This window comes from Fringilla coelebs (assembly GCF_963513975.1).
Source record: "Fringilla coelebs genome assembly, chromosome: 1".
In the NCBI taxonomy this organism is placed as follows: domain Eukaryota; kingdom Metazoa; phylum Chordata; class Aves; order Passeriformes; family Fringillidae; genus Fringilla; species Fringilla coelebs.
Genome location: NC_140028.1, coordinates 118,097,075 through 118,385,432, shown reverse-complemented (window position 1 = coordinate 118,385,432; position 288,358 = coordinate 118,097,075). Strand labels below are relative to the sequence as shown.

Sequence of the window (288,358 nt, the reverse complement as noted above, 5' to 3'; positions counted from 1 at the left end):
TTTGGGATGGCCTTTTTCTCCAGAAAATTTACTTTTATTTTTGAATTATGAGAAATAGCAATTCCCTACACAGGCATAAAATCAAGCTACACTTCAAAGCTTTACTAAGCTGTATGCTCCCTTCAGTCATTTAACTGAACAAATGCATAATAGGCCTGGAAGGAATTGAAAATATTTCTCTTGCTGTATGTGGGAAAATTTGGAATATTCCTGCCAAGAGCTGCCAGATTGTCTAAAAAAAAATCAGGTAGTGGCCATCAAATGAGCATTCTAAAATTCTTCAGCACTTTAAGTCCCAACAAATGGTGATACTTCAGCTGTTATGGAAGTTTACAATCCTTTGACCAACCAGTTCTATTTTAATTCTGCAATACACCCTTGTCCAAAGTATGTCCTTGCTTTCAAAGCAGGCATGTTTCAAAATAAGACAGGATCTTATTTTTTGCCCCACATAATCTAAATTATGTTAATGAAAACACTTCCATTTAAAAACAAATCAGGGTCAGTCATCCAGAAGACAACAGATTTCAGACTCATTTCCATCACAGGCTGCACATACAGGGAAAATTCATTATTTATACAGACTTTTCACTGAGTGGGTGTCAGTGCTCTTAATTAACTCTCCGAGCAGTCGCAGAACTCTATCCCTTTTGTGGCTCTTATCCCAGCCCGCGGTTTAAGGTCATAATTGCAACACTGTCCCTTTTGTAGAGAAGCACCTGTTCTCCTGCTTCTGTCTCTGGGGCACAGACCCTTGTTAGGGGCTGCCGGCATCTCAAGCATCTTGGTCCAACACCCAAGTTCCCGAGGAGAAGTTGCTGCCGGCAGCTTTTGCTGTTTGTGAGGATGCGGCTCAGTCGCGTTTTGCGCCTCGGTCGGCTCTCCGTCCCTGCCCAGCTCCTCGGCATTTCACAGCAGCAACATTGTTATGTCAACAAGGAGCAAAATAAAAAGCATCAAAGTAGCTCGCTGGGAGTCTCCCCGTAGTTTTAAAGGTACCCAAAAAACAAAGTGTTGCAACACTATCCATAGGAGTTTGCAAATGTTAGGATGTAACGCAGCACATTGCCAGAAAGCAGGTGTCTGGGGACTTCACAGAGGCAAAGGTCCGGGGAGCAATTCTATTTCTCCATCTGCTGAATTTACAGCAAAGAGAAAAACACACTATGGGGACAATGCCCATCTTTACAACTCTTCAAATTCATAATAAGGAAATTGTTGCTAGAAGCTTTGAACATCTAGCAAACTTTCCAACATGCAAGCTGCCTAAAGCATGCACAGTTGATGACTTATGAAGGAGGGGGTGGAAAGCCAAATTCAGCACCCTCTGCCAAAGATACCAACCTTGGCACAAGTAAATAAATGGAGCTTAAATCATGCCGTACTTTAGCAGTAAAACAAACAAACAAACAAAAAGTTACAAATGTCTTTCAAAACTGGAAGAGACCTTTAAAAATCTCCAGCTCTAGGCATTAAAAATACTATTCTGGGGAGGGCAAAACTGACTGATACCAATAAAGGATTTTCATCCACCACATTTGCCTCAATACAACTCCTGCCTTTTTAGACTGTTTCTGTAAACTCTGGGGCATAAGCTACTTACAGCATTTTAAATGGGTAAAGTTAATTTCAGTGTTGGTTCACCTCAAAAAAGCTGAAAGTCCTGTGTTCACAGAGATCTACTTCGTAAGTAGAATATGATTGGAGGGTTTTCAAGCTTTTGTTTTGCCTGGCTGGAAGACTTAGAGTACATATTATGAACAAAAAGCATGTTTGGAGGTGCCTTAAATCACTAATTCTAAAATAGCTTTTAGAGAAATAGTTGAAACTGTAGTAGCCTATAATCAAATGAGCCAGTCACTTCACTTCTCACAAGTTCATATATTTATTATCTTTTAAAACAGCTAGTACAGACACATAGCTCGCATCACAAAATTTACCAAGTTTACTACAGCACAATCTTTTCTCTGGGTTTATTAAAGTTTCATATCTTACAGATATGGATGGTTTTTCTCAGTTCTGTGACACTTTTTCATAGGGATAGATTTACAAGCATGTGCATTCATAGCATCAAGGCCCTAAGCTGTCTTCCATTTGAGAATCCGTTTGAGAATCGTTTAATACGATTTATTTCCCTTTTAACTATCAGTACTGGAGAATTTTCTTTTTAAGGCAGATTAATCATAGCCTGTACCATTATTACAGTAGCACAAATAGAGATGTCAGTTTGTAGGATATATCTACCTGCAAGGAGGTTTATCTGCTCATCAGTGACTGAAACCAGCACTTACCTACCTGAACGTAACAGTATGCTTAGAAAGGCACATGAAGGCATCTAGGTTTCAAGGTGAAAAGGTTTCAATATGAAAAGGCACCTTCAAGAAAAAGATGGGGGGAAACAACCCTCGCCGAGTCCTTACAGAACAGAAAGGGAAACGGCAGCGAATAGAGAGTGCAGCCAGCGAAGACGAGAGGCCGGAGAGCCCTGCTTCAACAGGGAAGGCAAAGGACAGCCGGGGACAGCATCTGCTGATGCCAGCTCCCAGCACTGAGTCCTCCCCGCACCGCCGGCCCGGGGGAGGCGGCGGCGCAGCCACGGTGCGGGAGGCCCGCAGACCCCGCCCGGCGGCGCGGGGACAGGTGCGCGGAGCCCGGGGACACCGCCCGCACCGACTCCGGCAAAGCGGCTCTGCGCCATCCTCCCGCGACAGCCCCGCCGGTCCCTCCCGCGCCAGCCCCCCCGGCTCCCTCCTGCTTTGCCTCCCTACATCCCTCCTTGCCTCCCTCTCTCCTCGCTTCCCTCCCTGCCCACCGCCGCCGCCCGGCGCTGGCGGGGCGAGCCCGGCCAAGAAGGTCGCTGCCCGCAGACCCCGACACTTTCCCCCGCGCCGAGAAGTGACACACTAGCCCGGCCGCGCCGCTCCGAGGAGGAAGGGGACAGGAAGGGGACGGGGAGGTGATGGGGAGGTGACGGGGAGGCAAAGGGGAGAAGATGGGGAGGTGATGGGGAGGTGATGGGGAGACGATGGGGAGGTGATGGGGAGGCAAAGGGGAGACGATGGGGAGGTGATGGGGAGGCAAAGGGGAGACGATGGGGAGGTGCCGCCCTGCCCGCGGCGCTGCCGGCGCCGCTCCCGTACCTGAGCGCCGCTCCCGCTCCTCGCGCTCCGCTCGGCCCCGCGGCGCCCCGGCCCCGCCCCCTGCGCGCGCAGCCGCCGCACGCCGAGTCCCGGCCGGCGGCGGCGGAGGGCGCGGCCCGACCGACCGACCGACCGACCGACCGTGTGCGGCCGCTCCCGCACCGGCGGGGCTCGGCGTGCCGGACAGCCCGAGCCCGAACCCGCGCCCCGTGCCCTGGACCGTCCCACTGTGGTCCCTTCCCACCCGAGCCGTTCCGTGATGCTGCGGAGAGCCGTCAGCGTTCGTTCGGCACGTTATCCCTCAGCCCGTTATCCCCCAGCCCGTCTTGGGGACCGAGGGAGTGTTGAAAGAGAAGGGGCTTTTTTATTGCGTTTTATCTCATGACTAACTTGCGTTCCTCTGTCTCACGCAGAGGTAAGTCTAGGAAGTGAACTGGGAGTTTTAAATTATGGCTGCTGCCTCATTAACCAGTCAAACCGCTGCGTAAGGAGTTCTCCAGACTTTGCCAAGCTGAGGAGATGACCTCATCAGAAGTATCCCCGAGGAAAGGGTTTTTAAGGATTGGAATGTGCTGCCCAGGGAGGTGGTGAAGTCACCATCCCTGGAAGCGTTCCAAGAAACATCTGGGCTGCCGTTTGGCGCCGGGAGTCTAGTTGATGAGGAAGTGATCAGTCAAATGTTGGGCTCGATGATCTTGGAGATCTTTTCCAACCTAATGAATTCTGTGATTCTATGGTTCATGACTGGGGAATTCCCTGCTGCTGCATATGAAGCGTCACAGGGCGCTCCTGCCCCTCCGGCAGCTGAGCCTCCAGGGACCTCTCAGCTCTTTGGGTGCAGCAGCACCAGCACCAGCAAGCCCAAAGCAAAGCAGCACCCACTGTCCCTCTGAGGGAGCCCATTCACAGCACAGCATCCCTCAGCCATGGCACATGGAGCAGATGACCTGCCTTCCTTGCCAAACTTGCCCAAATGGAGCAGTCCTCTGTGCTCCATCCTCAGCACACAACATGTGCCTTCATGCAGAGGTAAAAATAGTTTAACTGCTGATGTTATAAATAAGAAGCTTGACTAGGCCAATATTCAAGCAACAATCAATTTATTAATTAATTATGGTAAAGTATGAGCAAAACAGCGCTGGGTACAGTGGAGGGAATTTTCCCTCCGACTGCACACCGATATTTGGGCTTACAGGCATTTATAGGGGTACTCAGAAGCTCTCTGAGCAGTTTCTATTTCTACTTGTTTACATCACAATCCTATACACTATTGTGATCTAGTTTTTCTCAGGATGCCTCCCAAAAAAGGAGGATCTCCAGATGGTGGTGGCAGCCTCCAAGATGTTGGTGCAGTTTCCGCAAGAACAATGACGAATCCCATCTGGTGAAGTCCAGCTCCCCAGATGTGGGTCCCCCTTGTTATTACAATGACTATAAATTTCACAACAGTGATGTCCAGCTTCCCTTGGTGAAGTTGTAAATCCCTGAGATGATGTCCATCTTCCTTTCTCAAGCTGTTTTTCTCAGTTTTGTTAAGGAGTGAGATAAGCATATTTTCTTTCTATACATTCCAAAGCTATAGTTTCAAGGATACAAACAATATTTTAAAATTATACTTAAAAAGGTTATTATTGCAGCACTCTTTAAGGCCTGACTACAAGCAAAGAGCAACATCCTGAGTGCTGTAATTCAAATGCTCCTAAAGCAATCCAGGTTAATTGCAAACAAAAGCTAGGTTCAAAGGCCTTCTTCCATGCTTTACTTTCCTCAGTTATTATTAGAATTTTCAGCCGTCCCATGGTCAGTGTCCATCCATATCACAATCACAAATACACACATTGCATTTATGTACCAGACATGAAACACAGCTTTGTATTTCACACAGAGTATAATCATGCAGGTCCCTGCATAAATGGTTAAACTGCTAAATATGGTCTAACACATATGGTTACATGGCGCTGGTGTAAGGCAGCACCTTTGTGTTTCTACCTCTGTCTTCAATGAGAAGAAGAACCTAGCTGCACATTCCACCAATTCCTGCCTTAAACCAGACATTTAATGTGCAGAAGACACTGCCAAGTATGTTTGATGGGAAAATAGGAAGGTTAAAATGAAGCAGGGGAAATGGTCAGAGAGGCAAGGATGAGCCAGTAGAGATATTAAAGAGCATTACAAACTAGAGTATTTCACTATGAGAGCAGAAAGAAACAAGCATGTTAGGTTGGTAAAGCTGTACCACTTAAATATCGCACTGCCTGTTAGATCTGGTTTAGTAACCTGGCTAAGGAGAAAACAGAAAGCCAGACAGAATCTGCACATGGGATCCTTCATTTAAAGAAAATATAGGAAGGAAAAATTCTGAAACTCTGTGCACCAAAAAGAATTTCCTCTCATCACCACAAACAGCACCATGGGTCTACATCTGTTCAGAAATTGTGGATAAGTATTGGACACTGCTGCTGTCAAACTTAAATGCAGACCAAAAGTTGCAGCTTCATTATGTAACTAAGAGAGAAAATAGTTTGCTGTTCCCAGTCTCAGTGAATGTGAAACACTGTGGCATTGCACCTTTTGGGGTATGTCAGCAGCCTGAATAGGGACTACTTAGACTCAATGCTTTTGGTTAAAAGTAGGGCTGATCATTAGCAACATGGAAGCCCTTCATACTCTAAGGGTTTCCAGTATATATTTTAAGCAAGACCTTTGTTTTCCCCTGATATCAGTTTTGCTGCCATCAGAATTACATTTCAATGTGTTTCACAACAGGAAAAGACTGTATATCTCGTGCTTAAGATAGATGATTGAAAGGTGATCTGAATCACTGAAAAGCTGAGGACTTTATACCAATTTAATTGTAACAAGTTTAGTTGAACGCAGCAACCCAAATTCCTTGCTCTGGAGTTACATCAAGGATGAACTGCGTCACAGGCAGCTTGCTTCTTGGAATCAGAAAGACAGCTGATGAAAAGAGCAGGTGCAATTTAGAAATGGGTTCAGATTATACCCTATAGCACACCACTTATATTACCTATATTATGCTCACTTAGATGACTAAGTCTCTTCTCTAATTACACTGGAGATGATTATGGCTGAGTATAATCTACCTAAGAATTATTAGACTGTCTACGGAATGATTACATACTGTCAACACAGAAATCCTTGGTGCTTCCTTTCTGTGTAAGCTGTCATGAACTGTGTAAAGCAGCAAGGATGAGTGGTTAGAGCACAGTACTGGGAATCAAGAGAGCCTGGGGTGTATGTTGTTCTGCCATAAGCTTGGCTGCTTGGCTCTGGATAAATCTTGTAGCCTCACAGTAATTAAATTACCTCACACAAGAAATGGGGGGAGCATTTACTCAGAGCTGCATCTTTAAAGTCTTTGAATGGAGATTGCTGAGTAAACAGAAAATACAGAATTATAATAATTAGGACAAAGCCACAATGCCTATCTATTGATTATTTCCTCTTTAAAAACATAACAGCAGAATGTATGGATTTTATAATTTTTTTTTTCTCTTGTAAAAGATTGGTTTCCAATGGGATGCAAAATCAAAGAGCAGGAAGGAGACCTCTTTAGAAAAGAGAATTTCAAAGAATCTCTGTTACATGTTTTATATGTGAAAGGAAGAGAACAAAAGGCAGACACTGAAATATACAGCTTAAGTTACAGTGGGTTTTTGGTTTTCTTTAACCACCTCCTTAGTTGGAGATCAGAGCTAGTTCAGCAGAACTAGAGCCCCAAAATCATCAAGACACTGCAGCACTAATCTTTGTTTCATCATTTCCAAAATACTTTCCTCTGCAAGTTCAAGTCAGCAGCCATGCAGACATATAGCAGATGGGACTAGTTTTCTCAATAAACTGTGTTTAGGAGAGAGGTTGACTTAATATAGATGGTAGAAAATACCATCTAAGTGTTGAAATTATATTAAGAGGCTTAAAATGATAGATTTTTGGTGGAAGGGTAGTACAGCCAAGAAAAGCTTTTTGTTGGTATTAATTTTTGTAATTTCAGGGCACCATCTAAGTTGTGTTCTTTCTGGGGGAACACTGATTTGGAGTACCTAAAAATCAGATGAACTCTGGTTGTTCAGAAGAAATGCACTTGATTGCTAAAGGCAGTCTAAGCCTATGCCCATGAAGGCATCCCACTAAACTTAAATGATTCTTTTTACAGTGAGTTATGGGAAGAAAAGAGCTCCTTTTATACAGAAGAATAACATTGAAAATGCCTATGAGACCTAGATTATAGTTACATCATAGGCCAGTAAATTCAACTGATGTCATAGAATGAACCTAAAGAGCAAGAAGTATCAATGGCACTTGGGTGTTTGGGGGTATTTCTATGCAGTCAGAAGACTGGACCAGAGAACTGAGAGTAATTCTCACACTAAAAGTAGCTTCCGTCCATAACAAAGAAAAAGGATGGCAGGTGTTGGATCATGATGTAAAATAAAGATGTCACTTGCTGAGCTCTGTGAATGTTCAAAATGAAAAAGATAAGAGAAATCCTGGCTGCAGCCTCTTCATCCAATTATACCATTGAAGTTTAATCTATGGAAATGGCTGCAGCTGTACATAAAAAGTGACTGTACGCACAGCAGCAGGCTTGGATGCTGAGCTCTTACTCATGCACCACAGAAGGTGATTCATATCCCCCTTACACAAGTGACAGAACAGAACACGACTCCTCTGTGTGACAGGGACAGAGTGCTGCAAGAACTCCAGGCATGCTGCAGTTCCTCTCAGTGTCCACAAACCCGGACCGCTGCACCACACAACCAAGCTGCTCCAGTCAAGAGGGTTGCCTGTTCCTGGAGTAATGTTGCATCAAAAAATCGTCAGTCTCTTGCTCGGTTTTCACAAATTTTGTCATTTTCCTTATTTCAATTTACAGAAATCTGGGACAGGGTATTTATGTTTGTAACTCTGAAGTCTATCACAAGACGCATTTATTATTATTGGCCTTTTTGTTGTGTTGGAATGCCACTAGTAACAGTGGCTAAAGCACTTGGCAATAGCTAAAGACTCATAGTAATAAATAGTCCAGGCACATGGACTGTCATCCTGAGAGGGTAAGGCAGTAATGACAATGAAGTAGCAGAAAATACAGAGGCAAAAGCGTTGCTTTCTTATGAAATGAGCATGTTTAATCTTCATCTATGCTTCATGGTTTTTGATGCTGCCTGTACAGAAATGCTTGTGGCAGGCCAATGAACTGCAAAAGTCATCTCACTTCCCTCTGCAATAAATGTGCTACAGTAACTATGCTATTAAAATTTTATTAAAATTCAGATATAGGGGGTTTTTTCTCAGCTTAGCATTGTTCATCAAATTGCAGCAATGTGAACATCAATACATAAGACAAAATACATTCTTGGTGTTAAACGGGTGATAGAGGAGTACATAAATGTCACTGCACACCTGCAGCAGTCTCATGTCTTATATTAGTGTGTCATGACTAAATAATCCATGTGTGAATTGCTGCAAATTAAATCATAGCACTTGGAGAAAAGATCGGACAGTAACACAAGGGACAGCAAATTCCCCTGTGTGATTTATCAGCCATCTGGTGCAGTGCAAACAGCACTCATTCAGGGTAGGCTCTGGTTAGTAACCACAGCAACAGGTCTGCTGAGTACTCCTAGAAGTTATGCATGGGGTCAGCAACCTTTTCTTTTCTCCATATACATCATTCACAGGGAACTGTGAGCAGTGGCATGTCCTGCCTGGGCTACAGATGTTTTTTCTGCAGCATTTTCCAGTATTTCATTTTTCAGCAGACTTAAAACTCTGAGAGTTTTGTTTTGGTTTTTTGTAATATGCCTTCAAGGAGTTTTGACTCCAAAACCTCTCTCCATGATGAAGCCATTTTCCTTAATCATGGAAGGGGTAGATAGCTGCAAGTTGGGAAGAGATCACTGATAACAGAAATATTTCTAACTAAAATAAAAAAAGTGCTTTTGGCTCCTGTACTTCCAAAAAGACAGGAAAAATGTGTTTTCTAAAATGTTCACGACTGAGTATCTCTGTCATAAAAAGAGTCCATGTGTCCAGTTGTGCCTTGTGGATAACTGGCCTTATCCACAAGGTACAACTGGAAGATAGCAGTTAATAGACGGTCAAAATTAGAAAGATCACACTGTATTGTAAGTTTCATGCTGCTTGCATGTTATGTACATATTTTAACAGAGAAATGAAAATAATAAATTACCCAGGAGTTTTTAAACTTCCTCATATTTGCTGTGGATATCAGCCAAGAAAAACTGGATGGTATGGAGAGATATTCCCCTGCTTATCTTCTCTGCTATTCTCTGCCAGCCCAAGGGCCCTGGTGTTTTCTCCAAGCCTGCCTGTAGCTTTACTGCTGTGACAGCATGAGCCTGACTGCTGCCACTCTAGTCTGTCCTGAGGCTCTGACACATCCCACTGACAGCTGCTCAGGAAACAAGGTGTGAAGGTCCAAAGCCAGCAGAGGTCTGGCAGAGCAGAACTGGTGTCCTAGAGCCCACCCCACACAGCCCCAGAACTGCATTGGTGCAGGTTGTGCTGTTTCAGAAGGTGCCAAGGTGAGCTGGGCTTGGCTTGGGTTGGCAGGAGCAGAATGTGGTCCTAAAGGCATGGGAGCATTGGCTGCTTCTGCTCCAAACGTGCTCCCACTGCAGTCTGCGCTTGTTCCTCAGCTGCAAGTTGAGCACCACATGTCTGGGAACTTTGCTTCAGACTGTTTTGCAGAGGTGGAGCATTGGATTATGTCAGAGTGTGTTGCAGACAGGTAGAAAAATGATCAAAGAAAGGTCTCATAAAATCAGGCCTGCTCGATGAAATCAATAGCTAGCCTGTCATTCCTTCTAAGTGCAGCTAGTACTTCGCAAGTTTTCATTTTGAAAACAATATTGGTATGAATAGTTTGTTAACATAACAAGCTATTATTGGGTGAAAAATAAGTGCACCTGCATAAACATTACATCTGTTCCATGAGAACCCACAGAAGAAAAATGTAAACAACCTGAACCTTAGTATATACACACAAATCATCCTCTGACCAAAAAATGAAGTAAGAAAACTACCAGCCAGTAGATGTTGCACACGAGGTCTGTGAAAACTGTATAAAGTAAGTTATGTGAGTAAAGATTCAGCTTTTCCTGCATGAAGACAATGGAACCTCACATGATTTGTTCTGGTAAGAGTGCACTGCACAGCATGATGTCCACGTGCACATGTGAAGCCCAGGTTTTAACCCAGCTGCTGGTAGTGACAACAGCAGTGCAGACATGATGGCACATAAGGGCTGAGATACTGGATGCAAAGGTAAATTCTCACCTTCTGTGAAAATGAAGGAATGCCACCAGTCTTGTCTCTCTTAAGTATTGTGGTCAGTGTTGCTAAGAGTAAAATCCAGCAGGTCATGATTTTCTTTCAACTACAATTAGTCCATACCCAGAGATGGACACAAGTTCAGCAAAACCATTTCGTATTGCATTTGTGGAATGAAAATCTATTATCTAAAGAGATATCCCAGCAGATTAGAGAGACCAGAGCTAAACTCTGCTATTTACTCCCAGAGAGACAGCAGGCCAAACACACACACAAAAAATAGGTATTATCTAGTTCACTACTCAGGGAAAGTGTCAGAACAGGAAACATAACTGCTTTAAAGAAATTTCAATGGCAATAACATGAAAGAGGACAGGATTGATTTAATGCTTCCAGTCTGAATCCCAGATGAGGAATCAATTATCCTGCATCATTTAATCTCCTTTTGCAGGTCATGACACAAACTAGAAATTAGAAGCATCGTGTCTAAAATGAAGAGCAGCTTTTAATGGTAGTTAGCATCAGCCTCAGATTTTTTAGAGGAAAACATAGGTAGGATTTGGGGAGCTCTGAAGAGTTGGCTCCACTGGATTTCTGCAGTCAGATCCTAATATTTAAAAGTGGATTTGTCCTTGTTAACTTAATGGAGATGCAAAACAGTTATAAGAAAAGAAAAGGGAAAAAAAAAAAAGTAAAAAGAAAAAAAATATTATCCCTTTGGACAAACTCAAGCCTACGAGGAACATGACCTCCAGAAAAATTGCAAAAGAATTATTTACCTGCTATATTTCAAACTATCCTCTTTCATGGCAACTTTCTCAGATAAACCAAGCACCTACTTTTTTTACTTGATTCAACAGAAATACCACATATTCTCTGACCAGGTACAACCCCGAGCTAAACAAACCTTTTTTTGGAACAAAAATTCCCAGGAGGAAGAAATGTGATGCAGTAGGAGCCTCCATCTGAATCCCCTCCAGGCTGGAAGAGATGATAACCAACTTCTAGTCCCTATACATTCTCCCACTGAGATTGTCAATTATATTTCTTGTGTGAAACTGTTGACATAATCAAGCACAGGCATGAAAACAGAAGCAGTATAACTAAAGAAAGATCTTTATTTTGTCAGAGAGTTGTTTTTCCTATGAACCAGGAGAAAACTAGGACACAGAATGTAAGCATTATGATTAACTTTCAAGTAAAGCTAAAATTATCCAGGATTATACAAATACAAGCAGTTTTGATCTATTTCCTGTTACCAAAAACAATTCAGCATTGAAGACAAATTAAGGGGTTTGGGGTAGTGTGTTTTGGGCTGTGTTTTGGGGTTTTTTGCAAAAACTCTATGATGAGGCCAATGTGTTTTCAAGAAGTAAACTCAACATACCATTCTGAAAACTCTTTAACAAACCTTGGAAGTGTAAATTTAAATTTTGCCTTAAATTCCATATAGGAACTGTCCAAAGCAGTTCTAATCAAAGTCAAAACAGGAACTAGCCTTATTACTTGCAGTCCCTACAACAGTGGCTGCAGTGCTCATTCTTCCAACTAACCAGATGCCTGCCAAAGGATCTAGGAAAGAAAATCTTTTTGCATTTCTCACATCCCTCTACATAATCCCACTCTCTCTGACATTTTCCCTAGCTTTGTGTCTTTTCTCAGAATGCCCCAAAGCAGTGAGCTTTCCCAATCCTGCTGGTACTCACCTGCATCTGAAAGTAGGATTTCTGGATCAAGGGATAGAGCACTATGTATCTAACAGCATAAAGGATGGGATGTGGGGAACACCTACGACAAAGGTAATTTAAGGGCTGACCTGTACAACCTATTTTTTACACCCAATTACTCAGGAAACCAACTATGTATCACTTTCATTCAAGATATCATGAAGAAGAAATTATGGCAGCAATTTGTTCAATATGTACTTAACACTGCAACTTGATGACTCTCTAACACATCGTGCTCACCATAATACCAAAACACGCTCTATGCTTGGGGTGTTCCTGGCAGCACAAGGACACGCTCTACAGAGGGATCTGGACAAGCTGGATCGATGGGCTGAGTCCAGGTGAATGAGGTTCAACCCCCAAGTGCTGGGTCACATCATCCCCAGGCAGTGCTACAGGCTGAGGCAGAGTGGCTGGAAAGCTGCCCAGCAGAAAAGGACCTGGGGATGCTGGTTTACAGCAGCTGAACATGAGCCAGTGTATGCCCAGGTGGCCAAAAAGGCCAATGGCATCCTGGCCTGTGTCAGCAATAGTGTGGCCAGCAGGACCAGGGCAGTGATTGTTCCCCTGCACTCGGCACTGGTGAGGCTGCAGCTCAAACCCTGTGTTCAGTTTTGGGGCTCTCAGTAGAAGACACTGAAGTGTTGGAGTGCATCCAGAAAAGGGGATGGAGCTGCTCAAGGGTCTGGAGCACAAGACTGACGAGGAGAGGCTGAGGAACTTGGGAGTGTTTAGCCCAGAGAAAAGGAGGCTGAGGAGGGAAAACCTTTTTACTCTCTACAGCTGCCTGAGAAGAGATTGCAGTGAGGTGAAGGCAGGGCTTTTCTCCCAAGTAACAAGGCACAGGACAAAAGGAAACATCCTCAAGCTGTACGAGGAGAGGTTTAGTTTGGATGTTGGGAAAAATTCCTTCATGTAAAGGGTTGTCAGCATTAGGAGAGGTCACCCAGGAATGTGGTGGAGGAGCCACTGAAACACCTGCAGGTTTTCAAAAGACAGGTAGCTGGGGCACTCACATTATTGAGTGGTGGACTTGGCAGTGCTGGTTTAACAGTTGGATTGCATGATATTAAGGGTCTTTTCCAACATAAATGATTCTACAATTCTATGACATAAGCTACTGAAAAGATTTAAGACCAAATAAAGTGATTCATTCTGTTTGCCTTTTCAGTTTATATTAAAAAAAAACTTTAAAAACCATTTCAGACTAAAGCACCATTCCTGAAGCTTTGCCAAAAGCTTTCTTGTGTCATTGCATTGCTTATCAAGAATTTTCAAACAAAATGTGCTCTGAAGGCTTCTTCTGTACCTACAGAAGGCAGCAACTCCCACTGTAATTGTTAGGTACTGGCTGTGAATGACAGGTTGCAGTTTTAAAAAACATCACCATATATTTTCCAAAATAACCACAGGCCAACAAGAAATGTTTGAAGAAGGCTATAGGATGCAGAAGGAAAATGCTCCGTTTTGAACCCTCTCCACTTTTTCAAGTGCCACGTTTTACAGATATGCAGTGAGAGTTTGTTTCTTCAGGGGAAATACACCTCACACTTCACACACAAGCCACCAAAGTGCTCCTGAGTGCCACTGAAGTTCCAAAATTCCTCCCTGCTTCAGGGGACAGGGAGCTGCCTGCCTCTGGTGTCCTGCAGGTTGTTGGCTGGCTCCTGCTGGCACTGCAGCATTTGTTCTGTGGATTAACAAGCAAATGCAATTGAGGTTAAAACAGGCAGTGCTATTTCTACCTAAGAAAGCCTTTCATCTTCACAGGAGGACTTTTAAGGGTAGCAAATGATAATCAAATTGAAGTGACTTCTCAAATCTGCTGCTGAATCTGCACTTAAAAAAAGAAAACATTTTCAGTTCAATTTCAGAATTTAACATAGCTCTCAAACAAGTTACTAAGAAAAACCATACTCTCATTTGGTATAAACCTATGCATCTTGGTCTTGCAGCTTTAACATTCTGCTGGCATTAATAAATAAGTATATGTTCACTGAAAGTTATTTTTACAAAATGCTTTAAAAATCCAAGCAGAAGATTATATCTATGTACATTTCACAGCAGTCACTGACTATAAACTCCTGTTTAATACAAAAGAAACAACTGGCCCTTACTGGAGTCACATATTGGCACCCCATTATTTAATCTTAACTTTTAATATGTTAGGTCAGTAACATGAGCATGCTTTTATGCTTTCATTCCCCAGCCAGATGTTTTGAGAACGTGCTAAACACTGCAAACAATGATCTAAAACCCTCTCAGACCCAATGAAAGTCTCAGTTCTGCTCTTCCCAGTGTGATACACACACAGTATTTCCCCTTGGGTTGGTTTGGTACCTGCCAGTCCCCACATCTAGGCAAGACTGGCTTAAAGATTAATTTCATATCCTGTTATCCTCCCTTGGCCTAGGCTATAGTTGCTTAGTTTCCCCACACAGTCAACAGACAAAGACTCTATCTGGTAAGGCAGCTATCTCAACACAAGATAAACAAACACACGTGCAGTGAGCTGCCCAGGGCTCCAGTGACTGTGGGGGAAATCAAGACAGCCAGCACAGAGCATGCAACCAGCCTTGGGCAATCTAAAGTCAGGCACGCCTGATTTTTTGTAAGTGATGAGAAAAAAAATCAATATGCAAAACCTTGACCAGTAAGAACAGTTAAATAGGTAGTGACTATTCATTATTTCTTCACAATAAAAGAATAAGGGCAGGAAATGAGCCTAAAACAGAAGGGATACATTTTCTTATGCTATTTAACTGAAACTCACAGCATTAGAAGCAAAAGTTTTATTGGGGTCAGAAAAGCAGATGGCATCACTGAGGAAAAAGATCTAAGGTTACTGAAAACAAAATACATGGTTGCAATTCCTGTCACTTAGAACATCACCCACAAAATGTCAGAAGCTGGAAGAAAACTAAAACAGAGCAGCCCAACACTGCATACCCTCACAACTTTTCCCCCCAGTTGTCACTATTGACAAGCCTCTCTACACACCCCTCTGCAGCTGAGCTCAGTTCAGTGAAGCAGTCCTCTAATCCTCAGCTGCAACACTAGATGGCAGGGAAACATCCAACACACCTACAGCACTGAGAGCCTGGAATGCAGTTTGCAGTAGTTAAGGGTTAGTGCAATGCATCAATCTCACTTTCCTACAACTGGAGTTCTTTTGCTTCCTTACTTAGCTTTGGGCAACAATTTCCAAGTACAATGCTGCATCCATAGACACATGCTTGGTGATGTCAGAAAAAACTCTGTCCCTGAGATACCTTGCCCTCTCATTTAAGAAACCATGGACAATTGTAAAATATCTCTTCTCCAGAAAGATCTTAACTCCAATTTTGTGTTTCAAATCCTAATGATCTCTACCTCTGTAAAGACACAGCACCATAGCACTTACCTTAATACCTCTTTTTTTTCTAAAAATTCACTTTTTAATTGAAAATTCAAATCACTTGTGTGCTACTTGTGAAAAAATGCTGCAAAGGGGCAATGAAACAAGTTCTGCTATTTACACAGCTGCAGACAAGTCCATGGAAACTGTTCTTCAGACCATACTGATCTTCCTGTCAGTACGCTCTTCCTCTTCTGCAAAGAGGAAAAACTTCAGACTTGTAACATTCTGCTCAAGATACTCCTCAGATTGTGAGAGAAAAGTATGAACTTTTCTGGTGAATGCCAAGTCTGAGTTTCAAAACAAATGTGTCCATACATTTAAAGGACACCACCTCTGCACTGCAGCACAACTTGCTGCCTTCCAAATTACAGATGTTTCCTAGAATGTTGCTGGCAATAGAAGTGAAAGTCTGACATTTAACTCCTCCTTTGTTCACAAAATCTAATGAAAAATGCAGACAATTATTGGCATGGGTGGTAACACTCTCCCTTTAGAAGGGCAAAATCAGCACATGATAATCATTCTTCTCATTCAGCTTTGTATCAGTTTCTCAGCCATATAGAGAGATGCTGATGCCTTCTACTACATCTTTTGAAAATCTGCAGGAAAAAACCCAAGGTCAGCAAAGTGCTTTTTAAGCAGTGACACTCAAGAAGGAAGGTCAAGTAATTAAGTTACAGACTACAAGTAATACGTAAGGTAGCTGCTGAAAGTGATCTTGGCACACAAACAAATCACAGAAAGTCACTGAACTGGATTTTGATTTTCATAATAAATGATAAATGGAAAGTTTGTTTCATTTCTGAAAAATAATTTAATACAAAACTTCAAAAACATTGATGTGCAAGTCTTCGCTGTATAGGAGGAACATTTTCACACTTTAAACAGTTTAAAACATTTGTACATAACGAACAGAAATTCTCTTTTATATAAACAAAGTGTTTTTTTGCCAACAGCAATTGTCAATTCCGAAGCACAGCATTAAGATGACAGGAGAACCAGACAGTCTAAGTCACTGCTATTTATGTCCAAAAAAATTATGCCACTCTTTTTTCTACAGTTCATCGTGCTTGTATGTGAATTCCCTTGCAGATATAAACCCATCACTGTCTTCATCCTCTTTATCAAATATGTCTTCAACCAAAGCATCATGCTGGGTGTCATTTACCACTGCTCCATGCTTTTCAAATTCTTTCTTCAAGTAAATTTTTACCTGTTAGACAAAAGGAGAGAGTGAACATTTTCAGACTCATGAAAGAGTTGATTACTGCAGCATAACAGAGGGACACTATGCTCAGGATGGTGGCATTAGATAACAGATACCTCCCCTCCTATGCCACTGCCAGAATAATACTTGTCTAACTGATTCTGCAGTCTCTTTGAATAAAGGGTCTTTAGTAATAGAAGTGACAGTAAAACTAGCAAAGCTGTTGCCATACCTTGGTATCTGACTCAAAAAATGAGTCAGGACAGCCTGTCTTCTGATGTCTATACAGTAAAGTAAAAATAGCTGGGCAGAAGTTATTAGCTACCAACTGGTCAGAGACAGCTTTTCCACATTCTAGCACCCTGACAACCCAGTACATGTAAACAGCCACTCCAGATATATACAGAAATCTGTCCACAATCTCAGTGCTTGCTGCTCCAATGGGAAATACATTAAAAGATTTCTAGATATCTCAAAATTTTTGAGGATGCAAGGATTTTTTAAGGATTTTTAACTCAAGGCAGGTTTTAAACAGATCACTGGAACGCTTACATTAAGGTAGATAGTAATGGTAAGCGGTGCTTTCAACAATATCAGATTGCTTTTAATTAAGCTTTTAAGGTTTTCCTATGGAGATCCCAAGTGTTGTGAGTCACAGAGCCTTCTACAAAAATTACAATACCAACATATTCATCTATTAAACAGACACCACTTTTGTAAGAACCACAGGCCATGTTTCCGGTCTGTTTTAGTCACTTTAGTCTCTGGGATTTGTTAGGGCTAATGCTCATATTCTTAATATGCAGACATTACACACACTGACTGTCTGATACATACAAATTATTAATTAGCCTTCTGAGTCTGGTAAACTGGTACCAGACCCAAATCAAAAAGAACTCAGTGGTTTATAGTAGCTTCTAGTGGATCACTTGCTGAAAAAGCAGAAGTTTGAAAATGAGAGGCAAACAGATGGTGAATAGTGCTGAATACATGTTCTTCACCAAGTGAACGCTATGAAACAGGATTGCCCTGCAGCAGAAGAGATCCCAGTTTATTAATAAATCAGCAATTAAATCCAAAAAGCCCTGAAGTCTGGTTTTATTTCTAAGATGCTTTACTTTATCCAGGTCTTCCACAAGCGGGCAGCACACGAGTCACATGTCTATCCTCAGCTTACCAAGGCTCCTTTTGAACCTCCAGTCCAGAATTTTCACTAGGATGCAAGGCTCAGAACAGTGTAGCATAGATGTGCAATCTTTTCCACTCTCCCATCCTGTTAGATCTGCTCACAAGAGAAGGATAACCCACTCACCTCTTGCTTGGATAGTTTCCAGTCATCATTAAGATCCATCTCTTGGAATGACTCATGAGACCTTGGTCCATTTCTAATTTCTAGAAGGTCAATGTTGAAAATCAACGTGCTCTCAGGTGGAATTTTTCCTGCCCAAAATGGAGAAAAGTTAAAACCAACTATATATTCAATGCCACACAAAAGCCACATGTGTCAGAGCAATGTTCCAGCAAGCCTAGTCATCTCAAAGCATCCTGCAGTTTGAACTAGTAAGGACAAGTATCTGTAACAGTGGTGGCCACAACCATGTCAGCCTGTAGCCTGGATTCAGAGCAGCCCCTACAGCATAAATGCAACTTTAGATGAACTGTTTGGTTGGAGACTAGCAAGTGTTGATGCAAGCTCTTATTCAGCAATTACCATCACAAGTTTATCAAACAATGTTCTTGAATCTTTTTTTTTTCATGGCCAGAGCTAGATAAACTGAAAAACAGTAAAGGAGACTGTAGAGTCAGACAGACTACAGTCAAGAGTAAAGTACAGAGCAGCAGGATGGGAGAATTTAGTCCTCTGGATACCCCATCAGTCCCCAAATTCCTCTCTACTGCCAGCTGATACTCTGTATCTGCTGTTCTGCCACTGGAAAAACTCTTGCAGGAGGGATGATGCTAATCTCCCACAGTAGTCTCTGGACTCAGGGCCCAAAGCACTGAGCTATTTCCAAACACACAGCAGAACCCAAGTACCCAAGTCTGATCACAAGGCCTGTGTCATCACAACATTATTTTTGATCTAGGTGAACAGACTGGTAACTTCCTAATAGTGCCAAAGAGCACTCCCCATGCCACCACACCTCAAGGGTATCAGTTTATCAGGCACTGGCTTTGACAGAGATGTGATACAGCCTCATGCTGATGGCTGAAGCTACTCTCAAAGACCTTTTAGCACATCACTTTGCTCCTATATATAGAGGTTGAATAGGACCAAATCTATCTCTATATTGGATGGCAGCACCCCAAAAATATTTCTGTGCCTTGAGAAGACAATGAAAAATAATCCACATCTACCACTTTGGAGCTATGGTATTAAATACACCCTGAGCTGCAGCAACAAACAGGCTTGTAGATTTCTGAGATGAATAAACATGCAGAATCCTCTGGAAATACAGGGCACAGTGCCCTGTTTAGGGTTTGGAACACAGGTAATTTTTATGAATCTTACAGAAAAAGGCATCTGACTCAAATGATGAGTCAGACAGCAACCAAGGTGGGAGGCTAGTGAAATTATGTGCATTTGAAGGAAAGTATGAAGAAAATGAAATAATTCGTCTTTAAGAGCATAACTTGAAAACAGCAACATAACTATGCTCAAATACTTCAAAGTCCTCCTAAAGCAAGTAATTTCTTACAGCAGTTAGCAGCGTTTAGCTGTTTAACCTTCTTGCACTAAACACAGAGGTGAAGCTTGCAAGTCTTTGAAGAACAACTACAGTGCTTTACATATCAATCATACAATTAGGCCTGTGATGACTGCATGAGCACTGCAGCATTTCACATCTTTGACAGCTGAGCTCTGCATAAAGACTAAATGACAACCACGAAGTTCCCTTTTCTATTAGAAACATGATTACTTCTAATACTGTATCTTGAAGGGCAAACCAGGGCTTCTAGAAAAATATGTGTTGAACGGGTACATTTAATAAAGGAGAGTATGAAGTGTGGTGTAGGTAGGTATAAATACTACCTGGCATGAGGTAATAAGGAGCCCTAAGCCTGTGTGCAGCCCTACTTGCCAGAAGACACAGACACACAAGCAGTCCTCATTCCCAAAACAGTCTCATAGTGATGGGAGAGAGTCCATCAGCAGGATGGACTGCATGTTCTTAGACACTTATCCTTCCTGCTTTGGAACGTTGTACAACTGTAGGTCATTTGTTGCAACTCTTGTCATGACATAAATATTCATAATAATTGCTAAAAAAAACCCAGTTAACTAAAATAAAACCCATAAAGCAGAAGTAGAACCATTCAAGCTGTCACTCACAAAACTGCATATTCCAAATCTGGCCCTCCTGTTAAAGGAATCTGGAAATATTTGAATGGGAAAGCCCCCAACACCCCCAGTAGTAGAGAGGTTGAGATGTTTATATCTGTCTGCACAGCTGTCAGTGCATTTTCAGTAGGGGACAACATGACTGCCCATGCACATCTTACTGTGGATAACAGGGACCACTGCCCAAACTGAAAACAGGTGTAAGAAGAAAAGAATTAATGTCTCTATATGGAAAAATAAACAGTGACTTCTTACTGTATCATCCAAGAACTGGTTGAGCAGTAGTACAGGGAGTTTCTTAGGGTTCTAAAAGAAACCTGAAAGCAAGAATGAGTCTTGCACATGCACATTCATGAAGTATTACCACAAAACCAGATCCAACTGCCAAAAAGCCAACTGTTACCTAAGCAACCACCTCCACTTGACTGTAAAAGAAGGGAGGAAAAAAAAAACCAAACCAAAAACAAAAAGAAAAAGCAGGGCACTGTTAAGCACAGCACTAACAGAAAAGACACTCAGAATATACAGCATAGCAGCTACCATCAGTTTCTGGGGTTTTTTTCCCAGCATTCACCACATAGCCACTTAATGGATATTACTGCAGGAGACAAATTTATGAGAAAGAGCACTTGACTCCCTCAATTTTTCTTCTTTAACGGAATCAACCTGGAAAGCTTGAAAGCTTGCTAACCTCTTAGGCCAAGAATAACAGTAAAATACAGAGATTAGAAACAATTAGAGCAAGAGGAGTGCTTCACATGTTTTACCTTTCCCTTCTTTTCCATAAGCAAGGGCTGGTGGAATAGTCAGCTTCCGTTTCTCTCCTACACACATGTCCTTCAACCCTCTGTCCCAGCCCTTGAGAGCTTCCCTTATGCCAAGTGTAAACCACATAGGTTGACCATTGTTGTGCTTGTGACTGGAAAAGAAAGGAAGAGAACACTTCATATTTAAACACCAAGTTCCACAAAAGTGCTGATATAATATGCTCATCATGTAGATACAGAGTTAAAAACACAGCACCACTCAGCACCTTGACACCTCTTAAATGAAAGACCTACACTTTCAAAGTCTTTAAAACTTATGCTTTGCATAACAAGGTTTTTTGGGAAGTGAAAAGAAATAAAACAACACTTACCTTGTGTGTTTATGACAACACTAACCAACCCAGATCTCCACCTCCACTTCCCTGACCACCTACTTGCACTTGGAAACTGATCAGACTAGAAAAGGCATTTTCTTAAAAATCCACAATCAAGGCCATTGTAAATTGCAAATCACAGACCAGCATGGTCATCATAGCAGTATACATTTTAACATGCTCAGAAGCATCAGCCTCATCTCTTTCAAAAGAAGCCATTGGGGGGGGGGAAAAAAACCAACAAAGCAACTACACAACAGTCTAGAAAAAACCAGAAACAACCGCATGCAAAACATTCAACTTTAGATTTGGGAGGCAAGACCTTTTTCTGATTTAACCAGATGGCACAACCGGACTACTTTCAATCTACTAACAGACAAGGAATTTGAAAGCTCTATTTACTAGTCATGCAGGAGAGGTGTTTAAGAAGAAAACAGAACACTTACAGAAGTTAGTCAGCAGCAAAAACTTTAGTGTGTCACTAGAAGTCCTTTTAAAGAGGCAGGTTAACTACAAGAGAAAATTAGTGAGATTTTAGTTGAATTGTCTGTAAGAGCAAAAACATGCAAAACTGTCTTTTTTTTTCCATATACAAAAGTAGCCTTCAGGCAGCCAGCAGAGACTTGAATATTTTGCTGTCTCCCACTATTAACACTTCGTTGATGTTTTACAGGACATTCAGCATTAGCAAGTTGTTGCAGGCTCTTAGCAGACTCCCTAGAATTTCTGGCTCTTCCTCCTATTTGCATTTCTGTGGCTCTGGTATGTTGACTTGTCTGGTCGGGGGCAGGTAAAGAATAATGAAAAGCTGTGATTGTGCTGCCGCTAGTGGAAGGACACATATCACTTTGTTTTATTTTTTAACTAATAGTTTGCTTTAGAAACCAAACAGAAATTTATGCGTAGCACAAGACCTATTAAACCGCTGAGATCATATACCAAACCTGCACCTAAATCACAGAATCATAGAATGGTTTGAATTGGAAGGGACCTTAAAGATCAGCCAGTTCCAGCCCTCTGTGCCATGGGCCGGGACACCTTCAACTAGACCAGGTTCTCAGAGCTCCATCCAAGCTGGCCTTGAACGCCTCCAGGAATGGGGCTGTCAGCAACTTCCCTGGGCAGCCTGCTCCAGTGTCTCACCAGCCTCAGAGTAAAATATTTCTTTCTAATAACCTGATCTAAACAGGCTCTTTCTAAGTTTGAAGTCATCCCCCCTTGTTCTGTCACTACACGCCCTTGCAAAAAGTCTCTCTCCATCTTTCTTCAGGTAGTGGAAAGCCACAATTAGGTCACCTCAAAACCTCTTCTTTTCCAGACTGAACACCGCCGGTTCTCTCAGCCTTTCCACACAGGAGAGGTGCTCCATGCTTAACATCCCCATCTTTTAAGAAATGCCACATGGCTCTACTTCCTACAGACTGACCAGAAAACAAATGCTAAGCAAGATTTACTTTATAACCTTGGGAAAGAAGACTGGCCTTACTATTGGTGTTCATCTTGCACAGCATTGTGAGACCCTGCTTCACACCAAACTTTCTGAGAACAGGTAGCAGGGGGAGGGACCCCAATGACAAGTTTATGCAGGGTTATTTAAGCTCTTTTATCCTAAAACAAATAAGGCATTCATGCATTGCTTTTAGGCATTTGGGGAGGGAGGAGTAAACAAAACCAACCAAACAAAAAACCACTTGCCCCTGACAAAATGCTCCTCCACAGAGCTATTCGCAGATGGATTGTGGAGCGCTGTGAGAGGTCTGGATTCAGGAAAGCATGACCAGAAAAGATCACCTGCATTTAAATACATAAATAATGCATGTATGTATGTATGTATGTACGAATGTATACACACACAAATAAACGAGCAAGTCCAAAGAAGGTGCACGAAGATTGTTGGTGAGGAAAGGCTGAAAGAACTGGGATTGTTCAGCCTGGTAAAGAGAAAGCTCCAGGGTGACCTAATTGTACTTTTCCAGTACCTCAAGGGAGCCTACAAGAAAGATGAAGAGAGACAATTTTTAAAAGGGTGTGTAGTGACAGGACAAGGGTTGATGGCTTTAAAGAGAGAGCAGGCTCAGATTAGATATTAGAAAGAACTCTTTACTGTGAGGGTGGTAAACCACTGGAGCAGGCTGCCCGGGGAAGCTGTTGGCAGCCCATTCCTGGAGGTGTTCAAGGCCAGGCTGGATGGGGCTCTGAGCGACCTGGGCAGCGTTCAAAGGCGCGTCGGGTGGGGCTGCTCTGAGCAACCTGATCTAGTGAAGGGTCAAGGAATCTTTAAAGTCACGTCCAACTATAGGCATTTTATATATATATATATATACACGCACGCACACACACACACATATATACACACACCCCCTATATATATATACACACACATGCATATACATATATACACACGCCTATACCTCTATATATATACACCTATACATATACACACACACAAGTGTATATATATATATATATTTCCCCTGCAAGCTCAGCCTGCAGCTCGCTCGGAGAAGACGCGCCGCTCACTTACGTCGAGTGAAACATGGAGCCGTCCCTCTCCAAGTAGCCCTCGTAGTGAACCAGCATCATGTCCCCCCACTTGGTCCTCCGGTGGCAGAGGAAAGGCTTGTGCAGCACCTCCACCTTCACGTCGGCCGCGGGGGGGATCAGCGCCGCGCCCGCGCAGCCCAGCACCGCGCACAGCAGGGCGGAGCAGAGCAGCAGCAGCCCCGCCGCCATCGCCGCCGCCTCGCCGCTCTCACCGTGCCGCCATCCCGCGCCCCGAGCCCGGCCGGTCCGTCCGACGTGGCAGCGGCGCGCACCGCTGCCAGCCCCGGCTCCCGACGGCCCGGCACAGGCGTCGCGGACGCTGATTGGCTCTCCGCAGGGCGAACTCGGGAGGAGCTGTCGCCCATTGGGGCGCGTCCCTGTCCGTTTCTCAGCCCATCCAATCGGCAGGCCCGAACGCCCGAGGGAGGGGGGGTGGGCGGGCCGGGCGCTCCGGGAGCGCCGGCGAGCGGGGCAGCCCCGCGGAGCGCGCGCACAATAGAGCCGGCCGCTGCCAGCCGTTGATTGGGCGGCGGCGGCAGCGAGGGCGCGTTCCGATTGGCCGCGAGAGGCCACCTGCTCTGGGCATTCCGCGCCTGCCCCCCGCGCCCGCCTCTCACTCCCGCCGGTCACGCGGGCCGCGATTCACAGCGCGGGTTGCGCTGACGTAGCGCCGCGGGGCCGTGCCGTGGCTGCGCGGCTGCGGCGCTCCCTGCGCTGGGAGCGTGGCGGCGGCGGCGGGGGGCGGGCGCGGCGCGGGCCGGGCGGGGCGCGCGCCCCCCCGCGATGGCGCTGTGTGGCGGCGGCGCGGCGGAGCGCGGGCGGCGGCGGGCGGCGTGACCCCGCCGGGGGGCGGCCGCGCTGCATGGGGCCGGGGGCCGGCCGGCATGGAGGGGGTCCTGTACAAGTGGACCAACTACCTGAGCGGTGAGTGCCTGCCAGCGCTCAGCCTTTGCGGGACGGGCGCCGTCATGTTATCGTATATGTATTTATACAAGTACATACATGTATGTATGCACTGTGCTTGCTGGGTGCGGGTCAGCGCTGCCCCTTGACCCCGCCGTGCAGGGGAGCAGCCGCGGCGCTGCCCTGTTCTCACTGCCCGGCGTTTATCCCGGTGCCAGTGCCCGTCCGGGGTCGTGGGTTGGGGTTTGGGTAGTTTGGATGCTCTGGGTCACAGCTCCAACAGCGAACTTCCCCGTTCTCCACACGCCCCCGTGGAACTTTTATCGAGCGATTCGGGGCATTCCCAGAGCTGTGAGAAAAACGCGTTGCCATTCAGTCTCACTTGGGGGATTCGGATGAGAAGGCATGCAGAAAATCAAAAAGACAAGAAAAAAGGTGGAGGGGGGTTGTCCGGCTAGCTCTAGGCCCAAATTTTAATTTTTTCGGGTGTTCCGGTGCCACGGAAGGCTTGATTGTCACGGCAGGTTGGAGGCGGCCGTGTGTGGCCAGAGTTTGCTCAGCAGAGGTGGAAGGTGGTGGGGTCGGAAGCCCCCTGTGTTCCCATGGGATGCCCACTGCCGGACGCCTTGGAGTCCGGTGGGGCAGAGGTGTGTGGTTTGGGGCTGTGGATGGGGTCCTGCCAGGTGCAAACCTCCCTGTGGTTCGTGGGAACAGTTTGGGAACTTGAAGGTCAGAGAGAAGTAACCACGACCACCGTGACATTGCCAGGTGCGAGTGGTGCTCAGCGGTGTATGTGTGCAAGGGCTGCTGCTTGCTTGACTTTGTTCCCCAGAGGCTGGAACAGCTGCACCGCTCCGGTTAGCTGGGAAAGTGTGGGAAATCAAAATTCAACAAAGGAAAAGCTGAAGCACGAGCGAGTGTTGAATTGGTAGGGATGGGGGTGCAGCAGTGGTGCGCGAGGCTGGATTTATTGCTGTGCTAGAAGATTGCTGTGACTTTTCCCCTCTAGGCAATAGGTGTTCTGAGATGAGAATCAAAATTTGTCTGGTCTCAGTGAACAGACATGGGTTTTTTTCTTTTATTGTTAATTATTTGTGAATGCTTTTGAATTATGAAGTGGCAGTAGGAGCAGCCATGCTTGCCTTTTTCATGTGAATTGCAGAACTGTGGTAGTGATGTTAGTCCTTTCCCCATACTAACACCACCTGTGGTTCAGCTGATCGAAAGTTTTACATGTTTTTCTTTGCATTGCTGAGATGCTGGGGTGTGTCTGGAACCCTTGTGCTTGCTTTCATGCCATGAGACCTGGGAATATGTGTCTGTGGAAAACAATGGATGTTGTAGATAACTGACTGGCATTTGACATTTTAGTGCCTGAGCATGCCTGTGGTAGGATCAGCTGGTCTTCTGTTTTGATGGTAAGATGAAGACTAAGAAGCATTCTGTTTTCATCAAAATTAAGTTTTCTTTTGCTAGCCATGTTGATAAGCACTTCCAATCAAATGACCCTTCATGAAGAAGGATGATGCTTTGCAAACCTCAGTCAAGTGAATGCAGACTGAAGGAAACTTCTCCTTGCATATGTAAGATTTGTACTGGCTGAAAACTAGGAGAGGTTTTGCTGTCAACACAGAAAATCTGTGATGGAAAATTGAAGCATCCTTCTGATTTCTTCGTTGAAACTTGACTCTTCCAGTAAGTGTTGTGGTCAAGGTCACTCTCTGCCTTTTGTTAGGTTGTAGAAGGCCCATGGTGTGTTTGAGAACAGTAAATTTGCTGTTCTGCAAGCTGTCTGTACATACTAGTGCTTTCTTTTGCTGTAAAATGAAGACTTCCTGCCCTGAAGCCATTAAGTTTTAAATTTATGCAGAGATGCAAAAAAAAAAAAAAAAAAAAAACAAGAAAAAAATTCATTCTGGAATGTGGCAATCATTGTAGCAATAACAAAGAGCTGAAGAGTGAGAGACGGGAAAGCCTCCTTTTAGGGATTAAGGGAAGTAAGAAGGTTCAACAGGTCATCCAGAACAGTATTTCTGCCAATATTCTGCCCCCAGTATGCTTTTCCTGTTGCTCAAGGTTGATGAATCAGGTGTAGTACAGTGTAAACGATGCACGCAAAAAATGGGGAAATTGTGTGTCATCCCTCTGTGTTGGTGCGTGCCTGTGCTAATAACACAGTGCTCAGCTTGAGGAGGACCCCTCACAGTCAGAGAAGAGACAGAACATTCAAAAAAGAACAAGCATAAAATTGTAGAAAAGAACTGCTTTTCCTTCTTGCTGTGAGACAGGAACTGATGAGAGTTCGTTGGTAATTGAGTCTTTTCTGGGAATTTTGATTTCGTAATGTCTTATGTCATTGCCATCATGAGAGGTCAAGTCCACATCAACCCATTTCCTCCCAGCTCTTGGGCCCAGAGCTAGATTTGTGTTGCAAATTACATAGTTATTGACAGCAGGAACATTTCAGAAATAGGAAACAAGTTTGGTTTTCTGTGGGTAAAGGGCAAAGAAAGCACACCATGATTGGCACCAATTGAAAGACAGATCAGTTTGCCTTACTGCTTAAGCAAGTTATCTTGCTTGTAATAAATGCACTTGTTTGCTTTATATAGATTAGAAGAAATTAAGTCAGTATTACCTGTTTTCTGCTTAGAGGTAGGGTTTTTCCTCTGGTGTTGATCCTGCACTCACATTGTGGTTTCTATAGGCAGGGTTTCCAGTGCTAACTTGGAAATCTCTTGAGTTTAGAAAAGTGAGATTTTTAGGGTTTTTCTGTCCCCTAATGCAATGGCCACCAGATATTGATTTCTCAGTGTGTTACTTTTGTTTATGTTCAAGTGAAGTGTGCCAACTTTGTATCAGCTATACATTCACAAAGTTCTAGCCTATGAAAATCTTTTGGGATCTTGTGTTCGCAGTGTGTGTCTTTTGATTGCTCTTGTCTATGCTTCCCCCACTAAACTGGTTAAAACCTTAAGAGAGAACTTTGCAAGAACTTTGCAAGCAGAATTATTGTCATTTAAAGTGAGACAGCACTTTTTCTCTTGGGCAGATATGTAATGCATCTGCAAACTTCACATTATTAATCCTCAAAACACAGAGCAGGGTGACTTAAATCATGCAGACATGTTAGTTGGCCTCAGCTGAGCTTATGGTCAAAGCATGTAACATGATCTTAAAAAATTCCTAGATTTCATCCTTTGCCAGAAGTCTCTATCTGATGTTAGCTTTGCTTGGTGGGGGCTGGGGATGGGTGTGTAACTATTGTTTCAGTGCCTCTTACTGTAGTAAGCAGTTGGAATGATAAAAGTGTCACCGTGTGCCCTCCCCATAGCTCCTCGGTGTGTTGTGCTGCCACTGCCTGCAGTCCTGGCTGAGCACAGACCATTCTGGGGTGGGCAGCATCAAAGGCAGATCCTGGCTGCAGTGTCATAGCGTGACTGATCTCCAGCTGGGGAGTGCTGCTGGCAGGATAAAGAAAGGACAGAGCGGAGCTGAACTGCACGTGAAGGCTGCTCATGGCTGCTTGGAAACTGCCTCTCATGGGACTCTGAATTTAACCTGCAATGCGTGCTCTTTGTTGAGCATAACTTCTGATTAATAAATAAATTGATTTAGTCTTTGGAGTTTGCCTTGTAAAAGGCATTGAGGATTTTTTTTTCTCATCAGGTTTATAGAATGAGTAAGCTATTGCTGGGAAACAGCATGGAGTTGGGGAATACCTCCCTTCAGTGGTGTGTGTGAGAACTTGCCACCTTTAAGTTGATTTTTTTCTTTCTGCTGAGATTCAGTTCAGTTTAGATCTTCAGTGTAGGCACACGCCCTGCCTGGAATTGCTGGCCACAGGCAAGATTGCTGCTAACTCTGGAAGAAATGGTCTGGATCAGCTCTTGGCTGTGGGGTTCAAAGGCAGCTTCATCATTAGATGAAAATGATGACTGATTCCACTGGCTTACCTGGTATTTGTTAGAACCTTCATAAAGTGGCTTTGATCGCTTTCCTTTACAAAACTAAGCTTTTCCTGATAGTTAAATATTCACTTTCTTATTTGTGCTGAGTAATTCTAACCCTAAGTGATTAATCTTCCTCGAGACATGACATACTCACCTTCATGCCATCATCAGTGTCACTGCATCATGCCACATACTTCAGTTAGCTCTCCCCATCTACCTGTATGTAATCATCCCCTCTCAGTTTATTGTTGTACTTTGGATTCTTTTCAGTTTATCCCAAGATAAACCAAGAGCCAATACCAAAGCAGTATATTTCAGTTTTCACATAAAACTTTAAATTGCTCTTGTCTCTAATGATTCAGAGTTCCTTGATAAACTTGGGAGTAGAGCTCAAGAAAATGAGAAAAAGCATTAGTTCTGGTATCTTGGATCTGGATGCACATGATATTGCTTAGAGCAAGTCTTTCTTTTGTGAGTTTAAGAAATCTGACCTTTTGGGATGAGAGACACATATCCTTCCAGCTGATATCAAGCTCTGGAAATAAGCTCCTCTGTTTCCAGACATGGAGGAATTAATCAAAAACTTCACACTTGGAAAACGACTTGGTTCTAAAAAGCCTTTTATAATTTCCCCCTTCATTTTAGCCTCTGGGTATAGTCCAAGTTCTGATTGTATAAAATTAGAAGTCTGGTTTTTGTGGAGGTGGACCTAGACAGCTGAGGTTTCCGTTGCCTTCAGGGCAATGGTCTGCCTTCTATTACTGGCTGTGGCTGCTCTCAGGATCCAGGTGTTGGTTTAGATGAATGTCTGACTCTCAGCCAGTTCTGGCTGGATGAGACTTTTCATGCAGTATACTTCAGGGACTGATTAGTTAATTCTCTTTGGATTTTGCTTAGTTGTCTTTGTGTGATTCGACCTTTCTCATTATTTTCTTCCCTTTCCTTCTGCATTTCTTCATGCAGCAACCTTGCTTTTGTCCAACCTTTTTGGAATTATGTAATGTGCTCGCAGTAGAAAAGTTTGATGAGGCTGCAGGAATGGAAATCGGTGTCCCCTCTCTCCTCTGTGTTAGAGCAGTGCTGCAGAGCCTCTATGGTGCAGCATTCCCTGCCAGGTATGCTGCAGTACCGGTGCCTCTGCATTCAGTCCCTCTGCGCTGAAGTGAGTAAGTGATCACAGGAAATGGCTGGGTAGGACAGAAACCAAAGGTGTGGTAGACTGATGGTGAGGAGATACCATCATGTGGTATCTGTTTGTGCTTCCATAAATTCAGTGTGTTAACTTTGTCTGGCCTGATAACCACCCCAAGGGTCAGAGAGAGGAGCAGCTTGGTTGCTGGGGCTGGGAAATATAAACAGAGGAGGAAAACTCCCAGGAGCTTTGTATTACTTGAGTTAGTGTCAGAGCAGTGGGTCTGTGTTACTGAACTTCTGTCTCCACCACAATCCCCTCTCTGCCCTTCATCCTTTCACCGTGTCCCCTTCAAAAATGCCTGACTGGTACATTGTGCTCTCTGTGCCTTGGCTGCTCACTGCCATAAAATCGTTTGCAAACAAACCCAGTTGCTCTGTGATGACAGGATGCTCTTTCAGTGCTGCTGACATTGCCCTGACAGTTGTGATTGAAACAAAAATGGACTTCATGGAATCCCTGTGATAAAAATCATTTGGGAAAAGGTCATTGTGTTAATGCCTGTTCCAGCTGTTGCTTCCTACTCTTGAACCTCTAGTGTCCCTCAAGCAAGTGCTTTAAAAAGTGGTACCATTGTTAAGGTGCTAAATCTTTGATCTTCATTACCTTTAGGGTTTTTTTTGTACTGATTCCTGCTGTTAATATGCACAAAATCAGAGTAAAATTGCAATATGGGCATTTCCAGAAGCTGCTCTCTAGGTGACAGGATAATAGCTCACAGAAGAAGAATAGAATTTTACACACTCTTGTCTGCCTTTCTGCTGTTCCTCATGAATACACGCTGGATTTTTATCCTGTCAAATTGTTCTGCTATAGAATTAAGGCTGCAAAATGGGTTCTGGCACCTGGGATTGCCCTTCCCAAAATTCTGGGTAGCTTTAGGAGGCTGTATAGAAAAAGTAGGCACCAGTTTTGAGTGCAAAATGCTTATGTCAGGATAATCTTTTACTTCTGTTCCTTGAATGAGAAAAAATGGAAGAGTGTGAAGTTTGATCTGTGTAAGATCCTTTCTTGCTAATTGCTTTTTCTGACTAGAAACCTGGTTGACTGACAGTGTCTTTGCCCTGCTAGAGCTGGGTTTTCAGCAGTTCTTGTCCAGCTTTCAGTCGCTGACACCGCACTGGGCAGACAATGTGCTGTGCTTTTGCCCTTGGGAGATAAAGCTGGAGGTGGTGGGACAGTGAGCACATGGCACAGTTTACATTTGCTGAGGGTGGGATGGAACGATGGGTATTGCTCATTCTCACTGTGAGGTGGCTCTGACTATCAGGGCAGCCACTCTGGGACTTCAGTGTGATCCTGCACAGAAAAACAGCAATCTGTCCTGCTGTGCCACCTTTAACTAAGTCTTGGATCTTGCCCTTTTTATAAGCAGTAGGGAGGCGATGCTGGCTTTAACTCCTCTTATTAGACAGATGCTGTAACATGGAAAGTTCATCATTATCTCCTATCTGCAGTTAGTGTGGATTAGGGTCAAGAAGTCCAAGGACTGTCTATTGCAAAAGTTTTACAAAAACTTTTTCTGAAGCTCAAGAAATTAATAAGCCTAGTGTTACATAATTCTCATGGAAAGCAAGCAATAATAAAAAACTGGATGACTGGGCTTTATGCATTTTATAAATGCAGGTGGAAGTGGCGTCTCTTAATTGCAGCTTGTTTTCCAGGTCATCAGTTTGGCTTCTTGAGTATGTAATTCTCCCAGATGGCTTGGCTTTGTAGATGTCTGACATGATCTACATGTCTTCAAGTGTTGGTTTTGTTTTTCTTTTCTTCAGGCTTGGCACTTTGGAAGGAATGCTGTCTGGAGTCTGAGTTGTATAACATTAAAATTTGAATTATGTCCAAGTTTCAACTGTGTTATCAAGAAATGTCAAGTTTGCTCAGTGATAGCTACATCCTAAAGTGTAGTGATAGAAGTAGGCAGATCTTTTTTCTGTGGAAACTTCTCGAGAAGTAGTGAATTCTTAGCAGGCACAGACTACTTAAATGTCTGTTTTTGTAGTGGACAATATCAAATCTTCAAGGTACTGCAGGCACTAACTTTAAGTTTCACACGGGAGTGCGATTTGTACTTTAATCTGGAGTATCTTTACTCTCTTCTATGGCTGAGACTTTAAGCTACTAATCACTTTTTATAGTGTTTTGTGCTTTATTGGGGATTTTTTTGTACATACTTTTCCCACCAAGATCAATTTTTACTGTTAATGGTACTGTGCCTCTAAAATGAGATGTTGGAAGTACCAGCTGTATTTCTTCCTGCCTGTGCACCACCAGTATAATGGACTTAAATTCTTCTTCAAAGTTGTGATAATGCTGGCACCAGTCAGACCTTAAAAGGTTCAGCTCTACCTTTCCATATCAGGTGAAATCTGAATGCTCAGTTCCAAAAATTACAATATTCCTATGACAATTTATAGGAGGCAAATAACACTGAATAAACCCAAGATTTGTGTTAATATGAGTGCCTAAGTATCTTTTTGCTGCTTTGGTTTTCGTTTTGGTTTTTTTTGTTCCTCTAGTCTTCACTTGTCTGCAAGAGTGAATCTCCTGTAATTAAAGACTGAATCCCTGTGCAGTGCCCATGATTTGCCAGCCACATGCTATTTTTAGCTGGTTGTTTAGGATAACCTTCCCATGGCTGCTGACTCCGTGTCAGGGAGTACCAGGTGGTTAGTGCATCTTCTGACAGAAGCTTGCTGTGAGGTTTTTTTGAATTATTTTCCTTTTACAAAAATCTGTTTTCATTAGTGTAACAATTCCTTTCTGAAAATACATATTGTCCTAGGTAAAAATTGTCTATCACAATCTTTTTTAATATGTTTCTAATAATTAAAGAAGAGTTGACTTCTGCAAAGGAATACAGATAGTTACTCTGTCCCCACAAAAACCTAAGACCCAGAACCAAAACAACCAACCAAATAAAAGTCTCAAAAAATATATTCATTCATAATATATTTTTAACCAGCCTCCAAAGTAATGGAGGCAGAGTGATTTGTATGTTGGCTAATTGATTGCACAGCCTTTGATGGATGTGGCACAATTTGGTTGAGCATCAGCTGCAATTGTAAGCTGTAGGACCATGGCTGAAATGATTCATGCGCAACAGCAGGAGCTCCAGACTGAATTAGAGGCTTGTATTGACTGTGGAGCTGTGCATTATTTAAAGAATTGGTTCTGTGCCATTGAGTGTCTGAAGCAATTAACTGCTTCTCTCTGCTGAACAATCACTTCCTTTTTTTGTGAGTTCCCACATATCAGTAGTGACTTTCAGGATAGTTGCTTTATTTTTGAGGCAAGACAGATAGAAACCAGTCTTGCTGATTTCTTTTTTTTTTAATTTCTCATTCTTGTGATTTTTTTTCCCAGAAGTGTTGAGAGTACTTTGGATTTTTGATATTCTTATATTCTTCTGGGGAATAATGGAAGAGATCTAGAAGGGAACAAAATATTGTTTCTGTTTAATTTGTTTTCCAGCCACCACATAGGGTTCAACAATCTATAAACTGGGTTGAACTGAATGCAGTAGTATTGATTTAAAAAAAAAAAAAAAAAGGGGGGGGGGGTGGGAGGTGTGGTGCAACAAGCCAGCAGACCATACTCCTGCTGTTAGCCTGAGGCTTTAGGCCTTTCTGGTCTTTAACTGTGTTGTGCTTGGCTTCAGCAGTTGTCTAAGGAATCAGTTTCTGGCTGGAAAGTAGCTGTCGTTCCTCCAATGTGATATCGGTCCAAGCCCAGCCTGGGCTCGTGCCGCACAGTTCTGGTTGGCAGAGCCCTGGTGCAGGGGACAGCAGAAGTGCAGGCCCTCTGTAATATCTATATGCTCCCCCTGCCAAAATATCTAAGAGCCGTGTGGCCCGCACCGTCTTGTCCAAGCGTTTCTTCCAGAGAGGGTTGGCTGGCACGCTCTGGGAGTGTCAGAATCTCAATCCATTGGACCTGGCCAGGGAAGCTTGTTACAGCTCAGTAAATGAAAGCTGCTTTCCTCCAGTGACGTCACTGCCTCATTTCTTCTTAAGTTAATGAGCTTGTTGTTTTTAATTAGACATAAATGGCAGCTGTCAGGTTGCGTTTGGTTTTATCTTTTCATACTGCTGTAGTGCTTCCAAAAGTAGAAAAAAAGGATGATTTACTTCTAAAGTTGGGCAGCAGGGTGGGCAAAAGTGTACCCAGAAGTAGCAGTGTGGGTCTAGCCTTGCTTTGGTTTTTCTCTGGGAAGGTATGCAGAAGTGCAGGTCAGTAATTCAAGACGATGTTTTATGTGGGCAGCACAAGGAGTTTCAAGAGCTGTTGAAAACTGCTTCACTGAAAGATGGTATTCAGAATGTTCAGAAATCAACAGATCCGCCTCTGTTCGTCTGTTGGTTTTTAAGAGATTCTTACACGTTGTTTTTCAAGATAACCCGGCTAGCCCTTCCTTCAAGGGAGGAAGGCTTGCAAGGCAAGACAGCAGGGGTGGCTTTTGGGAAGAGTGAAGAGGTGGGTTGGGGAGCGGTGGAAGGAATTGAGGGGCGCTGAACTGAGAAGGTGGTTTTGGAAGACAGAGTGAGTCAGTGATGCTGTGTTAGCAAAACTACTGAAAATGACATGTGGCATCTCAAGACACATGCTGCTGTGGTCCAGCTGTGTGCAGAACGGATACGTAGGTGCCATCAAGCAGGGGTTATGGTTTACAACATCCAAGTCTGTCCACAAATCTTAATACTTAAAAGGGTTTAGTTTTGCAGGACTGAGAATCTTTGGGGGTATAGTTGCAGCAAGTCTCAGGTGAGAGAGATGGTGGAATTGCAGGGAGAGGTGTAACTGAGAAATGCAGTTTTGTTTTTCAGGCTGGCAGCCTCGGTGGTTCCTTCTCTGTGGTGGCATCCTGTCCTATTATGACTCTCAGGAAGACGCCTGGAAGGGTTGTAAGGGAAGCATCCAAATGGCTGTTTGTGAAATTCAAGGTAACTAAGATACAGTAACACTCACCTGTATTAAGTTTGTCCAATAATGTTGCATTTAAGATGGAATTTCAGGGGACAAGAGCTATTTGGCAGCTTGATTTCTGTGGTATGTATTTGCAGTAACTTGATGCTTCAGGTCTTTGGTGCTGGTAAAAGTTAAGATATGTGGGAATATTAACTAGAAATCTTGGGTATTAATTCTCAGGGCAGGGATTTGGAGACTTTGTTTTTTTTTCTTAAAATACACTCTATAAAAATATAGTTTTTATACTGTAGTAATTTTGAAAATATTGAGAGAACTGCCAGTCTCTAATATCATGGCTATTCCATGTGCAAGTGAGTTGCTGCTTTTCATGGTCTGTGGTGGAACATCACACAGCTTTAAATGACTCTTCATAAGCACATAGCTGAAGCTAGAAACATGAATAATAAACTTCAGTACTAGGTCTGCTCAGTCATATTGCCACATTTTTGAGGTTCACTTAAGGGCTGGAAGCTTGAAAGAGAGGATTGCCAGAAAAGGATGCCCTTTCCATAAAGACTCTCAGATTATACTGATCACAAAACTGTCTCTCATGGTCACACTGTACACATGTGTGTCCTGTCCATTCCCTCACTCAGAAGAGAAGTCATAAAATGGCAGTGGGGGAAGTTGGGACCATAGATTTCTCCTCTTTCATTTCTGTTTGACCTGCCTCCTAACACATCTGTTGGGGTGTTTGGGCTGGGAAGGGCCAGGGGGCTGGTCTGAAATCTATGTTGCTTTCAGTTCATCCTGCAGATAACACACGAATGGACCTGATTATCCCAGGGGAACAGTACTTCTATCTGAAGGCAAGAAATGCAGTTGAAAGGCAAAAGTGGCTGGTTGCACTGGGAACTGCCAAAGCCTGTCTGACTGACAGCAGGACACAAAAGGAAAAAGGCAAGAACACCCTTTTGCTAGCACATGTTTGCTTTTTATTTCCCCATGCTTTCCCTAATGCATGTACATACAGCCTCAGTGTCCAGCCTGTGCTTCAGGTCTTTGGTGCTGCTAAAAGCTAAGATATGTGTGAATATTAACTAGAAATCTCAGGTATTAATTCTCAGAGTAGGGATTTGAGAACTTAATTTTTTTCTAAAAATACAATCTATAAGAATAATTTGAAAAGCATGTGCTGATGTGTTCTGTAAGTACAGTGAGTAAACAGGCCCTGGCTAGGGATCACTGTAATGCAGACTGTATGAGAATGTAAGCCCCCCCACCTTGTACAGCTGTATAAATATGATGGCTCAGCCTCACACACCAGTGTCTCTTCAGCTTTGTAGTTCCTCCCATGTTTCCATGTTCTAATTGGGCTGTCTTCTGCACTTTGAGAATTGCCTCAGCAATTAAGAAAAGGCTTGCACTGGGTTCTAAATCTATTAATATTCAGAAACTTAAATCTGATCATGGTTGGGCTGTGAAAATCAATTCACTTACCACTTTGCTTTCATCAGCAATCTCACTTCCCTCCCCCAGTGAAAACTCTTCTTGCTTACAAATGTGGCATCAGTCACAGAGCATTGTGAGGCCTCGTGCCTTAACCTTGTGTAACCTCAGCACAGTGACCATACAGAACATGGGAAAAGAGCAATTTATTCATGTCCTGAGTAAATGCAGGGGGTGGCAAGCAATTCCTTTCCCTGAGGTGAGCATTTGCTTCTCCTCTTAGCCTTATGTGTGTTATCTCCAGGCTTTGCATCTACTGGTTCAAACTGAGACAGAGCTGAGCAGAAGATGCTGCTGTAGAGTCCTTCACCAGATGGGATCTGATGCAGTGCCTAGAAGCAGAGCAAAGTTGGATCTGTAAAGTGACATACAGTAGCACAGGGTGAAAAGCTAGTAATGAATTTGCAGAACCAAACCATGTTAGTCTTACTGAGAGACAATTTATTTTATAATTCAGGGACTCCAATATCAAAAACATTACTTCTGAAAAATCTCAGAATGTTAATCTTATCTGGATTAGTCTTCTCAGTTCTGCACTCTCTGTTTCTCAGAACAAGAAACATATGGACACACTGGAGTGAGTCCAGCGAAGGGCTGCTAAGATGATTAAAGGAAATATCTAGTGAGAGAGCATAAAAAAGATGAAGCCAGAGTCTTCTCACTGAATGAATAAGAGAAGATATGCATGAATTTTTATACAAACCACTCAATTGAAACATAAGCAAAAATGTTTATGTTGTGAAAATGAGGGAGCACTGAAAGGCTGCACAGAAGAGGTTGTGTAGTCTCCATCCTTGGCACTGTTGAAAACCTGACTAGATCTGAGTAATTTGCTCTGACTCTGCTTGAACAGGGGAGTAGGACTAGCTGGTCTCCAAAGGTATCTTCCAATCTCATCCATCCCATGATTCAAGGATATCTGTACTAAATTAATCCCTTTCTGTTGGACAGAATGCATCTTTTATGTCCAGTGTTTCCTGCCTACAACCCTATCTAAACAATGCTATTGCTTACAGCTTAAACTACTTTGTGAAAACAAAGAATATTATATGTAGGGCTTTTCTCCTATTTAAAAGGCCTGCTAAGACCAAATGTTGTGTACTTGCCTTGCACTGGATACAGTAAATTTAACTTTTCTTTTGTTTAACTTTCAGAGTTCACTGAAAACACAGAAGCCTTGAAGACCAAAATGTCTGAACTTAGACTGTACTGTAACCTCCTTGTTCAGCAAGTGCATAAAACAAAGGAAGCCAGCATTTCTGGTGTGTCAGAACCAGAGGTACAGATAGACCACATATGTAATGTCTTGGGCACATGAGCTTTTCTGGATACCCAGTGCAGTATTCACTCACAGTCACTTAATGTTGCAACCTCCTTCTGCGGAGAACCTGGGGGAAATGAACTGCTCACACAGGAGTTCTTGTTCAAATGGAGTATTACTATATTGTTGCAAATGACTTGCCCTTTGTTGGGCTAGCAAGTAGTGAGACGAGATCTGATGTCTGTGATCTAGACAGTAACACCCCTATAGGTAATCATGCCTTTACAGTGGATCAAAAAAAAAGCAAAATATCCTTTATAAAAAGATAATTTGCATGAAATGCACATTTTTCTGCCCTAGTCATTAATATCCTGCTCAGCAAAACACATCCAAAGCCCTTAATAGGTCAAGAGGTGTGGCAGACCACAAAAAGAGCAAAAGTGATACAAAGAACTGCTTGGTTTGCCTCACTTAAGTTAAAGTTTCAAACCTTGCAAATCTTTGTGACCAAAGAAGCTTCATTGAAGAGGGATCTCCTAAAGAGTGTGATCTGCCCCTTGCTTTGAGAGAGAAATGTGTGAAGAAGAATGCACTTCCCTTGCTAGAGAAGCTGGTGTGGAGTTCCAGGATGCCTCCCACTGCAGAGATGGGTCCTCAGATGCAGAACAAGCAGGCAAAACACCTGAAGGTTGATGAAACCTTTGGTTTGGTGTCCAAGCATCAAACATGTGGTGTTTGGTTTGGTGTCCAAACCATCTCTGTAAAGATACCTGATAAACTGTGTAAGGTGTATTGAAGGACAGTGCAGAAGCATGATGTGGTGGACAAATGACTAAAAGGCACCATTAGAACTTGCAGCTCACGGGTGTTGACCTGTAGTGTGGTGTTTATCCTGCTCATATTTCATGTATCTGGGGGAAGACTCTATTTGCCTGATCTTACTGGCATTTAACTGCAAAGATTTATTGCTAAAAGCATTTCAGCAACAATTACTCACTCTGCAGAGATGAACAGGCAATGTGATACCTCATTCTGCTTTTTTGTCATTTCCAATAAGTTTTTGTTGATGGAGTTATTGAAATTATCATCCTCAGATCATTCTACATCTATTTAATTTGTTTACTTTTCATATCTCCTGTCAGTGGTGTTTCCTGGAATGCTGTTGTTGAATATCTTGAGGCTTAGTATTTCTTGCACTTCTAACACCAATAAGATAACTAAGAGGCATTGATTTCAAAATACGAGCATATTAAGCTGCTTGTACTGAGAGGCTGAAAAGAGTGGTAGTACTGCAAGGGGATGTAGCCACAGTAATATGTGATGCCAGTCCTCTGAGCAGCTGACACATTGAATTTTAATTCATGTTAACCAGAAATCACAACTGTAGCAGCTGTGGGCTTTGCAGAACAGTAGTAGCTCCAAATTGATAAGGTAAGTCTTATTTCCTCCAACTGATTTCTTTCCACAGAGTGAGATTGATATGGGAGCTCTGTTGAAATCAACCTGTGACACTTTCCTGAAGACTCTTGAAGAATGTATGCAGATTGCAAATACTGCCTTCTCTTCTGAGTTATTGCATCAGACCCCACCTGGATCCCCAAATTTAGCAGTTCTCAGAACAAGCAAGGTAATGGCCAGTATTTTCTTCTCTCAGCCTCAGCAGGGATGCTAATGGGTCCTTTTGTCAAAAGTAGCATTTGTAGAAGTAGGGAATGCCTTTTTACCCATATCATAGCTACACTTGGACATACTCTGCTACTTCTTGTGGTTTGCAAGTGAGGTAGGGCCATTTTTTGAATTAGCAGTGTCCAATCTCTTAGCCTTTAATGACAGGTGAAAGTTATTAAACATTAACTTTCAGGGCCTGAAAGTTACGCAGTGGCGTGCGCAGAAGGTCATACAGTGGTGTTTCAAAATCACTTGGCTCCACAGCAGGTTTGTCTATGTGGGAGTTCACAGCAATTATTACTCTGTTAAGCTACAGCAGTACTGGATATGTGCTAATATGTCAGTGGGAGCTGATGAGTTTAGCTTTCTAATGAGAAGGGCACTTTGTTGATTCCTGGATCCATAACCATATATGGAAAACTGGAGCATCTCTGGCAAACAGGAAGTTAAGGTCTATGTAGGAAAGTAGATGCATGACTGCATCTGAGAAATGAGATTGCTTCGCCGTACCTGATATCTGGCTTCATGTTTCTTCTATTTTTTTCAACACTTTTTGATTAAGTAAGAAAGTTACAAAGGAAGCTCACTGCATTGTTTCTCTTCTGTAGCTGTGTGGTGTCTCACTTGACACTTGCTAACTACCTTCTAAAAGAAATCTTCTGATTTTCTTTCTTTTCTTTTTTCTTTTTTTCTGTACAATATTGTAATGGTGTAGTAATGTAGCACCATTTTCACATTTGTCTGTATGCTGCCTCCAGGTCAGACAATTAAGGAAGGTTTTTTTGCTGACTCCAACTTGTGTTTAGTAAAATGTGAAGTTTGAGAAACATGATCCAGTCTTCTTGCTTTAAACAATGTTCTCCCCTCTCCATATCTTTCAGGTAAAGCACTCTGTCTTGTCCAGTCACACCTCAACAGAAAGGTATAACAGAAGTCTTTGCTGTCAGTCTCTTTCTAATCTGTGTTTGGTAGTGTCTGTTCTTTCCTTATTGCTACTCTACTCTTACTGGATGCAAGCAGAATTGTGTTGCTTTGAGCTGCCTACTTGGAAACAGGTGAAACAAAAGGGACCTGGCTCATCCCACTTCATGTCTCTTCTGTACCAGCCCTTTCCCTTTCATTTTACTGTGCAGTCCACTTGGTGTCTTACTGCTCAATCACCAGCCAACTCTCTCCCACTTCAGTGCTCCTTCCTGCAATTTAGTTTCCACTCCATAAGCTCATAAAAATCATTGATGGTGAGCAGACTGATTCCTGGAGTAGATGGCAAGGATGTATGTTTTAAAGTACTAATGAGGGGATATTCTTAGAAGTTACAATACCTGCCTGCAATTTTCTTTTCTGTAATTGTATTATTATATAGCTTTTTAATAAAGATCACTGAAAATATACTTGAACTCTGCAAGCTGAGGTTGAGTCTTTAATCCTCTTTGCTGCAAAAAGCTGCCTCAGTCTTGTTATTATTTTAAACAAGTTCTTTGCTCAGAGCGGCCTATGACAGCCTATAACTTGTCAGCTATTTTTCTCTTGTTATTTGTGTGTTCACAGGAAGAAGCTTACCAAGCAATGCTTTATGCACTAAGTATTATTCTTTCCCTTTCTTCAGGCAGGTGGAATTGAACCCCTGTGAAAATGGCTGTGTAAAGGCAGAAGTTAACCATCAAGAGCAAGCAGTTATTAAAAGTATGGAATGTTTAAACTTGGAAACAAATGAGGGGGCTGGTGGTGTTTATGTTGAAGATCATGTAGCAAAGGATTTGCAAGGTAAGTATATGCACAATCTTTTGTCCAAAATGATTATTCTATAGGTGTAAATTAAGGAAGGTGTAGGCTCCTTGTGAGACTGCTGATCCCTGACTCCCAGGAGAGGGAATATCAGTCTTTTAGTCTGATACTGCCTCTTGCAAGTTTTCTCAGCATAGCTCCTGCTGCATTTGTTGATGGCTAACTTGGGACTGAATGGAGAAGGAGATCAAAAATTTGGTTTTGGACAAGTTGAGGCTTTCCAGGTGCAGATTGAAGCCTGGCAGGGCTTAGGCTCTCCGTGTGCTGTGGGCAGACACATCATTCCCTGCTGGTGTGTAGGGTTGTAGTCTCAGAAGGGGCCATAGAAGCTTTGTGTGCTGTGTCTGAGGGCTTGAACTTTTAGTAACTCTTGATTGCTCTGACAAATGTTTACTGAAAATTAACCCTTTTTCTGCAACTAAGAGTATCCCAGAAAGCTTCTTATTTCTTGCTTTATCTTAGCAATGGTGTGAAAGTTAGATTTTTGTGTGACTTCAGTGAAATACTGTTGAACTAATTCAGTATAAAATTTCCTCCAATGTGCTTTTATTGTTAAGGGCTGCTGAACTTAATTTGGAGATTCATGTAACATGATTTTTGCACATCCTCTTGAATTGACTGTACCGTTGTTGAACAGTGGCTTTCTCTGCCTGGCTGTTATTCCAAAACATAAATATGCAGTCAGTGAGTCAGCAGAAGTTTTTAAGTCCAAGTTAATGATGATAGTTATTTTGCCCTTATGGGTTGTCTTCAGAGTTTTTCCCATTTTTGGGTTGGTACTACATAATGTGGCAAGTCCCTGCAGAATAACACACATATGACCCCATCTAGCATAATATCAATAAAACAGCACTAAAGCAAGGACATCAAACTAATTCAAGTTTTTGGTGTCATTTAGCTACTGTGGTTCCTGTGCACAAAAGAGAAAGGGCTGTACCCTATTGGTACAGATATTTGAGCTGCAGAGTTTTGCTGTCAGTATGGGGAGGAGTTAGGATGTGCCAGGCCATCCATATAGGGTGGGCTGACCCAGCCAGCCCTTGGGCTTTGTCTTGCTGATGGCTGTACCTGGGTGCTCCCTCTGACCCCAGGAGCTCTGCCCTGTCTCAGATACTTTTTCTTCCCTCTCCCCCTTTTTAAGAGCAGTCATGCTTTAGAAGTGCTTGAGCACTTAAGTCCCATAGCAAATTTCTTTGTCATTTAGGGCTTACAGTGTTTGAATTTGAAATTTCTGAGGACCCGGGGTTTTTGCATAGCAATCTTGCAGTGTCACTGCAGACCTGGGCTGTTTCTCTACTCCCCAGCCTATGTGGCTTGGTGAAGGACAGATCAGTGGCATCACTCACACCTCTGTCATTCCTTGGCAGAGACACTTTGCTTGGGAATGTCAGTGATGTCTGAGGCTGGAGAATGGCTGGTGTGGCTATGAGGAGTTTTCTTTTCACCCAGCACCAGGTTTGTTCAGTGGTTCTGCAGCTAATTGGCACTGCTGTAAGCCTGCTTTTGGTTGTCACCTGGAGGAAAAGAGTTTCTTGCAGTTTGATCACTTCAACCAGAAACTCAGTTCCACTTCATGTCTCCCTCTAATCCTCACTGACACTTAAGAGTATTCCTTTCCTGGAAAGACAGGTTCCCTGGGAAATTCTGGATGCTAGTTTGACCGTCTGGCAGCAAGATATGCTGTAGCTATGGCTTGTATGAAGCAGATGCTGGGAATCATTTTTGCTTCTTTACTTGTTCTCTGAAGTTCTCCATGAGGTCAGAAGGTCTTACCATGTATGGGATGTATATGAAAGATTTTGTCTTTCCTTTGTCTTCCTTGTGCTGTATGTGAAACAGATGTACTTGGCCCCAAAGAAGAAATAAAACCAGCCGCAGTAGGGAAGGTGTACCTGGATCTTTTTCTGGAAAACTTGAAAGATATTTATAGAAATCAGGGAGAACATAGCAACCTTTGATAACATATAAGTGTCCATTTAAGCAGCCAGTTTGCTTACCTATCAGAAGGAGTAAACATGTTGCTATTATTCCTTTGCTTTTGAAAATGCATTGTGGCGCTTCAGCAATACTGGGAAAGTTACAACCATGTGAGAAGTGATCTTCCTTTCAAGGAGATGAGTTAGCTCCCTGCTGCACCAAATTGCTTCTTCAGTGCTCTTCTTTCTCACAAGACTGTCCTTGCTGAGGTTGTGTGGGCTCACCTGTACTGCAGCCTGGTGTTTGGTCTGTCTGATTAAAAGAAATGGAGGGATGACTGATTGAAACGTGGCCTGAGCATCTACCAAACCTGCAGTGGTGCTGGCAGGGATGCTTTTAAACTTGCATTATCCAGATATCCAAGTGCCTTCCTTCAAATAGAAAGGCATTTAGATGAAAAGGAATAACAATATGTGTATGTAACTGGTTTTTGGTTTTGTTTTTTTTTTTTTTTTCTTTTGTTTCCTATAAATGTTAGACATTAAAGATGATGGAGAGGACAAGCTGCAAGCTGTAGAAGGCTGTGGTGCCCACAAGATGCTGCAGTCAGAAACAGATTCTTTAAGTGGATTGACTCTGTGTGAGGAGGAAAGAAATGAAAATGATTGTCCTACCTTCTTCAGTGTCATGAGCAATAGGTAGTATAGATTTCAATTAAAAGGATTATTGCAACTTAATGTTAAGCCTTAAATTGACTTATTTTTAAGACTTTCTGTCTGTAAAGCTGTATTTACTGAGATTATTTGACAAGACTGCCTACAGCACAGTAATTTGAAGAAGATCTCTTTTGTAAAATTAGCTGTACAGAGTTAAGTGGGAGGTTTTTCCTTGTTTGTAATTGCAGGCCTTGCTTGCACACCACCCAGTGTGTGTTCTCTGCAGTCAATTACTTTAACATAGTAAAACAAAAGCCACGTTGGTGGTTTCATGTCTATAAGTTTTCCCTCTATGCAAATAACTTGGACAGGAAATCTAATTTTGCTTTTGGAAGTTACATAAAAAGAATTGTTAAGGTAATATTATTTTCTGCTTGTCCTGGACACCAGGTTCAGTGATATTGAGCTTCGGGAGGAAGAGGGCATACCAACAGAGGAGTTCCTGGAGTCGTGTTATGCAATCGTGCCTGTTCTGGGTAAGCAGCTTCTTTTCTTCTGACTCCTTCTCACTGCTGCTAGCAGCAGGCAAAGGTGGAGCAGTTGGTTTGGAAAATTTGTTTCTTCACTAAAGTGATATAATAGAACCAGTCTAAGCAGAATCAGTTTAACTGGTACCAGAACAGGTTTCTTACCCCTCTGCTTTAAAGAGGATCCACTCTCGATTAGATGGGACCCACATATAAGCTGTTTGGCCATCTAGGTGTCTGTGTGGAGCAGCGATTTCTCCCCATCAAAAAAGCAGCTTAGATGCCTTACAGTAGTACAGCTGACAGCACACCTTCAGCTGTGCTCTCGATTGGATTTTTCCAAAGACTAGCACAGCCCCCCACCAGCTTGACCCCTGCCATCTAGTGGATGTGGTGGCCCTGTGAGCATGCAGCCTTTAGAAGACTTCTGAACTGTAGGTCAGAGTATTTTAACATGTGTAACAGCTGGGATGGATTAGTTCTACACCAGAGAAGAACATCGGTTTGTCATTCATTTAGTATTTTCCTGCCATTTGTTAAATGAGTAAATGAAATTAATTTTTTCTAAAACATGAGAACTGGAAAAGAGACAATTTTAAAATATGTCTCCTTTTTTTTCCCTAGACAAGCTGGGACCAACTGTTTTTGCTCCAGTTAAAATGGATTTTGTAGGCAACATCAAGGTAACTACTTATTTCTAGCACTGGTTTTTGTTTTTTAAACAAAATATCTACTTTAGACACAGGTGCTCAAGAATCTTTGTGGTAGGAGTCAGTAGTGGAAGGTTATTTAATATTTGATAATGTTACCATCTGTCAGATTAAAGCACTGAAATGCCCCTAATTCTGTTCTGACAGTACATGCTGTGTTTAATAAATCCACTTGTGTGCAAACTTATAAAGTATTTGATTGACTGCCAAGTAAAGCATCTGTTACATCTCATGAATATGACTTTGATCCTGAGCTGTATAGGTTATAAGTCATGATGTGATGTTAGCAATGTTGACTTTTACCTGTAAAACAAATGGAAGGGGTAGGGGGAAACCCCCTTTGCTCCATCAAGTAGGATTAAGAAGCAGTTTAAGAAGCAGTTTCTCAGCAGACTGAGGCAGCCCATGCAGGCTTGGTTCTTGTTCTGGAAGTTCTTCCAGCTTCAAGTACCTTCTGAAGAACCTTCAAGAACCTTTGAAATGCTGGTTATGAGACAAAATGTGTTCATAGCAAGATTTTTTGTAGCATTTTTCTTTCAAGAAAAAGAATAATAAAAGCAAAACATATCTTCTGAGTGTATGCTAAGGAATATTGTACACAACTAGATTTGTTTGGTTGCTTATCTTATAGAAGGTAGCCATTGGAAGACTAAAAATAGGAAGAGAAAGGAATGCTATTTAAAAACCTAAAACATAGAATATTTATTGTCAAGTGATAGGCACCTACTCCTTTAATGTAGAAGAAAAATCTGTTTGTATGCCCTTTATATATTTTCTCTTTTGTTTGTGTGAGGAGTTGTGTGTAGAAACTTGGGAACAAACTGAAACCATAGGCATGCTGAGCACTGCTAAGTGTGATATTGAGAGTTTGCAGTGGTCAGAAGGTAAATTTTGCTTGTAGTTGAAGCTCTGGGCAAATGGGACTTTGCTTGAAGAGCAGTTTGAATTAACTCCTTTCCTCCAGTGGGGAGGATGTCATGGGAACTTCAAGCATTTTGTTGGACAGAAATGGTAGGTCCCATGAAAATTTTTCACTGAGATGCTTTATTTTGTTGTGTTAGCCAGATGTGTCTGGGGTGTGCCCTGGGATGACATGCCCAGGGTGTCAGAGCAGCCATGCCATGCCATGGGGGAGTGTGGGACATCCTTCTGGTATCTCTTAGCAGGGAAGAGTCCTGGTAAACAGGTGGTGTTTATAGGCCCCTGTTGGGCCTTAAAAGACCTAAAGCTTTGCCTATTATTTCTTTCCAGAAAATAAACCAGAAATTTATAACCAACAAAGAAGAATTTGATACCCTTCAGAAGATTGTGCTCCATGAAGTGAACGCAGGTGTAGCACAAGTTAGAAACTCTGCTACAGAGGCTCTCCTGTGGCTGAAAAGGTAATGGCCTTGTAGCTGCCTTCACTGTGGACTGCTGGTGCAATGAGGGGCTTTCCACCAGTGCAATCTTACGTACATGGGGCAGGCTGGTTACTTCCCACAGGCTCCATCAATCCAAACTGGCGAGCTACAAGATTAGTGTGCTTTCTGTGGTTGTATCACTGCAGCTTTGCCAAAAGGCCTGAAAAAAACATTGCAGGCAAAATTTTTTCCTGTAAAAGTGAAGTTACAGTGAATGACTGACTGATCCTGCTTGGCTAGGGCATCAAGCAGATGAATTCAAGCTGCAGCAGAAATGTTTAGCGAAGTGGTTTTCCCTTGGACTGGGAGAGAGGCTGGAGGAGGTGGCTGCAATTTTGTTCAGATTGAAATTGGCTCCTTAATACTGAGTTTTATTGCACTTTGGAGTTGTATTGCAACTTTGGGGGCTTTGTTATACTTTGGATTACTTTCTTATAAACATGGTTTCTTTTTATTTCATGGGTTCATCCTGGCAGAGGTTTAAAGTTCTTGAAAGGGTTTTTGACGGAAGTGAAGAACGGAGAAAAGAATATCCAAACAGCTCTGAGTAAGTACCAATTGCTTTGTTCTTCATGTGTTTCTAAATTCACATACTTAACTACTTTCCTTCTTGTTTAGAACCTGTGTCTTTTCTTCAGTGGCTGATGAGGAAAGTGATCTCTAAGACATAACATTTTTGAAAACTGCAGTTTTTAAAAATGGCTGCCTTGAGATGGATTACTAGGTAACTGGTAAATGTCGATTCATTAGCAAATAAAGATTCCTTTAATTGGCAAAAGATTCCTTTAATTGGCATACTTTTGGCAGAGGAGACAGTCAAGTGCTTTGACTCGTTCAAATTTCTCTACTGGTTTGCAGTGGGAGCTCTCCCAAATGTGTAATTGCTGTTTTGTTAGTTTTCTAATTCCTTGTGTGATTTGCCATCGTTCTTGGAAATCACCTTTTTGCCAATTTGGCAGTGAATTGCCTGCATGAATTAGAAGGGAGGTTGTAACAAAGAAGAAGGATTTTTTCCAAGTACACAATTTCTGACTCTTTGTCAAGCTACTGCCCACAGTAAGTACAAAACAAGATACAAACTCCTCTTTGACTTGACTTGGTTCCTCCTGGGCAAGACATTCTCTGTATGCATGTTGTAATAATCCTTTAAACCAACTTCAAAACAGCTTTTTAAAAGCTTTTTATGTTACCTTCTTTTACACAGTGAAGCAGTTGCCTTATAGGATTAGTAAAAAGAACTACTACACTGAAGTATGCAGCAGCTCTTGGAAGTGAGGCTGTAAATACATTGCTACCAGATATGGTTAAACATGTTAAGCCCCATGGAAAGTGATTAGGCACTTATTTGACCTTCTGAGTCTGAAGGCTTCAGCGCTGAACTGCTCCTTGAATTGCTGTGTCTGCAGCAGAGTCGTGCTGCTGGTTTTTTCTACTTTTTCATTCCCTTTCTTCCCTGAAAAGCTCTCCTTTATCTATACCACCACTGCAGCTTTGGTTTACTGTTGGAATATCACTCCATACAGTATTTTCTTAGACTTTGCATTAGCCTTCCTGTCTGTTGGAACACTTAACTTGCTGTGATGAGTTGAAGGAGATTTGACAGGGGAGCTGAGACCCTAGTGCAGAAATCCCAAATCTGTCATCTCCTTTCAGTCATAACCTCTGTACTCAGAAACAGCCATTATTTAACATTGAGTAGCAAGAATATACCCTTGAATAGTCATTTCTAAGCTCAGTGTTCTCTTTGTGATGCAAACTTAAAACTGCCATATTGATTTTTATTTCTTTTTTTTCTTCTAAGACAATGCTTATGGAAAGACATTACGGCAGCACCATGGTTGGGTTGTCCGCGGGGTCTTCGCTGTAAGTATTTATCTTGGCTGCTGGTAGAGCTGAGGGCCTTGTCCATGTCATCTTATATTGTGTGTAATTAATAAACTGTGCTAAAATTCTAAGTATTAAAATGAATGGATTCCTTTGCCAGACCTTAATTTCAAAGTGAGGATTGTGGCTTTCATTATGTATAGTACTGGACTTCCAGGGTGGAGCCTTATTTCTAGAGATGAAACAGGCAGATTGCACTTGCATGCACAATTTTTAAAATTATGTGCTTTTGAGCACAGTCTTGCAGGGCTATTAAATGAAGAAAAGAGGTTTTGAGGTTGCTTTTTTGAAGATTGATCTCTTTGAATATGAAGAGCATTCAGACAGGGTTAGCACAGTGTGTGTGGGGAGTTGGATAGCAGAAATTTTTTGTCCAGTCTGGCAGCTCCCCCTTGTGTCTGTCATTGGAAAATTATCACTGAAATTACAAAAGGAAAAAAGAAAACCTCATCCAGGCAATCATGACTTTGAGAGAAGCAGAATTGTTGGAGAGAACTTTCTAAAGAGTATGTTGAGAATTTGGTGATGGTGTGTAACACTGGGTTGGGAGCTCCTCTAACAAACTATACTTTATTTGGGGTTTGTATGTAATTGATTTCTCATGTGCTCAATTAATTTATACCAAATATGATACACAGATGCTTTCTGAAGATATCTCAAACTGGGGATCTACACAAAATTAATAAAAATTTAATGTTTTATGAAGTTAACCTCCCTTCTAGTTAAAATTCTCAATATATGCATGTACATGTGATTAAATGGAAGCTGTGCAGTCCAAATTCAAAGGGGGAAGTCTTAGAAATTTTTCATGGCTTTGATTGTATTTCTTTTCCCGTTCTATGTTGCAAATCTAACAGCTTTGTTTCCTCTCCCAGTTAGCTTTAAGGGCAGCTCCAACGTATGAAGATTTTGTGGCAGCTCTGTCTGTAGATGAGTGCAATCCTCAGGAAGAAACATTTTACAAAGGAATGCAGAGGGACCTCAACATTTACTTACCAGCCATGGAAAAGCAGCTAAATATCTTGGACACTCTCTATGAAGTACATGGTTTGGAGTCAGATGAGGTGGTATAACTACAGCAAGACCACATCTTAAAAATTCAGGGACTGTGTCTGTTAACAAAGATTCCTTCCATTTTGGTTCTGGGACATCATTTCTGTTCATTGTATCTTTTCAGGTGGGAAAGGTGTTGAGTGTTTTGGGGGAAGGGTATGTGTGATTTTTATATTTTCATTTCACTTGTGTTGCATTTAAATGCAGAGGTACTGTCTCTCTTTGGATGATCACTATGTCCACGATGAATGTTTCGGACTGTTTCTCTTCTGCCTGTGCACCTCCTCTTCACCTCATAAAAGTAACAGAGCAGAATTTGGCTTTTGCTGCTGTACCTAAGGAGAGACCTGCTCATGCAGCAGAGCTGTTGTGTCACCAGTTGGCACCCAGGCAGGTGCTGCTGCCTCTGCCTCTCCCATTCCCTGTGCCCACTCCCTGCCATGGTGTAGGAGGATAGTGAGAGTTATTGTTACTCTGGTAGCAGAAGAGAAGGACAGCTTAACACCAGCTTATAGTGTGGTGAGTTTGTCCCTCAATTTGGGTTGAAGCTCTTTAATGCAAATAATATATTTGCATGACATAAACATTTATTAAATTAAATAAATATTTTAATCCAAATATTACAGAGGTCTTCACCACAGGTGTATATGGCTGGTAGTCTGAGCGGCCCCAAGGTCTAGCCTTTGAAACAGGATGTTGTGTTCCCTGACCAGCTCCCAGTACATGCTGTGGCTTCCCTGCCATATAAACCTTTTAGGTTTTAGGGGTTTCTTGAATCAAATTCATGCAAAACTGTAGTACTTGCTTTTAAGTTGAGTACAGCTAGCAGTTTGAAAAGTAGATATCATTAAAATCCTTCCTAGACTGTCATTATGGGCAGAAACTTCATGCAAGGGAACATTAAATGAGTATAGGGGAAGCTAAAATTTGTGATGGAGCTATTAAACATGGGACCAATTACAAATCTCGAATTTTGAAATTATTTAGAAGTGACTAAAAGTTAAGAAAGAGTTCCCCCTTTTCCCATTTTCCTGATACAGATAAAAATGTGTTTGTTAGCATTGCTGCTATTAAAAATAATGAAGAACTCCTTTTAGCTGGTTAGCAACAAAATTTCTAGTTGTGTTGATGACCAACCAGAAGGCTGTCTGTGAATTCCTGACTCCAAGGCATAAGCAGATCTCTCTGTGTTGACCTAGGGCTTCAGATGGCTTTGTTCCAAGAGCTGAGTTTAATTCATGTGCAGGAGTGGTGAAGACTCTGCTAGTGAGGTATTTAGAATTAGTAAGTTTTCATAAATACATAAGGCAGTGTTGCCATACAGAAATAGTGCTGGCTTTTGCTAGGCTAAAACCAGTGTTGTTAGTAAAATGAATGTACTGCAGACCTGCTGCCCTGCATGGCTCTGTGACAGGAGCCTCTGCACAGTGAATACTTGATCCTTTCTAAAGAGCCTAGCATTGTGAGCTTTAAGAAAAGCATGTAATACTTGAAGAAAAGGCCAACATCAAACTTACTGTATAAAGAAAGATACCAGGACTCTAATTAGACATTAATAGAGTCATAGAATATGCTGTGTTGGAAGAGACCCAAGGGATCAGGATCATCAAGCCCAGCTCCTGCTCCTGCACAGGGCACCCCAAGAATCCCACCGTGTGCCTGAGAGCATTGTCCAAAAGCGACTTGAACTCAGATGGGCTCAGTGACCTTTCCCTGGGGAGCCTCCAGACCCTTCACCATCCTTGTGGCCCTCCTTTGGATATTCTCTGACAGGTTAAATGGAATTTTTATATTGTGGCACCCAAAACTGCCCCCAGTACTCAAGGTGAGGCCACTCCAGCTCAGAGCAGAGCAGGACAATCCCCTCCCCTGCCCAGCTGGCAATGCTGTGTCTGCCCCCCAGGACAGGGTTGGCCCTCTCAGCTGCCAGGGTGCTGCTGACTCAGATTCAGCTTGCCATCAGCCAGGACCCCCTGAGCTCTCTGCAGTGCTGCTCTCCAGCATCTCACTCCTGTCTGTGCACACAGCCAGGACTGTCCTGTCCCAGGTGCAGAATCTGGCACTTGCCCTTCCTAAACTTCATGATCTGGTGAATGCCCCTCTGTAATTCTTCAGGGTCTCTCTGCAGGGCCTCCCTGCCCTCAAGAGAATCTCAGTTTAGCTCCCCCCAGTTTGGTGTTGTTAGCAAACTTACTTAGCATCCCTTCCAGTCCTGTGTCCAGGTAATTTATGAAGATGTTGAAAAGCACAGGGCCAAGGATGGAGCCATGTGGAACTCCACTGGGGACAGGACATCAGCCTGATGAGTCACTACAACCATTTGTGCCCAACCCACTAGCCAGTTGCTTGCTGATCATGTAATGTGGTTATTGAGCTCTGTGCTGGTCATCTTGTCCAGAAGGATACTGTGAGAGACAGTTGAAAGCTTTGCTGAAGTCCAAAAAGATGACATCAACTGGCTTTCCTAGTTAACTAAGTGGGCTACCCTGTCGTAGAAGGAAATCAGTTTTGACAATCAGGACTTCCCTCTCATGAAGCTGTGCTGGCTGTGACCAATGACTGCATTGTCTTTCAGGTGTTTTTCAATACCTCCCAGAATGGTCCTTTCCATGATTTTACCTGGCATTGAAGTGAGACTGACAGGCCTGTAATTTCCAGGGCCCTTCTTCTTCCCCTTCTTGAAAATCAGGACAGTGCTTGCCAGCTTCCAGTCAGCTGGGATCTCTCCAGGCTCCCGGGAGACTGTTTAAATAGTGTGACTTCTTACTCTGTCATCTTCTCTGAGTTTTACCCATCTGTAGTTCCTAAGTACTCAAGAGGGATCAGAAGGAATCAGGTTTTAGTTTTGTGGATTTTCTTAAATTAAGTATGTCTGTGAGTACAAAGTCAAAACTTTTGACCAAAGCTATATTCAATTTTTTCACTACTCACAGTGCTAAAAATGAAGCTGAGAGCTTTTTTTGGGATTTGGTTGTCTGCTGCTTCTAAGCATGAATCCAAAGAAACCACCCCTGTAGTAGAACAACCAACTTTCCACCCTGGGTGGTTTCCTCACGGTTTTCAGCTGTTCTGTGGGAAACTTCACTGTAACAGTTTTTAGCTGAATGGTCTGGAAAGATAATGGGGACCACATTTCTACACAGTATCAGCTAGGTTATGGGAAGATCAGGAAGAGATCCCTCTTCTCTTGAAATTAACAGGTCAGATCATGAAAAAAATTTAATTCCTTTTTGCTCTAAGTTTTTCCGGTAGTAGGAAAGTATATTCAGATCAGAGTGTTTGGGGGTATTTTTGGGGTTTCTGTTTTGTTTTGGTTTGTTTTTTAACTAGCAGGAGAACCACTAGTTTGTTGGGTGTGCATCAGATGCAAAATTTGTTTCAAAAAGTCAGGAGGCTTTATTTTGTAGGCAAGGAACAGCTTCATTGGGCCACTAGCTCCAGTTACTCAGTTCTACCATTCTTCTGTCGTCCAGCGAGCAAGGAGAGTGTTCCACATTATGTATTCTCTACTCAGCGTGGCATTCTGCCTCAGAGCAGGCTTTCTCATCGTGCTGTTTTGTGTAAAGTTGTTTTTTTTGAGCTCTGGAATTGGTGCTTGAGAACGTTTTTAGGAGACCATGGCTCCAGGAGACCCCTCTGTGCTTGTTGTTAAACAGGGGCCTTGCAGAGAATGAATTGAGCAGGGTCTCCTTGCCTTCAAAACTTGCACTTCTCCATGCACTGCTCTTGCAGGGCGTTGAGCACTTCTAAGACTTCTGAATGCTATCCTTGCAGTCAAACCACCACTGAGAAAGAAACCCATGCAGCATGTTGCAGAGCTGAACTCCAAGTTACACTTCTCAGGATGTAGTAGGCCATGACCCAGTGGAAGCAAAAAGACTCACTGTCTTTTTCTGTGGTGTCAGTTTGGCAAGCAGAGAGGATGGCATTAGAATAATTGTAGAGAACAAGCAGCTAATTTTTGGCCTTCAAACTTACAATTGGAGAGAAGGTTGGTGTTTTCTGTTTCATCTCTTTGGTTTGTTCATTAGTTAGGGTTGTTTTCTTTGTTGTGTTTTTTTTTAATGGCTGACATTCATGAACAACTGACCTGCACACTAATAGACATCCATATGACTCTCAGATAACAGCACCCTGGCTCTCTATGCTTCACATGAACTGCTTTGTTTTCTTGAGTTGCGCTAGTCTGAAGTTTTGCATCCCTTTCCTTTAGAAATGCTTTTGGCTGTTTCCTTCAGTGTCTGACAGTTGCATATTCTCAGGGATTTTACTTACCCAAGGTGAAATAAGAGTAATCACAGCCTTACCCTGGGGGGGAGTAAGGCTGCTTTTTGTGAAGTTCGTATAGCTGAGCGTAGAAGTCTGATTCAGCATGTGAGACAGGCAGTGTCTGTACAGTGTGCATCCTTGCTGAGACATGGTAAATTCCAAAGCAATCTGATAGAAGTGCCATGTAGTACTGAATAATTGCAGTCAGCATATTTGAATAGAGATCGTGAACACATCTTTGTTATATGTTGTCATTGACATTAGAGCAGAGCTCTCAATTTCTGTTGAGTTCTGCTAAGCAATCAGATACTTTTATTTCTTTTATTTATTTTGTGCGTTTTTTAATGTTTTTTTTTTAACAAGCTGTGTCCTGGAGTCCTCTCTGCTATTTAAAATCACCATACTCAGTTCCATGTTGAAGTTTTGTGACATTACAATTGTAGAATATGAACTGCATACTCAAGTGCTTTAGTGTAAACATAATGAGTCATTGAAACATCCCATCTTGACACTGTTGTGCTGTGGATCTCCCTTTAACAGATGCATTTAAAGTTAAGGGCCATGTACCTTCGCTTGAAAGCTTTTTGTAAAGCATCATCAGGATTTAATTTACAGCTGTTTGCTTTTGAAATCTTTCCTAGTTTGAAAAGTGTTGCTTAGTTGGTTGGATATGTAAAAAGTATGCCCAAAATCTGCCCCAGGTGTTTGCAGCCTGCTTTGGCAAAGGGGTGTGGGCCATTATAGAAAAAAGTGCTACATATGTCCATAAGCTGTACCTTCTGCACCCTTTCTTTCATTGTCACTTCAGCATTTGTGAAAACCTTTAGGGAAGCTTAACTGCCTGTCAGACACCAGAAAAGATCATTAGCCTGTTCCTACCTGGCTGTCTTGACCTTTTCCCCCACCTGGTCTTTCCTTTTTATCCATTGTCATCTGCTTTGCTATGAAAGCTGTTGCTGTCAGAGCAAAGCAGGATGTTTTATAAGGCATGCAAATATAAACTCAGATATTCAGAAGTGAATTCTTTGGCAGGCAGTGTAAATTGGGGCATTTCAGACTTGGGTCTTCTGCCTCATAGGAATGAAAGCACAAAGCTTTTTGTTGTTTTGTTGTTTTATTTTGTTGTTTCAGTTAGTACTTATTTCTCTCCTCTTGCCTGCATAGCGCAGATAACAGAACAAAAAAAGCAGTGTGAAACAACTGAATTCATGCCACGTTGATGCCTTCTGTAGCCCCCTGGTGAACAAACCCTGCAAACTTCTGCTTGCTCCAAGCAATATAAAACCTCCCTTGTGCAGGAGGGGTGTCACAGTGCACTTACTGGCTCTGAGCAAACCCAGGCCATAGCTGATCCTGCTCACAGTTGACACAAGGATTAAAGCACTTGCTTTGAAGTTATGACATAGGCGTGTGCTTCACTTACACACACGTGCACCATGCCACTGGCATGCAGTTCTTCAAGAAGCAGTCTTAGATTGTCATTTTTAATATCCCTTTCTTAGTGTAAGATTTCTCCCCCACATACTTCAGATATGCTAAGGCTGGATTTTTTAAATATGAAGCTTCTTGTTTTCATTTCCTTATTTCTGCTTAACACTAAATCTGTCAACTTCCTTTTGCATTTTAGCATTCAAGGTGTCCAAAACTTATTGATTCCTTTATTTAAAGCCGTGTTGAAAGTTTGAGATTTATGTCTACTTGAAACTGAGTAAATTGCATTCCGGAATACAGTAATTAAACTGAAAACCAAGGCAGCTTGCTTTTATGGTTTCCTTTCCTATTTTCTTTTTTTCAAGCCAGTTTTGGGCATACATTTTTATCAATGTCAAGCTAAGCTTGTAAGCCTTACGTTGCATACTAAAACAAATACATACTGAAATATATTTAAAGATGAAGAGAAGGTATATTGCCTCACACTTTAAATTTCTTGAATTCTAAGGGCTTGTTTGTGCCCCCCAAATCACCTCTCTCAGTGTAAGCTTTGCACAAAGTGTGCTGTCATAAGCAGTTCAGTCTGAAATACTCTGAAGTTTCCAGTCTGCATCATCTCTCAAATCATACAGTGTCTGTCTCTTCTTTTGGAGCGTTTTTAAGACTTTGACAGACTTTTATATTATTTCATTATAATAAACTTATTTTAAATAAGCATGTTTTTAAACCTCCTTTTCTCCTTGCATGGATTTTGTTTCTTTTATTACAATATAGGGCCTAAAGTGCTCTTCAGGACTCCATTTGTTATGGTTACTGTGTGAACAGTCGAAACCAGTATGTTTCTGGTTGACAGAAACTGCCTGTATGTATCTTTGTATGAAGAATGTTAACACACATGAAGCCTGTTCAGACTCTGAGAATAAAAGCTGTGTCTGGCACATGGTTGTGGGTCCTTGGCCAGTGTAAATATGGAAAGATTGTAGTTACAAAACCCAGCTGGGCAGGGGGAGAGGAATTTGTATTTTCAAATTACATGTATTGTTTGTCCTTGGACTTGAATCTCTTCCATAGAGGTTTCAAAGACTTCAGCAACTCCTGTGTGGTCATCTTGAGATGCGGGTAAGGACTGGCACTCCTTAACTTGGGTGGAACAGATCCCTTTCCTCTCCCTTTTCTTTCTCCATCTGAAATCAGCATGGAGCTGACAGCAGATCTGTGATACCCAGTCGTGTCACTCTAGCAAGGGCAAGTCCCTCTGTTTAATGGCAGCAACCAGGCAGAGAGCTGGGCTGTGCTAGAGGCATTTTCTCAGCTGCAGAAGAGCCCTTGCCTAACCAACCCTGTTAGGGGGTGGGATGGGGTGCACATATCCCATTGCAGCAGCACTGCTCAGCCAGAGCTGCTGTCTCCCATGGGATTCAGGAGATTCTGAACCCTTCTAAATTGCAGCTGGCCCCAGAGCATCATCCTTGCAAAGGCCAGGAGTTGTATTTGCTTCAGCAAGGGCTGAGCATGAGTCGTCAGTCCCGTCTGCCAACTGCCTCATTCTGCTGAACAGCCAAACACAGACCAGCAGCCCTGCACAGACATGTTCTGGTAGAAATCCCACGCACAAAAAGATACCTCCCAGGCAAGTGTCACCTCACTGCAACTTCTGCTGATTAGAAAAGTGAATCTGTTGCTGTTACAGGATCCCAGATGAACTGCAGAAAGAGCCCCAGCTTTGACAGTTTGCCATATTTGTTAGTGAAGGTCAGGGCATGTGATGCTGGCTGCTAAATTCCTGTCCCTGCAGGAATCTAGATTCATGGTTCAAAATAAGAAATTGGTGTGCTGAGCATATAGGGTTTGTAGGTGCTGCTGTTAAACTGGGAATGTCTGAGGACATATCAGATTCTGTAATAACCAAAATATCCTTAAATATTCTTTTTCCTTAGAGTCCATGTATATGGATAAAAACTGTGTTTTCTGATTTTAAGGGGGAAAGACAGTGCAAGCTCACAGCACCAAAGCTATGACCAATGCAACAAGGCAGAGTGCAGCCTTCAGTGGGCTGGTTTCCTTTTAGCCCAGCTGGAAACCCTGCCTACTCTGCAGGCAGCATGGGGCTTGCATGCAGTTTTGCTGACCTCTAGGAAAAAAAAATTTATTGAAATGCACAATATGGGACCATAATTTAGCACTACAGCAAAACCTGGAGTACAGGTTTTAAACATCAGTTTAACACATTTATGCAAAGTTGTTCCCTGAATTTTAGCCATGGAAAGAAAAGTTTTATCATTTGAGAACTGGTAGAGTAAGAATCAAGCACAAATACAAGGACTGAGAGGAGGAATTGCAGGAGATGCTGCAGTTCACCAGACATTTCCAGACACTGGTGCAACCAAGCTAAGTGTCTGTCTGTCCATTTAAATACTTTTGTCCAAGATGTCACCATATGTTTTTTCCTAATATTTCAATACATTGACCCAAATATATTTCTTAATGAACAGATATTTATTCCACTCCTCCTGTGTCTAACACAAGATTTTAGACTTGTTTCTTGCGTGTTGCAAAAAAAAAGAAGAAAAAAAATCAGCTGCCCTGCCCTGTCCCAACTTTGGGGATTAGGGAAGAAGGCTTTTCCAGCTTCTGTTCTGGCATTCCCCTAGCCTTCACCTTTTACCAGCCTGTATTTCCTCGCTGGTGTACTGGCTTGCAAGGTCTGGTAAAACTTCTCCAGGTTCTTTCATTGTTTACCCATAACTAGGGAGGTGTCACCCTGAGTGCAGGAGTTCTGTCTGCAGCAGGAGGAGCTGAAATTGGTGACACAGCCTTCCAGAGCTGTCAGCAAGGAGCTTCGCTAAGATGCTACTCCCCCCAGTGAGTGCTGGTGCCAACCAGCAGCGTTTGGGCACTTTCTCTGTCTGTACCTCACTGCTTTCAGCAAGATCCACTGGTGTGTGGCCTGAGGAAAGCCCTACAGCAATGCCAAAGAGAGAACAGCTCCCTGTTTTCCCAAAATCAAACAGATCTGAGACTCCAAAATGCGTTTTGCATCAATTCGTTTGTACCAGGGCTCCTGCTCCAGCTCTGGCTCTCTGCCAAAATAACTCCCAGTCATTCAGCATCTGTTTCCAGCGCTGGTGTCGCCGGCTCATCTGTAGTCTTCAGAGAGCAGACGTGCCTCCCGTAGTGTCCTGTAGGTCGTAGCTTTCCCCTTGCTGTCCTGCTTAGCAGCGGCACCCAGCCTCTGGGTGCGGGCGGGAGGGGCTGGGCAGCGCTGCCTCTGCCGCCCTCGCCTGCCTCGCTCTCCCGGCTGTGACATCGCATCTGTGGCCCCAGGTACGCGAGCCCGGCGCTCCCTGTCGCGCCCGAGGGAGCAGCAGCCTTCCCAACCCAACCGAGCAGCTCTGCCCCATGAGCTCTGCCCCATGAGCTGGGTGCAGCAGGGTGCTGTGGGTGGCTGCGGAACCTGCGCCCCTCCGAGCCCTGGGGCAGCTGGGAGAGGCTTGCTTGCCAAAAAGCCCTCGCCAAGAGCAAGGCTCTGCCTCACGGCTTGGTTCTGTGCCCCTGGCCGTGGTGTGAGGCACTGACAGCTCTGGCTCAGCAGATGTGCCAGCTGGGCACAGGAACCTTCTTGCACGTGCTCCTCTCCTTGTCAGGATGTACTGAACATCAGTGGACCGTGCCAGGACATTTCATTATTTATTTTCTTCAGTCCAGCTTACTAAATTCCCTTTCCTTCCCCACGAGTCTTTTAAGGGTCTACATTCTGTCACCTTCCATCTACAGTGCACTCTCAGAGTATAAATAGTCGCTGTTACTGATCCCCACCTCGCACTTCATCAGTCACCTTGAGCAGGCTGCCCTCGCCTGGGGCTCAGTCCAGCCCCTGGGCAGAATCTGGGGAAAACCCTGGGCTATTTCAAAGCACTTGGACATGCTTCTTGTCAGCCAGCCCAGAAGTTTCTTCATATAGCACTTTGTTTATTTATGTAAGTCTTGTGTGGAGAGTTCATATATCCAGACTACGCTCCTTCTGAAATAGGACTCCCTCCTGTCCAAGCTCTTCCGCTTTGGATAAAGTAATTAAATATTAATTTACATTTTCTTAACCCTATATCATCCAGCAATGTTCCCAGCCTGTGAGTATGTAGCTGTTATCCATCCAGGGAGAGGATTTATCTGTCCACAATTACATTTTTTTGTCTACCAACCATCTCAAATGGAGTGCTCCTTTCTTTTCTATTGATGGAGATGTCTAAGAACACATAAAAACAGGATATTCCAACAACAGTGGAACCTTTCAAAAATAGCTATTTGTTATCACCTTTTTATTAACACAGAAATGGACAAAAAAATAATTTGCTGAGGGAATCTTGCGTTAAAGAAATTTCTTATGGGCTTCAAAGTCTGGTGGAACCGAGGCAGGGCCTGGAAAGCTCTGTTAATATCCCTAAATAAATATAGGACATATATAACCACATTGGTTAATTACAGCTGATAGGCCTGTGTCCCTCAGCCTCAGTTGAGCCACAGGTGTTGAGGTTGTGGGGGGAACTCCTTCCACTCCCAAACCCCGATGCAATTCATCTGCTGTGGTTACAGCAGAAATTAAGAAGTCATCAGCCTTCACATAAAGATGTGCTTCCCAAGCAGACCACCCTGCTGGGAAATGTGGATGCGAGTGTTGCACACAAAGAGAGGAACAGGAGCCACTGGGCATCACCCCCACCGTGCTGCTGAAACCTCCCCACGGCCTTTTGGGGGCTTTGGCAGGAAGCTTTAGCTCTCTGCACCCTGCAGCTGGAGCTCTGCCATCCTCAGGGCTGCAGAATACAGGGGCAGTACTGGTGGAGAGAGCAGGGGAGTCCCCTTGCGAACGGCCTGACAGATACTTGATTGCTGAATGCAGGAGGAATAAACACATTATTTGCCCGTCCTTAGGGCTCTCTTCTCCTTAGGTACAAACTCTCTGATGTCAAGCTATTTATTCCATTTATCCCATAGGCAATTTAATCATCCCTGCCACATGGTTACTCCCTGACAAACCTACAGGACATAATTGCTCATCAAATAATGTGGTAGTGTGGAGCAGAGGACAAACATTTGACATCTTGAAGTTAGCATAACAGCTCAGTCTCAGGCAGCATAAGGCAGAGCTTGCTGACCCCAGGCAGAAACAGGTACAGCTCTCAGAGCTTTATTTAGAAGCTGTAATCCTGCAGCCTTTCACAACAGATATTGTCTTGGTCAAAAAGTCCTGGCACAGAGCGAGCCTCTCTGCCCTTCCCTGTGCCCACCAAGACCAGCAGGATTGCCAGCTTTTCCTGCTGGTCCTATGCTTCTGCCTTGGGGCTGTGCTGGGTTTGACAACCAACCTCTGCTCAAATGACACAAAACAGTAACTTGTCACTACAGCCACCACGTGGTTTGAGATGGTTTATCTAAACGTACTGGGGCATCACAGTCTACACCCAGCATTCCATTGTGTTTCACAACTCCCTGTAGATCCTGGCCCACAATACACTCATTTCAACCAGCCAGTTCTGTGCAGTTCAGTTGCCTGAACTATTCTGTTTCTCACCTCTCATCAGTCATCCTCCCCTTTAAATCTGCCAACAACTCAAAACCTGAGCAGTCCTCAATGTTCTCTTTCTTGGCACATCCTGTCCTCAGAGCAGTACTAGTGCCAGGCAGGTAAAATGTCAAACCCAGCGGAAATGTGTCAAAGAAATTTACGTTGCTGTGAAAGCATCAGGGTTGCCAGGCTCCTCTGTATCCCCATTTGTCCATCAAATAACCTCTGAGAGGAAGGCATGGGAAGCACCAAACATAACCTGCCCCAAATGTGTGACTGGCTCAGCACAGCCTCTCCCAATTCGTGCATGATGAGTTTCATGGGGCTAACTGAAATGAGCAAAGCAGGGAGCAATGGTAGCTCTTCTCTTCCAAACAAAATTAGTCACTAAAGAGTTTCTGGGATCCCACAAAGGATTCAGGGAACAGATGGGGTTCTCAAGCGGTTCTCTCCTTGCTCCACTAAATTGGGGGTGCTCTGATTGGGAGGGCAAAAAAAATTAAGTGTTGATGCCTGCATTTCCACAGTGTAAGTCAGCACTCTGAGGTGGGTCAGTGGGAAATTCCACTGGGTGTCTCTTCCTCCCAGGAGGGTGGCAGTGAATAACCATCAACACCTGTTTACCTTACAGAAGATGCTACAGACCCTGACAGGGCTCTGACTGTTCTTCAAGATAAATTCTGAAAGCTTCCTCTACACCTGACACAAGGGTCAAAGACACCTTGCCATGGGCTTGAATTTAATGCTGATGTCAGTTTATTCCCTCATTGCATGGTGACACTTTAGACCGGCTAAGAGAGGGTGATCAGTTGCCAAGTTGCTAAATATACTAAACATGCTGCTGTGTGAGTAGGTTAATGTTACCTCCTCTTCCTCCTGGCTGATTTATTGTGCCATTAACTCAGATTCCTGCTCTGTGGAATGTCTGTGTTTGTGTTATCACAGACCAGACAGGCAGGCTCCCAGCTGCACCTGTAGAACAGCTCAGGGAGTGCTTTGTCCTTCCCTGTGTCCTGCAGGAGATACCACCAGCAGCATTAGCCCTGGGGACAGCACTGCAGGCAGCTTTCCCTGAAGAACATGAGATGCTCTGGTGCATGTGGCAGCCTGAGGCCCCTTCCCAGCCCAGCCACACTGGCCAGAGTGGCTCCTGCTCCACGCAATGCCCTTCTGCATCCCTTGCCTTTGCTGTCAGAGGCTTTGCAGGGTTCAGCTCCACCATTCTCCTTCCACTCCTTTCCAAAGAAAATCCTGGGCAGCACACCATGCAGGAGGGCCGCTTGCTCATTGGTGTGTGGGAAGGCTGCAGCAAAATATGTCTGCTTAAACCCTCTTCTCTGTCACTGGAGAAGATTATGCATCCCAACTGGACCCTCCCTCAGATGCTCAGGGAAACTGTCAGAGTGAATTAAAAGCTGTAAAAGGTCAGGGCTATAACTCAGTGCCTTTTGAGTGCCAAGATTTTGCCAGGGATGGAGAGAGGGAAGTAGCCACTAATGTAATTTCCATCAGGAGTACACTCCTCTAATATAATTTGGCCTGGCCATCCTTTCAAATGCTGCCTTCCCTGGCTGGGCTGGTTCAGGGCCATCCTCCTAAATGCCCCAGTAATTACTGATGCAATGAAAGCATGTGCCCAGGCTTTGCTCTGGCCTTTTTGGCCCTGGAGTGACACCAGCTTTCTGCATAGAGCACATTGCTGGGCACGTAACTGGACATATTGAGGGGAGTTTTCACTGTCTATGTTCATTAAAGACACAAATGGCTCATTTGCTTAGGCTTTGCTCCTTTTCTCTCTTTGGTTAAGGCCTGACAGTGCTCTAATGGTCTACAAGTTGTATGGCCTCTTATCAGATTAATAAGCTCCAGTTACTCTGATCTAAATTTCTGATCTAAATTTTGCATTCACCTGTTGCCTGTCCTTTAGCCAGTACCTTGTGCTGCAGAGTTGAATAGCCCATTATTCTGTGCTTTTCTTGCAAGGAAATTGTTTCCTGGGAAGCGACCCTTGCTTTGCCATTTCCATCTCCTTAGGCAAAAGTTATCAGAGAAAGAACTTGAAAGTCTTTTAGAAAGTGCTCTCATTGCCTCACCTTTTGTGAATGAAAATGTCAATTTTCCAACAGCTCTTTAAACTTCTCCTTGCAGCATTGTGCGTGATAGATTTAAATATCAGCAAAGAACCACAGCACAGCACTGATTTCCTTCTCTTGGGTTTATTTTGGTCATCTTAAAATACATCTCCTGACTGTGTGTGGCAGCCAAGTCTATTGAATTGTCCCCAAATGCAGCTAACTGGGGACTTACTACAGTTATTCCTCATAAACAGCTGGTGCTCAAGGACACTTCTTGGAGACCTGCAGTTCAAGGATAATCACCAATCCCCCCTCTCCTTGTACAAATGGGTGGGGCTGAAGTGGGAAATGCATCCTACAATTGTTAGAAGGTAAGGACCATGACCGAGGGGCTTTGCTGTGACATATGGCAGGGCTGTCACAAGCAGAAGATGTTAGGAATGGGATGGTGTGAGAGACTGAAAGAGAAGCTGATGAGACCCAGCAGAGCAGCAAGGGCATTGCAGATTATTCAGGAGGTTACAAAGAATATGAACTTTGGTGTCCTTAGAGGAAATAAGAAGAAAGAAAGAAGGGGATGAGGTTCATGGCCAGATTTATGGGCAAGGACAGACTTGACAGCTACGATTTTGGGCAATTCGAAGGGAAGGGAGAAATGAGGTAGGCATTTGGGTGCCAGAAAGGTGAGTGTCACAGAAGCTGAGTTTCTAGAAAGAACAGGTAGAAAATAGACTCACATTCTCGGTCTGTCAATACACTTCCTTTTCCCTTGAGGACAGGAAGGACTGCCCTTTTCTGGAACTCTGTTATACACAAAAGCCTTGGGACAACAGACTCCCAGGCTGCAAGGCAGGACCCTCTTCCTGAAGCCTGGGTGCCCGTTTCCAGGAGTGCCCAAATCCCGGGTGCCAACATCACCATTCCGCCTGTCCATCAGCACCCGAGGCTGTTGCTTTCTGTTTCACAGCCATCAGCTCAGCCTCTGATACAGAGTTACAAAGTAGCCAGTCAATACATTATCAGGTAGCAGGAGCAGACAATCCCCCAAACCACAGCCCAAAGCCTTATTAAAACCAAGTACGTTACAGGTTCCAAAATCAGTGGAAGTGGAGCTGTTCTGCCCATGGTGTGTTGCAGGATGAGGCAGTGGCAAGCCCAGGAGCAGGGATGCACAGTCACACTCCCAGGCTGTGTGGACATTGCTGCACCCACACAGATCCCACGGCAGGCAGGGAGAGGCAGCAGGCATGGGAAAAGAGGTGTCTTTTCACTCCTCAGCATCTTAAACTAGGTAATTATATTTAAAAACCATGTTGTTAACCCCAAAATAAAATAAGTGAAAATAAGGACATAGGGGAAATAAGGTAGTATGATTTATTGACATGAGCTGCTAATATATGCAGTAGGCAATTACATATATTTAATCATCTATTAAGTGCAAGCCAGATTTTTTTGTATACATTAATACAGTGCATGGCATAATGCTTTGTACTTGCCTTGAGTTGCATACTAATCATTAGAAAACTCTCCCAAAAATGTAGGCTGCTACAAAAGTCCAAGGAACTGAAATATTCCAATTAACTTTTGAACCAGTCTTGGCACAATGTTTTAAGTTCCCAAACTCAGAGAAGGAGGGAAGACAATTTGCAGCAGACCAGGCATCACCCAGCTGAAGAATACCAAAATGATGATAAATCAGGTATGTCAGTAATGAGGGCAAAGATTTCTTTTGCAGCATTTAAAATCATATTTACTTTACACCTTCCCAGGTGTTTTTCTCACGCATTATCTTCTGTGGGGAGCAAGACAGTAATAGTAGCATGAAATTTTCTTCTCGTTTTCTTGTATTTTACATTGCTTTGTCCATTTAAAATCCATGCTGTGCAAGTGTTCCCAGCCTGACCAGGGTGATAGGCCCCTTTCTGAACATGAACAGCACAGTAGTTTTACCTGGGTGACCACATCTCCTGCGTACATTTTCTATGATCCATGCACGAAGCTTTGTTTTTTCAATGTCCTTTGGAGGTAGGAGCTTTTAATGAAAAATAATCCAACTGAAAACTGAAGGTGAAAGGCCACTGGAATTACCAACTTCTCAGAGACTCCAGCCTTTTGGGGGGTTGAGATGAACCCCTTGGAGAAGGTGAGTAGTTCAGATGGAGTGTCTCCACCCCAGGATGGTAACACCAGCAGATTCTGCCAGGGGTTCACCCGGAGGGATGGCCAGCAGGATGTGCTGCTGGGAGCGTGTTTGTCCTCGAGAGCCTCCCAACAACCAGAGCCTGCTCCTCGTGGTGTGATGCTGCTGGAACCTGCTGCTTGCACTAGCACAGGAAACTTAAAGGCAGCTGTACTAGTGCCCAGATTTCCAGAGTTTGTGGCAATTTTGTTGTCCCAGTGGTTCCTGGACCTTTTATTAAGACCTCAGATAAGAAAAAAAAAAAAAAAAAAATTAAACCATTGAACTGGGCTACAAATGCTGGTGACTTGGCTTCATAACAACATAAATAGCCCAGGTAAGTGATAATCATGAAGAGTACACAAATTTTCTTTCTTTTTTTGTTGCTAATTGGTGATTTCCAATACCACTTTATACATGCATAGTTAAAGTCTTCTGGGCAGGTGGCAAAAGTTGCACGTGTTTCTTGATTGCTTTAATGCATTATCCTTGTACCACAACATCCACCTTTATGTAACCTCTACAGAAGTGCCAGTGTCAGTGCAGCTGTTGCAGGGCTGTCACTGGCACAGATAACTCACACATTTCACACAGTCCTGTACAGCTTTTACCACAAAGCAGGAAAGAGTGGCTTGTATGAAAATAATGCCTAGTTTTAAGGCTTTTAGTCCTGAATTCTGCACATTCTTGGTTTCATTTTCTGTTATAGACTCTTTTTCACGTAACATTTAATATGCTTTCCATGCGAAACTTGCTCTTTACTACTTGCTAATAAATTAGTATATAATTACCCTGACTTCAATCAGAGCTGATACAGTTAAGAGACCTTCCCAAAAAACAAAAACCCACATGTACATTGCACAGCATGACCAAGCATCCATGGACGCGCTACTCTGGGGTCTGATTTACAGCGATACAAAAGGGAGCACACACACTGGGGCACACAGTGCAGAAACAGCCAGTGGCACAGGGGCAGGGAGCACATGGGATAACTGGGAATTGAGTGATGATGGCTTGGTGGACAACAGGTTGCAAATGCAAAGACCTTCCATTGTGGACACCAGAGGGAAGACAATGTGTACATGGACGTGGTTTCGGGCAGGGATCCGATGCTGTCCCAGCCCCTTGGGGTCAGACAGAGCCCAGTGAGCTCAGCACAGAGGAGAAAAATACAGAAATATGTTCCTTTTTTGTCTTCCCTCCTTGTCTGATTTTCTCCTGGGAGAGAACTTCTTGGCTATTTCACAGTTTATTTGTCCAGTTTGTCCTTCTGTGGCATGTTTTGCAGGCCTCCCACGACTGCTTGTAGTGCACAGACACACACAGACAACGCCTTCGCCTGAAGGTGATGTTAACCAGCTTATTTGACTGATTTGCTGATTCTGAAACAACTTAAACTCTTTTGACCAATGAAAGAGCATTGGTAGCCTTAGAGTTGCTGAAGTCATCTCTAGTAGACACAACACTTGCTAAGTTCACATTGTAATAAAAGAGAAAGTCCCTCTAAACACCGCATCCAAGATATGCTCTGTGTTTCTGCAGAGAAGGGTTAAAGACAAAACCCCTGAAGAGATTATATTTGGGTTTAACAGTGCTAAGTCGAGGTAATTGTTACATGACATTCCTGTTAATGAAACTCAGCTTCCAGTAGTTTAATGTTGCTTTTGTGATGGAGAGCAAGTTGCCATCCCCGGCCGCATGGAAGTCTCACTGGCACACACAGCTTGACATTTATTTCTCTATTAAGACAGGATGCAGTGGTCCTATTTTTCCCTATCTGACAAATCTATCTTAAAAAAAAAAAAAAAAAAATCTCAGAATGGCCTTCAGCAGCATGATGTGTCTTTGTTTGTTTTCCCAGAGGTGGGTGGGGTTTTTTTTGTCCCAGTCCTTCTTGGATAGGTGATAGTGTAGCACCTAGCACCCCCTAGGCGTGGGATGCTGCCCACCTCCGCTGCCTCATGTGAAGTATCGACACTGTGTGGAGTCAATGTAGCAGTAAGAAGTGCAGCGCAATTTCCCGTAAGACCTGGAATAAAAGAGAATATCTCAGTTTCAAAGCACGGTATGGTTCACTTACACATCATCTAGTTCATGGATGTAGCTCTCTGTAGGAGTGAAGAATATGCATATGCAGCAGCATATGGGAAACTAAATAGGAGGGCAATTTTCATCAGTGCTCGACTGTGTTCTCCTCTGTCAGCAAAAGGCATCCAGGAGAAACTATGAGTGAAGATTTAACTCGCAGTAATGTCAATTAAAAAAAACAAAATCCCTGTTGGCATCAGGACCAGAGCATTTCATGGGGGTGGATGCAAAAGGCCCTGGCGCTCACCCACGGGAGCTGTGGAACAAAATATCTGAGGCTCTGAGTTAAGTGTTTTTCCAGTTACTCCCAATAGCTTCAGCAGGCATGACTGTGTCTGTCCTTAATTTCTTTTTCATGTACTTGAAATAACAAGAGTGACACATTCCCACATTAGAAATAATTTTTAAAAGAGTAAATTGAAGAGTCCTTGCAAAATAAGGAAAACCAGAGATTTTATCTTTCTACTGACAAACTGAGCAGTGACTTTACCTACTGAAGACCTGACCAGAACTGTTAATATGAATTTAAACAAGTTTTCATTGTTGGAATGTCTAAGTGAATAACCCATCCACAATGTCAAGCTGTGCAGCTTTAAAACTACATCCTAGGATAACCCACATTCTCAGACTAACATCAAATCTGAAGAGAAGGTGTGTGAAACAGGAGGAGGGATCTGTGGGCTGGAAAGAGTGAAAAATGGGAAAATCAGTTGCAGCAGAACTCTTGGAGGAAAGGTTACTTCGGGGTAAAACTCCCATGGGAGTGTCATACTCACATACTCAGCCCACTTTCTCATGATTCACGGCTTTTTCTTTAGTTTGACAGATAATTTGCAGACTACACACAAAAATAAAAGATCTCAGTTGTTCTTCAACAACTTGAATATACAAGAAAAGAGAAATTTATAAAGTTTTCCTCAAGCTTTTGTGGTGCTATATTGGGCACCAAATTTGAGACTCTTAGAAGGGAATAGTTTTCACAGTAGAGAACAACTCTACACTGTCTGAAGGTGAGGTCTCTGTAAAATGTTTCAGTTTTGTCAGGTTGACTGGTCTGGATTTTAGTAATCTCTTATACCAAAAGTGCTCCAACAGTGGAAGGATTAGCACAGCGCTAGATTTACAAAGACATCCTGTGGTTTCTTATTCCTGTCAATTAGCACATTATTGTTCCCTGAATGATGAGGGCTCTGCACGTAATTTAATTTGCAAATTAAATGTTTCCTGTTAGCCAGTAACAATACCTGACAGCTAAATAGAGGTGCTGCTGTTGGAGGCAAAACGCTGAGCAGAGGAAGCTGCCTAAACAACGGCAGAGAAGGCAAGACAACAGTAAGCAGATGTTTTACATGAAGGACTTTGCTACACAGATCTATAGCTTTGCATCTGCTGGTGAATGAATTTCCTGCGCTTTGGAAAAGCTGACAGATGACTGCTTGATTCAAAACAAATACCTCCCCAGAGTACCCATTAATGGGAAGGGCAGCAAGAGGCTGGTACAAGCCCGTGGTTTGGATGTTGTGGGTTTTTTTTTTCCTTCAGTGTGATCATCTTGTCACGTTCTTTCCTACTTTTTTAATGTTATGGCTGGACATTAATGTGACCAGATAAAGAAATCTTGGCAAGAAATGGGCAAACATAGGTCAGTGTGACCTTCATTTGTTTTGTGCAGTAAGGGGCATGTACTTCTTACTGTGAAATGAGATTTAGCCCTTAAAGTAAATGACATGCAGAAATTATTTGGTAGACTCTTTCTTCCCTGCTACTAGCAGTGGTCCCAGTGGAACAAGATTTAGTGGGTAAAACTCCTCAGTTTTAAAGCTGGAAAATAGAAAAAAGAAAGGAAAAACACACACAAAACCCCACTCCATAAACAAACCAAAAAAACCCCCACCAAACCAAAGTGAAGACCTCCTTTTACATACCCAGGAAGGTATGTTCTACATGTCAGGTACCCAAAATCCATCCCATCACAGTCTTCAACCCCCTCATGCTTGTAGCCATCTCCGCAGTAAGCACGGCGGCACCCTAGTGAAAAATACAGAAATAAACACCTTGCAGGCACTTCACTTGTAAAAGAAACAGCTAAAGTAACTGGAACTAGCTTTTTAAGGGTTAAGTATAAAGCAAGATATTTTGGGGAAGGCATTCTGTAAGGACTGTCTTAGGGGAAGCAGTACTTCACTGCAAAGAATGTACTTTTTTAGGCTAATTTCAGTGGTGAAGGGAAAGAATGGATATATACTGAAAATAATTATTACAAAATCACTAATTACAACAGCACTTATTCAAAACTTATTATTGCCATAGATAATTACCATCAAAACAAGTTAAGGGAAACATAAAATACAGTTAACATAAATGATTCGGGGAAGCCACAATCCCAAAAAAATGATCTTAGGTGGGTAACTGGTGTGAAATTCCCAACCTAGACCATTACCCAATTCTGTGCAATATCTCTGTTTGTCTGCTGAGTTTCCACATATGAACAAAATTATGCAGCCTGTCTATAAAGAAATAAAATATATAAATGTTGCCAAAATCATGTTTTTCCCACTGCTGACTCCTACTGACTTGAGCGTGAGTGGGATTTGTCACATTTTTTCATGGTGACTGACATGTAGGCTGCAGTAATTTGTGGGTTTGTTTGCCATTTTAGCAACTGGACTTTGATTTTGATATCTTCAGCATATTGAGAATGACGTTCTAACGTGAACAAATTCATTTAGTTAAAATCCCTTTGACATCTTCTGGGAGAATCTATTGGTGTCAAGCAAAGGATTAAACAGACACTCAGGAACAGGGAGTTTTTAAGAGGCTAAAGTGAGTTATTTACAAATAGAAATGATTAATTAATTGCACCAAGGATGTGTTTGTCAGAAACTGATGCTTCTAAGACCAACAAGCCTTTTTTACAATAAAATTCATTTAACATTCTGCTAGCCTTTTCCTTTTGGTTCAGTTACAGGAGAAGAGTGATGACAATGTGCTCATTTCCAAGTAACTCAAGGATGGCTCACATCAGTGTCAGAAATCTGTGTACTGCAAGGTCTCCATTGAGGCTTTGCACAATGCACAGCACAGAGAGCACGATGTGCCCTCAGACAACAGAGTTTTGCAGGCAGTAGAACTAATGAACACTATCTTGCTGCATGGTTGTTCCCCACAGCTGATTGCAAGTTCTAATTTAATCGTTTCCTCATGTCTGGAAACAGAAAAGATGTTGTCTACTGTCTCTCTGGAGCACTCTGCAGTCAGGCAAGCTTAGTGGGGCTTTTATTTATGTGTCTCCCTAGACCTGTTGAGATGGAATTGCCTTTGAAATCTCTTTCCTGGTGTCATCAAGAAGTTGGCTGGGATTCCTAAGTCATAAGGGGAAGGGTGGTGATGGACAGGTGGATGGAGGAACTTGCACAGGGCATGGCTGCATACACCCCATTTTCAAAGTCAGCGAGTGATATGTAAATGAAAAATTGCATCTTTCAGTGTTGGGTGATACTGCTCTGAAATGTGAAGAAGCATCCTTTTGCTGGGAACAACAGAGCACCAAACCTACTATGTGGAGATGGTGTAGGGCTGTGCTGTGGGGAAGGATTCAAGATGTAAAAGTAACTGAGAGGAGGAAGTGAAGGTTACCACAGCTGCCCAAATGCTTATATGCTTAATCCACAATCAGCAAAATGGAAGGAAGATGGAGTAGACATGAATTAAATGTTATGTAAACATGATAGTGAAGGTAGTGGGCTGACACCTTCCGTATGCAAGCAAATAACACAATCTAAAGTGGTGTCTCTGGACTCAGGATCTATTTTATTGTAAGAAACAGTGTCTATCCCAAGGGCTCCAGTGTCTATCCCAAGGGCTGTGCTGCACTGGAAAGGTGTGCTACAGATCTTAGAGGGAGCTGGCAGCCCCCAGGAAAGGTGTGTATGTAAGCCAGCTGCTGGATGGCCCTTGAAATACACTTTCACTGAATCGACAAGGATGCAGAGAAGTGCTGTTGTCACCTCTTTCCTGTGCTGGTGTGTGCAATCCACACGGATGGAAGCCTCACTTTTCACCCTGTGGCCATCGTGCCTCCCTTTCCATGGGCCTGCCCTTGATCCACACACCACACAACTCTCCCACACACAAGCAGTGTACCCTGTGGTACAACTAATGCCCCTTCCCTGGCAGGAAGAAGCCCCTCCTGCTGTGCTGTAACTTACTTATGCAGTCATCAGTCACAATTGTGTTGCCGTCATCGCACTCCTCCCCATCCTGCACGATGCCATCTCCACAGGTGCCCCCCTCCTCCAAGCGGTAATCCACGGGGTACAGAGGGGTGAGCTGACCAGGCAAACACACAGTGGTTACTGAACCAGACCAGCAGCAGCCTGGCTAGCAAGCAGAGGAGAAGGGCTCTTGGGGACAGGTCCCACAGCCAGGCTTTTATGGCTTGTTATTTGTTGGTCAGAGGGTTTATACAGAGTCTGATACAAAGTCCAGTAGACACAAGAAAGATCCTATTGCTAATTTCAGCAGGACTCATCTTAGCTCCTTGAAGCAATAAGGAAATATGTGAGTTTGGTTTGCAGGGTTTTAGTTCGGCAGCTCTGTACCCTGGTGAGTTTTCCCTTATTTTGTATTAAATAAAAACTCTTTTTTATCACCATAATTCCCTGAACTCTGCTCCAGTTTGTTCACCAGTGGTTCACAAGGAGGTTAGCAAAACCTGCAACACTGCTGAGTTAATTCCTCAGTAATTAATACTCCTGTGAATAAAATTCACAGAATTATGTACAGTTGTGGCAGTGTTCAAAAATGAGCTTTTCCCCATTTGCTTAACTGACTCTGTATGACACCTTAAGTACAGAAGTGTATTCTGTATTTCAAAATGAAACATACACTCACGGGTTTTCTGAGACCACAGTCATATTTTCACCTGGACTGGGAGCCATCCAAAGGTATCCTTGAAATACAAAGATCTCTGATCTCTTCTAAATGCTAATGCGTTTTCGGTGTTTAACCGGTCCAATTCTTCTTGATTGTTCACCACAAAAATCTGGGGAACACAAAAAGAGGTGATTGGTAACCTTCTCAAGAGGTTCTTTGGATTATCACAGAATCTAGTTTGGCATACGTATCTTCAAATAGGTAAATAATAAGCAGGGAAATGTTTCAGTTGTTTTCAGAAAGAGAGGAGGTGAGAAGCTACAGCAATGGAAAGAATGGAGTTTCCTGGGCCCCTATTTTGAAATGCACATCCTCAAGTAAAAATCATACAAATAGTGGTGCACAATCACTGCTGAGAAGAGCTTTCTGATGCTCAAATGGTTTGATGCTGAGGCAATTGCAAAATCCAAATGGGCATAAGTTCTTTTTGTGGATTGACTATAACTTTTAGGCATGTTTGTGGCTACAAAATAAATAATACATGGCTCAATATGACCTTCACTTAACTTTTACCTCTTTGTTATTTCTTTAGATTTAATTGACACTAAAATGCATGTTTCTTTATATGCATATACTATGGTCTGAAGCCAAGTCTCCAATTATACTGCAAAAAAAAAAAAGTTCAAAATGGAAAAATTAGGACAAGCTGCTCTCTTACCCATTTCTTTAATGTCTCAGCCACTGAAATTGGATGTAAAAGACATTAGGAAATAAACTCTTCCTTCAGCAGCTTAATCAATTTAATTTTTGTAAGATTCAAGCCATTTTTAAATTAAGAAAAAGCAAATGGAGTGTTTCTGGACAAAATAGATTTAGGTCTGAGTCTGATTCTCACCAGCATAAACAGAACTGGCTCTCTAAAAAACAAGTTACCTTGAAATTTTTACATAGCAGAACATTCCCATAACCCTGGACGAAGGCCAATTTCATTACAGCAGCATTGAATAAAAATGCTTTCAGCTTGAATGAAAGGAAGCAAATAAATAGGAAGCCAGCACAGAATGATTCTGTAATTGTGTTCAGGAGCTCAGAGCCCAGCCCTAGAGCTCCAATTTCTCTTGAAATCAATAACAAAACTATGCTGTCTCAAACCATTACAGATATCAGCCTTTAAAATTGCACAAGATTTAAAAAATTGAATGAATCTTAGCCAGTGACAGAAAAACAGCACTTTGTTTCCCAGCCTCTGCCCTCCTCTGGAGGAGCTGCTGGGTGCATGGGTGGTGGCACTGAGGTTGTGCTGCTTTGGCAAACCACAGGGCCAGGGCACAGGGCACCTCTCTGTATCTTTTCCATGTGCAGCTATAGAATCCTGACAAGAGCTTTCAAGTGGCCCAAGACAGGCTTCAAAGCTGCTACATGGGGATCTGGACAGAATAAACAATAGTGATGTTTAAGCTCTAGTTTAAGTCTAAGTGTTCTCTACTCTCGAGGGAGTAAAACAAATGGGGCAGGCAGGAAAACAGGGAATGCTGCTCTGGAAGTGCCTCATTTCCAGGGCTAAGCCTTGCCTTTTTGCCTCCCCACATTCCTGGCAACAAAATGGCACCTGGGGGCTCATGGTGATAGTGTATGGTATTTTAGACATTTACACTCTCATTACTATCTTTTAAGATCTATTACTATCATTTCTATCTTTTAAGATCCTATCTTTTAAGATAGGAAACTGTGCCTGATGGAGAAGGAGGGTAACAAGACCTCTACCTTATATTGACAGCCTTAAAGCTTTTTCTATGAATTCTCCTGGCTGCAAAGCACACAATGGGGTTTTTTTTTCATGCAGGGTGGTGTGATATGCACCTTTATTTCAGCACATTCAATTCTCACCATTATGTTTTCAAAAACAACAGGAGGGTTTTTTCTAATGTAACACAGCCAGGGATGAGCAAGCAGCTGGCCCAGCTGACAAGGCCTGAAACACACTTGTGCAAAAGGCTGAGCTCAATGACCCAGTTTAACGGTGTTGTGAGTGTGTCCCTTCCACACACCGTGACAGCTTTCTGACACAGTGACAGGTGGGCCTTTGACAAAGCTAATTGCTGCTCATTGGTATTCAGAGACAAGCAGACACCACAGCATTTCCACTTGCATGGAGCGGCTGAGCTATGCTGGCACACATCTTCATCACTGACTGGGTGCTGAACTGCACAGAATAATGAACAGAGCCCGGCAGAAGGAGAAGGACATAAAGAGTAGTTACAAAGCCCAAAGAAATCAGTGATAAAAAAATACTAGGTCACATTTCACCAGTGCCTTGTCCTTTAAAGTATTTTTCCAATTTGCTCATAAAAATGCTTTCAGGGCTAGAGATGGAAATCAGCCATATAATGTGTATGTCTGCAGACTGGAGCCCAGACACATGATTGTCACAGTTTGTGGAAACTCCTGTTATTGAGGATCCGTGCTCTGGGAGAAAGCTCTATTGCATATGTGAAATGCTTGATCCTGATATTCAGTTCTGAAATCACTGTCTTAAAAAAGTGTCAAACAAACAAGAAAGGTATGCTTACTTTACTGACCAATCTGAAATGAATTTTGATTTCATGAAATAAAAAGGATGGATTACATATGTACAGTAGTAGATGAAAGACAGCATCCTTAGGCTTGAAAAACATTTCCAAACATGTGCTACCCTACTGATGTTTTGGAACAGCTGCATTTCAGCACATCAACAAGTTATGAGTCTGAACTCTTTTGCACCTCTGGATCTCAGAAGTTTTGGGTACTAGAAATCACACATTGCCTATATATCTTCCTATTAAACAAAAAGTATTAGTGAGTACAACACATCTCATAATAAAAGCACTTCAGAACTGCACACATCCCCTCCCAGAAAACCTGCTTACCGCGGGAACTTTTGGGTAGCTGTGTCCAAACACAGATTGCTCATAGGATGGGTTACTCATATGCTGTGGGGTTCTGCAGAGACATCTCCCTGGAGGCCCTGGAAGTCCTCTTTCTCCCTTTGGTCCTATTGCAAATTGTCCTAGGAAGCAGAGGACCAGCGTGCCTTGTTATGAGGTTACTACACACCACACACAAAGAGCCTTAGGGGAAAAGTACAGGTCAGGTGGATATATATGCATTTAGCCAAGTTTTCAGACAGGCACAGCTCCTACCAGTTCCACTGGGAACCAAAGGGAGGCACTAATTCCGGTACTTCAGGAGAAAGATGCCAGTTTTTTACCACAGTCATATTTCAGATCACCTTCTGAATCTACCAGTTTCACAGAGGAAGAGAGAAACCATTTGCTTAGAATAAATGTCAGCCTGCTCGAAGCTACAGAAATTCAGGAGAGGATGAACACACAGATCACTCTACAGTGCCTACACACCAAGTTTTGTAGAGTCAGTCTCTGTGTAAGTCCACAACAGATTGGACTTGTGCCTTTGTACAACCACTTGAGCAATGCTGTTTCACAGGTTTCTAGACAGCAAAAACCCAACTAAAAATACAGGAGTTTTAAATGTTTTAATTAAATGTTAATTTAAAAAATACTCCTTTTTGACTTTCAAACTTTGGCGAGGATGCACTGCTCTGCAGATTTAGATTATGAGCCAATATGGTCATGCTGCAAGCAGTGACATCATTACAGAAATGTCTTTTAGGACCAGAATTTATATTCTAGAGAAAAAATATTAATAACCCTGACACATAAACTTTCTGTGGATGGGATAAAGCCTTGAAAAAGTAATCTCAAGGTCCTGGCTGCCTTCCCATCAGCACGATAAAAATTCTGCCTTCTGAAAGCTTCAAGATGCTTCTTAATGGGAGACATGAGATATATGAAGATTCTGAAGCTGTGCCCAGCTTTACAGATGTTCCATTTCCACACTACCACAAGAAGAGACCTCCAGTCTGCTAATGCAAGCAAGGGAAGGATAAAGGGAAAGCAAAATGGAAGGGGACATTGTGTGTTGTGGGTCAGGTATTGTCCTTCATGTCCATTTTGGACCCAGAAGCTGACCAGGGTTCATGTGCCTGCACAGCTCTGAGGATTATGGTTATTACAAGGTTTTCCTCATAATTTCTACAACACACACAATTGCAGTGAGCATAGATCTCAATCATTTAATTATATAGACAGTTTTTCTCCACTGCTCTCTTTTTCCCCTGACTCCTATCCCTTTTCCATTCTCTTCCCTTATTTCCTTAATGACACTGTAACTTGAATCTCATCTATTTTTCCCTTGCAGGGCTGCACAGGGTGAACATGTCCTGTCTGATTAGAAATCCCAGTTTTCACTGCAAGCCAGGATATCTGGAGAAGCAGACCTTTGATGATGGAGATTACCTAGTCTCTCCAAGACTGCCAGATGGCTTTTCATCATCCCCATCTACAAAAATCCCTCAGGGACCACATAGGATTTAGTTTTGGTTTTATCTGAAACACCAGAAACCATAAAGTAGGTTTTAAAGTAATGGACAAGGATGGCATGACCTGCCTCCAGGAGACATCCCCTCCTTGCCATGGATGGAGAAGCAAACAAAGCCCTGCAGCACTTTGTGCAGGGGGCCTAAGTGTGCCTGGTGAGTCAGGAGGGGCTGGGGAGCAGGGACACCCCTGGGGAATCTCCTCACGTCGGGCTTACCGAGTCCTGAGGGTCCGGGGGGGCCCGGCTGGCCGACAGGGCCGGGCCTGCCGGGCGGGCCCATGACACCCGCCGGCCCGATGTCCCCCTTGAGGCCCTGCAAGAGAAGTGACAGCCGTGTCTTGGCTACGCTAGTAACAAACAGAACAAAGACACATCAGCAACGAGCCAGCACTGGCTTCCCCCATAAGAAAGCCAAGACATTTGCCAGAAGAAACATGAGCTTCATGGACACAACCCGGGGAGCAAGGCCTCTCTCCTCTCCTCTCCTCTCCTCTCCTCTCCTCTCCTCTCCTCTCCTCTCCTCTCCTCTCCTCTCCTCTCCTCTCCTCTCCTCTCCTCTCCTCTCCTCTCCTCTCCTCTCCTCTCCTCTCCTCTCCTCTCCTCTCCTCTCCTCTCCTCTCCTCTCCTCTCCTCTCCTCTCCTCTCCTCTCCTCTCCTCTCCTCTCCTCTCCTCTCCTCTCCTCTCCTCTCCTCTCCTCTCCTCTCCTCTCCTCTCCTCTCCTCTCCTCTCCTCTCCTCTCCTCTCCTCTCCTCTCCTCTCCTCTCCTCTCCTCTCCTCTCCTCTCCTCTCCTCTCCTCTCCTCTCCTCTCCTCTCCTCTCCTCTCCTCTCCTCTCCTCTCCTCTCCTCTCCTCTCCTCTCCTCTCCTCTCCTCTCCTCTCCTCTCCTCTCCTCTCCTCTCCTCTCCTCTCCTCTCCTCTCCTCTCCTCTCCTCTCCTCTCCTCTCCTCTCCTCTCCTCTCCTCTCCTCTCCTCTCCTCTCCTCTCCTCTCCTCTCCTCTCCTCTCCTCTCCTCTCCTCTCCTCTCAGGAGTCAGCAACCACCCTGCTCTGACTTCAATCATTTGATAGCCTTTCTTTAAGGCTGCCTTTTTACCCCCTGTAACTCCCTAGGAGTGAGTGTCACTGAGAAAGAAAAAGGAAAACCACTGAGGAGCTGTCAAGGGCTTCCACAGTGACATTTCCCAGTCTTAGGGTGCAGCCTTTCAGAAGGTCACTGATGACTTTGACACACTATTTTCAGAATGTTTGAGGTGCCTGGATTCCTGTATCCCTTTGACTTTCACCATGGGTACAGCTAGGATAACAAATCATCACAAGCCAAGCCAGGGCTTGGCCTTATGAGTGCAGCTTAATGTTTACCATGCTGAGAAATCATGTCCCTCTGGCAGCAGGAGCAAATGCTGTAAAATTACCTGTGGGAGAGGGGCTTACACACAGTTAGCACACAATAGCTGATATTCTCAAAACTCAGCCCTAATTTGCCTCATGGGAGCTTGTTTGTGCAGCCATACCCTAAGGCATTTGGAAGTTTTAACCTAGAACTGTTTGGCACCTTCTCGTTTTTTGCTCCTGAATTTAATAGGGTGACACTTATTAAAAATAACTATATTTATCTTCCTGCTCATATACTCTCTAAGGCTTGGATTTCTCAGCTTTATATTTCAGAAGTGTATTACATAGCTTAAAGTTTAAATATCTGACTTGATTTTTATGTAACAGCAAATGTTATTTAGCATAATAAAAATGATATGCACTATGTAAGCTTTCTTTTAATGACAAAGGAGATTATTTCCTTGAAGATGGTGCAATTCCAGGCTAATGTGCATTCAGAATCATACAGTAAATGGTTGCATGTCTAATTTAAGAGTAGCAAAGCATATATATTAATACATGCTGAAATAATTGTTGTTATATAATATGTTACATCCCATGGATATGTTTGAATGTCACTTGCACCATTTCAGCAGAGGAAGGCTGATTTTGCCATGGCCTATAAAGAACTAATTGAATATTTGCTTTGTTTAATCCTATTAGGTAAGCTCTGAGCCATAAAAATATTTCAGGATTTATGTGAATGTCAGTGATGCTGATCTCTAATTACTTCTTACATTATGCAACACAGAACTAGCAGACCAGGATTTTGTAGCCCCAAAGAAGACTGTGGGAAATCTCCTTCCCCCACACAACAGCAATTTGACAGAGGCAAGGCGGTGCCAGTCAGACATGTGCTGACTGAAAAAAGCTGTTTTCTGTGTCTCCTGCTTGGAGGGATGATTGCTTAATGCCCTCCTGCTTAGCACTGATGAATTAAATTACAATGGCAAGGCTTGATGTTCAATGGTTTTGCCTTGTTCATCTTTCACACGTGCCCACGGCATTGGGAGAAGCTTTTCCCATTGACAATATTTGCGCTCATGCCCTTTCTTCCAAACTAGCACTACCTAAAGCCCTAAGTCATTCCTCCTTCTCAAGACTGAAACCCTAAACTTGGGTTTGCTTGGGGTCAGTTCCCAAGTTACAGAGCTTTGGGTGCTGTATCTCGGTCAGCTGTGTAAGGCTGTGGCTTGTGACTCCCAGCTCCTGGCCGCGTTTCAGGAAGAGCCTGTCCCAGAGGCAGGGAGACTTGGAGAAGTCAGTGAGCTAATCAAGACATAGCTGGGAATGGAAGTGGAAGTGACACCTGCTTAATTTAGCTGCTTTTATCTAGGCATGTCAGCTGGATCAAGAGACAGGAAATGGCCCCATACTGGTGGAAACTATCCTCTCAGCTGGACAAACAGCCAGACCTCTACAGCGCTTAAAGGCGGCAGCCAGACCCACAGAGCCTTAAAATGCCACTCCCTGTTTTTTTCAAAGGATTAGAAAAGAAGAAAGGAAATAGCAGGTTCACCAGTTACAGAGAGGAAAAGCCTTTTTCATGCTGAATCAGTGCTAAGATTGCGCTCAGAAAGGGGTTTGGGTACTGAGCCTTGGGACTAGAAACACCAATCTAGAGGCAGTCTATAGGTCTTTTAGTCACAGTAATTGTTGAATTATGACATGCTTATGTCACCAATCTAGAGGCAGGCTATAGGTCTTTTAGTCACACTGATTGTTGTCTTAAATTATGACATGCTTATGTCACCACATTTTTATTACGCCACCGTGTAAGGTGACAAAATGTCTAAGGTCAAATAAGGCGTGCGCAGCGTTCGAGTTGATCTGCAGGCACTGCATCTTCTCATGTCTTATGCTGTGGAAAGATATTCCACAGCACATAGGCAGGGCAGATAAACAGGGTTTAAAAAACAAAACAAATATACAAACCAAACCAAAACAAAACAAAATAAAACAAAAAAGCAAACCCCTCAAAACCAGCAAAGAGCACACAACAGCTTTTAAAACCTGACAAATCTAGGACAAAAAAATATTTCTTGTGGGTCATCTAGGAGATTTACACTGCTCATACCTCCCTTACTTGGAGATCTCTTACTTCCTACCTAACGCCCAACCCGTCTTTTTCCCCACATTAGCTACTTTGTCACTTCCAATATTACCTGTTCTCATCAGAGCAACAGTGAAGCAGGGATGTGCCTCTCCTTGCCACGCTGGGCATAACAAGGCTGCAAATAAATTACTTCCAGCTAAGCCCCTACCACTGAAATGCTGCATTGGTGGAGTCAGTATCCAATTTATACACAATTCCAAGTCTTTACAATTCACCTGAAACTCTGAAAACATAGCTCTGCTAGCATAATTTTGAGCTCTCTGGCTGCCAGGTGGGACTGGGTGTTGCTTGGGATTCAAAGGAAGCCTTTGAGATCTGATCAAATTGTATTAAATGAGTTCATTACCAATCCAGGATAAAACCAACTTTTCCCATGCTGCCTGGGCAGGGAGTTGAATGCTGCAGACAAGACTCCAGCCCTAAAGCTGAGGCTTTAGCTGCTGTGTAGCCTGTGCATGCCTGTGAGGTGTTCCAGGGCTTCTCTCCACTCCCTGTGCAACACAGTGCATGGTACAGAGCTTAGACCACACAGTCACACAGATGCCACGAGTCACAGGAAGAGGAAACACCGTGGTCCTACTTGTTTGCCTCGTTTTCCAGGTCTTCCTATAGGTCCTCTGTGTCCTGGTACTCCAGACTGTCCCTTGGGGCCCATCTCTCCCTTGGTGGGTGCAGAGGGAAGGAAGAAGGAGTTAAGTACATGGTTTTACCTGCCTCGAGCAAGACAGCAGATGCACATGGTTTTCATTCACATGATTCCTCTAGATAATGCTGGCACAGTTTCTTTCTTAGAAATTCAAAATCATAATAAAATAGTTTAAAACAAATGTAAAGTAAGAAGAAGCTCATACAATTTACCCACATACCCCTGAAAAATCCTTTCCTAAGGAAGAGATCAGAAACACACTCAGAGACTTGGAGAGGTCAAGGCTGGGAAAGCTCTCTGACCCCTTTGCAATGTCTTGCTTTGCTGTTAAGATGCGCATGTGATGAAAATACTCAGGGTAAGGAAGGTAAATTCACTCATCTTCTCATTGCTCTAGAAACAACTATTAATTCCTTTTCTAATTTCAGAGGCATGGTTTGATTATGTACTAAAATTATTCACCTTTAAGTTTTCCATAAGCCAGCACCTGAATTTTGATTGTTTTTCAAGTACAGAATAATGATGACCTAAAAACTGCTCAGGGTTGTTACTGCTGTATGCAGTAGTGCTATTTTGTTTCAGAGTACCAAGAAGGAAATATTTAATAGTTGCAAGTGAATAAAACCTTAGCATTTAAATAGGAAGGAGATTATAACTAAAGAAATAATCTGGGGGGGAAAGAGAAACAGCACCAAAGAGCTAAATCTGAGTTTTCTCTTAAGCTAAAAAGCCTAAAGAATTTGATCAAGTCCAGGCAATGCTGGTCTCTGAGTCAAGCAAGAACTTCAACGCCCTATACAATCCAGGAAGTCCCTGAATCCACTCATTGAGCCTGTCTCAGCACTTAACACAACTCCCAACATATCACACCCACTTACTTTTTGTCCCAGCATTCCAGGGAAGCCTATTTCTCCCTACAAAGTCAAAGGAGAAAAATAATCAGAAAATGTGTAGTGATCTTTGACAAAGCAGCACCTTCCTTGGAAGGAATAAAACAAGTGCCATGTGTGGCTATCAGTTAAGAACACCTGCACTGACTCAGCACTGCAGGTAATGCAGTAGGTGAATTTATAAGCTAAACTTTACTATAAAGCTCCTTGTATGGTGCCATCACTCCTCTGCCTGATCCTCTGCTGCCAGTTTCTGCTTCTCTGGCAAAATCATCTTGACTGTTCTCTTGTCCACAGGTAGCTCTGCTTATCTGGACAAGTCCCAAAGCCTGCCTGGGAATGGCACTACTCCATTTCCACCAAAAGCAGTTTATTTTTCCTTTCTTAGTCGAAGGAGCCCCCACGCCAGGAATCTCTCCCCCTCTTCCCCTCCCGGTGTATCATATGACCAGCTGACAGCATTTTGGGAAGCTGCCGTGATTCTGGGCTGCACAGCCCAGGAGGGGCTGGGGTGACTCCAGGGAAATCCTCATTAACGCCCTGAGCACCGGGCAGGGGGCACAGGGACGTGGAGCTGCCCCACTGCCCTCACGGCAGATGGGACCACTGCTTTCCCTCACCCCACCTGCCCTCTCTGGAAGATGCCTTCAGGTTCCTTTCCTCCATGCCTCTCCTGTTTTTCCCTGTCAGATCCTCAGATGCACATTCACAGCCATCTGGAAAAGAAAATTACCGGGTCTCCTTTGACTCCTTTGTCGCCTCTGTCACCTCTGGATCCCTGAAGAGAGATAACAGTAGAACAACAGCCTAATTACTACCATTTCATGGAGAAGCAAAACATATTTTTTTCCCATACAATGCATTATTGAAGTCAACAGAGTACAGTAGTATCTTCAGAGTGAGAGATATGCTTCATTTCTGATATCATAACAGAATTAATGCTAAGGACTGTAGGAAAAGGGAGTCATTCTCTCCAGATAATTGCTTTAAATATATGCTTTCCTGGACATAGTACTTTCAATATTTTTTTCCCCAGTTGGCTTCTTTCCCCAGGTCCCACTGTAAGATCCTAGAGTACAAAGTGTCTCAGTGCCAAAGCATGTGTCAGCTAACTAAACCGGACCAACAATTCAGGATTATTTTACCCATGCTGCAGATGGGGGAGCCTGTAGTGAGTTTCACTGTAGCAACTTGTTCATGAGAATACAGGGTGTATACATCATAAGTGTAAAACTCACTTCTTCAGCACCCCAGCCCAAGCCACAAGACAGTGCTCCTTCTCAATACATGTTTTCATTTCTCAGTGGGACTTTTAGACTTCATCAAAATTTAGCCTCATTTCCACAGTTGCACTTTTTTTTAAAAATGTGTTTCCAAATGTTAAATTATACATTATGCAGTTGTCACACTGACCTTTTCTCCTCTAGTTCCAGGAAAACCCTAAAGGGAATGATAGATATTTTAATGCTTCTCGCTTTCAAGATCACCCAAGAAGCCGGACTTTCAAACTTTGAAGTGAAGAAAAAGAACGAAGCACAAATAATTAATTGCATCAACACATAAAGGCAAATGAATATTTACAGCTCCTAGAATTGCACTGAAACAGAACCGTGAAATGTGAATTAAAAGCAAGACAGCTCAGCCCAAAAGCCATTATGAAAAAGCCAGGTAAAGCCAGCAGCTTTGATTATGCTTTGAAATTGAAACAAGTGAAAGAAATTGTAACTGAGAGTAAATAAACCATTAAAAGATGCAAATAGTAATCTGAAATAATTTAAACAATAATCTTCCTCTTCTGTTTTGTTTGTTTGTTGTTTTTTCCCCCCGGAACATACTTCAGTTTTACTTAAGTAATCTAGTGTGATCATTAACATAAAACTGAGTTTCTCTTGAAGAAACATAGAATAAACAAAGGTGTTCAGTCCTTCTTTCCAATCCTTAATGTGAATAAACTAATTGCATAATTTATTGCAACTGCCAGTAATATGCCTAGTTCTAGTAGGGGACCAAAATGATCTTCACAGTCTTATGAGGTGGGTGGAAAGCATTGCAGACATGATTTAATGCTGCAGATATGCTTAAGAACTCCATTTTTCTAGTGGGATACAATTATATCTGAGCTTGCTTTTAAAATAAATTACAAACATTCATAACAAAGCATTTTTATGAAAAGCCAAAAACACAGCCAAGCCCAAACAGACAACATAACCTTGCTTGATTTAGAACATATTTTTTATCTGTATTAGACACATATATCTTGATAAATGCTTTCCAGAAAATTCATGAAGGAAGCAGCTGTCAGCAGAGCATTAGAAACCAATGTCTGAAAATGCAGTTTAGTTAACGAACCTTGGAGCCCATTGGTCCTCTTGTACCTGGCAATCCCATCACACCCAACTCTCCCTTTTCACCCTAAAGGGTTCAATAAAGAGAGTTATTGAATGAGGCTCTCCCATGAGGTCATATTTGAATGTCTGACAGTTCAGCAGTTCAGGTCTTATGTCAAATAGTTAAGCCTGACCTTGGTGTAGCATTGTGGACAGGGGTTTATATTACAATTATATTCTGCCTGAGCCCTCACATGTTATCCTACTCTTCTGTTTGAATTTTCTTGTGTGGGTAACTTTTGCTTCAGTTTTCCCAGCTGTTTTTAAAGGTCATGCAAGCAAAGCACCATCAGCAGTGCATCCTTTTCTGCATGAAGGTGCATTGTCTCTACCCAGCATCACCTCCATTGAGCTGCAGAAAAGAAAGACATTTTGCTGCATGCCTCACAGCTTGTCGGGGCAGAGTGACTGCTTTTACAGCAGTTCTGAGGCACCATGTCTCAGAACAGTATTTGGAGCCAGTAAATCATGACAAAGTTTTACAACCACTTCTCTGGCTGCCATCAACTAATTACATCTAGCATGAAATAGAGAGTAGACCCCCAGACATGCAGCAGCGCTACCAGCAGAATACATTTGGCTCTTACTCTCCTTTGACCTTCACAGTCCCAGAAATTGAGGGGATTTTCCCATTGGCTGCTGCCCCTGCAGAAGTTCAGACAAGACGTGTAGGAACAAAGTAGGAGAAATAGGGACTGAAGTTAGACTGCGTCAAAGTAAGAGAAGACAAGAAGAATCAGCTGAAGAAACGGCAAATATCCACAGAGGTGGACATGAGTTTAAAAACCTGGAACAGTAGTGTACTGGAGATTTACAGCAAGATGGGGATGCAGCAAATATCTGTGCTGAAGAAGAATATTGTAAGTTGGTGAAGATCAGAGACAGGGAGAAAGGAAAGAGACATGACCAACTGAAATGACCACAGAGATCTTCTGCACTGTATTCAACCAGAGCCGCCACTGACAGGCAGGAAAATGAAATTTATGAAGACCTGAAGAAATGAAACTGTGAACCTACATAAAGAACAGAGGAGACCTGTAGCAAAAGAGACAATGAAAGCAGAAGAACCACCATCAAACAGCAAGAAGGACTTGCAGTTAAAGTGTAGGAAAAAATATTACTTCTGAATATGAGGGATGCTTCTAGGAGTGTGATGAAAAAGCACAGTAATAGACTAATTTGGACTAATGAGACAAAGGAGATTAATCAAAATTAGGAAGACTACATAAATAAAACTAACATCTATACAAGAAGAAGACTGAGTGTATGAGTTTTCTGTCTGCTTTCCTCTCTTCCTTCACTAAGACTATGAAGGAAGAAGTTGATTGAACCTTTCCTCTGCCCTCTCTGCTCCTGCTGTGGGAAATCGTAGCGCACAGTATGTTTGTGGGAGGAACCATTTCCCATCTCACAGTTCAAAGAGAACATTGATTTCTTTTAAGTACATACTCTTGCTGCTTGCCTACATTCCCACATACTACAATATGATGTTCTTCATCTAACACGGCTGGGAAGACCTTGAAAGTCTGCTTCCAAGATGGGGCTTAAATTCACAAGTCAGTCCTACTATTCTTGCAGTATCCAGAGCTAAGGCATCACATCCTCTGAGGTGGGGGCAGCAACCTTCATAGAGCAAATGAAAAGTCAAAGATTTACCAGCAAAAGCAGTTTCAAACCAGGCATTGTGTGCAGTCCTTTAGCCTAATACATCCTGGACTGAAGAAAAGCAAGTTGTCTCAAAAGTCCCTGTAGGAGCTCCATAAACCACAGCTCCTATGAAGAGCTGTTATACCTTTTGCATAAGCCAGTGCTTATTAAAGGACTATCCTGAATCTTTTTTTATAACAAATGCAGGTGAAACAGCCAGTTTGCAGTAGCAAAGCATGTCCTGTTGTTTCTTCTGCTATTGGTTAATAAAAATAACAGGAATTAATGTTTGTTTGTATGGAAATGAACTTCAAAGATGCGATTAGCCATTCTCATGGTTTGTCATCTCTTTCCCTTGATGTCAGCCTGGTATTTTCCCTCTGATCACAAGCTCACAGTACATCTTCAGGCAAAGGGATCCTCATAAAGAATAGTCATAACGATGGCAAGCAGTTTAGAAACACTGATTTGTGTGATTGTGAGACATCAGTGAGTCTTCATTGTAATAATTTTCAATTTGCCTTTGACATGTTTAATCCACGTAAGAAGTGCTACAGGGTCTGAACTGAAGGTGGAGTAACCTAACCCTAGGTTCTGCAGAGCAGTGTAAGAGAGGGGACAAGCACAGCGTGTCCTTGCACCGCTACAGCTTCCCAGCCCCCTGCAAGTGGCTGCTTAGAGATTTCCCAAGACAACTCTTCTGTTCAGATAGTGATGTTGAGCACTTTGTTCCATGTGGATTTTAGTCTTACCTTCGGTCCCACAGGTCCAGGCCATCCTACCGGTCCTGGCATCCCAGGGACGCCCGGGGGACCTGGTCTGCCCTTGAACGGAAAACACTGATTACAATGATTCATAAAAACACCATTCCTACACAGGTCCCTGCTGCAGACAGGGGATAAAAAGACCTGTGTGTACTTATGTCCATACAAATCCAATTCATGGTGAGAGCAGAACCAAACCTTTAACTAACTATTCCTGTTACTATGGTCCTTACTCTGAACATTCCTACATTGCTAGCTATAATTGCTCTTTATTAACTACTATATGACTAGCAATAACTACATACATACAGTTATTTATCTGTTTTAATTGCTGTTTGTAAGTCACTCTTTGAATATCTCCTAAAATGCTGCAGATTAGTGCTCTTCCACTGCATTTCACTGCTTGACAATATGATCTCACCATGATGAGATGTCATCATGACATTCAGGGCCAAGAGTGAACTCTCGTGGGCCAGACAGCTTTTAACAAGAGTTGTTCAGTTTTATTTCCAACCTGAGTGACTTCTCTTTCAGAATCTCCTTGTATTTGTCAGAAGAGTAAGTGTTGGTGTACTGTATTTAAATTTTAGCACTTTTTTGCAGGTTGGTGTGTTACTCTCTCAAAGACACTGTTTTGAACACTTGAATTTATATTAATAATATTTTTGTTTACTGTAGGACATTTGAAAATAGATTAAGAAAATTGCCTCTTCTGTTTATATGTTTTATATTTATTTGAATTCCTGTTTGGTAGCTGGTGTCAAAATCCTGGTATATTATTAGAAAGGTGTCAAAATCCTTGGTATATTATTAGAAGGGTACTTCTTTTCCTAGTTAGTGACCACCCCCTGCATATCTCTGATTTCATCCTGCATTTCTGTCTTCTTTAAAGTTAATTACATTAAATGGATGTACTAAGTGACTGAGATAACATATTCTGTTTCATCACATGTAGGGGCACATATTTTTGACAATGTATCATGGCTCCTATGTCCCCAAGCATAGAATTGTAGTCAGCATATTGCATTGGTGCCAGACCTCTGGAAGGGTGATCATTAATGGTTGTTCCTCCTTCAGGTCTGGCTGAGCCTTGTTTAGACTTCGGATGTGTAAAAAGTTTGATTTTGCTTTGGGTTTTTTTTGTACATCTTTTATAATAACTCCAACAATCTGCTTCCCATTGTCCACACAAATACTTCTGGTAATGTCTTTGGCTTCTCTCTGTGCTTTTACTCAGGGAATTTGTCAAATTCAAGCCAGCTGGGGCAGCTCTCCAGGCCTGCAGCCAGAGATGCCTGCCATCCACCCTGGGTACCAGTGAGAGAAGCACTAACAGGCTAAACATCAACATTAGTTAAATTTTATTGAACTGTGGTCTGCACTCCTCTCTGGCAGCTGCTATTAAATATTGGATGGGTTTCTGAGACAGCACCTTTATTCATACCTTTCTTCCAGGCCTGCCAATCTCCCCCTGCCAGAGAAAGGAATTTGTCAGTCTTGCAGTCACCAAGTGAAGCACAGTGGGTCTCAAGTCAATGCATCAATGCATCTCCATTAAAAAAACAAACAAACATGCAAACCCACAACACCCTCCCCCCAAAAAAACCAAATACCACCAAACAAAACACAGTGGATATCTTCATGCTCAAAACTGTGTTTACAGAGGTAAAATGAGAAGAATTGCTGTATTAGAGCTCCTTGGTCTTTCCTGTGTTCTCAGCCTTAAATCTACAGTCAACTCCTTGTATAACAAATCACACAATTAACTGCTCAGCTTCAGCTATAAGGCTCTTTGGCATCATTATGGAACAAATCTTTGCACAACTGAAAACATAAGATATAGGCCAGCTTTAATACCTGAGCTGTCCCATACAATTCACACTGCATGGGAGAGCTCTGCTCCTGATGTTCTCCAGGAGGGACAGGGAGCTCAAAGGCCTTTGGGTCAGTAAAATTGCTGAGTTTTACACTGCAGATGCTTTCTCAAAGCATACCCTAAACATAGGTCGCAAAAGAAGACATAAAGTATACTTCAAGACTGAAAATAAACACAGAAAGACTAAGTATAAAATTATAGCTTCAAGCCAAGTTACAGCTTTACATTCAAATTAAAGCTAAACCCAAACCCTCCATTCATAAGGCCCACCATTCTCTAAACAGACAAAGAAAAAAGTGAACAAACACCCTCCCCTGCTTTTTTGCTCCTCAAAAGCACATCAAACTCCATGACAGCAGACACTTACTTTCTCCCCTTTTGGTCCCATTTTACCAGGAATTCCTTGTGGACCCTAGGGAGGAACATGAACACTATTAACACTATTAATTAACACAATTATTAAACTGCATTAGTGAGGTACTTGTGTTCCATCAGCCCTAGACCCTGTATGTGTCTCCTGGGACCTGAGGTGTTGGGTGCTGTGTTTGAATGTGGCCTCCAAACACCAGGTCTGTGCCACTGCTGAGCAGCAGGATGGAGAGTTGGGCTGACACGGGAATGGGAAGGGCAGGGAATCTCATAAATGAGGAGAATCTGCATGAAAAACAAGCCTGGGGCAAACGAAAAGTTATCAGAAGTTATCAGAGTGCTGAAGAATTAGCAACCAGGACATGGAGACACCACATCGGCTGGCAAAAGAGGTCAGCCCAAGGGGTGGAAAGGGAAGTAGCATAAAACATGTGGGGTGGGCTCTGCAAGATGGGATGGACATTGGGATTGCCCCATTTCTGAATTCTGAAAATGTTTCTCTCTGTCAAACAAGGCTGATTCTCCTTTCAGGAGACTTCTTAATCCAGGGAGACCTTGAACACTTTTCTCAGAAAAAAACCACCAGAAAACAGTTTTGTTTCTAAAAGGCTTTGGCTTGCAGATCATCTTTTACTTTTAGATGACTAAGGAAAATAATCCCATGAGCCTGCATCAGAGAAGCATTAAATTCACTGTAAAAGTCACTCCCTCCAGGTTTGGATCCTGCATGTCTTATACTGTCCAAAATGTGATAAAACTGTACATAAATAGGAGCAAAATCTACCTTCAGACACAAATTACTCCAACTACTTTAGCCAGTAGAGTTATTTTAGGTTTACAGTAGTGAAAATGATTGTACCCTATTAGAGTCAGAACCAAATGTTATCTTATTTATTTCTTTTTACCACAGGATACACATGGGAGGAATTACACTCAAAGTTATACCATTACAAATTTAATTCTCCTTCTTATGGAAATTTATTAAAATTCAGCTATGAGTCAACTATATGAGCTTTTGCAACTCATCTGAAAGCCCTGTAAGCTACAGAAGAATTCAGAAGTAATTACTAGATGTCTTTGTAATGGTAGTATTTCTTTGCAGGTGGCTATTGTCACAAAAGTATTTCCCAAAAGGCTGCTGGTTCTAACATTGTCCCTGCACAAGGCACAGTCCTGTAATTCGTAATTAAAAATTCCAAAGCCATGTTATACCCATCCTACTGTCTGCTGTTATGATAAAACCTGCCAGCCTGCTCTATTTAAAAATGTTCTTGGAGGCATCATAGGTCATTTGGTAGCAAGATTAATATTATTTATAGCAATGGACTTTGTAGAACAATAGAATTAAAATTACTTTCTTGCAGTTTAAGTCAGAGAGACTATCAAGAGATTTTTTTTTAAAGACAGTCTAGCAAAGACTGAAATAACAAGTGGTTTTTTCATATGAACAGCAACTCTGGATCATGGCCAATCACACCGCAAGGCTGTTTCATAATGCAGAGAAGACTTTCCTCAAGACAGAACTAGGCAAACACGAGGCATCACTTCTGACCTCACTTTTCCAGTCTCATGAACTAAATGAATCTTCTCCACCTTGCATCTCAGCAAAGACAAAATGGCAAAACAATAAAGACAAAGTTCATGGGGAGCTGGAACTAGATGATCTCTTCCAACCCAAACCATTCTATGATTCTATAAAAAGACTTTGTGGCTTTCACCTTGAAACTTCTAGACTTTCCAATTACCTTCTGAAGTACTGACTTATAAATAATTAAAGCTCAGCTTTTTGCCACATAACTGAGCCTTCACTTTGATGTGTTGTCCATACTTTTTAAATAGTGCTTGGGTACCTGTTACCTTCTCAGGCTGCCAAAGCCTCAGCCACATCTTTGCTGAGCACAGGCTTTGAGCTGTGTCTGCCTCTGGCTGTATGGCAATAAACTGGCACCCAGGGGCTTGAGGAAGCTCATTGTCCCAAGGCACCAGGCACAGCACATGGATTGGGACCACCTGTGCCCCACCAGGAACTGGAAGTGCCTCTCCATGAAAAGTCTCCATTTTCTTTGGAGGGAACTGGAATGAAAAGGCAAATGGGTGATCCTCTTGACAGTACAGAAGTGTTCATGAAAACTTCCCTCTAGAGGTGGCTCATTTCCTCACAAGAAGAAGGCCAGGTTGAATGGGGTTCTGAGCAACCTGGTATGGTTGCATTGTCTCTGTTCATTGTAGGGAGGTTGTACTTGTTGACCTTTAAAGGTCCCTTCCAACTCGAACTGTTATGTGACTCTAAGATTTCTGACCTTCCTCTGAAGATTTCTGAAAGAATAAATTGTAGAAAATGAGGTATGAGTTCAAAAAACTGGTCTGAGATTATCCAGCAAGTCAGAGGCAGAAATGTTGCAGGTAAAGCTAGGAGACCCTGCACCTCCTGAATCCCGTCCCAGTGCCCTGCTAAGCCCCTCCTTGCCCCTGATTTTACTGCAGATGTTTGCCTTCTCAGGGATGTACTCTGCTAACATCCCAGTCCATTTTATGCCTTGTGCATCCACTCCACAGGCTCTTGTCCTCACAAAAATAGACAACATAGTCTAAAGCAAAGAAAAAAACTGACAAGAAGCATCTGAAGGAAGTGATGACACATCTGTGATTTTTGGTGGGTGCTACCCACTGTAAAACTCCACAAAAAATGAAGGGTGAACTTGAAACAGAGTAAAGTGTGTAAGGCAGAGATGAGAACATAGGGTAAAAAACATACATGATTTATGCAGTCATATCAAAATGAAATTTAGCCAGAGCTTGGCATGCTTATTGGGTGGTAAAAAAGCATTTTCATGTGTTTCACAGCTTTGTAAAGAGTTTGGAGCAAGTGAGAGAACAATGTGGCTCCATCACATGTGCATCACTCACCTGGGGGCCAGGAGGCCCTGCAGAGCAGTGCAATTCAGGCAGAGAGGAAGCCTGTATTATCTGGAGCTCATGACACAACTCTTCCATATCCAGCTTCTATGAAACATCAAACATATGAGTGAACATGCAGCCACATGTAGCCTGTTGGAGAAATGCATAAAATTCCAGCCACCCTGCAGTGGGTATACAGCAGAGCCTCAAAAGAGTTAATGTGCTCCCTTTGGGAGAAGTCTGGGGCTTGTCACAAGGTTGTCTTCATGGATGTCTGAACACTGGCACTTCAGCATAGCCTCCTGTCCCATGCTTCCTTCTCTTCCTCCTCTTCCTCCTCTTCCTCTCCCAGAGACACATTGCAGCCGGGCTGCCCCTCCGAGCCAGCGTGGGACCCTGGCCTATTCTTAGACCTGACCCTGCCCTCTCTGCCCCACTTTGCCTGCAGCAGCTCCTCTCCAGGAATAACATCCTTGCTCTAAAAATAGAGACTTCACCCAGGGAGGGCACAGGCAGTGTGAACTTCGCTCCAGAAAATACTGACCCAGAGGCATTCATTCACTGCAGATCAGAGCCAGTGCCTTAAATGATCAATGAATGTCTGATCTTCTGACTTCAACATTAAGCTTTCATGAGTGAAATGCCTTATTTATGTCCTGTGACAAAAGTGATCTCCCCTGGAAATACAGATGAACACTGAGCCAGAAGCACTGGACCAATACAACCAATCTCCAGCTTCCTAGAGAAAAGGCCATTTTCCAGTAAAGCTCTGACTACAGGCTCCAAAGAACAAACTGCTCATGGTTTAATTCACATGGCTCCCACCCTGCTTGTAACTGCTTATTTCCATATCATGTTTTTATGGGGAGATGGTGTGAAGGGTGATTTTAGGCTCAGATTACTCTCTAAGCTGCTTGAAGGAATCTCTGGGACCCTGGTCCCAGTCTCACTCTTACTGAAGGAGTATACAATGTTCCTAAAGAGATCCTGGCTTTGGATCTCCCTTCTGTGGAAATAAAGGCACAGGCAGGGGAGGTGAGAGGAAGGCAAAGGTCTGGAGAGAACAGAAGCCTGAGTTCAATCCTGATTGATCAGAAGGCAATGAAGGATTTTACACCATACTTTTTCTTGGGTAACTTCTTGTCTGACATCTTACTACTCATTATTTACTATTATTATTATTTGCATTATCATTTATTTACATTATTATTTACATTATTGATATTATTTCTATTATTTACATTATTTACTATTTAATAATTTATTTAGAACACTAGTAATAATTGCAGTGTTTGAATATGGTAAATTAATATTAAAATGAAGTCACGGGAATTACTGAGTAGGTAGAAAAATTCTTAATGCTGGGATGGAGGATATGTTGTAGTTAGCAGAACCTGCAGTAAGAGTACTTGGGCAAATTGCTGTGTCTTATTCCCATTGTATCCTGCACATGCTTATGCCAGCACATGTGTATGGACATTTATCACACATGGCAGGTTTGTGCATAGGTGGGTGAGTGAAAACTGATAGCAGCATCTCAAACACATATGTGTTTCTGCGAAATGAAATGATGGGGGATAGATTTCACAGGAGGACTTCAGGACCTTCATTTCGTCCCACTAGGTAAGGCAAATGTGATGCAGGACAGGACATACACCCAGAAATCATTGTGCAGGATGGAAAATTACCTTTCTGTCCTTCCTGGTTTACTGTGCTGCCATTTCCTCTGGTTCAGGATTGCCTCACTCTAAGAGGGTTTCAATGTAGAGTAAGGAAAATATATAAAGTTAATTGAATTAACCGCAGAACAACTCCAGCCTCATTTCATTCCTTGATCCATTTGATATTTACTTCAAGCCCCAGTCTGGGATGCTGTTTGATTGTCCTCTCAGGGCCACATCAGCACAGCCAGGCAGGTTTGCTGAGTGACACCATGAAGCAGTGTCTGAGAGGATGCTCATGTAAAAGAAGTAAAACTCATGTAAAAGAAGGAGAAACTAATGTAAGAGAAGTAAAAGCCACACTTACAGTGCTCCAGCTGTGCCTGAAGTACGGTGGTGGGAACAGGGGCGGTGGAGGGGGGCCAAGGAGGCAGCATGCTCTGCAGTGCTGCTTCTTCTGCTCCAAACAAGGGAGATCTGTTCAACACAAACACTCATCTGTGGTCTTGAATCATAATACACACACAATAGCACCATCATTTCTTACAGAATAAGAGAAGTTGCCATTTCACAGAGCACTGTCCTACATCCTGTATGCATTGATTACAGTGCTGTAATCCAAGCAGGGGTTTAAGAAACCTGGTGGACTCTTAAGTCTCTAAGTTCCTTTTTGTGCCAAAGGCTATGGAGAGTTCTAAGCTCTAAATGTGGCTCTGACATGAGCAGAATCTCAAAAATTCCAGATTGGTCACATCAGAAAAGGAATCAAGCATTTATTGTTTTCTCTACCCTCTGTTTCAAAAGCCTGTTACAAATAGATCTTCTGGTCCCTGTTACACAGCCCACTTGCCACCAGGAAAGCACTCAGTGCAGTTGGCCATCACCTTCCCTGTGAACTGAATCACTTCAGGCACTTCTGTGCTAAGTGGGAAGTGAGAAGCTGTTCCACAAGACATTGACTTGTATTTCCTCTGGAACCGCAACCAGGTTGCTGTATTTCTGATTTGTGCATCATCCCTAAGAATAAATACCCCACAAGCCAAACTTAGTTGACAGCTTTGTCACTGACTGGTAAGACAGGACCTCAGTTGTGTTTGGCAGTGTATTTAACATTTTCTGAGAGGTAAACTTCCATTGAAAGAGGCTGTGACCAAAATTCACAAAGGAAGATATTAAGATGGTGCATTTATACACTGTATTTTTTTCCTCTGAATCTTATTTGCTTTTTGGGAAATACATCTCTGATCAGAGTGAGAACCTTCCTCAAAGGTTTTTCCAAGGATAGCAAATATTTATTTATGCCTGTTGGTTTCTTCCTCCGGCTAGTGGCAGCTGGAATGGGTGTCTGTGAATTGAAGGGTGGCAGGGAGCCAAGAAGAAAAGCCTATGGTGAAGTATCTGGTATTAATAGAAAATCTCTAAATTAAGTTTCTGGGAAGACAAACCTGATGAAATTGCTAGATTTGAGTGCAAATCAATTGCAGGCTGGATATTAGTCACATCTCAAGGTAAGGCAAGAGCAGAGTTACTTCTGGTTTTTCAAATGTCTCAGAAAAAATATTACCTCAGTTCCACCATCCCATGTTAATGCGGATGGCATTTTCTCAGTCCTGAAGCACAGAAAAGAGCTGCCCAGAGGAGTGGGATTCAGGAGCATTTGGGGTAGTTCATGTCATTCAGATATTTTTTTCTCTATTAAAACACAATTTGTGATGATGTCTTGGAGACCTGAGTCAGTTGAATTCTGGAAGGGTCCATAATGAAGACTCTTTCTCAGCTTTTCCTCAAAAATTTGAAACTCAGTCAAAAACTTCAATTTAAGAGAAAGGCAGAAGATTTATATATTAAAAAAGGTATATTTTTCAATTTAAAGCTTAAATATGTACTGAAATTCCAGTGTCCTTTAAAAAGTAACAGAGGTATGAGTCACCTGTCTCCAGAACTTATATGTAATAAAATACCAAGATATTAAGTTTTATATTAGCTTAACCTGAATTCAGCCACTGTTATGCAGCTGTAAACAATTTTTTCAACTTTTAACACACAACTTCTGTGGTTGTCTGTGTTTCAGGACTGAATTTGAATGTATTGCATTGGGACAAAATAATGGAGAATTAAGGTAATGGACAGCTTGTAATTTAACAGGGCATAAAGTGTGATTATTACTTTATTTTAGGCCACATTCCAATGTAATCTTTCTTAGTATCACCTCATTTCATGGTCTAGTTAAAATTTCAGTAGGATTATTATCATATTCAATGAGAATAAGAATATCAAAACTAGCCTGATGTGGTTTAGCTGCTACGAGATCTCTTCCAGCAACTCTTTTTCTGCAGGAAAAAAGGTTTACATTACTGCAGCTGTACTCCTACTTAAAAAAAAAAAGTTTTGTTCTTTAAATATTTTGCAAACACAAGATTAAATATGGATGTAGAGCTATAGTTCTAATATGATACTTGTCACATCCTCATGAGTAAATTCCAGTCCTGGGTTATAAAAAATGTGTATTCTCCTTTTTAGAAGAAAAGCCTGAAAAATCTGTGGAACAGCTTTATTGTGAAAAACACTATACCTAAGTGAGATGGCAAAAAAAAAGCCCCTGATTTCGGTCTTTATTCTACTTAACACAAGTTAGGTTGAAGCCCACTCTGGGTTTGCTGCTATGAACAGTGATAGCATGTACTGATCCCAATGAGGAGACAAGCAAAATCTAACTACCAGTAACAGTAATAGATACTATTACTGTAGATATTATTAGACACTGTTACTAATAGGTGCTATTCCTATAGATAGATACTAAATTCTAATAGACACTATTATTATACAGCAAGTAATTACATACCATTAATAGTAAAGGTATTGCTATGCAGGACAGGTATCAATTATGTAATGACCTGGGTAGTTAATATTTCAGGCGCTCCATCAGAAACCCTGGCTCTGCTCTGGAAGGTGCATTTTTCAAGCAAATATTTAAGAAAAGACTGATTCCAGACCAATGAACGTTCCCCACTCAGGTACGACAGGTGATATGACAGCAGAAGGAGCAAAAACCCCAATGATTCCCAAAGGGACTGCAGGTAGGAGTGCTGTAATCTGCTCTTCCAGTGAGCACCCCATTTCCTTGGTATGGCTTTTGTCAGTAACTGCAATGTGTCCAAGATGTACAACTATTACAGTATTGCCTTGATTTATATCACAAAAGGGTTACCTTGGCAGGCTCACAGGCTCTTTGCAATTGCAATGCGTATTTTTAGGCCCCAGGTTAGCTTTGTTTGCTAAACACAGCTTCAGAATACCCCAGTCCCCATCAGTGGAAAGAATCTCAGCCCAAGAATAGGAACTGTCATAGTTTTCTGTGAAATATGAAGAGCCTGCCTACACGGAGCATGCGTTTGCACCTCTCACACGGAAGCTGCTCTTTCAACAACTCCAATGCCAAAGAACATGTTCAATAGGAAAAAAGACAAAGTGAAAAAAATCCTTTTAGGACTTGTCCAAGAGGCAGTTGTTTTCAAAGAACATAAAATTTAAAATAATCACTTTTGAAATAGAACATGTTTACATTCTCAGGTTATTTTTATGGTCAAGGCTATGAGTTAATCCAGTTCCAGAAAGTGACTTTATAAATCTATGGGTGTACTGCCAATGGTAGCTTCAGAAAACAACGTACTTTAGATAGGGTGTGGTGCCTCATTTTGCTGCTGCAGATTTCTTGTGACAATAGCTGGGATTTGGGAACTCTTATTCAAGATGGTGCAACACAGAGCCAGAGACAAACCTTCACCCAGGCTGAGTCCCTTGGAGTGGGGCTCATATGAGGTCTATGAGGCCTCCCAGGGCAAATCCTAGAAGAATCTTCAACCCTACAGCTGCAACAGAAATATCAGAGATACTCTGCTGGATTCAGGTCAGATTTACAAGATTTCACTGAAAAAAATATCATAAATAAACCATGGAAGTGACTTTCATCCTAAAATCACAAAGCTGTAGGCTGAACACCAGGAGGAAAGGACAAGAAAGGAAAAGGATACTTAACATGTGTTTCCCTTCCTATTTATGACCACATTGATCCAGCAAGCCCTGAGGGGAAGCTGAGCTATTACCCAAAGTCTCACCCTGACAGAAGGGCTGGTGGCTTGCCCAGCTTGTGACAGGCAGGGCTCTGCTGGACAGAGCCCTCTGAGGGCTGACACCCATCACAGATGCTTCTCCCACTCAGTGGCACTCAGAATTAATAATAAACCAGCTGGGCAGAGCAGCCAGTTAATGAATGTGGGCTTGTCCAGCTGAAACTGAGCCTTTCATCTGCTTTGTTGTCATTCATTCAGGCTCCTCTCAGCTTCCTTGCAAGGACAGCAGAGCACCAAAGGCTGCAGCCACCCAGGTCCAGTCTGGACATCTACTGCAAGCAACTAGGGCACATTTCCTCTTTAGTTAGGAAAGCTTAAGAGCTTGTTAAAGGTGCCTTTATTTACAGAGCAGATGCAGGTATTAAGCTCTCCTTCAAAATGCCAAAGATAAGTGCCAGCATCACCAATGCATGCTTCTTTAAAGAGTGTTTTATGAAACTTTTTGACCCAAAGTGCTTTAAGGACATATAAGCAGAGATGAGAATACAGCCTGTGTTTGGAGCTGGGTTGAACAGTCAAGTTAGTGAATTTTCTGCATCACTCAGTACATTTTTGAACCTGAGCCTTGTAGTTGATGGCTGCAATATATCCTTTCCTATAAACCACATTAAATATGCCAAAGAAATATATCAAGCTTAGGTAATGATGTCTGTGTGGAGGAGGTGGTGACCCATGAAATTCCCATGGGAGTTACAGAATGAGACACAGAGATGCAGCTCTGCCCTGCTGCTAATTTCCCTTTGCTTAAGATGGGCTTCAGACTCTTTAAGAAACAGAACAAAGCAGATCAGAAATTATTTCAATTAATTTTAGAAAACGAAGAAATCCAGATGAAACCTTGCAAGTTTCTTTTAATAGAATCATAGCATTCTTTAGGCAGAAAAAGACCACTAAGCTCTAAAGGTTTACCTAGCCCAGTCAAGAAAAATCTCATAAAAATTTGAAAGTGCCTCATTTTTAATCTTTAAAGAACCACAGGCTGTGGCAGCAGTACTTTACTAGCGGATGCACACTCAGAAACAAACAAACAAACAAACAAACAAACAAATAAATGTCTTTAAAAATCAGTCAGTGTTCCCAAAGCTTGACAATAGCATGATCCCTGGCTGGACAGCAGGTCTGGATATTCACCTTGCCACAGCAGCAAGGACATTCTGTCCTCCATCCCCACCCAACACTGAGCCCACGTCCCTCTGCAGCTCTGGCAGCCTGGCTGGGGAGAGAGGGATGTCTGCATCTCTGAGGTCAGCCCTAAAAAACACTGCAGGCACAGCAAGATGTGAGAGAGCACAGGGGCCTGTGGGATTTTTTAGCAAAAGAAAGGTCTTTTATTTCCTGTATGTAACATTTTGGTTATTTTATCTGTGTGTATGTGCATGCATGAGGACAACACATACACCAGAAGATTATACACTCTTCTCTCAGACTGATTGCAGAAGGAAAAATCTGAGATCAGTACAGGGAGGGAGAGAGAGAGGAGGATTTGCTTGTGTTGGCTCTGCATTCTGTTTCACAAAACAATGAAAAATCCCAGTAAAATCTAATGGGTGTAGCACTTCAGTGGGTTATAAAACGGGTTTGTAAAGTGAACCTGCGTCTTATAAACCCTAATAACCATGACAGGGCCATTCTGTGCAATTTTCCTTCTATTGCAGAGATCCAGAGCTATAGGCACTGCTAAACAATGCTGACAATTCTATGCACTCCCATCAGTGTGTGAGAAACTGAGGCACAGAGAAGTTAAGCAAGTCCTACGAGTCCTGGGATAACTCAATTACAGTACCATCTGGTGAATTACAATACCTCATCTCATTTTATGAGCCAGATCATAAAACTCAACTGCTCTTCACACCAGAGCAATAGTATAAATACTCTGAGTATTAAAGCCTAAGAATTTACTGTAATCTGTAGAAGAGCCTGAAGCTAGAAAGATTAAAGCAGGCTGGCCTGAAAGACTTCTGCATGTCATTCACTGCCACACAGTCCTCTCCTATTTTGTGTAAGATCAGTAGCAACAAAGCTGAGAGACACCAGTTCCACCCTTCTGCAAGTGCAAGATCATAATCTGTCAGTGCTGGCATAGATCAAACATGTTCTTGACTTTGATGTTGCTCCACCATATGCTCAGACAGTCCCAGACAATCCCTATGAGACTGTGGGTGTTGCTGTGTGCTCAAAAAGGCTTCAGAAAAAAGCCTCTCAATTCTTCTTTGAAAGCTTCTTGCCATCAACTAGATTAATTCCTCATGACTCCCTTGCTGCAACAGATTGCCAGACCAGCCAACTTTGTTCTTCTGCCTTTGACCAAAAAACCCAACTATGCATTGACTTTGTATTGGAAAAAATTGTCAACTCTATAGTTTCAAGAAGCTGGTAAAAACACGCCATAATCACTTTCCTGGGTAGAAGAAAACTGAAATTGTAGCACTGCCTCGACTTGTGTGCATTCTCCAGAAGCCTACATTTATCCATACCTTCTTGCTAGTTCCGGAGAAAAATGGTGAACTTGTTTTCCCCACAATGTTTCAGTTCTCCCCTCTGGTTTTCCTACACCCATCTTGTCTTCCCAAATGCTCTTTTACCATCACAGCTGTGTGACTACAGAAAGAGTCCCCACAATTTCCTTCCCATTAAAGGGGTGATTCCTTGGAGAGGAGAAGGGAAGAAAGAGAACACCTAGGCAGGGGTCTGTTAATTCCTGTAGAGTTTTTCCTCTCTTGTTTATTTCTGATCTTCCTCAAACAATTCTCCCTAGATTTGAAGGTCTTGCCCTGTTCTTTTCCACCTTCTAAGCTGCAACACCAGGCAGATCTCCTGGCCATGTCCTGGCTGAGTGCTGTGCTGCACCACAGATGGGTCTGCAGCCACACACCACCCTAGCGCCAGGAGCCAAAGACTGCAGGGGTACAGGGGCTATTGTGACAACAAAAGTCCTCCTGTCTGAACACAAGTGATACTTTTCTACGGTTTTAACTGAGATTAGCAGTTTCTTTTGCTGCAGTTATGCTGCTGGTGCTTCTATGCCAAGAGCTGACCCATGGGAAGCCTCAGTGTCTGATAGGAAACAGATTGTCAAATGCAAGGAGGCTAAAATGGGAAGGCACAGACTGTTCCCCTCCTGTGCAGGGCTTTGGTAATAATGACATGCCCACAAATGAACTGTCTGTACTAAAGGCAGAGGCCTGCCAGCACCATCTCTCTACAGCTACACGGGGACTGAGCTGATTTTGCAGCACTTTGGATTGTTTGTTGGTGGAGCTTCTATCCTTTCAGTGAAAACACCTGATTTTGGAACAGCTTGCTCTGCTGTGCTGGAATTTAAGCCTCCACCTTTTGGTGTGCTGATAACAAAAATCTAGTATTCACCAGCATGTCCAATACCCATGGGCTACAGGCAGTGGCATGGCAATGGCACAGCATGGACAACGTGGAGCAGCTGGATCCCCACGTCAGCTGCGGATCACTTTCAGCTGAGGTTCCCTTTGGGAAGTGCTGCCTGTCGGAAGCATTCAGAGGTTATAGAGAAACCTCCAGATCAGTTACTGCTTCCTTTGCTGGAAAGCCAAGCAAGCACTGCCTCAGCTCCTGTACTGACCTCTGTCCCTGGCAGCTGGAGGACTTCTTCACAACCCAACAAGTGAATGTCACAATATTCAACAGCATTTCACTGAACTCCCTCCCTTCATCTCCATTATCACTGAACCTTCATTGGCAAGAGAAGAACCTTGTCAACCAGTAATGCCATAAACATGTCAGAAGCCTCTTCCTTCTCCTGTATGCAAGACCAGGGCTGCACTTAAGGAGCTTTGCTGCAAGCAGGTTCCAGCTTCCTCACTAGAGGCCATGTCTTCTTCTGATTTGTATTTACTGCTGCAAGGCAAATGGCCAAACTCCTGAACAGCCTCTGATGTACTTTCCTTGTCTCTTACCCCCAGGATCAAGTGGGCTCCTACTCACGGGTTTACTGTGAATTTCAGAGCATCTCTGGGGGACCTTGGCTACTGAGGATGACATCAGTGTTCCTTCCTTTGCCCTTGCTGATGAGAAGGTGGATGCAGGCAGGGAGTCAGGGACAGGCTGAGCAGCAGCAGAGCTGGCTGCTCTGCTCTTGCCTTACTCAGCACAAGTCTTGCTGCATACACCACCAGAGAAGCTCTGTGAGTCCTAAACTGATTTCTTTCCTGGATATCCTCTACATTGACCAGAGCAGGACACCCAGTCTGGGATTTTCACAGGTCATATCTACCAGGGGAGAATATACAGATAAAGTCAAATCAACTGGGTTTTAAAACTCTGCTTATTTAAAGACCTCTTTACTTAAAGCAACAGTAACCACAACACACTAGGCTGTTAATTTGCTACCAGTCCAAGCTTTTCCCCAGAGGCTGCTCTGGAATTGTCTTCTTTATCAGCTTGGAAAGGTAGACACTATGCCTTCCTTCTTCTGGCTTATCCTTCCAGCTACTCATTTGGGCTATCAAGTTAAAACAGCCAATCCTAAGGTTATTTTCTTCTCTGAAGCTGAACAGAGAATCTACTGAAAGAATATTTTGTTTCCCTCAGGCTCATATGAATCACAAACAAGACATAAAGCTCTCAGACATCCTGCCCCAAGACCTTTGGCTGCCCAGCTCCACAGCTAGGTGCCTGCCCTCTCATGGCCAATGATACTTTGCTTTCCTTCTTCTGATGAAGATGTAGCCTTTGCTAGTGGCTCATTTACATCAGGAATTTTAATCTAACCCCAGCTTTTCTACTTATGTTTGTTCCATGAGAGACCCACTGACCAATGGTCAGTGTCCTGCTGACCAGGATGCTCAGCCCAGGATGCTCAGCACCTCCTGGGCCCATGCTGCCTTTACAGAACAGAGCCAGGCTTCCTTCCCTGGTCTGATATTTTTGCTTGCTAGTCACCCTTTGGGCTGTTTTCCCAGCAGGCTCTGGCTGCTGTCTTTTGAGAGTCTTCAAGCTTTTACTTTTCATCTTGTTTTAAATTCCTTCTGCAACTTCCTTTCTCTTGCAAACACTCTGATAAGTCATTCTCTTGTGATTTTACATAAATAAATATTTACAATTACTCTCTTTAGAAACAAAATACATCCACCTGACATATTTGCTGTCCATTATAACAATAGTTTGGGTTCCTGCAGGGGAAAGAAAGCCAAACCCTGATGATGGGGTCAGATATTCCTTTTACAGAAAGGCAGCCCTGATCCCAGCTCCCTCAATGTCAGGAATCATCCCTTGTTTCTGTGTCCTTTCTCTCCTGCTGTTTCTCTCACAAATGCACAATGCCCTCTGCCCACAGCACAGCCCCACAGTGGCTGCCAAGGTCCCTTCTCTGAGCTGCCCAGCCACGGCTGTCACCCCACACAGCTGCTCTTCCCAGCCCACCTTGCCCATCACCACGGTTCCGACAGTGTCAGTCCACAAGAAAACCGAATTCTTTCCTGCAACTCTGCCACATGAAGTCTGGCTGCAAATATTCTACCTTCCCAACTCAAAGGGGATGAACTTAATGCCCAGTGAGATATAATCTTCTTTTTCTTCAGGAAAATAATAGGACAAAGGCAAAGAAAGTGTGAGGAATACTGCCACTAGTCCTCTGAGTTCTTTTAGACTGATCCACCGTAATATTTCCGAAGGACTAGGAATCAGTATTGACTGTAGGAGCCAACTGAATCAAGGGATGTACTTGGGGCATGCATAGAAGGCCAGAAGAAGCACTGAGATGCAGCTTGTTTTCTTTGGATGTTTCTGGTAATTGAAACACTGTCCCATCTCTCTGCAAAACCTTGGGCCTGGGTGAGCAGTAAAGGGGAGGAGAAGGAATGAGGAGGGGAGGAAGAGAGTCTTTCTACTGCCTGAATTTGGAAGGTGGCTTCCTTCAGGCTGGTTCTTACCAGGCACAGACTGGTTCATGTAGCCCTACTAAAAATGACTACAGAACTCATGCCTTCATCAGGTGAGTGCAGCAGTTCAGGAGCCTCAGCAGGGCAGAGCTCTGAACAATAGATTTAAATGACACCACAAACACAAGTGGTGTAAGGGTGGGGTATGACAGGTTACCCTGGAAATAACCTGCTGTCTCCAGGGGCTAAGCTACCCACCTTGGGGATCTTCATTGCCATGTGGAACCACAGCTGTTATAATATGATATAATATCATTCCCTGGAACATTTTCTCCAGAAATGACACTTCAGCACCATGAGATTCAACTCTTTGGATCTGACATGACACTCAAAATACTTCTAGAAACAAAGATGCACTGTTGCTTGAGGCTGATGGGACTCTAAGGTGGAGTTGGCAGAAAACAAAGCTCCAGATTATTCTTCTTCCCCCAGTTATTGTACAAACAATTTTCTGCCCTACAGGCTGTTTCCCCTGCTTTGGGACCTGTAAGCCTTTTTATTTATGACCTGTTGCTATGCAAAGATGTGTGAAGACAGAAATAAAAGTACTTTTAGGCTAGAAGTTTCTAGACACACCTGGAAAATACCTGAATGTTTTTTTCCCCAACTATAGGAAAGACAAGCCATCGCTTAAGAACATTCTCTCTGCCAAATGGGATTAGTTTCAGAATTTGAAATTGCACTGCTGAAATTCATTCTTTAAATGTGAAATTGCATCCTGGTGCGGAATACAAATAATTGACTCAGCTGACAGTCAGAGAACATTTGAGCAATCACTAAAATAACTGAGAATGTAAGCAGAATTAATTCACCTGCAGAGCAAATAGAATTAATTCATCTCCTGTGCCCACTGTCAGATTTCTACCAGAAAAAAATCAGAACTTACTGCTTTTTTCTTAAGAGTTTCTTAAAATGCAGATGCAACCAAAGCTCTAAAGAAATACCTTATTATATATTTTTAATACCAAATAGCCCTGATTAGCAAGCAATAATGACACATAGGTATGTCTCAATCCAGCCCTGCGGCTGTGGGTGTATGACAGAATCTTTGGCCAACTGCTGTTTTTTCCACATATTATCAAGCAAACATTGACAATACATACATGGCAGGAGCCTCACTAAGAGCTTGTTGGGTATAAAGGTGATTTTCAGTGTCTTGGCCAGAAGAACAGAGTGTAGGACTTTGACATGGAGCAGACTGTGGGGTGGGGTCTGCCCAAAAGGGTCTTGCAGACAAGAGCCCAGGACTGCCCTCTGGAAAATGCTCCACTGCAAGGAGCAGGGTCTGGCACTTTCCTTCATGTTTATCTCTTCTACTATGGTTTCAGCAGAGATGACAAGTCTTCCCTCTTTTTAGGGGCAGGTTATTTGTTGAACTGTTATTTAACAGGACAGCTCAAATGCCTTCTGTAGACACACAAGTGTGAGGCACAGGAGAAGGCAATAGAAACATCACATTCTTGCTTGCCTGTGTGTCATCTACAGGTGTCAAAGAAACACAAAGGTCTGCAAAACAAGTTTTGAGGTCTGATGTTATTGCAAAGCAATTTGGAGTATGTCAGGGAAAATAAATCCTGGTGATTGCTGTACATCACCGTTAACTAACATCAACATTACGGAAAAAGCACATCCCAATTGAAAATAAATGGTAACAAATTTAAAGGCTTTTAGGCTTGAATGTAAACCATTTGGCTTCTTGGGTACACCAGAGGGATCTGAGAGCAAGAAAGGCTGTGTGCCTTTAAGTCCATGTCTAGGGTTGATTTTATGTACAGACTTAAAATAGGCGGCCCTCTGATCACTGTGAAAGCCATGGGGAGGATCTATAGGTATAGCAGGCCCTGACCTGCCAACCTCAGTTGAACCATCTCAAATCTGACGCTGAAGGAACACAGGACATTAGTCAGAAGCATCTGTATTGATGCAGAATAGCAGAGAGAAGGTGGGAGACAGCAATTTGCCATAAACTGGTGAAAGTTCCTCAAAGAAGATGGAGTCAGAGCTCTGGCCGCCTTTCCCCTTCCTTCGCACTGAACGTGACCGAAGGGAAGTCTTGCTGCTGAAACTGTAAAGTCTATTAAGAGGGATTTCCAGTGCCCTGGCTCAGCTGACAACTAATTTGTTTTGTCTTTGCCTAGCAGGGATTTTCCATGCAGTGGGCTCTTGTTTGCTATGTAAGTCATCCGAGTATTTGTTAGTGTCATAGCCAGAGCCAGATGATGTTTATTCTGCTAACATCCAGCCGGGCTCCGGCAGCACTCATTGAGGTCAGGGCTTTATTTATAGAAGCAGATATACATTGAGATTCATTTTCTTTCCCTTGCTGTATTCTACCTAAACTCATCCAAAACAGAAAGAAACATGCAGACATGCAAGTAATAAACTAATTGGGCCAGATCCATGCCTTAGCACAGCACCACAGAGGCCAATGGAAAAAAAGCATTTTTGAACAGCTGAGGATCTTTCCCATTATTTCTCATGAGGAAGGGAAGGGAGGGGTTTAAAACCAGGAATTATAAAGCAAAAAGCAAAACCGACCAAGCAACAAAATGTCCTGACTTGTGGCAGAGCAGATCTGCAATGCAAAATCCCTCAGCCGAGGTCTGCAATTCGACTTTTTATTTTCCTCCTGCGTTCCCAGTCAGCAGAAAGTGCAAGAATCAGAGTGCAGAGTGCTCCAAGCGAGGAAAAGTAATGACTTAAAGCAATTTACCTGCTGAAAGTGAGAAGACATTGTCAGCGTACGCAGTCTGAGGCAAAGCAAAGCAGAAGAAAAGCAGCAGGTAAGATCCCCGGACAAGCGGGCTGAGGACCAACATGCTGGCTCTGCCCTGGCAGATCCCAGCTCCGAGGCACAAGGCTGCTTTGGGGCTCTCTCTCCCCACTCTCCCTCTCTGCCTTGCCTGCTCTCTGCCTCTGCCTGCCCTCACTATGGGATGTGTGTGTGTCTGTCTGTGTATCTCTCTCTCTCTCTCTCTCTCTCTCTTCCCCCTCCCTCTCCATGCCTTTAGGAAGAAAGAATGCCAACCATTTCCCATTAAATCTTCTCCTTACACTAGACACAGTTATATTTAACTCCTGTGCTGGATCAGTTGCCCCTATTGTGGGCATTAGCTGCTAAAACTGAGGCATGGGGGATTCTGGTTTTGCTAACAGAAGCAAAAAGGCTCTTTGGATAATAATAATGATGAGCAGGAATGGGAGAAATTAAGAACTGGACTGTAAACAGAACCCTTCGGTACAGGCAACCAGACACTGGTGTGGAGATGCATAAAATCCCTGATTGATCATCTCCTACAGGTCACTAATTGCCTTAATGAGAGATGAGCAGTGACCTACCATCTGCTCATCCCTGGTAGCTACGCGTGCTGCATTCGTGTACAGAGTGCAGCTCAAGGTGAGGGATGCCACAAAGGCTTTGTGAACCCACAAACACATCATTGTTTTGGATTTAAGTGAAAATGACAGTATCACTGAGAGTGCCAGACATTGCAGGACTGCAGAGTTCACTGATGGGCTGCAACAGGGGGAAGAAACAATATAAGTGCCACGATGGGGTGAATTAAACACTATCAGCTCTGGGGGTGGAGATGGACAACACAATACACAGCACCATGTGAAGAAAATAAACCTCCTCCTCTCTGAAAACCATCAGGTGCCCTTGCTACCTGTACAAAAGTTTGGGGGTTCTGTGCCTTATTGCAACATGCAGGGCTTTACAGATTACTTTGTGCCCTCTGAATAAGTAGCTGAGACATCTTCTTCTCTGCCTGGAATCTGACAGCGGTTTCGATGAAAATTAGAGGTACATCCTTTGGTGTGAAAAACATTACTCTCTCCCAGATGGAAATGGTTTTCTTTGCCCACTGTTTGTAGTTTCCCCCAAGAAAAATGTGAAAATACTTTAGATTAATTGTAGAATTGATTTTTTTACCCATTTGAGAAGAGCTCTCACTGACAGAAATGGTGACATGTGCCCCTGGGCATTAATTCCACTGAACAGCAAAGTGAGATATTTCCACAATTCTGGTTAAACAGTCTTGGCTGTTACTTTCAACACACTGCAAACATATTAACAAAATTTTCTAAATGTAAGGGCTAGATGGGAAGAATCACATCTGCCTTATACATTTTTATCCCTAAAGGACATGCTGAATATAACCATAATGCTTTCTAAAATCTCTTTCCAGTATTACAATATTTTGGATAACATATTTTCTACTTTAATTTAATCTTATCCACTTTATTCCACTGTCTGTTACTTTTTAGTATTTGGCTTTTCTTAGTGAAGATAGTAATTTGGTTTCTTTCTTCTTTGACCAAGATAACCATGGATTGAGTGCCTTTAGTTCTCTTGGCATGCTATATCTCAGTGGGAAAGGATCTCTTGGGAAGTTTATCATCACAAGCCCTAAGCACACAAGATAAATGTCCAGCTGCAATCCCTGTGTTAGAAGTCGGCATGGAGGCTGGAAAAAAATGCTCAAAAGTTAAAATGTCAAGATTGTATTAAAATATTCACCTTTGAAAATAGGTGACCAACACAATAGCTAGTCAAAGGAACAAGTGAATAATTTCAAATCCTGCTGAAATCCTCCTGCAGCTTTTTAGCAATTGAAAATTTCGGTAGAAATTTCTAGTACAAAACAAGTTCTATTTGATAAGGAAATAATTAGTCCTTTTTAGTATTATTGGATTAAGATCATGCAGTAGGACTAATATCTTTCCCCTCCTTCTATGATTCTATATCAGAGATAGCCAGAAGTGATACAGAAAGCCAGGGCTGGTTCAGAGTTACATAAAGTTAGCTTTGCAGTCAATTCTTAAATAGAGACTTTTTAATCCACTTACTGCAGTGGAGAACCCTGATTACAATGACGTTTTGTCAATGTTCTCCTTTCCTTCAGCATAGCATCTCCATCACTCTGAGCCTGTTTGACCCGAAATGGCTCTCGGACAATGAGAGAAGAAACTCTGTGGGCACACCCTCTTCAGGGGAAAACACACCATGGCCCACAAAAACTCAAAATGAGATGTTTGGACTTATAGTCATTTAAGAGACCTCTTCTTCATGATGTAGTTCCGTTCCCTCTTTAGATTTTAGTGGAGAGCTCTCATTACAGGGCAGTGAGCCAGGCCACGTCAGAGGGCAAGTCCTGTGTTCTGCTTCCTCTAATTTTGAGGTGTTGGCCTTACCAGCTGAGACTGCTGGCAAGGTTGGCAGTGGTTTCACAAGAGAAGGACAAAGTCCATTGGAAATAAAATGAACAATAACTGTGGCCTTGTTGATTGGACTTAGGCAGGTGGCAGCGCAGGAGGCTGACATTCCCTGCTCCAGGCTGGATGGCAAGGCGGCACACCTGGACACACAGCTTCTTTCTGGCTTCCATGGCAGCAGTGCCTATGGCAGAGAGAATCCTGAGGAGGGAACGTGTCACGTGGCAGGAGGAGTCTGGCATGAGAGACTTGACAAACGTGCTTTCCAGGCCCTGAGAACTCGCTCAGCCAAGCAATGCATTTCTCCAGCTATTACTTATTTTTTTTATTTGTGGTAGATGCCACAGCAACTAAAAATGCCAAAAGCCAACCAACATATAATGAAAAAAATAACCTGAAAAGTTTGTCTGTTCAGGGAGCTGTTACTTGATCTTTTCAGCCCAAACTTGACCTCTTAGAAGTGTGTGGAGGAATCTGCTGATGACACTGCCATGTAAACAGAATTTATGAACCTTTTTCTATGCAAGAATTAATGAATACTTGTTAAAAAGAAAGTGTCTTCCCAGCCCTGCTCAATTTTGGTTGGCAGGTACTGCATCAACGAGACAAGATAAAATGAATATAGTCAAAATACCATCAATCTCCAATTCTTTCATTAACACCATTCTAGTTAGAAGGACAAAAATAATCATGGAATAATTTGGGTCAGATAGGTCATCCAGTCAAACCCCTGCAATAAGCAGAGACATTTCAACTAGATCAGGTTGCTCCAGGCTCCACCCAACCAGAACTTGAATGTTTATAGGAAAGGGGTATCCACAATTTCTTGGGGCAAACGGTTCCACTGCCTCACTGTCCTCCCCACAAAAAAATTCTTCCTTTTGTCTAGCTTTGATCTACCCTCTTTTAGTTTAAAATCATTCCCCCTTGTCCTGCTGAGTTACTCAATAGATAATTGAGACTTTCTAGTTCAAAAGTCTGAAAGCTCTTTTGCTGAGTGGGGCAAAGGTAAAACAGCAACCACAAGTTAATGCAGTAATTCAATAACAGCTCGTGTCTGCAAAGCAGTGCAGAAGAATCCTGTTCATTCAATTAGAGCAGGGACTGGAAAAGAATCTTTATAATTACATTTTCCTTGTGAGATAGTTATTTAGCAACAATTGTTTTTCACAATAAAAATACCTGTTCAGTGTTGCACACTTGACTCAGTTATGTCTAACACTTAGACTTAGCGCTATGACAACACAGCTAACGTCACTTTGGAAGATGGTGTTACCTAAAGTACAAAGGCAGCTGCTGCAGCAAAATGATAGTAAGTGCAGAAAGCCAGTGAGTGGCCTCATCATTTTCTTGCTGGTGTATTTAAATTTAATTCAGGAGCCCATATAGGAACAGACCCTAACTGTGTGATGAAGTAAACACAAGCACATTCACACTTGTTGGAGCTCTGGCTTACCCACAGCTCCAGCCGAGCCAGTCTCCCAGCTGGATATCAGGACAGGAGCAGGTGGCTGGCTAAAGGCAAGCCAGCACTAGTCAGTCTTCACATTACCACCCACAGCATGAACGGGGTGAAGGAGGACATTGATGGCAGGATATTCCTGACTAGCAATTTCCAAAAGCAACTCCTTTTTGCAAATTAGGCACTGAATGGATGTTGTACAGTGCACAACAAGCAGCAGCCTTCTGGCCTCCTCTTTTCTCTGTACTCTGCGGTTCACAGAAATGCAAAAGTGACTAGGGAAGCCGATTTAACTTTACACTCTTCAGAGCATATTTGTTTACAGAGCAGCCCAGCTCTCATTTCATGTTTAGAAAGTTCATCTTGAAATGTAACTTTAAGATTTAATTCAAAGGCTCAAATCCTTCACTTTTTTTTTTTTCACTTCAATGAGTAATCCCCATGCACACATTCCTTTTTCTACTGAAGACTGTAAAACAAAAGAGTTAAGGACATGATTAAAGCTTTTAGGATAATTCAAAGTGACTTCCATAAAAGCTACCAAAACCATCCCACTTGTAGACTTGTAACGCTGGAGGGCACAACTAAGTAGAACAACTTGAAAACAATAATTCAGGTGCTGACCTTTATAAAAGCACTCTTCTTCCTCTTTTTCACTTTATTTTTCTTTTAAACCTCACCTTTCAAACTGCAGAACAGGTAATGCTTCTTGGATGAGATGCACTCATAATACATGCTCACACATATGCAGAGAATAAAGGCACATGTCCAGGATTGCCAGGTTTTGAAAATCTGGGGCAAATGACTAATAGAAAAATGTCCTATAGGACAAAGAAGATGGCCTTGACAGTCATAGTCCCAGCCAACTGAGGTCTCCAGTCACCAGTATCTAAGTAGATAAATTGTCTTCAACATCCTCGGACAGTGAATCACAAAAAAGTCACAGCTGTAACCCAGTCTGGTCTTGGTACTTGCAACTAGAGGAGATGGAAATTCTGTGCAGAGTAATTTTTTTCATCTTCTTTTCATTTGGATTGTCTACTGCTATTTACTTCTATTAGTAAATGTCTGCAGAACTCACTGCCTGTACCAGTATTGCTTCCATGCTGCTGGAGGCACAGAACACAGGAATATCTGGCAGTAATTGGTTCCCACAACTCCTAATTTAAGTGATTTATCATTTATCTTGCCAAAGAGCCCTATGAATTAGACACCACAAAGCACAATCTTCTTTTTTCTCTGTCAAAAGAGAAAATTTAAATTTTTTTTTCAGAAAAAAATTATTAACATTATTATTTTAATGCTCACACTAAACTCAGGACTTTTAATTCCAGAGAGTGTCATGGATGCCTGGCAGTGCAGTGTTCTGCTCCTGACTTTCATACTCCAGTACAGCCCATTACACCACTGAAATGCAAACAAACATGGATCCAAACACCAGTGCAGGCATGCCTAGGAGAACACCCCCAGACACAGGGATCCTCTACAGAAGGTTGTAGTGCTCTTCAGAAAAGAGGCCAAAGCACCACTAACTCAGGAAAATGCTTAATTATGAGTGTAACTGCAGGCCTGCAAGTGAAAGCAATGAAGGTGCTCCTGAAATGAAGCATGTGCATAGGTGCCTTGGCAAATCAGGGTCTGAAAAAGCTGCAGACACCTTGTCTTTTAAATAACATGAAGCCTCATTTTCCCATGGCTCATTTTTCTCTCTCCTGGATACCTCTGGGCACTAAATGTTTTGGGATCCTGTGACTTAGAGAATGCAAAACCAGGAGCAGAGCTGCCAAGCCCACTTGGGGAGCAGCGGTAGAGGACAACATCCAAGGGTTTACCCAAAGGCTTGGCAGAAGAACCAACATTATAAAGCTGGGGAAAGGTAAAGAAATAGGTCACAGTAGAATAGCAAGAAGAAATAGCAGAATGTTTTTGATTTTTAAGGTGTTTAAAGCAAATGGATAGCTACAAGTGCTGACCATGACACTACAGAAAGTGAGAGTCCTCTGGCACCATATTTGCTGGGCAAGCCACATCTGTCCTGGAAAACTGCTCTGTTTTTGTAAGCTGATCATGAATCTCAGGCTGATTTTAAAAGATGCTGGTTCAGGCTAAAGGCGGAGAGGATTCCTCTTTTTACAGTGGTTCAAATTTTGAAACCCAGCTACAGAGTTACCACAGCAGCCATAGAAAATGCCTGGGCACTGCCTGTTCTCCAGTCATTCTGGGATGCCAGGGTTGTCATCTCCCAAACACAGGATAACTGAACCTAATCAAATTAGACAAGAGCATTTTCCCAGCACCCTTTGCAGAACCAGGGAACTTTAATTTAGGCTGCATTAGAATTTCCATCATAAAGTCCTACTTTTGAAGTTTCACTCATTTGTATTTAAGACCTTAAATACCAAATGGAAATTTGGCACACAGAGATGAAAACTTAGAGAAAAAACAGCTTCTGCACCAAAATCATTAATATGACCTCACTGATTTAAACTACATAAAATGAGACCCAGCATTAGCTGCTTAGGCTGGGTAGATTTTAATTCCTGGCAGGGCTGAAATATTAATTTTATCTAACATACCTTTTACTTATTTTCTGGGCACTTGAATGATATCCCTGTTTTTGCAGAGAAAGCAAGTGGTTTATGGCCTGGCTAAGGCCCAGCTTTGGCTGGAACCTGAAGTATCTGCATATCCACCAGTTTTGGTACCAGCACTTCCCAGCACCAAGGCTTATAAAATGCCATACATGCACATTGTCTTAATGACAATGGTAAGGAGACAGAAGACAAATCCTTCAAACACTTAGAAAAGTGCAAATTTAAAGAAAACCATTTTTTTAATGTGAAGATTTAATTAAAGAGGGACTTGCATCCAGACATTGTGGAGCTCTAGCTTGGATCACTGAGTGTGTGCCAACATCACATCACCTCTAGAGCTGCAAGGTATGCAGAGGCAGGCAAACCCACACAGGAGAACTGAACAGACTCTCTGTCCAACAGTTTTGTTCTCAGGTAGGCCTGCAGGTTATGACAAGTTTCATGCTACAACAGCTACAGGTAGTCATTGCACAAAATTCACGCCCAGAAACAGCGCCTGCTTTCTGGAATCAAGAACCACAACCCTTAGATAGCTGTATAGGCTGGAGATGTAAAAAGGCTTATGTGAGTCTTCCACTATCTTCCTCAGGTGATAACATTCCCAGGATCAGGGGAAATCTCCCATCACTTATGTGCAAAGATGCTCCAAGCTGCTTACATTTGTGTGATCATGGCTGTTTGTACAATCCTAGATAAGACGCTAATCCATTTCTCCAAATCTCAAGTACAGCAATTCATACCCTCTCTTCAAAAGCATCCCTTCTCTGCGTTCACTTTAGAATCTGATCCAAGGCATTATACAAATAATTGCTAGTTACATTTCTCAGACATTCTGTGGCTGACAAAAAGACAAATAATTCCAGATTAAACTATGCAACATTTTCAGCAGCATCCTTACTTGCTTTTTCTATCACCCCGTTGAAAAGACTGATGAAACTCAAAATTTCTTAAGTATACTGGCTCAAGCAAGCAGGCTGTCATTTTATTAACTTTTCTTACTTTTTTCATCATTATTTCAGGCATCTTAGAGGTTCCTGAAAAGAACAGTCACTGAAATAACTCCCATTTATATTAACGTGTGCCATAATTACCTGGAAGGGTCTGCCTTACTGAGGGCCTCTTTAAAGCTTGTCCATCTGGTTTCAATCACCTCATCAAAAGAAACAGCTAATGTCTCCTTCAGAATAGCTGCTTCTTACTCATTTCAATATTCACTTATAAGTCAATAAATCGACAGAAGTCACATTGCCAGTTTGCCACACAGAAGAGCAGCTCTGACACCTGGTCTCACCTCAGAACAGTACTAAGTAGAGGAGTGCCAAGCCCTCTTTCCTCTAAGTACAGCCATCAAGTTCTTTAAACAGCCTGAAAAGAGCTGCAGGGGGGATTTTGATTACAACATATAAAATAAGAGGTAGTCAGTGCAGAAGACATATTTCCTAATAAGACTTTTACCACAGCTTCCAGCCAGCATGTGCTTGTTGCCTGTGGGTCCAGAGTGGCAGAGCTGAAGATACATTGCTGCTTGTTTTGTGTACTTGGGCTTTTGAAGGAGTGCTTAAAATCAAATCTGGCCAGACCACACCTACACCTGACTCCTCATCACAATGGGTATGTGCTACGTGGCCATAACAGCTGAAGGCAAGCAGACACACTGTACACCCCAATGCTCACAGGGCAGAGCATACAGAATTCACTGCAGACTGAAGGTGGAACACAATTACTGAGCAGTTTGGAATTACTGCAAACTAAACCTGTTAGGAAGCTGAGCACACAAGGGGCTGCAGGAACACATACTCAACACTTTATGCTATTTTGTGAGGTGCTGAGACAGTAACAAACCTGACCTCTTACCTCAGGTGGCTGGTGCTTACAATGCCAAGGCTGGGGGCTTGATCCCTGTGGGCCACCCACTTAAAGAGCGGGACTGGATGATCCTTCCAGGACCCTTCCAACTCCGAATATTCTGTGATTCCATGGTTCTTATTTCTCATACCAGACCATTTTTCTTTTGTGGCTCCTAATGGCTTCACCTCTGGTCCCGTAATGAAATTACCCATTGGGTTTTGGACATCTCTGTAATACTTTTCCTGTACCACTTGTTGGTCCCATGCTTCAACCCCTTTCTGTGACTTTGAAGAGGACAAGTGCTGCTGGACTGAACCTTGGACTTCCTAACTCCAAGAACTGAGCAGGCCCCTGTTAGAAAAGTTTTCACAGGCTCTGGACTAATGATTAATGGAGGGCACCCATAACATGTACAGCAAGTATTTAAAGTATTCTTGATTTACCTGAAAACCATAAGAAAGAGACTCCGAACTGCCTCTTATTTAAACACGAACTTCTCCTGGAATATCTCAGTAAATTACACTCACTACCTCTTTCACAGCATCTTCCCTCAGCTGAGGCCCAGACATTTTCTCCCTCTTGACACTGTTCAATACCTTTAATTCCAAGTTCTGGTGTTGAAGGAAAACTTCCAGTTGGGTAAAGCCATATGAGTAACAGCAATCTCCAAGCTTAGAACGTCAGTAATTTTTTGCTCCTTTTAATAAAATTAGGACATTTCAGAGACAGCTTGTTTCTGTCCCACCTTTGAAACTGTTCTCTTTCATGAATTTCATCTGCCTAATACTCCTCTTAGATCAACCCCCCATGCTGTAAAACAATACCAAGGACTTAAGCTTTATAAACAAAGCAGCAGAGATTTCACTCTCCTTGGTTTTACATGAAAATTGTGCCCTCTCTCATCTCAAAACCCCTAATCATTACAACCTAAGAAATTCTATTATATCATGGTATTATGTCTATTTCGAAGCAGTAAGAATTGTGGTGTTAATTCTTTCTTAAGCTTTTTAAAGCTTAATGAAATCCAAACTGATCTTACTCATTATGTTATCACCTCCCCAGAGTTTCAAATTCTTTTCTTTCCATTTTCCACATCTTGACTTACTAAAATAAATTGTGCATGTTAGTGTAGTTATTCAACAACATTTAGGAAATCAAATGTAAGCCAATTTCCAACAGCTGACACAAAATGCTGACATAATTCAAACACTCTCATTAAAGAATAAACAGCATAAAAATCACTTTTTATTAATTTTCAAGTATAAACCAGTATTTTCTACATTTGCTTACCCAATGCAAATTATCTCCCCTGCGGTCAGTTCCAGCATTAACTCCTAGAGATATTTTACACCATGATAACGGACTGTGTTTAATTACAGAAACATATCAAAATGAATTTGTGAGACAAGAAGAATGAAACCAAATTAATGTCAAGATTCAACATTGTTCCACGTTCCTTGCAGAGTACCCCAGAGAACGTAGCAACTCAGCAGATATATGTGAGCTGTATCCCTTCTAGGATTTTATCCTTTTGCACTTCAGATTATTTCAGATATTATTTATTTCAGATATTATCTCCCTGTACTAGTGTGCAGAGACATTCCTACATTCCTCTGCCTAACAGTAACCCATGGCCTTGGGCCAGACCCAAACCAAAGTGCCAGACCCAATAAGCCAAGCCTTTTGCAACAAACCTAACTGCAGGCCACAATCCCCTGCCAGCCCAGTGCTTTCTCTCCTCAGATCAAGTGCCTTCCATCCACTAGATAACTAACACTTACTGAATGGAATAATAGAAAATAAAGCAAGAAAAACCCAAATCAGAGACAGAATATTCCCTTCTGTGCATGCAACAACAAAGAATCTGTGCATTTAAGAACAGGTGTAAATATAAAGTCATCTGTTTAGAGTATCCTGCACAGTAACTGTTGTAGGTCATGACCGTAGCATAGACAAAGAGATATTTAATTTCTAAAGCCTGAACTCTAAGTCAGATCATCAGATGCAGCAACAAATGCAAACACAGCAGACAGAATGCCAGGCAGGCCAAATATCTGCTTTAAATGTCACCTCTGCATCACAGTCCAGGTGGGACTCCAGGTTTCTGTACAGTTACATGAAGAACCTTTGTTGTACAGTTAGCCACAGCACAAACACTGGTGGTTGCTGTGTGGTGCCATCCAAAAATCAACATTATGCTCCAGTCTAATAGTTTTTATTGTTGCTGCTCTGGTGAGGGATTTTTAAAAATTTTGTTTTCATGTGGGTTTTTTGTGATCTTTTTGTTGGTGTCACTTGATATTTCAGTGATGGTGATGTTTTATTTAGAATGCTTTTGATTATAAAGATTTACAATCTATTAATACTGGAAATCTCACTAATAAATATGGCCATGTTTTCAGCCTACAGACATTGTGGTGTGTGTGAAGAGTAAAGCTTCAAATAAAAATCCAGGGTTTGCTTCTCCAATGAACACCATAAGTTCCAGTTAGTAAAAACAAATTCAGTAGACAGAAGCTTAGCCCTTGAGTCAGTCTGCATTTTTAATACACTACTTCTACATTCAGAAGAAGCTGAAAAATCAATTTGTAAAATTAGGAAGCTACTACCAATGCAACAGGTTTCAATGCATAATGAGGCCAATCAGGAATTATTCACAACAAGACGCTTTGGTTTGGTCCTTAGAGGACAAAGTTTTTAACAAGTAGAATGGTGGTGTGGTTGGCTAAAAATCAAGCTACTATAACTGCAGACTGGCAAACACTTCTATGTTTCAGACAGCATAAAACCCTCATCTTATTCTGTATATCCAGAACATTCAAGATTTTAATTCACAGATAATAGGTATTACTCTGAGTAAAAGAAAAAGCATATAATTTTATCATCAATGTTTGTGTACAATCTGTTAGAAGGCCTGATATACATTCATATGTGTCTTTCTCATTTTACAATTACCTAATTTCAGCATTTAGAGATTCCTTTAACAGCAGTTCTAAAATCCCACTTGTTCCAGTGCTTATGTAAAATACAGTTGTATCAGTTCCACTTCCAGAAAACAACTCAGTTTTGTTTAACATGCTGCCTTGCACCACCATCATCTTCCTCTTCTACTACAGGTTAGAAGGAGTCAGCCAGGGAAATTCCTGAAAGCAAAAAAACCAAACCAACACAGAACAAAAACTGTATCAGAACAGGCAAACAGTAAGAGGGAATCCACAGGATACAAAGACTGCTCAAGAATGCTTCATCTCCTTTGGTCTAGAGTGAAAATGAATAACCTTAAATTCTGGAAACAGTTATTAAGGAACTACACAGCCAGTAGGGAGAAAAACCCAAACAAGCAGATAGGAAGGAAAGCAGATGTCATGGCATGGTGTAAAAGGACCTGTTCTTTCCATCTCCCAAATCTAACAACAATCTTTCTTCCCTGCAACCATCCTGCCTCCTCTGTGGTTAAATGATAGTCCCTAAGGTTTTCAGAAGCTCACCACCATGTAGCTTGCAGAAAAAGAAAGGAAAACACATACACACCTGTTTCATTCTCTCAGATTGTGGATCAATCATTACATTTATAAGAGAAGGTGTTTGCTGGTCAGCCACACTTTCTTTCAGAGCATTCCGCAATTCTTCTGGTGTTTTAACAAAGTATCCTTTACCTCCAAAGGCAGACATAATTTTCTCATAGTGTGCATTTGGCAGGAGAGAAACAGGAGGTACACTGTAACAGAATGGAAAACATGACTAATGGCATGGGAAAATTGCCAGGCTGACTAATTTAATTACTTTAGCACTAATTTTAAAGTGCAAGATGGTTATTGTGCTGGCCTGATGAATTCTTCTGGGCTGAAAGAACTATGGTTCCTGTATCACCTAAGATGTGTTTATAGGATACTGTACTCATTCTTATCCTGGGGAGTCATACCTCAGCTAAGCTTTAGCCTAGTTCTCTTTGTACAGAGATCTCAGCTCAGAAGCAAAAGTCCTGCGTAAACTCAGAACTCAGGTAATTTTGGAGAGTATCAGGATTTTGAAAGTTAGCCCACTATGAACTCTCTACTGTGTGGGCTGAACTGCTGCAGGAACCTGAGAAAACTAATAGAGAATCATCTCTCTGCTGCACTGTTGTGCAAACAGTAGGCTGGAATTAGGTTGGCTGTTTACTTTTGGCAGCTGGTTCTTACTTACATGAACTTAGCCCAGGACTAAATTGATTTTATAAATGTAATTTTAATCTGGATCATAAAGCATTAAAAATTAAGAGAATGACCATTTTGGTCGCTTCTTCCGTAGTTACAAAGGACATTGAAGATGCTTACCATGTAGCAGGGTCACCAGACTTTAACATCTCCTCCCAGGAATTTGCATCCAAACCAGTGTAAATCCCATTGTTGTTTATTACAATTATCAGGATTGGCAAGTTGTATCTATAAAAAGACATGTATGGAAGAATTTTGAAATACTTGCCTCCTTCTGTAAGATGCTAAGAGTGTAATTTTCCTTACAAGGAAAGTAAAAAAACCCCCCCCACATCCACCTGAAATATGATTCAACCATCACTAGTAAAGCACTAGTAAAGTACGACATCGCAACAACATAAAAAATGAGCATGCACGTTTTCTGGTTTGTTTTCATGTGTTTTATAGATGCCTCACCTACCAGCAGTTAAATTCTTCTAGTTAAAGTGACCCTGAAGAGCATCTTCTTGAGCAAAAAAAAAACCAGTTACCTGCAGATAGTCTCCACTTCCATTCCAGAAAATCCAAAAGCACTATCCCCTTCTATGCAGACAACTCGCCTTCCAGGTGTGCGGTCCTTGGCTACCATGGCAGCTGCTATGGCAAAACCCAGCCCCACTCCCATGGTTCCAAAAGTACCTGCATCAAGCCTGAAGGGAGAATAAAGAATTACTATCCCTTTATTTCTACTCAATCTCTTTAATTAATTCATGGTGCCTTACTTTTACTTTTAATACCTTGCCATATAGGATGCAAATATTGTTTTATAAACAATTGGTATTAAGAGATACCACATGTAGAGATTATTATAGTCAGCCAAACATTTGATAAAACTGCACATGTTTTAAGTGACATAAACATACTGGAACTCAAATTAACATGAAGAACTCTTGTACACTAGTGCTACAATAAAGAACTATTCTCATATACTTTTAGCTTGCATAGTTACAGTATTTCAACAACATTCAATTACTGTAGAGACAGACAACATGAAATATTTCTATATTTAATTCCTTGAAAATATAACTATTAGTCTGAAAGCCATTGATTAAATACTGCTGTTCAAATTTTAGTCTTCTGTTCAACCATTTGAAATCAAATTGAAAGCTATAATTTAGTTAGATCATTTCCATCAGAAGCACATAATGGATACAAAAGTACATAAAGCACTAGATTATTCTAGGGTTAACTGCTTGAATTTCCTTTCAGACATGTGCAATGCAGTCTGAAGAGACAACCAGCAACATTACTGTGTACTTATTTTAAATAAGGGGGAAAAATAACACACTCTTTCCCCAGCTCTACTCGAAGTACATGGGTGTTATTGGTTGTTTTGCTCACAAAGCAGTATTTTGAGTACCCACATCTTAGGCATGCAGATTTACATAAAAGCATGCCCAATACATAATCCAATTCTCAAGTTTCCCCTGTTCTAAAGTGTTCCAAAGAAAAATCCTTCACATGAATTCTTTTCAACATAAGAATCCCAATGATTGTTTTTATTTTTCACCAATATTTACCACAGACTCTGACCAGAGAAACAAACATCAAGGTCAGGGAATTGAACACAATGCTCATCACTGACTTTCCATAAGAAGAGTGCAACTATCATCACTCTGTTGAAGAGCACGCAGAGAATTGTTACAATCTATGACAGGACATCCGTATGTGAGCAGAGAACTTAATCCCTCTTCCAAAATATTATACTTCTGTTTCCCAGGCCATTATACTTCTTAGTTAAATGAAAACATTTATGCAGAAATGTAGCATGTTGAGTCAGAACAAAAGATATCATACCTCTGACGGGGATAGAAATTTGGAAGCATAGTTCGTCCAATGTCCATGGTGTTTGCTCCCTCACTTACTAAAATGCAGTCCTTGGGTATCAGTTCTCTGATGTGATGAAAGGCTGTATAATAATTCATAGGCAGAGATTTCTGTGATGCTAATCCCTTAAAAAGAAAAGATACTGGTAACTCCCATGGATAGAATTTAGGGTGCAAATCAGAGACACATAAATAATAATGATGGAAATAAAATACACTCTGCTGGGGAAGGCTGGAGTATTTGGTTTTTCAGGCACTACATCAAGGTCACTCCTTTTGTATCTATCCTGGGGACACAACATCACAGGCTCAACAAGCTCAGCAGCCCTTCAGTGGCCTATCATTAGCAGAAGCTATTTAAACTCAGTTTAACCAAAGAGGCTCATGAAATTTTTCTGCACCAGGTGTGACTATTGACAGCCCTAAGTGAGCTGTCATCTGTGTGCTGGGAGACAATTCAAAAGAGCAATCTTCTAAAATGACTTTATTTTAGATCCCAGTCTTGGGAACATGCATCTGAAATTGCAGAATATCAATCACACAAAGTTAGGTATATACCAAGCATCTGTGGTCTCTTGGCCTTAACAGCTACTTGCTTTTAACAAAGATTAAACCTAGACCAGCACTGCTAATCTGCACAATTACAAACAATGATTACAATCAGAAGAAAGCTAGGAATGTGTCTTCACCTAAGCCAGTTTCCACTTGGAGTACCTGTCCATTGCTTAAAAGCCACTGTCCATAATACAGCAGCTCTGGCTGTGGTCTTCTACTAATGGCTTTAAGAATCCAATCCCAAAGTGTAATGATTTCTACACAGCTTGAATTTATACAAAATCATAGAATACTTACCCTATAATGTTTACAGTTCCTAAGCATAAGAAGAGTAAGCCTGTACCAGAATGGTACAAATTTTCAAAGTCTGGGTGACTTAACTGAGAAATAACTGAGGAAGCTGGATATAGACCAGTTACAAAAATGACAATTTATCAGTGCCTGTTATAGCGAGAAACCTTTTAATTTCTTTAATGTCATGCTACCTTCGATCTTTCCTCATTGTTCTTGATTTTCCCTCTTAGCTTCTGCCACCACTCTGAATCAGAAGGGTACTTCCATGATCTTTTGTTGAATTCTTCTAAGAGCTGGAACAATATTGAAATGTTGTAAAGGGGTCTTTCAACATGTTTAAAAGACAACAAAAGTATCAATAAAAACATTATCAAGAACCAGCCCAGAACAATCACAGTAACGCTAAGCAGAATCTTTAACATAAAATTTGAGAATAGGCTGGATATACAATACAAATATACTGCCTGAAAAATGGTTTTCCTTGAACAGTTAGGATTTTTTTTTCTTTTATTTTTAACTGGCAAATTACATCACATGAATTAGAGGAAATTGAGGTCAAAACCAGAGGACACGGGACATTACGTTACCTGCTCAGTCACAGTGTTTATGTCTCCTAATAAAGTTGCAGCTGGCCTTACATTATTCCCCAGCTCTTCTGCACAAATATCAATCTGTATTTCAAAGAGAAAAACAACCATTAACTCAAGGATATTAACCAGAATTTTTTTTTCAGTTTAAGTGAGGGACATGCCTTAACATACATAGATGTCTAACATTGTCTTCATACCCTGTTTTGGCTGTACAGGTAACTTCCTTTGTCTTTCCTTGACATGACATCAGGAAACCCTTTATACAAAGTAAATCCCTATGGTACATACCTATTTTATTGAAAAGTCATATATATCCTTAAAGTTGACTGCTTGCTTCTTTCAAACTCCTGCAGACACTGTAGAACTTTATTACAGCATCGTATGTGAGCTAAAAATCTAGGTTCAGGTATACCTATACAAAGCAGCAATTTTCTCACTGAGAGAACTGTGTGTATACTACTTGACAGTAAGAACTTAGTTAGCATGAAGAAACTGAAAAGTAAGTTGCAACTACTGAAGCAAATCTGTCAGTGATGCATGAGCCCTCTAAGGTTACATAAACTGTTATTTTTGACCAGGTCACACAGACAATGAAGTGACTTAGTGTTTTAATACTAATCTCTGATAGTGAAAAAAATTAAGCGAGATGAAAAAATGTTATCTTTAAATTTTTTAGGAAGAGGAAACATAAAATATGTATTATTTGTAAAAATAAGATTTGCAAAAATAATGTGTATTTTTTAAAATTTAGCTTAAAAATTAATGCTATTAAGTCTGAAGTGAAGTTTGGAACTTTAGACTATGTTCCGGGTCAGTGTAAGCAGGACAGCCAATATGTTGGATCAACTACTACCATTTGATCACAGAGTTTTGGAGAGGAGATTTTAGGGACACAATTTAAAGACTTCTCTTTCTAAGAGCTGGCAGATTGTCAAATGCATCAATTAGTTAAACAGTCTTTCTTCCTTTTATTTCGTTGCTGAGTGACTGAGCTCTTACATTAAGACAGGATCTGAAAGCAGTTATTTTTCAAAAAAAAATCAGCAAAGAGAGCAGTATGAAAGATTCCACAATTTCAAAGACAGTTTTCTTTCAATCATAGAAATTCCAATGCTCCAAAGATCACAACAGTATTGTGAGTCTAACCCTGTATTAGTCAACTGCATAGATGTGTCTGCCCTCCTCATTACAGCAGCACCAAGCTCTTGATACTAGTAACAATGTTGTAAGCATTCTTAAAAAAAAAAGGAAGTAAAAACAATAATTAAAGATACCATAAGTATTTCTGGAGAATTACCATAACTATATGCATCATACTGCACTATCCATATGGCAGTAGTTGCCACATGAAATACATTACCAAAATATTTTACAATAATTGCTCTGGTCAATGCTAGAACAGAGAAGACTTCTATTAAGTGATAATAATTTTCCTGCTTACCTGAATAACCTTTACATCCTGTCGATACCTTGGTGGAAGACCAAAATGCAAAATCCAATTCAACCTTGCACCAAGCAAGATGATTACATCAGCATGCTGCAATGCCCTAATAAAGGGAAATGACAGAAGGAAGATAAGAAGGAATCACTATTACATTTAACAGTCTTTGCAAAATTAGAAACAACTGTAACCACCACAGCAAACCCCAGAATACACATAGAATTCTTCATTCCTCTAAGCTGCTTGCTTCACCCCAAAACCCTGTATCCTTTTATACAGGCAATCACCAAGCCATTCTAGAGTTAAGGAACTTAAGAAAATCAATTATTATTTTCCTATTATACTGTATATAGGAGAGGAATCATTACATTAGGAGATCAACAAGACGCTAGAATGATGCTGAGGTTAAAGCAAAAGATTCACTATTGTGCCACTGGCAACAGTGGGTGCCAAAATTAATACTGGTATGGGCCTCTCAGTTTAGTCTGCCATTAATTTACCTTTCAGATAGGCAGACAATATTTGGTATATTCTTTTATTCTCCATTCTTCCTAGCAGAATGCTTAACAGTGATAAAGCTAATATGCTCAGCAATGGACAGCATTTTACTTTCAGGGTATGTAAATGCTCCATCTGCAAACTGACTGTGCATATTCATACATAGTAGGGTTCTTAGAGTCCATTCACATTAATTTTGCCAAAAGCCAAAAAAAAAACCCTGTTAAAAATCTCTTTAAACATAGTCGTTCAGGGTAGTTTGAAATATCTTACTTTTCTTTATAAATAAAGTACAATTTAGTGATAGGGTATTGCACACACCAGACAGAGACAACAGCTGGCAAAACTTCAACTGCTACATGGGCAGTTCAAGCTTGTGTTTATGGTGTTAAAGTAAAAAGAAGGAGTTTGCCTAGTGCACAAAGTTAAATGTTTAACATAAACTGTTTGCCAGCTCTGTTTTATATTACACAATACACACTAGCAACATTAATACATCTACTTGCCATAGGTTTCATAGCTACAGAATATATCTCAAAGTATCTTCCTGGTCAGTATTCTAAAGTGATCCACTCAAATCTGTTGTCCCTTTTCCAGCAGGATCTCCAGTGCTTTACAGTGGGGGCAAAACACAGTTGAAAAAATTTTTGTGGTATGAATGTTCTCTTCCCTGGCATCTGTAGCCCACCAAAATTCCTAGTTGTTTCTCATCTGTTAGGATTAGAAGCCTTGCTTTATATTTACATTGATCTTGCTGCAGCTACACAATTTGGATGGTTATCAGGAACTACTCCTTTTGCCATTGGTGTAGGCAAAAAAGGCAGTCCACAAAGGTCCACCAACTTTCTGATGTTGTTTTCAGCACGTGAATAAGCAGCACCTGAATGAAATAAAAGAGACTGCTTAATACTAGAGAAACCAACTGTATTTGCTTGCACTTCAATTAAGTTGATTACATTATGGCAGAAAGAGTACTGTTTCCCATTATGAAATCTGCCTGTAACTTTTCATTCTGAAGAACTCAAAACGTAACATGCCAAACCACAGATATCTGCAGATAAAATTTCACATATTTTTAACAAAAAGTTTTGTTTGCTTGGTTTTCTTGTAAGACTTCAGCAGAACTCTCTTATCAATTTTTATGAAGCAGGGCAGGGAAAAAGAGGAGATCTTGTTTATTCAAAATGACAATTATCTAGTGAGTGAAATTTGGTATTATGGGACACAGAGACTTCTGCAGCAGCAACACGAGATGACCTTTATGTTGTGCCATGTCATTTCTTGCTTACTCCTTGCTCCATAACAACCTGCCCAAAGACTCTACTACAAGCCTTTAGTGAAAAGAGAGAAGTACAAACAAGTCCTTGCAAAGGTATGTATTTGTGCACACATTTTCTGTGATGCTGCAGCAGTACATGGCTGCTGAATTAAGCTTGCCCAGGCAACCTGGATAAACTGACTGGTCCTTGTGCAATGGCTTGAGTCTATGAGTCTTAAATCCTGAAAAATATACTTTTGCAAATCTTTCAAAAAAAATTCTGCTAACAACAATATATAGCACAAAGTCCAGGTACATTTGTTGAGTAAATTCTCAATTGCTGACATAGACAAAACACTCTTTTTTTGAGGTTTCCACCTTTCACTTTCAAATAACACCCTTTTCTTCCTGTGTATCCAGCCAGAGAGAAAAAAAACCATCCCATAATCTCTTCTGATCTACCTTCTGTTTTCAATTTCATTACCTAATCAATCATAAGGTCCATCTCATTTCAATCACTGCACTCCCCAAATAAACACAGACAGAGATCATTCCCCATATCTGCAGGAAAACAGCCTGGGTTAAATGAGCTGGTTATTTTAATTCTCTTCCTAGCTGACCTGTATCTTCAACAGAAACACCACTGCACTGGCTAACACTCCACAAGGAGGCATAAAAGAAGTGAACCAGCACAGAAAATAATTACCCCCCATCTCCAGGAATTGATTAGACTGGCAGAGTAAAAAGAAAAGTCCGTAAAACAGCAACAGCAGCAGCACCTGCTGTGTTGCTGTACATCCCTGCACAGGTAGGCTGGCACTTTCAGCAAGAACCAACAGAAAAATTATCTTTGATTACTCTGATTCTATGGCTATATATGCCAGAGCAGAGAATATAATTTCTTTAATAGAATTTAAACTGCTTGGGATTTTGGAAGTGATCCCTTGGTATTTGCTCTAGGATTAAAGAAAACAGTTATCTGATTTTTTTCTACATAAACTTGTATTTTACCAATTGATTTTTCTTTAAACTAGATAAAATATAAACCATTAAAGAACAGAAAAAAAATCTGAAACCAGAGCAGATTTTAACATTAAATTCCAAAGAATTTTGTGTTTTTACTACTGGTTGGTTAGTTGGTTTGGTAGACTAAAAAGAAGATGGGTAACACTTCTGGGGAAAAGCAATCACTGTTCTTGTCCTGAACATGCACAGTTCAAAACTACAACAAAGCATACTACCTTTGCCAATGATGAGCAGAGGCTGCTTGGAAAGAGCAATGACAGAGGCTGCTTTGGATACAGCAGAGTATTCAGCCATGCTGATGGGAGGTGGCGGGCAGCATTCCGTGTACCTGCAGCCAAGCAAAACAAAAGAGGCTCTTAAAAAAATTCAAAACAAGAAATGCTGAAAGACAAAACCTATTGTTTAACATAAAATTGCAGTTGCTATGCACCATGTTACAGCATTTATTAGAACAGGAAATATTTTTTTCAAAACAGCCATTGAAGTTTTCCCTCCTTGTCTCTTTAATCTTGTAGGTAGTTTTGTTTCAGAGATTTACAGAGTGACATCAATATATTACCATATTAACTCATTCTTTTTTGCACATTTCATTACGAACTGTAATCTGTATGTTATGATGGAATATTAGAGGATGTATTTTCTTGTTTTAGGAAAGAAATTGACCTATAAATGAATTTTCTTTTGTTCAGTGACTTGAAAAATAATGAACATAATCTTTACGCACTTGACAGAGCTCTTAGGCACCTGAAGATTCACAAAATCCCCGGGTATGTCAATATAGCAGGAACCTGGACGACCATACATACTGGTTCTTACAGCCTAGAAAACATACAATCACAGCTTTAATCACTGTTTGACAGGATTTTAAAAATATTTCTATTCAAAAAAGCAAGACAACTCTGCTGTAGGCAGACAAGGTGTTCAGTTTCATTTTGCTGATTCATCATAGTGGAAGCTTCCATGGATTTATACCAAGAAAATAAAGTTTTGACAGCTATTTATACTTTCTCTTATATACCAGCTGGTTCCTTTCAGCAGATGTACAGTATTAGACTCTAAATTCTTTGTTTAATCTGCAATGAAACAATGGCTTTGTCAGCTGATATGTTTGGAAAGACAAAATTAAATATTCATGCTGAATTCTACTTAAAGTAGCACAAACAGAGTAAGACTAAGATAACCAATGCCTCCATTTTCTATTACTTTTGATTCCAGTTCTTCTATTGCAGGTAGATGTCTGCTGAATTTGCACTTCTGGAAACAGTATGATGGTATGCAGAATTTAGGCTGACATGGCTGAAGGGCTGCTACAGCAGTACCAAGAGACTTCTCTAATCCTCTCTGAAGCACTGAGATAAGAATGTGTTTTTTCTCACTCTCAAAAAAACCCAACAGAACAACAACCAAACTCAACCCCCAAACACAACCATCTCCACTGCCCCCCTCCAAATCTCCTTCACATGACAATGGTAAAACAGCTGAAGCATTACATTTCTAGTTATTGCATCTCTCCCTAAAAGCATTTATTTCATAAAAATTTTCCAACTCTATCTGAAGCTAACAAAAATCACTGCAGGGATCAGTAAGCATCTGATTGGACTAGGATCTATTTCTAGCCTACACCACAGCACTGTTCATAAGGCAGAACCTCCCCAGTCGTTAATTTATTCAATCACCCATCACCTCCTTTCTGCCAGAGCAAATTACTTAGAATAAAAACTATACAAAAATAAACCCTCAAAATCTAAACAGGAGACAGTTACCTGATGTTCTGTTGTTTATTTTGTATTTTTTCATACCTTTTCAATAACAGCAGGAATAACTTGCAGGCTGCTTGGGCGGACGGACAGCTTGTTGTACAGCCTGCCAGCTTCAACCTGAATCAAGGCAAATAACCATTGTATTGATTTATCCAAGTAATTTTCTAATTTCCACATGAATAAAATGAAAGAAATGCCAGATGAAAACCAACGAGGTGGAAACTTCCCCATAGAAAAATACAGTAGCAGCTGGTGAAAATGGTCAAAACCATACTCATTCCTCCAAGTGCTTAAGTTTTTTGGCTTTTTTTTTTCCTTCCCCCATAAACTGGTTTATTTTCTTGGACATTTTGCTTTTGTCCAGACCAAACAAAGGTAATTTATACTAGCTGAAAACCTAAAACAGAGTATGAATTCCAACACAAAGGCAATCTGCTGTATTTACACAGTGTCAATTTTAAACCAGTAGATGGAGCAAATCAACAGCATTATAAGATCTGCTAGGAAATGTTAGTGTTCAGGATTGTTTTTCCTACAATAACGAAGAAACGAGAATTTTTTAACTGAAACCTTCCTGTAGAAAGCTCTATGTCTGTGTACCTGGGGGAATTCTTGGAAAGCTCCCATGGTTTCCTGATTTCTGTCAGAAGAACCACCAATAACAATCAAAGGCCTAGAAAAGTATATTAAAAATCAAACAAAAATCCCCATAAGTATACATATATATATACACACACATATATATAAATATAGCATCTCCAGATCTGTACTAGAATACATACAGAATACAGAAATGGATTCTAAATATCAGAGTGTTAGCCAGTAGCCTTCCCAGCAGCTTTTGGCTCACCAGTTTTGGGACAATCTGGTCATATTAAGTGACTTGGATCATAGAAGTTCTAAAACCAAATCCCATTGCAGGCAATTTACATTCAGGTTTGAAAATATGGGTGACATTGTGGTTTGAGGGAAAGATAACACCTAATAATAAGTTAAAAAGAATTGATTGGTCCAAAAAGTATTAAGATGTGTGTTTATAAAGGATATTGTAACATGCACAGACACTACAACTAAGAAACAATTTAGGATACAATTTTTCGAAAATATTATGTTTTCTTTGTATACAATTTGCAACACAGCAAAGTTAGCTGGCTGAGAGCACAACTCCCTGCATTTTATTTTTGGTAAAAAAACTCCAAATCCAAAAGAAACGGACAAAAAATTAACATGCCTGCAAGCAGTCCTGAACTTAAATCAGTTCATAGCTATGCGAGGAATGAGGCTTATACATTTCACAGGAGCACAGTTTTACTGTAATTTCCACAAAGTAGAATAAATAATTTTCCTACAGTAAATGAAAACCTGTCTTTTATTAAAATTGTAGGTCAAACTCCTTAAAATGCTAAGTGCTGAGTCAACAGGGGAAAGTTGTTTTATTAATCTTCTTATTCATCTGCCCTATATTGAAATATTTGGTCTATAGCTTTCTAGGCTTTTTCTCAAACAATTTCTCTTCAGATATGGCCTTATAGACTGCATTTATCTATACAATGTATCAAGTTGAAATATTAGCAGTGAGTTCCATGCATAATCCTAAATTTAATCACCCATATGACTTGGGGATATGTGTATCTAGATCTGAGCTTCATAACCAGGCCAATCCTCTGCCATACATGAAAAATCTCAGTTCTAATCCCCTGGAGCAGTGAAATGAGAACTTCAGGCTGCATCTTACCTCTAAGAAAAATCATTATGGAAAAACTCACTAGGTGACTGCTCTACACATTTTATTCTGCTTATACTCTCCCCTCAACAAAATGATTACCACTACCCAGACTGTTTGACAGTGACAAATATCCTCTGGTCCTCTCACTTGCCTTTTTCAAATTTATTTAAATATTTCAATGAACAACTACTTCTCAATAATGAAATACAATTACAAAACTGGTCTACTATTTAGAAAGCCAACTCCAACAGATATGTCTTGAAAACATTTAGTTTTGCACTTGGAGTTTTAAATAATTCTAACTAGAAATAAGTTTTTCCCTCAAGGAAATCATTGTACTACTGTCACAATATTGTAGACATTTTGAAGAGCAGTGCTTATAAAGCAAGGCAAAAAAAAACAGTGAGGCAGAGAGAATATTGACTATAATGAAACAAATAATGGTAAGTCTTATGGACTTGCAGGAGAAGAACTTCAGTAAACTGATAAAAAATTTAACTGCAATTTCAGCATGCTTGTTTACTCCAGATCTTACCAACTATCACACACTTGTCTTTGGAGTGTATTGTCACAGCCAGAATGAGGTACAAAATCTTGCTCAGAATGAGACAGGACAGGAGGCAGCATCATGGCAGGCAATTTTCAGCAGGAAGTATCAAGAGGTTTTACCCTTGAAAATGCAGTTTACCCTCAAAAATGTCTCCTGCAAATCCATAAGTAAATTACATGCACACTTCTTTCTTACGATCAAACTCCTGACTATTCAAAAGCAATGTTTTCCTATAATATTTTTTAGTTTAAGGTCAAATAGTGATAGCAAAACTTTAGTCAATAACTCATTTTATAAAAAAAGAATTTGAACACTAGAGGACTTTTTTTCAAAATGTCAGCCTTGATTTGTAGTGTTCCCATTACTGAGTTTCCCTCGTCCATCAGCCACTGCTAATTCAGTGTTCCAGTGCTCACACTGCTCTGGATCACATTCTGTTCTGTGAGCACATCTGCTTGGTATTGCTACAGCTTTTCCCAAAATACCTCAGTACAGCCTTCTGAACAGCTTTCAGTGGCAGACCAGACAAAGCTGCCACATCTCACTGAAGGCTTATAGGAGTAAATACTATCCCTCTGTACTTCATTTAATTCAATACTTAATTACTGCTCTAAATGTCTGCGTGGGGAGCAAAAAAGGATTTTAACAATGCAGTTGTCAATTCATTCACATATGAAATACAGTTATTCAAAGGCAGTATGAATTTAAATTTAGGAAACACCTTTAAGATGATCTCCATGATCATGAGAGCATTACAGGCATATATTGACTTCATTTTCAAACACATCCATACAACCAGCTATACTGGTAGACTTTCTAATATATACACAATGGGGTAGGACAAAACCAAGAATTTTATCCACGAGAAAAAATGTAACTAAATTAATTTGAAGGTTGATAAAGGAAGAATTCCTTTTTTCCCCTTTCACGTGGATAATGAGAAAATTAAAATACTAAATACTGTGGAGCTCAACATCTGAAACAAGTAACAACACACAATAATTGGAATTTTAAAGGAAAAATGCAGTTAAATTACCAGCAGTTAATGGTTGCATTTGCCATCCCACCAAGGGTGTGTAAGAAGCCTGGACCGGACACTACAAGACATACTCCTGGTCTACACAGAAAATACAAAAAGAAAACAAGAGGAAGAGAGAAAAGGAAAGTGAGCACAGGGAACACCAAATAAATAATCAACAAAAATTAGTAAGGTGATGAAATATAGAATATTAAAGTTTTATTAATGTCACCAAAATTCATGAATAGCTAGGAATTTGCACGAATGACTAAAGGTAGACAAGGAATTCACAAACTATGAAGCTGTATCAATCCAATTAGAAAAGCAAGTGAACAATTATGTGCCACCCACACAGAGGTGGGCAATATACACAGGCTTCTCCTGACACAGCTCTGACTTCTTCTATCACATTTGCTCTGCCATCTAATGTTTATATGCAATTTGGTAAACTTATGTTTGCAGTTTTCTCAACTGTACTTTATCAGGAGTTACCAATTAAGAAAGCTCACACTGGAAGAAGTCCATCTGATACAACACAAATTTTACTGAAACTTAATTCAGGTAGAAACACTTGCTATTCCAGGTGATGAGACAAAAAATGATAATTCTTAACTAGTGAGCATTTCTTAACAGCTTTGCACTCTCTTTACATACCTGCCAGTCAAATATCCAACAGCAGATGCAGCATAACAGGCCTGTTGAAAATATTGGAGTTAATGATACTATTATTATTACTACATTTAATGATATTTTGTACATAACTTTCAACAAAAATACTGAAAATAAGCAGGTACAGATTCTTCCCTGACTATAAGAGCTTAAATATAAGTAAAACTCCATTTCACCCTTCCCATTATTAGAAGCATCCATGAAGATTAATATGAAAAATCTCAAGACTCTTCTCCACTTCTCTCCACATTTCAGGCTCCTGTTGTCAAGATATTACATTAGGATTATTTGGGATTTGAAAAAGAAAAAAATCAACCAGATCAAAAAAATCCAACTAAAACCAAGGGGGAAAAAATAAATAGAACAAAACATTAAACTCTGCTTTCTACTGCCTTCAGGATGAACATGGAAGACAGACTTGCAAGGGAAAGACAACAAGCTGAAATGCAGCCATTCTGAATTGCATTTTAGAAATACTGTATTTCAGAAATCAAGCAAAAGGTTGAAATCTTACATTGGAGAGAATAATTAGATTAATTGGGATCATCTTTTATAAGCTGAGCTGCTGAAACACTTCTCACTCTGTTTTGGTACCACACATTTAAAGAAAAATTATGTTTTGAATAAAAATCACAAAAGTAACATCTATAATGTGTTGGCAGAGCTCATCAGCAGTATTATTGCAGGGTATGTTTTTAAGCTATTCCTGTAGTGATATTAAACATTTGGATATAAATTTCACCTGGTAAAATGACAGCATGTGATCAAGAAGTTTACAGGTGACAACAGAGCTCAAGAATTCATGTGTGACATTGCGCAGTCTCTCATATTTTTATATCCCTGTCTTGAAATCAGCAAGTTCTAACACTTAATGGAAAAAAACCTCAATTTGCAATATTTTGTAATTTTTTAAAGTAAGATTTAGAACCTGCCTCTTTCATTTTTAAACAGAGTGGAGATTTGATTTTAATTATAATTGAGTACCCTGGTGATAAGATGCCCACTTTGGTTCCAGCTGCCATTATTAAAGGGTTCTTTGAGCCCAATTCCCTTCACAGCTGCACCAACGCCAGCATATTACATGCTCACAACTAACTTAGGATACAAATATCTAGAGATTGCTTTGAATGTGTAGTGATAATTATTGTTAAAGATTAAGAACTAACATAAACAATGTGTTTTGTTAACAAATAAACATATAGTAAAGGCGGTGTTGAAGTTTAGAACTGAGCTGTGTTATCAGTCTTGTAAACAACTGCAACAGTCTCTAATTACCCAAGGAGAGATACAAAAAAAACATGACCTTGAGAAGTTGCAACACAGTTTTCAATGTTCAAAGGGCATGTGGGTGTCGGTGAGCTGCTTCTGGCAAACTTAAACTGTGTCAGAGGGCACAGGAGAACGCGTATGGGTATTGGTAGTGCTACTTTTAGCTTCATGCTTCCCTCAGGTGTTTCTATTCTGCACTTTAATAAGCTTTTCACAGAATTAATAAGGTTGGAAAAGACCTCCAAGATCACTGAGACAAGCCTGTGACCAATCACCATCTTGTCAACTGGACCATGGCACATCCAGTTGTTTTTGAACAACTCCAGGGATGGTGACTCCACCACTGTCCTGGGCAGAATAAGAACATAAGATGCCAACCAACAAGTACATTGCTTGATTGTTATCTCACCATGAGATTTTATTGTGTTTTAACTTGTTTATGGGCCCTATTTCCTATGAACACTACTAATTAAAATTTCATCACTTTTACAAAGAAATCCTTTTGCTACATCTGGCCTAGAAAGGAAGTAGAAACTCAACCTCTGGAAAAAAAAATCCCTAATTTTCCATATATCATATACAGCTGCCTTCACCAATAAAGGAGGCAGCTGTACACACATCCTCCACAGCCAGACCACACAACTGAGACATTTAAAAGTATGACGTATATATTGAGTATATCTTGAATATACTATATATAACCTTTCACCCTTTGCCCAGAAGCTACTCTATTATTCACTGAGGATAAAGAACAAACCAAAACTCACGACAAGATGCAGCTTCATTCATCCTTTTCAACTCCGCAAAGAAGAGAAATCCTGACATTTTGACCTTAAAACAGTCTTTGTGCTGTTTTTATTCTACTAACAAAAGCAGCTCATAATCAATCAGCAGAATGTTTTTGCTTCCTTCATCTATTAAATACTAATAAATAGAACAGCATCTTGTTTGGCAGTGCAAAGCAATCTTCTCTGTTAAAGAGACACATGAGGAAATTAATTTTAATCATGTTAGTAACCACAGCTAAAACTAGAATATTTGCTAAATGGCCTACAGGAACATAAAGATTGTGCTGAATTCCCAGTTCTTCAAAGACTCAAATACACCTTTTAAATATGTTTGTATATGTTTGCCTTTCTCATATGCTACAGATTTTCCACAGAGACATGCATTCCTCTACATTCTCACATTCCAATAGAACAATGTAAGGATTGGACAGCAAAAACATACAGCTCAAACCACCTGATTTAGAAGAAGTACTGTATCAAGACTGTGTTGAGGACTGGGACATAAGTTAAGGAAAACTGGCAACTGCTGTAGATCAGGTATGGAAAGTTGCCACCAATTCAGCAGCCAGCTCCCCAACTTGTGCAGCAGCCCTTCAAAACAACACATAACCCCAAGGTGATCTTCAACCTCAGATTACCAAAGAAACTACTGAGATTAAAGAGTTACTACTGGTGGGAAACCAAACAAATGCAGAACTAGCAGCATAGCACCAAAATGCTGAGGAGCTTGGCCCTTTAATTTCTGACACCTACACAATAAAGCTGAAATATACAAAAATAAGAGAGTCGAAGTATATGTTCATGGTTGATTTTGAGCACTTGGAAGCCTTATTACTTTCTATGGTTTGCTGCTCTGTGAGTTTTTAAAACACAGTTAAGGAAAAAAACCTAGAATTATTTAAATTGTCAGAAGAAGTTTATAAGTCAACAGGAAAACTTTCCTCTTTGGGCACTTAAGAACACCACAAAGGGAAAAAATAAGTAAAGGAGCAGGTAATAAAGTCCTAAAAAGAACTAAACTTGGAGTAAAAATGATATTATTGGGAAGGGTGTAGAAAGCTGCATAAAAACAAAAAACCATGAATGAGCATCTCAAACCTGACAGATCGTATCTGACAGTATATCACTTGAAGGAGATAACATATTTTTTTTGTTCTCCATCACATGCTGTCTTAAATTTTTTTTTTTCTCCTATCCTTGCTCCCTTATTGGACAATGGCATTTTTAAATGCAAGAAGATGCAATTCCCTTAATAGAAAAGGAGGGACCACTTTAAAATGGAAGTGGGGAAAGAAGGGCACAAAGAAACACTCAACCCAATGCACCAACGTTCTCCATCATTCCAAAATAACAGTGGCTGCTCCTGTATAGGTGCTTTAAAGGAAAATTCAGAGACCACATTCTTTCTAGTAAGAAAACTGGGTTTCATTCCATTGTAAAACAGTTAAGGAAAAGGTTGGTCCCACTACAGATATATACTTACAGCTTGCTCATTTCTCATTCCCACATATTTTATTCCAACTGCCTGGGCTGCAATTGCAATATCAGTGATCGGAATACCAACAATGCCAAACATGTATTCAATATTCTATAAAGAAAAAAGTTGAGAAAAGTCAGACTGTTTTTTCGCAAAAGACAGTTTTAATAAGTACATACCAAACACACATGCTAACTACCAGGCAATCTAAAACTAAAATGTAACATACATAGTCACAGAGAACCTCCCAGGTCACTGTGGAAACATCAGCTGATGTTTGCAGCTCAGCCCTCTGTGGTTGTGAAAGCCCTAGATTTTGGGAATCTACAAACTGGGGCAAGGGTTCAGTGCCTCAGTCAAGGTGTGTTTAGAGCTTTCCACTGAGCAATTCTTACCTGGGACATCCCTGCTATGTCACTTTCCTGATTGTCAGTGTGTCAGCTTCCTCTACTCTGAAAATGCCTCATGGCACCTTGTGCTTTCACACTTTCACAGAAAATTAACGGCAAAAAGCCCCCAAGAAATGGCTGGGAAAGCACCGTGCCCACAGAAACACAGAGATGGAGAAGACTACACTTGTATGGATTACAACTGAACTTCTTTTCCATGCTTCACAGGCCAAACGCAAAGTCTTCTCCCAAGACCCGTGCCAGCATCGCGCGTTTAGCGACAGCACAGAGTTTTGGTCGCTGTAGAGGAGGCGCAGGAGGCACAGCCAGCTGTCACGGGCAGAGCGGCACAGGAGCCCCGGCATCGCTTGGTGGTAACGGGGATGGCTGAGCTCGGGAATGGGGCAGGCCCGGGAACGGGACAGGCCCTCCAGAAGAAGGGAATCAGTGTCGGCCTGGGGAACGCCGCTCGGGGGCCGGGCCGCCCCCGGGGCTGTGCGGCGGAACCTCCCTCTCTCCCACAGAGCGGCGGGGCGAGCCCTTTCCGTCCGACCCCGGGAGAGCCGCGGTGCCGCTCGCCGTGAGTCCGGCCGCGCACATTCACTCGCTGCAGGCTATCCCGGCCGGCAGGCTGCCGGTCCCTGCCCCGCGCTCTTACTTGCGCCCTGAGGGCCTGGGCGATGAGCTGCGCCCCGCTGACCGCCTCGCCCTCCATGTCGGCCCCGCTGCCTCGGGTCCGCCGCACACCGGGAACGGCCTGGACCGGACCGGGACCCGGGGCGAAGGGCGCGTGGAGTGACTGACAGGCGGCTGGCCAATCAGACAGCAGAGGGGGCGGGCCCGAGGGACCCACCCCTGGCGCCGCTGGCGGGCGGCGCGGGGAGGAGACCTGGATAGCTTCCTATTGGCCAGCGCGGGCAGCCAATCAGAGGCCGCGAGGCGCAGGCCCTGCAGCGTGAGGCTCGCGGCGCGCGGGGTCCGGAGCGGGTCCCGGCCGGGTGTGCCCGGGGCCGGCCGGGAGCGAGCGAGGGAGGGACGGACGGACGGAGGGAGGGAGGGATCGCTGCAGGCCCGACAGCGGCCCAGGTGGCCTCCGTGAGCCGCAGGGCCGCGCGGTATCCGGGGCAGTCGCCCCGAGCGCTCCGGCTGTGTGGGGCTGGTCAGAGGCGGCGAGCGCGGAGCGGGGCAAAGTGCGGGGCCTGTGTGAGGCGCCGGTGCCCGGCGCTGGCGCGCACCAGGGGAAGCGCCGGAGGAGTGCGAGGCACAATCCCAAAATCCCGGCTGAGGGATGGCGCACGGCCCTCTGCCCGGCTCTGCCCATCGCGGGACGTGTCGCTGAAATGTCACACAGGTGACAGCATGTCCTCGTCTCACGGCCCGGCTTGTCCGTGCCACCGCCCGGTTTGTCCAGCCAAACCATTGATGATAGCAGCGCTCCATTCGCCCTCACTCGCCAAACAACAAAAAAACATGGATAACAAAACAGATGGCATCGATAGCAAAAACATAGATAACAAAACAGATGGCATAGATAGCAAAAACCTTCGCAAAGTCTACAGTTGGCATAGATAGCAAAAACCTTCACAAAGTCTACATTATAAAATACTGTAATATAATGCAGCAAATAAAAGTAGTAGACAGGAGGTATCAGTGGAAAACCTCTTGAATTTCACTATATGTATTTTTAAAATATCTTGTATAGTATATAGAAAAATGACAGCAACCTCACAATTCATGGTTATCATTCAAGCTAAAAAACATTTTATTTTTTCATAATTGAATATTTGCCTAGTAATCATTAGTGTTTATGTTATTATTATTACTGTTTATGTTGCTATTTATGTTACTATACTATATGTTGGGCATAGCTTAACTTGCATTTGCTATTAATCACTCAGGAGGACCCAGACTAGTGCTGTGCTACCTGTGTTATTTCAAGATTCTTCTGAATGTAAAAGGGTGAAGAAGGGTATGTGTTGCTTTTGTCTGTGTATACATCCAGGTGTGGTGACAGGTGACAGACTTCTAAGCTTCCAAAGTTGTTAAAAAGAGAGCGACTGGATGCTCTACTTCACAACACACTGAGATCAGATGGTTCTGAAAAGCTGAATAGGAAAACAGGCTGCAGTGTGACTGGGGAGAAAACTTGGCATCCAAACACCAGTCTTTTTACCCTTGTGGGGAACTATAGCTGGAATATTGTGACTGCATGACAGTAATACTGCTGTGAAATATTTATATTTGGCTGACATGATCCTGCTGAAGCTTGTCTGTCAGGCAAAAGACCACATAAATCACAAGAAAGGGACATAAAAAGAGATAAAATTGTAAAGCATTTCAGGTAACGAAAATTTAAAGTCATGGCTGAGGTGAGGTGACAGCTCTGTAGATTCTATGCAAATTAACTTCTCCTCAAGGAAACGATTTATGACATGGTGTGACATCTTCCAATTGTAAAAACATCCAGAGTGTGGCAGAGACATATTTGGAATGTCAACAGCCTAAGGGCTGAGTAAACCCTATTGGTGTCCTTATTTTGGCTGGAAAGTTTAATACACCCAAGCCCAGCCCTGGGGCTTGTCGTGGCCCTGTGTGTTAGAAGCAATCCATGAGAGAGCAGAGTCCTGTTGTTTAAGCTGTCAGACAGGGGAAAGGCTTTAGGGAGCACTCACACAAGCGCTCAGCAATCATCTGTAGGACTGGCAGTAATCACAACTCAGGGTTGGACTCAGAGGAATTATTTTAGTTATTTTAGTTGCCCCAGGTTCAGCCACATGAGGTTGTGTAGTTGCTTGTTCAGTGCTAACCCTCTTGTGCATCTAAATGAGTTAAAGATTCAGAGTAGTACTTAGGAGTGTTTATCCAGGAAAGAAACCACCAGGAAATGAAATGTGGTAGAAAAATAAGACCTCTCCAAGTGTGTTTGCAAAATGTAACATTTTGTAGAGGCTCATTACCTGTTATTTTTTTTATTAGTGTCTTTGGCTTTTAAAAAAGGCAAAGCAATTCCATCTCGTGATCTGAAACTCTCCAGCTTTTTCCATCACTAGTAATGATGAATTCTAATTACATCTTAGTTGACAACTTTATTAAGGAGCAGCTGACTAGAACCCATTCCTGCCCTAAATAGGCATTTTGGCTTTGAAGGGGTGACAAGAAATAGAAAAGAGAGTTTTGTCAGTGAAGTGCAGCACAGCTTGTTTATTTTCAGTATGTTCCTTAGCTGTGAGAGGTTTCTCACCCCTGAACTCCCTCCTCCTGCTACTGCTTTATATCTTCACATGTGCTTTGGTATTTCAGTTGCAAAACTGAGCTGCACAGGACAAGGAAGCCCCCTCCATTCTTGGCATGCATTGCCAAATCACCCCCCAAAAGTGCCAAAAGTTTTCCTCAACGTGGAGAATAGCAGTGATAGCTTGTCATACATCACTTTTCAAAACTGTTTACATAAATGCAGTAACTTTAATCCATCTGATTTCAGAGAGGCCAAGATTTTTTTTCTGTTTTCATCACACTTTAAATAAATTTTCCCTTGAAGGCATGTATATATGGACACATTGGCTAATTAAAGCTCAAGGAAATAGAAATATCTAATTGAGCTTAGCAGCATTGAACAGCTAAGTTACTCCTTTACCCTTAGAAGTGTTACTATTACATGATGAGACCTTTTGGTTGAGCAAACAATTATTCTGCCTACCACTGGCACCAAGGTTATAACTTTGCTGTCCTACATAATGCTTTTTCCATTTGCTCATTGTTAGGTACTAAGCAGTTGGTGTTTAGGGAAAAAAAGCAGTATTGAGGATTGTTATTAGCTGCTTTTCATCCTGGAATTCAAACAAAGAGATATTTTCAGTTAACTTGCCATAGACTTTCTTTTTTTTTTAGATACAAAGCTACATTTAACAGAACATGAATAAAAATAAGACTGTGATTAGTTTAGAACTGATCTTTTTTTCCTGGTGAGCTTTAGAGAAGTCTCTTCATGCATATGTCTGTCAGTCTTTATTTGCTTTGGAAAAATTCAGGGAGCTGTAGATCACAAAGACTGAAGGGCACTAAGAGTGTTTTGGAACTTTATTTTTTTTGGATACAAGTTCCTAGAGAGCAAATACAATTAAAAAATCAGTAACTGAACTTAGAGCTATCAATATATAGTACCAGTAATCTCTCCTGCACGCTCTTTCGACTTCACTGATATTAGAGATTTAATTGCTTAATGATACTAGTAACACTGTGGTGACAAACACAGAATTCTCATGTTGTGAGAATAATTCTGAATAAAAAGGCATTTCTATGGTCTTTCTGAAGTGTTGCACAACCATTGACTGTGTCAGTCCTTGTTCTAAGTCCTTTCCTAACTTGGGAAGTCAAAAGGTTACATGGGGAGCCCATATTGCAGAGTGCCCCAGCCTTCTAGACTCAATAATGCTTCATTTTTTCCTAAGACAAGCTAACTAATGCAAGTTTTCTCGATTTTGTATAGACTTTTTGATTTATTTTTGTTACTATGAAAGCATTCTTAAACTTACTTATCTGCGTTGTTGTGTGGGAGGAATGCAGATCTGAATTGCGCTCAACATTTTTATAAGTGTTCAAAAAAGCTGCACTGTAGGAGAAATATTTGCCTATTTTGTATGTGGAGTTAGAATACAGTGAATTCTGAATCCATTAGGAGAGGCATTTCATGATAGATGCAAAAGTATTATCTGGTGTAATTCTCTTGGCAATTTCAGTGTTGATAAAATAATTCCTATTTCTGCTTGACTGCTAAATACAGTCTCCAAGTAATTTTAGGAAATGCTACTTTCAAATACATCTCCCATCACTGAATGGGGGAGGAACTGCAAATTTGTGAGCCGCTTTAAACTTTTCTCAAAGATGTTTTGATATATGGTGAAATAATCTATAAATGAATGTTAATTATAAAGGGAAGCCAAGCAAGGAGATCACTAGAACTACATATGAAGCTTAAATGCTTTTGAACAGGACACAGTTGCTTAAAGCAGCAGTGTAGATGGATTCAAGGTTTAGAAACAACATGCGCGTGTCACCCAGGAACCTAGAGGCACCGTACTGCTGAGAGCCTCAGTTACCTTCCACACTTAATTGTAAATTTAAATTCCTGGCATGATACTTTTCTCAAGCTCCCCCACGCCACCTGTCTGGGATTTTTTCCTCTAGATTTATGGCATTCACCATGGTGGCGCTGTGCTGGAAGCTGCCCATCTGCTTTCTCTTCTGTCAAGTGGTCTCAGGAAGAGTGAGGAGGGAGGGGCACTACGTGGCGGCCGTGTACGAGCACGAGTCCATCCTGAGCCCAACCCCGGCGGCGCCGGTGGAGCGACGCGCAGCGCTGGAGCTCATGGGCAGGAACCTCGACATCTATGAGCAGCAAGTGCTTGCTGCTGCCCGGCAGGTATGCCCAGCTCCAGGCAGCACTTGTGTGTGCCCTGGGTATATATAGAGGAAGTGCTATTTGAAGATAATCCTTCACATTTGTGCTCCCAGGCAACTGAAGCCGTATTTATATCCATAACTATGGTCTGGGTTCTCAGACGATCTGACCTGCCAGCAGCTCTGAAAAAGAAGCAGGCCAATTAGCATCCCGCCTGACGGGCTATTCCAAGCTTGGAAAAACACGCCCATTGTTATTTAGTATAGGGAAATTAATTTTCTATTTTGGTCTGAATACCTAGCTCCTTTCTGTTTTCTTAAATGGAAGGGTTTCCTTGAAAGTTTGTCTTGCTGGCAGCTGTCTTGGATTTGGTTTTATTCCAGTGCTCTCAATGGAAATTCCTGAATGTTTCTAAAAACTGTAGAAGTCAAATGCTTTGGAAATGAATGTTCTGCTTTTAACAACTTTGTGGAACTAAAATTTTCCATTCCTTTCTCCCTCCCACCACGGAATGGTTCTCAGTCTAAATATATTTAGAGGAGAGAGACTAGTATTGCCAGCTGTTCTTAGGCACAGCCCTCTTTCCCCCCTCCCAAGAAAATCCAAGCTGGTTCTAGTCACAGGAAGCAAGTGTTACTGGCCCTACACAGAGAAGATCTGACAGAATTTTCAGAGATCTGTTGTTCTGGGGGAGAATAATTTTTATATCATTTGAAAACATGATTTTTTTTTTTGAGAAGTTCAGGTAATTGGGCAGAAACATAATAGCAATTTTTATGCAGCCCTGCACCCAAGACACAAAATTATCCCAAAGCCATCACACAGATAACACCTTTGAGCTGACTTTTGAACACTAACAGGAAATTGAGTGACTGGTGCTGTGTCTGATTTAAGAAGAATCCACCTAATTTTTAGGAACAATTCAGATCTCCCTGAATTTTAGGCAGAGACTCTGGCATGGCTACATTTCTACCAGACTGTGCACTGCTTCCACAGTGATGCTGTTTTTGAAATCAACACTCCCTGTCCAACCCTATATTATAATGGGATTTAGAGATACCTCTTCATGCATGTGTCTGTCAGTCTGTATTTGCTTTGGAAAAATTCAGGCAGCTCTAGATCACCCAATACCTAATTAATTAAGTGATGCTGCACCTTTGACAAAGTGTATCTGCAAATAGAGTAATTCTGATTAAAAAATGAAGACAAGTTTTAACATCATCAGTCTTTAACCTGAATGATGACATTCTCATAACTTGTGTGAAGGCAGGAAATTGGATGCAGTATGCTCTTATTTGCATGCCCTTAAAATAATGTCAAATGCATTATTTTTCAAGATAAAGGTATGTGTCAGATGAAACAAGTTTTCTTTATACACAGTTACACACCTACTAAGAAGCTGAAGAAAAGACATCTTCTAGCTATGCTATTGGCAAAACATAGTTGGGTTATCCTTAACTTTCTGTAGCTCTTTTTACCCATGAGATCCCCCCCAAAACGTCCCTTTGTTTTACATACAGGGGGCGCAGATCATTGTTTTTCCTGAAGATGGAATCCATGGCTTCAACTTCACCAGGAGCTCCATTTACCCTTACTTGGATTTCGTTCCGCATTCACGCTCTGGGAAGTGGAATCCCTGCAGAGAGCCCTATTTGTACAATGACACAGAGGTAAATGTAGGGGTGATGCCTGCACCCCTGGGGTGGGATAACTGAAGAAGTGGGAAGTAGTTCAAGTTGGTTTGCTTAGGGAAGTGAGCAAGAAGTTTAACAACTCCTAGTACCAGATTCTGTTTTCATGGATGCTCAAGCTCTGCTGGTTTCATTCTTAGCAGTGGAGGGTTTAGATCCATACGTGCAAGGAGATCAGTTGTGTATGAACCATCTGGATTTGTCATCTCCTCCTCCCCAACCTCTGAAATGGTAACTGCTCTCTTTTCAGATCCGTTCTGTGTGGTTTTAATTTGAACAACATTGTTTTATATAAAACAAGATAGTAGTATCTCCCCTTTTGGTGCATTCTTGTTATTTGGCTTTAATGACTTATTGACATCACAGCATTCTGACTCAGCAATCATTGTCAAATGATTAGCACAAGTAACAGGACTTACCTGCTAGAAGGTAATAGAAGTCACAGCTTGGCACAGACCAAGCATAATTACATAAGATATGACCTTGATGTTAGAAAAATAGCATTGCCACTGACTGTTCTGGACCTGAACTGAAAATAACCATGCTCAGTAAATACAGACTGCTAATTCTTCCAGTAATCAATATAATGAAAGAAATCATGCCTGTACCTAGTGAGCAGGATTTGTGGGCAAACATGAATCACAGTTATAAACAATGATCTGTGTGAATCTCTGTTACCTATGATCATGGCCAAGCAAGCAAGAGCTTAGTTTGCCATTCAGATGCTGTTTGGAGATTGCAGTAATGTCAGTCTTAGATACAGCACTCTGTGTTATGGAAGAAATATTCCATTAATACCGTGGTCTGCAACATTTTCTGTTTCTTTGCTGTAATATGCAAGGTCTGTCCTCTGCTTCTCTAAGTAGTAGGTAGTAATTGCTTTTTAAAAATTTATAGTAAAAGCATCCAGGTGCTGATGATCATTATTAGACATTTGCTGTTCTAAAGGCACACACAGATCAGTTGTGCTGCCTCGGCAGAGTTTTCGGTTGACATACAGTGTTTTAAAGCCATTGGTGCTCCTAAAAGTCACAAGTTTCTAAGAATTAACACCCTTGGAATAGATTTATTTACTTACTTCCTTCTGAGGAAATAAAACTTACACAATTTTTTTCAGAGCTGTTTTAAAATAAACATCTGAAATAACTTTTTGCCTACAAAGCTACTGGTTCTAGTAGCTCTTGTCACAAAATCCTCAGTGCTTTTAAATTTTACATATATGGTTAAATGTGTTCAATTTTGAATTTCCAGAACAATATTAAATAAGTCCTAGGTGCTTTAGTAAAACTCCACCACATTCTGAAGCGCTCACATTTCTCCATGCTGTTCTGCAGGTCGTTCAGCGCCTGAGCTGCATGGCTCTGAAGAACAAGATATTCCTTGTGGCCAACCTGGGGAGCAAGCGGCCGTGCGAGCGCTCGGAGCCGCGGTGCCCGTCGGACGGGCGGTTCCAGTTCAACACCAACGTGGCGTTCGGCGCGGACGGCGCGCTGCTGGCCACGTACCGCAAACACAACCTGTACTTCGAGGACGCCTTCGACACCCCTGCAGAGCCGGACTATGCATTCTTTGACACCCCTTTTGCTGGCAAGTTTGGCATGTTCACTTGCTTTGATATACTCTTCTTTGAGCCTGCAGTGAACCTCATCAGACAATACAATTTGAAGCAGATTGTTTATCCAACTGCCTGGATGAACCAGCTCCCGCTTTTGTCTGCTGTAGAGTTCCAACAAGCTTTTTCAACTGCTTTCAATGTCAATATTTTAGCAGCCAACATCCACCACCCTACCTTGGGCATGACAGGGAGTGGCATATACACTCCAGTCAAATCATTCATCTATCACAACATGGAAAGTTATGGTGGCAAGCTCATAGTAGCAGAAATTCCTGTGATTACTGCAGATTATAAAACCAATTTAGAGAGCAATGAAAGATTTAGAGAGAACTTACATGACTCATGCAGGACTTTTACGAGCACCTCACTGGATGATGAAGTTTGCTTTAAGGAGCAAGAGACTCCTGGCAGAGTATCTGAAAAAGGAAAAGGAAAGGAACAGTCACCTCCTTCCTTTTATGCAGAAATGATGTATGACAACTTCACTTTTGTCCCGTTATGGGGAGAAAAAGGAGAGCTCCAGGTTTGTGCCAATAGCCTTTGTTGTTACTTAAACTATCAGAGAGCTGTTCTAACTGATGAATTATATGCTTTGGGAGTTTTTGATGGGCTCCACACAGTGCATGGCACATACTATGTCCAGGCCTGTGCCTTGGTGAAGTGTGGTGGTCTCAGCTTTAGCACGTGTGGACAGGAGGTCACGGATGCCACTGCTCTGATAGATTTTCAGCTGTGGGGAAATATGAGCACCCCTTACATCTTTCCTTTGCTGCTGACATCTGGTATTACCTTGGACTTTGCTGATCACATGGGCTGGAAAAACAACCACTATTTCCTCAGCAAAAATAGAACATCTGCTGGCCTCCTGACAGCTGCTCTCTATGGACGATGGTATGAAAAGGACTAGCACAGATACTTGACTGAGTCAGAAAACAACTGCCCATATGTTCAGAGTCTGTATCTTAACAGAAGTTGTTAAATATCCATATTTGCTAGAGGTTCAGGTGTGTTTGTCCCATCACTGCCTGATTAGGTCCCACATTTGAAATAATGGCTGTAAGTACAGTCTGTACCCTGGTAGCTTATGTCCTACCAGGAGTGAAAGAACTGCCTTGCAAAGGTAAAGGCTTGCTGTGATCTGGTGAGATGATTTATACCAGAAAATAACACTTCTCATTTCAACTGAATTTGTTCCTTTTAATTTAATCCTTTGGTTTTTGGGGGTCCTGCCTAGGAGTATGGAAATTAATAGAATGGAAAACTATTGCAAGAAAACAAAACCAAAAAACAAACAAACAAAAAAAAAAAGAAAAAAAAAGAAAGGGAAGGAGGACACAAATATTGTGCATAACATGGACAAGATCATGCAGGTATAGACACATGTAGCTTTTATGTGCTGAGGTTCTGATCTCCGGTTAGGGTGCCATGATTGGCTTTTTCCGTAAGAGTCAAAAACTTCCAGTTGAAATCATTACCATGGACTGGCCACTGGGGTATGTGTAATCCTGTTACACATTTAACTGAATGTTACACTTGTAAACATCTACAGAATAGCTAATCTGGGGAACAGGATGACTGTGAAAACCTAGACTTCAGCAAGACACAATTCATAGGAAATTATGTTCAAAGAAAACATCAGCCTTGAATATCAGTGGCCATGGTATGTACTGTTTGAGAATTTTAACTCCCCTCTTTAAAAGAGCAGTCATTTTAAGACTGTTTTGACTTTAAGGCATTTTACACGCTGTTCATGAATTTATTCAAGAGGAGTTATGAAAAGCACATAATAAGCTGTGGGACAGCAAGGATTTTGCATCAATGCTTCATGTGCCAGATGGCATGTTTGTGCTGCTGAGTAAAACACACCATTTTTTTCCAGAGCAATAACTAGATTAAGTGCTATAGCTGTTCTATTGCAATGAAGAAGCTGGGAAGAGAATATTCCAAGGTTATTAATTTGGGGTTACATTCAGACAAGTTAATGTATTCTCAAGCATTATAATTTTATGGGGTCTTATTGGCTACTATGACTTCATCTGGGTAATGGCTGTTGAGTAATGGAATAAACACAACTGTTCCTTTCGTGAGTCCTTGTGTTCCAGCTGCTCTGTTCCTCAGGCTGAGCAGCAGAGCACAGGAGACAGGAGAGCTCAGAGTCTCTCTTTGTTCTGGTGGTCTGAGTTGGTTCAAACTGGAACCACCACAGCTACATGGATGAGTCCTGAGAGGTGCTCAGTCAGCTCCTGCTTCAAATGAACTCACTTTCTGGTTTCAGAAAGCAAAACAAGCAAAAAACTGCTGAATTTCTAGCTTGGAATTTCTTAGATATTTACACAGAATTAGTGTATAATTATGGAAGATCTTGGGCACTATCAAACCTTCCTTTTCCAGTCTGTATCCCTGTGAGTCAGGCCCTTGTTGAACACCACTCTGATACAGCAGCACAGCAGGTTTGTTTATCCTGCAGCATGTACTGGACAGAAATATGGAGAGGGGAATTTCTTTATTTCCTTAGGCTTAAACCTGCTGCTATAAAAGTAGGCCATTCCACCACAGGGTTATTAAAGATCATTAATTCTTTGGCACCCATACCATGTTCTTGCTGAATGCTGCACGATTCCAGGATGTACAGGGTAGAACAGAAAAGCATTTGCAGTGCTTGTTGGTGCTGCTGCTTCTAGTATCACACGACCAAGTCTGAAAGAATGGAACAATGAACAACTGGAGATTTCAGCTCTCCCTCCACTTTGGAGGCTGAAAAACATCCAGCTTCATGCACTAAAATACTCCTTGGGATTTAGTTCCAGAGCAGACATTATCACAGTAAGTCAGGCTAAACAAACAAATAGCATTACACATATTTGCTATGCTTAAGGAAAGAAGAGGTACTTATCTGTGAAATACTTGCAAAGTGTGTCCCAAAGAGCTGTTCTAACCCTGGGTATGGTAAAACTGTTAGAACAAGACCTTCTAACCCTACTGGAGTTTGCATGAGGCACGTTCCTGTCTCCTCCCTGAGAAGAGCAGGCAGTATCAGAGAGTGTTCTCATACCTTGTTCCCTTCACCCAAAACAGCTGCCTCCAGCAAAGAGTCACTGGAAAGGTTGAACAGGCAGTACTAGACACAATGGAATACCAGGAAGTATCTACTGCCACCTCCCACCCTGATTCTTGAGTAACAGCAGATGTGTCTGTCTGACCCGGGGTGACCAGCAGTAACTTGCAACACTGCCACACATTGGTGGCTTCCACAAGTGTGTGCTGGGGCAGCAATCCCAGCACTGCTCTGTTCCCAAACAAGCCTGCAGTCTTGTGAGTGAAACTACTTACCACATGCTGGGGAGGTGTGAGGAGCTTCAGCAAAGCTGATGTTCATTAGTTACACGCTGTAATGTATCCCATCCCAGCATTCCTGTCTGAGAGTGGAACAAAACCAAACCAGAGGAAGCAGAGCTGAAATTGAGAGCAGCGCTAAAGCACTCAGTCTGTGGACCAAAGTGAAACCAGGATTGGGAATTTGTATTGACACTAAAGAAACTTCTTCTCTGAGACAGCAGGGTATGGTGTCTTTAAAGGACACTGCTCCTGGGAAGGATGACAACCAGAGAAACTCTCTGTCCGGGTAGGAGTAACAGCACAACAAGTCAGAGAGATTGGAAGGTTCCTCATAAGGGATCTGCTACTTCAGGATTCACAGTGATTTTTCTAGGTGGATGTTGGGATACTTTCCTTACTGTAAGAAAAACACCAGAAAGCAGATCAAAGGAACAGCTGGAAAACAACCTTGGAGTTGAGCTATCAAGAGGCGTCAGAAGAGGCTGAGGTGACACAATCTGCTCAGATCAGAGGCCTTCACAAGGCCCAACTGGGCATAAGCTCCTTGAGGCAGATCTCAGCCAGTGAAATGAAAACCCCAAATATTCACAGGCTGAACTGAATTATCACTCCATCGAGTTTTAAAAAGTCAACAACAATAAAAATACTTGGGAGAGTCACTTGCTCTCCTTGTTCCCTACCCTGGGAGGGCAGGTGTGGGCAACACAGGTCAGAAATCAGAGATAATAGTGGGAGCCACAACAAATGAAACAAACTCTTGATAAAAGAGATTAGAAAGGTTGAATTAATTATGACTTTAATAGATTAGGAAGATTTTAAAGATTTTTAGAAAATTATGCAGACAGTTTGAGTAACAAAGTTTTGCAAGGGACAGGAAATACATGACAGGATACATGAATCACTAGATTTTGCTATAAAACTATTTAATCTATTAACTACTGTGACTACCTGAGATGTCACACTTATGTCAGATCCCAGGAACAGAGAAGAAACCTTGCAAGTCTATCCTTTGACAAGCCTTCAAAGCAGGTTTTGTTTTGTTCTGTTGCAAACCTGAATAACAAGAGTTCTGGCTGCATCTATTGCATTTTTAATTAAAAACAGAAAGATTGTAAGGTGTTTTTTTCCTCTTTAAATATTTAGTGACACCATCAACATGAAGACAAGTTTGAAAGGCTCTTTAGGTTCTCTGTTATTCAACTATGTTTATATTTACATGGGGGAACACTGCAAGATCTCTTTCCCAACCTCAGCTTGAAAATTGCCAAAACATAGCTTAGAATGGAGGGAGCTAAATTTATCCTAATGTAAAATAACACACAGCACACCAGGGAAGCACAGATAATTTAAATACTGCTTCATTTGAAGACAAATAGTGTGCTAAAGAGACTGGGATACGAGGTTGGAAAGAGCTGCAAGAAATCTCAAGTCCTGTAAGCAGGGACAGTCATCTTTCCCTGTCAGGAAAGTTCAGTTGTGAGACGAGCTGTAGGATTTGAAAATTTTAGTCACATTTCTAACTAATCTTCCCCTGGGAAAGGAAACCAAAACAGTCTTGTGATCTTGCTGGGCTCTAAATGCCTGAACAACTGAACAAAATGCTCTTTCCAAGACTGCCATTTCAGACCATTTTGCTCTCAGTAGGTCTGAGTGAGAATGCCTGGGTGACATTCACCATGTCCAGCCAGGCATTTTCTTCTCCTGTTAAACAGTAAAATGAAGGGATTTTGTGATAAGGCTTACAGATTCTCATAAATACAAGAACAGGATAGTTTCTTAAGAATAGCCAGTTGTTTCATCATTAAAATTAATGCACAATGATACCTTTGCACTTAACATTTGAAAACATATGGATATTGCAGTGAGAGATGGACTCCAGGAGAAGCAAAAAGCCAATGCATCAGTTAACAAAGAGGCCTGTGCTGTGTCTCTTCTCATTTCTAGAATATGACTGGAAAGAATCCACTAAGATCATGGAAGCCCAACTCCAAGCCCTGCACATGATCACCCCAAGGATCATACCACATTCCCAAGAGCATTATCACCTCAGGTTTCAGTATGTAAAGTTTGGAATTCCATGTTTTATAAATTCTTATCTTGTTTGATTCAGAGTCACAGTTACACTTTGATATACAAAAAAAAAAAAGTTTTCCATTCCAATCAGAATTCTACTCTTGCAAGCTTCTACAGCATATTAAAAAGGATTATAAGGAAATAATCACAAATCACTGAGATTACTGAAAGAGGCAATAACTATCAATCTTGGATTTAAGGATTTGTATGAATTGGCTTGACCAGTTTTAAGAATTTAAATACTTTTTCGTGATGTTAATATCAATTTTACGAAGTTTGAATTCAGACCTATGGAAGTTGTGTTATGAAGAGATTAAAAGAGACCCTTTTCTCCAAAGCCTAGTTAGCCTGATTCCCTCAGGGCTGAATTATCAGAAATTACAAGGGGGAATCAATGCTTTTTAACCAAAAGTGTGATGGCATTTCTTTTGTGGATACATACCATCAGCAGAGGCCCAGTGCAAAGCTGTGGGAGATGAGGAAGATCCTCCTGCTGCTCCTGCAGCTGTAGCCAGGGAAGCCCATGGAGCTTCCTCACCTGTCCTGTGGTACATGGAGCCAGAGCATAACCTCCAGTTCTGCAGAACTGCTGTTTCCATAAACATTTACCCTTTTCATTTAGGTTTCAGTTTTTTAAGATGTGAACTTCACTGATCCAAACATGGAATTGAGTAGTACGGGCTCGCTCCCTGCAGACATCCAGCACTGTTAAGAATATTCCCTGATTGTGACAAACTTCTCTCATGCTAGCCAGTTCTTTTGGCAGTATTCACTGACACTTCCCATCTCTATACACACTGATCCTCTCACCCTGTTATTGCAGCATCAACAACAGAAAGATCACCGCAGTTCTTTTTTTTTGCAAACAAGAACCAAGAGAAGCTAAGTTACCAAAATACTTGTGTTATCCCCAGCCAACTGCATTTAATGAACATTCTCTTTTTTTTTTTTTTAATATAGTAGCTATAAATAGAGCATGTTATTCTGGGTTACTACAGCTACTACAACTTGTAGTTGTTGTGTTTAAATGGGTACAATCTGGGCAAGACAGGAAGGCCAGTTCTCAAAATCAGAATTAACTGGGTTGGAGAATCTGTAAACATTATCTCATACTCCTTTTTAGTCATCTTCCCCGCAGTTTAGATAACAGCTTTGGGATCTTTAGTGGTCCTTTTAACATTTGTGTAGATGTTAAAAGGAGCAAAACTGTGAAGAATTAATTTTTAAATATTAACTTCTTTTTCAACCAAACATTTGTTAATTCTTTAGCCTGGTAGCCAAAACCAGAATATAAACAAGTCAGAATTTTAAACAAAATAAATTACCAGAAAAAAACCCCCAACAATTGCAACCAATTAAAGTTTAAAAAGTGCCTAGAATAAAAGCTCTGACTGTTCCACGTATATTTATACAACTATTTTGGAGACACCTAAGCATGGGAAGGCAATAAAAACTTACAGGAGGAAATACAAAGCAGGACACAGAGATTTTATATGGAATTAGACGAAAAATCTCCTCCGCGTAAGGGTCACTCTTAGGGAGAGACACACTGATTCTTCACCTTATCAGCACCCAGCATTTATCCTGCAACATGACACTCTAAAAGTAACCGCTCAGCCTAGGAGGTTCATCCTGACTTGGCATTTTCTCCTGCAGAACATTTATCCTGAGAACGGAAAACCCATAAAACATCCCAGAAGTCAGAGCACACAGAAAGCTGAGCAGAGCCAGCTGTCCTCGTTCCTAAGTCCATTTGATTTTTTTTCTTCCCCAGGACATAAAGGGTTTCTTTTATTCTAATCTATTGCTTCAGTAGTCCGGCCAAGGCTCGCTGCTCTCCCTTGATGAAAATCCAATTGATTGTTTGGCTAAAGGCTGTAAGAATAGCTGTGCAATATTCATCTGTAGAAAATCAGGAGGATTCCTTTTAGAAAAATGGAGGTTCCAACATAATTTTCTGGAAAGGAACAGGCCTCCAACTGAGGTATGAACATTTTTTTGAAAGCCCTACGAGACACCATCATCCTTATTTGTCTTTCAGAGACAAGGAGCCTGCTGTTACTTGATGTCTCATTAAGAAGTGGTCTCTGAACACAGCAGCATGGTCTTTAAAGAAATCATGTTCAATTTTTGGAATTCGACCATATTCTAATCATAATCTTAATTATCACTTAGAAGGCACAATTACTGTCCTACCCATACTGCTAGGTAGTAATAGAGTTTTGGGGTTTTTTTTTAAGAAATACATGCAAATTGCAAGGCACAGGCTCACTGAATAAACTGCAATGATGAGACAAATGAGATACACAAATCATGTAAATATGAATTCCAAAGTTGATTTAAGAATTCATAATTAGAAAAGACAGATACTTAGCTCAAAAAAGTTCACAAAACCTAAGTTAAAATAATGCAACTTAATGCAGTGAGAAACTTTTCAAGGGGTGAGTGGCAGCAAAATGAAAGGCACAATTTCTGATTGGCATAAGGAAACAAACACATTCAACAGCACTGTTTTCTGCATGTATCTGTAGTCTATATTCAAATCTTTGACTTTTCAACAAACCAATGCCATCTGAGCTTTTCCTGTCACCCAGCTGCTACTGCACTGCGATTTTTCCAGCAGGACAGGAGTGTCCCGTGCTAGTTTGTGCTCTATGGCTACAGACACCACACAGAGATACCAAGTCATCTCCAAGTCAGAGGTCAGCACAGATAATAAAGGCCTATTAATATCATCCTTTCACAGTGCTTTTGAATTAACATCAGACAGTTTCACAAACAGAAACATGCAGCTGGTTACCTTTTAAATAAGTGCCACACCACTTGGCATTCTCATCAGGTTTCCCGCAAGCATTTGAGGAAAAAATGGGTCCATGTTGCTTCAGCCTTTGAATTCAAACGGTTGCAGTGAATCCCAAGACAGGCCCACGTGGATCTTGTGAGTGCTGCCCGTGGCACAAACATCACTGCCACAGAGCCACACACGTGGGAGATTTAGAGGGAAGAGAGCACAGAAATCACCACCTCCCTGAAGTCCTCTAACTCTGCTCACAGATAAACAATGAACACAGGCACAAATGGTTAAGAAAGCAGTATTTATAAGGAAGCCTAAAGGAATAGAAGTAATATTCAAAATTACTTTAAGTAGCTCACCTTCACTTTAGAATTAAAATGCTGGCAAAGCCTTCGTGAAGATTTTGTAAACTCCAACAGCTCGACAAGAGACTTTGTCATTAATTCTTAGTACATACAAATAAATTATTCATTAGTAGAACTCACATTTGGGTTTTATTATACTCTGTAAAATATACAGGAATCTTGAAGTACTGAAAGAGTGCAGGTAAATACAGTATTCAAGCAGTCACTATTGCTATGTACATGCTCATTAATTCTTCAAAAACCCCACAAAATTATCAAATAATCAAAATATTGTCCCATGTTTCCACACTATGTTCAGAAAAGCAGCAGTTAATTTACAATATCAAAGATTTCCAGTTTCACAATACAAAAAAAAGGATAAAAATGAAATTGGAATCAGTTTGTAGTAATTTATTTGTACTTTGCCAGGACACGCAAGGATTCCTTGCATGTACATAAACAAATTCATTTGAAAAGTAACAGTTATAGTTAAAGCAGAGCCAAATAAAGTAAGTTCATATTTAACAGACAAAACTTCAGCTTACTTATGTCAGTTTTTCATTCTTCAGGCAATTAAAAAAAACACAGTAGTCTGTTATAAATAAAAAAAAAAAGGGGCAAGTCTGAACTACATTACAGGGACCTGTTTCTGCTGTTTATTTTCTAAATGGAGCACAACAAAGATACACAGCTCTTCCCACAGACCAGACACTGTACTTTTTTTTCTAATAGGGAAATATACTTTTAAATTCACCTCCCCTCCTCCCTCCCCCCCGTTAATCTGGGATTAAAAAAAAAAGTGAGAGGGATATACAATTTTAATCTTACATACAATTTTATGATGTAAGGAAGTAGATAAATTACTGAAAAGAACTCTCAGTCACAACAGGGTTATCAAGACATTTCAATTTTTTATGCAGTTTTATAGTTTGCAAGTTATTAATGTATTTTTAAATTAAGAAAATTCCATCCAAAACCCAAAAGTTAAAAAAAACAAATCTGTAACTGTGCAACAATTACTTCTTCCCTCCCACATCTCCCACCCCCTCCTTCCCTTATTACACTGTACATTTTTCACCCTGACTTCACCTTGTTAGCTGGTTTAATTTTAGTATTATAAAAGTATGACAGATCATTTTCATTTCACCTAAAAGAAAAAGAAAATAAAACTTAAAAGCACGTCTGCTTTCTTTTATGGTACATTTAGTAGTGTCGGAAGGCTTTCAGATGATTAAAAAAAAATAAAATTCAACATTTAAACCCAAATCTAAGCTTCTTTTCCAGAAGTAATTAAGGTTTGGTTGAAATAACTTCTCAAATAACCTATTCCAGTTTTCACAAAAACGCATTTAATTAAAAAAATCTTTAAGTTATTTGGTCCTTTGGCAATTTGCAGCACAAACAATGCCTACTGTACCAAACTCATTTATTGCCTTCAAAATGGTTTTAGGTTTATTGAGAGCATCTGAATCTAGCATCCTTTGTCTTGTTCATTTACACCAAGTTGGGTGCCCAGTCTGCAGGAATTACTCCCGGCACCAGAAACAGAATGGTAGAATACAGTTAAATAAAACAGTTTTGACATTCTTTATTTTTTTTGTCATGGATTCAAAGTACTTATTCAAGAATTTATGCTTCTTCTGCAAAATATGCTCTTAAAAATCTTCCTAGAGTCTCACAGATTTTTTTTTATATGTAACCACAATAAAAAACATCTTCTCAAAGGTGTGTCCTCCTTCTGTATTCAAACAGCAACAGCTTTCTGATAAGACGAGTCTGACCTTCCAGCGTGAGGGTTCACTCAGCCCTACAAAAAGTATCTCCTAATAGGTCTCAGAATCTGAGTCATTGAGCTCATCATCTTCTGTGTAGGGGTAGCCACCTTCCCTGCCAATGTTGTTGAAAGTACAGTAGGAGCTGTGGTCACTCCTCATGATTGGCAAGGAATCGAAGGTGACAGTTTTTGAGGTGTTGGTGTAATGATTAATGGCATTGAAGGTGAGGGAGGGCAATGTGCTGCTCGATGAAACAGGCATCATGGTGGCCAGGATGAGAGCCAGGCAATCGGCCACGTCCTTGTTGGGCGCGCAGGCCAAAGCCGGCGTGTAACCTACAGATCGAGAGAAAACAAAACCTTCGTTTAAAATAAACACAAAGGACAAATTTCTCCAAGTTCATACAATCTTTCAGCTGTAAAAGCGTTTTACATTGCTTAGCTCCGCACTGTTTAAAAAACAAAAAAAATGAAATAAATGCATTATCAATTAGTATTTTTAAACTTCTCATTACAATCTTGAAATTAGTGGGCTTTGCAAAAAAGATGTAATTGCTTTGTTAAGCAGAGCCAAACACTCTAGGCCAGTGAGAAAAGCCCAGATCTGAAAATGGTGAGGAAGTCACCTGGCTGAGAAGAGACAACTAAAAGCAGCCAGCAGGGATAGGTGACAGCATTCACTAAAAAGCTACTGCACAAACTACGGCTCAAATGTTTCTTCGTCCAGAATCTCCACCACAGCTGTTCATCACAGACAGGTACTTCAACAACACTGTGCTATCTCAGTAACAAGCTGGCTAAAGGATCAAGGCCAGTCAATTGAAAAGGCAGAGTGTAATTACTTCATTACAATAGTGTGATATACTTCATTACAATATTCAATAATATAAATTATAAAGCCAATGCCTGATTTCTATTTGCATGGTATCAATTAAGAAATCCAGAGAAGTTTGAGTAAATGCCAGCTGGGTTAGCAGGCTAGAACTTGCAGGGAGACCACTTGGTTGCCAAACTGGTCCAACCAAACTTCTGCCAGGCATTGCTGCTGTGACAACCCCCAAAGGCAGGAGGTCTCGGGCTGTGGAATGATTTGCAGTCAGGTCATGTAGCTGTGACATCTCTTCTGGGTTTCTGTGGCTCTAATAATCCTCCACCATTGTTCCTTCTGCCGCTTCCCCATCTCTGTGTACTTGCCTCTATTCTTTCAATGTCAAGAAAAATGCTTCAGATTCTCCTCAGCAGAGATCCATGTACTGCTCCTGTCTCAGGCTCAGCCATTTGGATGGCACCTGAGGGTGAGTTCTGGCACAGGTCTTGGTGCATCTACAGCACCAAGGGAATGTCCTTGGTGGTGCCACTGGCAGCTCTAAAAGCAGGGCAGTCTCCAAAGTACCACCACAGATCACAGCTAATTCTGATGCCAAGAGCAGGACAATTTCCCCTCCCTGGCTCCACCCTGCAGCATCTCTCACTGTGTGGGACAGAAATGCCACAATGAGCTCAACAGGAAGACTCATATTCAGGTACATTTGGGAGTCTGAAGTCCTGCACTACCTCGTGGTCCACAAGTTCAAGGTGTACAACATCCAAGTAAAAAGCACACAAGTACTTTTAAATAATAGATGGCTTTAACACAAAGTGCATGATAGACTTCTATCCAGACTTTAGGAAGGCAGGGAAAACAAGGCAATGCTCATTCTACCAGCAAGTGTTTCAACTACTTCAAAGGAATCATCTTTATTTTAGGAGTAGGTCCAGATCAAGTTTTAGAATAGAGCTCAGGAGCAGTTACTGTATTGTACAACTGCACATAGGTATTAAACCAGTAAGGACATTATGGAAAATAACTGTAGCTAGAAATTAAGAAAACAGCAAGCAGGGGACAGTCTTTCAGTTGAACTATTTTTCACTCAGGACAGACCTTGTGCTTGATGCTTTGAACAGAGCAAGACAAGAGTCCCTGCCCAAAGGAGCACACAATCCAAGGAAACACAGAGAAGTCAAGCACAGAACGCACCAGCTGACCATGCGATAGGGCCGTACAGAAGTGCAGCGCAGCGGATGTTTTCATTGTTAGTAAGGTACCACAGCACTTAAACAGCTCAGAGTTAACAGTGACAGTCTGCAGAAGAGATACATTTTGAGAGGATTCAGAAGCAAGGGCCAGGGCTCGCCACACCTGGATCATGACTGCATTTCAGGCATGTAAGGCAGAACAGAAGGCTCAGAACTGATACTCAGATGCACACCATTTAATATCTACAGTTGCTGGAGGTTGTATGAAGGTAAGATGACACACAAAGTAAGTTTATTAAAGTTGGTCATATTCAACACCATTCCTTTCACTAATGCGACTTGATAAAAGTTCAAAGAAGAAAAACGAGCAGTCATCTGCTATTTTAAGGGTTTTATTTGTTTGTTTGACCCCTTCCCCCCTCCCCCCCCTTTTAAAGACTTCTAGGGTCTTGAACACTCATGTTCCTTCTGGAGCAGTGCATCCCAGTTCATTGTAAAAAGGTCAATGTAAGGATTAAAGAAAACACTTGCTTCTGTTAAAAGTTCTCTGGTCTCTAAAAACTGTGTTTATAATTAATACACAGTTATAGGTCTCGAGCTCCTGGCTTTCTTAAGCAGGAATGAAATACCTCAGTGTTATTTCTGCTTTAGACATAGCAAGATGAAGTAACTGCTTACACCACAGAAGACTGACATCTGTGTCCTCTACCACATTAACTTATATTAACTCCACTATATCAAATTCAAATTTATAAGAACAAATTGTATTTTATGTCACTTAACTGCAGAGTGATAATTCATAAGCCAGGGAAACAGCAGATATAAATACTTTATATTTCCTTTGAAGATGATGTCGGTAAATGAACTGACTCCACTGACTCTTAACTCAGCTCTCCTGAGTTGTAATGGTCCTCATAATCTGCACTTGTACCTGTGTAAGCCTTCACAGAACAACAACAACAAAATATTTACTATCTTCATCGGTAGATGGGGCAATAGAAGTAGAGTGAGTTGAGGCAGCATCCTTGCACAACAAAAATCAAGGGTCTGCATGATGGACACTGATTTAAGGCTGAAGCTCCTCCTGCCCAAATGTAGAGCTGCTCCCTCCCCTGGAGCTTGAAAGTTGCCAGGAAGGCATCCAGAGGAAAATCAGAGGGTTAGTGATGAGGTCAGTGCAATGAGAGTTCTCAATATCCACTGAATGAGGTATTAACACTGGGAAAGAGAAGAGAGTCTGAGGCAGAAGTCATAACTACTTGCAGAAAAATTCCTTCCAGAAAACTGGACATCTCCAATATAAACTAAAATACAAGTTAAATACTCAGGAAAAAAATCCACTACAAAACAACAAAGAAACTGCTCCTGAAATGTTGGTTGAGTGACAAAATAAAAAACTTCATATGGTATCAAATGAAAGTAAAAGCCAATAATTTCTTTTAAGATGGGCAAATTTGCATTAATAATGTCAAATTCAACAGAATTTTTGTAAATGAAGGTGATGGCAGTTTCATCATGACTGGTGCAGAAAAATGGGAAAAAAAAATTTGAATAAGAACTGATACAGAGCTGAGAATGAACCCTTAACACAACCACTTTGGGGAAGTATACTGGAAAGTTAATTTTCTGTTTCAGTGGCATTTAATCTATTAAGAACCAAGAGGATTAGATTTTTTTCTACTGACATTAGATCTTAAACAAAAATGATCTCATCATTTTAAGAGATGCTACATGAAAAAAACAGTGTGACTTCAAAATCAGAGCTTTAAAAATCTTATAAACTGAAATGCAGGTAACTGGAGTGATGCTGGTTTTTTTCAAAGCTCATGTTTTTCAATAACACTCAGCTATAGCAGCAGAGGCCTCAATTTATACAGCTATAGATACAAATAGAGACTGCTTGAAAAAGTCAATGTAGTTTTTACAGAAAGGACAAATTCAAAGACAAAAAGTGGATCATCAGTCTATAACAGCTGAGGCTCTGCTGGTTCCATATATCAAGACAGTTCCATGTAAAACACTAAAACATTCTAAAACTAAAATTAAACTCCCATATCATCTAATTCTGTATGAAATGCCAATCTTGTTTGGCAGATCACTGAACTTTTCTGGACTATGCTGAAGTAAGAGAATGTCAGTGTTGTGATCCAAAATATTCCACTACTGCCTATTTCTTCAGTTAGAAAAAGAATCCATTAAGGCTGCTTGATATAGTCTCAAGGTTGCTTAAAATTTTATAAACAAAGCAATTGCTATTAGAAAGAACTACAGTGAGGAAAAATATTAGATAGCACTCAGACTTACGTTAAAATTTAAAATGTGAGCAGAATTAAAAAGAAGACTTTTAGATCCCCAGGCTGCCATGGTACTTTGATACAAATATTTTTTCCTTCTGTTATGTCAAAGATCCATCCTAACAAGGGACTGTATATGAGAAGATCCATCCTAACTGACTGTATATGAGAAGCCCACAAAAATGCAAATTTCTCTGGTCAGCATACATGAGGTGAGAAGCAAAGTAAAAAAAAATTTTTTTAAAAAAATTCAGCCTTTTAATTTGAGGGAGTTTCTTTTAGCGCTTACTCTTGCGCCCTATTTTAGGCAAGGAATGATCTTTAAGTCACCCATGTCACTTCAAGCAGTGTAATTTGAGAAACACAGAGAAAGTCACAGTGAAAATTAAAAGAGGAAAAACTTTCCAAACTGGAAATATAATTAGAACTATTAGACACATCGCTTTTGGAATAAAAAATAACAAACAAACCCAAACAAAGTCAAAAAGCAAACAATCTACTGCCTCACCCCTCCCCAAATCCCAGCTACTGCTTTCTTATGCTTTTAAAAGCACAGCTTTAGAGGACCAGAGACATCTTATGTGAAAATATATGAATCAGTCAGTAAATCTAATTTTCTTTTGTTTTACAACATGCAGCATATATTCTTGTGATAAAGCAGTTACTTCTTACTTCTAAGTGCCAAAAAACTCTGAAGAGCCAGAAGCTTGAGAGCAGTAACTGTGAGCTGTAAATCATACTAGCTTTTAAAAGCTAACACCAATATACCTACAGTGACAAAACGAATAGCAATTCAATCCAGCTTAACAGCTGAAAGTTATATTTTACTTTGAGCATTATGTTTTTCTGACCATTTTTGGTATGCCAAAGCTAGTGCATTTATAGGTGCATCATAAAACTACTTTTATAGTGCATCATAAAACTACAAATGCAAGCCAAACTTTTCTGTGCTGTGACCTGAATCGTTCTGGAAGTTTTCACTCTCCCTACTTCTGCTGCTTTGCTAAAATGATCCACCACCAACACATTCTTTTCTGTGAGGGCAACCTACTGCAAGGCTCATCTGGAGTTTCCAGAGTTACTGGCTTTTCAGGGAGTTGAGTTTAGAACCACAGTTCCTTACAGGAAAACAAAGTTAGATTTTTCTTACCATTTTCATCTACAGCAAGTACACTTGCTCCCTTCCCTAAAAGCTCTTGAACTACAACCGTTAGTCCATTTCGAGCAGCAACATGCAGAGGTCTGTGAAGACAAGCAAACTCATATATAAACCTTAGAACAAGTCATGAAGTAAGATAGGTAGCTTGCATCTAGTGAAATGTAATACTTATACTTCTACGTTATTTACACATTATACAAACATTGCAGATGTAATAACTAAGGTGGGAAACTCAGCAAATCTCTTTTCTTATTGCAAACAAACTCTAAAATACCAATTGTGAGCTTTCTTCTTTCCATGGCAGCACACAGGGAGGAAGCAGCTGCTAGTAAAGATGTGCCTGCATGTGGACTTTATCATGTTAAAAAGTCAGAAACACTTGGCACCCTACTGCAGATAAATGCCCCCCTCAACTGCTGTAACAGATACTGTCACATGTGAGAGTAGCTGCATATCACTGCCATCACTCACTGGAGCTCTAACAGCAGAATGGCAGCCCTTTGCTGCTACATGTAAATACCCATAAGAGATGCAGAAACACTTCATCAATCTGCCTTCTACAAACCATTCTATTCCATTGTGATTAGAGATGAAAAAATATTTCACAATATAATGCATGAAGCAAGAAAAGCAGACTACTTTTCAAAACCTCAAACTACTAACCATAAATTAATTTTGTGTTGACTTGCTCTATAAAGGAAAGTGTAGCTTTATCTCAAATATTCTAATTATATCTTTTTCAAATGCAACAGTTTTTCAAAATTGGTTCCCATTGGCTTAAGTAAAACCTTACTATCACTCAGCAGGAAACAGAATTATCAGCTTGCTTCCCTTCTGCTTTATATTGCTCTTCATTCATTCTAAGATTCCTGAAGTTATTTGAATTAACTATAAGCTGGAAACAAATGCCTTACTTATATATCAGAAATGCAAAAGATACAAACAGGAGCAGCTCTATCTATGGTGCTTACATTAAAATATTAAAAATGTAAGAATTACCACACCCCACAGATATACTGAAAAATGTACTGTAATTAAAATAATTTTAATGTAGAGACCAACAATTTTAATATTTATCTTGCCACAAAGAAGGACTTTGTTTAAGCTGTTCAGAAAGTCAATTTAATTATTAAACATTTGCTAAAGCAGTATTATTTAAACAACTGTTAAAACCTTGCAATTTATATAAAACACTTTATAGAGGTGCAAATGTGTACCTATTTTATCCCATGACATCTCTTGATCAAACTATTTGAGCCAAGGCATGTGGGTGGAATTACATGAGCCTGTGGTAGCATACTTTCCCACATCTGTTCCTATCTCCTCTTTGCTTTTCCTTCTCCCAAGACGTCCTTGTTTAAGCCAGTAATGAGGCAATCAATCCTTTCCTACTTTCTGGTTATTTCATGCTGCCTGAGGTGCACCATGGTGAGCAGCAAAAGCAAAGGAAGAATTCTTACTATCTTAACTCCTTAATTCAAGCAGGTCTCAGGGAATACTTGGAATCACTGTATGGGCTTGAATATGGCAAGATTCCAGAAGGGATGTAAGGCCAGAATATGTGAGCTGCTTACAAGTTCCAGTGTAAGGTGTTTTTTTGGTGTTTTTTTGGCTTTTTTTTCTTTCCTAAATGGTCTGTGATACCATTACTGAAGCAGTCTAATAATTCATGTGCATAACTCAGCTACACATTGTGTGCCAAGTATTCCCTGAACACAAACCCATTCTCCAAAAGGAAAAAAATGCAGAAGAGTCATTTTAGTAGCCCATCTTGATTGGTATGACATACCACACATTTCTAAGGTTTCCTTGTGATTTAGGCTAACCAAATAGGTTTAATCTATTTGAGAGACCATCTTCAGGAAGGTTTAAGAAGAGTGCATTCTCCATGATATTTAATAGACAATAATGTCTCACCCTTGAAACATGAAACAGAAAGCATGCTGAAGAATAAAAGCACACTTCAGGCAGTTATTTTTTTTAAAGTAGCTATCTTTGAAGACCAAGTCTTAGTTTGCCTCAAGCTGTTAAATGAAGTGATTTTTAATTGCAAAACTGGATAATTTTTAAAATAGAAAAATCTCAGTTTTGCAGGTAATCTCAGTGGATTGCAGTAACTCCACAAATGAATCACAATAATGTAGGTTTTATTTATCATCCTATTCACCCACAAGGAAAAAAAAACATCCAGAGCTGTAAGTATGAGCAAAACACCCTTTCGATTCCAAATTGGTTCAACTCTTGGTACCTACAAACAGTTTAAATTCAATGAGTTTGAAAAAAAAATCTGAAAAATATTCCTCTTTATGAGCAAGATACACACCAAGAACCCATCTTTCAAACACCCTCCCTGCTGATACGTACGTTTGCAAGGCTGCGTTGGTGGCGTTGATGAGGTTTCTATCCGTAATCTTCTCCAGGATTAACAAGGCACTAGTTTCATGACCCTTAACACAGAACAAACATCTGTCACATAACAAATATTCTTCACAAATTGCTTTGAGTGTTTTCTCAAAGTAACAATACTTTCAAACAGTGCTTGATAACACAAAGCTCAGCACTGATAAGTCAGACCGTGCACACACCTTGCTGCATGCCAAATGAAGTGCTGTGTTCTTAGAATTGTCTTGCAAAGTCAGATCAGCCTTAGCACTGCTAACCAGCACCTCTGGGGAAATAAAAACTTTTATTAACTAAAAGCATATTCCTTAAAATCCAAGCAGCAAAATGAAAACAGAATTTTGGCAAAATATATTCACAAGAACATTAACTGTAAGGCTACTTCACCCACAGTAAGATTAACAGAGCTAAGAGCAGAAATACATAAAGCTTTCTCTTTACCAACTGTATTCGTCTGTCCATTTTCTGCAGCCATCATTAAAGGTGTTTTCCCAGAAGAATCTACAGCATTTACTTGAGCACTGTGACCAAGCAGAAGCTGTAGACACTCAACGTGATCTGTAAAAGCTGCTGCATGCAGAGGTGTTCTACAACAGATCAAAAGACAATATGGCCACGTTCAGCCATGCTTTCTACTGTATGCAAAGGGGCATCCCTGCCTCTGATCCTACAAATAAAAAAGACTCTGCAGTCTCTCCCATTGATCCTTTGCTGGAGTATTGCTGGAGTTGTGACTGCTGCCTTTGTAAAGTCCCTTTCTAGGTTCAACTAATGCCACCCACACAGTTTATAACAGAGATACAATTTGATTCAGAAAAAATAAAAGATGCATAAAGCTCTATCCACAAAATGAAAAAATTTAAAATGTGCTCTAAGTTGCTTGTATAATAAAAAGTCGATTCAAGTTTACTGAATCAGAAGAGGATTTAAAAAATATAAAATTTATTTCTAGCACAGAATAAAACAAAAACCTTCAAAGAATAAAACGGGGAAAAATGAGGAATTAATGTTAAGTAGCAAATACAAACCCCCCAAATGACTGAAGAATTTAGCACAGCCACTGTATGACATTACAGACATTCCTTCTGCATTTGCCCTCTTACCTTCCTTTTGAATCTGTTGAATTTACAATACCACCACCTAGTGTATCAATTAACATTTCTGCAGCACCTTCATTGTCATTTATCCTATAATGAATTAAACAGACTGTTATTTACAGAATGATAAATCTTTTGTTAAATACAGCAATGAAATTTATGAAGAATAATTTTGTACTTCCTTACACAGCACAATGCAAGGGACTGAAAGAATTTCCTTCCATTTTCTGAAAAACTTCCTGTTCCAGGAGCAGCTCTACACAACTGTCGTGACCTAAAGCAAATATAAGAGTTAGGTATTGAAAAGAAGCGAAAAGGTCTAACTACGGCTTGCAATGAAAAATATGTATCTAAATTAGATTAAGCAGTATTGTATTTGAAAATTTCAAAGAAAGACTGGTTATATTCAACAGGGCTGAATATTCAACATTCAGGAACCAATACATTCTTAGAATCCTGAAAATCAAACTGACATGTAATACTGTAAACTTTATGAAATTTATAAGGTACCTCATGCTGTCTGAAGAATATTCAGAACACCTAATTGAATTATTTACACCTCTGCATTGCAAATTCTTCTGTACATTCATCACTTTGTCTCCATGAAAAACTCCACTTCTGTTTTGCATTTAGCACTCAGCCACATCAGCTCAGTAGTTATTCACTTAATAATAATTGGTGAAGTTAAGGTTTAATCTCTTACTTCTTGATTTTTCTCTATCATCATTCAGAGATGAAATAAAAAACAACCTCTACTAAGTTCTAAATGAATGCACAGAACAAAATCTTTAGCAAAGGAGCTGAATGATTTTTCTACATTTTAAGGTCTCCCTCACTCTCAAATCCAGGAAAAGCATCAGTGAAGACAAAAATAATTCTTATTGAAGCACTTTTACATACTTGAGATTCTTATGCCTACCATAGTTGATATGAAACAAGTTTAATATAGATTTAATCTGAAACCATTCCTCCTTATGAAAGTTATTTTTTGGGATGTGTGTGACACATTTCTATTCAAAAGTATTATGCTGAATTTCTTTAAAGACTCCTTGACCCATAAAACTAAGATAGTGTATGACAAAAATGCAGGACAAAAGTAAACATCTCTTATGTATTAGTTGTTAACACACTCCTCTACAAGATACCATGTCTGCCATTTTCTCTCATTCACTGAAAGGAACCAAAAGAGGATGCACTTTATTTGTTGCATTTGTATGAATGTTAAGTTATTCATACTTCTACCCCAATATCACCAAATGGATTCAGAGCAGTATTTCGATGCATTTTACCATTATAGCAGGCCCAGTGCAGCGATGTGTAGCCGTGATTGTCTGCCATTGCAGGTGCTGCATCCCCAGCAGCAGCGGACTGCAGCAGAGCCCCCAGGACCCCGATGTGGCCGCACGCCGCTGACAAGTGGATGGGGGTCCGCCCCCGACAGTCCCGTAGCAGGGACTTAGCACCATGTTGGAGCAACGCTTCCACACATTCCTCATGCCCAGTAACTGCCTGGGAGAGAGAGACAGGAAAGGGCCAGTTTGAAAATATTCATGTGTGTAAGCCAAGGTGTAGAACTCAAGCAAGTAAACCTCAGGCAAATTCTTGCATTTTTAAGGCATAACAAAATAAGCACAATAAGTTGCTATTTCTATTCCTAAAACCAGACATTCTGTTGGGAAAATAGCAATGTATTATAAACTTATGTCAGAATATTTTCTTGGAATAACACTGAATGAACTACTAATCTCTTGGGCTCATTCAATTGTCTTATCTGGCAGACACTATAAACAAAATATTTGGCATGTGGCACGTATCATGCTTTTCTTCCATTAACACTACCTTCTCCCCCACAAAAACTGTACTCTAGGACCTCTCCAGTCAACACTTTACAGCAAGATTAGCAGGTTCTAGAAGCCCAAAGAAATTCTGAAGGTAGATAGTTAACAGGCAGAATGCACCTTTTGAATGCAACTAAAAATACAATTAAAAATTAAAATGGCAAGATGAGAATAATGAGACATTATTTAACACTACATATTAAGTCTTTATTTGAAATTAGCATGCAGGAAACTGGAAATGAAAAAAAGGGAATGTTTTCTTACCCCTCTATGTAATGCTGTCCTGCCCCACTTATCTTTGGCATCTACATTTGCTCCTTTGTTAAGGAGTGAATAAACACAGTCTGTGTGCCCATTGAGAACTGACAACATCAGAGGAGTCCTAAGGAGAGACAGAAATAAAGTGAAAATTTACACTTGGAAATTTAACAGACTAGCACTGATCTCAAGCACAACAACTGCTATCCTTCCACTCAACACTGCTAAGATTTACATCATCAATGACCTTCCACTCATTTGCTTTTTAGATTTGAGAATATAAAGTAACATGCCCCAGTTCAGAAGTCCTGATTAAGTAACTAGAATCCATTTTCTCATCATCTGGGCAGTAAGACACATTTCTCCCAACTGAACATTTTTCACTTTCAACTTCATATTTATTGCAATAATTTCCTTTTAAAATAAGTTAAAAATAACTACTGTAAAGTATTTGGTTTTTTCTTTTACAAAATGCAATAACTTGTGTAGAAGAGAATGTCCATCATTTAAACTCACTGTCCATTTCCATCTTGAATGTCCACTGCATTCTGTGGCTCTGCATTTCCTATCAACAGCCGCAAACATTCTGAATGACCATTTGTAGCTGTAAGACATTATAAAAATATGGGGTTTACATTAATTGCCTTTGAGTAGAGAGCTCAAACAGAATGGCAACCTATCTGCTCAGACTTAAGCCCATTAGCTTGAAAACCCACTGTACAATTTTACCGTTGATATAACTAAAATTAAAATATGAATACTAGCAAATTTCAGAAATCAGGTATTCTCAACTGTACTGTGTTAGAAACAACTGATTCCAACTATCAACTGCCAACAGATTTTATGTATCTATCTATATATATATATTAATGAGGTTGCATATGTTAAAAGTAATTGGAATATATGCTTATACAACACACACAAGAAGGAACATTAAAATATAGCAATTAGCATAATTTTTGCTTGTTTTATGGCACTGGGAAACACATACCTAGCAAATCATAGTCAGATTTTGTTAGCAAGTGTAGCGTGCACATAGTTATAAAATAATAATGGAAATCACATTTAGAAAGGGGAAGGAAATGTAATGCATAGATGTAATAAACCAAGCAGTTAAAAAAAAGGAAAATGAACAAACAGAAAATTGAGAAATCTCATTTAAATGCAACTCATGAAAGATAAATGATTGCTTCTTGGAAGGGAAATTATTTCTGACCTACAGCTGCAGTATTCAGTTCACACAAGCACAGTGACAATTCATGTTTCTGTAGCTGACAGACATGCTAACAAGTTAGGAAAGCTCAATCAAATAGAAGAATGCAGCTCATGGACAACAAATCAAGTGGTTAGAATGATGATGTTTTGTACATAATGCTCTTTTTAACTGCAACACTTCTGTAACACCATTACTATAAATGTCAAATTTAATAAGCCTATTTTTAATGCGAGGGAAAAAAAGACTCTAGTGTGGATTCTAGACTCAGAGAAAGGCAGGCCTAGAGATGTTTTCTTGGAAAGTCAGCAAGAAAACACTGCAAAGGATTGCTGTTTTTTTGAAAATGCTCAGGAGTCATTTAAATCCTTGGAAAAAAATCAAAGTAAGTTTTCATGTCTCTTCTCAAACTGCCAAAATTCTCCAAGACTCCAGTCATTTTTAGAAGCATTTTACTGCCAAGACAGGCAATGCAATTTGCCTTTCTAAATTTGGGCCTGCAGTTTGGGCTGCGTGAAAGACGAGGAGAGAAGCAGGGACGTGTCACTGCACCTGTCAGCACAGCCAGTTGAATGGACAAGGACAATGCACCCTTCCAGAGGAAAGTGTGGAACAGCACTCTTGGACTCCACTGGTTTATTGCATTAATCCTGGTTCCTGCCTGCAACTCTCTTGCTACATGCTTCTCAGCACACCATATACCTTAAAAGTCATCCTCTGTTCCTAAATACTATTTCTTAGAACATTAATGACAGAGACTTCTAAACAGATTATACTCTTCAAAAGCCAAAATTTTAGAGGCTAGTAACTAGCACATACCTGCAGCATGAATTGGGGTCCTCTTTACAACATAATCTTTCACCAAGATTGATGCTCCCTGATTAATGAGCACATCTACACATTCCACGTGTCCCTTAAAGGCAGCAAGATCCAGTGGTGTCCTTCCATTGTTATTCCTCACATCAAGGTCCAGCAGTGACTGTACCAGCACTTCCAGAGCTTGATGGTGGCCATGATAGGCCTACAAGAATAAGAAAATTCTTCAGTTTTCCCATCCTTAACATTTTTCCCTTTCTTGCCAGAACTACATAAATGAAACTGTAAATAATCTATCTTTACTTTAGCGTGCAGAAGAGCAACTGATGCAGCACATAAATAGCTACAACAGTTACAACTAATTTAAAAACCCCACAATTTCAGCAAGAAGGTTGGTGGTTTTTTCCTATTTTATCCTTCAGTCAGCAACTGCAACTACTCCCAGAAAATCATCTGTCCTCAATCTGCATAAAAACAGTATTTTGACTACTGCACAATGTTTCATCGCTTTATGTTGTAGTTACATCATCCTCAGATTATTTCAAGTGAGGAACATAAGCAAATTTAAGTAATTTCTTTTGGCTTTTTACATAAAATATTAAAAAAAACCCACCTGTAATAAGAATGCAGTGCAAATAGCTTTCATTTACCACTATCAAAGATTTTTTTTTACTTTGTAGATATATATATATTTATGTACTGCATGAAACTCTATTTTCAGAAAGTATAGAGTGGTTTTTCAATTGCTTTAAATTCAGTGAAAAGATCAAAGCTACACATTAAGCTGGTTACTCTGTATTTTGAATATTTTTTTATAGACAGAATTTCATCACTGTCCTACACTACTCCTTGTGTAAATCTTTCCTAAAGTATTGAGGACAAACATTTTTCATAGTAAACAATTAAGAAAGTAAAACAATGTAATGATTAAAAAAGTCATAATTACTTATAGAACAAGTCTTATAAAAGTTTCATTAGCACAGATTTTAATTAGAAGATTCCACATGAAAGCTGTTCCATGGAGCAAATTTCAAGTGACATGCAAAAATCATCCTGTATACCTCACTCAGGAATATTAGTACATATGTTTGCATTTTGTTTATTAACCTATTTTGAAAAAATCCCAAATGAATAAACCTATGTAACAACTCTTTGCTACCAGATGAGCTGTCATCACTAAAGAACAGAGAACTTACAGCTAAATGCAGTGGACTTATAGGTGCCCTGTTGTCTGAGTCATTCAGCATGTCAGCACCTGATGTTTCCATCAGCTTAGAGAGAAAAAGTCACAGTGAGTGCAAAACCCCCTCACCTTTGAAAACATTCAGCAATATTTGCTACAGTTTCCCATATATACAGATTGAAAAATAAAGGAGAAAAAGTAGGAAGAATAGTATAGAATTACAGATGTCCTGATCGTCAACCTTTTTGAGTCTGCATCCACTGCAATATCTCTATATTCATTTCCAACCCCAGTAGTTTAATTTTGCATAATAATGCAATAATTCAATAAGAAACTAAATTAAAATTAGTATTTTTTCTGAAGTAGCAATATGAACGATGAATACAAAAGGACAGGAGACGACAGCAGTAGGGAAAAAACCCCCCAAACATCAGTCAAGTAAGCATTCTGATTAAGTGAAAGGTCAGCAGAAAACAATATGAAAGGCCAGACAGCAGGATGGATTTCTCAAAACAGGAAAACATTTCTCAGAGAGAAAAAATAGACTCAAAAAAAGCAAAGCATTATAGCATTAAAATATCTATGTATATACATTTCTATTTGTGACTTTCAGATGTGTTCTGAAGTTTTACTTCTGGGTCTTCTTCAAGACCATATTTAATTAAGTACATTAGTAGAATTAAAAATTCAAAATATTTGAAGAACATCAAATACATTCAAATTACATTTTCTTTATCACACATGTATAGCATGGTCAACCAACTGTTTAAGTAAAAAAAACTACATACCTTAAAAAATAATTTCCCATTTTAAAATTGTAAAATCCAATTAAATCTAAACTGTAGTTGAAATGAAAGAATACATTCATGCATTGAAGAAATGGTTGAATAAATCTAAAAAATAAGCAGTATTTTTAAAACTACATGTTCCCTTTTGCTCTACAGTAGTACTTAAAAAGTGAGAAATAATAGACTTACAACATCTAGAGGCGTTTCACTTGCAATCTGTAATTAAAAACACCCAAAATTTATGTTTGAATACATTTAAATATAAAAAAGCAATTTTAATAAAAATACTGAAGTTGTATAAGACAGCATATCAAATAGCACACATATTTTTGCAAAGGGAGCAACAAAAAACTAACTATGGCTTTATTATCTGAAATTCTCTTCTGTGGCCACTAGTTACTGTAACAGCATGAACTATTTTATAAGCCACCCTTTCTTTACAGAAATGTTTTCCCCACATTTTAATTTGCTCCTTTCAAATGACATTCATGAAATTTCTGAAAGGTTCTCAGTGGGATAACTTGTGGTTATTTTATTTCAGCCACCAGCAAAAAACAAAACAAAACAAAACAAAAAGAAGTGTAATTTAAATTAAGACATAAACCAAAACTAATATCCCACATCTTCAACCAGTTGTCTCACCATCTGAGAATTTTTCATCTTTTTAAGCCAGTATCTAGCATCATAGCTCCTCACCTTGCTTCTATTTTAGGAATAACAAATACTTAAATTTATCTGCACACAGGCTGAAGACCAGTATTGACCCAGCTGACAGCCAAGGTGGAGGAAGCCCCTGTGCTCTCCAGCCCACCCTGCAGGAGCAGCAGTGACACCTTTCATCCAGGATTTGTTCTCTTACCAGTTCAAGACACAAGCGATGACCGTAAGCAGCTGAGTAATGAACTGCGTTGTATCCTTGTTTGTCTCGGATCCCAGGGTTGGCATCATTTCTTAGCAAGTATTCCAGGCACCTATTCAAATTGACATATGCAACCATGTATCTAAATGCTGAATTTCAACTTAATGCTAAGTGACAAATTGTTCCAATTCAACTGGAAAATAGAATACAGCACACAGGGACACTGATTTAATGTACAATATTGGCTAGGACTAGAGAAAGCTACCTCATTATATCAAACATAAAGGTCAATCACAAAGCTTCAAAATTTGAAATAATCCTTCTCTGCAAACATCCTGCATCTTCTGAGTTATCTGACTAGGTTAAAACTAGTATTTCATGGCTATTTTCCTCCTAGCTAACATAACTGCAGTTACCTTTGCTAATATCAAAGTTTTTTTTATGCATTTCTGCATTAATCCCTTCTTCTGTATGTTATATGCAAAGAACGGAAGCAGATCTTCATTGTAGCATACAAGAAAAACACACACACACACTTCCACTACCAGGCACAATTTCACAATTTTAAAAATTTGTTTATACAGTAAATAATCAGTTGTTGTCATACATGTATCTTACCATTCCTTACTTTCACTAGACAAATTTATAGGGCAGAATACGATCAGCCCAGTTTCAACCACACTCAGCCAGGAGGATGGGAAACGGGGGATTCAAGTCAGCTCACCCTCTCCCTAGTTATTGCAAGCAATAACCCTGCTGTTTCCTACTTTTATGTTGTCTATCATTTCAGCAATATTTTCCAAAGTAATTATTATGACTTTGAACTTGCTGGTGAAGCTATTCGTTATTCTGAAGTGTACAACAGGCCAACATCCCTTCTTCTCTCTGGGATCACTAAATACTTATCAGAGGTGCACTCTCACTTCCATAATTTTTTTCCCAGCATAAGCAAGGACTTAGTATGTAGTGAAAATGGCAAAATTTTTTGAGTTTTAAAGAATAACATATGTAACATATGATGCTAACATAAGCAACTTTAAAACTAGTTCAGTATAGCTAATAAAAAGCTACTTGTAAAGCTTTTAAAAACATATCTATGTTTTCAATCAATCAATTCAGGTTTTATTTGTCCAGTAAGTAAATGCCTAGACTTCATTAATGACAACTGTGCTTGCATGTGTTTGTTTGAATTAAAATTAGATGAGATTTATGAAAACCCAAAGACAAATGAATTTGTCTCATTAAGTAAGAATTACAGTTCTTACATTTTATTTGTCCAGTCATTTAACTTTCTTTTTAATTTGGATCAGTAATTTTGTGTTAGCATTCAGGGGTGATTGATAAATGTTACATGTCACTGGCTTTGGCTACCTAAATTTCTACAATACGCTAAATACACTGCGAGGAGCCAAGTCTGCTAAAAATCCTCAAGTACACAATCTTTCCAGTGCAAACCAGATAATTATTTTCAATGGTTTTTTGCATCCAAGAGAGAGATTACTCCTGCATCTTTCACATAATTACCTGTCCTCAACAGGTCTCTTAAAGAGGATATTAATCAAACTTTCTGAAAGCACAGGTAAATTAAATTCATTTCCCATATATTTATTCTTTATTTTATTTATTTTCCATTACAAAAGTATACATAGAAGCAACATTTTTTTTATCCTCTAAGAGGAAATTATGAAATTCATGCTTTTCTCTCTAGTCTTGGTAAAATGAGGCTTAGTGGTGTTTGTTCCAGATCAAAAGCATTTGTTAAAGATACCAAAGAAATACTTTCAAACAGGAATAAACCGGAAAATATTTTTCAATTAAAACATCCTTGTCCCTACAATCTGTCTTTAAAGATCTGAACAAAGACCATAAAATTGCACCTAAATATTTTTGGAATTTTATGTAGATGGTTTCCTGACATGTTTTTTCCCAGGCTTTATATTCTGACTCCAGTAATCATTTCTAACTTCATTCCTTTTTTGAATGCGCTGAGCAGTACTGGTTTTTCAGCTGTTACTACTCATCTTGGTGCATCAATATAAAGTTTCCCCTCAGGCCATTCTGCTTTGCAGGATGTCTTCCAGAGACCCAAATGTTAATGGAGAAGGGCAGCAGCCCATGGGCTCCAGAGACCATGCTCTGAGTTACCTCCCAAAGCTCTGCAGTATTGTCATCGTCACTCCTGCTCGTGCCTTTTGTAAGACAGATGGCAAAACGATGTCATCTGAAGAACCATTATAGTTTGGAGGTTTTCAGAGCAACTGTGAAGCTAAAATTAATCCTAGCTCAACTTGTAAGAGGGCAATTAAAGTAAAATTATCTCAGCAAGCTCCAGCAGGAATTGAAATTATTTCTAAAAAGCAGCAGACAATTTAATTTTGAAATCTGGCTTTACATAAAAAAGGCACGTTGTTCAAATATAAATTTAATGGCCATAAAAGTATCCTTCATTTAGCCTTCAAAACCCAATCTAAGTTATACACCACTTCATTCTTATTGCTATCTCACCCTTTAAAAGATGCTGTGTTAAAAAAAAGGATGATTTGGCATGAAGCAGCACTTCTCCAGGAAAGGTGTCACTGTGTGCATGTGGAATGTGCTGCTGCACACCACGACCTGCACATGTGAGTGAGTGTGTGCACAAGAAGTGATGCTCTTCTTGTCTCCTGAATATATTCAATGTCTGGAGCTTAAGCAATCATCACTTTGGTGCTACCTATAGACACTTTGCATATAAGCTTCAAGTCATTAATATATATGTCAAATATAACCATTGGTTAGAAAATAAACACATGCAAGAGATCAGTGGATTTATGAAAGATTCTGGATGCATTTCATTAATAGAAGTGTAACTACATCATAAAAATTTACACTATCAACAGATAGTCATGTTTGGCATTACAGCTGTAATTTACTCATCAAATAGACAAAGCACCTTATCCTGAAATATCAAGTTAATATCCATCCTTCATCAGAATTTGATTTTAAGGGAAAATGACCCTACTGCCCACAACCAACTTCATAACCCCCACAAAAGATATTTATTCAACCACTACACAATAGATAGGATTAAGAACTCTATTCCCAATTAATTCCTGATTTAGGACATCTGCATTACAGGCCATAAAATTCTTACAATACATTTTCCTGCTGTTCATTTATTCCCTCTGAAATATTTGTTACCTCAAGTCTTCTATATACAATGCACACACCTCTGTCAAATTTAATATTTAAAAATACAAGAAATGAATTTGGCAAATCTGAAGGCAGAACACACATGAAATTCACAGCTCAAATGTTCATAATGAGAAAGGCTTTAGTACAAAGCGTGCCACTTACTTCCCATCTGTGTCTGATGCAGCTGCATAGTGCAGAGGTGTACAGCCCCTCTCATCAAGGTCATTCACACTAGCTCCAGATCCCACAAGGGCAAACAGGCACTGATAATTACAATTGGCAGCAGCATAATGGAGTGGAGTTCTTTAGTACACATTTAAATAAAAAGTACAATGGTAAATAACAGCAAAATAATATTATAGAGACAGAAAAAGCAAAATAAAGTGAAACTTAAATCCTCCTTACATTTTTAAGTAAGTATTTGTGGTGAAGAATGCATCACCACAGTACTAAAGAATAAGGCCACTTTCTAGGGACCACTTAACAATGCTGAACCATATATATAGTGGATTTATTTGCCAGCCAAAAAATGCACAAACTTCATATTAAATGAAGCTTTATTTGAATTTTCTTGTGTAGACTTAGAGAGGGAAATCCAGTTTACATTAGAAATACTATTTTCTGTAAAATAATTTTAAGCCACATGGAAAAATATGGACAAATCAAAAACTGCACAACAACTAAATATAGCACAAGTAAAATACAACAATTGCACAAACAGACATTTTTAATAAAAAAACCACTATTTTGCCTAAGAGAGGAAAACATTACTATTTATTTTTATGTATACTGACATAGCAGAGGCACTGCTAAATATACCTTGTCTTCTTGTCACAAAACCACAAAATATTAGTATTGATGTATAATCTCAGAGAAAACTTATCCCAGCTTCAAATACATAAACAGCTCTGTAAATATGCCAGTTTAGCTAAAATTTTAAAAAGAGCAATATGACTCAGAATTTCATTTTCTATTTTTAAAGGGACTGCAGCAATAAATATCTGGATTTTGAGGAGATAGTCAGGCTCTTTCCTCTCCCTTAAAATGTCTTTTTCCCATTTCTCCCCATTTTAAACTAATATTTTCCAACTCCTGAAAAAATTCCTCTATGTAACATGAACGTTAAACCAAAATGCAACCCAAAACAAAAGGAAACCCCAACTTTCGATGGCAAAAGTTGTGACAGATTTCAGGGAAATAATGAAAGTGGAATTTAAAACAAAATACAACTTTGGATCCATAACTTTTTCTTAAAGTCCTACTCCTGCCCTTCACATCCCAGAAAATCATATTTTCCATGATGTGATATGAGATTTTACATGAGTACTGATCCTGCCATCCAAACTTAAATAATCATATATTAAACATAGAAATTAATGTAATTCCAAAAGAGTTCAGAGCTCAAACAGGAAAGCAGAAAGGGATTGATACTGTGAAATGAAAAAGGTAAGGCAGTTATAATAAAATACTGGCTATATTAATAAAAGAGCTTAGAAATAGCCACAGATGTACAGATTTGACTAATACATTATATGGAAAACATTAGTAATCTCCTTGGGTGGGAGCAATTTAAACATATTAGATCCATATTATAAGGAAAGAAGGTTCACAAAAAATACAGTTGAATGTGAAATTCAGTCTTTAAAAACAAGACTAAACACCTACCTAACAAAAGAGGGTTACAAAATATGTTTGTGACTCTTGAGAACATATGCTGAAACCCAGTTTATTAGAGTAACATCACAAAAAAACCCATTTAAACTGGAACCCAGACTTGGCCACATATCAATAAGCTGCTACTGCAATATTTTTAACAGCCCTTTCCAATATAAAAATCTGGAATGTCTTACCTTCCAAATCTGTCCTTTTTGTTGAAGTCTGCACCAGTATTTAGCAGAAGATTTAGGCACTCCAAATTCCTATTAAATTAATACACTATTACTTCGGATTGCAAATTTTATTTCATTAATATTGGCCTCTACAAATATCAGAACTACAACACATGAACATCTCATATGTTAGGTTTAATGGAACTGAACTATAACGTGTAATTTTTGATATATACATTTCTGTATGTAAAATAGATTCCATAATTTATGGACCAAACCAATAAAGAATAGAAATTATTTCAAGACCACATATATAAATTTAATTGATACCAATTGGCATGCATAAAGCACATAAACATGAACCTAATTCAATAAATAATTCAATTCTTATAAACAAACAAACAATAACACCTGCATGTCACATGCTTTTGCTACCAGGATTCCAGCACAGAGGCAAGATTTTACTGCATATTTTTAAGGCCAAATGCAAGTTGAAACATAGATATTTTACTTTTTAGTGTAATCAATTTTCAATAAAAATATGATCATCATAATAGATATGATGTTGTTTATTGTTTAAGCACTATTTTTGGTAACTTTCCTAAACTGGAGATGAGTGAGGGAATGTGTCACAAATTTTCTGGTTTTTATATGAAGAGATAGCATTTTAACTTCTACTTGCAACAAGGATGTATCTAGCAAGTATTTTTGACTTAGAATGATTACTTAACAGTGTTACTTAAACAACATTCAAACAGAAAAATGAAAATATCAATATCATGGAGTTCTTGTGTCCCACAAAGTGTATCATGAAATTTATTACCCAGTTCTTCCAGGCAATTTTGAGTAGCTGCTATAGAAAACCTACAATACAATAACAATAATCAATATGGATCACAACTCAAGTGATGAGCAAGTAGTTCTGACTACTTCATCCATCTAAACTCTGGAATTTAATTATTGCTTTTATTTTATTTAGACTGACCTTTTATTTATGGATTTGGTAAAAAAAAATTTCCTAATGTTGCTGTTCTCTATCTCATGTCCCACAGTGATCTGAGGTGGGCATGGAATCTTTGAATGCTGTAAATTCTAAAAATTTTATCATTATCCATGGGAATTAAAAAAAAAAAAAAGAATCAGTTCATCCCCAAACATAAATCTAATGTAAAGCTGATGACATGACACTTGGACACTGTACTCCAGCAATGACTTATTGAGCTGAACAGTTAATTAATTTTTTGTTTGCAGATAGAATCCATCTTGAAATTATTTTCATGTTTACATAAGTTCCAAGGGGAGAGAGCAGGAAAAACAGAGAAGAGATAATAGAATAAAAGAACAAGAATGATCAGCAATTGAAAAAGAAATACTGAATATAAAGCTTGAATGCTTTTTTACACACCCTCCAGCTGCAGCTGCATGAAGACAAGTCCTGCCAAAGTCATCTGGTGTGTCAATGTCAAAACCTACAAAGCAAATATTTTGTAAAATCATTATGTAACATCACCTTTCACAAAACTGCTGTCATCTGCTGTTAAGAGAAATTCTTGCTAAGCAAACTTAATAGCTATTTGCAAAAGAGCATTCAAGCATTAAAAATTACTTCATTTGAAACGTGTCCTTGCTATTTCCAATGTTTTGAAAAACAGGCACTTAAATAAAACTGAAAGGGGTAAGGTAAAAGACAAGTAGCTGCACTGAGCTGTGCTCTTTCTCATTCTATTTACCTGCTAATATTTCAGTGCCATTTACTACTGAATATAAGATATATGCAGGTCATATGAAAATTTAGGAATATGGTAGAATTTATCACTGTTGTGCAGAGATTATGAATTTTTGGGGATGTCATTATTACTAAATATAGGAGCTACTTAAATTTTATCCTTGAGTTTAGTGCTTCAGTCCCAAAGAAAGAACTTTATTGAGTTGGAGTGATGGCTGCAAACAGCAGTTAATTACAGAGGAGCTCTTTGCAGAACACTGGAGTTTTCTCTTTCTGAAAAAGCTCAGCTGTGGAACTTCAAATCCAAGATCACAAACAGTAGCTGTGTAATTCCATATCCACCCATATATTTTGACAGAAAGATTACTATTTAAATCAGGTTTCAAAGCTACATTTTTGGTTTGAGAAAAATATTATGCTCTCATGAGAGTTTTGCTCTTCTGTAATGTAATTTATTTACTAAATCTCCATTTGTGGTACCTGGGAATGCTGGCTTTTTTTTTTTTTTTCCTTTTAAGAACTGTTCAACAACAACAGATAATGAACAACATAAGACATGTTATTCAAAAATACTATTATTTCAAGACTGTTTTCCTACTTCATATCCCCTAAAAGAGGTTTTGTATGCATCACTATGCTTTTATCCCATTTCAACAAGGAATGCTCTATAGCAAGTAATTTAGGAGAGTTTACTAGTTTGGTTTGAAGAATAGCCTTTGATGCCTTTCCACATCCCTAAGTTGCTTGTCTACCATCACTAACTACTTGAATGTCATTCAGTATTGGGACAAGGCAGATTGGTGACATTTTGTTAAGGTTTGCACATGAATATAAATGAATTTAAAAACCAGAGATCTTTAATTTACATAAAAGACATCGCCCAACCCCAAAAAGGACACACACTCTGCACACACCAATCCCCACATCAAGAGCACATCCTAAAACCTCTTAGCAGTAGGTTGTCTTTCTAGCCTGAAAGCTGAACATACTCTTCAAGTCCTTATCTACTCCAGGCTAGATTTGCATCCAAGTTTTCTCAATTCATTTTCTCAAAAGCCACAGAAACCACTTGCAATTCCTCCACATGATTTCCTTTGTCATATTGAACCTCCAGTAAGGGCACAGCCAGCACCACAGCATGTGCAGGAAGGAAAAGAGCTGGTATGCTCTCATTTTGAACACATCCAATTGAAATATTGTCAACTATTGGACAGTTCTTTCCTGAAGTGAATCCTTGCAACTTTGCCCATGACAGGACAGTAAATAAAAAACCTTTCCAGTAGGAAGCTTTAGTTATACTCCTCTAGTTCTTCTCCCAGGCTTCCCTAACAAACAGTATAAAGCTGGGGAAGCAACTTCTTACCCTTCCTTTTTCCCAACTCTCAACTTCCCACTTATATTTTTTCAAAAAACATTGTCTTCAGATTTATTCAGAACCATTTAGTTTATTCTTCTTCTTCTGTTCCAGAAGCTTCATTTGGATAAATCTATTTTCTCAGAATTGCAATGGTTCAAAGAGTTCAGAATTCACCTAAGATTCTGGTCAACAAGAGAAGTAATGACCTACCAACAACTACGTCTTCAGGGAGGAGTCAAACATCAAAAGAAAAGTGCAGTTTGCATTGCATTTCATTAACAACATAATAACATTAACAACATAATGCAACAGTTTCTTAATATAGCAGTCCACAGAGTCTTCAGAGCTATTAGGTGCCTGCTACAGGAACAGATGGGAATAGACTGATCTGTATTAAGCTAAAGACATCATGGAATGGAAAGTGGATGCTCCATAAAGTAATAAGAAAGATTATCACTCCTTCTCCTTGAAGTTTCATTATGGTCTAAACCAGTTATCCCACTTCTATGGCCAACTCAAAATGCACAAGCACAATATTAAAAAAATCATAAATGTATTATTAAAATTTGGATGATTTTTTAAAAAAGGTATGTCTGCAAAAGTTTGCATCCACTTTAACTATGGACTGTCCATTAAAAAACAAGCATTGGCCCCAAGGTACTAGTAAACTATAAGGATTTCTAGGCTTCACTAAATTAAGATTTAATGAAAAGCTATTCTGTGAAATAAACAATGAAGTACAAAGCACCTTGTAAGAATTTAAGAGCGTCCTACCTGATGAGAGGAGCTTTCTGCAGCAGTCTGAAAATCCACTTAATGCTGCCAAATGGAGAGGAAACATCCCATGTATACCCCGCCTAAGATACACCATAATCAGGTATCACAGTTTCATTACAATTAAAATAAAACAAACATGATTGCGTGCCAAAGTGCACATGCATGGTGGGTTCAGCAAACCACCTAGTCAGAATACTGAGCTAACTTCACATTTTAAACACTTCCTTACAAGCTATCAGCATGCATTATCAGTGCAACAGCCTATTAAAACTTTCAGAGCTTTTACTTCAAATACATTACAGAAAACTATTTCTTTTTGTTTTGGTACAAATTGTGATATACTGACTAGCTACTTACAAGTACAATACAGCAAAATAAACAAAGTATTTCCTGTTGCAAGTTGAAGATGACATTAAAAATTGCACTAGTTCTGTCAACCTAATAAATACACTTCTAAATTATGTCAGCTTGCATCCATGTCAGTAAAGTTACCTACTTTGCAGTGTCAGCACCACTCGTGATGAGAGTGTTGATTAATAGCTCATGGCCATATCTAGCTGCTATGTGCAAAGGGGTATTTCCATTCTTATCTTCACAGTCTATTTCAGCTCCTATGACAAAGAGTAATTACTAAGTAAGGGTATATGTAGGCATACAGATACTTTGTTAGAAAAATAGGACTGATGATCATTTGAGTAACATTATTGTCAGTGACTGACTAGTTTGGATTTAAAACTTCTCTAGATTTAGTGGGAGAGAAAAGCAATTTATTATGTAACCTCATGGACAAACTGGATTATGGAAAACAACCTGGGTTGTTTGCTTGGAAAACAAATCTATATACATATTCCTGCATTCTTGAAAAGAAATGGTTCATCAGTGTAACTTATCAGACTTTATAAACAGATATGCCAAACTCCACCACTATTACTGGACACTGGACGTGAAAAAAATTCAGTATGTTGTTACCAATACAAGAAGATGAGAACACCAAAATGGAAAGCTTATGGCAAAAATACTCCCTCCCCCTTTTTACCATTTTGAATGATGGTTTGGGATCTTGAAAATCTACCATGAATCGCTGTCATGTGCAAAGGTGTTTTACCATCTTTACTCTGGAAAAGAAAAAAGAAATGCTGTTACTTATCTCCAGTAACAGCAATTAATCAGATTAACCACAACAAAAAGGACATTTCTTTCTTCTTTTCTCTCTACACTTCATCCTTTAAATTGTTTCTATGCACTTTTGCCAGACAGATGCTGGCAATGACAGTTCAGCATGACACGGCAAGCTTTTCACAAAAGCTGCTCTTAGTCACTCTTCCAGCTGCCAGTGACAACTCAGGGATGCCCACTCACTCACACTTCTGTCCCTAAGATAATAGCTCTCAAGAGGATGATGACAGCACACAATTACAGCAACAACTCTATGTGCAACCCCTCCCCAAGGGTAAAATAATGTTTTAAGCTTGTTTCTTGAAAGAAAATAGCTGTATTTACTAGAGGGGTTTACATACTGTATTAGAAGACAACACTTGTGTTGTCATGTGTTTCCTAGAAATTTCTGTAAAGTGATGCTTCTAAGCAATTTATCATAAATTACAAGTAGTCCTAGGGTAGAACTATTCAACCCTGCTGGGTAGTATATATTTGAAATGCACATCTAGGATGTGCACTTAGTCATTCACCCAGTAAAGACACTCTTGAAGCAGGCCAACAGTAACACATAAGGAAACTTCACTTTTTAACAGCTCAGTATCAAAGCACCTACAAACCCATTCTTACTGTTGCTGTTACTTTGGAATGATCTTCCCCTCATACTTGTCACAGGTAATGGCAAAGCTTTACTGCAGAAAAAAGTTCCTACACATGCACTCAAAAAATTGCAAACACGACGCAGAAAATCAAAGGGCCCTTGAATGCACATGCATACCATGTCTATGTTTTTAATGATGGCTTTGGAGAGTATGAAATGTTCACAAAATACAAAGGTAAATCAGACAAATTTGGCAGGGGAACATATGATATGAACGCATGTTTTGAAATATCACAAATTGTTGTCATATGCACAAGTGTTTTCCCATTTTTACTCTCCCTTTGGCACCAAATGGACATGGTTCTATGGATGTGATACAGAAAGTCTGCTGAAGACCCTTTTAGGGATAAATAAGGAATTTTTCATTGTGTCACTGCCCAGAGCAGCATAACAGCACAATTATGTGAAACACTGTCTTCTCAGACCTAGATTGAAAGGAATAAAACGCTTGATAAGGAATGCCAAGTTATCTCTAGCTCTTCCAGCTAGCAGATTTCTTTGACCATAAATAATCCAAAAGACAACATCCACATATCCATAGCAGATGCAAATAAACACAGAACATGGGGTTGAAATCCTCTTGAGGAATTCAACAATCAATTTTGATTCTGTCATTGGAGGCCTTAAGAAAAAGCCAAATAAACACACCATAAGTGACAACTTCTCCAAGCAACCTCTGTGCTCCAGTTTTCTTTCATGTTTCTCCCTACAGATCAGTTCTCATCTCTTTATCCAACCACTGAAAGTCTCTGTGTCCAAACAACTGTTAGACATCTGGTGACTTTTCTCCTCACTTTTATCCTTCTTTAACCTGAAGAATCTATAGAATCTATTATTTTAAAGAAAAATTTTAATATAAAATAAGCTTAGTGAAGTAACAGACAGAATTTCAGGACTCATATAAAGTAGCCTGCAGTCTTACTGGCTTAGAGGGGATAAATCTGTATCTCAAAGGAAGGCTAATGAAGAAAAAGAAGATGGAGCTGAAAAAACACAGATCTCATAATGCACCTTACAAGGACACAGGAATAACTTAAGATGACAGTATTAGAAACTGAAGAGCACTGTGGTTAAGTTTTCTCACAAGAAAACTTAAGTAAGATCTTGCAAAGAACAGCAAAATAAGCTACAGAATCATTTTCCACTCATAAATGTAAAAACAGTACAGTCAATAAGAGATTTTTAGATTTACTCTGTTCAAATTTACTGAAAAATGCACTTAACATAGACTTCTAAGACAATGGATTTTATGAAAGTGCCTCTTTCATGTCTAACAGTATCAGGTTCCTTTCCAGCCCAGGAATAACACAACATGCAATTGTCTATCAGCATATAAACATACAACAGGTATAAAATTTAATGAAGGCAATTCCCATGTTGAAGCCAGGTATAGGACTGCATTCAGAATTGCCTTCTAACACATTAGAAAAGGATATATAGGACCAGAACCAGTTGCCAGACATTTCTTTAAGCAATGAAATATCAAGGCTCTATTAAGCAAATCACTGTTTCCTGAGATGCCAGGAGATTGGACTGCAGAAGCAGGGAGGTACCTTCTAAACTTCACTTCCATTTCCTTTTCTTTATGTCTTTAGGTTCTTCTCTCTAAATACCAAGCTAACTACAGCTGTGTGATTTAATGAGATCAGACAGGATCACAGCACATAACAGGACAGCATCATGGACTAATGACAACTTTTGTTGTCTTCACTGAAACTCAGCTAAATGTGGTAATAGGAAAGGAATCACCCAAATCTCTCCTATCACTAGAGAAAATGTATCCACAAAATACTTAGATCATAGCAAATTTACTAAGAACAGTAATTGCTATTAGACAGAAATAATACACAACACAAGGTGCCTTATTGAGTGATTACTCACATATTAACTGTACTCGGACTACTGAGCTTCACTGAGGGAGAGGAAATGTGGGTCTATCATGTCACAGCATTCCTCCAGATGAAATCTCCTCCTAGCAACAATTCTTATGTTCTAGTACCACCAATGAAAGTAAAAAACTTTTTCTATTTAGGTCACTGAATTTTCAAGCAGCAATGAGGTCCATAAAACAATTAATACTGTCCCATTACATACTCATTTCAATGTGTTCTTCCATGCATGGAAATCCTGAATAGTGAAGAGGGAGTGCTGCAGTAATGAGCAATACTTAATAAGATTCCCTGTTCTACAGTGGACACTGACAAGGCTATGAAAACAAGTAGGAAATTATGTCCAGAGGTGATAGAAAGCATATAACATATTTCTACTGTTCTATTATCTTCTGCTACATAATCCCTTCTTGAGATGAGGCCAGCCCTCACAGATATGCACAAGAACTTCCCCTCTATCTGCCATCAAGAGTGTAAGAGTGTTTCCCTTTTACTCTCCCCACTCAGTCATCCACAGCAGGAAGCACTGTAACAGTACTGTCCAGTCTGCACCTACATTACCATTCATATCCACTCTCTTACCTCTAAAATCACAGGAGAAGCTGCATATGGGAGGAAATGATTGAATCAGCCTACAGAACCAATATAATTATGATGAAAAATAGATCTTATAGCCATTTTAAAAACTACTTTGAACTCCAGACTCAGTATTTGGAAACTGAACAGGCTTGTTTTCAATAAATATTTAGTAAGAACACCCTAATTCCATCTCATTTTAAATCCACAATTCTTTCTTTGTTACATAACATATTCTATTTTTTTAGGGATTGCTCTTCTGATTAAATCCAAGATTTATCTTTTTAAGCCTTTCCAGGGAAGTAGAACTTGACTTAAAAATTATTTTCTTTTGCCTCAGTTCTTGCACTTTTCCACAGTGCAAGTGCTAAGTTTTCATATGCAAAGTAAGGCTGTTCACGCCTCCAGGTGCAAATTTACAGGCCAAATTCAGTCATACTGGTATAAATCCACAGAAATGTTACTAACAGGATTCCAACAGAAACACCTTGATGAGGAAACTGGGGATAAATGCTCTTTTCAAGCTATAATTGCTTAAAATCCCTACATAGCCCTACTAGCTTGATTTTGCTCTTAAGAATTTTGATATGTACAAAATCAGCACATTTTAATTATAACCAAGCCATAGCTAAAGCTAATGCTGTTTCTGAAATGGAGCCCTGTCCACTTCTTCCTTCTACATCAAAAATACACCCAAAATATGAACCCTTGCAGCCCTGCATTTAGAGAAACAGTAATTCTTGGCTTGTTAATATTTGTCAGAGCATCACAGAAGAGTTTGGGTTCAAAGGGACCTTAAAGATCATCTGGTTCCAAACCCCACTAGCATGGGCAGGGTTCCACTTGACTAAGTAGCTAGCACAAAGCCCCATCAGACCTGGCATTGAACCCTTCCAGGGATGGGGCATCCACAACTTCCCTGGACAACTTGTTCCAAGGCCTCACCACCCTCACAGTAAAGAATTTCTTCCTAATATTTAATCTAATCCTACTCTCTAAGTCTGAAGCCATTTCCCCTTGTCCTATAACTCCATGCCCTTGCACAAAGTCCCCCTCCAGCTCTCTTGTAGGCCCTCTTCAGGTACTAGAAGGTGCTACAAACTCTCCTTTGCTCTTATTTGTGTGAGTAACACACAAATATAATCAGTAGTACAGTTAACATTGTGGGATTATTTTCACACTTTACTGAAAAATGACGTTTCAAGAATGTAGGACAAAAGTCAGCCAGCCCTGCCACACTGAATACTCAGTCATATGCAGCCTGGGACATTAGGCAGAGCAGAAAGCTGGCAACAAAAATAAATGGACTGTGACCTGGATATTTTAGGACAAGTTGGCAATAAACCCTGTAACACAGCTCCTTACTTCTGCAGGGCACTTTGGTGATGAATTTTTCCACAACTGAGTTATGCACATTTTCAATAAATGAGCTGCGTGTCTAAATATATGTAACAGTGAGCAGGAAAACACATTTAGGATTTTTCCACATCAAAGAGCTTATTTTTAAAATACTCTAAATTTTCAGTTGGCTATGAGTTTTGTACTAACAATAGATATAAAACTGTATTTTGAAATTAGTTAGCTGACAATCAGCTTGAATCACTGTAAAAATCACTGCTTACGTGAAGTGAACCACAAACTCCAAGATTTTTAACAGAAATGTCAGGTACTCTAATATTCACCTCCTGCACAGATTGTGCTGAAATTCAAGCATAAACCTATTAAGCAGGTTTCTTTTCCATTTTTTTTTTCAAGAAATTAAATAACAGATAATTTCTGTCATACTACATGTGGGTGACAGTTCAGGCAACCAGACATTTTGCCATAAGGAACATTTGGACTCTTCATTCCATATACCCATCTCCTATTTTCCTCAGCCTAAAACCTGCCAAGATAACAGATACTGCCACTAAATATTTCTGAACACAGTTAAATTTTCATTACTAAAGATCAACATAATGCAAACCATAAGGTCATACATGTTTATACCTACAAGGCTGGATTCTAAGGAATATTCTGCAGTCAAAGACTTGTGACTAAACAAAGATGTAAAATGTATACTGACTCTGCTCACACAATTTCGCTTGAGTAATTAAAACACCAGCTGTTTAAGACTTTCCATTGGCCTGATCTACTTATATTTGTATTTTTAATATACTCTTCCCAAATCTCCCTGATTGATTAGATTCTAAGATCTTACATTATCATCTCTTCGACTGCTCCAGCAATTAGCCAGGTCATACATATTTCCCTGAAATATTCCTGATATGGTTCATGCTACTTATTTACAAGAAAAACATGTACTTTTGCATTTTTTCAAATTATTTGCTCTTACTTACATGGTTAGACTAGGGAAAATAAAGCATACAGAATTCTGACATTTAAATGTAATCGAGATACTGGCTCATTTTTACTGCAGTACTTTTCAACCAAATACTCCATCTATCAGTGGGAACTTCTCCATGTTATCAAAACAAGTATGTTTGAAAAAACTACGAATAAAACAAGTATGTTTGAAAAAACTCCAGTAAAGATGTACAGCATTTTTAAGTGTGAAAGGATGGCTTTGGATACACCTACCTTTATATTTACATCTGCTCCATTGCAGACCAAGAGCTCTAAACACAATGCTCCGTGTGTTGACGCAGCAGCAAAGTGCAAAGGTGTGAACCCTTTCTCATTCACTTGATTTACATTAGCACCACAGTCTATGAGTTCATTCACTACAACATCTTGCCCATTGTAACAAGCTACATGGAGAGGAGTATTTCCATAGGCATTTGGCTCATTCATCTATAAGAGAAAAAAAACCCCAAGATTAGTAAGTAGGCAAAAAGCTATACTTAATACAGCATTTAATTATAGCAAAGGAAAAATCTCATGTCACGAGATTATGTTTTGAAACTCTTCAAAAGCAGAAATTAGATTGAGATCTGCGTCCTGGGGAAGATATGATTGCTTTACAAGTGAGCCAACCTCCTCCAATTGTCTCCACACCAGTTTCCTGTATGCAACTCTAAGAGAAGCCATACATGCCAAAAATATCAACTGTGGCAATTTGCACAGATGCTACACACAAAGCAAAGCACAGACCTCTATAAAAACAGCATTGCAAGTTTTCATTAAAAACAGAGGTCAAAGAGCCTTTTTGTGCGTGTATGTCCACATATAGAAACAGAATTTCTTGTTGTACACATAACACTGAATTCTGATCTACTTCTCAATATTGAGCTTGAGTTGCAATCTCCAGCCTTGCAAGACTAAGATTATGATTCACAATGTCAATTTCTTACACAATTTCACAGTTTATTGTTAACACTCCTTCTACAGGCGGGTACTGTAGAACCTTTTAATTTGTTTTGCATTTCAACATTAATATGGCCTCATTTCCTGCAGTATTGAAGTTTCTCACAATTTTTAGTATTATCTAAAATTTATGTCACTTAGGAAAGTCAGCTCCATGTATATTTTGCCAAATGAGGCACATGCATTTAATTTCCTGCACTTCAAAAATTATTGTGTGGCAAAGCTAGGATCGGAATTCTTATTTCCTGACTTCCAGTTCAGTGAATTAAGAGCAAGAAATATCAAATAAACAAAAAGCCCTACTAAATACACATTTATTTTCCAAGTATTGTGCAAAATCTGCAAGGTTCTGAAGGAGGTTTTCCTTTCATGGAGAAATGAGGGTTTTTAAAAGAAAAAGTAGTACTTCCAGAGATCTTCTTTCATGTACTTTCACTATATCGTAACCTGTTCCTAAATAAACTGTGTGCTACAGTACTAACAAGAGCATTTCAAACAACAACAAAAAAAATCCCATTTAATTTTATTTTTCCTTACATCAACTCCAAGATCCAGAAGATATTTGACTACACTAATCATCCCACTAGATGCTGCAGCATGTAAGGGTGTATATGATTTCTTGTCTTTGCATGTCACTTCAGCTGTATGGGTCACGAGTAATTTCACAACTTCAATATGACCTAAAACAATAAAGACAAATAAAATGAAGCAGCATATTTTATTAACCAGCACAGGTTTGCAAACTTAATAATTCTACAATTGTTATAACATGATCAAGAAATTATTCCTTTGGACCTAATGTAGAAAAGAAAGAATTGTTCTTGCTTTCTAATCCTATCATGAACTAAAAAAGCAACATAAAATAATCATCTCAACACACCCCACCCAACAATCACAGCATTTACACTGCAAAAATAAATTTGTATACTCAAAACACAATCTTGTCTTCTGCTTAAAAAGAAGGGTATTTTTGAAGACTTGAGAACTAGAGAGGCAAAGTAACTTTGCAATTATTAAGTATTTACGACAAATTTACATTAACAAGTTGAGAGACAATGTGACTGTCAATCTTTCACTGTCACTCCAATTCCAAACACGCCCATTAAGATTTTTAATTCTTAGGCAGAAACTTTGAAAAACTGATGGAAACACGAAAAGAAGAAAATATTCTACTTTTACATAAAAACATACCCCCCCGATCCAACTCCCTTTATTCACAAAGCATTTAAAATGCTAAGCCACATCATACAGGATTTAGTAAAACTCTGTTTTCAAGACTAACTCAGATGATCTTTGAGGAACTGCAGCCTTTTAAAAGCATCAACTGCTCTCCTAAGACAATGGAAGGAGAGTACGAGTAAGAGTAAGAGTAAGAGGAAGAGTACGAGTTGGGATAATGAAGAAGGCATGACATGGGGGAGGCTCCAGGTGGAAAAGAGAAGAGAGGGCAGGGAGCCCACCCTGAAGTGGTGGGCAGTAGCTCTCACTGCCAGCTTTGGGCCAGGGACCCCAGCACCGGCACCCTCCCTGCTGCAAAGGGCAATGAGCTTTTCCCTTCCATGCCTCTTGTGACACTGCCTGCTAAGAAGCCATGACAATGGGGTAGCCACGTATCTGTCATTCTTGTTCTATTTTTACTTTAACTGCCAAACAACTAATTACTGAAAGCACATGGACAGTCATGACAAAGACTGCTGAATAAAGAAATACATGACTTCAACAGAGCACAATACACTAGGTGCTTTACTTTTGTAGCTGACCCATGCTGGACACTTTATTTTACCTTTCAGGTGACAGCCTTTCCTTAGTTAAAGAAGTGATGAGGGGCACACTGAATACTTATGTTTATACTAATCCAGTCAGACATCTAAGTAGAAAGTATCAAATCCAGCTTTCAGTTTAGCTGCTTCACAAAGTGTGTGGGTCTTTGCTTCTTAAGCAGTTAAGGGAATTTGCAAAAGTTTGAATAGGAAGTGCCTACCCAAAGGAATACAGACAAAGCTATTTTTATAATCTATCAGACACTGTGATACTTATTTTGTGCTGCATACTCAACAGCCTACAAAACACCATTTCACCTAGCTATACCAACCAAAACCATAAGACTTTACCAGTGCAATGTGAAATGCTGCAATAATATTTCACTTCTTAATTATCTCAGTATAGTAGGAAAGAGGGGAAAGAGAAATGCAAACACAATAGTCATCTTTTTACCCAAATACAATGGGGGAAAGAATAAAAACAAGCCCTAAAGGAGAGATAGAAGAACAGAAGATATGGAAAGCAGCAAAAGGAATAGAGACAGTGAACAAAACAGTGGCAGAAAAAACTTCAAAGAGAGGGTAAAAAGCCAAAAAAAACCCCCTGACCTGCATTGAAAAGGCAAACAGCGATCAGTGGAAGACTCTCAAAGAGAAGAGCAAGGTACTTGAGGTGAGAAGTGCTGCAGAGACATCCCAGTGCACCAGTGAGGGCAACACCAGCACACAGGACTGTAAGTCCATTTCAGTCACAGCTTTGCAGCTGGACAGCAATGGAGCCGGGTGAAAAGCAGGAAGGAAGCAAAACAATGGACATCACCCTAGAAAGTTATTTATAGTAGAGTGACGAAAAGCATAACTTCTGTATTTTATGGTCAGTTTTACATGGTGGAAAAGTTTTTAAGGTTTTCTCCAAATAATTGGAGCAATGTACAGTGGCTCTAAATTGTGAGGGAGAATGTCATATTATTTTTACTTTGATTGAGGACTTTCAAAAGCTTTTTCTTCTTTGTTGTCTACAGGGAAATTTAGGCAGATCGACATCAATTAAATTACATTTTTCCTGCCCAAAAACTCTTCATTAAGAGAGTTCCCTGTAAACAGCCTACAATACAGCACTGATTAAAATTGGAATAAATGTAGCTTATCTGCAAAACAGAAGACTTTTCATCTAGGCAAGCACAAGGCAGAAGGTGTCTCTGGCCTCTCATTGACACTTGTCAGTTCTCTGAAATTTCACATGCAAGTTTCATTCAACAAAGTTTTGCAAATAACCACATTCAATAAGGTGGCTGGACAGACTGCCACAGACATTGCTTTGCAGATATAACACATTAAAAACACTAATATCGAAGGAACATTAGATCAATAATGAAGATTTTTCTTTAACTTCTGGGGTTTTAAGTACTGGTATCAAACCTGAAGTGCAATCTCATCCAGCTTCAAATAATAAATTAAGAGCATTACTGCTGTGATGATCACTCCCTAATTGAATGGCACATTCAATTATTTTCAAGTCTGATAAAAGGCAAGGAAGAACATTACTCTGACAGTATTGCCAGGGCACTGATCAAGACCACGAGAACAATAATTATCCATTCCTGGAATAAGAATGGTGAGGCAAGAATTTGTAGCTTCAGAGATGAAATATTCTTTGAAAATACAATCCCCAAAGATGCTGCAATGATCCTCTGTTTCGGGTGCCCCTTGTTTTAACTGCTTACTTTTTATTTAGCATTTCTGCAAAATTTTTTACCCGTGACTAGACTTGCTGACTGAAGAACACAGTTCCTCCTTTTTAAAGAACAAAACTACTTACCTTACTTTTCTTTTTCCAACAAATTGATTTTCCTCACCACAAAATACACATTTACAAGGCAATTTGAACTATACTAATAATGGGGTTTTTTTTGGCAGACACAGATAACCTTACAATGCAAATATTTTTCCTAGAAATATGTCAAACCACTAAACATGAGTTGATTTTTTTTATTACTACAGTATTAATCAACTGAAATATGTACATACCCATATATGCTGCCCAATGTATAGCTCGTCTGTCTTTCTTGTCAAATGCATTAATATTGGCCCCTCTAGACAACAGTAAGCTGACCATCTGAGATAAAGAAAAAGAACACAAATCTTCTATTCATAATGGAAAAAACTTTGCCTCAACAGAGAAAACCATGAAAGAAAACAAAAATTTATGCATTTTCAGAGGATTCAAATGTGGTGGGTTTTGAATATTCCATAAGTTTGAAAAAACTGGCTGCCACAATTAAGTGACTGTAAGAAACACAAAAATTGATGTCAACAAAAGCACTTCTCAGTTAAACACTGCAAAGCCATGATGAGTCAGAGCTTTTACATATATTTTGTCCAAATTTCAGTAACAAAACACTGCCTATGTTCAGTATTTACTGAACAGAAAAATATCCTGGCTTTTCCACTTTAAATTTACCTGTTACTAATTTAACTCCACTTAACAAATTTGCTTCTGTTATAAGAAAAGTGAACAATGTAATAAACTTTCAATTAAATGATGTAACACTTATTTTCCACAACTTTTCTGCACAGAGATGCATATGGAAAACAAATTCAAATACAAAATAGGGGTTGAGGATTTTTGAAGGAATGGGAGAGAAATGGTTTTAAACTCAAAAATGAAATATCAGAAATGTGAGGGACAGAATGATGAGTGGAAGACAAGAAAATTAACTTTTACCTCAACGTGTCCACTGAAGGCTGCATGATGCAGTGCAGTTCTGCCCGCTCGATCAGACACATTTACATTGCTTAGGAGAGGCACCAAAGCTTCAGCACACTTCACAGCTTTGTTTGCAGCTGCTATGTGCAGGGGTGTCTGCCAGTTTTTATCACGAGCATTGACATCTGCTGAATGCTTTAACAACACCTGAACAGCATCCTGAAAGCATTTACAAAAAAATCAAGCCATTTAGTAAAGATTGGAAATGAAGGCCCCGGATTTAAGGACAGTACAGTGGAAAACAACCTTTTATCATTTGTTCATTTGCAAATGTGATCTTTAGGACACTTTGGGATTTGTACTTTATCATAAATCCAAACTTGGGGATGTTCTCAAGGACGTGAATAATTTCACCAAATCAACCATTTCCAGGTTTTTTATTCCTTAAGACACATGGAAAATTATTTTGTAATCACAACTGATTTCCAAAGTTTAATAAACCATCCTAGGATTTTTTCCATTAGTGGAATTCTTAGCCAAGGATCAGTGAAGTACTATGAACTTATAACGAATTTCCATCAATCTGCCAAGTAAAAATTTTCAACTGTCCAAGTCTACAAGTGGCAAACCCGAAATTATTAAATGTACATTTAGAGAGCCACAAATAAAAGTGCATGGTCACAAAAAGTTTCAACATCCACTGTTGCAAAACTCCTGAAAACCGTTTTAAAATACTGCACTGAATTCCATCTCTCAAAATGATTATTCATTTCCTTTTGTTAGAAGTACAAACTGTGAAAATTTGACAAATAAGACTGTAATTCTTACAGCAAGATAAACAAATTCCATTAAAATATGCGCACACAATTGGAATGCATAAAAACCAAACGTGCTGGCAGTACCAACACGATGATGAATATTGCATTTTGCATCAGCTGTGTGACCTTCCCACGATTCACTAATTGCTTTTGGTGACTGCCAACTCAGTCACTGAGCACACAAATAATTGATTACCACTTTGAACTTAAAACGTGTTACCACAAGTTGTTACTAGAGATTCTGAATTATACTGTGGTACAATAGCAAGGCCCATGGGCAGAATGCTAAGTCACTATTGATCCTATTTATATTAGAATAAATAATATTTAAAATGTTGAAATTTCTTGTACTGTTAATAAAAAAGAGAGGAACAAACAAAAGTGAAAATACTGCATCACAGGCTTGTACTTTATTGGGAAAATTTAATAGGTCTTCTCTGAGAAATTGAAGCAGATTTAGTATTTTAAAAAACTAATTATATTTAATTAAGTCTTGCCTTTTTTAACCCAAATATTAAGAAATACCATATAGGAACAAGGAAATTTCAGAACAGCTATTACCCCTTTTGCAGAAGGAAGCACCACAACATTAGTATAAAAATAATGAATCTAATTTTTATGTGCATTTGCATTATGAATTTCATTACTGAACCTACTTGGGGTTTCTTATTTTTAAAATTTGCAACATACAGCAAGCACACACAAATAAAAATGTGACTGTCTTGACATGAAGCTGCCTGAACTTGCGCAGCTGACAGCTAAATCCATAACTGCAGCTATTTTTTAAGTTTCAATGTCCTTGTTTAATTGCAGCTGTCATTACTTCAAGAGTCCAGATGTTTTACTGAAATCATTATCCAGTTTTTTTATTACAGCTTTTCATCCAGTGCCCCAGACCCATATAGGTCTGTCAGCTAGAAAATGGTGCCTACATGTATCAACACTGTACATGGGCTCCCATGACTCAGTGTGTTTATAAATAGAGAATTCTGACAAGTGTCTATCAAGCTCTGACTGGTTTACGTGTCTTCTTTGCCTTTGATTAATGTTTTGTTTGAAATCTTCCATATTAAAAAAAAACCAACAACCTATGACCATGGTTGCATTTCTTGAAGTTATCATTTAATCCCAGTTTGTTTGCAACATGCCTCTGCCTCTGCAAGCATTACTGATGTGGAGAGCTTTTATTGTTCCTCAGCTCTGAAGAATGCAGCATTTGGTGCTTTGGTCAGCTCCCAAAGGAACAGCCTAAAAATATCTCAAGAACAAATAGCATTTGGGAATAAGAAGCCCTTGAAGGTTCATTTTCAAACAGTGTTTTTTTGAATAACATGATCTCGACATAACTTTGCTATTAATGCCAGTGACAAAATACTGCAGTTTATCCAGGGAATTCAAAAGCAAAAACTGAAACAAGGCTTGTTTAGATAGCTCATGGATCAAACACTTGAAGTTCAATGCTTGTCAAAACTAAAATATTCAATTCTATCTTCCCAAACAAAAATTTACTAATAAAAAACCTTTATTTGAAACGTACTGAAATGAACATCAATTTGATTCAGGATCTCAAAGGAGATAATTTTGCATAAACTCTTCCACATAACAAGATCAGCATTTCTCTGTTGGTTTTGATCTTCTACAGGCATTTAAATTTTTTATTAGGACAACCACCACAGGGAAACAATAACCAAATAATTTCTTGCATTATGGTATTCTCACAACTCTATAACTGGTAGACTTCAAGAAACAGTCTACATTCCATTTAAGAATTTAAAGTGATATTCAATTCTATTAATTAATCACTTTTTTTAAAAAAAGACACTGGCAGGCCTTTAACAGAATCATTTATTTCTTCAATGCCTGAACACACAAGCATGTTAAAAAAAAATGAAGTAATGCAAAGACCATGCTGTAAAAGTTGCTCTAAATCTTAATTCATCTTCCTTCATGCTAAACCATTCTGGTTACCTCAGCAGAAGCAAACAGGACTTAAGAACACTGCATGCAGAGTCCGCTGCTAGGGAAGTCACAGAGAGCAAAGCTGACAACTCAAAGTTTATAGTTTTCCTCCTTTCTTACTGCTTAAGCAATAGATATACACATATATATATTCCCTCAAAAGGCCAAAAAAACCATTGCAAAAATGTTCTGCAATTCCAAATGTTTGGAGTAGTTTCACTTTTTAAAAAATGAACAATGGACAGAGGGTAATTTGAGATGTCTTATTTTAACACAAAGTAGTCAAAAAGAGCAACATACCTCACTACAAGATGCTACAGCTCTGTGTAAAGGAGTCAACCATTTGCTGTCTTTGGCATTAACTCTAGCTCCTGTAACAAAAAATAAAAACCACAGAAATTTAAAAGGTATTTAGAGAATGGCTACAATATTTTCAAGAAGATATTTTCAAGAAGATATTTTCAGAAATTGAACTATTTACTTATTCTAGTAAAATGAATTTACTTATTCTAGGCATTTCTTTGCATTTTTCATGCAAAAAATTGAAAAGGAATCTTTCTCCAGCTGAAGTCAACCCTTTGAGGAAATTCTTTTAACATTACTAATAATACTCTTCCACATCAAAATATACTCATATTTTTATACTAGGTCATCCTCTATAATCTTTTGCCCTTCCAAAGCCACATAAAAGGCTGCTGCGTAAGAAAGATCAACTCCTTCCCTTCACAGAGCAACAAAAATCTCATGGTTTCCCATTATAGCTGAAATTCTCTATGAAAATACAGAAAGAGGCTGCATTTACTCCCCACACCGACAGTTTCCTTGTGGTTGCCATATCTGATGGACAGGTATATAGAATGAGGATGATTCTTCTACTGAAACTTACTTTGGAAACAAATCCTCACTATTCCAGCAGGTCACCTAGCTCACCCTGGTACCTCCCGGTCCTCCCTTCATGAGAGAGAAAGCCACACCTCTCTACTTCTGAAAGCACACTCAAGGAACAGCCCTCCCCATCCCCAGGAAATAAAGCTGCACAAACAGTTCTAAGGGACACAAGCCAGGGTTTGGATTTCAATTTTTTTCTTAATAATAAAAGAAAAAAAGGATTTGGGAACTTCTTTAGCCTGAAGGAAGCAGCTGAACTACATCTTAACTTCCAGTGAACTCCAACAAACAAGAAAACCTAATGATTAAGATTAATAATTTCATTTATATAGAACCTGGTACAATATTTATAGCCTGACTGGAAACTTACCCATCTTTATTTTGAAACTTCTGATATTTTACAGGGATAGCTTAGACAAAATCTGACATTTTGAGAAAAAAAATTACAAAATATTGTTGGAAAGAATCACCCAGTAACATTAATGCTACGTGACCAGTGCTGATTAACATTTCAAGCTAAACATAATACTGATATGTCAGAACCAATTGCTATTTTTTCTATGCAAGGAACAGGAAAAGGTGGAAGGCCAGTAAGACACAAGATACCAAAAAGGTTGCTGGTCAAATCAGGATATTCAACAGAGAGAATTTTCAACAGAGAGAATCTTTGCTTTAAGATATTGCTTCACAGGGTATTTTGATCAAAGATCTGCACCAGCAAAGAAGTCTCTCCCAGGCCACTTGATCAAGAAACCCAGGAGTGTGTACAAAATCATGGCTGTATATACTAAGCAACCCAAATATCTGAGGTCAATTCTCTTGAGGTTCTAATGAATCCACCCCTTTCAGTCATAAGAACAGAACACAGAAGCCGATGCAGGATCCAAACTTCCTAGTTTGATCCCAGGTCTTCCACCCACTGGACAGAGACTGAGATCCAACTGCTGGCTACAATTTCAGGGGTTTCCATCTTTCCTTATCTAAATTTCAGAATAGGATGCTGTCCTATTCATAAGTGCAAAAGTTTTTGAAAAATAAGATGAGTAAATAGGGAAGAAAGTCCAAATCCATTTGAAGAAAACCAACACAAGCTAACAAAAGTTTAGGAGACACCACAAAAACAGGACCTGTTTTTGTCACACATCCTAAGGACCCAGTGGTGCACTGCAACACATCATGTGCCACAGCAGACTGTACTATATCAAGTCTTGCACAGAACTCAAGCAAAGAAAGAATCTGAGAATTCTAAAAGTTTGGCAATTTCTTGAAGGATTTTTGGCAATCCTTCCCAGAAGACAGAAAGTGATGAATGACATCAAAATATAATGAGGTAATGATTGGTAAGTGAGAATGTAATCAATTTATGTCAAAAGTATCTGTAATTTTTGATTATATTCCAAGTAATTGATGGCCACATTTTGCTTTTAGCAGATGATACAAAAAGCTAGAACCAAAATCATACTCCAAGTTCAACCTGACTTCACCTGCAGCCAACAACCAAAAAATAAAGATTTTCATAAACTGATTTCTATCTCTAACTTTAGGATACAAATGTCTTTAAATCATTTGAAAGAACTTGAGTGAGTTACTAAGCCATTAATTACTATCTGATTTTCATGAGGAAAATGGATTTGCAAGACTTGGGATCAGCTCAGATCCATCCAGGTAATGAAGCCCAAGATAGGAAAAGGAATGTGCCCATCAGAAGAGAAGAAATGCACCTTTTCACTCCAAAAAAGCAGCAGTAACCTAAGCTCTAACTCTCAGTGAAAGTGTGCTTAGAGTCCAAGCAGTGTGGAAGTGTTCAGATTTTACTGACATTTCTGGTACATCTAACACACAGCCTAAAAACTCCACCAGAAGAGAGAAGAAATAAATACGAAAAGATACTGTACAAAAGGTTTTCACAATGATAAGTTAATCACACTTGCTAAGACTAAAAGAAAAGAATATGTAAAAGTAAGAAAGAAAATCATTAAGAAAGCATTAGCCAGAGAAATGTCTAAGGAAATTTGAAGTGATATCCGAAAGTAACATGGTCCTCTTAATAGAGCAAAAATCAACATAGCAAATACCTGCCCCCCATTCCGTAAGTGGTCTTCCACCCAAAGAAACAGGGATGCCTAGGACTAGAACATTAAAACAGTGTAAAATACAGACACTAAAATAAGTTACCTTTCCAAATACACAAAAAAAATTGTAGATTCTCTAACATAGGAAAGGCTTAAGTTGACTTATAATAACAAATCTGAATCTTTGATGGACTTACTTAAGAAAGAACCATCAAGCTTGTTTTTTCCTTCCACAACAAAAACGCTTAAAGGAGATGCAAAATTGTTATATTGAAAGAAAGTTTTAAAGCAGTAATCAGAATAAGTGTACTACCAAAAACCACATATGCATTATTAATTTGGGGACTGGGAGATCTTCAGCTTTAGACGCATTAAACAAACTAACATTTTTAAATTAATTGAGAGATACTTTGCCCTTAATCATCTCCAAGAAGCCATGCTGCTGAGAATCATTTAAATTTCATAAAGGAGCTTTTCCAAACAGCCTTGTATCTGAGGATATAATAATCCTCCTGTAGACTGTTCTTTACTGCCTAGCACATGATTTAGGGAAAATGTCAATCTTCCTCCCTGACCCTTCCACGGGCTCTCTCTAACCTGTCACAATCCTAGCATGCATCATCTGAGGTAAAGCTCTATTCCAGACCACCGAAAAGAAATGATACAAAAATGTACACCAAATGTTACACCTCCACTGAATAACTTTTGCTTTAAGATATCGCTTCACATTTGGCCTAAAGAGAGTCTGAACGCATGTATGTATATAACCTACTGCACAGCACTGCCAATGCAATATTATCCCTGTGAAGCTCAACCTGCTGACATGTTAACCAGGGCATTTCTCACATTTCAAATGCCAGCTATGAGCAGTTTGCTCTTTCAAAGCACAGTACAGTGTATCTTAATTCTCTGTGTAGAAAACCAAATAAACAAAACAAAAAACAACCCTAATAAACTGCTGTTCTCCCTCTTTCCGCCTCTGCCCCTTGGATCTTCCAGATTTCAAGGGCCTGGTCTTAGTATGTTTATTAGAACTTCTCATTTGTTTACTACAAAATTTCTTATATTTCAATTATTTTAATGGCACAGAATTTGCCAAAAAGGATAAGGGTGCTTGTCAGAGCAATCCCAATGCTGGAACACAAGTATTCAGCTTGAACTTAAGAACCAATCATGTGAACAACCCTCCCCTAGAACAGCACCTTCCAAATGAAGTGAATTATTACTCCATGTTGGTGCACTAAGCCAAAGCATTAAAGAAGATCACTCATTTCACCACTATTTTTGCTAGTACAGCCCAGTAAGGTTACACTCTAGGCAAATACTAAAGCAGGACTTTTGGTCTTCAAAAGGCAGGGTGGGAATGAGAGAGAAGTATTACATAATTTTCTTCCCTATTCCCTGAATGTTACATCTCATCTTGCAAAGTTGTATTTGCAAGACTGACAATTAGAAAGACACATTTTACTCAATAAATAAAGTACAGAGGCTACTGAAAAGCTCTGTGATGCTTACTTCTAGCAAATTTTTGTTTCAAGAGACAAATTTTCTAATTGAATACGTGCACTGATTTACAGAATTATCCTGGAGGGTTTAACTCTACCAGCCCACATGTGGCAATTGCATGTTTAAATGTGCAATTAGCCACCAATTCCTGGCCATATGTTTTTGCATACTTCTTGGTGTCCATATCCTTACGTTCCAGTAAGATCTAGCATCTCAACCATCTCTTACAAAGACAGACAAGGAACGACTGGGCAGGAAATGCTGCAAGGAACAACCACGCATCTCTTCCTTCACCCATAAACTGCCACACAACTCTTACACTGCCCTGTCTCACACCACCTCTGTGTTCCTCTCACAAAAACTCTTGCTGTGACACTCCTCCACAGCTCCTCTGCACCAGAACTCTTCCTATTTGGAAATGTCCTCAGAAGACTAATGAATGCAGTGGCTGAATTACTTATGCGTCACTAGTTGGAAATAGATTAAGAAATACAACAGAACTGACAAGACATTTTCATCTTTGTTCACAGCACTGACTTAAGTACTCAATTGCCTTCCACTGTTCTGTTTGCAGTCTGTATTTTTAGCCTCTCAAGGATGGTATTTTCCTTTGTTATTGTACAAGATGTGCTGGTGACTGAGCAATATCATAATATAAGCAAAGAAAGCAAAAGTGTTTTCATTCAATTATGCAATAGACACCCAATGTTCAGTATTTGAAGCTCTGAAATGTCTATTTAGGAATAAAAAATGTACATAATATCTTTACAGAGTGCATTTAAGAAAGTAACAAACCTTGTCTTAGAAAGTAGTATATTGAAATCATTTTAGATATAATCTTTGGAGAAACCAGGAAGATCTCAGGTATAAATCACTGAAAGCAACCACTAGTCCTACTGTAATTAGATTCTACTTAATTATTTTCCTAATAGCTAGTAATAAGTTCAGCAATTCTTCCTTTTGAATGATCCACTTTTTTTGTCTAGAGACAATGACCTTGGAAGCACTTAAACTGGCAAGCAGAATTTCTCAGACTGTACTGAGGAATAAACAGATAGAGATGAAAACTTTTCCTTACATAGAAAAATATGCAAACAGTCAGGAGGAGATAAAGAAGTTTTTAAAGTATAAGAAGATTTGAGATACGAATTGGAATAAACAATAATAGAAATGGAGTGTAATTTCCTATTGAAAAGTTGGATATTTGGAAAATCATTGCTGCAAAAATAATGACTAAGACCTTATGGAGAGAAAGTTTCTTGCTATTTAAAAGCTAAATGCATAGCAGCAGATCTATAGAATGGTGGAAAAATCCAAGAGGAACTGGTCTGGAATCTTTGGTCCAGACAAAATAAAACTCCAAGAACAGTTTTTATTTTTGTTCCTTAAGAAACCAACAAACAAAACTATTCCCAAACTCCAAAACATGGAGACACACTGGCCAGAAAAGGGAGGAAAACAACCAAGTCGAAGCCATCCTTCCAGGACTTTACTGATTTGTCAAGATAAGCCAATTTCCTTTCAGAATTTCAGTTTCTGATGCATGTCAGCCACCACCCCCTTGAGCTTCAGTGAGCAACATGAAGTTCTCTGACTCAAGCTACTGAACAGTTCTATCTTTTCAGCTTAACTTTTTCTTTCAAAAAACATCAGAGCTACTTTCTTCACAGCAACTGACTTTTACTGCTGCCAGGGGGAAGTTAGGCCAGCTTGGAAAAGAAAAACATCAGCCAACAGCGCTGTCAAAAGAAGAGGAAGCGGCTGAAAGATACAGTCAGTGTCAAAGGGACCCCTGTGAAACACCCTCAGCCTGTGGGTACATCTGCAATCCCAACAAAGGGAGCTTCATTCTGCTGGGACTGAGGCAGCAAGAGCCTTTCAGCAGCTGAGCTATGTGACTGTCATGGCATGGATTTCTAATACTCACAGAGATTGATAATTAGATGAAAGAAACAGAGGTAGAGTGGTGTAACACCGAAGGGTCTTTACTATCTTCCAAAATCTGTTATGACTACAGTGGCAGTTTTCCAGCATCAGCACGGTTCTTACATTTTCCACCTGACCCAGAGGAAACAAAACTTCGTGGGCTGCCAAACCTTAATGAGATTGAGTTTGACCACACTCATGTAACACTGAGCTTCATGCAGAGAAAATGCTGGGTTAAGCAAACAGCAATGTGTTGTGTTAGTATTTAAGTATCAATGCAATATAGTAACTAAATCTATTCAGAAGAAAACAACAGACAATTCAAATGTTGATTTTCTGAATTACACTGATTTCAGTGAAAGCAATAATCATCTCCACAGTATTTTTAGAAAATAAATGGAAAAAGTTAGTAATCAAAAGAATACATTGGGTGATCACACTAATCTGTTCTGCTTTTCACATGAGACTTCCTGGCATGGTAGATAATTAAAAATCATAGGACAGCTGGAAAGAATGATTTTTTTATAAAGCAAGAAGCCTCTCCAGAGCAGTTCACATGCCAGACTTAAAGAAGGGTTTGATTTTTTTAAATCAGGACTTCTTGGAAAGAACAAAAAGCTGGACATTCAGTTAATTAAGACTTAACTACTATACTTTTCTACTTTTCAGTAGTTTGCCATCATTTACAGTCTTAAAGTCAGTGCAATTATACAAAGTAGACAGATGTATTTGTGCACCAGGATGCAGAGCTGTACAAAGGTCATAAAAATACAACTGTGATGAATGCTACTACTCTTCCCAGAGTAATATAAAAAGGAAAATGCTTCTAAAATTATGATTCTCAAGTGACCAAAATACAAACTTCTTTTCTATCTTTCTGGATGCTACAAATAATCTTCATGTCTCTTCTTGGTCACCTCCTTACACAACAAGCTTATCAAGCTACAATCCAAAAGTAAGAGATTATTTGAAAATTTAAACTTCCACAAACAACAGTGGTATGAAAAATTTTTGGTAAGACATTCACATCCTCAGGGCACAAGTTTATTAGTGTTCAGTGTCTCAAAATAAAAAAAAACCCAAAAGGTAATTTAATGTCCAGGCCCAAAATGGAGTCAGTAAAGCAATTTTCTCTGATGTTTGGAGCCTGTATGCAAACCATCACCTTCAGATTCCTTGTCCAGCTGAAAGACAATAGGAAAGGTCATAGAGCAACCTTAGGATTCAGTAGAAAAATATCTCAAGAATTCAACAACTAAGTAAGAATGCTCTTGAGACTGAAAATTTACTCCAAAAAGGTCTGCAAAAAGGCTAGATCAGTTATTTCTTCAGGATATGCAGTATGGGTTACTTAGGTCTGTAGCAAAGTAATATAAAGACATTGTGACTGCAATATGTGATCCACAATACATATTTGAAAGCAATGTGGACTCCCTGGAGCAGCATGAAAAAGACATTCCAATCAAATTAAAAAAACCTATGTGTAAGTAGTCTATAATAACACTTTAGAAATAGAGAATAATAAGAAAGAATCAAGTATGAGCCACTGAATAGTGGAAAGATTAATACTGACTTCAGTAATTTTGAGGTCTAGTTTGAAGAAAGAATAAAAACTTCAAAGCAAACAGCCTTTGTAGAATAGTTTGCACAGCAGGAAAACTGTAAAGTGGTTTGTAGTAACATTCCAGCAAAGCTATGATACAGGACATTAAAAGTTGCAAAGACAAGCTTTCACAAGGTGAGAAATATTAAGATGAAAGTAGCCTACACTTCATTTAATCCCTTGCACAGGTATGTTACAATAGGTTAAAGTTACAGAACCCAATTTTTGCATGCAAATTTACTACACAGAGGAGATGGTTGCACAGAAATGCTATTTATTCAACAAACCACTCTCCTCAATTTTAAAAAAGAGGTCTTGCAATACAACAGTTTTCAAGCCATGCTGCATTAACAGATGTTCTTTATTTGCTCCCTAATGCTCATCTATTACGACAAAATGTAACATTATACATCTGCCTCAAAGGAGAGATTTGATTTCCAGCTCAAACACAACAGATGAATTTTCCTTATCTTTATGAAATGGAGAGGATAAATACACTTAACCTCTGTTCCCCACCTTTCAATTAAGAGAGCTGAAAGACAAATCATAGCTTGTGCATTTTGAGACATTTAGACCTGATTTCTCTGAGAAGCAGCTGGCTCAGCACTTCTGATACAGCTCAGTGCTCATACTTCACCAACCACAAAGATTTCAAACCCAGCATTCAGAAATGAGGAAGACTGAATTGGTGGATACTTTTTAAATATTTAAGAGGCTTGCCTAAAACTGCTGCTTGCAGGCAGGTAATATGCAGACTTGTGCCCAAGTACAGCACAGTCTTGCAAACTGAAGAGCCTGAACACTCAGACATCACTTCCATCCTGCAACTGATGTCTCTCCACTGACTTACAAATGTGTCAACAACTCACACCTACCTGTGCACCCCTCACTGCACCACCCTGGTCCACTCCCAGTGCAGCCTCTCCCTGGGACTTTCAGGAGGCTGTAAGGCACAACATGGTACTGCAGTCCACAGCACAGCACAGGAGCACATCGAGGCTGGACTGACATTGCCACAGCTTTCAAAGCTTTTGATTTGCAACTATCTAATGCCTGGTTTTGTGGTAAGCCAATCTTGATTTTCATTAAATAAATGTTATCTGGGGCATATCAACGCCTCACATCCCCCCTGAACAATCTGCAGACACTGCAGCACCTACAACCTCTCCTTCATGCAACTGCTCAGCTTTGCACTACTTGTAAAGTTCTAATTCTTACCTCCCTTCTTTGTTCTCCATTTTTCTTTATGCTTAACCCCAGGCTACATGCCCAAATAGCAGGACTAATATTTCTTCTCCTATTGCTTCCCCCCAGTCAGGATCTTGTTTCATTCCCACCTGAACTAGAATTCCCTTCCTTCCATAAGCCCTTCACCCAAGAAAGGGGTATTTTGTTCTATCACTGATCTAGTAAACAGACTGTGTTCAGCTAAACCTGACAGAAGATTCCCTCTCAGAAGTAGCTGACTACAACTTTGCAAAGTTTGTAACATTGTTAGTTGATGAAGGGGGGTCAGTATATATTTTCAAGAGCCACCAAAACTTGCCTTTCTTCTTGATAAGGAAAAATGGCACCTTTTTAGATTTTCAAACATTGCACCTTTCCAAAAGCAAACTTTTCTGGACAAAATGTCACTATTGAGTACGTCCATACAATAGATATATTAATTAATATCACATCATGTATATTTATGCTATGTATATATATATTTATAGAGAGAATACAAGTAATATATAAACCAAAAATATTACATCATACTAAAATTATAACAAATTAAATTATGCCCAGCAAATTCAGTTGAAGGTCTGGAAGCAACTCCTATAATCCTAAAAGTGGTATTTCCTTCAAGCAGAATTTGTAAGAAGGGGTTGATGGGGGATGGTGGCAGTAGAAATAGCCAGCTTTGCACAGGTAAGGCCTGCAATTAAGCAGACTGAAGATTAAAGTAGTTCTGTGGGACTGCTACAAGTGTTCATCTTTCTATGTAAGCTTGAAGCTCTGTATTATGAATGCAGCCTCAAGCTACTTGATGGGTAGGTCTCTCCAAGATCAAAGACAGACAATTCAGCCCTTCTGTCATGATGTTCTTCAGGTTTTTGGTTTAGTTTCTTGGTTCTCTACCCTTAAAAAAAACAACAAAACCAAACCCACAACACAAAGTATACTGTTTTGCAGAACTTGGAATTTTCATTAGAACAAATAAATAGGGGGAAAAATGTTATTTTAACATTTTCAGCTGGTTCTAATTATATTCTGTGCATTCAAGCCAACAGGCAAAGATACTTAAAATAATACAATCAACTCTGGATGGCATCTTTATGTTCAAAGGTAATTGCTTTGCTGAAGGGCATTTCAGAATGAAAGCAACGCTGCTAACACCTACCTGTCCCATATACACTATTACTTCTTTAAATTAGTGTTGAACTATTGAAAGCTGATCAAGCTACAAATAAAAACAGCTATAACTGAGAAAGCTTTCTACAAAGAAATAATTTAGAGCAGAATTGCAGAAATACACAGTATTGTAACACTAATTAAAAAATGTGGAAACTAAAATTTCTAGTACATTAAATATATCAATAAAACCACACAGGCTAAGATGTGCATAAATACTTCCTTGGATGTGCATAGAGTTATTTGTTTTCATTAACAGGAACAGAACATACCAGATAAAATAAGTAGTTCAATAATTTCTGCATCTCCCAGATAGGCAGCAGCATGTAAAGGGGTCCTTTTCTCATTATCCTGTGGTAAGAGGGGGGAAAAAAGGTTTTATTTAAAATAAAAAAGTATGGTTTAGCATTTTGTATGTTGTGAAAAAAACACTGCATAAACGTTTATCTTTCAAATATTATACATTATATATATTAAAAAAACTATAATTACTCTAAAGACATCAGTCAAACTTACTAAGACAAGCATGCTTCTCCCTAAGGAGCTCTTAACACCCACATAGCCAACCACTGTTTTCCTGACACACACAGGATGCTCATCACATCTTTAGATTCACCCACCAGATATAAATCACCAGTTCTTGTCTCCAGAGACAAGAACTCAAGTCTGTCCCACACAGTTAAAACCAGCATGTTATTGTAATATGCAACAATTAGTGAGAAACATTTTCTTTGTGAAGTTTAAAGCAATTTCAGAAGTTATTATTTTAATAAAAAATAGAAAAGAACCTACAATGTTTAAGGGCAAAAATAGTGGAATCCAATTTCAACTGTTTCAATTACTGTTAATAAGAAAAGAGAAGACAGAGGTGAAATTTGTCTTGCAAAAAACCCACTCTGCAAATAACACCCAGTACTTTTAATTAGTTCAAGCTGATCTAAGGTCCTTCTGAAGGTACCAATAAGAGATCTTATTTATTCATGCACAATATATAACAATGAAGTTGCTCTTTTGAAAGATAAACACAAAATATCTTGGAACTCTTTCGGGATCAGTGCTAATTTCCCTGCACCAGTTTATAGCTTAATCAGAAAAATAAGATCACATCACAGTGAGTGGTAAAAATGAACAAGAACCAACCAGTTTGCTCTCTGAGGGAAGGCTGGTGAGAAATCAGAAAAGAGACAGATAATCAGTCAGCATCCTGGTTCTGGCCTAAGCTCTGCTTAGATCCTTTTAGTTTAGTTTCAAATACACTGGGGGTGAGGGATCAAGATAATATGCAGCAAGAAATTTTAAGTGGCAAGACATTTCTATTAATTCTACTGTTGTGTCACGACTATCATAAAATTAACACACATTTTCTATTGACATTTTATTGCGAAAAGCAATCTTCTCCCTTGCTAGAATAACCTTATTTAGTGAACCCTGACTTGACAGCTAGCATCATGTAAGAATAAAATTAGAGTTCATGGCAGGAAAGATCTTAGAGCAAAATTGGAGCTGAGACCCAAGAAGGTCGTCTGAAACATAAAAGACACCTTCAGAATTCAGAGCATTCAAACCATCCCCTCTACAAAAACATCACCACACACACAACCTCTTGCCCCAAACAACCCACTCCCTGCCTAGTCCCTGCTCAGAAAAAGTTAAAACTATGCAGTTCACCATATTAGCAACGCTTCCTAACAAAATATCTGAATTACATGCAAGAAATTCCAAACTGAGCAGTGCAAACCTGACACTGATGCACCCTAAGGAATCGATGCTACACTTATCACTAACACCACATAGTACCCCACCAATTTCTTGCCAGGATGTCTCAAATGCAGCTTACATATCTAGGATAAAAAAAGATAGGCCCCTGGCACTAAGGACTTGCTATCTTGGAAAAAAAAAAAGAACTTAAAAAAAAAAGGAGAAAAACCAAACACCGCCCCCCACCAAAAACCAACCAAACAAAAAAGACAAACAAACAAAACAAAAATGTAAAAAAAAAAAAAAAAATCTCCCACAAAACCAAAAACAAACAAGAAAAAATGAAAGGAAAAATACCAGATGCACAAAGGAAAAAGAAAAGCAATACAAATATTAAATTTACTTCCCTAGCTGAAAGACAGTGAAGACCAGCCAGCAATGAAAATCTGGTTTTATTCCTCCAGTATGGAAAAGAGAGCACCTATAGGTAGCTGGCATTGAAGCCTTTTTGCTAATGCTAAAAAGCCTACAAACTAGAGATTAAGGAACACGTAAGAATGAGTATGATAGTATATTGTCTGCAATTACATCATAGAGTTGGAGAAAATAAGAAAATAAGATGGGCCATGAGCACATTCTTCTGTAGAGACAGCATTTACACAGGAACATGAGAAAAACTGCATTCCCCACTCAACGGGCAAAACTCATTATCATAAAAATCTTCATCAGACTTGTGTTTTTGGTGACTTTGTTTTCCTTTGTGTTTTTTTTAACATCTCGGTGACAGAAGTTATATCAGTAACTAAAGTGATAGAGTGAAACAGAAATCTTCCAATAAAACAGTGGACAGAAGGGAGGAGTTTATCTAGAACTACACTCATCACCAAGCCACAAATACATTTTCCTGAAACATCCATGGTCCAAACTTCTGATGAGTTTCAGACATACTTCCCAAAAAACCCAACCTGTATTAGTGAAAACCCATCCTGAAATCACCAAGATACATACATAAGAGCAGCTTAAACACAAGCAACATTTCCACTCCACCACTCCAAGCTGTGAGTTTCCAGCCATGCAAATAGTTCAGTCTTAAGCTGACAGGTTGAAAACACTCAAAGCCCAGCTCCCAGTTCTGCAGCAGGGAGCACAAACTGGGAGCATACCCAGGCAGGAGGTTGGACATGTCCCTGCTCTCTGCAGCACCAGGGCAGCACTGCTAGGACACTCCGGGCTTGTCACTTTCTGGGTCAGCTCCAGAGATTGGAATTTGAACAATCCCAAGCCCCAGGGTATCTACCGACCACAAATATTCCGCATGCTGAGGGTTCTTTGACAGAAACCCAGGCCTTTCCTTCCCCCCTAGTTTCACAGCTGGCTTGATGCTTCCAAACACTTTTTAAAAAAAATTAATGTCTCTGTGCAAAAGGTTTTTTGTTTAGTATTTAAAACCTGGTTTTCAGAACCTGTCAAAAAAAGCAGAAATGCTGCATTGAGCAATCTCTCATGATTTACTTCCACTAAAGGAAAATTCTCATTTTGCTCCATCTGAACACTTACATTTAATGAATGAATTTTAATAAATGAAATCTGAATAAAAATAAAGAGAATTCTGTATTTTTAATGCTACTAAAGTACTTCTGAACAAATCAACTACTTTTTATTAAAACAAGTAATCATTTGATGAACAAATTTCATCTGCAAATACAAATTGCTGCATATAAAGCACTACTTTAAATAACACTAAGACAGTTTTCAGCCTTAACAAGGAACTTTGGAAGCCAACATGTTGCACCACTGGTATTGTCATACTAATATAAATACTGGCCCATTCTTCCTTTAATTTCATAAATTTAAATGACACTAAAAGAAATATTTCACTAGAGAAGGGATTTTGTCCATAACACAGAATGTAAAATCTAATACTATTGGTACTATTTAATTCCAAGTAGTGCAGTGTTGCAGCAGTATTTACAACACAGAAAAGCAAGTGTTGTGGCACCTTCATTTTCCAATTCAAAAGTCTGCATGGCAAATGGGACTATTACAAGTCTAAATCAGCTGTAATGGTAGTAAGGACACAGATCACACTGATTGTGTTAAGCAGGTTTTACATAGTTGAAAGAGAACTTTTACCTTTTAAAAACTTGTTTCCTGTGGAAACAACAAAGGAATTTATATTCCCAATAAGAAACTCTCAAGTTTAATTCCACAGATATTGGTCAGTACTGTCATTAAGCTAAAAAGCAATAAAAGGGCTCAGATCTTAAGGAATCAGTTTTCAGAATGATACTTCTGCATCACAAAAGCCCCAGCATCATACCTATATGTGCCTTTGCATTATGTGAAAAATACATAATCCTGCCATTCCCAGTAATTCCATTTATCGAGTTTCCCAAGCATTTAATCTACACAGAAGTTTGCATTAAGTGGCAATATGAGAAATGCATAGGAGAAGGCCTTTTGACCCTGCCAAAACCAAATTTGGAATAAAGTGACATTGACACTGTGAGCTTCTTCATAAACTATAACCTAGAACAATGGTAATGCCACCTTTGTTTCTTTTGACCTAAACCAGAAGCTTTAAACGCTTCATTGCTTATTTTAGGAATCAAAACTTCTACAAAGGACAAATTAATGCTAATTTAAAGATTCAGGTTTCAAACCTACCTCTTTTTAAAGTACCCTTTGAGTAAGTGTCCTTTGAGATAAAACAATTTATTACTGGTTTGGGCTCTATCTCAGTAATTGATTTAGATTAGCCATATACAACTACAGTGAGTTTTACAGAGCTAGATGCCTTTAAGGCAAATCTCTTATCCCATGCATATCCAACAAGACTGCCATAACCAGTCTATAACTCCCTCAAGAGTACATTAGAATATAACTTCAATTTGCCCTTCAAATAGTTCAACATCTACTGATCTGGAATCTTTGAATTAAAAGCATTTTCTGAAATAGCCTGAATGCAACTTCCCCCTTCATAAAAAGTCCTCTTTAGCTATCTGCTCTTCAAAACCGAATTCTGCAATAACACTTTAATATACTCTCATTATTTTATGATCACAGTTACAAAACATCTTTTAATAGGTGTTTTGTGCTGTATAACTTGTCATCTGTCTGCTTCTAGTGCCATCTGTTCCTGGTAGAAATCAACCCTAAATACATAATCACAAATCTTGAACAAGTTTCAATTCCAACATGCCCGCAGTAGCTTTAACAAACATTGCTTTCAAATGAAACTGAGTTTAAATATAACTCCTAAGTGTATTTTTCAGTTAGTTTAGAGAGACAGGACTTTTCAACCAGTATGATGTATAACTCCTTAGTTCATGGAAAATGTCTAAGAAATTATTACAAAGTATTTCCAATTCTTTGATAGTGTCCAGTATCACAGTGTGAAGTCCCAGTGGTACTCTTGGGAATCACTAAAACAATTTTAGTTGCAAATTTTAGTTACAAATTTTAGTTGCAAATTTCAGTTGCAAATTTTGCTACAGTTTTTAGAATAATCATTTCCTTAGGCGGAATAACTGTCTACTCTAACTAAATTTTTTGCTCCTATATTAAAAAAAAGAAAAAAAAAAGAAAAAAAAGAACACATGTAACTATTTGAATATATGGCCTTTACATTCCAACTTTAAACTTCTTAGAAGTTTACTTTAGGTAACTGATTCCAGAAATGAGGACTAACTCTTCAGAAGTATGTTAAATCCCAACTCTATCTTAGAAATACACAGCTAGCATTTGAAAATTAGTGAATTGAAACTAGAAGAAAAAGATTAACTACTAGACTTTCAAAACTTGTAAATTCATGAGAAATTAATACTGTATCCCTACCCAACCTTAACTGTTACTCATCTGCTATTTCTTTGGATTTTTTTCTTGGTATTTTCAAGTCAATTCTCAGAACTTCGCATTGCCAAAAATCAACAAATTTCTAACTAATTTTGTTTGACATAATTTTTGGAAGCAGACCTCTATTTTCTCCCCATATTTCAAAATTAAGATGCATATCCAATATATAGAGAGAGCTAATTTAACACTAATGGTCCCCTGCATGCTTAAAATATGAAGAAAGCATGACAGTAACCACAAAACCAATACATATTACATGGCTAACCACAAAGTACCCTTTGAAGCCAGACAATAGATACATTTTAGTTGAAATTATTAGATTTGACATACTGACTGCATTAATTTCTTGAACTAATTCTCATACTCCCATTTGTATGAACACTTGTACTGCATTTGCAAGAAACATTTTTGAAAGCCCATCATTAAACTTTCACTAGTAAGACCTTATCACTACTCATTAAATTTCAGGACCATCTTCATGCCACCTGTTAACAGGGCAGAGCAAATCTAGACCTCCAAACAATCACAAAATACCAGGGAGGAACTTTTCCCATCTTGCCCCTTAAGACAGAGTGACCATTGATGAGAGAGACCTTATCTTGTAGGAGAAAAGAAGTGGTTTTAGCAACAAGGGTGACATAAGCCGTGATCTGCCAAATCCCACTGTTGTGCCTAGTTAAGATCTTCAGTACCAGTTTAACAGTGCATGCTCCTTACTTGTTTCTAGCTGATAATAATGATAATGATAATAGTAACAACAACAATAATAAAAACTGGCACACTGGCACACCATGGAATAAATCACAAAATCTTTTACTCATGGCTACCATTTGTGGTGCTGTGAGTTTGTGGAGGCCTTAAAAAAACTGGATAGCAGCTGCAGGTTACAATAAAAAAGAAAAGATACATCAGAAGAGAACTACAAAGTAGCCTGGAAAAGTGTTACCAGAGCACTATTTTATGACAAACCAGGAGTTTACCTGAAAATAAGTAATTCTAAACACCTGTGTTCCTCAAGAGCACAGGCTCACAGTTTTCTAAATTGTCACAAGGAGCAATAATAAAATATAAAATCCCATTGTAAGATACTTTTGAGTAAATCTACACTGGCCGACAAAACAACCATGAAGCACCATACTTGTAGCATGTTAGAAGAAATGACTACTATCTATATAATTGCAAAGGAGACACTAACTTCCCACTCCAAAATCTGATTTTCCAAACATCAAAATCTCTCAGCAACTGCAAATGGTCAGATTTTGCATATGGGCATATTTGAGAAACAAGACAAAACTTTAACTTGAGTCTGGTGAGGAGGACAAGCAAAATGGGGGAAACCCACGCAGAATGGCATTAAGAACTACAGCAATGAAAAACTGTGATCTATTCTGATTTTACTACTTATGGCTGTTATAATTGGCTAAGAAATTTGCCTATAAAAACTACCAAGATATATTCACATTTCCACCGTGAGAAATGAATGAATTAGAGCAATGCAGTAAGACTTGGTCTGGAAACCTCCTTCTCCTGGACAGTAAGTTATCTGTCATGGTAAAAACCTAAGAAGGGGGAAAAAAATTTATTACTTATGCCAAATTGGAGTTTTAGAGTCTATAAAAACAATGACCAACTGACCAACTACAATGCATTTCATAACCAAACAACTGTCTTTTCCTTTTCTGAATATTGAACATCCCAGGCAATCAAATTTCTTTCCTAACATGAAACCCGGGGAATATTTCAAGTTTTCCGGGAAAAAGTCAAACATTTGAGTTTTACCTTTTTCTAGAGAAGAGCACAATGACATTATCTGTTTGCACACCATTCCACATTGCACGCACACAAATGAGAATCCCCACCAAGAAGGAGGAAGGAAAGAATTCACATTGCATGGCTTTGCTGTACAGACATACTTGGCAGCTCCAGAAACATCCTTGTTTAGCATGATGCCTCTTGGCATTTTTAAAATTTTTGTGACTGAATTTAGGCTAAAGTTCACAGAACAGCACTAAAATCCCTGGAAGATAATTTACTTCCCATTCAGCTAATAATTCTAGGCAAATAATAAACCTAAAACTGATAAAAATCTCTATCCTTACTGAACCACTGCAAACAATTCATGCACAATATAAAAACAAAAGCACATTGAAGGTGTGGTTCATTTCTAAAATGCTTGAACACTAAAAGCAATCTTAATCTTATGTTTGCACAGAAAAAACATCATTTTATAAGATAGCCCATTTACATCTTTTTAGTAATTTTAAATAACACTGGAAAATACCTTCTATAAAAATTGTACAAAAAATATTGAGAGCTCAAGTCACGTGAGCAAACATCGGATGCCAAAACTACTCTCGTCTAAAACACAATCTAGTCTTTGACTTTGGCACAGAGCAGAACAACTTGACAGGAAGAGGACAGGAGAAAATTTGCTGGCTTAACTTTTATTGAATCCCAAACTTTAATGTCCATAGAAACTCAGCTAAGTGAGATTTTAAATGTAAGTTGATACTGCACTACCAAAAAAGATTGGTAAAAAAGGAACCTAAAGTTCAGAACCATTCATGTTGTTAAATAACACCATTCCAGGCATCTTGCATTAAATGAGTTAACTTCAAATGCTGTCTTACATGACAAAAATTAGGTACAAAACACCATTCAGGTGTAATTGTTTGAAGCTCTATTCCTCTTATAGGAGTGGCCCCAAAGAAAGACACACAAAAGAAAGTGAGTCACACTTAGAGCAAGGAACAGCTATTAAGCTTCAAACTTCATCTAAGATTATGATTGCTGGATCTTGCAGCCAGCTAATGTCTCATTTAGAACATGAGAGTAAAAAATTCTCATTTAAATATATACAGTAAAAAACCCCAACAAGTCATTTTGATGTGGTGAAGATGTTTGAAAAGTGAGATTCAGTACTTGAGCATGCTTTGTTCACACATGAGAACAGGAGTGCTTAAGGTGTTCTGGTAGGCATTACATCTTTATTTGTCTCAACTAAAGAGGTCCACAGCAAGAAGACTTTTTGACTTGCTGTCAAGTATTTCAAGAAGCAGATTTTGAAACAACTAAACATCTCTGCATTTTTCCCCTTCCAAGTAATTCAACTCAAAACCATTTGTCTTCAATTATTCTTTCTTGAAAGTACTGAGTCAGTGTTTTTTGGAAATATTCATCTTCTCATACCCTTTAACCTTGATGTTCCACGCAGATTTTGTAATATTGCCATCATAATTCTGCTGGTCAGGTTTTCAAACTTGTGTAGGGAACAAGTACAGCTTGTAAGAAAAGCTAAACCCAGTTTTTTACGTGCATCTACATTGTTACATGCTTTGTAGACACAACAATATTTTTACACAACACATAAACATTTCTGGCTGAATTAGAAAGGCCAGGATTTCTTGTGAGCAAACTCAGGCATTCATTTGGATATTGGATAAGGACCTGAATAACTAAGCAGGTTTTGCAAGCTGCTGCTCCCTTTCACAGAAAAGTTCCAACATCAAGAACTGGTCCTATTTATCACTAATAAAGGTTACTGAATTCTTGCCCAATACATAGAATGAATAAAGAGCTATTCTGTACCCTTTGGTAAGAGCAACTTGATCTCACAGTGCAGCTGAGGCAGCTTGGAGGTACTTTCCTTCCTTTAACTCGGGAAGAAAAAAAAAGCAACTTTTAGGGCCAAGACAATTTTTTAGCACGCTAGATCCCTGTGGGGGGAGAGAGAAAAAAAAAAATCACTAAAATTAAAAAAATACTCATCCATTAACCCCAGAATTCAAAACTCTGCTATACTAAAAAAAAACCAAACCCCACAAAACCCCAACAACAGCCACCAAAAAAAAAATAAAGACAAAATCCCCCAAACCAATAACATATCAAAGAAAATACTTGCCCGTGGCTTTATCCTTCCCAAATGCCAGTTATATGATTTGCAAACTTTTAACTGGTAGGTATGGCAGAAGAAAACCCCAGCTTTTAAACAGAATGGAGTTGCTGATAAGAAAAATTATAAATAATTCTGAAACTATTTCTGAAAAAAAAATAGCAGCAACATGAGAAAACAATGGATTTTCCATAATGAGAGTACAGTGCTGTGTAGCACATTATGTAACCCAGCCTGTGCTCACAGAGTGGGCTGGAACAGGGGCACTGCCTCGTCTTACAGTGTCATCATCTGTAATGTTTGAGGACACAAATGAGAAAATATGCCAAGAGTGAAATCAGTACAATACAGGCTCTGTTTATGCTCCAGTGAAAGATCACACACCACACTAGGTAAGGTATGCACATCACCACCACAGTTTAAATCCAGCACATTACGTTCGGGCCACTGACACTTTTGTTCAGAAAAGCTGGGGTTTCTGCCCTTTTCATTGCAAAGGCAAGTGCTCCAATGACAAGCACCGATGTAAAACAGATATTTGTCCCACTAACTGCATTGTCTTGCTGACAGCAAAAGATGTGCTTTTCAGGTTGTATGTTTAACGTTAGCACCCCTTCTTGGAGCAAGCCAAAACATTTTCCTGGTGTGTGTTAAGCTTCAAGAAGTAAGGTCATCTAGTTGGAATATGCAAATCCCTCCTTTTAAGAGACCTGTGCACCATTCTGAACTCCAAACAGCATCCAACACAACCTCTGCTAATTCAAACCTATGCAAGAAAAATCCTGCAGAACACTTATATTCTGAAAAACACAAGTAAAATGAGAGTAATAAAACTCCCATCCAACAATGGAAAATGAGAAGTCCCTACACTGATCACAAAATAAACCAAACAGAAAGCCTCTGACAGTGAGGATAAGAACTCATCCAAACCTGCTGGTTACCTTAGGATCAAAGTATCCTATGTGCACTATTTCGTAGGCTAAGTGGACACAGGAAAACTTAGAAGATAACTATCATTATAGGAAAAGCTTGCAACAACTAAGGCAAGATACTTGCACTCCTTTGAGACAGCAAGTCAGCATCATGTAATTTATTTATAAGTTACCATAATTACACATATACATATGTATATAACTAGTATTTAACACAAATTCAAACAGAAATTAAATTAATGGTCAGGAAGGATGATAATGATAATGTAGGACTTCAAAAGATTGGAAAGAGAACAGAATTCCACTGGTTTTGGAAACAGAAAGGTACAGGCTGATATCACAGGCCTGAGAAAATACCCCCTCAAACTTCATAATCAAGACATTGTATATGAAATTTTGGAGCATGCTCTTCAGCAAGAACTCATTGTAAAGGACCTTCAGTTCCTTTACCTGACGCCAGTATGAGCTTTTTCAGGTCCTACTGACAGTAGAGAAGAGTCCTCCTCCTGGGGTATTTATGGGACAGCTCTCCCTACATCATGTAGCAAACAAACGAGAAACACTTTGTTTTCACTGTTTTTGATGTATATCCATCCTTTATTAAAGGAAATTTAAGGACCTTAAAAGATGCATCTACCTCATGTAGAGCTTCTGTACAAGGGCCAAACTGGACAAAGGAAATGAAGCTTACTGATTGGATATCCCGTAGTAAGACAGCTTCAACAACTTGCATAGTGGAGAAAATGATCTTGCTCAAAGGAATGTTACATATGTATAAAGGGTTTTCATCCAGAAAATGACTACAAATAATCAGTAAATTCAAATCCTATCTTGCTTTTCCCAGCAATGCCCTCTTTAAGGGCTGTGTCTATGTTGGAAGCTAATGCACATTAAGACTATTGGACTTTTGTCTTCTCTCTGCTCTTTCAGTGGGGATGTTCTGTTCTAAAATACCAATTCTTTGCATGTCAGGCACAGCAACTGCCAAGAATAACTCCAGTAAGCTCTAACTATTCAAGACCTTGCCTCTAGCTTGTTTTGTAAAAGCAGCAAGAAATGCATAACTTCAACTCTGCTTTGAAGGTTACAATCTTAAGCAAAAATCACTAAAAGTAAAAAGGCAAATTAGACATGATCTACAAAGTCATTATCACTAAGAATCATACAGGAGATTCAAAAACAAAACCCTTGAAACTTTAAAAACGCTTCAAACTTTTAAATTTGAAGTAGTTATTCAAGGCTCTCTACACCAATGAGAATTTTTCAACGTTAAAGAAATCACAGTGACTGAAACAAAAGCTGTCTGTCAAATTCCCAATTACTGCAGAAGAAACTCAGTGTTTGGCCAATACTGTAAACCACTGCCATGCAGACACCCAGGCTTGTTTGCCCAGTTTAGCAAGCAGTAGATCCACATTAGCATAGTACTGGGCAAGCTTACTAGGCCTGATGAGAAGGAGGATATGTTTGCCTGAGTAGCACACTAATATTAACTCATACTAAAGTCTCTAAAGAATAATTCTCATTTCCTGTTCAAGGCAGCAGCATGCCATGTAAGCACAATGTTCTTCTCAGTTCTACCCTTTGCAATGGTAACTTTTCAAGAGCCACTGCCTGTAAGACACTATGGGCACAGTGCTCAGCTGTACTGAGTACCAATTCGCTGATGTTGGTCAGATTATCCTGTAACTCTGCTCAAGGTTTGTTTGTACCACTCTAATACGAGTAATAACTTGATCCAGCTGAAAATTTCATTTGCAGAGGCTAAAGACAGTGCTATTGACACAAAGCATAAAACTGATTCCTCTCTGGACTAGCAAATTTCTCTCATTAAACATTTCAATTCTGAAGGAAAATGCCTAATTATACAGATTTGTATTTAAAACATCTTGAATCTATTTCTAAGCCAGAAGAGGAACTCAACACCATTTGGACAGACTTTATATTGAGGCTGAAAAACATGATTCACTCTAAAACACTAGAGAGGAACTAAGATATCTGATTAATCATTACAGATGACATGCTTGAAAAACATCCTACACTAATGAACAGGAAATACTCAACTTTAAAGCTTAGTTACAGTAAATAACTTCTGTTTGAAGAATTTAAATAATTTTTGAGTAGCTGATGGATACTGTTTACAATATACAACTGGCAGCAAGTTTCCACTACACCTGGAAGAATTAGCCTCCAAAGTTCTCCATCTCTGGACTCAGGCTCAGATCAATGGATCAAACAACCTAATACCAAATCCTTTAGAAGTAGAATCAGCTTTTATATAGAAAGACTTCGCACACTTCGTGCAGCAAAGTTTCTTCTTATCTCTTCAGACATAAAACATGAATCTTCATGTATTTAACAAGGTACTTAATTCTTTACCAAAATAACTCCTGGACATTCCTGCATGGTAGTGCTGCACTCCATTTCCTCCTTTAAAAACACCTCACTAAAAATTGATCAGCTTTAGTGACAAGATGTTTCACAAGCCTTGTCTCTTGTTAATACAACACCACACACTTTGGCCCATGCTACTCACAAAATGTCCTTCTAAAAACAAATTCCTGGACTTTCTTACATGCAAGATACTCCACATTAAAAGCCGATGCATAGATGCAAGTTCTGAGCAGCCTGCTCCTGTTTGTTCAAGATCACAAATGCCCCCCTCAAAACCAGAATTCTTCACAGAATCTTCATTCAGATGTGAAGAAATTTCAATTAACTGAACACATTATAAAGCAAGAGTCTCATATGACTCATCATTTCATCAGGCTGGTCACACAGGAAATGGGGGTTCCTGATTATGGTAAAAACACTTAGAAGGTTTAGTACAGAGAATATCTAGAAGAAGAAACCAATACAGTACACTGAGATGCACATTGGACAAAAATCCAAACACAGGTTTAAGGAGAAAGAAACATCTTGCTCCCATTAGAAAACTCTATTTTGTTAGAAGTATGTGAGCAAACAAATAGAGAAGATAAAAACTACCATCAATCTCTAGGGTTATACACTATAGTTTTCTCACCCATACATTCAAAAAATATATTTACATATGCTTTGCACAAAATGAAAACATACTAAATTAAAGCCAGTAACGATTTTAGATGTCTCTAATTACAAAAGCTCTCAGTTCTTACTAGAGATCAGTTCTTAGTAAGAGATAGGTAAAATTATTGTTATTTAAATGGGTAATAAAAATTCTTCTATTAGAAGTTAGCAGTAGAAGGGTCTGAAGGCACACACAGCTTGTTTTGTGTTTTATGTGCACCCTGAGCTCCCCTGGGCCTTGTGAAGTCTCACAGCCCCTCACTTGCCCAATATGAGATTTCTTGGCCTCTGCTGCAGCACCTGAAGCTGGATTCCAGTCAGAGGCTGCCAGGCTGCAGCTGCTGCCCCGAGTTTCTCAGCAGTGTATTTTACTGCAGGAATTCTCTTTATTAGTGTTTGTTTATACAGGAATATTTTATTTCCTCTCAACCTCCTGCAGCTATTTCAGAGGCCTCTTCTCACTGTCATTTCATTATATGCCTTCTGTTGTTAACATTAGGCAAGTAACCATTACAAAAAATAAGCTCACATTTTATATATAACTTGAATGCATGTATATACAGGCATACACATGTATGTGTTCCTTCAATATACAACTCTTATTTGCAGGAAAACTGAGGGGGAATTACTGCTGCTCTAAGTTACAACATATCCTATCTTCTCATCATATAAAGAAGTCTTTCAAACTCACAAATACCTTTAATTTTATCCCCCAAATCTGCTACACTCGAAACTGAAGATAAAAACATATTATAAAGAATGTTCAACCAAGCAGAAACCTTTCTAGTGAAGAAAGGGCTTCAAGGTTGAACAGATTTTTAAATAGATAAATAATATGGGAAATTAGCAAGCAGTTTTAAAGTAATTTTTCCTCTAGATTTGATCACTATAATGTGAAGATATAAGTATTAAGATGCACAGCAGCTATTAAAAAACACATTACAAAAATAGGAAACAAAATTTGTCCTTATTCTAATGATCTCTGAGGAAAAAAAAGTGTTCTCAATGTAGCAGAAAACTTGCAAATATTTATATGCACTTTAAAAATACCTCAAAAATTATTATTTTCACTAAATACTTCTTTTCTATGATTAGAGACTTGAGATATTACAACATTTTTGGAGAGAAGGCCTTAAATTTATTTTAATAGATCTAAACTGTGCACTTCTCCAAAATACTACTGCAGCTACACTTTCACAAAGTCAGTCTAGATGGTTCAAGTTACAATAACTACAGTGTCTCTTTATTAAAAGCTTGCCTGCCTTTGGAAATTAGCAAAAGATCCAATAAAAAACCAGTGACTGACACTTTTAGAGAACAAATATGCATAACTGATTGAAACTCTTAAGCAATGGTAACAACTAAGAAACCAAAAGTGTATAACCTGACCAATTAAAATAGGAACTAAAAAAAAAAAATAAATTGTGCTCTTCAGAATATTTTACAGTTTTCTAGGCATCTTTTTAATTCCTCCCTAGCATTCAAATGAGCAAACCAGACATAATGTCTGTCCTGCCAAAGAATACAGTAAGATGCTGCTCCACAGTAACAAATACTTTACTGCAAGTTTTTGTTGCCAATTCCAGTTGCCAGTGAAAAAGTCCTTCCTGTAAATCATCTGATCTGCCTGCAGGAACCTGACAAAATAGTTACCAACACTGGTTGTGAGGCATGTCTGAGACAAATAGACTGGTTAGCAAACCCGTCATCTCACCTCTTCAGAAACACAACTTGAAGAGTTAAAAAACTCTTCACAGTTCCTGTTAACTATTGCTACATTACACTCATTTTTAACTACTATTTACTCTCACTAGTTTAGGTACAAAAACCAGAGGGTAGCTTTGCTGTGACTGCCAGAAGCTTTTTCTAGAACAAGGAGGCGTTGCAGCTGAACTGGTCTGGAAAATTATTTCCCTGCAAACATACTCTGAGTGCACCAAATCACAAACCACTATGAACTCCTTTTCCTGATCAATAGCATCATCATTCCTCAAGTGGAAAGGAGGACTGTTGGGACATGCCTCTCTTCCCACTGCTTTTATCTGGCCCATACAAATCTGCAAAACTGTCAAGGTCTTCTCCCCTGTTCTCAAAACAATTTCCACTCCCTGTTAAAAACAGAATCTCTGAGTCTTGCTCTCACCAAAAGCACAGAAACATGGTGCTGTACATCAACCACCACTGTTTAAAGAGCATCACATATTAACCTGCTTTGAGAACTTCTTCCAGTTGTCCCAACTAGCAAATTCTTACACTAACAGTTACTTTAAGTTACAAAGGCACTGATAACAAAAGGCATAGCTCAAACACTTTATACATATCAATTAATGCAGAAAAGTTTCTAGAAGCACAGATAAGTCAAACTAAAGTGAATTTACATTTGTAGTCTGCATGTACATTTTTTAGAAAAAAACAAACCAATGAGAAAATCCACATTAGTAATTGGTAAAATAATTGGCTACAGAAACATGATGAACACAAAGATAAGAAAATATCTAATGATTATTTTTACCTCATTACAAATTATGGCTTCTCATTCATTTGTTTTCAAGCACGTCCATGATATTTACTCATAAAAGGTTCTTTACACTGAGAAATAATTCAATGTAATTGCTGAATTAGAGAGCAATTACAATTTCCCACAGAAACAACATTTATAAAAATTCTTTTACTGTATGAAATAGGCACAGGATTCATTTGCATGATCAGAACATCAAACTTTATTAGATCTTGTAGAATGTTCCATGCTGCAGCCAAGTAATTCAGGCTTTCCTGTTCTATACTGTACTCTCAAGTATACAGAAAAACACGTGTTACTCCAGTACTCCAAACAACAAGTATAAAGATGAAAGCCAGGTGACCATACATCCATTACCTATTTTTTCTATTTAACCTCTTTCTTTTAGGGCTTTGCTGACCATAACCATAATCTCAAAGAATCTTTATTGTTATTTAAATTGTACTGAATTTTTCATTATTCATTCTTAAATTACTAATATATTCGGGACCCCTAATAATCTGATTGCCTCAGTACCCAGACCTGATGCTGTATAAGGAGTCCTAGACTTGTCACTAGACTGAAAAGCCAACTTTCTTCCTTTTTCAGTATATACAGTGACCTGCAGAGTAGGATAACTTAATGCTGTGTCGTATCCTAGAATAATATGCAGCAGCATTCTCCTACTATACAAAAAACACAAAGAAGAAGTTATGCAAACCCACGTTTGGCAGGACTGGGAAGGAAGCCCACATCTCTACTGGAACAGTCATCCATGGAGCCATCCTACCACTCAAAATACCAGTCAGACACTTTGGCCATCCTGTTTGTACTGTTAGCACTTTGGTGCTACAGGATCATAGCCCTTGAAAGTCTCACCAACAAAACTTGGGATTTATGGGCAACACTTTATTGCTATCTAATATAGGTGTGGGTTAGGGAGCACAGACAAAAGATCATTTGGTTCAATGGTTTTGTTTTGTTTTTCTCTTCTTCCCAAAATAGCAGCACAGGTGAATTTTAGCTTTGTGGTTACTCACTATACAAAAAAGACATTAAATCAGGAGCCATGCTGGATCAAAAACTCAGAATAGAAACCATACAGACAGCCCTGGTTGCTACAGGGTAACAATGGCTGTAATGATACAGTATGAAGAATTTCACTTCCCATTATTTCATTTTATGTTGGGAAAAAACCACCAACTCACACATAGAGCAGCTTTAGAACATTTCATAGTTTAAATCTATTTTAATCTCACAAAGCACAATATAAAGTAAGATCCAGGTACTTCATTTTTAAGTCACTTCTCACATATGACAATATTACTATTTTATAGAGCAACAGTGAGCACTTTTAAACATTGTGAGAGATCTATGTGATTTTGGGAAGCCTCAAAAAAAAAGCTTGTTTGGCTTTAGTATGAAAAGAGCAAGGGGCACACTGACACCAGTTCCAGAGAGGATCAGATGTTTGTCCCCTCGGCTAAGATCAAGTGCAATAAAAAATGCATATTGGGTTACCTGAAGTATCAATTTTCATGGCAAGAAATACTACCCTAATAGGTCTAAGAGGAGGAAAAATTGTTCTGATTTTGAACAATCGCTTCAGCAGTCCGATTTGTAACCTTTAAATATTTTTTGACATTGAGCTGGCATTCCCTTGAGAGAATTACATTCTTAACTAATAGCTGAGATGAAATATTCCATTTTCATGATCTTTTAAACTAAACATACATCATACAAGTTTTGATTACAAACAGAAATGGCAGAGTTTACAACAGTAACAGGTCTCCAAATTTTAAAAAGTTCCAAACCAATACTAATTTATAAATGCAATGCTGAAATCATTCATTTAGCTAAAACTAATTGCTGAAAAGTAGAATTCAAACCAGCCACACTAATCTAATCAGCAAGAGCAGGAAACGTTGAGGATCTCCATTAACTAATAGATATTAAATGAGTCCATTATCATGCAAGATTTTCCTTTCTGTCAAGTCTCAACAGCTCAAGATGGTACCAAGAAATAATAATAACTTTTTAAACAAGCACACACACAGCATAGCAAATGCCATGCTTGTAACAGAATCTCTAATGCTGTTTGACATATGTGATGCATGTGATTTAAGCCTGATTCATGAAACAAGCAGCTATAGTTACTCAAGCTTTCTTAGGGAAAGATGAGTGAGAAGCAACCCCATCCCCTCTGGTTTTTTGTTTTGTTTTTTTCCCATTAACTGGAGCCTCAAGAAAGTACACCTTCTGAACAATTTATTTGAACAAAGTTCCTATAAATCAGTTTTGTCTATAAAGAGCTGCACATTTCCAGCTTGCAGGGAGGGTAAGCCTTTCTGAACCCCAGTTTAAGCAGCTAGGGATACACTCAATTTGTTCTTTCTTCACAGAAGATTACAAGACCAGACGGAATAAAATACATACTTTCTAAATCTAAACTGAGCCTGTGACTCAAGAGGCTGGTGTGGCATGAACAGAAAACAATCTCCTTCCTGAAAAAAGCCCATTTGCTCTTTGAACATCATCTTACAGTCACAACAGCAACTCACAATCTGTAAGACTTTGTAAAATTGAGAAGGTAAATAAAGCTGGATGAAACAGAAGGAAAAAATACCTACATTTCATCATAAAAAACCTTCCTAGATGAATGTCACTGTCACAACAAGATGTACAACAGTCCTATGTCAGCTCACTTTTGGGAAAAATTAACTCATAGAATGCTGCTGGGTCTCCAGTTACAGAGTCTGGCCCATGCACAGAGGAAGGGAGGATGGAAGGAATCTCAACTATTAGAATACAAACTGCAAAATAATTAGTTACTCTTGAGAGGGGGAAATGACTCTGCAGAGGCATCGAAGGGAGCGACTCTGGAATTCAAATAACTGTACTGAAATATTTGGATAACAAAGTGGAAAAAAATCCAGTGTGTACACTGGTCTAACACAACCCACAGTGGTCAAAACACTTTATCCCAATCCTTCTCTTTTTTAGGAATATAAATAACTACTGCATTTTCTTCACTTTTTCCCTCCTTCTGTCCCCACCAATTTGTAACACAACTTAGGGAGCAACTCTGGAGCTAGACTTATGTAGAGATATATTACCTCCAGCCAAGGATGTTTTCAACAAAAAACCCAAGGAAAGGAACAAAATGCACACAGATACACAGAAAAAATGTATTAGTCAGTCTACTCATTGTCTACCAGACTATGGGAGAATTTACATGCTTATTTAATCCCAACAAACAGCATTTAAAGGATAAATGTAAATTTAATATTAAATACTGTAGCAGGACTAGGATTGCCAAGATAATACACCGTGGTCATGTGTGATAAGCATCTCCCTATGCTGAAGAAGGTGTTGTGAAAAAATGGCATATTTGTCCTGCGTGGACTCTAACCACACCTTGGGTGTTACTAGGCTAACACCTAGTGCAGATATGTTCTGTTAAAGGGAGAAGCATCCACTGAAAGGAATTAAAAAAAAAAAAAGACATAAAATGTGAAAACCTCCAGATTTTGACTATTCTTCCTACAATATAAGTACCTGGCAATCTGAAGTAATTCTCTTCAAAGACAGCAAAAAATATGAGCTTTCCTATTTAAGCATATCAGTTGACTTCCTATCTTCCTATTTATTTGCAAATGTTTGACAGAACTTGAGAAAGAACAAAACCCAGTACCAAACCACTCCCACATACATGCTGAAATACAGCAGAAGCTTTGGTAATATATAATTTAAAAAAGCAGAAAGATAGTGAACCTAAATTTGTTTACAAGCTCTATAGCTATGAATGCTAAACCTGACTTAACACATGAATGAATACAAAGTAACAACACTAATTATCTTGCAGAAATAAAAATGGTAATGTGACCAGAGCATATAGATACAGACATGGGAAGGATACAAAACTAATGCTCTCATAACTAAAAAGAATATTAAGTCTTTTGGATTAATTAATCATACAATCTTGCTTAAGGACATATAAAACTCCTGAAACAGGATAAAAAGTCCACCCTTATCAAACAAAGGTTCAGATTTGAAAAAAATTTCTTTATATGGGGTCCTACTCAAGCTCTTCAAGACAACAGGAGGGCTCCCTTACACTGGGACTTTTCACACGGCATTTCTCAGCTGTAAATTCTGCAGAATGCTTTTAAATGTCAAAAGAGACATACCAAACTAAATATTTGCTTTTGGTTTACATCTCCCCCAAAGAAAGTGTAAACAATCATTATGGTCTTAAATGGGCCCCTAGGTAGCAACTAGATCTTAGCCTTTGCCCTTTAGCATCACTCTTGCTCTGAGGCCTTTGGAAGAGAAACAGCTATATACATTCCTACAGCATAAGCCCTAAATGGATTTTGTCAGTTTGCTGTAATAATCAAAGCAATTTCTAATCCATGTAAAGAGTTTATGCTATATTATCTTTCACAGTGTCAAACACCCCTATTAGAATTTTAATAGAAATACAGTAACTGCATGCTGTTCAAATCTTGAATATCACCCAGTGGAACAAACTTAGTACCATTTCAGTATAATTCTTATGTCTGCAGTGCCTGAATTTGCAGCACTGCAAAAATAAAAATACAGTTTCTTAATCTTACTAATACTACTAAAAAGCTTCCCTTTTTAAAATCCACTATTAAATCTACCTTCTGAAACCTCAGACTATGTTCTTATAATTGTCTCATGTATACAGTATGCTATATTCAATTTAAAAAGAATTCAAGTCTACATAGCACACTCAACCAGTCCAGCTTTCTGTAAATTAGTCTGATGCAACTGTATAAACAAACTTTGCAGTTACCCAAGCACTGCAGAACTAACATTTACAAGGAATATAAAATTAGGTCTTTACTATTCACACAAACCTGCAAAGCTATAGACCTGACACCCAGTATAAAGTGCATGTACAGGCATTACTTAGCCTAGAATATAAAATGTACAGCTCAAGAATTAGCAAAGTTTTTAAGAGATTAGTACAGCAGAAAGATATAGCAAACAAAATTAAAATATATTCAGAATTAAAATATATTCAAAGATAATTATATGTGATTTTACCTGAAAATTAACATCTTCTTTCTTAAATATTAGTGCTCGAACTTCATCAGGATCTCCATTAAATATAGCTTGAACCAATGGTGGCTAGAATGAAGAAAAAACACATATTAAAATAAAACCCCATTTTAGGTTTTAGTGGTACACATACAGGGTTTTTTGATACATAACAGAAACCCAAGGTGATGACGAAGAAACCCCATTCCAGACAGTAAAACAAAGAAACCAGCCCCAGTATTTAGAATCAAAGAAATTGCAAGTTTTAAAAACCTCAAATACATGGACATCCTCTAAGTCAATTAAATATATATTTGAAAGGAAAAAAAGGAGCTGAGAAGACAAGCTTATAACAGCTGAAAAGAGAATGCCTTAGAACAAAATTAGGGTTGTCATTACATGCTGCAAATTCTATACAGTATAAGCAAACAATCCCCTTTTACATTAGCAAGTGACTCAAGTTACTGGAAGTCTTTCACCTGTTTAGACAGAGTGGGAAAGCAAAGTGCATCAGATAAGTATGGTAACAAATTCACACTCACACACATCTATTACTAAATATAGCAGGATTTCTTAGTAAGTAAGAAAAGCTGCTGAGGTATGCTAGCAAGATTTAAGTCAGTCACTTGACAGAATAAAATAATTTAAAGCAATAAAAGCACAGTCCCCAGTGTTGATCATTCTCAGAAAGTGCTAACTTGAATCTAACCGTTATACCAAGATTGTGACTTATGGTAATTTTTATTTTAGCTTAGATTTGCTCTTGTTTGATACAACTATATACTCTTATCAGTTCTCAAAATAAACACAGCATATGATTATAATACAATGATCACATCAGCTTCTAAAGTGGTACTGCATAAATGTACTATTGAAGAGTGAGAAGTGGAGCAGGGAAAACCCATTTACTTGAAATACACTTCCCCAAGCCTTCTAAAACCCCACTGCTATTACACAAGAATCAAGACCTGCTCTTGCTGCACCATAAATAAGGTTACATGAAATAGAAAGGACCCTTGCAAACATAAATTCTACCACTAAGTTTCAGCTTTTTCCATCTCTATTACATGCAGATTTTATCACCTTATCTTGTTTCAACGTTGCATATATACATCCTTATCTTAGGAATCTAGCTATCAGTATCTGAGACAGCATTATAAGCAGGAAATATGCCAACAAACAACATGCCTTACCAGCACATTTCCAGAGGGCGATGGGTGTACAGATACATTTTCCTGAGGTAAATTGGAAATAAATGTGGGAGAATCATCTTCCTCCTCCTCCAGAACAACAATACAGACTCGACTCATTCGATCCGTTTGAGGAAGCAAAAGCAAACAAGAAAATGCCAGCAATGGTATTTTTGGAAGCAGACTGCAGGTATCGCAATAGTGACCATAGAGGAAATACTGTCACCTGTTTCACAGGCCCTCACCAACTTGTGAGTGCTACTGCTGGTGCCTTAGCATCTAGAAAGGGACATTCCAATCCCCCCCCACGCTTCATTTTCCAGACTAAAACACCATGAGATGTTCAAGACACTGCTGAAAAAAAGTTCTTCTTTATAAAATAAAAAGTCCCTAAGCATCGAAACCACAATAACAAAACTGTGGAACAGCTGATAAAAATATCCCAAGATTCAATTCCATTCGAACAGCACTCACTGTCACACACAGCTGTCCTTTCAGAAGCAAATTTGTCTTTGTTACTGTCACAACTTCCACAGCGTCCTTCTACCCCCACAGTGAAGTCATTGTTGCAGAAGACACGACTCCGTCCTGCAGAGGACGGAACAAGGAACAATTGCCCCGAGAGAGACGGCCGCAGCTATTCCCACTCCTGCAAGGTCAGTTTAAATCAACCCTCACAGGCTTTCTGGTGACTGAAAATAAACGTGCCTCCCGATCATCCTGCCATTCTACAGCTTCCTTTCTCAAGGACAGAAAAACACATCTCGGTTCAGCAGTTATTCAGGACCTGCTCAGAGGAAAAGAATTCTTTCCCATGCAAGAAAATAGCTGCAACGTGCAGCACGGCTGCAGCACATTTACATGCAATGAGTCAGACCACAGGGACAATGAACTCCTTCAATAATATTGCCGGCTGAATCCAGCAAAAGCAGCGCAGCCGGTGTTACTCCGTCAGGGACACGAGCAATGCGGAGCGTTCGTTTCTCCTTCACCCCGCAGTAGCTGTGGCTTCTCCATCAGGGAATGCGTAAGGCAGAAATACTGTCGAGGAGGAATGCTTCAGCAAAACAAGCTAGCTACTGCACACAAAAGCTCAAATTACTGCCTTAGAAGACTTCTGCAAAAGCAGTTCATCACTCAAGTGTTTCTTTTGATCACCGTGTGAATGCAGTTCCCGTGATAATCTTCATTCAGATTGAGGGGGAGGAAAAAAAAGGAAAAAAAAAATCAGACTCTGTACATCTTCTCTGAGCCAACTTCTTTATCCGAACATCTGTCACTGCGCCAACCTGATTCTCCTCTTCAGTAAGAGCTTCTGCTTATCAGGTTTTTTCCTTGACAAATTAAATTATACAATCAGCAGATAGCCTTGTAAAGCTCAAACCCCAGCTCGGCTGTCCGGGCGGCAGGAGCGGCGCACGGAGCAGTGCCACGGCAGCGCTGCCCTGAGCAGCAGCCTGGCGAGCAGCGACTGCAGCCTGCCAGGGTGCAATGCCTAGTAATGCTCACATGTCACTTACCGGAGCGCCCGGCCACCGCTCCCAGGGCAACTTCCTCTGGCACCAAAAAAAACCCGCCTTTTGCTTTTTTGGGGGCAGTCTTTGCAGCCTGCGCCAGTTCGGTGACTAACGCGGCCGAAAACGTAAAAATTCTATAACTGAAGAAAGAGCCACTGTTTAATATTTTCCACTAAAAGCCGCAAAGAAATGTGGTGTACTGGCTCTGCTGACTAACTCCACTTTAGGCGGTAAACAATTCCAGCACTTTAACTGCTTTCATATGGCACTGGTCAGAGCAGCAAAACAGTTCTCACTCAACTCACTAAAGACAACAAATGCCCCGCACAAATCCTCTGAAAAGCAAATGAAAAGTAAAATCTTAAAGCAATAGGCTGACTATTAAAAAGCCAGTTATTAATGACCGAACCCGTGGGTTTTTGCAATTAGTACAGACAAACACAACCTCAGCTTAAAAAAAAAATACATTAAGTATAATTTAAATATAATATTATTAAAATATACCATAATAATGAAGTATAATATGAAGCCCTACAACTTGCTGAATAAATACTTCAGCTTGAATCTGCCTAAATGGTGCTGGCTCGTGGGTGTATTATGTAAATGGCTTCTGTCAAAAGTTGCTGGATAAGCTTCAGTGCTACAGGAACAGAGGGAGGGTTTTTGCTCCTGCTGTGCAGCATGAAGGCAATTCTGATGTCCTTCAGTGGCTGCTAAGAGCAGAATCTGTCAATGGTGAGCAAGATTATAGCTCTTCAATAAAGTATTTGCACTCAGGTTTCACACAGGAATCCAGACAGAGAGAATGACAGGTTTCAATGGTGTGTAAATTGGATATAAATAGACATACTGAATTCCCACCTTTGGGGGCCACAGAGAAGAAAAGCTTGAACGAACTCTTTTGCAAAAATGCCTACAGTAGTTTGATTGTAACATAATGAATTGCTTAAACACCTCTCTTCCTCCCTGACACTATGCAGGTAAAACTTATCTTAGTGCAAAAGGGTACCTTGGTCAAGGGCTCCCTGACCTCTAGAGTCCTGGCCTGGCAGAATATAGCACCAGATTCTGATTCATGATGAAACTTCAGATTAAAATTTCTCAAAACTAACAAATCACTTAATAAATATATTCTCTTCATTACATAGGGTTAGTTGTTTTGAAATATCATACTTTTGGTCTTAATTACAAAAAACCCCAATGATTTGTACACCACACTGCTTTGTTCTGGCATTTCAGCCATTTATTAAAAAGCAACAACACAGATTCACCTGAGTACATATGACAACTCATATTCTTCTTGGCCACAGCAGAACTTGTTCTAATAAACTATGGACATCCTCAAAGCTCAGCTATTGCAACACCCTACTGTCAGCTATGGAACACAACAACCACAACATAGAAAATAGCTTGCTTTCTATTTGTGAAAATGTCCCAAGGAACAGACACTTTAGCTTTTTGCATAACATGCATTTAAAAAAAATTAAACCTCAGATTTTATGTGTAAAAGCAGAACACTGGCAAAATGCATACTCAAGCTTCATATGATACGCACACACTTGCTAGATAATGGTTTTCCAGCTAAGCCCATATGTTCAGTGTAAGTGAACACTTTTCAGGAGTCAGTACATTTATGCAGTAAGCAAATGCCAAGGGTTCCATACGATTTCTTTGGAATGATCAATTGGACACATTGCTAGGTAGAGATAATGCCTAATTTGGTTCAAATTATCTGAATGTGCTCCATTTTTTACCTTTGTAATTAATGCTTCAAAGTCAGCAAGAAATTCAATAGTTACTTTAGAAGGTATGCTTTCACACTCAGTTAATTGCGAAAATTCAGAACATTTTAATTTACTCTGATAATTATTCTAGTGATCTTAGATATAATACAATTAATATAAACTATTTCCAAAAGCAAGTTGACATATAACTCACCTAACATTGTATGTTTTTGAATTCTAACATTACAACAAAGAGTTAAATGCCAGTACATCACAGTTTGCATTAGAAAGAGAACCAACACAACTGAGTCAATATTATATTGATTTCTATAGCAATCTCAACCATGTAAGTAAGCAAAAACACCCTGCTCATGATAGGACTGTGTGTGTGCAATTGCTTCCATAACCAAAGGAAAACCCAGTTCTGGATATTTAATTTTTGCTCACAATGAACTGGCATTTCCCCCTTACATCCCCTTTAATCAAAAGCTGTGCCTTCATCTCAATGCAAACAGCATCTCTAATGACCTCTTCTTTCAACTTCAAAAAACCATGCAAAGTATCTTCTGGTGTGCAAAATGGAGTTTCTAACGTTATCTAAGAGGTCTTCTAAAAACCAAAAGCTGTTTAGAATTCTACTGTGAGAAACCAAACTAAGGCTTCAATTTTTCAGCAGCTTATCTAGACTAACAACTTTCTGTGTAGAAGAGTTAATAGCAACAGAGAATGAAAGCAGAGTAAATTCAAGATGATTAATTTAAGCTTCTGTTCCTCAAACTAATTTAGGAATCATAACAGAACTTTGCGAAGGTATAAAGAACATTGCATCTCAAACAGTTGGCATTAATAAAACTTAAAATAACTGAAGACAGCAGGTCATCATCATCCATCTTCTCCAAATGTCATCTATTTCCATACAAAAGCTTATGAAATGAGAAGTAGGAAAGAAGGCTCAAAAATGGCCTAACTTAAACAAAGAATGCCATGTCTACAGGGGTTTGAGTTGTGATCTGATGACCTCCACAAGATCTGTTAACAAAGTAAGATCTCCACACAACTCTCAGATTTTAAGAAGTGCAATGATGATATCCATTTTTGAAAAAATATAGGCTTTTTTGTGGACATGGTAGCTGTAAGGAAAAAAATAAATTGTAATTTTCAAACTACACTTGTCTTTAAGTAAATCAAGTTTCAAGAGTCTTTAATGTGTGTATATAAAGAGAATATATTAGAAGAATGCAACCTGCAGGTTAAAACACAGATGTCAGCCATCTACACTAGACAGAAAAAACATGAACTCTGAATCAGCTAAAAATAGCAACCTTTTCTATGGATCTGCCCTCTTCTCTAGGAACAAATAAGCAGAAGAGTGTAGCAGCCCTGCTGATGACACCAAAAACCAAAGGACAGTCAATATCAAAGAATCTACTCAGATACAGATTTCTTTCTTGCCAATCAGCATTTACCAAGTTTTTTCTGGGCTGAGCTTAATTCAACTGGTTTCAGGTAGTATTTTGTATGATCAAAAGGATCTAGGAAAGGAAGAAAATTGTTCTGTCAGGTTTCAGTAAAAATGAAAAAACTTAGAACCAAGTCAGATATCAACTTTGCAAGGCAAATACTTAATCTGAGTATTTCTTCATAAGACAAAAATTGCTTTTAACAGCTACAGCTCTAAGTAAACAAGCATGCCCCAGTATAAGCTGATTTTAGCACATACAGACAGAGATGAGTGTGCAGCATCACCATGAATATAAGTTACAATACTTCTAGAACACTTCTCATGAGTCACTCTTCTGAACTCCTCTGCTGTTTCCTCCCCACTCCTGAGGGAATGAGGTGGAGTCAGGAAAGAGAACAGTCTAAAGCAAGAAATCAGTACCTTTCTTCCCAGTTTTGTTCTGTTTATTCCAGAGCATCTGCATCTGCAGAATAGTTTTAACCCCTGGACTCCCCAGTTCTGCTTCTAAGGACATGCAAAATAGCTCTGCTTGCACTTCATGATACAACAGGCAATTCCTATGTTTTCTCACCTAATTATATAGGCTCTGTTAATCTAAAGAACTATTTCACAGAGTCACATACTATCTTGGCAATTAAAAAAATCCAGTATCTGAAAAGCTGTTTCAGCTAAAACTGAAACAAAAAGAAGAAAAATAACCTAGAATTCATTCTAACTTTTCTCAATTGGAGCAACATAAGAAAAATTAATAATAAAAAATGCCTGTGATTCAGACACAAACTTTAGTTATATACTTAAACAACCAGTAATATGTTAAAAATATAATCTGATCAAAGAGTAATAAAGCGCCTTGAAAGTGTTAAAAGTCTACTAAGCAATTTTCTGTTTAGGACTTCTCTTCTGTATGTCTGAACAATGCACCTGCAGACAAGGCTGAAGGACCATACAGCCATCACAGTACAAGGTAAGTAAATACCTGAAAAAAATGATCACTGGTGTCCAAAATATGGAGCCCAGCAATCAAACTGTACACAAACCAAAACCCAGAAAAGCAAATGCAACTCCTGTTTCTCTTAAAAGAAAGTGAAAATATGAGGGTCCTGCATCTTCCAACAGGTTTTCTAGCTAGGATATCACTCATCACACTTTCCTTTTAGGCCAGATTTAAATTCACTGGCAGGAGGAGGTACCTTGTGCACTTTCAGTGTACAACCCTGTAAACAAAAATCAACAATTCATTCTTACATTAGCACACAGTACATAAAAGAAGTCCTCCAGTCTGTCTGAATTCACGGTCTCAAGGTACTTTGTAGAAAATGTGTGTGCTCAGATTTATCAGCTGCACCCAACAGCAGCCACCTCTTTGTCTTTTGGGAAACAGAAGGCAGCTATTACATCCAACAGCTTTTCTAAATAACAACCACATGAGTCTGACTGTGGTATCGTCAGTCTTGTAAAATTGACTAGAAGTCAAAACAACTCCTGTTTCAGGGAAGAGAGACCACAAAAAGGTGCACCTATCCACATATATTGTTATGAACAGTTAAGGTAAGTTTGCATCCATGAAGATAAAGACTTTGACAAACCGCTGTAGCTACTGTGGCATGGATTTTGGACAGAAGACAGGTTGTTTTTTAAGCAATTTTTCTTTCTAGGAGAGGGTAAGTGAGAGAAGATGACTTCTGTTGGAAAATGGAGAGCATATTATCTTAAAATATCAGTTTAGTCGAAAAGAGAAGCAGGCAAAACATTTCAGCATTTGTTAAACCCACACAAACACAAAATTATTAGCTGTACACTTAAGGTTTTTGCAAGCATGACAGCTTTTAAAAATGTTTTCATAATACAAAAAGCAAGGCCCACAGGTTTGTTAAAAGTATTTCCACCTGTTGGCAGAGCAAATGCAGAAAAGACACTGATAGGAGCAATTCTTCTGGCCTCCTTATCTCCTTCCAGCTTGTAGCATGTCCCTGGCCAATTCCGGGTTTTGGCACGGAAAATGGCATCAATTACAATAATAACCACAGTGTCCTTCCAGGAATAATTACTGAGGGCAGCAATTTCAGCTGCACACACCAGCTCTAAAAGCAGAGTTGACGAAAACAAAACAAAAATCAAAGACTCAGTCTCAGCAGTTCCTGTTTGCTCTTTCACATGTCAACCACCCTCCCCCAGCACACTCAGCCTGTTGCTGGGAGGTGAGGCTGGACAGGAATGCCAGCAAGAGCAAAGCAAAAATAACCCAGACACATTGGAAGAACAACCCACTGTCACAGCTGGCACTGACAGCCTGATGCTTCAGGGAACGATGCTACTACGTTTTCCCAAGGAGAAGAAACAGGTACCTTGGCTGGAGCAAATAACATCTGCAGAATTCCTAAACATAGTTTTATATCATCTATCACCTTGCTTTGGAAGTGTTTATACCACTACTGTACATACTCTTGTAAATTAACTAAGATATGATCCCACTAAATTATATTAGTGCAGCTGGAAAAACAACTAAGAGAATTCCCTTTGGGCCTGTGGGCACACACATACACTGAGAAGAATTAGTACATCTCCTTTGATCTACTTTTCTACTGATCTATAGTCATGCTCAAGATGAACAGAGGAAGTGCTGATTTTACATATTTCCTCTTTGAAAATTTCTTCCTGCCATACTGTTCCCGCAGAGAAAAAAAAAAAATCAAACTCATTATTCATTACAGAAAAACTAGCCCACATCACAGAAAGTCAACATAAAATTGCCTTATTTTTCACCATGTAATAGGTTTGCCCTTCCCTCTTCAGTAGGAATTAAGGAGTTTGTGGATAGCATATCGGATTCAAGGACAGACACTATAACACACAAGAGTGCCACAAGCCTCTCTGGAAGAGCCTCTCTGGAGACTGCATCCATGAATACCAGAAATTCCTTGGGATTTTCTAATGTATGGCATAACACACTTCTTCTGTCTCTGATGCACTAAAACCAATTCTCTATGTTTGTATCCCAAGGAAAAGAAGCAATTCTCACCTGGCAGCTGCTTACTCAAAAAAACCCTGAGTGTGATCTTTCATTGCTGCATGCTTTTCTGGTTTGTTTTTGAACAAACTGCTGCTTCTCCAGCAGATGATTAGGAACACATTACATTTGGTCTGTAGGGCTCAGCTTCCCCACAGAGGCTCAATTAGCTGGATGGGCTATAAACCAATAACCTTTATCCTTTGCTCTTTTTCTAACCTTGGTTCTTTGGTGGAACACTGGAAACCCCCTTAAAGGAAAGGCAGCACAATGCAAAACACCCAGATTCAGCACTGGACAGTGCTGGTGTTGAGACTGAAAATGAGGAGGTTCCCACTGGAGCCAAGAAATCTGGCATAAAGTTTATCATTTCCTCATTAAAACTCTGTTGGGCTGCCATGCTGCTGACCTTCTGAAGAAGAAAATGGTAGTCAAAGAGATTTCCAGAAATGAGAATTGTTCTGCTGCCTATGGTGAGTAACCACTCTGATTCAATCCAAATCTCCATCCACTATATTGATGACATATAAAACCTTTCATTGCAGCATGTTTGATGAGCTTTGGATGACAGACAAATCAGTTAGTCCTCTCCAGGTAACATCCAGATTATCCACCTAATTCCGCTCTTTAAAACACATGTGCCCATTCTTTTCCTTTCCCCCTTCTCTTTCCCCTGTAAAATTTGCTAGCTAATTTTTTCAGCACCATTTCAGTTAGCACTGGAGAACAAGGAAACCTGAAATTAGCTAAAAGCATATGAAACTACAGAGATGTGGCTCATAAAAAACACCTCAATTTTGGAACAGTAGCAGGCAGCCATATAAAAATGCAACACAAATTCTAGCATTCTACAAGACATTCTACACACTTGAAAAGCAATTCTCATGACTGAATTTTTATCCCATACCACTTAACACATTTTAGGCAGAAAAGTCATGTTAGTTATGCCAGTCATAAGAGGACTTTCAAAGTTTTATGCCACCAACCACATCAGTCTTTGTGGGTAAGTTGCCATCGTTACAAAATGTTTGCTTTTATACATTTGTCAGAAGTTCCTATGGAATTCCCACATGACCAAAATCAGCAGTGGCTGGGAGTGCTCCACCAACATTTAGGAACTTGAGTCAGAAACACATACCACTTCCACTCAGACTATTATCTGGGAAACACTAAAAAAAATGATTCATACCATTTTGAGCCATGGAAGGGAGGAAACAAACATCATATTCAACTATTTAAATCCTTCACTGATGACTCACATCAGTTTAGAACATTTCCAGAACCAGTTGCTTTCTCAAGTAACAAACAGCAGATGCCTATTCAAAAAAATAAACAACACTGACAGACTCGCCTTCAACAGAACCATTCAACTATCAGAGAATTAGGAGAAAGGAAAGAATTGGGTTGGAGATTTTTTTTCCCCTTCACCTCCTCCCAAAGCACAAACCCCAAGAAGCTCAGTGGATCTATCTCTGCTAGCCAAGGTCAGAAAGCTCATAGTCTTCCAGCTGCTAATTATACTGATTTAAGTTTGATTTTAGCATATTTGCAAGAATCAGCTTGGATATGCTGCTATAATAAACAGTGCATTACCTGTCTCATTTCAGAAATATTAGCACAGTTTTATCTTAGTCCATGTTTTTCCTGCACTCACAGCTGTGTTATTTCAGCAGCAAAACCTAACAAAATGTTAATTCAGTCACATAAGCAAGAAGATACAACCAATTAAGAGTGAGAAGTAATGAACACCCTGTGAAAAACTAAGAACCAGAGCAGAGCAATGCATCCAAAGAAGTGTTAAACAGCTCTCACTGGCTTCCAGTGGTTAAATGACCAAAAGGGGAAATAACACAGGTTGGACTGAGGAACAAAGATGAAACCTAAGTATACAACTATACAGTACAGGCTGCTTTACCTCTACTAGAAGGGCATCAGGAAGAGAACACTTCCAAATCTGACCATCTTAGGGAAGGAAAGTTTACTCAGCTTCAAATGTATGTCTGCTATTCACTTAATCTGATAAGTTGATAAGTAAAAGAACTAAAGTGCATTATCTAGAGGGAACTATTTAGAATGACAGAGTGATAGCAGCATATATTTTCGAAGAGGACCACACAATTTCTGCTATTCAAAACAAAGCTTTGATTTTTGTCAAGAAGAAAAGGACTACAAAATCTGCTCTTCCAAAATACCTATTCAATACTTTTGTCATTACTAAAACTCTCCTAGTAGAAAGTTGAGGGAGTCCATAATACTGAGGGAAGGAAGAAGCTGAATTATTTCAGAGCTCTTAAAAAAACCAGAAAACTGTGGCCTTTAAAAGTTTCTATTCAGATTTTCCTACTCATTAGTCATGTGATGGTACAATCTGCCTACAACCCAGTCTCTCCCTCCCTGTTCCACCCAGGAATGAGTGTTGATGCAGGGACAGAGGAGGCAAAAAGGGGGGCACATTTTAATGGTGAGGGCTTTTTTCCCAGGATGGAGTTTGGGAGGGAAAGGTCCTGAATACATTAATTTTTTTTTTAGAAGATTCAAAAGTTTTCTTTTAAAGAAAACTTTTTTAAAATCAGTTCTCTCTTACAGAAGTTATAAAATGAGTTGGAACATATTTTAAAATAGATATTTAACTATTATAATACTAAAAATGCATATAATATTCCTACTAGTGCAATACTTGTAATTCAGTTTTGGGTAGATAGGAATAGACTGTGCTCACAGAAGCCACAGTTCAGCTGGCTTGCTCACATGTGAAATTTGGTTTCCATACATACCAGGACTCAAAACACTGTATGTACGTGAGCAAAATGAATCCCAGTTGCTATGGATACCACTTTGTTTTTTTCTCTTTTCAGTATGTAAACAGTGTCACTGTACACAAATTATTATGATTATCTTTAAAATAGTGTGTGTCAATAGCTGCCTCAAGCGTCAGGATTTGCTGCTTGGGGAAAGTAAACTTCCTAGAAGTTTTTAGGAACCCCTTACACCTCCCTCATGTCCAAGAAAAAACTCCTTCCTGGCAACTGAAAACGCTCTATAAAACACAGCTGGATGAAATCCACATATTCACACACACACATACAGGCACTACTACTACAGGACCAGAGAGCTCATCTAAAACTTCTGCAGCTGCCAAAATAGATGTGGCTTCTCCCAAAGAAGAAGCAAAGAGAAACACAGCTGCAGACAAAAATCATCCCTGCCTGCTTCAAACCTTCCAAGGAGTCCTCCCCACAATGCCCACAAGGGATGCAGCTCTTCAGGAGGAGGGCTCTTACACATCACTCAGTACAGGATAAGAGCATGAACACAACCTTTACTCCTTAGTTACTTTTCCTATTAATTTTTCAATTCTGTATTTAGAAGATTAAAAAGCATATTGTTTAAAAAATCTACTGCCAAATGAAATTTCATAAAATGCAACACAGTATTACTTTAGAATGCTAATTAAATTCTTACCACCCTAGAAATCTGTTTGTTTGTGCTTTTTGGGTTTTTTTCCTAAGCGACATTTGAAAAAGTGTATTAGTCTGATTTTAGCTGCTGGTCACCAGACAGGCTCTTCACTCCTCCCTTCCCCACATGATCCTTGCACATTCACATCCCTTTCCTGAGCCAGCACAGGCAACTTGTATGACCCAACTGTCCCTATTTACTTTTTTTTTTTGGATGGTGATTTGTGTGAGCCAGCTCACCATGGGCCTGCAGCTGCCACAGAGCAGCGGGAGGGTTCAAACTGCTCATTGCAACAGACAGTGATGAGAGGGCTTTGCAAACCCACACCCATCAACCGAGCTCCCTCCATCAACCATGTATCAGAACTATTCCATTCTTGCATTTTCCTTAAAATATCTCAAACAGTTTTGATAACACCTGAGCTTGGGCACTATTAAAACCAAGTATATCGCTCCTTAAATAATTTCTAATTACACAAAACCATAGTCATGCAAAGAATTGTTGTTTCTCCTCCCACTATTCAATAAGTAAATTGCTCCTAATAAATTTCCTTAAAAAAAAAAAGGCGTTTTGCAACATAGAAATGTCACAGATTGTGTTAATCAAACTGTCCCTACAGTACTAATAGTATTTATAAAGCATATGGCTCTATAAAGAAACTACTAGAGAATTTTCAAAAAAAGCAGACAAAACCAATTATGTATCCAGAATCCACACACAAGCAATTTATGTATTAAATACAAGCACAACAAGGTACTTACAACTTTCACACAATTATCAAACATGATCTAAAACTTGTGAGTTTGGGGGGTTTTGTAGTTTTTTTCAATCAGGATTATTTTGGGCTTCATGTCTTCCAAAATCTTCCTAACACTGGCTTCTATCAGTGATTTATTCAATTAAGACGACACCTAGAGGAGAACTTGCAAAGTAAATTTTTGCATTTTTAAGAGCCAATAAATTGCATTATAAAGGAATACTATCATACAGAATCAGAAAGATTCTGATCAAAACACTACATAATACACAATACACATGAGTTGCATATTACTTATTCAAAATATTAAGGAAATTAACTTCTATAAATCCTTGCCTCTAACACTCCTTTAGGATTAGGTATCTTAGAACCTACAAATAACCAAACTCCACTCAGCAAATAAGTGGGTATAAAAAGGGAGAATATTTGGTCAAGTTTTGTGGCAAAAACAATACCACAGGGCATCTCGTATGCAATTGTTTTTACCTCTTCTTGGCAAGACAACTTTTGTTTTATAAAAGCATTGTGAAAAACAAATACCAAATTTCTATAAAATATAAATATATTAGGAAGGCTTCAATATTTAGTAACAAGAAGTCAGTAATATGGTTAGGAATAGTTCTATTTGTTTATATCTTACAGAGCAAGCTGTGGAGTGTCTTCTGCAGAAAACATCTCATGCAACCAGCATGCTTATAATGCAGGACAATGAATGGAGAACACCAATGAACTCATGAACTGGATTGGAAACTAAACTAGAGTCTGGAAATGCACCAATAAACTTATACATCTTGGTTAAAAAATACCAAATAACTATGAAAATGTAACCGTTAAGTTATGCAGATATAAATTTTTATAGTCTTGACTCAGCTGTTGTAACCTTGTTCCCTAGAGATTTCAGGCCCTAGGAAATAAAGACAACCATTTTTTCAGAAGCGTTGATCACCCAAGTTTCTTTTTGGATGTACACTGACACCTCATGGCCATTTAAAAAATATTTAAGGTCTACACTCTCTTTATTCTGTTTTTCTCTCCTTCTTAATATGACATTATTTGGTGTATTGCTCCTTTCCTCTCAGCAAGAAACTACTTAGCATTAATTTTTGATGAGTACTGAGGAACTCAGCCCCCCACAAACACTGAATCATGGAAGACAGAAGGACAGAAGGTAACTTTTCTCTCCAGCTTCAGACCCTGCAAACTGCAGGGAAGCAACCACAGCTGCTGTAACTCTTCACAGAACAGAGAGACCAGGAAGATAAATAGAACTACTGCCATATGAAGAATGAGACCGGAAATGATCCTCCCCAAATGACAGAAATAGCCTCTGGATAAATTTCTGGCACAATGAAAAAACCTTTTACTCTTTGAAGTACGTGAAAACCTTCAAAGTTACACACCTAAGAATATTAATAAAATTCACTACTTCCTCCAGATTCTCATACTGGAAGGAGAAGAGTGTGACTTTTCACTCTTTCCAACAGGGTGACATGTATGGAAAAAAACCACCAAACCTCTGCCATTTCTTCCTTCTTGATTGAGAACTCTGTGTCATCTCTATATAAATAGTAAAGTCACACACTACATATCTCAAGACTGATAATCTAACAAACTACTCCTTGATAACTAAAATTATAAAGCCTTCAACTGTGAAAAATAAAGAGTAATATATACGTAATGGGCCTGCAAGGTTATTTTCTAGGGGTATTACCAACTCTTTTTAAATACTGTAGAGGTAACTGAATTAATATTATCCAAGAAATGTTAATATCCATGGAAAAAAAGACCAATTCTTTTGAAATATTTATCTTTACCTAAATATGCAAGACAAAGCCATTTAGAGGATATTGTCAGTTCTTAAAAATTAAATGCAGCTACATTATATAATTTCTTTAGAGATGCTACTTCAAATTTCTTGACCTTCTAAGAAAGACTGCTTGAATTCTATTCTCTGACATACTTATAACATTAATACAATATTAATATTTTGGCAAAATCTGTAAAACTTTCCATGTTTAAAAGAAATTATTAAAAGCAAACGTAAAAATAAGCTTTTACTCCATCTCTTTACCAAGTCTAAGGGAAAAGATTCTCAAGCATTTACTCTTTACGTAATATAAGCTTTGTTTTACATATGTTTACAAGTGGAATTCCTGTAGCATTAAAACGTGATCACGAAGGACAGAAAGATTCACTTTCCATATAAGAGAAACATCCAACTTCTTGCCTCACTGAACTCCTGGCTTTAAAAGAGATGGAACAAGCAAACTGCCAGTCAGCATATTTTTACAACATTCCCTCCCACCCCTGCCCAAAAGCAGCAGATGATAAATTCCATTCATCATGGAAGGAGCTTATTTTTCAGTCATTACTATCACCATCTGGTCAGCAGCAATGGAAATATCACACGTAGTCGCATTTATAAAAGATTAAAATAAGGTCATCTTGAAGTGCACACTGGAGAAAGAATCCAAGGTAACACACTTAAAAATAAAAACTTATTCTGCTCCCCATTATTTGCATTAAAGAGCTACCACAACAACTGCACAAATGCTAGACCACACATACTAAGTGCCACAGCCATCCAGCTTTTAAACTTGATCAAAATTCAGACTCAGGTCTGAATCAGGTGCCAGAATCAGTTAAAAAAATATAGGGAAAAGAAAAAATTTTTAAAACCCAAACCAACAATGAACTTCCACCCACCCAGTATTACTAAGACTAGGGGGAAAATAAATTTTATTTTCATCTGTTTAATCCACCTAGTAATTTAAGTTATAGCACCGTAAGTGTTATATAGCAGCACAGTATTTTATAGCTGGTACTGAAATTTTGAAAGGTCAAAGAAAGAAACGGGCACCATTCTGGTACCCATTACACACAGATAATGGATATGTTAAAGTCTCTTATCTGTACATGACCAATGTGTTTGGATAGCTTGTAGCTGTCTAGTGACCCAGTTTCCTGAATAATTTACCCCAAAAGAACAATTTCCAGGCATAAACAATTGCCATAACATGTATAAAGTGGACTGCATGCTCCACCCAAAAACCAATCGCCTATCTTTCAGCAAGTGTATTTTGGAAATACTGTAGCAGGCAATGTGCTTCCAGTATTTCTAAATAAGGACATGCATCACTTTTGCATTGTATTGGCAGAAGAGCCAAACAAGGTTTATCAGCTACCATGGTTTTCAGTTTCTAAACTAAACCACTATAAGCCATCATCTTCACAGCCACTTCAACCCCAGAAAGATGTAAGGAGGAGAGGGGGAAACCAACTGTTCTTCCAGGACATTTGTCAGGGCACTTTCCTCTAATAGTATGATTTGCATCAAAGTTGCTCCAGTTTGACTCCCTGACAGGTCAGTCAAAACAACCACCAGACATATAAAACTGTGAAAAAGGTCAGAGAGGGGACAGACTTGGAACCTGATCTTCATACAGACCCCAAATCACAGGAGGACATCTACACCACAAAGCAGCTAGGTCTCCAGATTTCTAGCAAGTGATAGTGAGGAACTAAGAGAAGATGTAGCTCTTCAAAACTGAAAAAATACAACTGGTACCAGCAGTACAAAACAGAACCCACTTTTAAATTATTATTATGAACAAAAGACATTTAACAGGATGGTATAAAGTCTATTTGATCTTCAGTTCAAGATCCTTAGGGCAGCCAGGAGGGCACACAGCAAGCTCACTACCTTGGACATGAGGAGGGCAGACTTTGGTCTCTTCAAGGATCCCCTTAGTAGAGCGCCATGGGATAGAGCCCTAGAGGGAAGAGGGGCCCAAGAGAGCTGGCTAATATTCAAAGATTGTCTGCTCCAGACTCAAGAGCAATGTATCCCTACAAAGTTCAAGAAATAGTGCAGAACGAGAGAAGGCCTGCAGGGATGAACAAGGAGCTCCTGGACAAACAAGGATCGAAGCAAGGACAGATAGCCTGGGAGGAATAGAGACAAACTGAACAGACAGGGATCTGGTTAGGAAAGCTGAAGTACTAGGAGAGGGTAATCTATTCAAGGGCATTAAGGGTAAAAAAACATAACTCCTTTAGGTACATTATTAATAAAAGAAAGACTTGGAAAAATGTAGGTCCTCTCAGGAAAGATATGGGAGACCTGGTTACCCAGGACATGTAGAAGGCTGAGGGACTCAGTGACTATTTTGCCTTAGTTTTTACCAGCAAGTGCTCCAGCCACACTGCCCAATTTGCAGAATATGAAAGCAGGAACTGGGGGAAGAAAAGAACCTTCTCGACCGAGCTCGGGATCGTGTAAGGAACCTGAAGGCGCACAAGTCCATGGGACCTGGTAAGATACAATCCATGGGTCCTGAGGCAACTGCCCAAGGAAGTGCTAAGCTAATCCATCATATTTGAGAAGTTATGGCAGTCTAGTGAAGTTCTCACTGACTGGAAAATGGGGGATATAATTCCCATATTAAAAAATAAGGAAATAAGGAAGCCCCAGGCAACTACAGGTTGGTCAGTCTCACCTTAGTGCCTGGCAAGATCATGAAACAGATCCTTCTTTAAACTATGCTTAGGCATATGGAAAATAAGGTGGTGATTGATGTCAGTCAGCACTGGCTTCACTGAAGGCAAATCACGCCTTAGAAATTTGCTGGCTTTCTATGATGGGGTTGTGCAGCAGTGGTGGATGAGAGAAGGGCAACAGACACCACCTACCTGGACTTGTGAAAAGCATTTGACACTGTCCTGCACAATATTCTTGTGGATGTGGATTTGATAGATGGACCACTCAGTGGATCAAATATTGTCTGGATGGTCTCACTCAAAGAGCTGCGGTCAGCAGCTCAGTGTCCAAGTAGAGAACAGTGATGAGTGATGTCCTTCAGGGGTCAGTATGGGGACTGATCCTTTTAAACATTTTTGTCAGTGACTTGGACAGTGGGGTCAAGTGCATACTCAGCAAGCTTGCCAGCAATACCAAGATGTGTGGTGTGGTGTGGTGTGGTGTGCTGTGCTGTGCTGTGGTGTGCTGTGCTGTGCTGTGGTAACACACTGAAGTAAGAGCTGTCATCCAGAGGGAGCTTCACGGGCTTGAGAGGTGGGCCTGTGTGAACCTCATGTGGTTCAACCAGGCCAAGTGCAAAGTCCTGCATGTGGGCTAGGGCAATCCCAAACATAAGTACAGACTGGGCTGAGAATGGATTGAGAGTAGCCCTGGGGAGAAGGACCCAGGTGTGTGGGTGTCAAGAAGCTCATTGTAACCCAGCAATGTGTGCTTGCAGCACAGAGAGCCAAAAGTGTCCTGGGCTGCATCAAAACCAGCGTAGCCAGCAGACCAAGGGAGGTGATTCTCCCGCTCTGTTCTGCTCTAGTGAGACCCCACCTAGAGTGCTGTGTTCTGTTCTGGGGCACAGAACAGAACAACAAAAACATTGAGTTGTTATAACGAGGCCTGGGGAGAGCCATTAAGTCGGTCAGTGGGACAGTAGCACCTCTCCTACAAACACAGGCTGAGAGAGATGGGGCTGCTCAGCCTGGAGAAGAGAAGGCTTCAGGGAGACCTTAGGGCAACCTTACAGGACCTAAAGGGGACCTAGAATAAAGCTGGAAATAAGCTTTTCACAAGGGTAAGGAGTGATAGGACAAGGAGGAATGGTCTTAAGCTAGAGGAGAGCAGGTTCAGACTAGATATTAGGAAAAAATTCTTTTCTATAGGGGTGGTGAAGTACAGGTTCTATAAGGGTGGTGAACTACAGAGAGGCTATGGACTCCCCATCCCTGGAGGTGTTCAAGACCTGGCTGGAGCTCTGAGCAGCCTGGTTGAGTGGGAGGTGGCCCTGCCCACGGAAGGGGCATTCAAACCGCATGAACTTTAAGGTCCCTTCAAATTCAAACCATTCTATACAGGGAAAGAGACCAATGGATTCCTCTCTCATGGGGGAAAATAAGGTTCTTTGAAGCATTTCAACACCACTATGAACAATTTTACTGTTGGAAACCAGTGAAAATATAGCCACTTTTCTCCCTGTGAGGACTAAGTTAAAGCACACCCCTCAGAAAGGTACATTGTCATAGGCCCCTACTGGGCTTCACCACACAGTACAAATCGGATGCAAAGGTTGACTGCATAGGCTGATGGGAGTAGACAGAGGTTCTGCAAACCTCAGCATGTTCCCTTATTAAGGGATGCCCACTTTTAACATAATTACAGTCCAGTATCAGTAAACTGAAGCACCTCTGGGTTTCAGGGGTTTTGCTGGTTTTACTTTTTTTATATGTATTTTTGTTGGATTTTTTTAAGGTTTCTACCAGTTGCCTGATTTTCTAAGTACCAACAAAATTGTTCTGATTCAAGAAGAAAAAAACCCCAAATTACTCACACTAGCCAGAAATTTGGAACTTCTCCTATATTCAAGTGAGTATCAGTTACAGCAGTTGCAGAGCTTCTCAGTGAGAATTAAGGTTTATTAGGGCAGAGGAGGCAGACAAGAACAAAAAACCAATACAATGACCAATACCCAGCACCTATGCAAATCTTGATGCTTCGTAATTATTAGGCTACTTGACCTGACTTAATATGCAAAGTTTACAAATTTCCAGGGCAAGCAGGTGCAAAAAGATGCATCTTTTTCCTCATTGATAGCAGAGAAAATAATAACAAAGAATTCCTTATAGAGGAGGCTTTTGAAAATACCAGTCACAGCCCAAAATAAATAGCTACATAAAGTAGGATCAACAGTCTGGGGAGGTTGCTGTAACAAAGACCTGAAGGAGTTCTGTGCGCCATTTCTCTCCTGATGCTGAGCATGAGTTTGGCTATCTATTCAGATGAAATTCTGAATATAATTTACCTTGAAATCCTGGAAAGACATAATCATCCTAACCGTAAAGTAACTATCCCAAATTGAACACCTCTGTGCAAATCATAGCGACTACAGAAACCTGCAGACAAAACAAAAGGAGTATAGTGAAACCATCTGAAATCCCTACTAGTCTCAACAGGAATGTGTCTTGCAAAAGAGGGCTTTAATCAAACAGTACCAGTTTTAACAATTTGCTGCAAATTCTGTAAGTATAGTCAGGAATACCCACAAGCACCACTTACCAACCAAAGACACTGTTAAGCTCTGCAAGTTAAGCATCTTGCTGAACATCACTCACAAGAGAGATGGCTTCCACTGCACCCCAGCTGGACAGCCCCCAGCAGCCAAACCCAGGTCCTGTATGGACTCAGTCAGAAGCATCCCATTTGCTGGGGACATGGACTGCCAGGCTCCAAGGTCCCAACAAAGACCACTCCAAGGTCCCAACAGAGACCAGCTCACAGAGACCAGGGTGAGATCAGCTCTGGGAAGGCTGTAAAAAGCAAATGACTACTACTTGCTTCTGTTTTATAAACAGACTTGCCCATATCGAGCTCCAAGACAAATCACAGCTTTTGGGTTTGATTTTGAAAGTCACATATTTAAGCAGTAGAAGTGCATGAAGAAGGATTACTGTATAAGCATGAAAGGTCTTAATGAACTAAGCAAGGTTCATGTCCCACACATGGAAGCAAAAATTTCCAGCAACTGAAGCTACCATTTCATGACAATCTTCCTCATCCAGTACAACAAAGTTGTTGAGACTGGAGAGAGAAATATTGAAACCACTTCCTCTTACATCCAGCAATTCTTGTGCTTAGAAATCTGTCATACTATCATGAACTTATAGAATGCAAAGTTCCACCAAAATTGTCCTAATATCATTGCTCCCAGGATCTGGGCTTTCAAACCAAAATAATATGAACAATTATTCATTATTGGCAAGAAGTATTACTGCAGTTTGTGTCTATGTCACAATCTACATGGAAGTGGTATGTGGAACAGGGTAAGAACATGCTAAGTTCAATTTTCTAACCTGGTGGTAGCAACACAGAAAAAAACCATGTAGGTGCTACTTCTTTCAAAGAAGAGGTCTTCTTCAATACAGAACCAGCACAGTAAAAAACCCCATCTTAATTAGAACTGGTGAACATGCAGCCTGTTGGTCAAAACTGGCCTTCTCAGCTTTTATTCAGCAGTAATAATCTGAAATTATGTACATTAGCTTCTCAGGTAAATTTACTTTTGATGTCAAGCATTAAAAACTGCAATGCTTTTCCAAAAATCCAGAATAGTCTACAAATAACCAGTTCTTCCTCAGCAGACCAGAAAAAGATGGGATTTACATCTTCTCTAAGCTCTTATGATTTTTTCACTACGCCAGGTTTAAATATATTTCCCTTCGTAAGTGTTGCAGCTTAGCAAGAGGAATCAACAAAAAAGAGCGTAATAGCTTAAAAGTGTTTTGGCCCCCATAAAGAGCAAAGCAACTACTTCTTTGAGACCTATATAAAAAAAAAATCTACAGAAAACCTACACAAGCTGGGAAGAACAGTGGTTTTGTACCACTAAAGCAGTTATGCCAGCAAACTCTAATTTAGACTTTTGTCAACAGGAACTACTTTGTTCAGAGAATCCATAGACACTACACTGACAATAGTAGCATAGGATAATCTCCTCTAGGCAGATTCTAGCCCTAGGAGAGAGCTTGACACTAATGCTCCTTTCACAGTTTCAGAACTACTTTTAAGGGTAAAGAATCTTGATCTATTTCCCCAGACTAGAAGGAAGAAAGGAAGTAGCTGAACTAGTCAAAACCAGAAGGCAATAGACAAATCAAGAGTCATTGTCATGGCTACACAAGAAAACATACTTCAATTAAAAAAACCCAAAAACTGTAATTTCAAATGAAACAATGATGTTTAGTCTTGAAACTGGGACATCTCCAAAATTTGCCCTCAACCAGGACAAACATATAAAACGGAGTTCAGAACCTAAAGCAAAAAAACCCCAACATATAAGAAATTACAGTAAATGCAACTTCAGGTGCAAAGCTAAAACGCACCCATGGTCCTAAGACAGTAATGGAAGTCTACCTGTGTTCTCCTAAGGGCTTCCATCACCAGTGACCTGCTCTATCAAACTAAACCAATTTTTCTCATGGTCTTCTACAATCCAGGTACTATCAAAATAAATACAGTTAGCAAAAAAAAGTGCTGCCACAAACCAGATGACCTCATACAGTTTACTTGTTAAATCACATCCTGACAAGTTGCATTCTTTTTTTGCCTATGCATTTTATTTATATGCCAAAATAGGTAGTTACCGTAGTTGCCTTTATCCAAACACATGAAGGACAGAAATACTGCATACAAAACACTAGCTCAAGGTACTCAAGTGTATAGGTATTGGGACAGAGGTTAATTTTCTTCACAGTAGCTGTAATGGGGCTGTGTTTTACATTTGTGATAAGAACAATACTAATAACACAGGGTTGCTTTACTTATTGCTGAGCTGTGCTTGCACAGCACCAAGGCCCTTTCTGCTTCTCACAATGCCCTACCAGCAAGCAGGCTGTTGATCTGAAAGCTGGAAGGGACAGAGCTAAGACAGGTGACCCCAACTGACCCAAGAGATATCCCATGCCGTATGAGATCACGCTCAGCATATGAGGACGAAGAGAGGAGTGTTTGAAGTGATGGCATTTGCATTTGTGTTCCCAAGCCATCATTATGTGTGATGGGGCCCTGCTTTCCTGGAGATGGCTCAACACCTGCCTGCCCATGGGAAGTGGTGAATGAATTCCTTGTTTTGCTTTGCTTGCATGCACAGTTTTTGCTTTCACTATTGAACTGCCCTTATCTCAACCCATGACTTTCCTCATGTTTATGTTTCTGATTCTCTCCCCCACTGCACTGGTGGAGAATGAGCAAGTGCCTGCATGGGGCTGAGCTGCCCACTGGGATCAAACCAAGCCAGAAAATGGCAGAATTAAGGTAACATACAACCTTGATATATTTTCCTTAAATAGAATAAAGACAGTGGTTAATTAAACATCCCTACTACTTTGAAAGTTGGGAGGATAAGTGTTTTTTATTTAAGAAGTCTATCCACAATACCAGTTCTAAACACCTTGGATATTCCTTTATAGGTTAGTTCTGTAGGGGAACCAATGAAACTTACGTCATCGAACACACAGTGGATTTAATGAAATTTACTTATTTTGCTATTTTAATAAATAACACAAGCACTTGAAGAACATCAGGAAATACACAACAGGAAACAGAGCATTTAATGAAATTATACAGAAGTGTCTTACCCTGTGAAATGCCATGTGAATGTAGTAGCCTTTATGCACCATGAGACAGGAACACTTACACTGGAGTTGAAATGGCCACAGGCAAAATTAATTCCTAATTTACAGGAAAAAAAATTCAGAACTTAAATCCTCTTTCACTAAGTTTAAATATAACCCAATATATCCCAAGCTGAATGTATTTTACAGGAACAACTACTGTCACCTCAGAAGTAAACGTTTTATGTATGCTAAAACTGTTGCTATAGTTTACTGAGGCAAATAAAACAATACCTTCGTTAATTAATGTTTTTCTTTTGCAAAATAAGAAGCACGGCTGGCACATTGATAGGCCAATACTTAGGGATAGAACTGGCAGCATAGTCAGCAACACGTGACATTTCCTGTGCCAGAGAGGAGATCTCTGGAAGCTTCAATGTATTCATATAAACTGTTTTGGTCTTTATTGCTATTAGGTTTTACTGACGGATTTCCTCTCTGTGGACCAAAACAAATGAATCACTATTTTCCCCTCCTCCTTTACACATGATATTTACAAGGGAAGCCTAGCTTTCACAGATGCCTCCCTTCCACCTGAGGAGGGACAAAAGGGGAGAGCAGGGAGCAAACCTCAAAAGATTCATCTTTCATAGTTAGGAGGAGGTATAGAATATAAATAGCAAGGTAACAGCTGTGGCAAGCAGGTACAGAACAATCAAAAACAACTGCATAATTACAACATTGTTTAGATGAGTCTTAATGACAAATTAATTACTCAGGTCAAAACACAATCCTCGGTCACCTTTCCAAACCAGGCGGAGTAGCACGTGACATATTCAGCCCCAGCAGAGCCAAGAACAAAGAGGAACTACTGCTGTAGTTACATGTCCCCAGTGTTTTCTTTGTGCTGTCACTGCATTTACCTTACTATCCCATAAGCTGACCTAGAGAGAACTAAAACTAAAGAAAGCTAAAACTGTTTTTTGCTAATTCAGCCCCCCAACTTGCCTGCTGTAAGATCTGCTGAACAACAGTGCAAGAGAACAGCCAGGAAACTCCCAAGGGAGGGATATAAAGGGAGACTACCTTTTCCAGCAAGAGCTTGAAGTTTGAAGTGTTTTTAAACAGCACTTAGGATAGATTTGCTAATCTGTGCAGATGTACCTTGGCTACTGGTCTCATCTACAAATCAGACCTCTATTCTCCCAAATAATGCTGTAAAGTCTTAAACGTCTTCACTTTCTTAGAAAGAAAGTATAATTTCACTGCTCAGGAATTTTTGTAGTGCTCAAGTCTGTAAGAATCAGAAGATAAAGAGTATCAGTGGCAGTATCAGTAATCAGTGGAAATGCATCATCTTTTCTCTAATTTCTGCACCCCACCATCATTCCTGTCCACACACAGTGCCCAGCAGGTCAAGCAGAGAGCACACCTCAAATGTGTGATCTGCACAGATGTCAGGTCACCCCCAGCACCTCATGACCACCCCACTCCACCTGCAACACTCTCCCTTAAATACACCAGCATCCTTTATCTTACCAAGCAAAGCAAGTGTTGTATAGATTCACAAATAGGGAAGTATTTTGAGCATTTTGAGTGTTGCTTAGAATATTGGATTAATATACTGATTATTTTTGTAAGATTGTTCATCAAAAGATACCCTGAAATGTTTAAATGTAGGATTCAAACATTATTTCCATAATACATTTTGATCTGCTAGATACTGGTTTTGATCTCAGCGTTTTGATACTTGATGTTTATGTTCAGACGTGTGCTTACATTGTATTGTTTCAGTTTGAAGATTATTTCCAATCATGGAATCACAGCATGGGAGGTTGCAAAGGAGCACAGTGGGGGATCTGGTCCAACCTCCCTGCCCAATCCTGGAGTACATGGCACAGCATTGGATCCAGACGATTCTTGAATATCTCCAGTCACAAAGACTCCACAATAATTTACAGAATCAAGACTATTTAAACTGAAGAGCTGAATGATGGGGGGGGAGAATGCTTAGTTTTGACAGTTCTTTTATCCTAGAAATTTTCAGTCAGACTTTCCAAGCAGTCATGTTATTCTGAATAATAATTTGGAATATTGTATTCGAATGTACCAGAAGCGTAAAGTAATATTCTAACTTTTTCAGTTTGAAAGAAAAGAGAATGATTAGTGGAAATCACTCAAAAAAAAACCCCCCAAAACAAAAACAGAAAACAAGAGTCGCAATATCAAACCTTGTCACTTGGTGGCAGCACACCAAAGAAAACCAAAACACTTTAGCTCTTAAGACCACAAAATTGCTTCCCAGCGCATATAACTTTAATATCTCTCCTGCAAGTGCCACAATTCCTGGAAGGCTCTAGTCACTTCACATATTTAAGGCAGGCACCTAAAATTTTAAGACCAATGATTTCACCTTCAAGGAGATACTAAAGGCTCAAAATTAAGAGCTTTATTTCAGTCTTTTTGACATGTTTAGAGGTTCCCCTACCTCCACCAAAATTGCCAGAAACATGCTAAATAATATTCCCAAACAGGTGCAAGGCTGAGCAAGCAAACAGAAGCAATACTTGAAACCCAACAGTTCCTACAAACTGAACATAATAGGGCACTGAGTCAGATGCACCATGGATTTAGATTTCATGGCACCAGAAAAGGCCTGACAAAACACCAGAAAACTCATTACAGTCCTACATCTCTTCCACCAGCTGAAACTCTTGCCAGCATCACACATGAAAGGCAACACCACACACAGTAAGTACCCAACAGTGCTATTGCAGTCAGTGACAATGAACGAGAACTGATAGTCTTCACCCATTTAAATAATTGATGTTAAGCAAAGGTTAGATTTAATTAAATTAGTAATATTTAATAATAATTAAATAATTTAGCAAACGCTTTCAAGAAACATTTGAAACTACTACTACTGAAGCAGGAAAGAGATGAAATGAGAGCACAAAGATCTGCTGACTTTCTTCTCCTCTGAGCTATGTTGTAGCAAAGGGTCATTTACCAAAGGGCCAACAGGATCATTATCTTTTCTCTCAAACTGGTCTTCTACACACAGATGTACGAAGACATACAAACAATGTCTTATTTCTGAAACCACACGATAAACAGTTTTGTTTCACTAGAATTCTAAAATTTTGTTTTAGATTACTATTTGTAATCTAAATGCCAATTTTACTAATAAGATTACCATATGCTAATCACATAATTAACACACAAGTTGCAATGATAGTTCTATTTTCTCTATATTAGATCCTTATTATTATAACTACAAAATTTAAAACACAGTCATTTCTTAATAACATCCCATACAAAAGCAACTAATGACGTCTTTATAGTACTGAGGGGTTTTTGTACCAAGCATAAGATGATATTATCCAAACAATTGATTTCTGGAACAAAGAATTTGAGCTTAAAAGAGCAGAGTACTCATATGCAAGCTTCAGGGAGGTGCAGTCATCATTTTAAGCCAAGCATTAGGAGGTAAGTATGACTTGTATCATGTAAGAGTGACTACAATAGTTAAAAATATTAAATAAATTCAAGTTGAGAAGATAAGCTCTGCCTCCTTTCCCCCTACCTAACCAAACAGCTTACTGCTGTCTAGTATACGTGCAGTCTGCTAGGGCCCTTCAATTTTATCAGCTTCATTAAAACTCCACTTTCAGTGGGACACACATGAAACGACAGCCTAATCCAGCATTGCAGCAAGAAGATAAAATGGAGACCAAGGGAGAGAGATGAAAGTGAACACAGAAAGCAAGAGAAACGCAGCAGTTTGCCATCAGAGGGAGTATGAGCCTTAAACAAGAGTGTTCAGCTTCCAGGTGGGAGCAGACACACAGTTCTGTGATTATGAACACCTACACAGGTTTAACGGAGGGCTGGTCCTCCAAATTCTTGTTAAGAAACAGCATATATGTGAAAAAGCTGCAAGAAAACAAAGTTTTTGTTGAAAAACAGAGCTGCTTTACTATTTTTACAAGTAGAAAGACATAGCCATGGGACGATCGAAAACAACTTCAAATTTCTGCCCATTTAAATTACTAATATTTTAAAAAGTTAGGAAAATGTGCTCCTAATCCTTTTTTTCAATAAACTTACTGCCTTTAAAAGAAGAAAAACAACATTCTATATCACAGCATGGAACTCATCTTCTTTTTTTAAATGAAAAGGGAAATGCTAAACAAATAAGGCACAGGATTATATATCAACTTCATCCCAAACTCTCAGCTCCACTTCAGTGCTGTTCAGTGCCATATGTGCCTTCAAGACACTGCATGCTCCTCAACATTACTGATAAGAGCAGATCCTCAGCTGAGGCATGGAAAAAAGAGAGGTGAATGATTCTGTGTAAAAAGAAATAATATTCCACTACTTCCACCAGCACACACAGGTTCTAAGATTTCTTTTTTATTCCTGTTCCTAAAGAGGAAAGAGAAACCATTCACCATATTCAAGACTGCCATAAAAGGTCTAGACAACAATGAAGCACTATCAGACTCACTGTTTCAAAAAGGAAAAATGTTTGCTCATTTATCTGTGTCCCAAGTTGCAGAATACACTAACTTCCCCATACACTAGGAAAAAACAGTTGTCTATATTCCAGAGGTACTGAAAAAGTAGCAGAGTAGGTCTACAGTACCTCAGTGTATTTTCTACATCCAAACAATGGAACTATTCATTTGCTCATCTTCATTTTTCCCATTTAAAAGTAGTCTCAGCAAAATCAGCAGAGGTCTGGCATCTTTTAAAAATAGTGTCAATTGCATTTTAGGTAGGGGAAACAAAAAAAGAGACTGCTTTCCTGATTTTAAAAGGAAGGTGAACTAAAATCTGATTGAATCATAACAAAATAACTCTCGTTGGGGTGGTGAGAGGGAAACACTCTTTTTCACAGGAATCAAAAGCTGGAGGCACATACTTGGTGTTAAGTACGTTGCCTGCTTAGGACAAGTGTAAATGAGTCATACCATCTGTACTCACATTCAAATGATAGTCTGGCAAGATAGCAGGGATAACACAAAGCAATATGATGCTCTGCTCTTAATGCTATGGATGCACTTAAGATGGGAAATAGAGGGAGACTTAGCAGTTAAACTAAGAACTACCTACAGTGACAGACACTGAACACCTTATTCTCTGAATTTATAATCATTGGTAGAATGCTACACAGAAATCAATAGTATAGAAGTACCTACAAACTCATATATAGCAATACTGCAGAGGCTGATTAATGCTGTATTTCAAATGAATATTCCTAGCTCACAGCATAATGCAGATAGGCTCAAAGTATAAATAGATTGGAGCAAAAAGTCATTGTGGAACATCAATAATTCAGAGGGAAGCTATTTAAGATAACCATTTGTTATAGAGACAAGACCAAATGCATTGACTACAAAAAAAACCAGCATGAAAACAACAGAATCAACACTGGCAAGCAGCCTTCTGAAGCAAGTTGTGCTGAGCAGAGTAAAAGGAATAACCACATTAGAAGAAACAAGGAGCTCACAAAGATGCAGTGTGAGACTAATCTCAGCAAAGGTGGGGGGGGAAGTCTTGTCCAAAAAGATGACTCGTGGCAGTATCTGAGCCAGGGCAGACAAAGCCACCACCAGTATCTGAAGCAACATGCCACAGAAAACTGCAATTCCCAAAACAGCTGGGTGGGTGGGGGACACAAACTCAATGGAAGTCATAAGCAAGGCTTATCAAGAAAAAAATTATTAATACTGGAAAAATGTGCTAAGTTCAGGTGTCTTCAGTACTCTTTTAAAAAGTCCTGGAAAGTCAAACTATGTGGGAGGCTGAGCTTACCAACATTATTTTTGTTGTAATAAGGGCAATATATTTTAAAGTACAAAACTAAGCTTTACTTTGGATCTCAGGATATGTCATTTAACATATGTAGCACCAAACCCTCCATCTTTTACATCTGATGAGTGTCAGCGGTACCAAATGATGTTTAAGACTGCTTCAATGTAACACAAACACAGAGTTTATTTATCATGCTTACATATAAACTAGAGGAGGTACAGGAAGGACAACAAGTTCTTCCTGAGATATTCCTGAATATCTCAGGGCCTGGAAGAAGGAGAATAGACATCCATCTGCTGTTCCAAAATCCTTGTGATGATTTGTTTATATTTGTACCAAGCTTTGAGGAGGATGAAATGTAGAAATAATTTAAAATGCTATCTCACTTTCTCCTTGTTTTCATGCCTTCATCTTTTAATTATATGAAAAAACTGTTTACAATCTAAAAAAAAGATCACTGATGCACTTATGTTGGTTTACTCACTTGATCCTCTAATTTTTTGTTGGTTAAAATCAGGCATATTATTTGAGAGCATTCTAGAGGTTATATTAACAGTATTTACAACTCCCAGCAGGTTTAGCAGCGGCAGATATTCACAGGGACGTCTGTCCCCAATAATCACAGTTCACAAGTAGGTACACTAGCATAAAATCAATACCATTAACATACACATGCAGCTGTGAGCCGAGCTGATTTGAGGGGAAGGAGGAGGATTTGAGGGGGTGAGAGGATGCTATCCCTTACTGTCTCCTCAGTGACCACTATTTACCAAGGACAACCACGTGGAGGAGCTTCACAAGCAAACAAAGCAGTAATTCAAGCTGTTTCATTATGAATCAGCAGAACTGTCAGAGATCATGGCAAAAGTATTAGACCATTTTTAAATAAAAGTAAATTAAAAAACAGATTTAATAGTTCTCCTGATGTTGAATCTGACTCTGTGATTTGCTATTCAGATAAAAGCTTTGAGCTTGAACAGTTCCCTGGCATAAAACAAGAGGTGAAATAACGAACTGACAAGCCTGAGGATTTGTGAACCTACGAAGCATCCCAAATGACATAAGTGAAAACACGTGTTGATCCTCTGATGTTCACACCACTGTTAAAAATGAAAAATGATCAAAGCAGAAGAGGAGTAAGATCCTCTAACAAATCCAGAAACCTTTACCTACATGCTATTTCACCATGTGCACATGTATAATTTCAAACAATAACTACTTATGCCAAAAGCCATATCAACATTGAAAATTCTTATGACATACACCTTAAAAAAACCCCACAAAGTAGTGCAGCTACTGCACTCAGATGCAGCTATGGCCTTCATTTTCACTTTTACAATTACTTAAGCACTTCAGAGAAAATTTCCATTTAAAAATTTGGGAAGAAGGCAAAGCAAGCAGAAGCTGAATTCTGATCAAACTTAACATCAATAGGACAGATAGACAATAGCATTGTTCCTCAAGCTGAGGGAAGAAATCTTTACATTCCACACATCTTTTAGCAAGGTAATTATCTGGATAAAAACGAGGTGGTGTGCTATGAGTCACAGCAGTTCATACATAAATCAACCCATTAAGAAACTTCACAACCAGAACAGACTTCTTGAGAACCTTCAGCTACTCTTCAAAAACACTCTACATAAGACCAGAAAAGAGTAATGCTTTCTAATCTGAACAGATGCCTGTCACATTCAAAGAGAAATACAAATCAAGAAGTGATGTTCATAGACATTAATATCAGAAGAAAGCACAGTTTTGGAGCTATTTGAATCTATGTTTTTCCACAGCAGGTTACCTCTCAAAGTGTACAGTCTGTCTTCACAGAAACCTCAGTGCTTAAAACACACAAAAGGACTGAAGAGTTAAAACCCTCAGATTATGACTGTGGAACAGAAACTTTCTAGTATACAGCAATGACATATTTCAGAACATCTATGGGAAGACAGTAGTTAAAAATGGATATTGGGTAGAGGGAGGAAATAATTGCATATTTAGGTATCTGCCAAGGCACAAAGATTAGACTTGATCAATAGCATTTATAGGATAGCAGTGTGGTAGTTTGTGAGGTCATCTTTTACCAGCACACCCCCTTTAAGAAATTGTTTCTTGATTCATGGGTTTTAATCATTACTATTTAATTTTCATGTATCTGAAACTTTAACATTTCCACTCTACATAGAAGGGTAGAAAAAACAGGAAGAAGGGCTAGGAGTATTTTAGATAATCCATCAGACAGAATGATAAAACCTAAAAACTATTTCAAACAAAAAAGTATGCATTTGCAAAATTAAGTTACAGGCATAAAAAACAATTCATGAATGGAAACATGAACACTACTCATGCACTAACAGAAACAAGCCACCATAAGTAAAAACTTCCTTAGAGTTGTTTCTCCCTCCCTGAAAGGAAAACAGTACCTTTAAAAAGAATATTTTTAGATTCATTTTAGAAAGCAAAAATATAAGTACATCCAAATGGCCTCACTGGATCTTTAATGAGGAAGTGCCATAATACACTGGGAATAACAGTGCATGCAGTCATTTCTCTATTCCCAGGGCCAGCAATGCAAATAGCAAGTGTCTTCTTAATCCTATTGACTAGGCCTTTTAAGAAAAAAATTGGAAAACATAACAGAATATATGGAATAAGCAGCTCTTTGACTAGATTTAAGAGTCTGCAATTTCATATAAACACTAGCACACATGGGGTGGTGTTGTCTTATCAGCCTTGAGGCTATTGTAACAGGACAAAAACATGTTTTTAAAATGGGAGAGTCAGAATTCACTTGGAAAAGAGGCATTCCACATAGGTGTGTCAGAACAAAGATTTGAGATTTTAACACTGCTAAATGATACACAGCTTTTACTCCCCAAAATGCAAAACAGTAAAAGAGAACTGGCCAGTAGACTCAGACACATGTTCACATATGGATGTAGCAGCACTTCACCTTACAAGAGGAACAAATCTGTCAACTGCATGTCAAATATTTGAGTGAAAAACGAGATCCACATTTTCCAGTTCACTGTAATTCCACAGGAAACAGAGAGGGTGCTACCACACACTTTAGGACTTTCTTATTTGAGGGAAAAACCCAGTTGCTTGGACAGGACACATGGCCAAACATCTCCTTTATGTGCACTCTGTCAATTGCTTAAGGCTTAAAGCATGACTGCCACTTCCACATAAACCCACTAGGCAAACTGGCATTCTTACCTGCCTTGCACAAGTGCCACAGCAGATTCACTACATCAATACAGCCTGCAAAGGGAAGAAAATCAGATATCTCTGACTGCCAGAAATCAGTCACTTTCTCTATCTGACCTGAGGACTGCTGTATATAAGAGCATAATTTTGAAGTTCAACAAGATCTGACCATTACAGGAAAAAAAAGGGTAAGTTTTAAAAAAAATATTATTACATTTCACAGATAGTGTAACACTCCAAGGGATGAGAAAAAAGACAGGTTAAACTGTTACAGCTGAGTCCACTTGCACAGTGGACACAGACACTCTCAGGAAAATTAATCCCAACCAAGTCATGCCATCAATCTAAAGCGATCACACAAACCAAACTAAGACCTTGCTCAGTTAAAGTGCTGTTACACTGACTAAATAGAATTCATTTCCATAGTACATTTGCCTACTGACAATTACCTAAGTGCGATGCTCTTAAAAACAAATAAAACAAGTCCGATTTTTTCTTGACAGACAGGAACCCAAGAATTGTGCCACATGAAAATTTCAAGTTTTTCACTTCTTCAGGGTGAAGATAGGGGCCAGATGGGAAAAGATTGTGAGAAGACATCTCCTCTTATGAAGAGAGACTGTGGGAGCTGGACCTCTCAGATTAGAGAAGACAGAGAGGGGATCTCACCAATGCTTATAAATATCTTAAAGATGGATGCCAAGAGGATGGCGTCAGATTCTTTTCAGTGGTGCCCAGTGACAGGACAAGGAGCAGTATCCATAAACCAAACCACAAGAAGTTTCACCTCAACACAAGGAACAACTTATTTTCATTGAGGTGACAGAGCACTGGAACAGTGAGGTCGTGGAGCCTCCCTCTCCAGAAACTCCCTCCTTTAAAACCCACCTGAGTGTGTTTCTGTCGCCTGCTCTGTGTGACCCTGCCTTGGGAGGGCTTGGGCTGATATCCCCAGAGGTCATTTCCAACCCTGGTGATGAAGACAACCTTCAAAACACAGAACAGCAAAATGATGTGCACTAAACAGGGTGTAATCCAGCACACCAAAACCAGACAGAAAAGAAACCCCCTAGAAAATGATTATTCTAGCATCTCTCCACAATAGCAATGCAATGTTGCAGCGACATCTCTCAGTCCTGACTGCCTAAATCCCTCCCTAGGGAGAAGACAAGCAAGCTACTACTAAATAAGATCACTAGGTGTAACACTCTTCAGAACAGACACCTGATTGCTTCACTAACACTTTTTCAACTAATCTCTACTGTGTTCAGAAGAAGGGCAGATCTGGGTAAATAAAAATGAGTTATCCTGAGTACTATTTTTGCTTTTTGGATGCACTTAAGTAGCACATGATAACCTTTACACTGCATTAATTACTTTAATGCACTAATTACATACTTTTATTACTTTAGCTATACTTTTTAATTTGTGATTTTATCAGAGCCGCAAACAAAGACAGAAATTTAATATTTTAAGTTGTTTTAATTACATGTGCCACTAATTAAAATCTTCCAAAAATATCTTGAGTTAAGTAGTCCACAGTATTTCCTTCACGCAACAGTTAATGAGCTGAATCAATGACTTGGGGTTGGCCACAAAGTCTGTCAAAATTTTAGGATTAGCACAGTTCTGTTAGACTTCATTTCATAGCAGAAGCTTTTCTTTTTCCCAGCTTCTTCTGATTTTCAACACTGCACAGACCAATTAAGAGGGGTAATTGTAAAGAAAATACATTTGTTCCAGAAGAGGCTACTGTCTAATGCTGCTTTCAAACAGTGAGCTTTCACAAACTCGTTCCAAGTGCTTAGCTCATGACTTCCGTTCATGAAGCAGTTTGAATTCAATCCTCTGGCAAGAAATATATACTACTTAAGTGTTATTTTTTATAATTCTTTGAAAGCAAGAGGATGCTATACTTAAATCTTAGCAAGTTATATTCATATCTTTTCCTAATGTAGTTTTTAAATAAAAAATTTCCCTGTCCTGTTCTCTATGTACTCAAGCTCAAACATTCCCTCAAAATTCCCACAATCCATGCCAATAAACCACACTGAAAATAGATTAACCTTTTGTCTAGTCTTATCACTGAGAACCTTTGTACAACATAATACAAAAAGCACAACAAAAAGTACTCTGTATCTTCCATAAACAAGGAACATAAAGTGCAGAATAACAAGAAATTTGCCATAAATGTAATTTAATTTGCAGCATGGACTCCGATTTTTAAACACTAATAGCTACACAAAACAGGTACTCTCAAAACTTTGCATACTTTTAGTAACTTGATTTATTTCAGCATAGCAAAGAAGAATCTGCTATCCTCTCATATTCTGTCCTTTTACCAAGAAAATCTATAATCTGACACTTAGGTAAGCTGTTTTGAATATCAAACTATGTTTCTTATTAACACTGTGCAAAATAGTTCTTTATTTAAAGTTTGTCATTCTCATTCCCTCTCCCACCCTTCCTGTGTTCATTTGTTTATGTTTTATATTTTTATGTCACCCATCTGGGTTTTGACACCTACTAGAAGCAGCCCACAGCAGAGACAGGTGACTTACTCAAAAAGCAGCCCCTGAACAGCTGCCTATGACTTTTAGGAAAAAGTTTTAAAAAAAAAAATTAAGTGGTGCTGATGAACCACTCTGAAGTAGGGGCTGTAACCTAAGTCCTCAAAACCACAGAGGTGATAAGTAGGCAACTGTTTGTTTGGAAACTGTTAAGAACAATTTTATTATACCCTAATATAGTGGTAATTATTCTCAGTGCATTCTCACAGTCAAAAGACATGCCCAATTTGTTTTTTCTTTTAAACAAAGCTTTGTAGTTCTACCATTGCCTATTCCAGAAAATAAAACCAGTCAGATGAATCACCTCATCCCCAACCTGCTGAATTAAATGTTATTGCAGCACAATCAAACCAAGAAACAGAATAAAGTAAGGAACAGTCCACCTCGATAGATAAGGTTTTCATTAATGGCAATTCAAAATGTTATCTTCTCCAGCTGCTGATAAAAATATTTGCACAACCAGTGTGCTTATGTTGTGGTATTCATACAACTATACGAGGTGATGTGTGGAATATAAAACACAAACTACTATTTTCTGTTTCCATTTCCTATTGAGCTGATGAAAATTTTTCTTCTATTCCAGAAGGTTGCAGTTCACTCTTAGACTGACATGCTTTGTTAATTACTATTTGTAGAGTTAATTTCAACTTAGGCATTTTTCTATGAGCACGTTTTCATACTAGATATTTCCCTACCCCAAGCATATATCTCTGTGCAGGGAGATAGAGGGATCACTAGTCACAACAGGCATGACTCCAGGCCTTCGCTGGATGGTGTCCAAGAATTAAAGCTGCACACATAAGAGGTACAAATGTTGAAGGGCCCTCTATCCATACATGTTTCTATGAGAAAAAAGAAAAAAGGCTGCAGCCAGTTCAGACTACTTTTGGCATATAGTTTTCAGATAAGTGGACACCCCACACATTGTCTTGTACTTTCACTGCAACCTCTTGAGAATAGATGGAAGGTAAGAGAAAGTAATTTTGGTGTCATTTTCAGAGCTCCAGTTGTAAAACTGACTGGTAGAGCATGTGATCACCCTAAGAGGGGAAAAAACAACTTTAAAATGCTGCAGGAAAACTGACACACTGTTGTCAGACCAGAGATGGGAAAAAGCTGAGGATCCTGACAGGCAGTGCATGTGGTAAACAGTGGAACTTTTCTTCTTTCGGAGTTTTCAGTCGATTTAAGTCAACATGGTGCGTTATAAACAGAAGCAGACTTCTGCAGACCCTGGGTTCTTTCATAGTACAAGAACCTACCACACTCAAAGCCCAGTACAATCAAGAACCAGACGAGACAGCCTGTTGTTGAGTTTCCAAACACATTCTAAGAAGTTTAAGACCAACAGCATCAAAGCTACTCAGAGAGAAAGGTCCAAGGCAGACCACACTCAAGTTTCTCCACTCATCTCCAGTCCCCAAACCAAAGGACACTTACACAAGACACATTATCTGTGATTACAGGACATCTGACACAAAGACAGACATTAGATTAAGTTTATATGATACAAAACACTCATTTGTAGTTGCTGCTTTGGAAAACTTCCAAGAACAACTTCACAGTCCGATGCTAACCTAAATAATTTGCCTCTCCCCTCCCTTTTCACCACTTTGCAGAAGAATGAACGACTGCTTAAGCTCAGCTACCACCTAATATCAAACCGTGGCCTTAGGCAGTAGATTAGAAGCCAGTGAGTTTCAACCATTATTGTTACAAACCTTGCAAATGAAAACAAAAAAACAACTCAAGGAGAAGCACATCAATAAACTTCATCCTAAAATTACAGAACTCTAATATTTCATAAAAATTTATCTCCTCTGCTTGCTTCAAAGAACAGGGTTGATTCAGGCATGTACTCCATTTCTCACACACACAGTCCTACCCTACACCAGAAATACATTTGCATTCAGTAGTTCATGTATCTGTATTTCCTTCTCCTATCTGTCAGCTGAAAATGTTGGCATTCACTGTGGTAGATAATTTCCAAGTCACATAATTAGCATAGTTTTGGCTGTTAATTAACCTCTTAAAAGAAAAACAGAATTACAAGAAAAACATATCCTAATGTTTCTGTCAGTATTTTAACCTTGCTTGTTACCAGTCATTTTCATTGCTTCTTATCTAGTGAAAAAAATCAAGACAGTGCAAATATACACCAAGGAATTGCACCTTACTTCTGCAGCCATGCTACACAGTGTGAAGTAAGAACTTGACATTCTGAACAGGCATCCTGTGACAACACAGCACTTCCCAGGCAGGCTACATATCACTGCACTCCACACAAGAGCAGGTCATAAAACCTTGAGGTCAAATGATGTAATTCCAACAATTCCTCCTCTTTTCTTCAATTATCCATCCTACTTTTACAGGTTACTTTTCCCCAAAAAACAAGGCATGTGTCAGGCATCATAAAAGGAGCTCTAGTGGGTAGGACAGTCATATATATATATGACTATATATACATATAAAACAAACATACATATAAAAACCAACACCAGGGCTTTTCTGGACACATCTTGAACACCTGTATGTTTTAGAGATAATAAGGGTTGCCACAACATGGAAGGCTGAGCTGCAGCAGACACTTCTGGGATCTCTTCTGCAGGTACATTCACCCTGTCTTTAGGTTCAGTTCACTCTGGCCAGCTGCTGCCACCAGATCAAGCTTCAGGTCTGCAGGTTTTATTTGTGCTTGTGGCCATTGCAGAGGCAAAGAGCTAATTTTCTAAAGAACTTACTCCAGAATGACAGGTCCCAAACAACTCTGCAACACCTCCAGTCAACATGGAGGAGAGCACTGCTAATACTGGTGTGGCAAACTTCCAGGGACGGGGAGCTGAACTTTTCTGACAGTCTCCAAAGCACCACTGGCATTGCTATTCCTCCTGCCCTTCAAACAGATACTGTTTCTTTGGCTTATGTAACTTCCAGCAGAGAGCTTTATAGAAGGAAACATATCTCACTGTTCCCCCATGGAAGGGGTGGGATGTCGAGACAGGAAACCAGTGTGATACCCTAAATGTGTGGGATATTTTGTACAGCCATTGCAACAGCAAAAGAGAGCCTTCCAGAGGACAATTAGGCTAAAATGCAAAGACATAATCAACAATTTTTCAACAGTCATGGCAATTTTTCTGCAAAATTTTTCTAACACTTGTGGACACAGACTCATGAACCATGGCACTTCTCGTAATTATTCTTGAATTATATATGCAGTAGATTTAATATTTAAATGATTACAAAAGCAGTTTTAACACATGCAGAATATTACAGAAATTTTATCAACCTTCAGGTATGAAAACCCCATAAATAATCTGTTCAAATGCATGCTATAAAAAATATCATTTTTTAATTGTAGCTTGCTAGATGTTGAGAGTTTAAAAAAAAAAGGGAAGCAAATTCATTATATGCAGAGTCAAAGTCCTTTCAGAGATAAAAGATATGGCTGCATGCAGCTATATTTGCCCTTCCAAAATAACAAATTTGATAAACTTGATCCAAAACCAGTTTTTACATCTCTGGGTGTAGAAAAACAGCAGGAGGCATCATCTCCCGTGTATTATTCACAGTGTTAGTTTGAGATTATAGATGCTGTGAAAGTTCCCTTCCTGTGCTGTAAAAAGGTGCAGTAGGTAGAAAATGGAATCAATATCTTCAAGTTATTGCAAACATAGCTCCACAGGGTATCTGGATACCTGTTGGTCTTTGGATGATCCTTGACTATGAAACTAGAAGTCCATCAGAAGAACATTGCTGTTCACTGATGATGACAAGCTGTGATATCCTAACCCTTTCTGCCCTCCTGGCTCTCTCTAGTGTTCTATAAATCCTCTCTTCACCTTTCCTTTTTGCTTTCATTATGAAAGCATTCAAAGAACTCCTCTCTTGAACTCTGTTTCTTATGGAGTAGATTAACTTGACTACTTACATCCCTGATTGCAGCGATTATAATTTGCTAAAATTATGGTAAAAAAGAATAGAGAAATGTCTATGGACAGGTCATAAAATATTCTTTATTTGAAAGGTTTTATTTCAATAGATTTACCATTCTGTAATCTAAGTAGTGTTAGATAATAAACTTTAAATGTTCCTGTGCTTGTGGATGGAAAGGAACTGCAAACAATGCCAGTGGGTAGGACTGGAAGAAATAAATGAGCTGGTTGGTTACTACAGGATCAGTACTGCTGCAGGTCAGTAATGGCCTTTGCAACCTTGCAGGTGACAGAAAGAAGAAGAGAAAGTGTTCTTCCACAAGTACTCCTCAATACTGAAAATTATTCCCCTGAATGAAAGAGCACTATTAAAAAAAAAAGAAAAGAAAAGGTAACAGATACAGCAGAGCTATAAAACAACTCAAAAGAGCTATAAAACAACTAAAAGCTCCTGGAACTGAGACAAGGAGCAAAGGAAATAAAAGCCATCAGGCAGTACCATTACAGGGTTCTGATCTGGCAAAGACTGCACAGCAGCACAGAATTAAGCATAAGACCTCTTTCTATCGATCCTCATGGTTTAGCCAACACAGCAAGAACAGAACAAAACCCTGCAGTTAGCAAGGGGCAGAGGAGACGGCTGAGGAATGCCATTAACATGCTGTTTCTGGAAGCATCCTTCTACCATGACTTGGGACATTGCACTAATTTGAAACAATGAGTAACAATGTAACCAGAAAAACAACGTTACTTTTTGGTTTTCTTCCTCTCCTGATTTATGTCCTTCCTTTTAACCCACCAACAATACTTTGTGGGGACACACTGGTGAATGAATGAAATGTTAGCAGACACTACACAGAGATCTGAGGCAGGAAAGACACATCAAGTGCTTGGGATGAAAAAAAGGACTTGCATAGATTATCTGCCCACTCTCATGAGCAACTGACAGAAGAAGCAGATGACCTGAAGATAGGACAGGGAAGGAGAGAATACCAATTACCCAAAGTATGGTACAAAACTTAGTGTGCAGCAATGGATTTAAATTACTTAATGATTTATTAGTTATACAGTATGTTAGTATATAAATAACTACAGAACTTCCTGAAAATGATTTTCACTGCCCCCAGGTAAGCTGCCTATGACACAAGTAGCTCCTTCATCTACGTGCTGGGTAGATCTCTGGTCTATTATGCTGCCTGCTGTTTGATGACCAGGCTCCTGATGGAAGGTTCAACTTTCTCCTTTGTCAAGAGGACCAGCATAGATGGAGTTATTAAAATAAAAACAAAAAGGAGGACAAACAGCAAAATCTTGAAACAAAATATGGATTCGTCATGATTGCTAGAAGTTCTGTAAGCTCTAAAAAAGGCTTATTTTGGTCTCAATGCTTTAGCTGACTGTAATTTCATTTTCATTTTGTCATGCTGACTGTTCTTGTGCTCCCTTCTCTTCCTTCATTAAGGCAGTGCTATATCTTCACTTTCCCAAAGTAAAATTAAAAAAAAAAAATAAATCCATGCTTTATTCTCTGCACCAGATGGAAGCAGGTACAGGATTTCAGCACAAAGTGCGAGCGGACCTTAATTAAATTGCAGGACTGCAAAATTACCAAGAATGACTTATAGGCAAATGCTCATCATCTGGAATTAGACAAACCATTAAGTGAAGTTCATTGTCCTAGAATATGGAAACATTAAACATTTAGGATGACTTCACAACAGTTCAAGACACAGTCAGAATTAGACTTAAGTCATGTAAACAGGCAGTTACCTACAAAACCTGAACATTCAGGAAGTTCTAACATGAGTCAGTTTACAATTGTAAACACTTTCACCCCCATGCAGGTAACTTTAGTTATGAAGTTTAACAACAGAAGCTTGAGTTGTTTTTTTCTTTTTTTACCAGATGCCAAGCATTAGAATAGGCAGACTTCTGCTTCATACTTCTCAAACTTATATACCATTTCAGTAACTTACTGAGAAAAGTATTTGTTCTCAGGCTGCCCTAAATAGATAGACTTTATTCATGTAAAAAACAAATCTACTTACATAGTACTGTTCACATATATACTGTTCACATATATACTCAATTTACATATATACATTACTGTAGAGATAAACAATGAAAATCTCACGTTATATTCAATTCACAGTAAAGAGCATCTCAATTATTTAAGGACAGAAGTCATCAGCTAAGTGCTTAGCTTCAACTAACAAGCAGTTTCCTAATCTACAAGAATGCTACAAACCAACTATTTTGTCCCTCTTTTATTTGCATATCACTGCTGGTGCTTCCTCTTCATCTCTCTGCACCCACACAGCTGGCTGCAAGTCTCATCTTCCCGTCTCTCCCAGCTACTCAGTCCCACCACTCTTACATTAGCTCTGGTTTCTGTGCTGAAATGGGTCAGTGCTGTATAATTCATCAACACCAGAATCACAACTGAATTAACAGAGTTAAACCTGTATAAAGGCGCCCCCTGGGAAGAGTGCTAATGTCTTTACTAAGGAAAGAATAACATTCCCTGATATTTTGGAGCTTAAACATTAAGATTCTTTTCTCTTTGTACAAAGGATAACACCAAGACACCTTATTTCAGGTGTATCTTGAAATGCCAGATGAGAACTTCCACCCCCAACAATGAAAGGAAAACAAACCTCCCAAAAATCAGCACTGTAAGCATGCTTCCAGTGATGTACTGTTTTGTTTACTTTTTTATTGATGTGAAGTGTTCTACGATTCTATTGTGATACAGATTATTTAAAAACAAATATTATAAATAACTTTGAAACAGTTAGTCACTGTAACTAAGGCAACGAGTCTCCCACTCAATTTCCAGAAATAGGAGTAAGGAATAGAGGTAAGAACAAAGTAAAAAGTTGGCAGGAGCAAGAAAACAAATCATCAGATACTAGTTTGACCTCAGGATGGCCTAGCTGATTAGAGAAAAATATCAGGTATGGCAAATGAGAAAGAAACTTGCTGACAAAAGATGAGGTGGAGAATATGAAGTATACAATACCATATATATTTAATTTCAATAATCATATTCCACAATGAATGTTCCATTCATTTCAGTGAATGGAACCACTGTAGGAATCTGGGAAAATAACAATCCATGCCAGATAGCAGACTGCTAGTTCAGTCTCAACAGCTACTAGTTTCCTACAGGAATCATCTTTTTTTGTAGGTGCTAAAGAAGTCACTTCTTCATAGAGACGTGCCTATTTGCCTCATTTTCCCCCTGATATTTGCCTCCAAATAATGGTCAGAAACCTTTGATGCTATCTACATGAATAGACCTTTATATCCTCACAGAAGGCTGCTGAGTTAACAGGATCCGCCTTGAGGATCTGACTGCAGAATCAAGGCTTGCTTTGTTTCTCCCCCACCTTTTTTTTCCTCCTTCTTTTAAAAGGTTTATTTTCTTGACTGAGGAGAACTGCTTGTTCACAAGTCAAAAGTTCCAAAGTTATCTTGGGGCAATCTGATCCCCCCAAACGAACACGTGGTAGAACCAGGTTCTCTCAACACATTCTAATGGAAGGGCTGGTAATTACTGTATATAACAAGATAAACAGAGTTCAAGTTACTCAGAGTTGTCCATCAGCTAAAGAAACTTATCTTCTCAGCACATGTAAGTTCTTAGCCTGGGAACAAGAGAACTAACAGTAAGACTTTAGGTGTCTTGGTAAGAATTACAATTTCTTAATTTAATTATCTTGTATGCAGATTGAAAAGATTAGATGCAAATTTTAGGAAGAACATACAGTGGACAACAGAGTACAAAGAGCTGGTTCTTAACCACTACAAGATTCATGAAAGAAATTACTGGGTTTTTTTAAAGAGCAACTTTAAAGTAACTTCTACCAAAAAAGTCAAAAAATAAAACACACATCTCATTAGCCTACATCTGAACAGAATTTGTAGAGCAATACCACATAATTCCATTCCCACCATATCCCTCCCTCATTGAACAGCAGCAGCTCCTTTTCATCACCACAGGAGACCATTCCTCCTCTTAGTGTAACAAGGAACTAGTTGGGACATTTATTCTTGGCATAAATTCTAAAAGAATGAAGTCTAATGCTGGCAGTAATGAAAATAGCAACCATAGAGGCATTCAGAGCCTTCACTATGACACTGCAAACATTTGTTTAACTGCCAATTGAACAAGATCCATCTTAGCTACAACAAAGATATAAATGGGCAATAAAGAAGTCAGTGCTCTCACTGTTCAAGGACTTTAAAGATAAGTGGTCATCCTAATATCCTCATGCAGTTGTTCCTACTCAGATCCTTACCACTCATATCTGACTTGTGGAAATAAATACACTGCCTCAAGCACAGTCCAGCAGTCACAGAGGAAAATCCCATACAAAATCCTTCTACATGCCCATCATTATTAGCCCTAAGACATCTTCCTATTACACATTTAAGATTCAGAGAAAATGGGAAATGCATAATATTAAAATGCATAATATTAAAACTATGATGCACTGAAAGAAAAAAATAAAGCTTTACCAAATACAATGACACTGCATCCAATGAGTTTTGCCAGAAATAGTTATAGCTGCAAAACCAGAGGGGAAAAAAATAACAAAAAGCCAGTTTTGATTTGTTCTACTCCTTTCAACAAAACTCTGCTGAGATGTACATAGGCTTATGTAAGCCTAAAAGATGACCTATAGGCACAGATGCAGGTAAAGCTTAACAGAAAAGGAATAAATCCCTGGGCTGTTGGGCAATCCAAATTTCACCTGCACGCTAAGAAAATCTAAGCTGTCAATTACCTCTTAGGTGTAAGAGAGACTAATTCACCAGCCCTTAAAGTAAGAATTTATCTGTTCTGGGAAACAGTTAGTGTTCCTAGAACCTATGATTGCATGACAAAAAAACCCAGAAGATATACTCAGCCTTTCACACTTGGCTATGCAGAGGTGAAAGGGCTTTCACACAGGAGACCAAACATATCACTATGGATACCCACAAGCAAGTTACTCCTTTTTTCCCCCTACCCCATACCTTCCCTTCCACACACTCCCCCTAAATGGGAAAAAAAAAGAAAAGAAAGATTTGTGATACAACATTAGTGACCCTTGACCTCAACTGTACTGTCAGTGCAGTTTCTTACAGCAGTGTAACACAGCATTTCAGGAAGAAACAAACTTTTATAGGCTTTGTCTCACTTAGCATTTTTGTAGTTAAAGCACCATCTCATTTAGAAGAACCTGGTATACAATCACCAATACATGAACACAACACAAAAATCAAACAAACTTAAGAGCAAATACCTCAATTATAATGTACATTTACCATATTTTTCATCTCTACCTTGAATAGTTTAGCATTCAGAATTTGCAGATTTGCTTCCTTTGTTATTAAATAACTGCACAGCACTGCACAAAACCCCAAGAGCAATGAAAACAATCTACAGCTTCTAATTTGACACTTGAATGATTGCTTTTCTATACCTGAGTTACAGTTTGCTATTAAGCGTTACAGGTATCAGCTTTGCCCAATACAGTTCAATTTAGATTTCAATGCAATTTTTGCAAACATGGCTTATGAGTTTTTTTGATACCTGATATACTTTGTAAGCAAACATAAGTCACTTCTGAAAGTGCAATGTATACCCTCAATTGTGTCAAAACTTTGAATTATATTCCTACCTGGTAGGATGGCAAAGCAATAAAGCTCAAGTAGCAACACAAATGTATAGACAATGTACTGGCTGGCTTTTGGTTGAACACAAGGAAAGGCCTACTTTTCTCAGTGCATGGGAAACCTGTATTCTGAAGGTTAAACGTGTCAAATCAGCCTCCACAGACAAACAAATATTTGAGCTTCACAAACACATTAAGCATCTGCAAGATCAAAGTTTTGTTTATCAGGTACTAAGTAAATTAAATCAAGCAAGCGGAACTGGGATTTCACCCTCTGAGCTCAACTAAGAGCCTCAGAGCAAAATGCTCAACTAAGAGCCTCAGAGCAAAATTTCTCACCTCATTGTAACTTCCAGAGCAATGCTTTGACACCAGCTTGCAGTAACTTGAAAAACTAAGCAAGTACAAGAAAACACTAAGCTTCTTGTATGGCATAAGTCTGCCTGTCACCAGCATTATTCTGACATTTAACACAAAGCCCTTCTCCATTATCAAGGAATAAAATCAACAGGTTTATGTTGAATTTGGAAAAATAATCTTGATAATTCCATTTAAAAAGTACTTTGGTTAATAATTTTTTTCCAGAAAGTTATTAATCTGACAGTTGAAGAAAGAAACTAGCAAATCACTTCCTTCCGTCATACCAGCTGAACAGTACAAACAACAGAGCAGCCTTTGCACTTCCCTGCGAAACACAGCCACCCCTGAAGACAGAGTCACTCTAAGGACTACAAATGCACAAGACAACTTGCTTTATTCTGACCAAACACACCACTATGGAGCAAAGCAAATGGTTCAAGCACACAAGAAGCATGTTTCATGAACTACTGAAGAGGAACACCTCTACTCCCACACAGTCCCACAGGCTGGTTTTCATAAAGAGCAGGTGGTGCCACGCTCTGGGTACAGCATCCTCAAGTCAAGACATCCTGCAGCACGCTGCAACAGTGACCTGCAGGAATGCTCTGTATACCAAAGCTGAGGGATTTCATGTTAACATGATTCCTCATGACTTTCTGGCATTCTCACACTCTTATAACAGAATTCAGTTTCAAATAACTGATTTGTCAAGCAACTGACACTTTAGCTGCAGAAATGCAGCTGCTGCTAAAAATCACTCCCCCTACAAAAGACTGTCCAAAACCAGGATTCCCTTCCTTCCTTCCATCCCTTCCCTGCCCTAGCACCCACTCCCTTATGTGAAAGAATAATTCATTTCCCAGCGTATCAATTCCCCTATACAGATCTGTGAAGCCTCTAAAAAAATCCACCTTGTACTTCTTCTGGATTAAAATTTACATTATGACAGAAGCTGAAAGCCTCACATGCATTACTCTGTCAAACCAATGGTCCCCCTCAGTCCAATATTTCACTTCAACATCTGTCAATAGCAGGATCCTTCCCAGAAGAAAAGTTCTGAAATACAGTACTTTCATGTTAACATATTGATAATGGGGTTTTTGCTAACCATTTTGCAAGGAGTACTTGCAGAGGGGTTGTAGTTCTTGTTTTAACAGAAGGGCTTATTTAACAGAAGAGATGAACAAGTGCTTATTTCTGTGGGAAGTCTCCCATAGAAGAACAGCAACAAATCCTGAAAGAAAATCTAACTCAAAGGACACTAAGTGTCTTTCAGATCCACAATTGTTGCTGATTCATAGATGAGGTTCTAAAACAATATGGGACTTCACAAAGTTTACATACAACACAGCAGGACATAAGAGATCCCAGCCCTGTATCACCAAATGTTCCTTAGAACAAATCCTGAGGGATCATGCAACCTAAGTGTGAAAACATAGATGTGTATGTAACTAATGAAAGGACACGCAGGTAAGGATGGGCTGATACTGATCAGCATAACAAACAGACACAGAATACCAGCTGCCTTACCACCCCCAAGTTTCTACAGGTTTTTTTACTGCAGGGCTTTTTTTAAATTTTTTTTTTTTTTGGAAGGGGGTGGGGTCTTTAAGTGCTACAGTTGCTTATCTTTAAGGAAGAGTAACAAGGAGACCCACAGCAGGATGTGTGAGTTTTTTACGTGGGATTTGGCCTCACACACATGAAAACACGAGAAAATACCATTCCTAAGAAACATCTTTTCATAGGCGGCAAACTGGCAGCGCAGACCCTCCCACCTTTGTATCCTGATACCGCACGGGAGACAATAGGTAGGACAGGGGAGACACCAGGAAAGGACAGAGCAGCGAGGACAAGTATTTTACACCAGCTGGGATGGAAACCGAAGAGCCTGGCAGACAAAGAAGGGTGTGATGCGACGAGAGCAACAACCCACTGAAGGCACCAAGAACCTCCTTCGCCTTCAGCAGGGGAGCGCGGGCTCGGGGAAGCTCTGTCATGACCGCGGGAGGCAAAGACACGGCGGCCGAACAAAAGATTTTAAAGGCCTGGAAGGGAAAGGTGGAGGGACGAGCAGGCGGCTCCCGGGCACGTGAAACTGCGCAGGGCAAGGGCCGGGTCCGGGGGAGCGGCGCCAGCTCCAGCTCCATCTCCCGGGCACGCCGCTTCCCGCCGGCAGTCTCCAGGTCGATCCCCGCGCACCGGCCAGCTCCTCAGGCCCGGGGAGCCCCGTCCAGAGACCTTTCCCTTCCCAAAACAGGCGCGGGGCAGGGCTGGTCCGGGGGGAGCCCACAGACCCACCCCCATCACCCCTCCCGGGCTTCCCCTCCGCTCCGGGGCGGGGGCTCGGCAGGGACCCGCCGGCGATGCGAGGCGAGGGGCGGGCGGGCTGCCGCGGCCACCTGTTCGGCCCGGTACCTGCGAGGGACGGCGGCTCCCGCCCGCCCCGCGGGGGCACCGGCGCCCACACCGGGCGCACATGGCGCCTCCCACCCAGCCCGGACCCCAGCGGCGGCAGCAGCCATGCTGCCTCCCGCCGCCCGCCGCCTGTCACCCGCGCACGCACGGCAGCCCGCGGCGGCGGAGGGCGCGCGCGGCGGTACCGGGAGGGGAGGAGAAGGCAAGGGAAGCTCGGGAATGCCCACCTGCTCGCGGAGTTTCAGGAACACCATGGCGAGCGCGCGCCGCCGCCTCCGCCCGCCGCCAACGACTCCCGGCTCCGCGCGCCGCGCGGCCACGCCCCCCCGCCGCCACCGCCCGCGCGCCGGCCGCGCCCCCGGCCACGCCCCCCGCGCCCGCCGCCGCCACCCCGCGCCAGGGCCGCGCGCCCTGCCCCGCTGGGGGCGGAGCCTCCTTGCGCCCCGCCCCCAGCCCCGCCCCGCCGCTCGCGCCTCCGAGCAGCTTCCCGAACGAACCCGCCCGCCCGTACCACCAAGGGCCTCGCTGATTGGCTCTCGGGAGGCGGGACAGAGTAATGGCGGCGCCGATTGGCGGGCCGGGCGCGGCGGGCCCGGCACGGGGCGATAACGTGGGCCGGGCACATGGGAGCGGGAGCGGCCCGGGAGCAGCGCGGCCCTCGGGAGTCCCCGGGCGGGGCTCGGCCACTCGGAGCGAGGAGCCCCGGGACAGGGGTTACCGACACAGGCGGCTTGGCCCGGGGCGGGATTGCTGCGGCACCAAAGGCAGCTGTGAGCTCCTGAGCCCGGGGGAAGGATGGAGAGCTGGAGGGGCATCGTGCTGGGTGGGGAGTGTCAGCAGGCCGGATAGACACACCGAGAGGCGCTGTGACAAAACGCCAGACGGAGCAGACATGGACACATAGAGTACAGAAGACAGTTAACTCGAAATAGAGAAAGATGGCTTTGCAATGTATTTATTCAATGTGTTCACCTCTTTTGGCAGCAGAGATATCATCTGCAATGCTCCGATTCTGTAATTTGACAGATAATTTACAGGCTTATTGTGCACTGTACACCAAGCACAAAGGGGCATATTAGGATAGGTAGGACATAGGTGGGACTTGAAAAACCTCTTGTGAAAGGGACAAGAAGCAGCAGACAGGACGCTGAAATCAGACCGTGCTGCGCTTCCATAAGATAATGTTGCAGCCAGCCAGCCCAGCATGGTAACTATGACTGGGAAGAGTTATTTTCTCCTGAATTTTTATTTTATAAAAAATAGCAGACTCGAGAGACTGAGGCTTTTTGAAATTGCATACTGCTACAGACAACGCTGATAGGAATGTTTCAAGTTTCTTGATTTTCTTGTAGCTTCAAAATAGACTGTGACTTCTTAATGCTCCACATACACTTAAATCTACTTAGACTTTATTATTAGCCAAAGGAAAATGAATGTTTAATAAAGCAAAGAGCGTGTTCTGTGTGAGCACTCATTTGTGTGGTTTTGCTCTCACTCATGTCTTGTTATTGATTCCAGCAGGAGCCTGGCACACGGACATGTTCTTTTGGAGACTGGCAGCATGAGGACAGAAGGGTTTGCTGTGGGTTCTAGCTGAGGCTAATTATTTTAGGTAGCTTTGAATACCAGTGATCTGATGGAGTGTATTTGTTTGGGTTATTTTATTTTAACCAGTTAAGAATTGTCTGATTTTACCAGGCAAGGGAAAAAAAATCAACATTGCCACACTTTCTAAATGAATGTTTTTGACATCTGGGTATGTCCAGAAATGCTGATTATGATAAGTAAATGTTTTAATTTATTTCAAGTAGCCCTCTAATTTATTATTTGTGTGTTTGTGTACCTATGGGTTTTTTTGTTGTTGTTGTTTGTTTGTGAATAGAAGTATTTTGCAAATTGCAAATATGAAACAGGTAGATTTTGACACTATGCAAAACAGTTAAGGACTGTGGTAATAATGTGGTGAAGAGACCAATGGTTGTGGAAATTAGAGATAATTTTATCAATGCAGTCAGTGAAGGAGAAAATGACATCAGGAAGCATTGCTTTTGTCTGTCCCCAAATTAGACTGCTCCTTTTCAAAGTGAAAAGAATGTCTGGGAGCTGATAAAGTTCTTCTCCCTGTGAAGCTTATCAGGGTATAGAGTCATTCAGAGAAACCATCTACTTTCAGCTCACCTGCTATTTCGAGCAATTTATGTAGACAGTTTATCCTAGATGGAAATGTCTCACCTGTCTCAGGAGCACCTGGTGCAGCTTGGAGCCAGGTCCTGATTCAGTGGGGGAAGGCAAATCTTTACATTATTGGTTTTCCAGCTCCTTGCTCCAGTATTCAGGATACAGCCAGGGACAGGCCTGTTGGCTGTACCATCTGCACTTAAATGTGTCATCGACCAACAGATCTCTGACCACTGATCTTTGCTTTTTCCCCCCTCTGGGTTACGAGATAATATAGCATGAAAAAGTTCAAATGGTAAAATGCAGAAATAAAAATATGGATCGTGGAGATACCTATCTGTTTCAGTTTAAGCACTAGAGGTTGTTGAGGTGGTTTGCATGCGTGAAGGGGGATAACACAGAAGTGGGAGATTTTCTGGATATTTTTACTCAGCTCACAATATAAATTGCTGCCTTATTCTGTGAAAAGCAGCCCAAATGGTTATTAGAACTGAAACAAAAACATGAGACTATCACCAGTGTCAGTATTGTCTGATCTGCTGGTGTCCCACAAAATACAGTATTTGACTGCAGAGTGACAGAAATAGAACAGAAATGACACCTCAGAAGTTAGATGTAACAGTGCTGCAAGGAAATGAGCGCTTTTAAATGTTTTGTTAAAGGATAAATAACTGCTCAAGCCTCCCTTAGGAACATTCACAGAATATTTCACACAAGTCTGAGTATTGACACACAAACATACTCAAAGCCACAGCATTTCTGATAGCGTTCAGAAGATATGTCTGCAGAAGTTAGAAATTTCCACAACACTTTTTAATTGGATAATTTGTAAATTATTAGCAGCCTGGCTCTCCTGAGGGCATACTTTCAGCAGAGAGCCATAGGCTTTAACTGCACAGCTCCCATTAATGTTAATATTAAATCTTCACACTGTAACCTATCCCACAGCATGTAACTCTACCCAGTGTTTTAAAGATAGGACATGTGCTGCACTGAAATACATAACAGGATCAAATTGAAGAGACCACAGAAACCTCATGCTGGAGATATTTTCTGAGCTCATTGGAAACGTCCTCACAATTTATTTACTTTGCCAGGAATGCCTGTATACTTGGCTCTTTCTGACTGAGGGCTGCAACCCCAGTGAAGTAGGTATTCATTCTTTTTTCATTGTTCAACATGGGCAAACAGGCACAGAGGTCAACAGGCTTACACAAGGTCATGGCATGAGTCACTGCTGTGGCTAGGAATAGAATCCAGGAGTCCTCGTTGCCACTGATCTCCTCCAAACTCCCCTGTACTCCTAAATTAAAACAGGGCTGACTTTATTTTTGCACAGAATGGAAGGTGTCTGAAATCAATATAAATGTTATAGTTTCCTACAGAGGGATGCATTTCTCTTTATGGCCCTGAATCAGCACTTCTGGGGAGCTAGATGGAAACCACACTCATTTTATAATGGTATGCTGGGAGCATCATCATAAAGATTTTTACACATTCTGTGACACTTTTTATCCATCAAAATCTAAACCAGTCAAGGTTTTGTAGTTCTGTCCCAGAGATTACATTTTGAATTGTTGGCTGTTCACAGCTACTGATTGTAGTGGAAACATATTAAGTGTCATAATGTCTTCATCAATCAAATATCATCGATTGGCTCTTCCAAAGCACCATTATGCTTATGGTGACTCATTTGACCAATTTAATACCTGTCTGGTGCAGACAGGAGATGAGAGAACTCCTATGCCCTCCTTATTCAAGGAACAAATTTAATATCCAGAGGAGGGTAGGGCAAATATGAGTGTCCTTTGAACAATCAGCAAGAGACAGGGGCCAGCAAAACAGCTCTAAGTTCCCATCAGTCCTGTATTCTAGGAAAATTCAAGTAGAAGTGAGAGAAAACAGAAAATTAAAAATATATAGAATGAGGCAGCAATGGCAAGAAACTACATCACTTGCATTTTGGAAAAATGTTGCAGGAAGTTTGCAAGATGTTTGGCATGTCCTTATGCTGTCTATTTTACAATATTGCTGGTAAAAAGGGGATACAAAGAGGCCTTAACAAAGGTAGCAATTTTATCTGGAATTGCGTATTAGAAATCTTGTTCACATTTCTTCTAGTTTGAATAGCATGCAACTTTTTTTCCCCCAGTAAATTAAGTTTATTTTCTTCAGCAGGATAGGGGCTCAAAGAGGCATAGGAAAGGTACAAGGGACCCTGGCCTCTGACACAGAGGAGGATTTTATCTGAAATCTTCTTACGATTTCTTTTTTCACTGTCTCCAAACTGTCCAAGCATAGTGAAATGAAGTTGTATGCTTTTGGCAATGAGATCTTAAAAAACTATTAGTTCTGAGGAGCTGTGAAGACAAAATGAATATAATAAACATTAAAGTTATAAAATTTATCTTTAAAATTACCTGAGACATGGAAAGAGAAAGAAAAACACAACATATTTTCTGCTATTAGCCCACGCCAAGATGACACTTTCTTAAAACACAGTGAATATCAGCACCCTTACACATTCTCACATCAACCTACCTTGAATTAGTGTTTATAGACTGGAATATTTTCTTACATATCTCTTTATATAAACAAAAGAGATAGTTTTACTTACATTTTATTTATTCAACAAAATACTCTGCTTTGTTTATATAAATAACCAAATGCCTCAAAATGTTTTGGGATTTTTTTCAGGCTCATTGTATATCAGAGTGGACAGTATTGAGTAACTGGAAACTCCGGTGGGATTTGATTTTGCAAATTATTTTTTCTGGCTTGGCCAGTTCTTCAAAGACTAACACCCAACATGAAGCTCATAAGCCCAATGAGAGGGGATGGGTTTTGGTCAGTCACCTTGGCTAGCTGAAAGCTTTATGCACCACAGAAGTCTTGTTGGGAGGTTTCACATGCTACACAGGGATATTTTGTTGAAATGCATTTCACCAGTTCTGTAGCAAAGTATTAAGTGGAAATAGTGAAAGTATGAAAATTGAAATGCCAATTTTCATGTGAGAAGAAAAATAGAGGATCTGACTTCTGAATGAGAAATTTCTGGGCACCCAAACCCCTTATTTTCTGATGGTGGATGATGTAATTCTAATATTGCAACCAGCTGCCTGTTTAGAGAAGAGGATTTTTGCACACATAAACTTCCTCTCCTGATGAGATGAAGATCCCTTATTGACTATATCCTCTGGTTTTTGCTTTCAGACTGGTTTGGTTTCAGTTGTGGGAAAGTGATTCCAGTGAATAGTTTACGTATTTGGCTATAAAGCCCTGAAGTGGTCACCAGGGTGGGGGTAGAGAACCTAGGGAAAAGACATTTTTTCCACTAGCCAAATTGCACTGGAAATGAGACCTCTGAAAATTAGCTACATGTAACACAATACGAGTTCAGAAAGGAGGACAAGTTGGGGTTCTGCTTTCACAAGTTCCCCTTTCACCCCAACACTTCAGGAGTGGGTGCCATTAAAAAGGGAACAGTGTCTATAAGGAAAAGTGAAGGTGAAGAAAAGCTTATTTTTCCAATACCACAGTTGCTGCAGTAATGGTCAACTTTTTGAGCTCTCATTCCCTTCAGGACAGCTATATAAACCAAAATACAGTAGCTATTCACATGCATTCTTACCTAGTAATATTGTGTTGCCTGCTGCCATCTCATGTAAATGGCTATTACACATCCAAATGTAGTAATATAGCTGCATTGCCACACGTTGAGAACCTCCAAAAAACCTTTTAAGTTCATAAAATAGACTTGCATGCTCCTTAATTGCTACAGCAGAGAGCATTTCACTGTCCAAACATGGTGGAAAGACGATCACTGTGCAGCCATGGTGGAAATAAGATCCTGTCATAATGAATATCTATCCTTAAAACTGATTTTTTCTTGGAAGTACGATTTTTTTTGAATACTTTGATGATGTGCGTGAACCTACAGCCACACAGGTATGTATGTAAACTCTTCTCAGAAAAATACTTTTATCATCTAAAAGAATAAAATGCTTGAGGCAGAAGACAGGAATCTCTGGGAAATACACTACTGTGATGAATACATTTGTCAGCCGAGTGCCACAGTGATGAATTTCAGGAAAGATGAAAAGGTTTTTCATGACAGCAAGAAATTTGTAACTCAAAGAAGAGAAAATGAAGCAAACAGTTTGCATTTATCTTTGCATCTTAATAGACAACTTTATTCCTGTTTTCAGGATGTTGTCTTCATTCTCATGCTAAAGGATTTCCATTTGTATAAAATATTAAAACAAAATGGAGTCGTACAGGTACGGGTTAGTACTGTGTCAGTCAGTATATGGATATTTTAGTCTGAGATTTTTAATTAGTATGGATTTTGGAGCTGCTTTGGACCTGACACTTGACATGCACAGAGAAAATGCATTAAAATACCTCTGACTTTATTATTAATTAGGATTTGATAACTTGCTGCTCCTGCCCTCCCCTAGAACATATGCCACAACAAATGAAATCAGAAAGGCCTTTCAGCTCTTTGGTAGTTGGGTCTGCCACTACAGCACTGGAATCAGTAGGGTTTTTTTGGTTTTTTCTTTAGTAGGTGCAAAGATTGAGCCCTGAGCTCCAGCAAGCTGCATATGGTGTGCTTTCTGCTCAGAATCTGTACTGGTGATCTGCTCTCCCTCCTTACCTGACACAGCCTGAGTTTCTTAACTTGTAGGGCATGCTGAATAACCTGTATTTTCATTTTCTAAATAGGAAAGTATGATACTTTTCTTGCAAAAGTGGGAAGAATAACCTCCACATCAGCCAGCATGGGATGAAGGTAATTAAAGTTCTTCTATTAAAGACATTAACACCAAATATTCCCGAAAGGACTGACTGTAGAGTACTACATTGCCATGAGGTGAATTTGCTAAGTTTAAATTTACATACACTGAAATAGCATAATTTAACAGAAATACTGGAAAAGTTCCATGTAACATATTTGGCAATGGCTCTATACAGGCGACTGGTCTGTGCAACACAGTGTTGATTTAGGGAAAGACTTTGCATTTGCCCACATGCCCATTAGTAAGTGAACTGGAATGTGAGCATGTATTGAAAGTGCTGCACACACTGTGTAGTTGTGTTTCTAAACTGCAAGTTTTCCAATTCTATAAAATAATATGAAATTTATTTATTATGTTTCTGAGAATTATGTCCTGCAGTCATACTGTGGAACTGTGTTACCATCACAGTTGGTTTCAAGTTGATTGCCCTCTAAAATAAGAACTGAGGATGAGAATCACTGTTAGACCTGCCATGGATCCAAGGATAAGTGGCATCCTTCCTGCACTATAGCTCAGACACACCCACCCACACATAACTGTATGTTATACCCACATAAATATATCTATTTCCTTACTGCTGTCACTTAGAGCAGACATTTGACTGAATGTGGAAGGCTTTTTTTACTGGTGTTATTACTATTTGCATTACTGTTCCAATTTGCTAAGATTTCCTGCCGTTCATTTCTTTCACAAGTTTCTGTAAGCATCAAAACGACCCCCTTTCAGCTGCAAAGACCCCGTTTTGGCAGGAAAAATGCCGTTTCTGCGGCAGAGATCACGCCCTGCAAGGCTGAGGCAGGTGCCGTGGCAGGGTGCGGACGAGGCCGAGCGGTGTCGGTGTCAGCTCCCGGTAACCGGAGCCGTGTCTGGCGCCCGCAGGAGCGGTGCCTGGGCTGGTTTTCAGTGGAATCCCTGCCACGGGCAGGGCTGCGCGACTGCCGACTGCGCGACTGCCGTGGCAAAGGGGGCGGAGGAGCCTTCGGAGGGTGGCTCCTGCTGGGGTTGGTATGGAAGAGGTTGGTGCTGCGGCAGTGCCCGGCCAAAGGGCAGAGCTGCTGAGCACCAGGCGGATTTCAAGGGTCTGAGACAGTTCTGTCGGGGGCAAACTGGGGTGAATGAATCTGGCTGTACTTTTAACACTGCTGGAAAATAGTGTGTCCATCAGAGCATCATAGGACAGAAAGAGTCCTGAATCCACAGTCTTTGGCAGCTTTTTGGAGAGAAAAGGAAGCCAGGTTGCTGCAGCCCACGTTGCACCTTCCCCAGCCAGCCAGAGCCGCCAGGGCCAGCCTTGCACTGCATCTGGTGAGAGCAATGGATCGGCTCCACTGCATGATCGTATCTGGTGTTAGGCATTGTTAATAGTTTCACTTGTGGAGACTGTGCCTCTCTTTGTGCCAAGCAAATACAAATAAAATGTAGCTGAAAAGTCCTTCTAGTGTCTGATACCTTTGCTTCTCCCCCATGAAAAGACCCAGCACAAACTCCTTCACCTCACATCTGGTACAGACATTTACATCCTTGGGGCTGAGGTGACTGCCCCAGTGCCCTCCCACCATGGGAACCCAGCGATTCCCTCTGCACTGATGTGGCCACATCCTGCATAAAACAGGCTGTGACTGCTTAGCCATTGTTCACAGGTACATGTAATGACTCACAATGCAAAACAGAAGTACTGTGCAAGGCAAAGTGGTTTTGGCTGGGAATCATGTATTCATCCACCTGAAATCAGTGTTTGTTTTCTTTTAGCAGGTTTTTGGGCAGGCTTGCATGGGGCCAAGCAGTATGAGGACACACTGGAGGGGAGGGAAGAAGAAAGTAGACACTTAAGGGAGTAAAAACTGCATATCTCAATGTAAGATATAGATCTGTGTGTATGTATTGGCAGGTCTGCATGTGCTGAGCTGCAGATTTTCACCCAGTGTAATAATTCTTGTGATTTCTCTCAGACCATCCATGCTGAGCTGGAACAGTCTCCTGATAGCCGATTTTCCAGCTCTGTCAGAACACCTCAGCTGCATAATAAATAATGCATATGGGCATTCTCTGATCACCCATAAACCCAAGAGGACATACACATAATCTGAAACTCCTACTGGTTTATGGGAGGTTTTGATCTTCAGAGGATTTGCCAAATCAAATCAGCAGAGTGCAAGGGAAAAGTATTTCCTGTTGACAACTTACTGGGCAGGCTCTGGAGCAGGAGGTGACCCAAAATATGGTGTGTGGCACGCCCACAGGTCAGTGGCCCAAGAGCTCACCCACCAGCACTGGGTGCCTGCAGCTCAGGGACCTCACTGCTCACCTAGAGCTGGCAGCAAGGAATCATGGCCAGCCCCAGGCAGCACATCCCCACCACAGCAGCCTGGTAATTTTTGGTTAAGTTATCAGGGTCAGATTCAGTTTTCTGATACATAAGTGCCAGATATGCTGGGTAGATAAAGACCTACCAAGAAAAGGCTGGTTATATTTTCTGAGCAGTATGTAAATGTTGGTTTGTGGTTGTACCAATCTTGTCCCTCTAAGAAGATGTGCATTCAGTATCTCATATGCCCTAAAGGTTAAGACTGCAGCAAGAATTGAAAGAAATACTACCTTTCTTATTATTAAAGACCTTATGACTTCTGCCAGCCCAACTCAGGATTTCTGAATGCTTGGGACTGGCACTACCATCATTTCCATTATCACACAATCCCTTTTCCAGCTCCCCTGAACCAGCTTGGTGCTCTTCCATATCAGGAAAAACCAGGGTGGATAAAGTGAGCTAATAGCCTCTCACTCTTTTCTATTCCTCAGAAGAGGAGTTTTGCAGTGAGGCTGTGGTTTCACAGGAGCTGCTGCAAGCAGCTGGGGATGTGAGCATACCTGGATGCACTGCCAAGAACCTGCTTCTGCCACCCGGGCAAGCAGGCTGAAAAATAACTTTTTTCTTTCTATTTTTATTTTTCCTGAATGATCTTTAGCTAAGACCTGTCCACTGAGCCAGCTCATTGCACAGTCACAGAAATAATCCTTCTAAGCATGGTCAAGGACAGCACTGGGCTGGGAGAGAGGGGTGGGAGTCACGGGACTACTTCCACTGGCTGCTGCCAAGTGCATGTGTGAAAGCACATCCTGCTAGCAAGGCTGGGCTGTCTCTGGGCATTCACAGCTTGACCTAGGGCCCTTTGTTCCTTGTTAAATGTGATTTCTAATGACTATTGTAGATAGAAACTGTAATTTTTTTCCTGCTGAACCATGTAAAGAAGCTGTGGGATGGGTGGTGACTGTTCCCATCAAAACACACACTTCTGTGCAGGACACAACAGATTTTCTTCAACATGTACAAGAAAGTGATATTAATCACCTCATCAATTCCATATGTATCTGGTTCCTCATTTGTGATCCACAGCTATCCTGTTTCTGTTCAACTGGTTGATTCAAAATATCAGGATTAAGAAAACTCTGGAGAGCAATCAGGAAAATCTTCACTGTCCCTTTTGTAATGTAAACCTAGATTTTCTTTCCTTTCTTCTGAAAGAAAATAAAAGAAGAAGAAATGTAAATACTAATATCAGTTTAATTTAAAAATAACAGAACTAATCTATTTGTATTCCCAGTGACATATTTAATGCTGTTTTTAAATACCCTTATTAAATCTAATCATCCTTCCCAAAATATATTTGCATTTAACAGTGTTTTACAGCACCCCACAGCTTACTCTCTATGATATATCAAAAGAAATATGTAATGCTTTCTTTGCTGTCTCCCACAGCGCTCTAAGGAAGAAAATGGAGAATACAATTTTCTTCTCTGTGTCCCAAAGACAGTTTAAGGGCACCTGTGGTCTTTTCTGTGATTATATTTAACATTTACACTCAGTGTTCTAATCCCTTTTGGGTTAAGATAAAACCGCAAACCTATTCATTTGAAAACATTTAAATCATTTAATTGCATGGTCAAGGTAGGGGAAGGGGTAAATTAACTTGGAATGGTAAGATACACAGGACTATCTATAAGACTACTGGCTCTCCATCACTAACATATCTCTCTTCATTTGTAGCCCATGACAAATCTAGATGGGATCCTGTAGCCACTAAGCCCCGAGACTTCAGGACAGATCTCTGAAATTCTTGGGTAATTGAATGGCAGGGACCTGGTGTTGGAGACCCTTCCCCAGAAATATGTCACAGCTGCCCTCCAGAATGAGAACCTGGGTTCCTACCTGTGAAAGCAAAAGTCAGCACTGGATTAGGTTCTGTCCTTGTAAACTCTTCAGTAGGTTGTCAGTGTCCCTACCTGGGCAGGGGAGCTGGCAGCCATCAGGTCTCACAGGTTGTGCACAGCTGCAGGTACACATACTGTAACATGAGCAGAAACATAATTTTTCATAATTTCACTATTCCTTATTGCATAATACATATATCTTATAAGGATATATAATGTAGATACATATTTATAATATATATGGGCCAAAAATGTGTTATATTTATCTAACAACTGAAACAGCTTCCAAAAAAAATAGTACAAGTCTGGTTTGTCAACCTTCTTAATCATCCTGGCACTAGCCTTCCAGTGCAAAATCATCCTGGAGGAGTACACCCACTTTCTGGCACATCCAAGGTAAAAAAAGAAAAAGAAAGAAGTGTGGAATCCTGATGACTTTGTGTTGGTGTGCAAGACTGGCTGGTGTAAGAGCTGTAAGGTAGCTGGGACATCCTTGAAACTTGATCAAGATCCAAGTACAGGTTGGAGCTCTCAGCAGGTGTTGCCATAGTCAGAATTTTTTGTCTGTTCTAGTCTGTATCCTCAGACTTGGGGATAAGCAAGTGCATGTTGTTGTACCCTCCTTGCTGATTTTGCTCTGCTGGCTGTGCAGTTGCATTTGAGCATTTGCTTCAAAAAGGAAAAGAAAAAAACTCTGAGCACAACCTGCTGCTAGCAGAAACCTGTAGTTCATTGGTGTTCGAGTGATGCTACCTCTTATTTTCTAGATCACAAAGTCAGTTTACATTTTGCATGCAAGTAACAGAAAACACTGAAGTTCAGTTTCTAGGGAAAGAGCAAACCTATTAGATGATCAAGGGAAGCTATAACAGAGAACTGATCAAGATAAATCCAGAAGAACAATGTAAAATCCATTCAGTTGGTAATTGCCTATGTGTGACAAATTTCTTTTATTACCACACTTTTCTTGTAGTAATACTGACACAACACTATAAAATTTAGGGCTCTTTTTCATGTCTGCTCCATCCCAGTGGGATCTTTGGCTGAAATTCTGCTCCAAGGAATACAGCACATAATCAGTCCCTTTGAAACTGCCTCAGTAATGCTGAATCCATATAAGTGTGGATGCCAATTATGCTAATGAAACTGCAATGGGCCTGCAGTTTTTGCTATCCTCTAACAGGGCTGTAAAACTACTGTCACACTCAGCAACTAAATTTCTGTAGCATATGACACATAGAATACTGAAATCTGCTTATGCCACATATGCCCCAAACCTAATCCTGCTAAGAACACAAAGAAAGCAACAGGTAACTGTAGAAAATCTGGGATATTTGTTTCTTTTGTTTTGTTTTGTTACCTTTTCTACTTCTCCTGTACTTACATCTCCAGAAGGTGCAAGGCTAATGCAAATAATATTTATTTTGCCCTCCCTTCTTGCTCCCTGTTTCCCTCCAAAGCCATGCTCCATCTTGAGGAGCAGGCACTGGGAAACATAGTGGGCTAGCAAAATTTCAAGGTCCCCCTGAGGAAACCCAAGACAGATCCTTAACATCTTTTCTCCATTTGCTCTGGCTGATAGGGCTGATAGGATCTCTGACAGAAATACTCACTGATGCTTTGGCAGGGCATTTCTTTTGGCTCAGGCAGGACATGTCACGTGTGGTTTCTCTTTTCCTCTCTTGTGTTCTCTCACACAGCCCCACTGTGGCAAGGATAACTCTTCTTCTCAGGCAACAAGTGGGGGGGTTCAAAGTCTACATGTTAAAATGTCTATATCCCCTCCCCTTTGTCTTTACAGCCTGGCAATGTTATAATCATCCCTGCAATACAGGCCAAGGTACCAATCAGCCTGTGTGAACAACAGCATTAAGGCTACTATAAAATCCCACTGAGGACACTTTTAGGGTGTGGTGGGTGTAGTTAATACAGATCATAAGAAGACACAGACAGGAATATGGGTTCATCAGGAGTAATAGCTTTCACACATGATTAGTCAGGATAAAAGAAATGGCAATACAAGGCTGACCAGTTTACATTATTGGGCTATTACTTCTTGCATCAGTGGAAAGTCCTGCTACTATTTTTTTCCCACATTAAATCCTATCACCACCATTATGGTTCCAGCACTGCTGTGTTTCAGCAGCTCTTCATCCCTTCTTCATGCACACTTATTACAAATACTACAGTCTCAGGGAAACAGCTGTGAAATCACTGTTACTGCAAGGGCATCTGCCTTCAATTCTGTCATCACTTTGTGGACCGTGACAATTGCAGTCCACAGTATTTTTATAAAAGCAGTGAAAACCTGCAAATAGTTTAGTGTTTATAAAACAATAATATGCTGTCATGTTCTCCCATCCTCTCATCTGCCTTTGAAGGGACATCTCACTTAATGACACCAATTCCATGATAAGTGAGGGATGCTTGGAATTCCTGTTGTAGTCAGTGGCCGGCAGCTTTTCTGGGGATAGACTTCATTCTTTGGTGTGCTTGCAAATCCATGCCAATGTTCCTCCCTAACTTCCTGAGGCACTGGTTGAAGAGCAAAGGCAGCCTGTGGTGGGGAGGTCCTTTAGCTCACAGGAGTCACCTACTCTGCCCCCTGCTCCACAGGCTGCAAAGGAGTTCATGAAGTAGTTCCTAAAACATTTGCAGCCTGTCATTTGAAAATGTAGCTTCACAGGTCCCAAAATGAAGCAGAAAAACCAATCTTCTCATGTTTCCTGACACTTAACTGTGCCTTTTCTTGAGTCAGAGCCCAGAGATGTGCTATGATGCTTGATCTTTAGGCTGCTCAGATGTAACACAAAGTAGCAAAGTAATTTCCAAAATGAAATCTCCAGACATTGACATAGTGCTGACAATGTTCAGATAACTAATATTTATTTTTCCTCAAGGAAAATTATGAAAATATTAAACATAGTTGTTATTTGCTCAACTGGTTCAATATTATTATTTATTTTTTACATACAGCTCTATTTTAACTTGACTTTAATTTAACTTTGCCTTCTTCTCAGTACTCTAGAAGAAAAGGAGCAAGAACATGACACCCCAACATAACAAGGCACACCCTTCTCTCTGCATTTCACTGTTGGCTTCAGCATCCCATCCTCAGCCCTGGGCTGGCATTAGATATTATAAGAGCAACTTAGGCTTGGGGAGCAGGCTAAGCAGCAACAGCCCAGAAGTGTTAACATTGCTCCTGTGTTTGTGAGGGTCATCTGGTTCCTGTCTGTGGCCTGAGCACTCAGATACACACACACACACAGTGGGATAAAATGCCCTCAGGAAAACTCATACTCACACTGGAATTGCAAAGATACACATAACGAATGCAGAAATTTTCACATGGGCATGTGGAAAACTCAGCAGTTCTGTGGAATTTGCCCACACCTTATGCTCCTTGAAGCTTGAGTATTGATTTCATCATTCCTTCCTTGCTACTCACTGCTGCCACCACGTGTTAACCACAATTTTGGGGTTTTTTTTTGGAAATAATAATGCCCCTTGAAACAGAAATATGTTCTGCCGTGGGTGAGAAGGATCTGGAATTTGGCAGTACTCCAGAGAAAAAATGTGAAATGGGCAAGTCACTCCTTGGCAGACTGGACATTGCTGGAAACAGCATAACAAGCTTCAGATGAGCCCCCTATAAGCAAAATTTCAAATTCTGAATTGAGGATTCATGCTATTTATTACCAGTATACCAGTATTTCCAGTGTGTTAGGAAGTGTCAGGATAGTGCTAGTAAGTTCAAGTTTGCACACTGACAGTTTCTCTCCCCCATGCCTTCCTCTTGCACTTGGATTTCTTGTCATGCTTTTTGAGAAAGAAAAATGCATTAATAATGAACAAAAGTGGAATGCAGTCAGGAAAGTACTTTCTTCCTAATTCCCATGATTTGGTAGTGTGCCTGTTCCCTTGGGAATGAAAGGCAGTCTTCCAGTTTGGGCTTAGTAAGAGTAATTGTGGATATTTTTACTGTTGGTACAAATGACTAATTAAATCATTATTAACATTTGCTGTGTCTCCATCATACAAAACATGGGTAAGTTTTACCCATGTCATTGCACACTAGTAAAAATGAGTGTGCCTCAGAACTAACAGGACAGCAAATTTCTACAAGCTGAACTTCCCCCAGTGCGGCTCGGTTCTCGGCTAAATTTATTTCATCTTAAATAACTCGTGAAGGATGACATTTAAGTGACAATCTGTTGATAGCTAATCACAAGCCTACAGTGTATCATTTCAATGGAATGTCTCGATGTGCAAGCTAAGGTTAGTGTAACAATTTGCTGGTTTATGGTTTTGTTGAGGGAAACTGAGCATATGCAAGGCTTAGCTGTTCTCTATTCCTTCTGTCTGGCAAGGTCTGAAAGCACATGCCTAGGTATAGATGCAGTGCTACCAGTTCTCACATTGGTTAATGTGTTACCAGCACATACTCCCGGGCCAAGGAATGATTTCAGAATATCAGTTTGCATTTAAAACATAAATTCAAGCTTGGTTTCCAGCTTTTGTGACTGAGAGATAATGGATGGTTAATCCTAGCTCCGAGCCAAGAATGATACAGAAGATGAGTATGAAGATGTGACATTGTAGCATTTCATGTTTCTGAGAGACTGTTTATGCACATGAAAGTGGCTTTAAGTCAGTGGTCCTCTACACGGGTGTCTTTGCAGCTGTTTGTCACACCTTGC

The 288,358-nt window shown here is 40.0% G+C and overlaps 6 protein-coding genes across 15 annotated transcripts; 2 read left to right on the top strand and 4 right to left on the bottom strand.

The window, feature by feature from the left end:
- Positions 1-16,439: 16,439 nt before the first annotated feature.
- On the bottom strand, positions 16,440-24,081 carry FKBP14 (FKBP prolyl isomerase 14). The gene is made up of 4 exons (XM_084222801.1): positions 23,800-24,081; positions 20,902-21,053; positions 18,104-18,231; positions 16,440-16,797 (listed from the first exon to the last, which is right to left on the bottom strand). The coding sequence occupies exons 1-4, from the start codon at positions 24,006-24,008 to the stop codon at positions 16,639-16,641; spliced, it is 648 nt and encodes a 215-aa protein (XP_084078927.1). The 5' UTR covers positions 24,009-24,081; the 3' UTR covers positions 16,440-16,638.
- Positions 24,082-24,610: 529 nt separating this feature from the next.
- On the top strand, positions 24,611-49,557 carry PLEKHA8 (pleckstrin homology domain containing A8). 2 transcript variants are annotated; one of them, XM_084218985.1, is made up of 14 exons: positions 24,611-24,743; positions 34,694-34,810; positions 35,580-35,735; positions 37,439-37,563; positions 39,014-39,172; positions 40,095-40,135; positions 40,820-40,977; positions 43,454-43,613; positions 44,022-44,107; positions 44,723-44,781; positions 46,060-46,190; positions 46,688-46,758; positions 48,013-48,074; positions 48,971-49,557. In XM_084218985.1, the coding sequence occupies exons 1-14, from the start codon at positions 24,704-24,706 to the stop codon at positions 49,166-49,168; spliced, it is 1,563 nt and encodes a 520-aa protein (XP_084075111.1). In that variant the 5' UTR covers positions 24,611-24,703; the 3' UTR covers positions 49,169-49,557. The 2 variants fall into 2 exon arrangements, with proteins under 2 accessions (XP_084075111.1, XP_084075112.1); XM_084218986.1 differs by having other exon boundaries at positions 24,625-24,743; positions 34,681-34,810.
- Positions 49,558-66,624: 17,067 nt separating this feature from the next.
- On the bottom strand, positions 66,625-105,551 carry COLQ (collagen like tail subunit of asymmetric acetylcholinesterase; the record flags this gene model as incomplete). Its single annotated transcript, XM_084213615.1, has 17 exons — positions 66,625-66,694; positions 68,679-68,781; positions 70,962-71,082; positions 71,678-71,797; positions 74,535-74,674; positions 76,282-76,378; positions 80,133-80,213; positions 81,077-81,112; positions 81,822-81,866; positions 82,502-82,528; positions 83,438-83,500; positions 85,875-85,946; positions 87,331-87,357; positions 88,130-88,174; positions 91,039-91,134; positions 93,058-93,167; positions 105,446-105,551. 17 exons carry the CDS (start codon positions 105,549-105,551, stop codon positions 66,625-66,627), a joined length of 1,359 nt encoding a protein of 452 aa, XP_084069741.1.
- Positions 105,552-115,070: 9,519 nt separating this feature from the next.
- HACL1 (2-hydroxyacyl-CoA lyase 1) lies at positions 115,071-136,008 on the bottom strand. Its single transcript, XM_084219488.1, has 17 exons — positions 135,881-136,008; positions 134,840-134,944; positions 131,285-131,325; positions 130,649-130,729; positions 127,937-128,009; positions 127,376-127,453; positions 126,301-126,395; positions 125,792-125,904; positions 124,037-124,172; positions 122,795-122,900; positions 121,351-121,434; positions 120,955-121,056; positions 119,886-120,040; positions 118,580-118,738; positions 118,170-118,277; positions 117,385-117,571; positions 115,071-116,996 (listed from the first exon to the last, which is right to left on the bottom strand). Exons 1-17 carry the CDS (start codon positions 135,935-135,937, stop codon positions 116,964-116,966), a joined length of 1,713 nt encoding a protein of 570 aa, XP_084075614.1. The 5' UTR covers positions 135,938-136,008; the 3' UTR covers positions 115,071-116,963.
- On the top strand, positions 135,173-146,024 carry BTD (biotinidase). 7 transcript variants are annotated; one of them, XM_084219502.1, is made up of 6 exons: positions 135,173-135,194; positions 135,451-135,596; positions 137,121-137,191; positions 140,407-140,641; positions 142,141-142,290; positions 143,646-146,024. In XM_084219502.1, the coding sequence occupies exons 4-6, from the start codon at positions 140,411-140,413 to the stop codon at positions 144,831-144,833; spliced, it is 1,569 nt and encodes a 522-aa protein (XP_084075628.1). In that variant the 5' UTR covers positions 135,173-135,194; positions 135,451-135,596; positions 137,121-137,191; positions 140,407-140,410; the 3' UTR covers positions 144,834-146,024. The 7 variants fall into 7 exon arrangements, with proteins under 7 accessions (XP_084075628.1, XP_084075629.1, XP_084075630.1 ...); XM_084219503.1 differs by lacking the exon at positions 135,173-135,194 and adding an exon at positions 135,216-135,265; XM_084219504.1 differs by lacking the exon at positions 135,173-135,194 and having other exon boundaries at positions 135,244-135,593.
- Positions 146,025-152,624: 6,600 nt separating this feature from the next.
- Positions 152,625-272,791, bottom strand: ANKRD28 (ankyrin repeat domain 28). Of its 3 annotated transcripts, none has more exons than XM_084222324.1 (28): positions 272,697-272,791; positions 225,250-225,333; positions 204,524-204,602; positions 194,163-194,233; positions 191,104-191,304; positions 190,407-190,494; positions 187,156-187,298; positions 185,893-186,105; positions 180,068-180,146; positions 179,528-179,642; positions 179,029-179,111; positions 176,577-176,640; positions 175,193-175,261; positions 173,505-173,645; positions 170,169-170,280; positions 169,499-169,525; positions 168,535-168,609; positions 167,342-167,543; positions 165,826-165,913; positions 165,316-165,433; positions 164,503-164,722; positions 163,400-163,487; positions 163,220-163,303; positions 162,558-162,703; positions 162,302-162,384; positions 162,081-162,163; positions 159,708-159,799; positions 152,625-154,583 (listed from the first exon to the last, which is right to left on the bottom strand). In XM_084222324.1, exons 1-28 carry the CDS (start codon positions 272,721-272,723, stop codon positions 154,297-154,299), a joined length of 3,162 nt encoding a protein of 1,053 aa, XP_084078450.1. In that variant the 5' UTR covers positions 272,724-272,791; the 3' UTR covers positions 152,625-154,296. The 3 variants fall into 3 exon arrangements, with proteins under 3 accessions (XP_084078450.1, XP_084078449.1, XP_084078448.1); XM_084222323.1 differs by lacking the exon at positions 272,697-272,791 and adding an exon at positions 226,428-226,742; XM_084222322.1 differs by lacking the exon at positions 272,697-272,791 and adding an exon at positions 226,437-226,742.
- Positions 272,792-288,358: the final 15,567 nt, after the last annotated feature.

Excerpts from the sequence above, each read along its gene's own strand:
- FKBP14 (XM_084222801.1), bottom strand. The coding sequence starts at position 24,008 with ATGGCGGCGGGGCTGCTGCTGCTCTGCTCCGCCCTGCTGTGCGCGGTG. Across the intron at positions 18,232-20,901 it reads TTATGGAAAAGAAGGGAAAG|GAAAAATTCCACCTGAGAGC; the intron begins GTAAAACATGTG and ends CATTTTGGGCAG. Across the intron at positions 16,798-18,103 it reads GGAAACTATCCAAGCAAGAG|GTAAAAATTTACTTGAAGAA; the intron begins GTGAGTGGGTTA and ends TTTGTCTAACAG.
- PLEKHA8 (XM_084218985.1), top strand. The coding sequence starts at position 24,704 with ATGGAGGGGGTCCTGTACAAGTGGACCAACTACCTGAGCG. Across the intron at positions 43,614-44,021 it reads TTCAGTGTCATGAGCAATAG|GTTCAGTGATATTGAGCTTC; the intron begins GTAGTATAGATT and ends CCTGGACACCAG. Across the intron at positions 48,075-48,970 it reads TTGTCCGCGGGGTCTTCGCT|TTAGCTTTAAGGGCAGCTCC; the intron begins GTAAGTATTTAT and ends TTCCTCTCCCAG.
- HACL1 (XM_084219488.1), bottom strand. The coding sequence starts at position 135,937 with ATGGAGGGCGAGGCGGTCAGCGGGGCGCAGCTCATCGCCCAGGCCCTC. Across the intron at positions 127,454-127,936 it reads CTTTCCAAGAATTCCCCCAG|GTTGAAGCTGGCAGGCTGTA; the intron begins GTACACAGACAT and ends GCCTTGATTCAG. Across the intron at positions 118,739-119,885 it reads AATTTCTATCCCCGTCAGAG|GCTTGATGCAGGTACTTTTG; the intron begins GTATGATATCTT and ends TTCTCCCTTCAG.
- BTD (XM_084219502.1), top strand. The coding sequence starts at position 140,411 with ATGGCATTCACCATGGTGGCGCTGTGCTGGAAGCTGCCCATCTGCTTT. Across the intron at positions 140,642-142,140 it reads TGCTTGCTGCTGCCCGGCAG|GGGGCGCAGATCATTGTTTT; the intron begins GTATGCCCAGCT and ends TTTTACATACAG. Across the intron at positions 142,291-143,645 it reads ATTTGTACAATGACACAGAG|GTCGTTCAGCGCCTGAGCTG; the intron begins GTAAATGTAGGG and ends GCTGTTCTGCAG.
- ANKRD28 (XM_084222323.1), bottom strand. The coding sequence starts at position 226,553 with ATGAGTCGAGTCTGTATTGTTGTTCTGGAGGAGGAGGAAGATGATTCT. Across the intron at positions 186,106-187,155 it reads TTCTGGATCTTGGAGTTGAT|ATGAATGAGCCAAATGCCTA; the intron begins GTAAGGAAAAAT and ends TTTCTCTTATAG. Across the intron at positions 179,643-180,067 it reads CCAAACCATCATTCAAAATG|GAGCTGAAATAGACTGTGAA; the intron begins GTAAAAAGGGGG and ends TCTTTGTCATAG.